This window comes from Triplophysa dalaica, chromosome 3, assembly GCF_015846415.1.
Source record: "Triplophysa dalaica isolate WHDGS20190420 chromosome 3, ASM1584641v1, whole genome shotgun sequence".
Classification (NCBI taxonomy): Eukaryota; Metazoa; Chordata; class Actinopteri; order Cypriniformes; family Nemacheilidae; genus Triplophysa; species Triplophysa dalaica.
In genome coordinates, this window is record NC_079544.1 from 26,678,098 (window position 1) to 26,936,116 (window position 258,019).

General features: G+C 40.0%; 7 protein-coding genes and 22 non-coding genes across 31 annotated transcripts; 23 read left to right on the plus strand and 6 right to left on the minus strand.

The window, feature by feature from the left end:
• Positions 1 to 14,815: 14,815 nt before the first annotated feature.
• On the minus strand, positions 14,816 to 36,693 carry LOC130418223 (NAD-dependent protein deacylase sirtuin-5, mitochondrial). 2 transcript variants are annotated; one of them, XM_056744237.1, is made up of 9 exons: positions 36,397 to 36,693; positions 31,190 to 31,310; positions 30,682 to 30,815; positions 29,720 to 29,945; positions 27,774 to 27,861; positions 26,411 to 26,464; positions 26,114 to 26,237; positions 25,813 to 25,928; positions 14,816 to 16,901 (listed from the first exon to the last, which is right to left on the minus strand). In XM_056744237.1, the coding sequence occupies exons 2-9, from the start codon at positions 31,293 to 31,295 to the stop codon at positions 16,829 to 16,831; spliced, it is 921 nt and encodes a 306-aa protein (XP_056600215.1). In that variant the 5' UTR covers positions 31,296 to 31,310; positions 36,397 to 36,693; the 3' UTR covers positions 14,816 to 16,828. The 2 variants fall into 2 exon arrangements, with proteins under 2 accessions (XP_056600215.1, XP_056600216.1); XM_056744238.1 differs by having other exon boundaries at positions 31,190 to 31,313; positions 36,397 to 36,468.
• Positions 36,694 to 42,416: 5,723 nt separating this feature from the next.
• On the minus strand, positions 42,417 to 108,185 carry mov10l1 (Mov10 like RISC complex RNA helicase 1). Of its 2 annotated transcripts, none has more exons than XM_056744227.1 (27): positions 108,046 to 108,185; positions 107,748 to 107,870; positions 101,097 to 101,284; positions 92,781 to 92,940; positions 86,249 to 86,361; positions 84,768 to 84,955; positions 82,640 to 82,801; positions 82,081 to 82,317; positions 80,116 to 80,310; positions 78,669 to 78,783; positions 77,016 to 77,190; positions 75,961 to 76,031; positions 75,785 to 75,876; positions 75,652 to 75,710; positions 72,991 to 73,079; positions 72,832 to 72,916; positions 71,841 to 72,022; positions 70,863 to 71,009; positions 68,834 to 68,955; positions 66,436 to 66,535; positions 66,190 to 66,336; positions 58,687 to 58,860; positions 58,460 to 58,609; positions 55,029 to 55,118; positions 43,127 to 43,267; positions 42,839 to 42,930; positions 42,417 to 42,766 (listed from the first exon to the last, which is right to left on the minus strand). In XM_056744227.1, the coding sequence occupies exons 2-26, from the start codon at positions 107,851 to 107,853 to the stop codon at positions 42,841 to 42,843; spliced, it is 3,378 nt and encodes a 1,125-aa protein (XP_056600205.1). In that variant the 5' UTR covers positions 107,854 to 107,870; positions 108,046 to 108,185; the 3' UTR covers positions 42,417 to 42,766; positions 42,839 to 42,840. The 2 variants fall into 2 exon arrangements, with proteins under 2 accessions (XP_056600205.1, XP_056600204.1); XM_056744226.1 differs by having other exon boundaries at positions 55,011 to 55,118.
• A 183-nt stretch (positions 108,186 to 108,368) lies between these two features.
• On the minus strand, positions 108,369 to 122,749 carry LOC130418221 (gastrula zinc finger protein XlCGF52.1-like). The gene is made up of 4 exons (XM_056744235.1): positions 122,624 to 122,749; positions 122,367 to 122,521; positions 110,525 to 111,674; positions 108,369 to 109,226 (listed from the first exon to the last, which is right to left on the minus strand). The coding sequence occupies exons 2-4, from the start codon at positions 122,455 to 122,457 to the stop codon at positions 109,217 to 109,219; spliced, it is 1,251 nt and encodes a 416-aa protein (XP_056600213.1). The 5' UTR covers positions 122,458 to 122,521; positions 122,624 to 122,749; the 3' UTR covers positions 108,369 to 109,216.
• Positions 122,750 to 123,635: 886 nt separating this feature from the next.
• Positions 123,636 to 130,516, minus strand: LOC130418227 (gastrula zinc finger protein XlCGF52.1-like). The gene is made up of 3 exons (XM_056744247.1): positions 130,406 to 130,516; positions 130,148 to 130,239; positions 123,636 to 126,545 (listed from the first exon to the last, which is right to left on the minus strand). The coding sequence occupies exons 2-3, from the start codon at positions 130,227 to 130,229 to the stop codon at positions 125,386 to 125,388; spliced, it is 1,242 nt and encodes a 413-aa protein (XP_056600225.1). The 5' UTR covers positions 130,230 to 130,239; positions 130,406 to 130,516; the 3' UTR covers positions 123,636 to 125,385.
• Positions 130,517 to 133,942: 3,426 nt separating this feature from the next.
• Positions 133,943 to 148,443, plus strand: mep1bb (meprin A subunit beta b). The gene is made up of 12 exons (XM_056744228.1): positions 133,943 to 137,809; positions 138,120 to 138,163; positions 138,260 to 138,338; positions 139,361 to 139,478; positions 140,197 to 140,379; positions 141,354 to 141,568; positions 141,782 to 141,940; positions 142,143 to 142,358; positions 142,995 to 143,462; positions 143,549 to 143,728; positions 146,689 to 146,896; positions 147,882 to 148,443. Exons 1-12 carry the CDS (start codon positions 137,731 to 137,733, stop codon positions 148,105 to 148,107), a joined length of 2,175 nt encoding a protein of 724 aa, XP_056600206.1. The 5' UTR covers positions 133,943 to 137,730; the 3' UTR covers positions 148,108 to 148,443.
• Positions 148,444 to 148,971: 528 nt separating this feature from the next.
• Positions 148,972 to 190,261, minus strand: phlpp1 (PH domain and leucine rich repeat protein phosphatase 1). The gene is made up of 17 exons (XM_056744225.1): positions 188,913 to 190,261; positions 163,610 to 163,806; positions 163,237 to 163,362; positions 161,122 to 161,270; positions 160,488 to 160,634; positions 158,699 to 158,926; positions 158,186 to 158,388; positions 158,044 to 158,104; positions 157,183 to 157,278; positions 155,578 to 155,733; positions 154,744 to 154,944; positions 154,443 to 154,605; positions 154,227 to 154,357; positions 152,879 to 152,995; positions 152,460 to 152,654; positions 151,892 to 152,120; positions 148,972 to 151,538 (listed from the first exon to the last, which is right to left on the minus strand). Exons 1-17 carry the CDS (start codon positions 190,126 to 190,128, stop codon positions 150,360 to 150,362), a joined length of 4,794 nt encoding a protein of 1,597 aa, XP_056600203.1. The 5' UTR covers positions 190,129 to 190,261; the 3' UTR covers positions 148,972 to 150,359.
• A 1,212-nt stretch (positions 190,262 to 191,473) lies between these two features.
• LOC130418217 (phosphatase and actin regulator 1) lies at positions 191,474 to 213,061 on the minus strand. The gene is made up of 13 exons (XM_056744230.1): positions 212,743 to 213,061; positions 210,932 to 211,096; positions 205,893 to 205,973; positions 203,367 to 203,486; positions 201,133 to 201,336; positions 199,930 to 200,194; positions 197,966 to 198,159; positions 197,613 to 197,769; positions 197,449 to 197,504; positions 196,353 to 196,414; positions 195,988 to 196,128; positions 194,065 to 194,141; positions 191,474 to 193,833 (listed from the first exon to the last, which is right to left on the minus strand). The coding sequence occupies exons 1-13, from the start codon at positions 212,951 to 212,953 to the stop codon at positions 193,818 to 193,820; spliced, it is 1,749 nt and encodes a 582-aa protein (XP_056600208.1). The 5' UTR covers positions 212,954 to 213,061; the 3' UTR covers positions 191,474 to 193,817.
• Positions 213,062 to 249,241: 36,180 nt separating this feature from the next.
• On the plus strand, positions 249,242 to 249,313 carry trnam-cau (transfer RNA methionine (anticodon CAU)). The gene has a single exon. It is a non-coding gene; the product is annotated as a tRNA-Met (tRNA).
• Positions 249,314 to 249,509: 196 nt separating this feature from the next.
• Positions 249,510 to 249,581, plus strand: trnam-cau (transfer RNA methionine (anticodon CAU)). The gene has a single exon. It is a non-coding gene; the product is annotated as a tRNA-Met (tRNA).
• Positions 249,582 to 249,777: 196 nt separating this feature from the next.
• trnam-cau (transfer RNA methionine (anticodon CAU)) lies at positions 249,778 to 249,849 on the plus strand. Its single transcript has one exon. It is a non-coding gene; the product is annotated as a tRNA-Met (tRNA).
• Positions 249,850 to 250,503: 654 nt separating this feature from the next.
• On the plus strand, positions 250,504 to 250,575 carry trnam-cau (transfer RNA methionine (anticodon CAU)). Its single transcript has one exon. It is a non-coding gene; the product is annotated as a tRNA-Met (tRNA).
• Positions 250,576 to 251,498: 923 nt separating this feature from the next.
• On the plus strand, positions 251,499 to 251,570 carry trnam-cau (transfer RNA methionine (anticodon CAU)). Its single transcript has one exon. It is a non-coding gene; the product is annotated as a tRNA-Met (tRNA).
• Positions 251,571 to 252,033: 463 nt separating this feature from the next.
• trnam-cau (transfer RNA methionine (anticodon CAU)) lies at positions 252,034 to 252,105 on the plus strand. Its single transcript has one exon. It is a non-coding gene; the product is annotated as a tRNA-Met (tRNA).
• Positions 252,106 to 252,301: 196 nt separating this feature from the next.
• On the plus strand, positions 252,302 to 252,373 carry trnam-cau (transfer RNA methionine (anticodon CAU)). The gene has a single exon. It is a non-coding gene; the product is annotated as a tRNA-Met (tRNA).
• Positions 252,374 to 252,490: 117 nt separating this feature from the next.
• trnar-ccu (transfer RNA arginine (anticodon CCU)) lies at positions 252,491 to 252,563 on the plus strand. The gene has a single exon. It is a non-coding gene; the product is annotated as a tRNA-Arg (tRNA).
• A 541-nt stretch (positions 252,564 to 253,104) lies between these two features.
• trnam-cau (transfer RNA methionine (anticodon CAU)) lies at positions 253,105 to 253,176 on the plus strand. Its single transcript has one exon. It is a non-coding gene; the product is annotated as a tRNA-Met (tRNA).
• Positions 253,177 to 253,372: 196 nt separating this feature from the next.
• On the plus strand, positions 253,373 to 253,444 carry trnam-cau (transfer RNA methionine (anticodon CAU)). The gene has a single exon. It is a non-coding gene; the product is annotated as a tRNA-Met (tRNA).
• Positions 253,445 to 253,640: 196 nt separating this feature from the next.
• Positions 253,641 to 253,712, plus strand: trnam-cau (transfer RNA methionine (anticodon CAU)). The gene has a single exon. It is a non-coding gene; the product is annotated as a tRNA-Met (tRNA).
• Positions 253,713 to 253,907: 195 nt separating this feature from the next.
• On the plus strand, positions 253,908 to 253,979 carry trnam-cau (transfer RNA methionine (anticodon CAU)). Its single transcript has one exon. It is a non-coding gene; the product is annotated as a tRNA-Met (tRNA).
• A 462-nt stretch (positions 253,980 to 254,441) lies between these two features.
• trnai-aau (transfer RNA isoleucine (anticodon AAU)) lies at positions 254,442 to 254,513 on the plus strand. Its single transcript has one exon. It is a non-coding gene; the product is annotated as a tRNA-Ile (tRNA).
• Positions 254,514 to 255,169: 656 nt separating this feature from the next.
• On the plus strand, positions 255,170 to 255,241 carry trnam-cau (transfer RNA methionine (anticodon CAU)). The gene has a single exon. It is a non-coding gene; the product is annotated as a tRNA-Met (tRNA).
• Positions 255,242 to 255,704: 463 nt separating this feature from the next.
• Positions 255,705 to 255,776, plus strand: trnam-cau (transfer RNA methionine (anticodon CAU)). Its single transcript has one exon. It is a non-coding gene; the product is annotated as a tRNA-Met (tRNA).
• A 196-nt stretch (positions 255,777 to 255,972) lies between these two features.
• On the plus strand, positions 255,973 to 256,044 carry trnam-cau (transfer RNA methionine (anticodon CAU)). The gene has a single exon. It is a non-coding gene; the product is annotated as a tRNA-Met (tRNA).
• Positions 256,045 to 256,161: 117 nt separating this feature from the next.
• On the plus strand, positions 256,162 to 256,234 carry trnar-ccu (transfer RNA arginine (anticodon CCU)). The gene has a single exon. It is a non-coding gene; the product is annotated as a tRNA-Arg (tRNA).
• A 542-nt stretch (positions 256,235 to 256,776) lies between these two features.
• On the plus strand, positions 256,777 to 256,848 carry trnam-cau (transfer RNA methionine (anticodon CAU)). Its single transcript has one exon. It is a non-coding gene; the product is annotated as a tRNA-Met (tRNA).
• Positions 256,849 to 257,044: 196 nt separating this feature from the next.
• trnam-cau (transfer RNA methionine (anticodon CAU)) lies at positions 257,045 to 257,116 on the plus strand. Its single transcript has one exon. It is a non-coding gene; the product is annotated as a tRNA-Met (tRNA).
• A 196-nt stretch (positions 257,117 to 257,312) lies between these two features.
• Positions 257,313 to 257,384, plus strand: trnam-cau (transfer RNA methionine (anticodon CAU)). The gene has a single exon. It is a non-coding gene; the product is annotated as a tRNA-Met (tRNA).
• Positions 257,385 to 257,579: 195 nt separating this feature from the next.
• trnam-cau (transfer RNA methionine (anticodon CAU)) lies at positions 257,580 to 257,651 on the plus strand. The gene has a single exon. It is a non-coding gene; the product is annotated as a tRNA-Met (tRNA).
• Positions 257,652 to 257,847: 196 nt separating this feature from the next.
• trnam-cau (transfer RNA methionine (anticodon CAU)) lies at positions 257,848 to 257,919 on the plus strand. The gene has a single exon. It is a non-coding gene; the product is annotated as a tRNA-Met (tRNA).
• Positions 257,920 to 258,019: the final 100 nt, after the last annotated feature.

Below are 258,019 nucleotides of genomic sequence, written 5' to 3' on the forward strand. Positions count from 1 at the left end.
GTCGACCCCAAAAAACGAGCGTTTTAGGACATAAAAGTGGATTAAAAAGAGATGATAGACACTCCAATCATCACGCAGACGCTCGGAGTCCGGGCCAGCTCACTCCTCCATTCATCCCAGAGACGCTGAGCATCCGTGGGTGGGACATAATCGCAGCATTATCCAATGACCGTCTTGTTTCTAAGCACTGAAAAAAACTGTTTAAAGCAGCCCCATTGAAGTCAATGGACGCTGGGCTTCAACAGAGTAATGCACTGTACGCTACAGGAATGAATGAGAAGGAAATCGAGTCAGCCGACCTAAGTAGCTGATTCTGAACGAAATTGTTTTCGTTCGAGATGAACGTGTTTAACGCATTTTTAGTCAATAAAATGTTAACATAATAGTACATATATTTGACCATTCATTTTTTGACAATTATAGGGGAAGCTGAGCTTCCCTTGCAGTCTTAAAGAAATCGCGTCTGAGGACGGGGTGGTGCTGGCAACCTGAACCGTGAAGTTAAGCTGATCATTGATGTCATGTATACAGAAAATAGCAACGGACCAAGCACTGAGCCCTAAGGCATCCCTTTGTCGAGATGTTGGGACTCAGAAACCTCACCTCTCCAGGATACTCTAAATGACCTACCTAAGAGGTAAGACCTGAACCGTTGTAGGACCATTCCAGAGACTAGACCAACAATAAAATGTGCTCTTATGATTGTCTGTTAAAATGTGTATGTGATAGCTCTGATTCTGAACTAAATGTGTATTCTTCGTCAAAAGTGTTAATTGACCCCTATTGTTGGTATGACCAGCTAGGGTTTTTGAAAAGATTGCATGGACAAATGATAAAGAATTTGTGTGTATGGGATGGCTGGGGTGGGTCATGGAGGGCCAAGGGCTGTAGCAAGTGAAGCTAAACACTGATCATACAGTATGTGTATGTCAGATGAGAGACTTTATTGTCAAGGCTACGTCTAATGCCTTGTTGTGAGGCTCACGACATTTCTATGTTATGTACAGTTAATATGAATATTTTTGTTGGTTGATATTTGTTTATTTTGAACTTTGGTTGGAGCACATGTGTCAAGACAGCTGTCAGAAATAAAATCACTTGGACTTAAATAATTGTCTACTTTCTGCACTTATGTGGTCTCTTCCCGGACCCTACGGAAAAAATACAAAAAACAACTAGCCATGCGACATCAGGGCCCTCATTTATAAAACGCAAAATATGCTTAGCGGCACGTCAGGGTCTGAGCAGATGTACACACTTTTGCTTCTGCGAGTGCTGCAAGTTTTTTGAAATATAAGCTGTACACTTGTATAAGATTTTGACATTGACTGGCGCTCTTTCATATATCAATGACATTAATTAGATATCATTAAAAGGCGGAGATTTGAAACAGTTCAGCTGTGTGCAATTTCACAATAATTTGCGATTTGTATATTTCACAAATTATAGAGAGTCATACTCTCTGAAGAATTTCTTCGTTTATATTGCTAGTTCGGGTAGGTTGAAGGCTAAAAACGTCTCAATCCAGTGATTTCCAAATGTTTTTTATCGATGCATAAACCTTGTGTGTGGTTCTGTAACATATAAATATAAAACAAACATGAAATATAGAAAAATATCACAAACAAATCAACTAGTAAATACTTTAAACTACTATAAATACTATAGATTAACAAACAAGCAACAACTCTGAACGCTTATATACATGCGCTGCCCACGTGCAAGCGGCTGCTTCTCCACGTGCGCAGGTGCTAATTTAGTCAATAGCTCTGAACACTTATGCTATTACGCTATACTACTACCGAGTGGTTGTGCCAAGAAAAGACATACTTAAATATACACATATTTATACATACACACTTAACATGAATGTTAACTACCTAATATTTGACAGTCAATGGCGCAATCACGTAACGGTATTAAAGTAAACATATGAATATGATAGCACCGAATGCAACAATTACATGCAAACAACCAAACAGATAAAGGTATGCATAAATCGGGTACTTACATTATGATGCACGCACACATATGCAAACAATGTACACTTAGAAAATTAGATCCACCTATTTCTTATCTAAGCTTTACAGAGCACAGCTGAACTCTGTACTACCGTTCACTTTCTTCCCGCTCCGTTACCTGAAAACCGCGGCACAAACTTTGGTACAGTCCATTTCAGTTCGAAGGATAGGGGTGATCGGGAGAGTCCATGTTTTAGGGGGAATACTTTCTACAGCCGCCCCCAAATTCACAGTGTGAATTTGATCCATTATTCAGTTTTGTAGGGCAGAATAACGGTTTACAGCTAATCCAACAGAGGGGGCAGACATACAATTTTGGCAACAGGTCGAATGTACCTTTTGTCCTTCACCTGAATCTCTGCTGATCTGATTCTCTTGTCAGTCCCCGGAAAGACATTAACAACCTTGCCCACTGGCCACAAGGCACGTGGTAGTTGCTGGTCTACAATCACAACAGCATCGCCAATCTGCAGATCAATTCCTTCGGTTTTCCATTTCTGTCTAATCTGAAGGTTTGGTAAGTAGTAACGGATAAAGTGCTTCCAGAAGTGGTCAGCTAAGAGTTGACTATGCTTCCATCTCCTACGGCTCAAGAGATCGGAATTGTGGTACATGACTTGAGGTAATGAGGCATCTCGCCGCCCCATCAACAAGATGTTTGGAGTTACTGGGTCGGGATCAGCGATGTCTGAAGAGGTGTAAGCGATGGGTTTGGAGTTGAGAATACCTTCTACTTCTATAAGGACTGTTCTCAGTACTTCTTCAGTGACCGTCTGGGCGCCGAGTGTATCTTGAAGTGCAGCTTCTAACGAACGGATCTCTATCTCCCAGCATCCACCGAAATGGGGTACACTGGGTGGATTGAAGAGAAATCTTATCTGTTGGTTGGCTAGATTGGCTTGTAACTCAGGATGAAGAGCCATAAAGGATTCCCTTAATTCCCTTTCTCCTCCTTTGAAATTGCTACCCTGGTCTGCCAAGAGTTCAAATGGTTTGCCACGTCTGGAAATGAATCTTCGTAGAGCCATTAAGAAGGAATCAGTGTCCATACTGGTAAGTATGTCAATGTGGGCTGCACGTGTGGTCATGCATTTAAAGATGATTCCCCATCTCTTTTCGTTCCTACGTCCCACCTTTATGGTGTAGGGTCCAAAACAGTCAACGCCTGTTGAGTGGAAGACTGGTTGATGGATTCTAAGCCTGGCGGGGGGAAGGTCCGCCATTCTGGGTGGGTGTGGTTGTCCTCGCCACCGTTGACACCCTGTGCGTTGTCGTTGGTGACTTTTGACCGCTGCCCGTCCCCGTAGCACCCAGTACTTTCTCCGAAGCTCAGCAAACACCCTTTCTGGCCCTGGGTGATGCAACTGGTGATCATAATCTTTGATTATCAGCCTGGTAATGGGGTGATGCGGGTCAAGTACAATAGGATGTATAGCATCTTCCTCTAGCTCACTGCATTGACGAAGGCGGCCACCAACTTGAATGAGTTTCAAAATGGTGTCAAATTCGGGTGCTAAACCAAGCAATCTGCTGTGTTTTGGTAGGGGTTTACTGGTTCTTAAGGACAGTAGTTCCTCTGCAAAGCAGTCGGTTTGGACTTGGTGCAGGGCTGCCAACTCGGCTTCTTTGTAGTCTTCTGCTGTTGGTGTGTTATCATGCTGAATGTAGACTTTCAGCAGATCTGCAAAGTTTGTGTACTGCAGCGGGTCTGGGGTGGGCGGAGAGGAGGCTGTTAAACCACAAAAGGCTGACTTTCTCGTCTCATTGTCGTGGTCAGTGGTTGCTAGTGACAGCATCTCTGGCCACCTATCTGAAGTTTGGCCGAGAAATTCTGGTCCGTTGTGCCATCTGCTTTCGCCTCTTATGTCAAGGATGCATTTTCCCCTTGTGATGTCATCAGCCGGGTTGTCCTGTGATGGCACATATCTCCAGGTATCAGTCTCTGTGAGCTCCTGTATTTCAGCCACTCTGGTACCCACAAACACTTTGAATCTACATGAATGAGACAGTAGCCAATTGAGCACAGTCGTGGAGTCGGACCACAGAGTGATGCTATAGATGGGTAACGTGAGCTCTGTCCTCAAAACCTTTGCAAGCTGTGCACCGGTCAGTGCAGCACATAACTCCAAGCGAGGGATGCTTTGCTGCTTTTTAGGAGCTACCCGGGATCTGGCAGTTATGAAAGCTACTTCCACTCTACCCTCTGGATTTTCAGTTCGCAAATATGCTACTGAACCGTAGGCTTGTTCAGAAGCATCGCAGAAAACATGTACTTGCCTTACATTGGTGGAGTGATCCAGCTCTTTGCTTGTGTAACATCTTGGCCAGCTGATGCACTTTAGGTGTCCTAGCTCGCTTTCCCAGGCTTTCCATGAGCTTAACAGTTCCTCAGGTAATCGAGGGTCATCCCATTCTCTTTTCTTGTCCCATAACCTCTGGACGATCACTTTAGCACGAGTTGTGAATGGCACAATGTAGCCAATGGGGTCATACTGCCTGACTAGGACATGATATATGCTTCGCATAGTCGGCAGTGGATTGTCTGTGTAGCGAGGTTTATAGGAGAGGGTGTCAGATAGGCAGTGCCAGTGTAAACCGAGAGTTGACTCCTGAGCGCTTTGATTACCTTCGCTGAGCCATTGGATGTTGCTTTGAGACTTGGCCTCGGTTGGCAAGTGACTGATGACAGATGGATCATTGCTCGCCCATTGTCTTAGGTCGAAGCATCCAGAGCTTAAGAGACTACGGAGTCTGTTGACATTGTCTCTTGCCATTTCGCTTGAGGTAAAACTTTGAATGCAGTTGTCAACATAGAATGCTTTTTCCACGGAGAAAGGTGCGTCCATAGACTCAGTGTTTTCCTGAATATGTTTCTGTAGAGCGAATGTAGCACAGCAGGGGCTACATGTGGTTCCAAAGGGAAGCACCTGCCATTCGAATATCTCTGGTGGTTTATCCTTCTGTAAGTCTCGCCATAAGAATCGCAGCAGAGGTTTGTCTTCAGGCAGAAGGCGCACCTGATGGAACATACCGCGAATATCACTGCTAACTGCAATGGAATGATCTCTGAAGCGTAGTAGAACTGCCAGGAGAGAGGGGCTGAGTGTTGGACCAGGTAGCAAGAACTCATTCAAGTTGTGGCCTTTGTATGTGAATGAGCAGTTAAACACGACCCTGTTTTTACCGTTATGCTCTACCATATGATGTGGTATGTACCAGGTTTCTTCTGATTCTTTCTCTTGTTCAAGGGTGAGTTTTGTGATGTAGCCAGCTTCTTGTAGCCTGTTCATCTCTTCCTGGTATGATGCTGCTTGCTCAGGTTTTCTTTCAAGACGATTTTCAATACCCCTTAACTGTGGCAGCACAGATTCTTTTGGGGCGTGAAGGCATGGCATATCCTTCGCCCAGAGTAGAGGGGTTGCATAGCGCAGAATTCCGTCAACTTCCACTTTCACCGTTTTCTCTTGGAGAAGCTGGATGGACTCCTGGTCTTGTCGTGACCTTGTCAGTGTACCTTCTTTGGAATACCTGAACTGGGTGAGTATGTTCTGATAAACCCAGGCTGTTAGCTGTGAATGCACTCCGTATCTTGAACACCTTACGAGGGTTATCCATTGAAGACACTGTGAAGGTCACGGCCGCCCCGTGAATGGTCTATGTCTCTTGCCTGACCGTGCGTAGTGCCAATTCCTCTGGTTGTCCTTTTAGTTTCAACTTCTGAACCGCATCGCTAAGAATAAAGGTCCACTCTGACCCGTCATCAAGGACAGCATATGCCTCCAAAGCTTTGTTTCCATTTCTGAGTAGAACTTTGGTCACTTTCAACAGAATCTTATTGTCGCAGGTGGGACTATCAACATATAGTACCGCACTGGCTGGAACAGATTCTTCCATTGCTCTGCTTTGATCATTCACCTCATGCAGTGCTACCAGGTGCTTTCTGTTACAAGTTTGACATAGAGCTTTCAGGGTGCAGTGGGCTGCCTGATGTCCACGTCCACAGCGCCAGCATCTGTTTTGGCTTTTAATCCAGTTGACCTTCTGTTCTTTGGTGAGTGGCTTAAAGTTCTCACAGTTGTTCAAGAAATGTCTGTTGCTGTCACAGTATGGACAGTAAGCATTCCCACCTCTCCTTTAGCGGCTGCTGGTTTCTGTTGATAAGCTGGCAATACTGAAGTGGCCTTTGATTTCTCTGTTCCCAGGAAGACGGCAGTGGGTTTGCGAGTTTGTTTGAAATCTCTCCTCATTTCCTTTCTCTGGTCTGACGACACTTGTTTGCTCTGAGGGGTGTACTCAGTGTGGTCTCCCTGGACCTGGAGCTCATATTCAAGCCATTCTGCAAAGTCCAGCAATGTAGGGATGGTAACACCAAGAGGGTGTATGTACCTCTTAAAACTAGATCGGAGGTCATATGGTAATTTGCTTACAAGTCTGGAAACATGTGACCCACACTTCAGCTCAGTCATTCCTTTCTGGCCTAACTGTTCCAGCATACTGACAAAGGAGCGTACATGGAGCCCAAAAAGACGGAATGCCTTTACATCTCCACTACAAATGCCAGGTCCATCCATCAGATCCGCAATACGTTGTAAAGCCAACTGGTGGGGTTGCCCGTACATTTTGATGAGTGCTCTCATGGTGTATGTGAATGGAAGCCTTGAGTTACTGTACGAGTCAGACACAAGAAGTGCTTCCTCAAGCCTTAGGTGGTCAGTAAGGATCTGGAATTTGAAATGCTCTGTAGCATCCTCAGGCAGGATGTTCTCTAAAGCTATCCTCAGTCTTGAGAATTCTCTAGGATCAGGGGACGTTAGGAAGGGAATACTTGGAGAAGGCCCTCTGTAGGTTTTCTCCTGAGCGAGTAAAGGCGGGTAGTACGCTTGTCGTTGATCCAGCAGTATCTGCTTGTGTACTGAGGCCTCAATCTGCTGAGATGGGAGGCCGTGGGAGAATGGAGGGTACTTGGACTGCAGTGAGTTGCTGTGACGTGCTTGTGGCGTTACCGTCTCGTGAGTGAAGGAAGGAATGTCCATTCTCCTGAATTGCTCGGTTAACTCAGGGCACTCATCTACCACTGGTGGTCGCAGTTCTCTCATGGCAGTAGGTGGTGGCACTCTAACCCGGGGAGCTGGCGTGGGACGGTAAGTTGCGAGAACTTCAGTGTTCACCACTGGAGTACTGGTTTCTGAGAGCCACCTAGTTGTGACTGCAGGTTTAGATCAATCTCCCCGTCCTCCTTTAAGCCTTTGTAGATCATAATGCAGCATGGCGTTCTGTTGCCTCATCTCCTGTAGGGTTGAGATGATCTCTGGGAGCTGACTGGTTTGTCGGCGCAATTCTGCATTTTCTTGTTGCACCTCCTGCAGCATAGATTCAAGCTCTATTTGCTGTTCTCGTCTCTTAGATGTATTCTGCCATTCATCTCTTAAAAGCCATTGCTCATGCTCCGAATCTTGACTGACAGGAGAAGTCGATCTAGTAGGCCCTTCAGTGCTTGGGGACTGCGGTCTGCTTTGTTGGAGGGTAGGGAGCAGCTGTCGATGCGCCACTGTTGCACCAAGTTCGTAATCAGCCAGATGAGCTGGGGGCTGAACACGTCGTCGTGGATGCACAACAGGTGGTTCTTTCTCTGGTTGAGACATCTCTTTAGCAAATCAGCATCCGGCTCGAAGGACCATGAAGAATTTCTTTGTTTATATTGCTAGTTCGGGTAGGCTGAAGGCTAAAAGTTGCTTGTAAGGACAACAATGTCTCAATCCAGTGATTTCCAAATCTTGTTTATCGATGCATAAACCTTGTGTGTGGTTCTGTAACATATAAATATAAAACAAACATGAAATATAGAAAAATATCACAAACAAATCAACTAGTAAATACTTTAAACTACTATAAATACTATAGATTAACAAACAAGCAACAACTCTGAACGCTTATATACATGCGCTGCCCACGTGCAAGCGGCTGCTTCTCCACGTGGGCAGGTGCAAATTTAGCCAATAGCTCTGAACACTTAAATATACACATATTTATACATACACACTTAACATGAATGTTAACTACCTAATATTTGACAGTCAATGGCGCAATCACGTAACGGTATTAAAGTAAACATATGAATATGATAGCACCGAATGCAACAATTACATGCAAACAACCAAACAGATAAAGGTATGCATAATTCGGGTACTTACATTATGATGAACGCACAAATATGCAAACAATGTACACTTTGAAAATTAGATCCACCTATTTCTTATCTAAGCTTTACAGAGCACAGCTGAACTCTGTACTACCGTTCACTTTCTTCCCGCTCCGTTACCTGAAAACCGCGGCACAAACTTTGGTACAGTCCATTTCAGTTCAAAGGATAGGGGTGATCGGGAGAGTCCATGTTTTAGGGGGAATACTTTCTACACTCTCGTTTTCTGTCCGTACGTCCGTTCTATGAATCACATGTACGTACTGTATGAAATTATCATAAAATCAAATTTATGACGGTTTCTACGCAGCACTGGAGGCGGCAGCTTTCCGAAAGGTTTTCTCAAGTATGTTGCGAGTGAAGTTTATTAAATTGGCTTGTGCAAATTATGTGTGCACGTTATAAATCCCTATTTCACCACGAGCTACGTTTACACACTGCAACCTGTGAAATAACTGTTTGGTTTTGATTCTTTTAAAAGATGATTTCTTTCCTTATCTTTTGTGTTGTCCTCACCCTATGCAAATACCACTTTGTGAGGAGAAGAGCAGCAAGGCAGAGGAGATACCGGCGTCAAGGTCTGCTGGCTATAAATCGACAGGAGGTTTGATGGAAATAGACAGCTAAATGATGTTATGTTTCTATTAAGTTTTTATTAGTACATTGTTAATTGTTTTCAGAGCCCTTAAAAGATCACACACAATCTAGCAATTACAGCAACAAATTACTGTAGGCTATAGACCGAAGTGCATCAACAACTGACTGACCCCTAGAGGGTCTATGGAGGTAGTCTACTGAAGTTGCTTATATCAGCCAAATGATTTTAGGATTAGGCAAAACTTTATATATAAAACGTTTTTTTAAAATTGTCATTGTTTCAAAGCAGCTGTACACAAAACTAATTGACATTAAAGTTATACAAACTATACAGTCTAGTTGTTCTTCTCAGGAATCCAACTGATCAAGGATGGAGATTTGAATCCAGTTGTCCATGTTAGGCTAGCCAGTCAGAGTATTAGCCAATACATTTCACATTCCACAGGCTACAGGCTACAGTTCACAGAGTTGTGCACAGGATTGCAACAGCAATTATTTTGAAAACATTTACATTTATGTATTTTGCAGACGCTTTTATCCAAAGCGACTTACATTGTATTATCCTATACATTTATACCATGTTTTTTGCAATCCCCTTGGTTTGGGGAACTCAAATGGGCAACTCGCCGCACTCCCCCCCTAAGCGTTGCCCTGGTCCTGTGAGTGCCTCCGCCTGGGGTGCAAGATAGTTGTCGAGGAGGTGGGGGGAAGGTCCCTGACTGGGATGTCCAACCTGACAACTTCCTCGTCAGACCACCGGTGTTCGCGTGGGAGGCCCCAGCCGATGTTCGATTTGGAAGTGGAAGTCTTTGAGCGCTAGGAACCACCTGGTCATCCGGGCGTTGGTCTCCTTGGCCTTAGACATCCATTGCAGAGTTGCGTGGTCGGTGACCAGGGAGAAGCTCCGTCCTAGTAGGTAGTACTTCAGCTCCAAGACTGCCCACTTTATGGCAAGGGCCTCCTTCTCCACGGTGGCGTAGCAGGATTAGGCAGAGGTGAGCTTCCGACTGATAAAGATTACTGGGTGTTCTTCTCCCTTCTTGGACTGGGATAAGACCTCCTCCAAGCCGGTGTCGGAAGCATCGGTCTGGAGGATGAAGGGGCAGCAGAAGCGGGGGCATGAAGTACCGCCGATGATGACAGAGCTTGTTTCAACGCCTTTTCCGTCTCCGGGTTCCACTCTGTCTTTTCTGGCTGCCCCTTTATGGTCAGGTCCATCAGGGGGTTGGCTATGGAAGAGAAGTTGGGTTTGAAACATATAAAGGATCGCGCCAGCCCCACTCGAGAAGACTCTCCCCAACCTATCGATGTGGTTCTCCCAAATCCCAGGTGGAAGATGGAACTACGCGCTAAGACGGAGTCTGTGAGTGATCATTGGCAGGCGTAAACAATGTGACATCAGATTGATAGGGGATCCCCAACAGCCTGTTTTGGGTCACTGTTGTGGTTTAAAGAAGATTACTGTGGCGAGTTGGTCCGTTCCCAATCAACGTCGCCATGGTTACTCAGGAGATTAGCCGATCGTCAGCACCTGAGTCCAATTTTCAGCGGGGAGTCATATCTCCAAGTCTCTAACCCCGCTGATGTTTCATATCTTGTGGGTGATGTTTCACCCACTCCGTCCCCCTCACTGTACCCATGAAAGGCAACAAACATCGGTAATACTGAGGATTTATCAGTCTTTCTGCCATGTACATTAGCCTAAGTAGTGGCGGACAGGCCCGCCGCTCCTTAATTATTTTTCCGTCACTGGTTCAGAATCGGGTCGGCCACCGATGTTTAGGTTCTCTGTGCTGTCTGTGAGCTGCTACTAGCTGCTACTCCTGACCCTGCCCAAGGGGTCCTATAAGGAACTGTTAGCAGCCTAAATTGTGCCTGTAGTAGTGGGAACCATAGCGATAAAAAACCATAGTCTATGACTGAGCCTGTGATTTTTCTGGACTGAAAAAATGGACAGCTTAACTGTCACATAAATGCAATAAAGAGACGAAAAAAATCACCTTGTTTTTTAAAAATCCAAACAATGTAAGAATCCTATGCCTGTTTACTTTTCAAGGATTTGACAGATTAGTTGTGTTATTTTATTTAATTCTATAGCTAGTCCTTTGCACTTAGCAAACTCATCAAAACATGGAGAGCACAACTATGCAAGTAGGTGAGTCGATATATAGAGACAAATAGCGAATTAACACAAAAAGAATGGTTGAATAAACCAAACAGTTTATCCTCAGGAAATAATGTTTTATATGTACTTGAAAGACTATATTAGGGTCCTGGCATAACAGTCAATTTATACTGTAATTGGGTTGGATTATAATAAGGTAAATTGATAGATTTCTCTTTAAATGTTTAAATAAAATATATGTAGCAGAAGGCTTGAAGTTTTGGTGGGTGATTGGCATACTAGACAAATAACCGTCTGATCATGCATTGTTAGTGTTGATAAGAAGGCCTTTGTTCATTGCTGTTTATCCATGATTTAAAATAAGAATCGTCCAATGGCTTTATAGAGCAAACCGTAATCCCAAATTCCATTCCATTCCATTTTCTACCGCTTATCCGAACTACCTCGGGTCACGGGGAGCCTGTGCCTATCTCAGGAGTCATCGGGCATCAAGGCAGGAGTGTAATCCCAAATTACGCAAAATAATTAACCGAGGTGAAATCATTTACTTCGTCCCATCCAGTTAAAAAAAAATCATATGCGCCACTGCACTTACATAAGAATCACATTAAAAGGTAACCAAACAGATTTGTCAAAACTAGTAATAAAGTTGTGAAAGTTTGAGAGCAAAAACCCTTTTATTGGTTGACCTGAGGTGATTGGTTATTGTTAATTGACTTCCACCATCTTTGGCACTATTTTGGCTCCCGCTTAACAAACGGTCATGCAAATGCTTAAGGCACTTGTCCTGGTTTCCTCATCATTGACTGCAAAAAAACCAATGCATACAAAATTCTATTTAATTGCATGCATTTCTGTCACTGAGAGTACCTTAATAAGAAACGTATAGATAGCTAGTACATTTTAATAACTGTTAAATGATGTTAATGTCATAAAAAAAAGCTAATGACTAAATGTAAATGTAAAAACTAATTCAAGATTTGTATAGGAGAAAATAAGCTATCTAGTTGTAAAAAATGACTGGTACTTTGTTCGCCATTTCTTTGTTCAAACTGAGCAGTTACAGGGAATTTTACGTAACTTCCGATAAGGGAACATAAGCCCTTAAAATGGCTGACTCCCTGATCAGTGCCCTAACTACTGAACAAGGGAGCTGATTGAGACACACAGACTGTGGTTTACTTTCCATTTTCAATTCCAACATGACAATACCTTTTTACACAAAGCAAGGTTTAGAAAATGATAAATTCAGTCCAGTGCGGAAGAACTTGATTGGTCTGAATAACAAAACCAAAATCTTAAATATGGTAGTGCATTCATATCTGTTTTTGATAAACATGTTTATTGGAAGGGACACCACAATACTTTTGTCCATATAGTGTAATAGTCTGACTAAAATCTTAGGAATGGTTTCCCAGACAGGGTTTTAGCCTAGTCCCAGGCTAATGTCAGAGGTGTTCTTGATCTAAAACAACTGGCACTGACACAGATCTTAAAATATATCAGTGTGATTTTTTGTCTAAACATACACACGGTAATGTTTTTTGTGAAGTCTTTTTTTAAAAACAACTTAACTTTCATAATTTAACTAAGGCCTAGTCCTGGTTTAAAATAATCACTGTCTGTGAAACCATCCCATAGACATTATTTATTCACATGTTTTGTTAAGTGATTGTCTACTTTGTTTCAAAGATTTGTTTCTGTTGGTATTGTCTTTTATTTGATCCCTGTCTGTCCACTTCTTGATAAATAGAAATAGAAATGAATATCTCTTGAACTAATTATTAGACTTTTACAGGGTATTTCAAGTGTGAAATACTCAGGTTGCAGGTAAATTATTCAAACCACAGTATCCACTTCAAATTATTCAAACATGGACTAAGCTAACTATTGTCAGAGATTTCAGTCTTATTAAAGGAGCTATTCTTCCTTGAATGTTAGCAGTGCCAAGACGGAGGCTTTTCCTGAAGTCTGTTTAACTGGCCAATGAAATATGTCAGAGAACTGTTCAGCAGTTGACGTTTGCTTATTTTGCGGGAATTCATTATATGGTAACAATAATGAAATGTGTAAACACCTGCAGTACAGTATGTATGTCATCATTTTTGTGAACTGAGAATGAAAGAGCGGGGAGGGGTTGGTTGTAATTAGATGGGATTTATCAGAGATTAACCCGATTTAAATCTGACAGAGATGCTCAGCACTCAGCTCACATACACATAAACAATGGGTTTTACAATACTAGTAATCAATCAGTAATGATTACTGAATGAAACTTCATTCTTTTTCAAATTTATTATGCACAACCATAATATATATCATGATGCCATATTGACACGATGACAAAATAACTGTGAAAATCTGCATTTTCTTCTAACACATCACTGCTTTGTGCAGCCTCTGGTTGTAAAAACCACCAAGATATAAATTAGTGAAGAAAAGGAAAACTTTCAGAGGTGAGAATGTGTTGTTTTTATTAACTCAGAAGTACAGTTGTTTTAACTATAGGTTCATAGGTTTACAGGTATATATTTTGTGTGAGCTAACAACTTTGACTTGTATTGTGGTAGTTTAGCAATTATAATGTTGGGTCTAAACAACAACAACACATAACATTCGATATAACTGCGGTTTTAGATGTACAGTCAACTTGCTTTTGAGCATTAAAGTAGCCTATGTCAAAAGACATACAAAAACCAGCTCAGAAAAAACAGAAAAAATATTTGGAATGTTTAAACATAAAATGTTTCGAAAAAAATGTGTTTCCTATTTCTTAAATATCAATTTGCATCCTTTTTTTAAACTATGGGCCCTTCTTTAACAATAAGCTCATGCTCTACAGAGCACGGTGCGCCTGCACACACCTCGTTTTTAGACCAGCACAGGGGGCACAAATAGGTGCAAATGCATTTGCTGTTTAAACAATGTAAAACAGTGATATATAGTATTATATACAGTTGAAAGAAAAAGTATGTGAACCCTTTGGGCTTACGTGGATTTCTTCATAAATTGGTCATAAAATGTGTTCTGATCTTCATCTAAGTCACAACAATAGAGAAACACAGTCTGCTTAAACTAATACCGCACAACATGCAAACTTTCAACTGTAGAGGTGGCAACATTTTATTGCTAAGCTGTCTGTTTTTTAACAGTGGTCAGTTCATTCCATTCCATTCCATTTTCTACCGCTTATCCGAACTACCTCGGGTCACAGGGAGCCTGCGCCTATCTCAGGAGTCATCGGGCATCAAGGCAGGATACACCCTGGATGGAGTGCCAACCCATCGCAGGGCACACACACTCACTCATTCACTCACACACTCACACCCTACAGACAATTTTTCCAGAGATGCCAATCAACCTACCATGCATGTCTTTGGACCAGGGGAGGAAACCGGAGTAGCCGGAGGAAACCCCCGAGGCACGGGGAGAACATGCAAACTCCACACACACAAGTCGGAAGCGGGAATCGAACCCCCAACCCTTAGCTAACCACTAAGCCACCGTGCCCCTGTGGGCAGTTCAAATGAACAAAAAATATTTTTTTTTTACTTCTTATCTCTATTTATCATTACTTTGTTTTACAATGCAAAACTGTGAAAGCCCTATAAAAATAAACCTAACTTGAGAGAAAGAGAATGTGTGTCTGGAAATAACCACCATCTGCACCACATCATTTAGAGATGAGGGACTTGTTGGAAGGCTGCTATAAATAGCCAACACCTACATAAGCCTATTCTTGCGACAAAGCTGGAATGACAGACATATGGCAAGCATCTTCTGTCAACAAAAACATAAATCACAATACCGAAATAATAGTCAATAAGAAAGAAGCCAGTTATATTTAATGTTATTTTATTTAGGGCACTACATTATATACAGTATATTACGTGAATCAGAAATTAAATGTAAAAAAAAGATTAAATCTGCTGGTTTCGAGCAACAAATATCCATACATTTTACCAGAGCACATGAAAACAGCTACATGTGTTGAACTACAGTTGTAACACAGAAAGGTTTCATGAATCAATATATTTTTGATTTAAAAATTGCTCTGATTGTGTTTGTAAAGATTTTCCACTGGTATTTTATTGACATAAATACAAAAGTAAAGAATACTAGTACAAGTAAATTACAATTATTACTTATAGTGATACTGGACAAATGGTAGACAATGGAATGCATAGTCGATATAAAAAACTGAATGAGTAACAATTTCTTATTACTGATCTCGGACAAAACAGAAGTGTTACTTAATGGACTGAAAACCACCGTACGTAACAACCAAGAATACTGCTTAACTGTTGGCGGACGCTCATAAAACCCTTGTCGTCAGCTATGAATCTTGGCATTCTATTTGATAGTGATCTGTCATTTGAGAGCCATGTTGCCAACACCTTTAAAATAGAGTTTTTCCATTTTAAGAATATATCTAAACTACGTCATATGCTGTCACTGTCAGATGCTGAGAAGTTAATTCATGCATTCATGACATCAAGACTAGATTACTGTAATGCACTTTAAGGTTGTTGCCCTGCAGGCTTATTACAAAAACTCCAAATGGTCAAAAACACAGCGTCCTGTCAGTTGGTAATACCTAGTGCAGGTGGTAGATCCTTTTCTTATCTAGCGCCTAAACTTTGGAATATTCTTCCCTGCACTGTCCGGGAGGCAGACACACTCTGTCAGTTTAAATCTAGACTAAAGACTTTATTTAATCTTGCATACACTACACTTCCATGAAATAAATCTGTAATAGAGCTGGATAAAAGATGCGCCGACCTGACACGACTTCAATACAAAATTTAAAATGCTATTAGATTATTCAGATAATCTTAAATCTATAGATTTTATTTATTTATTTATTTTGCCTTGTCGTTCAAGCACTGTTGAGCTTGTGCAGAGGCAGCAGCTTTTGCCAGAGGGGAACTGGAATCCCCTGGTTGGGCCTGGTTTCTCTTGAGGTTTTTTTCTCGATTGGAGTTTTGGGTTCCAATACTGTTTTGCACTATTTGCCTGGCTTGGGGGGGGCTGCTTTAGAATTCATAAATTGTACATAATATTGCATGTAGAAATGTATAGTCGGTTTAATATTTGACCTGTGTTTCTCTCTCCTTTATCTTAAATGTGTCCTTTCACTGTGAGTGAGTTGGTGTCTGTCTGTGTGTGTGTCTAGGTCGATGTGTGTTAAAATGTGTGCATATTGTGTGTGTGGAGTGTTTGTATGTGGGTATGTTTGTCTTCTGTTTTCACCTTTTTCTTGTTTTTACAGGTATATGACTTTAGTTGTTTTGCTTATAGTCGATATGTCTCATGTACAGCTGCTTTGTAACAATGAAAATTGTAAAAAGCGCTATATAAATAAAGTTGAGTTGAGTAGTGAAAGTATACTGTAAGTAACATTTGTAGGTTCCATGTGCCAGAAATATGAGGGTTCCCTTTAGCGGTAATTCTTTTATTCACAGTAATTCTATAGACATGACCAGAGAACCTTGCAACACAAAAAAGGAGAAACTATATTTATGACACGTGCATAGAGTCAAACGATTAACTTTTAAGACTCAGTAGAGAGGAAAGGAAGTTAACGCATAAAACATTTAATCAATATATACAGCTTATATGAAAGCTTATTTCTTTGTAAATACTTTTATTCTATACATAAGGCATTTCAGCAATGTGAGTATTTACAGTATGCATAGAAATAAGGCACAACATTGTTTCTAGAACATTTCTGAGTCTACAATCCAGATTCTTTGGTCCATATTCGAAATCAACATGTTAAGTTTATGTAACATTGTAACAGTCTGTGCTTCATAACAAACAAAAAATATTTCAGAAATTTTGATATCCAGTTAAATGTTATTGCAAATGACAATTATTTCAGCATCATATGACTTCAGACTCATGACGTGCAAGTGCGATGGGAAGGGTTGTTGAACAGGGGCCCTGGAAATGAAACCTTTGACAGACAAAACACAGGATTAGAAAAATATTATAAATTCTGTATACATCACAGACATTTTACCATTAGAAACAGTGTCATTGTTTTAATTATATAACAACAAAGCACATTAGTCATGTTTGTTGATTAAATTATAAAACAAAAATTATAACACGGCTCTCAGGAATGGTTCATTTTGACTAGAGCACTATAGAATGAGAGTTGCGTCAACGTAAGTTCAGAATGAACGAGCATCACGTAACTCATAGAGCCTTTGGATAGTTCCAGGAAGTTCATGGCAGGGAAGCAAGCAACCTCAAGCAATTTTACCACTAAGATCATCACACTTTGTACTAAGTATAATTTTTAGGTATTTTTAAACTTCATGCATTGTTATAATGCGCAGTTGACTGTGTGCTATGTATATACCATGTACCTGTTCAATTTAAATAAATATATATTTGTGAACCCAGAATTCAAACACAACTCATCAGGCACTTCTTTTCTTTAATTTATTGTACATTATACATAAAAATAAATTCATTCATGCATATTATACATATGAAAATATACAAAAACACAATTAATGACAAATGTTATCTTTATAATATGTATACGTATACAAAATATATAAGTATACTTACACTAAGATAATTAAATATAGGTAATAATCAATCGCATTAAAATGGCAAAAAACACTATCAATATGCTTTTGTCTTAATAAACAATCAAAACTTATATCAACTGGATTCATTCTCACTCGAGTTTAATGTCAATGGACAACAATGGATAAAACATCCCATGGTTATGCTTACTATTGTCGCAAACTGTAGTAGAGTAGGCGGGGCGAGACCGTGGTTCGAGTCCGGTGAGTAATTGTGAATGAGCGCCAGCTGTGCGCACACCGGCCTCGAATCACGTAAGAGATTGGGAGCATATAAAAGTAACGAGCGACCGGACCGTCGAAGAGAGAGGACCGGGCCCGAACTTATGTTATGTTTGTATTTGTATTTATATTTATGTTTTGTTCGCCGGCGGTCGTCCGTGAGGGGCCGCCGGATGTTATATTACTTTATTAAATGTTTAAAATGTCTTCCGGTTCCCCCCTCCTTCCTTCCTTTTAATGAATCTAATTACATTGGTGCCGCCAGTGGCTGCCCGAAGCGGTGGCTCTGGGGAAACGGAACTGCACAGTGCGGCCACCGTCAAAGCTTCGGTGGAACGGCGACCTTTGCTGCCGCGCCCCTGGGTCGAGGTGGGGTGGCTGTCATCCAAGCGGGAGCGGGGGGGTTGCCGCCGTCCGCCAGAGGCCGGAGCCCGCGTCCGTCCCCCGAGGGGGAGGAGCAGGGGGCTGAAGTGCCGAGTGCGGCCACCGCCTGCCAGAGGCCGGAGCCTGCGTCCGTCCGCCCAAGGGGGAGGAGCAGGGGACGGGGAACCCGCCCCGACTCCCAGATAAAGGAGGAGCCACCGCCGGCCGCCAGGGGGCGGACGGTCGAGCCGCCCACCGAAGTCCAAGGGCCACCGCAAGGCACCGCGAAGGAGAGTACTCCGGCTGGTTGAGGAACGAGCGGCAGCATGTCGAGGAACCGGACTTTAATTTTTTTTTCCTCTCTCCCCTCTCTCTTTCCGGTCGCTACGAGGGCTCCCGTCTCCGTTGTCTCGTCTCGTCGTTGCATACCCCCCACCCCCCCGAAGGAGGGGGAGGGAGCTTGCACAGTCGCGGGGGTACCCCCCGGCCTGTGAGGGGTGATGGGGGTATGTAGTAGAGTAGGCGGGGCGAGACCGTGGTTCGAGTCCGGTGAGTAATTGTGAATTAGCGCCAGCTGTGCGCACACCGGCCTCGAATCACGTAGGAGATTGGGAGCATATAAAAGGAACGAGCGACTGGACCGTCGAAGAGAGAGGACCGGGCCCGAACTTATGTTATGTTTGTATTTGTATTTATATTTATGTTTTGTTCGCCGGCGTTTGTCCGTGAGGGGCCGCCGGCTGTTATATTACTTTATTAAATGTTTAAAATGTCTTCCGGTTCCCGACTCCTTCCTTCCTTTTAATGAATCTTATTACACTAACATTTTTCATTTATTTAGACATTTGGCAGACGCTTTTATCCAAAGCAACTTACATTGCTTTATCATATACATAGGTATTTGCAATCCCCTGGGATCGAACCCAAGGTATATAAGGCTCTATAGAAACAAAAAATAGAGGCTCAAACATCACACACGTCACTTAGCTCACATAAGAGAACAGGAAAGAAAAACATATATTTGTGCTTTTACTGATTGTTCATTAACACCATGTAAAGTCCAACTTAAATCTTAAGTCAAAATTTTCTCTAAATATTTATTCAGCGCTGTCTCACCATCACATTGTCCACTACGGGATGTGTATGTAGGCCGTATGTACTCTTGTATGAGTGAAGCTGATAATACACACAGACTCATTTTAAACCTGCTTTTCTCTTTTATACTCATATGATCAAATATTTTACCCCCATTAATGGAGATCAGCACTAAAGTGACACCTAAAAGTACAAAAAGGTAATTAAAAGCAACGGATGCACTAGCAATGTTTAACACTCTTCTATGGCATTTTGCCATTTTAATGTTTAAATAACACAGAGGAGTGTGAAGTGCATTATATTTCCTCTAAAACTAAATTTCAGAACTCGTGGTGGAGCGGTCCATTGGCTCAAATTTTCCACGTCTCGGGTATGGAGATATGCCCATGGATATGATATACAGATGACATTATGCATAGTTAAACTAAGCGCTATAAGCTCTATATACGGTTATATCGGGGAGGGGTTGAGATACACATGCAGGTGTGCACACTCTTTCCCTGTCAGGGTTTTATAAAGGGAATTATGCGCAAGTTCTGTATGGTTTTATAAATCTGAAGACTTTTGTGGGTGTTCACCCTTTAAGAGTGAAATCGATGCAAAGTTTTATAAATGAGACCCCTGGTGATTATTGAGGAATTGCATTAACCTCTTTGGTGTTTAAATGCTGTGAAACACTTTTTTGACAGCATCAATTGGATCCGTTTCAGTTTGCTTATCAGTCCAACAGGGGAGCAGAATATACTATTTTAGCCTTGTTACATACTGTGTATATCTTGGGGGTTCCAGAAATCATGTTAAAATTATTTTTGCTGACTTTTAATAACATCTTGCTCTTCACAATGTTGTGTCTTCTCATCCTTACTGTTTACCGTATACACAAATAATTGCAGGAGTACTTGTCCTTGTAGATATCGGAATAAATTAGCAGATGATACTGCTTTGGTTAGGGGATGAGGACGGTAATGAACCCGACATATAAAATCTTCATTTTAGGTTCTAAAAACCTCAAGAAATGTGTATTGATTTAAGAAAAGAGTTTTGTCACTATTAAAGTGGAGCAGATACAGAGAATAGAGGAGTACAAATACCTTTGAGTGGTTTTAGATCATAAAATGAAGTCGGAAAAATGGACTAATGCTGTAAGGAAAAATGGTCAGCAATCACTACCTTAAATGTGTAGTGTGTCATTTAAAGCGTTCCATTGCTAAAGTGTTTTACATTTAATTTATTGAAAGTGTTATGAGCTTTTGTGTCAAATGCTGTTTTGTAAATGATACGGAGTGCACTCAGGAAAGTTATAAACACTGCAAATGAACTGTGATTTATTTAAATATCTATCTAACACATTAGGCTTTTCTAAATCCCTAAAATGTTGAATATTGAAAGAATGTAGATATTATACCCAGAGGAGACATGCCACACCTATAAGTGTTTTGTTCCAAAACAAATATTCTGCATGAATTGGATAATCTGGGACAGGTCACTTCGTAATCTGATACATATGCATTAGTATACAAAAGCCTATTCACCTTACTTTATGCATGCCAATAACAATATCACCAACTTTTAAAAAGCATTATGAAAAAAAAAAAAAGAAATCTCAATAAGAAAATGTATATTCCGATATACATTACAAAATAATTTCTATCTTTACACAGGATTAACAATCTACTGTGTTAATTCAGTTAAAACTCTATTAAAATAGTTTAACATTGTATTACAATTTGAAAAATTCTACTAAAATCTAAGCAACAGCATGTAACTATATGATTTATAGATTATTAATTCGGTTATTCAAATACTCCATTAAAATTGGGAATACTCTGGGAACAAACACTCTTTGCAGGTGAGAGAAATCATCTATTTTGTGTCATAACCTCCAGTAGTCCACATTAACACCCCTTAACACCCACTTCTCATTATAGCATATATTATGTATGGTTGTATACTATATATACATCTATTGCACAGCAACCGCACTTTATATGGACACTTCCCCTCTCCCCTATACTATTTATATTCTATATTGTTTATATAAAGTTTAACAGTTTCTACTCTATTCTGACAGTCGAAAAAGCATTTCACTGCATGTCGTACTATGTGTGGTTTGTATGTAACATATAAAATTAAATTTCATTAAGCCCTTGTCATTAGATATAAAGACCCGGTTTCACAGACAACGTTTAAGGCTAGTCCCACACTAAAATGAATGTGTGACCTGTTTTAACTCAATATATCTTGCCCAGAAATATCTTAAAGCATACCAGTACCATTGTTTTTTCTCAAGTTGCACACCAGTAATGTATTCTTCTGAGACATTTTTATAAAAGCAACATAAACTAAGGCATATCCTGTCTTAAACTAAGCCGTGTCTTTGAAACCGGGCCTTAAAGTCCATAAATGCATATTTCCCACTTAAGATGACTGTCCAGATTACCCAAAGCATGCTGTCCCACATTCTCAATCATATTTGACAATGTGGGACAACAAAAACACATTTTCAACGTTGAAATACATACTTTCTTGCTAGAATAGATCACAAACATAATTTGACAACAATTAGGAAAATCATTTTTGACAGATTTGTGTCCTGAACATTAATCTAGTTAGAATCAAATGTTACTGACCTTGTAACTGGCTTGGAATTTTTTTTTTACATTAGATGCTATAGTAAAGCTATGAAAATTATATTTGATGATAGGCATCCTTTGTACAATGAGTTTGAGTTTTTGTTGTCGAAGAATCATGATGCCAACGTTTCTTAAAAACCGGGGGGGGGGGGTCTCTTATACTACAGGCAGTGAAGTTTTTAAATTAAAGTTGGTGAAAGGCTTTTTTAAAATATTGTATTTTATGTTGAATGTTGTAATGTCTTTAAGTGAAAAACCTTGTTGAAACCCACTGTAACAATATTACCTCAAGCTATAATAAAGTTGGAGTGCTGCTACTATACTGATGCCATACTTGTGTTTTGTAGCTCAAGTGGAAGAGCATTGCATTAGCAGACTCCCATGGAGACACATACATTATAAAAATTTAAATCTTACGTGCACCAAGTGTATGGCAAACATCAGGAAAGCAATTTTCTCCTGTATCCCTTCACACTTCCTAATATAATACAATTGTTTAGATATCTAAAATCGTTTAAAGGGCCGCAGATCCAGGTGTTTTCTGCCATGTAAAAATAGACCGTGGTATCCCCAGAATGTTACTGTTTCAGCTCAAAATACACCACATATATCATTAATTACAATATGTTAAACATGGCCATTTGTGGCTGCAATGGAAAACGCACCGTTTTTGTGTCTCTTTAAATGCAAATGAGTTTCTGCTCCCGCTGTAAAATATGACGTAGAGCGCTTTCACATGTGCTTTCGATGACATCAAGACAGACAAAAATCACCATAATGCCTTGTTCATAAATATGAATTAAATGGAGAAGAAAAAAACATAGATAGAACAACATATACTGTATGAAATGTTGGTCATTGATGATTAATCATGTGCATGCATATTACTTACAGACATAAACATGGATACAGGCATATATATGCTATTAGAGTACTTGCATATGTCAGACAGGTATGTAAAGATCAGCAACCAGGTGTTATCAAGTTGTGAGTAGCAATTTCTGCGTAACCTCATTGCCTTACAAATGCGATTACTGTTTCTATCCACTCTAAGTATTGTAGCACTTAGGACATATGAGAAACACTGGACTCCCAGAGAAAGACACTGCTAGAACTTTCTTTCATTGTAATGAATAAGCTTTACAGAAATGATGTTGGTCACAAGTCTTCTGAAACGGCGCGATCCATTTTAACACTAACATTACGACATAACACATTTCTTTGGACCAATGTAAAAGTTTCAGGTTTAGCCGCAACCATGTAAACAACAGCCGCTATCGTGCTAAACACATTATTTAAGAAAGGCGATTAAAAACGGTCTATAATACTGACTTCTTGCAGAGATGAAGCTTAATCACGAACAGATGGTACTGATCCACTCTTAAGAATATTTATGGGGGCGAAACCCATGCTATACTGACAGGTCACCATGTCCCAGAGCTTAGATTTTTCAACCTTTCCGGCTACCGGAAGCTCTAGCGCCCGACTTAGGGATCGCATCGACTCACGATCAGCGTGACTAAGTTTTCCCGGACCGGAGATACTGGCCGGTGAATGTTGGTTTGTTGATACGAAAAATGTGCTTCTTGCCCGGACGCAGAGTTCTCTGCTTCCTGCCCGGGACTTTTAATAGTTAATAACACCGGCTCCCGAGGTCGCAGTGGGCCAAACTTGTGCTCATCGGAAAGTTCTCCTCCCGGCCTCCTTTTATGTTCCATGTTAGATCCAGCAACAGCACACATTTGTTGCTTCTTAGATGTTTGTTTGCTGACTAGTGGCTACATCTGCTCTTGCCTGAAAATGGCTAACAGCGTGTCTAATAATCGATAATTAAAAGATGCAATTAAATACCAATAATACAGCTCTTTCCAGGAAGCTGAAACTTTGGTGCTTGCAATTTGGCTTGTTGCCACGCTTGGTGTGGCCGATTTCAATGTATGAGCTCACGGATTCACACGCCAAGAATCTGGAGAGATTGGCGAGTACACAAGTGAGGAAATGGCTTGTTCTACCATGCCTTAGCAACATAGAGCTGTACAGGAATGGAGCTCCATCTCTTCCCATTTTAAGCCTTGTGCAGGAATATAAATGCACCACAACAAGGTTGGAGATGACACTCAAAGAATCCTGTGATCCCTGTGTAAAAGATGTTGCTCCAACAGTAGTGACATGAGGAAGTGGAACGAGATGCAAAGGCAGCCCTCAGACATAAGGACATCGTGGGACAACTGGAACAAGGAAGAGGGGGACTTGGTTTGGCATCAACCACACACACATGGTGAAAAGCGACACTGCCAACTTGGCTAAAGATCGGGGATAGACATTTGAAAGTGTTCCCAGTGGAAGTGGGCTGCAGGGGCTTTGATTCCAATTCCACTACAAGGCTGTTTGGGGAAGTGGGGATCATAGGACAGGCCCAACGGACGGTGGTTAAAGAACTTGCCACTGTTGCTGAGAGAAGCAGCCACTGGCTGTGGTTGAAACGGATGGACACAATATGGGCTGCCAAATGACCACGTATAAAATTGTGTTGTGCGTTGTAATGTAATGTATACAGTACCTCAGGACCGGCGGGTAATGACTGAGATGCCGTTGAGTTCACTTCTCACTGGACAGGTAAATCCAGAGGTCACCATAGCTGACAAATAGGTCACTTTCAGAGGACAGATCCAGTGGAGGATAATCAAGAACTGTCCAGTGGTGCATAAAGAAGAAGCCAATGGCTGTGGTTGAGGCGGATGGATACAGCATGGGCTGCTAGAAGACATTGTAACAATGGGGGACACATCTAAGTCTAAACAACCTGTGGTGGGCTGAGGGTGTCTAGTGATAAAGGGCCGAAACACCCAATGAGGTTGAGGTGCCCAACTGACGATGTGTCGCATTGATGGGAACCATACAAAGGGCATTATCCAATGCACATATAGAAACGTGATATATATTATTAATTGATTATTAACTTATTTCTGATAGTGTCAGAAGTACTTTAAATTATGATCTTGACTTTAAAGAGGCGGCAATAAGGTTTTGAGCCCGTTCACATCATTTATATGAGGAGATTTAATCCAGACACTCTTGTTAAACTTAGATTTTGCCCTAACCAGAAAAATGTTTACCCTGCGGCGGACATTCCGAAATTCTAAAGCCCGGAAGTGTGAAAAAGGCCCATCTTTTCTTTTCACATTTTTCGTATAAAATTGTAAATGTAGACGCACAGCAACCACGCTGAAATAGGGTGCACATTAATGCTGTATGTAGATGAAAATATTTCAACTTTTAAGAATGTCGAAAGTGCACCGCAGGTCATGTGACAAGAACCATTCAATCAGCTTCACATTTTGTGAATTCGATTTAAACAATCAAAAACTAAGCAAAACCTGGGAATTTTGGTTTGGGGGTCTCCCTACAGAGAAAATCACTTGCTACCCTCCGTCCGCACTTGTCCCTTTATTTCATGGATTGTGTATCACCATAGTGCCTAAACGTATGTAAATGCAGGAAATAAGATTCAAATCATTAACATTTCGTATTCGTGAACCTATTCAGACAGTTTGCCCATTGTTCAATTAATGCTTTCAAAAGAATGGACTCAAAAGAATCAATCACTCGGGAATGCCTGTAAATAAAGACGACAAACTTAAAATAAACGACGCATTTTATAATGCATATTTAAAAATGAAGGAACGTCACAAAGTGTAAAGAAGTACAGATTTTCTTTTAGAAATATACTCAAGTAAGAGTTAAAGTATCCACTTTTACTCCTATTTTAAAAGTAAATATTTTCCTAATCGTTACTGAAGTAAATGTAACATAGTAAATGTAGCGCATTTCTACCCACCTCTGTTTGTGGATGATATCCGGGTCTCTACTCTTCAAATGCAAATGTCCCCAAACACCATCCCCATCCTTGCCACAAATGATAAATAAACAAAAATGTTGTGGTTTTGCTTACGTGAAGCGTGTTGTATTGGGTGTTGTTTGAATGTTAAATTCTGCCACTGGAACGCCACGGGACGCCACCTGTGGACCAAACATGGCAGCCGGGTGCACAACGGAGGAGGTGCCAACCTGAAAGCAATACAATGTGGTAAATCACATGTGTGGAGTAAAACAGAACAGAAGAGTATTTTTGTTAATAGAGCAATTCAGAAGTAAGACTTCAATTATGACTCATTTTCAGTCTAATTTTAAAATAGTAGAAGATGAGGAAATGTTCTGCCAAAAAGAACAATTAGTGTCAATTAATTACTGACCACCAGACAGAGGTCACATGTGTCTAGCTCCTTCTCCACTTTAGTAAGGATGTGAGAGTCCAAAGTTTCTCCAAACCAGATTACATGTGGTCTTAGAAGACCATCACAGCCCTTTTCATCACATCTACAACACACAGGACGTTATGTAGAAATGTCATTCAATTTTAAATCCATAGTTCTAATTCATTGTGAAGCACTTGTAAAATGTGATTGGTCATTTCACACCGTGTGCCTTTGATACAAACAGTTGAGTACATAGTGTTGACTTTTTTTTTTAGTAGTAGTAGTACCATGCACCTAGGTAAGTCTTTGACAGGAATGGGTGCATCTTTCACATCAGGATCGGGTGAACTGTAAGAGATGAGTTCATACACATGAAAGATACTGTCGAACATCATAATGATGACAGCTGACTCACAAATCTAATGAGAAATATTGTCACACTACACAAAAAACACAAATGTTGTCATACGCACTGAGCATGTGAGCGGAGCTGAGCGGTGTGAATTTCTAAATCGCACCACGCTCACTCAAATCAAAAATTCCTCTGCATGCCTAACACCTGCCGTTTTCAACCGAAGCCTTACGCCTGCTTTACACCGCATGCTTCATGCATCTGACGATATAGCTTTTCATGATTGGCCAGACAACGATCACGTGCGTTTCGGGTTTATTGTAACACCCAACAGTTCAACTAATACTTATAAATGCATGTTTTTAAAACAGCTTAAACTCTGTTTGTACAAATATAATAAATATGTTATTTTGTGTTCTTTAATAAAATCAAAATGAAATGAATACAGACTCCGTTGGTTATTTAATAATATATTCTTGTTTACCATGATTTTTAGGCACACAGTGTTAAGCAGCACATAACATTTGCAATATGAAGAGTTTATGGTTGCTACTTTTTAATTTAAATGTTTTCAAATCCACTATTCTAATCCACTTCATCGCACTTTGAAAAGGAAACACGGTGGGAACGTCACTTTTGGTCACTTTTTCAACTCCTCCCTCTGCTGCAAGTGGCTAATCTCGCCGATCGGTCTGCGCAGCACCGCCTCTCTAAAGATAGGCGCCTAGTCTATTTTTGATGGACACCGCGTCCAAAGAGCACAGAAAAAAGTAAATAAAAGTAAAAAATTCATGTAAATTTCAAAATAAACACCCTGTGCAGACTTCCGTTCGTATTTCACATCACATATCCCTGACATAAGATCATAAATGGAAGACGATGACGAAAAACCATGGTCATTTTGTGGTAAAACATTGTTTAACTATAATTAAAAATATATATGTTTTATGTGTAGTAAAACCATGGTACATTTTCTTAGGGAACAAAGCAGGACTTATAGCCATGTCCTGTATGACCGGTCGGTTTTCTTTAGGAAATATTCTATGAACTCAATCTCTCCTTCACGACGAAATCTTTTTAAGTGTAAACTGACAGTTTTGTTTATTGTTGAAGGCACAGGTAAAAACCCGCTCCGCGCTCCGACTATATTTCGCACACTCCGCTTATATGCTCTGTATACGCACTACATTTACATTTGTGCATTTGGAAGACGCTTTTATCCAAAGCGACTTACATTGCATTATACATTTGCTTTTTATGTGCATAAAAGTCAAATTATATCAGAATCATTTAAATGTGACATACCCTTTTCCTTCCAGTGATGGACAGATGGGGCTCTTGTGATTGCTGTCCACATCTCCACAACTTACACATCTGGTCTTAAACAGATTTCCTACAGACACCAAAGGAATATATAAAGTAAACTTATACAAAACTTGGCTGATATTTTTCTAAAACTTAAAAACATTTATTTATATTTGAGATCTGAGGCCATCTGGGGTATAACATGCAGAAACTGTGGCCATTGATCATCCACATTAAAGTCCTTAGGTGCCAGGTCTTGAAAGTTTAAAAAGCAGATACAAGCAACATAAAAGTAATTTACACTGCCCCTGATGACATATTTTGAAGTGAATCGATCGGTCTGTGCAATAATTATTAAAGATTACCAGTAATCTACAGATGCTGCGGCTGAAACTCCAGTGGAATATCAATCACACCCATGTGCCCTACTCACTTAGAAGGGTGTAGAGCTCCTGAAGTAGCCTTTGGAAATAGCCTTCCCGATACTATCCAAGGGTCAGACACACTCTCCCAATTTAAATCTAGATTCAAGACACATCTTTTCAGCCAAGTTTTCACTAATGCATACTTAATGAACAGCATCTACGCTAATTATTCTCTTTCTGCATCCGCCTCGGGATGCCCATCCCTAGGTAGGGAGAGATTTCCCCAGGTCCAGATGAAATTCATACGCCCATCCCCACCTAGAGATTACGCCAGCTTCATCTGAAAATCCCGTGCCATCCTCCTGCAAGAGCCTGGGACTGACAAGCCATCCCAATTCCATTTTAGGCAATTCCATCACCACCCAAGAGAAAGGCGAGCATCTGACCATCCCAGCCCAGGAATTCCATCCCCAAAAGAGCAAAGACGGACTACTAGTCACTTTAATGCTACAGTTACAATACTTGGTATTTATGGCTTGCTCACCGGGAGACTGCATTTATTTATTAATTAGATATTATTTATTAGAATGATCTTGCAATGGGCTGTGATTTACCTTCTGTGATTTTCTTATTTGCTACTGTAAAGCTGCTTTGCAACAATTCACATTGTGAAAAGCGCTATATAAATAAACTTGAATTGAAGTAGGATTTCTAAAAGGAGATTGACAATTGATTCTCTTATCACATAGCCGTTTGGATCACACTTGGCACACTGAGTAATAAAAGCAACGACATGTTCTCTTTTTCCGAGACGACGCTTTGCATGGCGTCCCCTTGAGCAGTGCCTTTCAAAGATTCAAAAAATGACAGTTAGTATACGCTCATCCCGCTGCATCCATGGACCAATTAACTGACACTATGATGTTGACTTTTTCTGTGTTTTGAATTTACTTAAATTAGCACCTGAGGACCTAAAAGAAGTTAAATTTGATAAATCACCAAGGACCCACCACTGTTTAGTCATCAAAACACAGATGTGGGTCACTTTGCCAAAGGGACGTTGTTAATTATGGCCTGAGCAGAGATAGTGTGAGGACTTCATCTATTTATTTTTACCTCTCAAATGAATCAAATTTTTGTGTTTCTGTCATAGGTGGCAAACATAAACAACTGATAGGAGCAAATCCTCACACTGTCTGTGCTCGGGCCGTTATAAAAAACATCCCTTTACACAAATTTCCCTGAAACTCAAAGAAGTACAGAATCTTATGATAAATCAACTATTAAGAGCAAGCAAATGTACCTCAACATAACCATTTCAGAGTTACTGTTAAAAATGATAATGTTCAATGCAATTGTTATGTTACAAAAAAACAACTCTTAAATGCCCATAAAATGTCTCTTGTTATTGTATAATTTACGTTTGCATGTTCTATTTATTTATGAGCAAGACATCTTCATGAGATTCATTTGAGAAGTTCAAATAGAATACTGTATAATGAAAACAAGCAATCGTCATAACTCAAGACAAATACTTTTCTATAATCCACTGTATAACATTGCATTCTTTGGAGTTCTCACCATGGACCTCCAGCACATGTTTAGATCCGGCCTGGTGGTGCAGCTCATCTATGTTCTGTGTGATGACCACCACAGATCGACCCTGTTTGCTGAGCCGGGCCTCACACTCAGCAATAGCTCTGTGGGCTGCGCTGGGACAGGCATTCAGAGCGAGTTCTCTGCGGTAGTGATAGAACTCCCACACTCTGCTGGGGTTACGAGAGAAAGATTCAGGAGTTGCCAAATCCTAACAAAGAAATGAATGCCTTTCAACAATACTTCTTCAAATAAAACAATTACAAGAACTAAAGACTTTGAGTACAACGAGTTATTAAACATCTGAAGTGAAACGATAGAGAGCGTGTGTGTGAGAGAAACATTATCACTAAACCAAACAAATTAAGATCAGCAGTAAATTAAAGTCCATACATTTTTTTGTCTCTTTTGTGTTTTGTGGCTAGTTGTCATATAATATTTCATACGATATGAGATGACATTTTAATTTTATATTATTTGTTTGTGTTTAAACTGAAGGAAGGAACTCATATACATCTAGGATGGCATAAGTGTTAATAAATTATGAACTATTATTTTTAAGGGGTGGTTCACCCAGTAATGAAAATCCTATCATCATTTACTCACCCAAAGTAATTTACCTTAATTCTGCTAAACACAAAGGAAGAATGTTAGTTACTAAACAGATCTCACCTCCCCATTGAATCCTATAGTATTTATTTTACCTACTACATAGGGAATGAGATCTGTTTGGTTACTGACCATCTTCCAAATATCTTCCTTTGTGCTCAGCAGAACAAAGACATTTTTTACAGGTTTGAAACAACCTGAGGGTGAGTAAATGATTACAGAATTTCAATTCTTATTTAAAGCCGTTTTGCATTGATGAGACATGTAAAAAATGATGTGCATAATCTATCATATGGCTCCTGAAATGAAACAACAGAAGTGTGTGTTTGTGTTGTCACCTGTGTTTTCCATGTCCTCCACTGTCCTCCTGCCTGTCTGAAGGTTGGTACTCCACTCTCTGCACTCACTCCAGCCCCTGTGATGATGGCAATGTGTTTGGCCTTTGAGAACAGCTCCCGAAACTCAGACAAATCTACAAACACAAACATGCATTCATGCTTGTTAATAAACACACAAGTCATTTTTAGACCCAGGGTAGGCTGCCAGGGGAATGCCTCTGCAGGTTACTTGAATGTAGTTTAAGGTGCTCTAAACGGTTTCAATCTGTTCCGTTGAAAGATTGATTTCAAGCTTCACTCAGCTTAGCTTTTTAAAACAGTGATTATGTGGATTTTAAGTTCTTCTAGGACATCAAGCTGTAAAATCTTTATTGGTTCTTGTCAGAGCCTTATTTTTAAGAGTGTAAGTGCACAGAAGAAATCATGACTTGGGTAAATGGCTGTTAATCCCTGTGTGTAATAGGCTGAAGGTATTTGAGGTTTGGACTGAAACAGTTAAATGACACACCTGAGTTTGTCCGCATCAGTTGTTTGAGATGTGTTTGTACATGTGCCCATCTCCCACAGCGAAGGTGTGGAGCTACTCTCTTGAAGATGAGCTGGGTAATCATCATTTATTGATCTTTACCCTGCTAAAGACAGATATATGTTGTTACTCAGATATAAACTGGCTTCTGGCTGGTATGACAAACCACTAGTACATCAGAAACATGATTGGAGTTCAGAAAAACACTTTGTATTTTGTAGGCGTACACGAAATTGGTTAAAAAAGGTAATATACTGATATTTCCTGGGATTTTGCAAATAACAACATGTTTATAGGATGTTAAAGGGCTAGTATGACCAAGCTAAAACGAATATTATTGTTTGTTTTAGATGTAATGGAGTTTGTATACACAATTTAAATCAAATCCCTTTATTGTCACTCAATCATAAACACAAGTGCAACTGAAAAAATTGGGTGCAGTTCCGACCAACATGGCAATATGACAGCAGTAACAAGTTACAATACTTTAAAGTAGACATTTCTTTTACACTTGTACACAAATATGCTGTGTAAATGTGTACGACTATAATATAACGAATGACACATCATTTACGTGTAACTACACAGCAACAAATTAATGTACACACAACATGCGTAGTGTACAGTGATTTAGCATACAGTGACTTAAGGTTAAAAAACGCTGTATTTTCCACATTCCGTGCATGTTTGTCTCTCCTCTTTGCCCAGCCTGAGACGCGCAGATTTTTTTACAAAGAATACTGCAAGCGGCCACACTGCGTTACTGCAGAAGCTGCACCGATCCGTCTGTCAAACTCCCGTTCCATCCTTCCCTCACTCGTGAACAAGACCCCCAGATACTTGAACTCCTCCACTTGAGGCAGGAACTCTCCACCTACCTGAAGTGAGCAAGCCACCCTTTTCCGACTGAGAACCATGGCCTCAGATTTGGAGGTGCTTATTCTCATCCCAGCCGCTTCACACTCGGCTGCAAACCGTCCCAGTGCATGCTGGAGGTCCTGGTCTGATGGGGCCAGCACGATGACATCATCCGCAAAGAGCAGAGATGAAATCGTGTGGTCCCCAAACCCGACGCCCTCCGGCCCCTGGCTGCACCTAGAAATTCTGTCCATAAAAATTATGAACAGAACCGGCGACAAAGGGCAGCCCTGCCGGAGTCCAACATGCACAGAGAACAAGTCTGACTTACTGCTGGTAATGCGAACCAAACTCCTGCTCCGGTCGTACAGGGACTGGATAGCCCTTAGCAAAGGGTCCCGAATCCCATACTCCCGTAGCACCCTCCACAAGATGCAGCGAGGGACTCAGTCGAATGCCTTCTCCAAATCCACAAAACACATGTGGATTGGTTGGGCAAACTCCCATTAACAATTTTTTATCTTTAATGTTTTATTGTGCCTTTGTATTACATGTCTTTTATAGTCTTTAAGCATGTTGTAAAGCACTTTGGTCAACTTCGGTTGTTTTTAAACAGTGCTATATAAATAAAGGTGTATTGTAGTGTATTGTATTGTATATAATAAAAAATACTATTACTTGTTTAGAAAATTGTACTTGCATTTATGTAGACCTAAAACCGGAAAGGAAAAAAGAAATACGGTCTACCAGCCAAAAAACCATAATGATGTAAAGTAAATATGTTGAATTACACTATGATGTGCACCTAAGTGCCGTAAGTAGCATTATAAGGAACACACACACGTTTTGTTATGTGACATTTTCTGTTTGCTCTGAAGCATTTGTAAACTGCAGTTCTAAAGCTCAGTTGTAATAAAGAAACTTTAAATGTTTAAAATCTTTTCACATCATGTTTTTATGCATGAAATTATAGGGCGTCGTAGCGATAACAGTATTGATAAGTACCGGTATTGATAAGCAGTATCTTCCCATGTACTTCCCATGTCCTGTTTATTGACTGCTCCGCTGATCTAACCAGTGATTGAAGCAACAACAGCAGTGCTGCAGCGGTGATCACGACACTTGAGAATTATATTACCAACATCTGTCATCTAATCACAGCCCCCCCGATGCGCATCAGTTTATATAAAGTAAAAGCAGCTTTTAATGAATCGGCAAGCATGCTCAAAACTCAAACCTCCGTGTCACACACAGTCACACGCAAGAGCACAAACATACAAAGGTGTACAAAAAGCAGTGCTGCAGCGTTTACTAACTTTTTTGACATAAAAGCTCATGGCAACATGAATGTAGATTGGCTGTACATACACATACTTTGTTTATCCTACTATTAATTCATTTATATCTGAAAATAGGAATGGAAAATATGTAAATGAGAACGGCTTTATTGTGCATTTAGTTGTGTTAAAATACTGTACAGTGATGTGTGTAACCGTTTAGATAGTAAATGCAAATATTATGCGATGATGTCATGCATATACTAATTAGCACTACTGCACAGGTTGAATTTTGTCCCGTATTTCAAATTGTTGGCAAGTTGGGCAACCCAAACCTCAAATGCAGTACATACAAAAATAACAAGGCCTCACACTGCTGAGTAGCATAAAACATAGTTTCTTAAGTAATTTGACATGAATTTTATTTAGAAAACATCAGATAAATGAAAAAGCTGAGGAGTTTGTCCTACTAATAATAAAATTGGAATTGCAGGACAAGATCGGACATATTTTGTATATTATCTTTGTTTTAGAAACAATAGCGGTCAATAAGTCAATGTGGAAAGTAGAAGCTTAGACAATTGTATTGTATTCAAGGCTCAACAATAAGGACAGCCTGAAGGCCTGGGGCCAGCATGAGAGACCCTCGAGCCAGTTAACCTAAATGTCACTTGCCTGATCGGGCCACCAGTCCACCAGTCACATGACCTATTCTGTTTACACCGCCATTGTGGCAGGCAGTGACAGGCAGGAGCAAATATGCAATGACTGGTGCCAGCATGATTTTCGAGGGATGTCACTGCGCACTTTAATTCAAAAGACATGACATAGACCTGCGCATAGCAAAATTTTATAGATTAAACATAACAGATCCCTATAATGTCCCCGGGGTTCTATTAAAGTGCATCAATAAAGAAATGTATAGCATTCCTGACCTGCAGGATCCTAATATCCACAACTACCTCATCAACTTTTCATCAATCCACTCCGGAGACTCAAAAGACAAAATTCACGTCCATTTTTACCACTCAGACTTTTATTGGATATTCTACTTTAGAGACTGCCTGCTTTAACCTGCTTTGTCTTCATTGGAAGGGTAAAAAAATATTTTTCCTACTATGTTAGTGGATGATAACACGGAACTGAAAATCATTGAACAATTCTTCTTAAACATTCTAACAAATGTCTTTCTTTGCGTTTACCAGAACAAAGACATTTATATAGGTTTGAAACAACCTGATTTACGCATCCTAAATGACAGAATTTTTATTTTAGGGTGAACTATTCCATTAAGGTGCTTTCCTGGTTTCTCAGTTTTAATGCATCATGTTAAGTTTAGTCACATGATCAAGGAAAGCATAATGTGACCCTGGATCACGTCTTAAGTAGCACGGGAACATTTTTAGTAAAAGACAAAGGTACATTGTATGGGTCGAAATGATAGATTTTTAGAATCTATCTAGAATCTATTTAGAATAGAAGTAAAGATCATGTTCCATGCAGATAATTTGTACATTTCCTACCTTAAATATATAGGTGCCACAGTGCCCCTGATTAACAACTTCAAAGGCCATTTTCTCAATATTTAGATTTTTTTGCACTCTCAGATTCCTGAGGTTTAAATGGCTGTATCTCAGCCAGATATTGTCCTTTTCAAACAACTCATACATAAATACATACATCAATTTCACCCACAAGACTGGTTTTGTTGTCCATGGTCACAAATGGGAAATATTAGATATTCTCTTTCTTTTCTTCTCCCTGCAAGCTCCTTTCTGGCAGCTGTGTGCTGACCATGGGAGTCACTAGCTATGTTTCTTCGGGGCTCTAGCCCCAATTGTTTGTAATCCAGCCCCCAATGTTTTGGCCTGGAAATATAATAATAGGAATTTCACATTGTGAAAAGCCCTATATAAATAAACTTGAATTGAATTGCTTTTGCTGCACAATCTTATTCAAAATCAATGCAAAGATAGCAACAATGAATTTGATCAATTTGTAATGTATTATTTTCAGGAGGATAATGCGCAGATGTTGCCTGTCGCTCACATGAGGTCAGTGAGCGATCTGTGCGAACCTTTTCATACCTGGTTGCTGCCTCACATAAGTGCCAAGGACCGGGCGAAGCAATAATATCCTAATATATGACAGCATATTGGAGCAATACTGTTTTGTATTCCTTGTGAAAAAACATCATCCTTGAGCAAATGCGTCCCGTCAGCGCACGAATCTTGTCTTTCCGGCTTATTGCTTGAATGGTAAAATACAGTAATTAAAGAATTACAAACAAGGAAAAATCCTTAAAGGGGGGATTTCTTTCTAGTTTTACACAAATGTAATATAAATCAAAGGGGTCCACATAATGTGTCTGTGAAGTTTCAGGTCAAAAAACACCACAGATCTTTTAATATACACTCACGTCAAGGATTATTAGGAACACCATACTAATACTGTGTTTGACCCCCTTTGGCCTTCAGGACTGCCTTTTCTTTGTAACCATTTTACATGTGCATCAATAATTTAAAACACCTTTATTTACATATCCGAAAAACTAGTTTTAATTAATGTTAATATGTATAAACTCCATACTACAATTAGCTTTAATCTCTGCAGTTGTGTAAAGTAGCAGAAGATTTACAATTGGCAAGAGATACACAGTTTCTTTAGTCATTTCCACATTGACTTTAGCATGATCCACTTTAGTGAACCACACACATTTTGCTCATTTTACTTGAACATTCATAGAATTCCCATTTACAAAACAATGTGACATCAGTTAAAATGCACAGAGATTATCATGGTATTTTTGTGGTAACCATGGTTTTACTACAGTCACCATGTTCTTTATTGTCTATTAAAAATCACAGCAGGATTATCACTCTGTCAAGGTGTTAAAAGTTTTTCACTATCGTTGATTCATATAAGCCCGTGAGAACAGGCTAAATGTATTTTGACTGCTTAAGTTAATTCATTAATTTATTAGAAAACATTAACGATTACTGTTTTAATCGCCAAATGTAAAAGCTACAATAAGATAAAGTAATAACATCATACCTTGTTCAATCGAGCGAGGAATGTTCCGTAAAAATGTGCTTGCAGTGTTTAACTGCCGTAAACCAAGTAAACATGTCGTAAAGAAGCTCGCGGTCTAGGGCGATTGTAAAATAGGTTTATTACTCCCTCTAGCGGCTAATCGTGAGAACAGGCCTTGAAGCTCCACCAAACAAGGGTGTATTCCAGAAAGCAGGGTTAACTTACCATCAGCTAAACCTAAACTAATCCAAACCTTGCTAACTAGAGGCATAGCGGTTCCAGAACAGGTTTGAAGGGTAAGTTTAATTAACCTGTTACCCAGAGCGCGCTCACAGGAACAACATGAAGACATTGCCAATCGATCACAGATCACGAGTCAACATGGAAACAGTTAAGAAGCTTTAAGGATTTGACCATGAAACAACATAATAAATCAGTTTTTTGGCCCAAAAGTTTTAAATCTGTATCGGTGTTAAAAGTGGTAAGTTAAAAATATATATTGTGTAATTGAATGTATACGTTTATAAAACTATAAATGCTATTAAAAATGAAGATTGTTTAGATGAGTGCAGGTTATAGGTATTTTTATACTAAGATATTTAAAATATATATTCTGCATGGCTATCTCTGTTAGATTTGTTGAGATGTTTGTAACCATTAATTTAACATGTTTATGTTTTTTACAGGTGTATTTTACATGTATTTAATTAAATTGCTGATAGTGTAGGCTGTATATATTTCTAATTTGTTCCCTTAAAAATCGACCTTTGTTTGGTTTTATAGGTGGAACCAGGACTATCCTGAGAGGCTATTTGTAATTTGGAGAAAGGCCATTCAATACTTAACTGTAGTAGGTACTTAACATTTTTAAGGAAAAACCTTAGGTCTAAGTTTTTAATGTATGTTTAATGTAAATGGACTTAACGTTATAATTACAATTTCAATATTTGAATAATATGCCATAGTTCCCATTGGGGGTCACCTATAATAAAGCCTTGGAAACCTGCCAGGAAACTTGCAACCTTTGAGTTTTAAGTCTGAATCTCTAACTATTAGGCCACAACTATCTTTGACCCAATGCATCAAATATTGCCTAATAAGTTGAGAAGAGTAATGTTATGCAATTGCTCTCCAGGTTATATTAACATCCTTTAACTGTTGGACATTTAAGGTCTACATATTCATCCAGTGATATTTGGAGACATATTAATGAACTTGAAGTGGAGATGGTGGTCTAGTGGGTTAAACCACTGAACTGGTAATCAAAAGGTTGCTGGTTTGATCCCACCACCAGTGTGTCCTTGAGCAAGACACTTTACTCCATGTTGCTCCAGGGGGATTGTCCCTGTAATAAGTGCACTGTAAGTCGCTTTGGATAAAAGCGTCTGCCAAATGACTAAATGTAAATGTAAATGTAAACTTAATGAAATGGAAATACAGTATTCAATATAAATATATAAGGTTTAACAATAATAGCTTACATATTTTTTGTTTAAAGAATATTTCATTTTAAAAGGTTAAATAATAAAGTTAATAATAAAATAAAATTGTGAATGCTGTATTGCGATGGGTGGGATTGGAAATGTAATTGTAATATTGCTGTAAAATAATATATTATACGTGCCCACTTAACACTTTTCAAAAACGCACACATGCACAGACAACCCCTAAAGTTTAGTAGCACTTCCTTAAAATGAACTAACCCTGAAACATTATCTAGTTATCTTCAGAGTAAGTTGCCATGGTTACTTTGTAATAGCCTGACAGTTATCTCAGTTTTTGTAACCGAAAGTTGGGGCTATCAGCTAACTAACACTTACATTATCCGGGTATGTCACACAACCAGCTTTCACCTCTTTTGAGCTTCTCGAGGAAATGGAGGAACTAGTGTTTGCAGTCTCATGTTTCAAAATGAAACTTTGTTAGAAAACATAACTTTTATAAGTGTTTAGAGAGCTGTTAGGAAATGTGCAGGAATAGCTGCTTTACTTAAATCTGTATTTTAATGCAAGTGTAACTCAGGTAAATTTAGACCGAAGCCGGCTTCACAAGAAGCACAGAGAGCTACGACTCCATAACGAAACGGGTCTAATGGTGGTCTCTCCTATTTTGCATCAGGTTCTGACGACCACCAACGCAGCAGCGGACCCTCGCACCAAGCAGCACCAAGTGATGGTGAAATGAAGCTTTACCATGAATTGAAGCTTTTCCCTCAAGTATATCATAAAATTGTTCATTACTCAAAATCGGCACAGCAGCGCTATCTTGTGGTCAAAGGTGGAAACGCTGTCTGTGTCCATTTGTGTTCACTTCACTTCACATTAATAAAAATAACATTATTTATGTGTTAGTGTTAATATAGCACCACGGCCTAGCTATACATACTGTAGGAATAAATAGGTCCTTGACTAAATTTAAAAAGAATCAATAAAATGGAACATGGAAAAAATTACATGTTTATGAATGTGCTTCGATCAGCAAATCCAGTTTTTCACAGAAACGTTTGTCTTTGTGCTGTAAATTCATAAGCGAGGCTCATGTAGACATACATGACAAAATAAAATATTTTTTGTATAATTGCAGGAGGCGGTCAACCTTTATACTAATTGTATAAATGACGTGTCAACTGGGGACATTTTATTCTGTGGGTAATAGAAAAATCGAAAGATTTCTAATAAGGAACAGGAGCAGTGGTCAACAGTGCAAGATTATTTCTGAATTATTTCCTACTTTTGCTGCCTTTAGGATATTCTTTCATACGTGACAGTGGTAGTCCCAATTCACTTATGAAGCGAAAAAGACAATCGAGACCTGCGAGGGACACGGTAAGACATGAATCACCACCCCACGGCACCAAAACCTGGAGCCTTGTTTATTCTGATTTCCCCACTGGCCGCACTTTTAATAAATTCCCTTCCCAACATTGAGAAGTTGTGAATTGTTGTACGTGTTGTTCCTCTACCCGTCACAACTGGTGGAGAATGCAGGCATGATAACTAGAAACGACACGTACCCATTCCCAAAACATCCTTCCTTTTCTCCTTGCAGACCGATTTATTCAGTGGACATATGATGAGCAAACCTCGGTGAGAGCCCAAGCCGCCCAGCTGCGGCGGATCGCTAATCTCTGGCTGATCGCCGGAGAGCCCACAGCATCCCAAGTAGCGGAAAAGAGTGTTGTCGACCGCCGCCTGCGAGCCTTACCTCGCTGTCTCCGCCACCCAGTCGGCATGGGCAGCCCTACTTCCATCCAGAGCCTGGTCCAGTCGGTGGAGTTGGCAGAGGCATCCGCCGCCCGCAATGCTGGAGAGAGAGCGGGGCTGCCGCCCCAGTGGGTGAACCCACCATATGACTACCGGATCACAGCCAGACGAAAGACCCACAGCCCCCACCCAATCGACAAACCAAACCAACGGAGCAGACAAAACCGAGCACCCGAGCCTGGATGGCAGGCTGCACCGGATACACGTCAACTCCGCCGGAGCCCCGTGGAGGACAGACCACATCAACGGCCAGGCGGTTACAGTACGGGTGCAGCTGGGCCCTTGAAGCGCCCCAAGCCTCCATGGGTTTAACCCCGTTTGAACCTTGGCAGACAGCTTAGAGCAGTGGTTCTTAACTCTGGCCCGCGAGATCCATTTTCCTGCAGAGTTTAGCCCCAACTCTGATAAAACACCTGATGAGGCTAATCAGTGACTTCAGGACCAGACGCGTTCAAATTAATCTTGGGCTGCACAGATTGTTTAGCATATCGCATTAAAGTACCGCGAGTGCAATTCAAATGCGTAGCGAGCAATCTGCACTTTAATCGCTAATTGCGGTACTTAAATCTCATTTGCTGATAGATTTGCGCAGCGTCGCATTTAATTGGACACATCTATTCCTAATGATGCTAATCAGCTTGTTCAGGTGTTTAATATCAGAGTTCGGGCTAAACTCGGCAGGGAAATGGATCTTGCGGGCCAGAGTTGAGAACCACTGGCCTAGAGGCTTACTCGACGTGGCCAAGGAAGCCTGGGAGCAACAAACAGCTCCACACCCCAGCCTCATCGAGCATGTACAACAGATGAAGACCCGCATCGACCGAGTGATGCCACACATCTGGGTCACCCCGCAGAGGCCCGCATGAGGAATTATTCCCGCAGCCCCTGGTCGAGCCCCATCGTGATGGTCCCCAAGCCCGACAGCACTCTCCGCCTCTGTGGGCTGAACGAGGCCTCCAGCTTTGATGGATACCCTGAATGCCCCTGAATGAGTGGATGAGCTCCTCGATCGTCTGGGAAAGGCACGCTACATCACCACCTTGGACCTGACAAAGGGGTACTGGCAGGTACCACTGGCCCCAGACGCGCCTGAAAAGTCCGCTTTCAGCATCCCCTCTGGACACTGGCAGTACCGGGTGCTTCCGTTCGGGCTCCATGGGGCCCCAGCAATCTTAAAAAGGATGATGGATTTCCTCCTAAGGCCCCATCTAGACTATGCAGCGGCCTATATAGACGATCTGGTCATCCACTCAGAATGCTGGGGTGTGATCACCTGGACAGATTGCAGAGAGTGCTTATCCACCGGAGGAGAGCCAGGCTAGTCGCAAATCCACGAAAGTGCCACCTGGGGCTCGTCGGAGCACAGTACCTGGGTTTCCACATTGGAAGAGGACTGATCCAACCCCAGGAAAAAAAGGTAGAAGCCATCCGGAATAACCCGCAACCTCGGAACAGAACCCAGGTACAAGCTTTTCTGGGGCTGGCAGGATACTCCCGGTGTTTCATCCCGGTGTTTCATCTTCTGCAGCCAGCCCTCTGATCGCAGCCGGAGAAGGTTACTTGGAACCCTGATGCCGAACAAGCCTTCCACACCTTGCAGCAGGCTTTATCGCCTTCACAGGTACTCAACACCCCAGACCACAGATGCCCCCATTATCCTTCAGACCTACGCCTCGGAAACTGGCTTGGGCGCGGTGTTGTCCCAGAGTCTCCACTGAGACTCGATGCGCCACCATCGAAAAGAAGGCCCTGGCCATAAAGTGGGCAGTCCTGGAGCTCCGATACTATCTACTGAGAGTTTCACTCTAGTAACCGACCATGCACCTCTCCAGTGGATGGCAAAGAACACGAATGCTCGTGTAACCCGCTGGTTCATGGAGCTCCAGGACGTTCCCTACACAGTGCCACACCAAGCCAGGGCCTCCCACAGCGACGCCGACGGTCTGTCAAGGATGTGGTCAGGTTGGACGTCCCGGTCAGGTAAACAAAACCCCCTCCCTGACAACCCCAGCCCTCTAGCAGCAGGACGTTTTGGGGGGGATGTGGCGAGTCACCCATCATCATCGCCATGGGAACATAGGAAGTTAACGTGGCGCAGCTGTGGGTCATCAGCAACTCATCTCAGCCGGCATAAAAGTTGGCTTCACAAGATGCACAGACAGCTATGATCCATAACAAAACGTGTCTGATGGTTGTCTCCCCAATTTTGCCTCAGGTTCTGACAAGTGACGACAGCAGTAGCGGACCCTCGCACCCAGCAGCATCTGTGCACAAGGGAAACTGAAAGACACACATCACCACCCCACAGCACGGCACCAAACCACGGAGCCTCGTTTATTCTGATTTCCCTCTGGCCACGGGCCTCACCTTTAAAATTGAGAATTTGAGAAATTCTTGAGAAATTGTTGTACCTGTCTTTCCCTTCCCGTCACAGGGGACTAACAAACCCCCAAGTCAAGTTCCTAGTGAAATGCTGTCTGATGGCAAATGCATAGTCTGATCTAAAAAAAAATATATAATGACCAGATGAATTTCATAAATCTAACTAAAATCCATATTTAAAATATTGCACTTAGGTAAATGCTAAAGAAATTCAAACACACTTTATGTAGTGTGTGTGTTTTTTTTCATGAGCCATAACAATACATTTACAGTTGATAACAGAAGTTCAGCAATTAAGAATAAATTAATGATTTTTGTGTGTGCTAAAATAATATTTTTATTTTGTCAAGCCTCTTAAGCTTTAGTAGCATTGTCATCACTAAACGATAATGAAAATATGATTTCACAAATTTTATATGAAAACAAACATTTTAGTAACACTTTTGAACAGATATAATAACTTCTTTGTGCCAACATAATCTCTAAAGTGCTCCAGCAAGCTCAGATGCAGAAATAAATGACAAAAAGTAAAGAACATTGAAAAGATTAAGACAAAACCAATTCTGCTGGAAACTATGAAGGGATACTGTACTTTTAATTTGCATATGGTACACTGCAGCCCTTACCTCTGACATCAATGTCCCTCAAACAAAATGGATGTTGATAACCAAAACTAGGGTTTTTATTTATTACATAACACATATATCAAGTACTTGTATCGCAACACTATGCCATACGGACAAATCCTGAAAGATAAAAAAAAAATGGTTAAACCATTTATGACTTGTAATCACGGTTAATAGGAATGAAAGACAAACCTTTAAGAGTCACGTAGACTTGCTGGTGGGTCACATCCTTGGAATGCTCTGTTATCATATGAGTACTGCAGCAAAGCATTGAAACATGGGTCCTGCAACACACACAAAACCAGAGAAATACTCATTGTAAACAAAAAATGTTTTAGTGTTCAATTATAACCATTTTATCCTGAAGTGTATGAAGTATTTCACTGGCCAACAACTATATAAGAAAATAGAACATGAAAACATTTCTATTCATGTGGCTCACTTGTCAATTCGTCAGATTAATAGGGCCTAAAACCTCACCATGACAAGAACGTGTGGATTTCCAATGACAATGAGGAGAGCTTTGGCTCGTGTAATGGCAACATTGAAACGCTTGGGATTGGACAAAAATCCCAGTGTGCTATGCAATTCTTCATTCATCAGTGCCTCATTCGAGCGAACCTGGAATTGAAAAAGAAGTTCATTAAACTGAGGAAGAACAAATATAAACGACATCAGGTTGTCAACAAAACATATGCATTTTTTATTAAACTTTATTAATTAAAGGTCTTCTAAAACTTATGGGTCAAAAAATAGTAAAGTAACATCAGTTATAACTGCTGAATTTGTGGCATAGCTTTCTAACTTGTATATATTTAAATCTTTCCAGCCAGCTTTTAAAAAAAAAGTTGCCAGCCTACGCCAGCGTTTTTAAAATTGAATGGTTCACAGTACATTTTCTGTAAAGAATATATGGACAAACAATATGTCGAACAGTAGTCTCTGCTTTTAAACAAAAGAGACCGTATTCTTCTATCTTCATTTGTTCTTTTTTATCACTGCTTAGATGTGGGTAGGTTTCTTCAAAAATGCATCACTTTGATTAAACAGCTGAGATAATTAACGTTTTTTGACAAAGATTCCGCCCAGATTACACTAAGAACAATCATCAAAAACCGATAAGAAACATGCGTTCTAGTTTCTGGGATTCTGTACTTTTTCCCAAAGGTGTGTAACAGCGGCACCTGCTGTACAACAGTACAAACACTGATTGCCGTAATAACTCGTCTTTGGTGGGGAACTGTTTTTTTTAAATGACGAGATAACTCGTCAATGGCGGTGAAAGAGTTAAGACTTTAGCTAGAGTTGATAGAGGTCATATGGCGCGAAAACTTCTTTTCCTGTGTCTTTGGTGTGTTATTAGTTGCCCATGCATGTTTTAGAAACGTAAAATTGCGGACTTCCGGTTGAAACACCTTCAGGATGTCCGCATTGTGAGAGAGCTCCCGGTTGAACCAGCGAAATTAGAGAAATTCCCCCATATAAACCGAATAAACAATTTAATAAAAAAAACATAGACAAGGGGGTAAGAGTCATAACACCACCTAGAGCAATAACAATCGTCCGAACACTGAAGGAGAGATATACGAGGCGCAACAACATTAGCAGCTAACAAATTTAAGCTAACTAACAACGTGGAGAAATGGCTGATTTGGAGCTGATTCTGCAAGAATTAAGATAGTTTCGCCAAGAAAACAAAGAACAACTACAGACAATAAAAGAAGAAATTGGGAAGATTAAAGACTGGACGAGGCAGAAGGTCGAATAGAGAAAGCAGAGGAGAGAATCCAAAACACAGAGGAAGTCATCACGGCTATGCTAAAACTACACACAAATATGGAGGACAAGCTGCTTGATCTGGAAAGCCGCTCCAGACGTGACAATATAAGGATTTACGGGGTACCGGAGGAAGCCGAAAAGGAATCGGCAACGGTTTTCATAGTACATGCCCATCGTAAATTATTTTCCTAATATTGTATTCTGTATTTATTCACACTGTATATCTGCACTTGCTAATTGCACTTCTGGTTAGACCTAAACTACATTTCGTTACACTGTACCTGTATATGTGTAATGACAATAAAGTTGAATCTAATCTAAAAAATCTAATCTAATGATTTCGTTTGTGGAAAATTTACTAAGAGGAGGTCTCGAGTGGTCTGATGACATGCCCGATCTGCAGATTGAAAGAGCTCATCGGTCGGTGGGGCCGAAGCCACCGGAAGGGGGATCGACACCCTCTATCATAATTAAGTTTTTAAGTTTCAAGACGAAAGAGTCAATAATCCGCAAAGCATGGCAGAGGAAGGGGTTTACCTGGCAAGAAAACCACATAAATCTGGATCACGACTACCCACCTCTGATACTCATTAAACAAAGAGAATACTCCGAGATCTGCAGAGTGCTGAAGGAAAAAAAAGTTAAATTCCAAACACTCTTCCCGGCCAGGCTGTGCGTGAGACACGACAACGAAACATAACCTACGATACTGAAGAGGAGGCATCAGAGGATTTGCAGAGAAGAGGCTACACTGTAACAACCACTAGACCTCCGGAAACGCTTATGGAGCAAGTGCAGCGGTTATCCTGGACAAGAGTGGACAGACGAGCGAGGAAGGACACAGTCAGATCCGGTCGGGAAACAAGCTACAGAGAGAAGCTACGAATCTTTAAGAGAACCTCATCAACCCCCTCCGGGACCTGAAGGATTTAATCCAAAGAGTGTGGACGGCGGAGTTGAATGTGAAATCCCTTGAACTAAACTGTAATTATGGGTGGAGTTTCTTGAAAGGAGTGACTGGTTCGTTCAGGGACCAACTTTTATTATTTCACTGTGCGACGGTTGCAGGTAAGGGCCTCCCCCTCCAACTTGAGGAGGGGGATTTCTCCCTTCGAGCCAGCTTGGAAGGCTCAAAGGGTCTATTTAATAGACCTCTACATAGGGAGTCACGCAGACAAACTGTGTTCAGTTCTATCTTTATTATAATGTTAGTTGTTCATTCCCAGCCGGTTCGTGCAGGGAGGGGGAAGCGCACCAGATTTCTGAGCGGGAGGAAAGGGGAAGTCACATAGATGCAAGGCAGGTCTTTAAAAATAGCATCATTTAATATAAACGGAATACTCAATCCAGTGAAGAGGTGGAAAATCTTATCAAAATTAAAGAAGGATAGAATTCAGGTAGCCTTCCTGCAAGAAACACATCTAAGTGATGCTTTCCGATGCTGTAAATTACCAACACATATCAGAGCATAAAGATAGCGAAGGCAAATTTGTTATGGTTACAGGCAAAATAGAAGGAAGTGTGATGAGTCTCCGTAATGTGTATGTACCTCCGGGCAGTGACTGGTCCTTTTATAAACATACAATCGATCTAATGACAACAAAAAGTCAAGGGATTTGAATATGTGGTGGGGATTTTAATATCCGATTTAATCCAAAGGCTGACTCCTCAAATGGGAAATCTGGCGCCAAAAACATTATCAGAAGATTAAATACTTGGCTGTGTGAAGTGGGAATTGTGGACGTGTGGCGAGAGATAAATCCAACAAACCGAGATTACTCGCATTATTCATCTGTTCATAATGTATACTCACGCATAAATTACTTTTTTATGCTTAAAATTGATCTTTGGAGGATGGATAATTGTGAAATAAAAGTTCACACTATATCAGACCACGATGTCAATCCATCTGAATAATAAGAAAAAATCCACTCTCTGGAGGCTGAACTCAAGCATACTAAATAATCCAACTATTAAAGGTAAACTGGAAAGTGAAATTCAGCTGTACTTCGAAAATAATGATAATGAAGAAGTGACACCACCTATTCTCTGGGATGCCTTGAAAGCATTGATCAGGGTCCTCAAACAATTGGAGGACAATTTGAAGACACTACAGAAAGAACATGCAAAGTCTCTCAAAGATGAAAACAAACAAAAGATTAAAGAACTAAAAAAAGAAATGGATGAAATAAACACTCAGGAAATTAAAAAAAAACTCCTTTTCACAAAGCAACAACCTTTCTTAGGTTAAGAAAAAAAACAAGCGGATAGAACTATACACAAAATAAGAAATTCTGCAACAAACAAAATAGAAACTAATCTAGAAAATATTCAGCAATGCTTCCTAAAATATTATAAAGCATTATATTCCCAGCCACAGGGAAGCAACGACAATCAGATCGATGCCCTTTTGGCCAAGATTAACCTACCACAGATTACTGATGAACAAAATGGAAAACTAATATCTAAAATAACAAAAGAAGAAATACAAGCAGCAATCAGAAGAATGAAAGGGAGGAAGTGCCCAGGGACCGATGGATTTCCTACAGAATGGTACAAAACAATGCAAAACCAACTAATTCCAACATTATTAAAAACATTTAATTGGGTTTTAGAAAACAATAACACCCCCCTCATGGAGGGAGGCAATGATCTCGGTCATACCTAAAGAGGGGAAAGATAAATTGGAATGTGGGAATTATCGTTCGGTAAGTCTTTTAAATAATGATTATAAATTATTCACTTCTACACTATCTAAATGAATAGAGCTGATATTACCAATATTAATACACAAGGACAAGACTGGCTTTGTCAGACAAAGACAGACCCAAGATAACGTCAGGAAAACGCTACACGTTATGAAACAAATCACAGAAAAAAAATTGGAGACACTGATATTAAGTTTGGATGCAGAGAAAGCATTCGACTCAGTGAGGTGGTCATTTTTATATAAAGTACGTTCAAAATTTGGCTTTCATATGACTATTATTGACACATTTGCAGCTCAATACCATAAACCAACTGCTAGAATCAAAATCAACGGAGATCTAACCAATTCATTTACACTAGAAAGAGGAGCGGCCCTGTTTATAGAACCCGTGAATCAATTGATTAGGCAGAGGTGGGATATAAAGGGGGTAACAATGAAAGCCGGGGAGCAAAAATTGGCTCTGTTTGCAGACGATTTACTGATAAGTATAACAGAACCATAGTCAGACACTCCCAAAACTGATGAAATTACTAGAGGAATTTGGTTTCATTTCGGGCTACAAAATTAATATCAACAAAACCCAAATATTAAAATTCTATTATAACCCACCAGACTCGATTAAGACCATGTATAACTGGAAATGGGAGGCTGAATCTATTAAATATTTGGGTGGACTTCTCAAGACAGTACGACATCAATTACGGCCTACTAAATTCGAAGATCAAATCTGATATACATAGATGGAATGTTATTCTGTTTTTGAGTTTAAGCTCCCGGATAGAGTCAATTAGGATGAATATCCTTCCAAGGATGTTGTACCTTTTTCAATGTCTGCCAGTCAAAATACCACCTAAGCAGTTCATAGAATGGGACAGATTAATAGCAAGGTATTTGTGGCAAGGGAAAAGGGCCAGAATTAAATTTAAGACATTGCAATTAAGAAAAGAGAAGGGCGGAATGAGCCTTCCTTGCTTACAAGATTACTAACATGCAGCCCAATTGAGATCTTTAGTCTGCCTGTGCTCACCAACATGCACTGCAATATGGAAAGAAATAGAAATTACGACGTTAAACGGAATTCCAATAACGGCTCTACTGAGTGATAACAAACTACTAGAGGAGCAGGCTATCCCAGAGGATTCTATAACAGGCAGTTTACTGAAGTCCTGGCAAGCAATAGCTAAAACTTGCAGATTAGGAGAAACATCTAAATTTATGAGATGTTGTGCCTACGATTCGGACTTTGCACCAAACAGAATTGATGGTAGATTTAGGATATGGATCTCAAAAGCCTTAACTACTTATCACTCATTTATCCACAAAGGGACATTTCAGAGCTTTGAAACCCTACAGAAAGATTACGGACTGGTAAAAGATGATTTTTTTAGATACCTGCAAGTGAGACATCACTTTAACGAAAATCATAAAAGGGGCGTTAGGAACAAGTGAATCAGGGTTCCTGGAAGTATTCTTATCATTAACTAAACCCAGACCAAGCAACAAATCCAAATTATATAATGCTATACAATTATCTAAACAAGAAAACACAGAATACATAAGGAAGAAATAGGAAAGTGAAATAAAAATGATAATCACACAGGAGAGCTGGAGGAAAATATGTCAGTTACAATGGTTTAACTCATGGCGGGAACTTTGCTGGAAAAACATTGCAAGATTTTTTATCACGCCCATTAAGAAACGATACCAAGGCAGCGGAGATGCATGTTGGAGACTTTGTGGAGCTAAAGGAGCCAACCACTGCCACATTTTTTGGGACTGCCGGTCAATAAGAGCTTACTGGGAAGAGATTAACAAACATATAAACAATGTATTTAATTTAAACATTCCATTTAATTGTGAAACTGTGTATTTGGACAATGTAGGGTTTGAAACATGGAACATCGACGATAAAAAACTACTTCTGGCAGCCAGGAAGAAATCTGTTACGAGGAGATGGTTAAAAGTAAATCCACCCACCATTGATGAATGGATTGAAATTATTTACGAGATATATGTAACTGTACTTATGCTCTAGACATGCCCTCTTTTTATGTAATATTTTATTTCCTGGAAATGGTGCGCACCCAGGTTCCGTTTTATTCAGTGATTGTTCTCAACTGGAATAAGTAATGGTTTGTAAAAGAAAATATCAGAAGGGCAATATGGACAAACTCATCTAAAACATCTGTATACATCCCTACCTTTGTACTTGAAATACTAAAGCCGCAATTATTGTATGTGATGGGAATATGCCTTTCTAAATAAAAATATAATTTCAAAAAAGAAAAGTAAAATTGCAAAAATGAAAGTGTCGAAACAAAAGATGCATTCTATCCTAAAGTGAATACTCACCCAGACCTGCCTGAAATGCCACGTGTAACCATACCCCCACAAATCTACATCAGTTTGTGGTAAGATTTGACCAAGACCCCCCAAATGTATTTGTAAGGTGTGCGTACCTGTCAGGTAAATTGCCATATTTGGAACATCAGGTTTCAAAGCAAGAGACGTTACATTTCCTTCACACGCTTGCAGTTATCGAACAATCACTACGCACTGGTTAACTGGCCAATCATAGCACACCTCGCTTTTCAGAGAGATGAGCTTTGTAAAAAATTTGCACATTTCGGAGAGGCGGGGCAAAGAGGAGATGCAAACATGTGCGGTATGTGGAAAATACAGTGTTTAAACCTTAAATCCCATACACACATTGCATTACGTTGAAAACAAATGGTAATATTTGTTTTAACTGTCTCATATGACCCCTGGTGCAGAACTGGTTTAACACGCCTATTAGTCTAACCCCACAATTGCAACAATAGCAAAGTCTAAGTATCAACAAATTATTTACTTGAACAAGAAAGTCATTTGGAACTATTTTAAGCAGATACAGTCCAAAGATCACGCTGGCAAACAACTGCAATTATCAAATAAAGCTGCAAGCAGCAAATACAGGTACAAGCACAAAAATGGCCCAAACGGAAAGTTTGAACATGTCACATATTCAGATTTTTAAAACCAAGTTTAATAACACAGGCAAAGTCACATTGAATAAAACAGCTTATAACTTTGGACCACTAGGCGGCGCTGTGTATTAGACAATATGTGCCAGTGAAGATACATACAAAGATCGTTGTCAATACACAAAAGTAGTGCAAAAAGATAGCGACATGACCCTGTAACACTGCATTTACGACAAAATGACAAATGGGTGACGCCCAAAATGGTACTCCAAGGAAATATTTCGGAAATGTCCGTATAAAAACACAGGGAAAAGCACTTTCTTTGAATCTTCACCTGCCACACGATTCGATTATGATTCAGAGGGTCACGATTCGATCCATCTTGTCTCATTTTTTTTACTAATAATACAAATATTTCAACCTAGGGGTTGCATGAACTAGTGGAAATTAATGCTCTGACCCGACCTTTAAAACTTCATGCCGACAAGTCGCGCGTCATGTGATTTTGACAATCACCTTTGCACCTTTAAAAAGATGATGTCATTCCCATCCGCTTCAGCGGGATTCTGTCACACTCCTTGCTAGGGATGGGTACCGAACCTTCGCCCCAGTCTGAGGTCCATAGTGCTCTGGAGCAGGTTTTCAGGTCTCTGTACATTGCAGCATTCAACTTTCCCTCGATCCTGACTAGTCCCCACAGCATGATGCTATCACCACCATGCTTCACTGTAGGGATGGTATTGGCCAGGTGATGAGCGGTGCCTGGTTTCCTCCAGACATGATGTTCAATCTTTGTTTCATCAGACCAAAGAATTTTGTTTCTCATGGTCTGAGAGTCCTTCAGGCACCTTTTGGCAAACTCCAGGCGGGCTGTCATGTGCCTTTTTTCTGAGGAATGACTTCCGTCTGGCCACTCTGCCATAAAGGTCTTATTGATGGAGTGCTGCAGAGATGGATGTTCTTCTTGATGGTGACAATATGTACACGAGAACGGCTTTATTGGGCAATATGTTGTATTAAAATATATTTCGAAAGGGGTCTGAAGTTGCAACACACAAAACTACGCGATGACATCATGAATATGTTAATTAGCCTATGACACCATTCAGCCCCACTGTTCTATAAAGTCCTAGCAGAAACAGAGTTTAATAAACGTTAATCTTAAATATTTTGGGTTTATTTGCGAGTTATTAAAAATGTAACTGCATGTGTAAACTAGGCAAGTATTATCCGAATATCGATTCAATTAATCGAATCGGATTGCAAACATTTCCGAGGTTTCGGCAAATATTGGATCACTGGCGGAGAATATCATTACGACATCATAGTGATATTTATATCATATTTTTTTGTATGCTATATGGGTATAAGAGCGCTCATGTACCATTTGGAAAGCTTAGGCTTCAAAGTGAATGAGACAAAGAGCTGCTTAGTGCCTACATTAGAAATGATCTACTTGATTCAGGATTGAGTTGATTCTGAGACCCAAGGTCGATTCGCGGCTGCCTCTCCCTTTTTCGGAAAGGGAGCAAAGTCTGTGTTTACATCTACTGGGGCTGATGGTCTTGACAGTTTGGGTCATTCAACTGGGACTGTAGCAAATGAGAGAGTTTAAGCACTAGATAGCAGCGCAGCACTTGTCTCCAAAACGTCACCTCAACCGCAAAGTAATGGTGACATCACTTTGCGTGCACGCTCTCCGTCACTGGAGAGATTGCCCCTTTCTGGAGTCAGGGACACTGCTGGGGGTAGTTTCTCTGAGATAAGTGGTGACGAAGGATCCGTCGCTCACAGGTTGAGGTGCAGTGTGCAAGGCCAGGAAAGCGAAAGGGAAATGGCCAATCTCGCTTCAGAACACACACATAAACTTTCTGGAACTGTTAACAGTTTTTCTGGCAGTGAAACATTATGTGCAGTTCCTAAGAAACCAACACGTGATCAGATCAGACAATACGACGGCGGCGGCGGCGGCATGCATAAACTGCATCCCCTCAGAAACTGATAGTGTGGAGCGCAAAGTATTTTCATTCATTAGGGGCAACAAATGTCTGGGTATATTGAATACAGGACAGGGGCACACCTCCTATCCAGAGAAAACCTTCTGTATGGAGAATGGACTCCACCCGCAGGTGGTGAGCCAGTTGTGGCAGAGGTTTGGCCGAGCTGTAAATCTCTTCGCCTCATACATAAACACTCATTTGCCCTCTGTTCTTCTCTCTGGCGAGAGACAGTGCTTCTATTGGTGTGGATGCTCTGGCATACCTGTGGCCAACGTACTACTGTACACGTTTCTTCCCCCGAGTCTGATCGTGCCTACTCTAAGAAGGGTAAGAGAGTGTGGTCATTCAGTAATTCTGATGACCCTGGACTGGCCGGGACATTTGTGGCTGACAGAGATAATACAACTCCTTTACGGCCAACATGGCCTCTCCTGTGGTGCAGAGACCACCTCTGAAAAGCACAAGGGGAGATTTTTCACCATCCCCAGACAGAGTTGCTCTCTGGGCCTGGCCCGTGAGAGGTTAAACTTGAGCGTAAAGGGTCTGTACCGAGGGTGATTGAAACACGTGCTCCGTGTATGATTGAGAACACACTCCACCGGCAGTGGTATATATACCAGGGTGGCGGGACTCCACATCACTGGCGCAACAGATCCTGGAAACTCAAATGACACTACATCTGTCAGCACAATCACGACAGAGTCATTTCCATTGGGAGATACCGCATTCATTTTATTCACAGAAAACGTTGAGCTGGGAATGCTTTCCAAATAGATTTGATAAGATGCTTGTGTGTACAGGTTGCAGGAGAATAAAATGATTAGTGGATCTTCCACAAAATCAGCATTTTCCATACATAAGCTCTACCTCAGCCCACCCAGGTAAATTGTGATCTGCCCAGAAAGATAAAATTTGAATTCCACGTATTTGATCCGCAAATACAGGACTAGAACCCATTATAAACAGAAAATTGGGTCCCCACTGTATGGGGTGCCCTGTTCGGTTTCTATTTGGTTCTGCTGCATTTCATTGTGCCACTTTGCATCGCGTAAGTGTGAGATGATAGATTGTTGTAGATTTGTATGATTTTTATTTTCGTCAAGTTTATCAAAGTGAAGCCAGACATCACTTTGCGCTATCAAAGCCATATGCTCTTCTGTGCTCCGGTCTTGACTCTGGACTGCAAACTCTCGCAATGCAACCTATCAAATCTCAGGGTCCCACCCGAAATGAAGCATCAAGTGTGTACAGTTTACAGAAAGCGTCAAGTGCACTATTATAAGAAACAACAGAACAATGTGTTGACTGATTGTGCCAACCCAAGACATGGAAGAGAACCATTTCGATTCATCGGTTTCTTTCGAAGTTCATTCAATGGGGAGCAAGTAGAAAAATAGAAAGTAGAAAAATATCATGGCAGAGGGAAGGTCTAAGTATCAGATTGTTAGTGTTCAATAGGGCTGCTCAGATCAGGATTTTTGGGGCCGATACTCGATCACTGAAAGCTGTATCGGCCGATCAACGATTACAGGAGCTAATCAAATTCAAATTAAGTGAAAAGAAAGACTCATGAATTAACAAATTAATTTTAGTAAGTAACATATTTCGTAACACTTTCCGTGAGGCATGTATGTATAATGCATTATAAAGATTTATTAAAGGGTAAAATGCATTCTTATAATGCATAACAACACACATTATGAATAATATGTAGTTGCAAAGAATTGTAACCGATTTAAAATGTGTCGTGTAACAATGAATTGCTAAGTGTTATAATGTATTAACAGTAATCATTATTTATAATACATCACAATGCATTGAAATGTGCATTATAATGCTCTAAAATTACTTTTATAATGCATTAAACATAAATGCTTCAAGGAAAGTGTTACCACATATTTTCATAAAACATAGCAGCATGTGACATGAGTGCCAGAAACCCTTTTATCACAAACACATTATATTGTGGAAGACAAAGCAAATTTATTACATTATTTTATCTGATAATCTGATATTTCTTTATGCTTCTTACTGTCCTTGCAGTAGGGTTGATGCTTTTAAAAATGTCTCTGTTACTGACAGCTGAGGAGAGGATGCACTAGACTTTTATTTTTGACTTTTCATTTATTATTCAATGTTTCTGTTGTCGGACATAAACATTTGTTTGTAATTAGATAATTATTTTATTAAAAGACGCTATTTTATGAGGAAAAAACTCTGTAAAGACGGCACCACAGTGCACCTGTGTGTATGCATGCACGGGACGCGTGAGTGACGGATGCAGATGCACCTCAAGTCTCTGTTGACCACATGCGCGTTTAGCATTACTGAGCAGGCATTTGAGAGTACGCTAATGAATAGGAAACGCACAAACCACACGTCCCTTCGCTACGACCTACTTCCTTCCGCTCACAATCACGATCATATTCTGCTGACATGAAATGATAAATAATCGCCTTTATTGTAGTCCGTCAAAATCACGGATTGTCTTCTGAATTTTCCATCACTGTTAAAAAAATACAGAATATTAAGGATGACGCGATCTCTGCAGCAGAGTAGCGCTCGAGCTGCTGAATTCGCGAAGTACACACATTCCAGATTGATAATGCATTGTCTTTTTCACACACCTTGAAGAATTGCCAGACCAGTGAAGCCTTTTTCATAGCGCGTAAAAAAAATGTCTCAACAATTTTGCATCATCTGATCCAAAGTTATTATCGGCAAATATGATCGTCGATTGATCATTTTCATCTTTCTAGTCGAGGGGTGAGAACTGTTACCCTGAGTAAGGCTACAGTATATAACTCCGAAACCTTGTGACTCCAGACATGAATCTTCTCACTGTCAATATCACAGTGATTTTCTATTACTTTTATTTTATAATGTGGGTGTCTAGAATTGAGTTTTGTTACTGTTGATAGGATGATCACCAGGAATTCCTGACCCTGGAACTCTTCCACTGAGCCCACCTTCACTTCCGACAGGCCCACCCTGTGGAGAAGCACACGAACCTTCTCCACCTGACCAAACAGAGAAACACACAACTGTATATAAACACACTTATAGAAGATGCATAGCTTTGTAAAACTTCAAAGACAAGGCTTAAAGCTAGTCCCAGACTAAAATTCATGAGTTGGCTTAACTGAAAAAAACTTGCCCTGACATATCTTAAACTGTGTCAGTGCCATATCGTTTTAAGCCAGGACTAAGAACTTTTCACCCAACCCGTATTACTGCTAGGCAAAGTAATGTTCAGATGTCATAAGCGGCAGTGTTTCAGAAGAAAAGATTAATAGAAAATAAAATAATCTTGTGTTATTACATACAGGGCTTTACATATACAGTGGGTACGGAAAGTATTCAGACCCCCTTAAATTTTTCCCTCTTTGTTATATTGCAGCCATTTGCTAAAATCATTTAGGTTCATTTTTTTCCTCATTACTATACACACAATACCCCATATTGACAGAAAATCACAGAATTGTTGACATTTTTGCAGATTTATTAAAAAAGAAAAACTGAAATAGCACATGGTCCTAAGTATTCAGACCCTTTGCTCAGTATTTAGTAGAAGCACCCTTTTGATTTAATACAGCCATGAGTCTTTTGGGAAAAGATGCAACAAGTTTTTTACACCTGGATTCGGGCATCCTCTGCCATTCCTTCTTGCAGATCCTCTCTAGTTCTGTCAGGTTGGATGGTAAACGTTGGTGGACAGCCATTTTTAGGACTCTCCAGAGATGCTCAATTGGGTTTAAGTCAGGGCTCTGGCTGGGCCATTCAAGAACAGTCACGGAGTTGTTGTGAAGCCACTCCTTCGTTATTTTCACAGTGTGCTTAGGGTCATTGTCTTGTTGGAAGGTAAACCTTCGGCCCAGTCTGAGGTCCTGAGCACTCTGGAGAAGGTTTTCGTCCAGGATATCCCTGTACTTTAGCCTATCATCTTTCCCTCGATTGCAACCAGTCGTCCTGTCCCTGCAGCTATAAAACACCCCCACAGCATGATGCTGCCACCACCATACTTCACGGTATTGGACAGGTGATGAGCAGTGCCTCGTTCTCTCCACACATACCGCTTAAAATTAAGGCTATAAAGTTCTATCTTGGTCTCATAAAACAAGAGAATCTTATTTTTCACCATCTTGGAGTCCTTAAGGTGTTTTTAGCAAACTCCATTCAGGATTTCATGTGTCTTGTACTGAGGAGAGGCTTCCGTCGGGCCACTCTGCCATAAAGGCCCGACTGGTGGAGGGCTGCAGTGATGGTCGACTTTCTACAACTTTCTCCAATCTCCCGAATGCATCTCTGGAGCTCAGCCACAGTGATCTTCGGGTTCCTCTTTACCTCTCTCATCAAGGCTCTTCTCCCCCGATAGCTCAGTTTGGCCGGACGGCCAGCTCTAGGAAGGGTTCTGGTCGTCCCAAACGTCTTCCATTTAAGGATTATGGAGGCCACTGTGCTCTTAGGAACCTTAACAGCAGCAGAAACTTTTTTGTAACCTTGGCCAGATCTGTGCCTTGCCACAATTCTGTCTTTGAGCTCTTCAAGCAGTTCCTTTGACCTCATGATTCTCATTTGCTCTGACATGCTCTGTGAGCTGTAAGGTCTTATATAGACAGATGTGTGGCTTTCCTGATCAAGTCCAATCAGTATAATCAAACACAGCTGGACTCAAATGAAGGTGTAGAACCATCTCAAGGATGATCAGAAGAAATGGACAGCACCCGAGTTAAATATATGAGTTTCACAGCAAAGGGTCTGATTACTTAGGACCATGTGATAATTCATTTTTTTTTATAAATCTGCAAAAATGTCAACAATTCTGTGTTTTTCTGTCAATATGGGGTGCTGCGTGTACATTAATGAGGAGACAAATGAACTTAAATGATTTTAGCAAATGGCTGCAATATAACTTTCCGTACCCACTGTATGTCGCATATGCTGTGGCAGGAATAAATGTAATAGTGTAGCATGCGTGCAGTACAGTTTGGAAGGTGCTTTAGACGGAGCCGCTTGTTGCGAAGTGTGTTTGTCATTTTGCTTGTTCATGTGTGAGGTTAACTAATGGCGCACCACTATTTATTTTCGTTTCTATTTTGTTTTGCATTTTAAAACTTGTTTTCCGGCTGCATCGAGTCCATAGATCTAGAGCCCTATGATCTGTGCGAAAAACAGAAGGAATCACAAAAGCGGAATTCTACTATTCAAATATGTCATCTGTTTGTTCTGCATCTTTAAGAGTGAATGAGCTTCACATTTTAACATTTTACAAGCGTGGATTTGTCTGTATCTTACTATACAAAGACATGTACATGTGAACTTTATCCACACATCAAAACACATGAGTGTTTTACTGTCTAAGTCAGTGGTCACCAACATTGATCCTTGAGATCGACCGTCCTGAAGATTTCAGCTCTTACCTCAATCAAACACACCTGAACTATCCTATCAAGGTGTTCAGGCTTTCTTGATAATTACAGACATGTGTGCTGAAGCAGGGTTGGAGCTACAGTCTGCAGGACAGTCGATCTCCAGGAGCAGGGTTGGTGACCGCAAGTCTAAGTGAAGCTAATGTCAAACACACTGAAACTCAAGCGCCCCCGCATTTCAACTAGATGAAAAAATATTTACTTGTAGTAAATTTATAAACTGTAGTTAACAACATATCTACTATAATAAGGTTCAAATATATAAGTATACTAAGATATATATATATATAATATTTTTTCTGCAGTTTATTGTGGTAAATACTAAAGTATACTATTTATGAACAAATGTATTGTATAACAATAAAATACAGAATTCCAAAAAAATTAAAAGAAAAACTAATTTGGGAAAAACTAAAATTTATATGGCCCTAATTTATCCATTTGTATAACATAAATTTTTCAGTTACCTGTCTATTTATGTGATAACCAGCACTTGTGTTTTAAAAAAAATGATAACAAAGGTGTACTTGTGATACAACTGTTTGGCATATGCTAAAAAACTTTAAAGCTCAAATTAAGTCAATGCAAAAATTACACAGACGGTCAAGTCGCTCTGTTTCTAGCTCCCAGTCAGACTGAATTAAAAAAACAATATGTAATTTTTGCCACTAGAGGTCGGAAACGATAACAAGGGTGTAGCAGCAATTTGTGAAGAAGCTTTGAATGATATATTCTTTGCCAGAATACTTTGCATTGTTTGCACTCATGTACCATCACTATACCATGTGTAAGGAGGGCCAAAAACATTGTAAAGGACATCACAAAGCACATTTAAGACTCTCAGAATACATTTAAGCTCCCTCCTATGTAATTAGGCCTGGCGGGTTCCTTGCTTATCTCTGCATTTCATTCAGCTGTGCAAAGAGCCTTACCTGTTTTTTATAGGGAGTAATGATGCCTATGTCTGTGGCTGGTATGGGGTTGTACAGTCTCTTTGCTAGCTGGCAACAGTACATCATTACTTGTACCGCCTCAGCAGGATTGAACCAGGATGGATTGCTTCCCTCTCGCATCTCAGTTCCCTTCATATAAAAAGCCACAGACTGATGAGAAGAAAACTGGGTGCATAAAGACAACAAGACGATGATTATTCACTCACCCTGACTCCATGAAAAGTAAGAGGAAACCCCCTAGTGGGGAGTCCGTTCCAGTGGCAAAGGGAATCCACCACTGATCTTGGGGCACGCACACACAGCTCACCGGCATAAAACAGCCGCGATGGCAACTCCAGCAAAGCCTCATGGGATCGGTAGTTATACACCAGCTTTGTCACCTGTGACATGACCAGGATTGGAACAACACTCCATAAACAGAAAACTTTTTTATTGTTACAATGTAAGTGTCATGCGTTGAGCAACGTTTCTTTCTCTTTTTTTATGTACACGGTGCTGTTCGTTACCAACTTATATTGAAGATTCTGTCATCATTTACTCACCTTCTAGTCGCTCTGGTGAAAACAAAATATTGTAAAGAAATTTGGTAACCGAACAGCACTGGACCCCATTGACTATCATTGTATGAAACAACACCAATGCAAGTAAATGTTGCCAGTTAACACATTTTTTTGTGTTCTGTCAAAGAAAGTCATACAGGTTTGAAATAACAAGAGGTTGAGTAAATGATGACAGAATCTTCATTTTTGGTTGAACTATCCATGTGACAGCACGTCATTTATTGGTCTGTAACTTTGAATTCACGGTCAATCTGTGAATATATGGAACTTAATACTGTATTAATAAAAAGGAATTTTCAATATTACGTTTATGTTGTTTTACCTTTATTTTAAATGATGTGTTTTAACATTAACAGAATGGTCAATAAAAAATATGCTGATAAAGAACTGGCAACAAATTACCATGACATTTCTGTTATATTTTTTAAGGGTTGTTTGTTAAGATGTACAGTTGTTCTACAGGAGGTCTACAGGAGGAAGGAGGAAACTCGTGAGACACCTGTTGCACACCTGATTGCATCGCTGCCGGCGGCTAGTTTGTATCCTCTGACACTTGCTTCACCTCACATTTGTTCCTGGTCTAAATATTAGTGTATTTTACTATAGTTACCTATCATTGTCGTTGCCGAATTATTTATAACTTTATTTTCTAAATCTATATTAATTGAAGCGTAACGCCGCTAGCATATTAGCGTGTTAGCTTGCCTTCTGTTTACAGTGTGGAATATCATCTCCCCCTATTTGTCTTGTGTGCTAACTGTTTCTCTTTTTAAGCGTATATACTAAGACTCATCAAGCAACCTTGGTAAGTTAGGATTGCACTTCATACCCGGTGAGTTATGGCTTCTATTCCTATTGTTGTTACTTGCACCTCATGTCATATGTTTAGTTTAGCCTTCTCTGTCAGCGGCGAGGGTTTTACATGTGATAAATGCAGGGAAGTAGTTAGGCTGACGGAGAAGATTTTAGAATTAGAGTCTCGCATCCAATCTTTATTTGAGGATAGTAAGAGTGTTAGGACCGTAGAAAACACTTCGGATGCGAGCAATGTTAGCGCACACAGCTCGGTTCCGGTTGAAAATCCCCTGCAGCTGGGAAACTTTGTGACGGTGAGACGGCATAGTCGCAGGACAAAACATCACTCAACCGTTCCGATTAAAGTCTCTAACAGGTTTGCCCCGCTCAGTGACGCACCGACTGAGAAACCTGCTGAAAGTGCCCTAGTGATCGGTGATTCTATTGTCCGGAACGTTAACATAGAGGCACCAGCCACCATAGTCAAATGTTTACCGGGAGCCAGAGCGCCTGACATCAAGTCAAATTTAAATGTGCTGGCTAAGGCTAATCGTAAATACAGTAAGATTGTTATTCATGTCGGCACAAATGACGTTAGACTCCATCAATCGGAGATCACTAAAGATAATATTAAAGAGGTGTGTGAGCTCGCAAAAACGATGTCAGACACTGTAATATTCTCTGGCCCCCTTACTGCTTACCGTGGTGATGAGATTTATAGCAGATTATCATCATTAAATGGCTGGCTGTCTGAGTGGTGCCTGCAGAATAACATAGATTTTATAAATAACTGGAAGAGTTTTGAGGGCAGACCTGACCTGTTGAAACGAGATGGTCTCCATCCCTCCTGGGATGGGGTTTCCCTCCTCTCTAGAAATTTGGCACACAGTCTTAATAATGCTAAAATCTGACTACCTAGGGCCCAGGTCAGGAAGGAGACAGAATGGCTTAACCAACTGTCTGCTTGCCGTCTCGCGTTACAGAATACACAAAATATACAACATGTAATAATCCCTTCTTACAAACAACATAAAATAGAGACTGTGTCTGTCCCCCGGATTAGCAAACATAAGATATTGCGTAAACCTCTTGAAAGTAATTTAATAAACGTTAAACAAATCAAACATGAACAAAATACAGATAATCAGCTGTTACGACTCGGATTGCTTAATATTAGATCTCTCTCAAATAAAGCACTTTTTGTTAACGATTTGATAACCGATCATAAAATAGACATGCTTTGTTTGACAGAAACATGGCTAAAGCCAGATGATTTTATTACTCTAAATGAATCCGTTCCCCATGATTATTACTATAAACACGAGCCTCGTCTAAAAGGTAGAGGGGGAGGTGTCGCTGCACTTTACAAGAATTATTTTATTACCTCTCAGAAGTCTAATTTTAAATACAATTCTTTTGAAGTCATGGTACTTCACGTATCGACACCTAATACTAAGGACAAAACATTTTTAAAATTTATTCTAGCTATTGTATATAGGCCTCCAGGGCACCACACAGATTTTATTAAAGATTTTGGTGGGTTCTTATCAGAACTAGTACTGGCCGCAGATAGAGTCCTTGTCGTCGGTGACTTTAATATCCATGTAGACAATGATACAGATGCCTTGGGACTGGCTTTCAAAGACACTCTTAACTCCATGGGCGTTAGTCAACATGTGTCAGGACCCACTCACCTTCGTAATCATACTTTAGATTTAATACTTTCTTATGGTATAAATGTGGACGATGTTAAAATCGTTCAGTAGAGTGAAGATATTTCGGATCATCATCTGATATTATGTTTGCTTCAATGGCCTACGGCTGCAAATCAAACTCCTTGTTACAAATATGGTAGAACGATCACTTCAACTACCAAAGATGCGTTTCTCGATAATCTGCCTGAATTGTCTAAAATATCTAGCATGAGTAATAACGTTGACGATTTTGACACTACTATTGAATATTTTAACTCTACTTTCTCGGAAATATTAGACATAGTTGCTCCTCTGCGTTTAAAGAAAATTAAAAATAGCAGCCCAACAACGTGGTATAATGAACACACTCAGACTCTAAAAAAGGCATCCCGTAAAATGGAGCGCAACTTTAAGAAAACGAATTTAGAGGTATTTCGTATAGCATGGAAGGATAGTACTCGAAATTACAGGAATGCATTAAAAACGTCTAGATCCGCCTACTTTTCAACACTAATAGAGGAAAACCATCACAACCCTAGGTTCTTATTTAACACCGTGGCTAAATTAACAAAAAATAAGTTGTCATCGACGTCAGATTCTGATTATCAGCATAACAGTGATGAATTTATGAACTACTTCACGAGTAAAATCCAAGATATAAGAGAAAAAATTATAACAATGCAACCTGTAGTGAAATCCGCTGAACAAACTAACTACAGCACCCCTAAGGAGAAATTGCAATTATTTTCTACAGTAGATCACGATGAACTCTCTAAAATCATTAGATCATCCAAATCAACAACATGCGTGCTAGACCCTATACCTACAAAACTACTGAAAGAAATGCTCCCAGAAATTATAGATCCTCTTCTTAGTATTATTAACTCATCTCTGACATTAGGACATGTGCCTAAAGCATTTAAGGTGGCTGTTATAAGGCCTCTTTTAAAAAAACCCAAACTCGACCCTAAAGAACTAGGGAATTACAGGCCTATATCGAATTTACCTTTTATATCTAAAGTTCTGGAAAAAGTAGTTTCAACTCAATTATGCTCCTTCCTCCAAAGGAATGACATTAATGATGAATTCCAGTCTGGATTTCGAGCATGTCACAGTACAGAGACTGCTTTGATCAGAGTTACAAATGATCTGCTTTTAGCGTCTGACCGTGGCTGTATTTCGTTATTGGTGCTGCTAGACCTCAGTGCTGCATTTGACACCATTGACCACAGCATACTTCTACATAGACTCGAAAATTACGTTGGCATTAACGGAATAGCATTGAAATGGTTTAAGTCTTATTTATCCGACCGTTTTCAATTTGTAGCAATAAACAATGAGGTGTCCCGCAAATCACAAGTCCAGTACGGTGTACCACAGGGCTCAGTCTTGGGACCCCTGCTCTTCACATTATACATGCTACCTCTAGGAGATATAATAAAGCGACACGGAATTAGCTTTCACTGTTATGCTGATGATACTCAACTTTATATTTCCTCGATGCCTCATGAAACCCAGCAGTTTCATCGAATAAAGGATTGCATAGTTGACTTAAAAATGTGGATGAGTAACAATTTTTTACTACTAAACTCGGACAAAACAGAAGTGTTACTTACTGGACCGAAAACTGCTATGCGTAACAACCAAGAATACTGCTTAACGATTGACGGATGCTCCATAAAATCCTCGTCATCAGCTAAGAATCTTGGCGTTGTATTCGACAGTACTCTCTCATTTAAAAGCCATGTCGCAAACACCTGTAAAATTGCATTTTTCCATCTTAAGAATATATCTAAATTACGTCATATACTGTCACTTTCAGATGCAGAGAAATTAATTCATGCATTCATGACATCAAGACTAGATTACTGTAATGCACTTCTAGGTGGTTGCCCTGCGGGCCTATTACAAAAACTGCAACTGGTTCAAAACGCGGCAGCTCGAGTTCTTACACGTACAAAAAAGTATGAGCATATAACCCCGGTTCTGTCAACCTTGCACTGGTTACCTATAAAGCATCGCATTAACTTTAAGATCTTGCTTATTACCTATAAAGCCCTACATGGTCTAGCGCCGCAGTATTTGAATGAACTTCTATTGTATTACAGACCTCCACGTACATTACGCTCTAAGGGGTCCTGTCAGTTGGTAATACCTAGAATTTCAAAATCAAGTGCAGGTGGTAGATCGTTTTCTTATCTAGCGCCTAAACTTTGGAATATTCTTCCCTGCACGGTCCGGGAGGCAGACACACTCTGTCAGTTTAAATCTAGACTAAAGACTCATCTTTTTAATCTTGCATACACTACACCTCCATAATATTAATCCTCAGAGGATTTAGGCTGCATTATCTAGATCAACCGGAACCAGGAACACATCCAACAACAAATGATGTACTTGTTGCATCAAAGAGTGCAGAACAGTACTCTACTCTCAGCCAGTCTTGTCTCTTTGTTCCAAGGTTACCGCAGGATGCAGTTCATGCCCAGACCTGATGGCAGAGCTGAGAATTGAAAGCGGTGACCTGACAAGTGCTAAGAGGATAGAGCTGGATAAAGGACGCGACAACTTTGTTTTTCCTACAACATTTCAAATGCTATTAGATTGTTAATGATAATCTTTAATCCTTAATTTTTATATTTTTACTAAGCCTTGTTGAGCAAGCACTGTTGAGCTTGTGCAGAGGCAGCAGCTTTTGCCAGAGGGGAACTGGAATCCCCTGGTTGGGCCTGGGTTCCCCTGAGGTTTTTTTTCTCGATGGGAGTTTTGGGTTCCTCACCACCGTTTGCATATTGTTTTGCACTATCTGCCTGGCCGGGGGGGCTGCTTTAGAATTCATACTTGTATTAAATGTGTCTCATGTACAGCTGCTTTGTAACAATGAAAATTGTAAAAAGCGCTATATAAATAAAGTTGAGTTGAGTTGAGTTGTGTTCAAAATTATTCAACCCCCAATGCTGTAAATGGTTTTAGGGAATTTAGTGTACATTTGTAATTGTATTCAGAATGAAATCCTACAAGGACTTCTTAAAGAACCATATGCAACTAAAATGACATCAATTAGTTTTGTAATACAGTAGTAAATGTTTCTTTTGTGAATTCTTTATTGACATAATTATTCAACCCCTTAAAGACTACCACTCTGAAGAACAGAGGTTCAATGAAGTGTTTTCAATCAGGTATTGAAAACACCTGTGGATATCAGGGAGCAGCAATAAAGCCTAATAAGCACCAATTAGGCAGCTTTAAAAGGACTGTGATACTCAGCTCCTTCTAGACATTTACTGGTGTGGTTACAAACATGGTGAGGTCAAGAGAATGGTCCAGGAAGACAAGAGAACAGGTGATTACTCTTCACAGAAAGGGCAATGGCTATAAGAAGATTGCAAAGATGTTAAACATACCAAGAGACACCATAGGAAGCATCATTCGCAAATTCAAGGCAAAGGGCACTGTTGAAACGCTACCTGGTCGTGGCAGAAAGAAGATGCTGACTTCGACTGCTGTGCGCTACCTGAAGCGTAGAGGGGAGAAAAGTCCCTGTGTGACTGCTGAGGAACTGAGAAAAGATTTGTCAGATGTGGGTACTGAAGTTTCTGCTCAGACAATACGGCGCACCCTGCGTAATGAAGGCCTCCATGCCAGAACTCCCAGGCGCTGTCCCCAAAGAATAAGAAGAGTCGACTGCAGTATGCCAAAAGTCATGTGGACAAACCACAGAAGTTTTGGGATAGTGTTCTGTGGACTGATGAAACAAAATTAGAACTGTTTGGGCCCATGGATCAACGCTATGTTTGGAGGAGGAAGAACAAGGCCTATGAAGAAAAGAACACCTTGCCTACTGTGAAGCATGGCGGGGGGTCAATCAGGCTTTGGGGCTGTTTTGCTTCTGAAGGTACTGGGAAGCTTCAGCGTGTGCAAGGTACCATGAATTCTCTTCAGTACCAGGACATATTGGATGACAATGTGATGCAGTCCGTCACAAACCTGAGGCTTGGAAGACGTTGGACCTTTCAACAGGACAATGATCCCTAGCATACCTCCATGTCCACTAGAGCATGGTTGCAGATTAAAGGCTGGAACATTTTGAAGTGGCCATCGCAGTCACCAGACTTACATCCGATTGAGAACCTCTGGTGGGACTTAAAGAAAGCAGTTGCAGTGCGCAAGCCTAAGAATGTGACTGAACTGGAGGCTTTTGCCCATGATGAATGGGCGAAGATACCCGTAGATCGCTGCAAGATACTTGTGTCAAGCTATGCTTCACGTTTAAAAGCTGTTATAACTGTAAAAGGATGTTGTACTAAGTACTAAGATTGAATGTCACTTGGGGGTTGAATAAAACTGATAATGACGTGAGCTCAGAAAAGACATTTGTGGTCATTTCATTATAAATGTTATGTTATATTTGTCTGACCTACACATGCCTCTTTGGTTTAATTGTAAGCAGGATGACTGAATGATCATAATCAATGTCAAACCGACCAAAACAATCAATTTCAGTGGGGGTTGAATAATTTTGAACACAACTCTAATAAACATGGTACAACAAACAATTCTAGCTTTTTGCAAGTCACGCTATGACAGTTTCTGTATCTTGAAGATCTCAACTAGGTCTGGAGCTCAATTCTGCAGCACACAGGCCTTTAGATCAACTCACCAATTTGGGATTGTAGCCTCTCTCACCGCAGCTGTAAAGTGGCAATCCCATCAGTCTCTCAAGGAAAGAAACTCCCAGTCCAAAAGCGGAAGCAACTTTCGACTTTATAACTGGTCCAAGCTGCTTTGGATCACCAGCCAGCACGATCTAGATGAAAAAGTGATGAAATCTAGAGGCTACCAGCAAATGTCAGCCCACAGCTGTGTGTGTGTATTCACCAGTAAACAGAAACACTTAAGTTTTTACCTGTCCACTTTCCTCAGAAAGTAAACCAAGAGGAATCAGAGTTTCAGGTTCAGTGGCCTGACCAGCCTCATCGAGAAACACATGGGTGTAATGACAAACACTGAAACAACAGACACAAACAAACATGTGCCTAAAAACAGATATCTTGGTATTTGAGACACACTTGAAAATGTGAATTAACAACAGTCCCTTATAACTCATTTTCATTCGTATTTGGAAGGTTAACGAATAGGGCTTCACTTCTGCTGTTTTTCTTAAGATTTTAGGAACTTCGAAATACATAAGCTAAGTAAATCTATATGAATACCTGTGAGGTCAGGCTGGTACGGAGCCACTAAAGATACATGGTGATGAAAAACAATTCTACTCCCTCACATTTTTACCAAGCTTTTGAGTTCTCTCGCAAAACTTTTGCTTTCCCTCAAAAACTCTAAGAAGTGCAAAAATAAAGTCAAAATAAAACTGTGAAGCTCATATGCAAATATTAACCACCCAATTGTTATTTCGCAACTCATAAATACAACTTCAGAAAAAATTCTTTACAACTAATATATATTCTTAGCAAACTATTCTTAGTCCATATTCTTTGCTTTGAAAAATATTTTTCTCTCGTCCACTTACATTTTTTACACCACCATGTCCTTTAGGGGCTCCATAGGGTGGCATGAATGCCTCTGTATTATCTGTGTGCCATTGCAGAGTTTGCATATGAATGCCTCTTTATAAGATAAAATGTTAACAGCTTTTAACTCTTTCACCACCATTGATAAAAAAAAAACGGTTCCCCCCAAAGACGAGTTATTACGGCAAAATTAGGCTGGCATCTTTTCTTTTAAAAGGCTGGCGGGGAATGAGTTAAAAAAGACTTAAAGTCTATGCCTGAATGAAACAGAGTTCACACACTTAAAATCACCAACTGTTTGAGTGGAGTATGTGACACTGGATTACACACAACCCGGTGTCATCATTCATTCACTATTATATCTAGGGATGCACCGATCCTACTTTTTCCTTTCCGATCCGATTCCGATACCTGCATTCTGTGTATCGGCCGATACCGATTCTGATCTGATACTAGCACTGTTTTTCATGATCAACGTAGACTTGCATATTTTAACTTTTATTGCCAGAGGTGGATAGTTAAGAATGTTTACTTTCAAGTACATTTTAAAATATATGTACTTCATCAGAGAACTTTGGACAAAAAATACTTTCCTACACTATGAAGCACAGCATATTTACTCCACTACAGTCCATACATTTTCTTATTTTTTTTTACTTTAAATCCATGAGTACATTAAAATCTACCATTTTCCTTCACTTAAGTATTTTTACTTAAAAGTATGATTTTTTTTAAATGTTATTTAGTGCTTTATTTAACTTAAAAATACATACAAAACAAAATGTGGTCTCACTAAGCACAGATACTTACAAAATGTTTAACAAATAAATCTCTGTTTATTGCACAAAGCTATCACAATATAAAAGTCTCCAAACTCGCTCATGCACATCCTGGACACAAAATGATGCGCTTAATACATTCGCTTCTACGTTATTTAAAGTCATGCGCATTGGACGCAGAATGATGCGCTTAATGCACCCGCTTCACTCACGAGCATCCCGGATAGAGATGATCATGATGTCGCGGGGATCTTTGCTTCCCAAGTTCAAAACAGTTATAACACAAAGAGAAGAGATATGTTATGTGTTTAAATCATAGTACTTTGCATCCATCCTAAAGTTAAAAAAAAAGAGTTATAGTGTATGAATGACGCATAACATAGACCGGTTCCAGTGCTTGAATCTAATAACATTACACTCAGCGAGTACAGTCTCCGGCAAAATGCATTTTAAACAAAACCACAATCTTTTATCTAGTGATTATGAAGAATATTAAAAACTTTGGAAAGAGTAACGTCCTGACTGTTCCCGGACACACGCATGCTGGATTGAGATTGACAGATGACCGCACCAGCGGAGTTCAGAGTTTTTTAATTATGCTATATTGGTTTATTCCTCACATAAAGCTATCAAAATACATGACAACGAATACAGTGCATGACACAGTTTATGGTAATTTCCTGATAGATAGTCCCTTATGAAGCTTTAGAGTAACTTCCACGGGTATCGCAACGGATCGGACTGAAGAGAACCCGTCAGTCCGATACCCGATCCAGCAAAAACATCCGGATCGGCCCCAATTCCGATCCAGAGTATCGTATCGGTGCATCCCTAATTATATCATTCTACACCTGTATGCCCTTACTTCTTTAAAAAAGCATTATGTATGCGGCATTATCAATGTCGTAGTCATCTAATAATGTAATCTTCGTATTCATTTCTATGATTTTTATGAATTTAATGAAAAATAAATGGTTGCGCTATGCAAGCATCTCACCGCAGGCCGATCTGGTACATCATTCCAGCACTCGAACACGTGCTGACAACAATTCGATGAAAACTGGCATGCCGAATATCCTCTCCAGCTCTCGCATACTGACGCAACTCCTCTGGCATAGACTGCAATTTACAAAACATTGTTACAATGCTCGTAATAATCGTGGTGCTTGCATTCTGGAAAATAATGGTCACAATGTAGCCACAGCTTTAACACATACAGTTTACAGTTAAAACACCATTGATGAACAAGTGTTCATCTGATACTAGGGATGTGCGAGACTAGACATCTAATCGTTTAAACCGTACAGCTCCTACTAGTCGACACTGAAAACAACAGTCCATTACACAAAAAATTACACAAAATGTTATAATTCAAATGTCTTTCATTTTAATGTTTCGCTTGAAAACATTTTTAGTAACATACTTAAATAATATGTTTGAAAAAATAGTATTAATAGTTTTTAAAAGTATATTAGGAATGAAATTTTAGGTCAGGTCTAGCATGCGTTTCCTTTGTGTTAATTGCAGCACGCACAGAAATTATCATTTGAAAGACTAGTTGAGGGGGTGTTTTGAAAGAGGGAAATTGTAGGCTTTACGCAAACCGTCATATCAAGTGGCTATTAATAATTTTACTGGAGCCATGCTGAACCATACTATATTGGTTTCTTATTGCCGCGATATGGAAAATGCAGACGGAAGTGCAGAATGCAGGTTAAAACGGAAATGTAGATAATGATCTAAATTACTTAATTATAAAAATCAATATTTGAATATTTAAAATTCATTGCATGAAAGACGGATTGACATTATTAGATTGCAGAATGAGCAGTAAATGCAATGAATGCATCTAGAAGCTGAGACAATCTCATCTCAGTTTTATTCTATGTGCTCAAGATGCAAAGAACTTTGAAATTGGTTTAATAATAATGTTTATCACAAAAAAAGCGCTTCAATAAACGTGATCGCTTTAGCACTGTTATCCGTGTGTTCTTGCAGAGTTTGCACAGATTCCTCAGACGGAGTTATTCTTCACAAACATTGTGCCGACTTAAATCTGAGTATAATGCATGCATTTCCCCAACAAAAACATGTAAAATAATCTTAAAATCATAATCATTTGAGTGTTTAGTACTATAAATGAGCTAAAATGGGCAGTCTCCTTTATTAGCGGCTTCTTCATTCGCTCTGCAGGAGATCTAATTCGTTCTTCTGTAGCCTCCTTGTTTTGTACTTTTTGTCCATTGCTTTCTATTCACTTTTTTTGGTTTACACACATTGCTTTACATTACATCATGTTTTTTTTATAAAGCAGTCTTATCTTACTTGTTGATAGGCTATAGGCCTACCCCAATTATAACTTGTTCTTAAATTGAGACATCATTTAAAAAAGTAAATGTTTTTTTTCTTCCTTCAACATCATTTAAATAAACAAATAATGAAACATTTGTTTTTAAGCTTCTTATTAATTGCTGTTAAATATTTTAAGATAAAATGTTAAAATTATGTCTAGTGAGGCTTTCTCTGCAAGCGTATGAGGAATCGAGCTGATCCTATTTAGCACATCTTCTGAGGTAGGAAGACACTCTTATTATAATATTACAACACACGTTTCCACCCAGAGTGCTGCCGCCATTGTTTTGTCACAGCTGTGAATTTGTTCTGACGTCATGGCAAAAGTTAGCAGAAAACATGTTAACATGGAACTGTCTTTGGCTGCACAGACGAACACAAATGCTTATTTAGATTCCCAGCCTTGGAGGAGACCGGATGAGTGGATTTATTAAATTTTTAGTGGAAGTGCCTCAGAAACCATAAGTAAAAACCTGCTTGTGTGCGCTAGTCACTTCAAGCCGGAGTGCTTTTTCAACCTGGGACAGTACAACAGGATTAGCTTCAAAGTTATTCCTTTATTAATATGAAGTGTATTCGCCGAGTAGGTTTGGTTCAAGAACAAGGGAACGAATGGGAGAAATAATAGTGAATTTAAAGTGAAAAGAAGCAGAAACAGGTGGAGAGTGCAGCACCTCTTCTGGTCGGCAGGTGGCATTGACTCGAGCCAGGCTGGCAGCATGCAGGTATCCACTCTGATGTAAGCGCAGGCAGATAAGGTCAGCGGCACTGTTTGAGGGCGTGCAGACGAGCACACGGCTACAAGGGATGCGATGATTCACCTATAACAAACAGTTGCTTTTCATTCTCCTGCACCATTAAAAGCAGCCTACAATATGTCATTTAATCAATTGAATGAGTGAGTTATAAAGATTAAAATGTGACCCTGGACCACACAACCAGTCTTAAGTCGCATAGGTATATTTGGAGCAATAGCCAAAAATACATTGTACGGATCAAAATTATACATTTTTATTTTATGCCAAAAATCATTAAGCAATAAGGCATTACATTTTTAAGTAAATCGTAAAGTAATCGAGTGGATGAAGCAAAACAGTGATACAAAAATGGCCAGAAACACGGCTACAAACTTTGCTCGCTGCCGGCTCTTTGAGAATTACCCACTTTTGGTATCCATGTAAAACTAAGAATTTTAGCTTTCGGGTTTATTTACTCTCCACAACTTCATTACAGCAGTAAGCCAAAAGAGCGTATTAAAACAAACATATTTATTTTTAGCAAAGTCCTCTTACAGCGCCTCTAATGGACAACTTTATAACCAATTTCCGAGCAAAGTTTTTTTTTGCACCCTCAGATTCCAGATTTGAAACAGTTATCTACCAAATATTGTCCTATCCTACCAAAGCATACATTAAAAGGAAAGTTTATTAATTTTAAAAAAATCCCCTAATGATGTGGTCCAGGGTCCCAAATATGGTTTTAGTGGGCTATTTGGCATTAACGCAGCAGTTTCAGTATATGTTCTGCTTAAAAACACTGAAGTTAAAACATTGTTTAGTGACCAATTCAGTCAGATTTGTGGATTTGTGATCCAGGGTTTGTTTAAAACTCATCCAAACTCATCATTGAATTGTCCATTAAAGATAATGTACCTGCAGTATAGTTTCTATTAGAGTAATGGTTTTGCCCGTGCCGGGAGGACCAAACAGAATGTATGGTATGGGACGACAGTCTCCTCTCAGAATCTGTTTGACTGCTTCCTGCTGGGCAGAATTTAGCTGAGGGTTGAAGAACTCGCCGGGATTTGGGATGTGTTTTGCAGTCATTGTTAAATCTGAAAATAGTTGATGGAATGTCAGGAAACACAAAACGACATCATAAAAAGTAAAGTAAAAGTGTAATGTACATGCACTAAAAGTAAAATAGCTTTTACCGCTTTAAAATAAGGTTCCATGTAATATTAGTTAATGCATTAGCTAACGTGAACAAACAGCGAGCATGACGATTACACACTAAAATGTTATTTTTTCAGTGCAGTCAAATAAACCTAATGCATTTTGGGATTTTAAAGTCCCTGTTAAACAGAAGATGCAATAGTTTCTTACTTCCGTATTCTGAAGCGTTTCTGAGTGAAATGGAATTTTGAATGGAAAAATAGGGGGTGTGGCTTGTTTTTTCACTGCGATTTGATTGGGTATATAAAAACAGCACACCAACTCAACGCACACAGCAAGCGCTGTGATTGGTCTCCTTGAACCGCCTCCCTTCATACGCATTTCTGAATGAATTTTCTAAATAAATTACTAATAAATAAATGTTTTTCTTTTTTTTTAACTCAAGCTGCAAAGGGGCTGTTTACTGGCTGCTGTTACTGCTAAATTCTTCTCAGACAACGTACACAACAAAGCGTTTCCTCTTCGGCTCTTGGTTACACAAGCAACATGCCTATTGGCCCTTTTCTATCGCACCAGTGTAATTGAAAGTCACCGCGCTGCCTTTGGCATAGGTCCGATGCAGAAATAAAAAACAGGCTTTAGTTCGCATTAACTACTGTAAACAAATGGAACCTTATTGTAAATTGTTACAAATACATCATCATTTGTTTATTACGTCTTATTGGGGGAAAGAAAAAAGCCTAACTACCTGTTTTAGTTTGTGTGGACACGGACACCATATCTGTAGTCAAAGAACATGACCCTTCCACCTCTTCACTGCTTGGGTCTTTCACCTAATGTGACAGACAGTAAACTTTATTAATGTTACGGTGAACCCCATGAATGACCTGTGGCTGTCTCTTTTCACCTCCTGTGGGAGATCTGCACCCTTGTCCTGTACACCCCACTCTCCACTCCACTGAGGAGGCTGCAGTGTCAGCACGCTGGGAAACAAAACTTCACAACAACACAAATAAGCAAATCAAAACTTCACATTTTCAAAAAAACAAAACACTGCTCACCGTTTCAAACAAGTTAACAAGTTTAAAAATTCCATGGCTTCATTTCAGTAGTGCATGTTTGGTTTGTCTAATGTCAATTCATGTGTTTTTTCATGATTTACCGGACACTGCTAACAAGTAAAGTTTATAATGCATTTACGTATTACTTTAGTCTACATCAATGTTTTCATGCATTCAAAAAATAATAACACGATATGTATACCTTTATACTTTTCTTACTAATATCAGTACTAATTGTACCTGCTTTTTTAAATCAGTGAATAAATCTCTGTTGATTAGTCCCCAAATAATCATGTGTAGTCTTCATTTACACAAGCTAATGTTTTTGCTGAAACAGATCATCTAGCTAGATTTTAAAACTCCTCGGTGGCAGGGCACCGGGGGAGGATGAGATCCGCCCTGAGTACCGCAAGACTCTGGATGTTGTGGGGCTGTCTTGGCAGACGCGCCTCTGCAACATCGCGTGACGGTCACAGACAGTGCCCTTGGACTGGCAGACCGGGGTGGTGGTCCCTCTTTTTAAGAAGGGGGACCGGAGGGTGTGCTCCAACTATCGGGGATCACACTTCTCAGCCTCCCCGGGAAAGTCTATGCCAGGGTACTGGAGAGGAGAATCCGGCCGATGGTAGAACCTCGGATTCAGGAGGAACAGTGTGGTTTCTGTCCCGGTCGTGGAACACTGGACCAGCTCTATACCCTCTCCAGGGTGCTGGAGGGTTCATGGGAGTTTGCCCAACCAATCCACATGTGTTTTGTGGATTTGGAGAAGGCATTCGACTGTGTCCCTCGCGGCATCTTGTGGAGGGTGCTCCGGGAGTATGGGATTTGGGACCCTTTGCTAAGGGCTATCCGGTCCCTGTACGACCGGAGCAGGAGCTTGGTTCGCATTGCCGGCAGTAAGTCAGACTTGTTCCCGGTGCATGTTGGACTCCGGCAGGGCTGCCCATTGTCACCGGTTCTGTTCATAATTTTTATGGACAGAATTTCTAGGTGCAGCCAGGGGCCGGAGGGCGTCGGGTTTGGGGACCACGCGATTCCATCTCTGCTCTTTGCGGATGATGTCATCGTGCTGGCCCCATCAGACCAGGACCTCCAGCATGCACTGGGACAGTTTGCAGCGGAGCGTGAAGCGGCTGGGATGAGAATCAGCACCTCCAAATCTGAGGCCATGGTTCTCAGTCGGAAAAGGGTGGCTTGCTCACTTCAGGTAGGTGGAGAGTTCCTGCCTCAAGTGGAGGAGTTCAAGTATCTGGGGGTCTTGTTCACGAGTGAGGGAAGGATGGAACGGGAGATTGACAGACGGATTGGTGCAGCTTCTGACCTCTTCACTGCAGTAATGCAGTCGCTGTACCGGTCTGTCGTGGTGAAGAAGGAGCTGAGCCGCAAGGCGAAGCTCTCGATTTACCGGTCAATCTACGTTCCTACTCTCACCTATGGTCATGAGCTGTGGGTCATGACCGAAAGGACAAGATCCCGGATACAGGTGGCAGAAATGAGCTTTCTCTGCAGGGTGGCCGGGCGATCCCTTAGAGATAGGGTGAGAAGCTCAGTCACTCGGGAGGAGCTCAGAGTAGATCCGCTGCTCCTCCACATCGAGTGGGGCCAGCAGAGGTGGCTCGGGCATCTTTTCCGGATGCCCCCTGGACGCCTTCCCGGGAAGGTGTTCCAGGCATGTCCCAACGGGAAAAGACCCCGGGGAAGACCTAGGACACGCTGGATGGACTATGTCTTCCGGCTGGCCTGGGAACGCCTCGGTGTCCCCCCGGAAGAGCTGGAGGAAGTGTCTAGGGAGAGGGAAGTCTGGGCATCCCTGCTTAGACTGCTGCCCCCGCGACCCGGCCCCGGATAAGCGGAAGAAAATGGATGGATGGAGATCATCTTTTCAAGCTTCCGACATGAGCATCAAGTTAAGCTTTTATACATTTGACATTTAATTTATTTCATTTCTTTAAAACAGGTTCAGCTTGTAGTTACTGCTCTAGTTCGTAACCAAAAAGACACGGCCGAGTAGGGCTGAGAATCGATTCCAAAAAAAAAAAAAAAGAGTGAAAAGAGTCTAACCCTGACTTGATAAAATAGTTGATCATGTAAATTGACCTGTGCTTATTTTGAAAACAGCTAGTAGATAAATAACAGAGAAAGATTATTAATGATATTCTTACATTGGAATTGCTGGACAAGATATGAAGGTTTTTGTAATAGAAAATTGATGAAATGTGAAAGCTTAAGATAATTAGAATTGAATCGAATTGGACACGAAAACAGAAGCTAGGAATCGATTCCTGTCATTTTTTTATCACTTCTTTACTGAGGCACCAGGGATGGGTTACAAGCAGTCAAATTAAAGAGTTAAATAGCAATAAATGAGATCATGCCTACTGTAAATCAAATCCCATTTGAAGGGCCAGTTATAGCTGAAGCAATGCAATTGACTCCAAATTTGCATGTGACATTAGACATGTAGTGTACAATGCTTATTTAGATCAAAATGTAGTGCTATTTCTTACTGTTGTCTCCAAAATGTTTAGTTTGCTCCAAAGCACAGTGGCACCTTCTCATGGTTAACCTGAATGCAATGAAATATTCAGTGTCAAAATTACAGTTTAAATCAGAACAACAGTGTGCAGGTGAAAGCAGGACCTGTTGTATGTGAACTCGACATCCAGAGGTTCTCCTAGATAGCTCTTGTGAAAGTCTGCATTTACGCGCAAGCTCGCATCCTCATCAGTGATCTGTCAAAACACAGAAGAATCACAGTAAATTACCTTTAAATAGTGTCCATATTCCTAAGAAAAAGGAGTGAACAAAAGGTTTACCTCTGTGACGTAAGATATGTACTCAACAATAATTCCTCCACTACAAGGTTTCTTCAGAAGAACTTTATCACCTACAACAGTGTTAAACAAATATATATCTAAGCATTTACATGCCAAACAACTTCAATTATTTCTCCAAGACAGCGGTGAGATTAATAGGACAGCAAATGAGAATTTTTGCTTAACTCTCCTGCATCTCAAATATTTCTTCTAAGACAAAGATCCAGAAATGTCTCCATCAGAGTCTCAGGAGAGATCTCAACAATGCAACAAACTGAGCACTTACTGGCCAGGCCTGCAATTGTTAAACGTTATATACATGCATTGCTAATCATTTCTTAGTTTTCATTACTTCTAAGAAATTTTAGAAGAAGTTGAGATCTAAATTAAACAGAACTGAGCAACATCAAATTCAGACAAAATGCTGTTCTTATTTGTAAACTTTTTTGGATTTTAGCTTTTGCAAAATGATTTAAAAACTATTGAATATTAAATTCTTTAAAAATGTATTAAACATTTATTGAACACAATGCAATGTGATTCAAGTCTTGCACAAAATATAAATATTTTAAGTAGTTCGATTCATTCAACAAAAAAAGTAGTTTATTGCCTTCTTATATGCATCATGTCAAAATGAAGAAGGGCTGTCACCCTGACACCGCATCTACACTGGACGTGACAGGCACGACATGACAACCTGCTTGTTCTTAATAGGTTTGTAACGTCTCGCTGCGCCGCATTCAGTGTGGACAATATTTGAAATTATAATGGCTTCTTATGCGTTTTTTAAGGTCTTTTGTCATGTCGCGCTGCCGCCTGTCGTGTACAATGTAGACAACATTACAATATATTCCACTTTATATTACTCCTTTAGCACTGCAACAAATGTGCATTCTTGCCAAGCAGAACAATTAGAATACACAGTCATACACAATAAGCTAAAATGGATTCTATACTATTTTTTTATGTTCTGTGTCACATCTGGTGTGGACACAGTCTAATCAGACAGTTTTATTTGTTGTGTTAGTAAGCTTCATGAGTGTTACAAGTCCCACCAATAAAGAGGCTTGGGCGACCCTCTGTAAGTCCTGGCACCTCCAGGTGCAAGTACACAGCTCCCTTTCTGAGGATGGCGCCAGTGATGCTCAACTCTCTGAGCTCTTTCTCAGCCTGCAGCTCCTCCAACCACAAAAGAGCAGAGAAGCGCGATCTCGTCAACAAACTCAGCGGCTATAAACACAGAGGAGCAATACATGAATCTTTGTCATTATCTTTGTCGTTAGATCTCTTATATAGTCACATACTCGTATATATTAGTGCTGTCAAAAATCATACATTAACAGGTGCAATTTTCTTTTTTTCCGATTAACACGTTAATAAACATTTAACGTAATTCTGGCTGCATTCGTTTTTTTCTGTCATCCTTTTGCTAGCGTTACATTATATGATCCCACTTTTATTAGGCTTTTAAACAATTTCAGCATCATTTTGTTGCTTTGAGGTGTCCAGAATAACAAATCTCTGTGGGTGAATCACGGTCAGACAGTGCACCACAATTAAGTTTTCTTTCATGCTTGAATGAACAAAAACCAACAATATTATCCCATAAAGCCCATTTTGTAGAGTATCTTTAAGCATAGACGTCTCTAAGTAAAATAAAGTCGTAAATGTCATTTCTAGGGGCAGCTTTTAAGGGGATTCATTCTTAAACCTGCTGCTGTGACTCCTTTCACTAATGTTAATCAAAAAATCTAAATAAATGAAGAATTCAATGTGTTCTGTAGTGCTATCTAGCTTTAAAATAAATTCTTCTGTGTTTAATGTGAAATTTAGCGGTTAAGACTGCAAAGTGTTTGAGAATTTCTGTTTGTCCCCTACCTGTTGGATAGGTAGGGAGGGCACAGATATGAAATTATAATTATGGGCTTGTAAAGATTTCTTAAAGTTCTCTGCAATTTAACTTTTTTTAAGCCATATATGTTAACATTGACTGCTCTCAATTATACTAAATTTGAATATTAATTAAAGCCATTCAATATTTAAGAAAAAAGGATTTTATGGATCCACCAGTAGTGGTACTGATATCAGATTTTATTCATAAAATAATGCCATTTACGAAAGATATTAAATATGATTAAATATGAAATTATTAGAATCTACAAATATATTTTAAAACATTGTCATGTGAAATTAAAGCGGAGTTAACATCCATTTCTGCCAATCTCATATTAACCTCGAGTACCTATAGAGTAGTATTGCATACTTCATATCTTCAAAGAGTTTTTCGTTTGGATCACATTTATAAATAAGATCTATATAAGATTCAGCAGTAAGTTTTTTTTCTAAAACCAGTCGAGCTCCTGAAGCAGTGCAGTGGGCAGAACTAAAGCACAAGCACACAATACATCATCGCATTATCACTGCATAACTGTTGATTCACTATAAGTTTGAAGCCAATAAACTTCCGTAACTCTGACGAAGAGCATTGATGGGCGTGCACTTTCAATTTGAGTTACCGCGAAAAGTCTGAAAGAGTCAAAAGTGAATAAAAAACATGTCATCTGATAATATTGCAGTCAGGCACAGTTAAACATACATGTATCCACTTATTTCTAATTAGTTCAAACAATGACTGCAAACCCCCGGTTGAACATTTATAATATGGCTTGATATAATATAAGGTAACATACGACACACAGATCTGTTACCTCGGCCAGTGCAGGCTGGACTATCAGCACATCTCTCTGGGCTTCAACACAATCCCGGAGAGCCTGTGGTACTGCATAGTTTCCCAAAAAGTTTGGCAGATGTCTCTTCGCAAGCCTGTCAAAAAACACTTAATGCTTTTAAAAATGACTCTGCATATTTCTTTTGAGGTGATAGATCGTAGGAGTTGAATTTCATAAATTTTGTTTGTATGTGTGTTTTTCTGGAGAAGATGAAATTCTGAACTCTGAGATTCCAGTGGTCTCTTCTCAAGGTTCTTAATAAAGTAACAATGAATGTTATGAAGCAGTAATTTACCACTACATATCACACTGCCTGCTGAATGTGTTTCTGGTCAAACGGTGTGTCTGAGCATCGAAACGCAACTAAGATTATTCCATAAACTCTGCTCATTTTTATTCCTCAGTATAACATCTAATATCACATTGTCTCCTGCCTGCTATGCTTCTCTCTTCATCTCTGATAGTAGACATGCAAGTCCACTGTCAGAGTTAGCTACCCATGTCGGCAGGATCCGTCAGAACATAACCAAAGATGGGGGGACCCTTTACACTATCAAAAACAAGATGACTCATGGACAGACCAAACGGCAACAAAGCCAGGAATGGAAATGACTAGGAGCCACGACAGATGTAGGAACAAAAGGACTTACAGGACATAAGCTACAGATATGCATCTGCGGATGGGTGAAGGTAACATCAAAGAAGGGTCTTGGAATTTATCAGGGCCAGATAAAGTGCCTGAGAGAGGTTAGTGAGGTGGCCTTGCATTGACCAATACTTTAGATGCAGGACAAATCACTCATGTGAAGCCCAGTGGCGTATAAACACATTTACACACATTTATAACTATTCAGTTAAATTCTGCAGATTTATTCCAAATTTTAGAATGGAATTAACCAAAAAGATTCCGTATGAGGGAAAACAACTTGAAAGAAAAACTTTGTGTGAGCAAATCATATAAAATTGAAGATTTACACACAACCGGCTGACTAAAGGTATAGGATTTAAATTCATGTTAAATGTCTCTTAAAAAGATATTTTTCCCCTATGAGAGCCAATGGCTCCTTAACTTATTGTTTTGTCTGGAGCCCTGAAACATATTCTGCTCCAGTAGGTTACAACACAAACAAGCAGCATTTATTACTGCAATTCAATGCAATGCAATTATGCCAACTGCGCCTGGTGTTGCTGCTTTCAAGGTACGTACATCGGTTTAGCATACTCTTCTTGACCTCAGTGCTAGCAGGTTACAAAACCTAATTACATCCTGTAGGGTCTTCAAATATGTGCAATGTAACTGTATGCTTGCTTTGCACATGTCAAGCATTTGTCCCTGTAAACAAATAAATTAACCAGAAACACAGTTATGATATCAGAACCATTAAATCTAAGATTAGATCGACTAATCATAAGCGATGAGCCACACCTGAGAGGAGCAGGGGGAGCAGAGACCGTGAGCACCTGGGAAGGCTCCTGTCGTTGTTGTGTTGTTACAGGACAGTAGGGAGCGCTGGGTTTGAGTAAACTCTCCTCAGCGCTGTTCACCAACACCACCAGGCGCCTCCCGATAGTGAAAGACATGAAGTGAAGCAGCAAGAGTTCATCAGAGCGACCCAGAGTCCTACAGGGAAAAAGTTTTAGATATTCGAGTGCTTCTGAATCATAAGAAGGGATTTATTCTGTGCACTTCATGTGTACAGTACCAACCTGACTATGTTGTTTTTAGGGACCAAGCACTGCAGGTGCTGAAGCCCCTTTGTAAATGAAAGTTTTCTTTACTATTTTTATTATTACATTTGTTCCCCAATGGCAGTCTATGGCAGCCCATTGAACCGTGAGCATAAAAAAATATGACATTTTCTATAGTCATCTGCCTAACTTTAGGGTCTGTAACATGAACTCTATAGCGCTACTAACAAAAATGTGCTCTCCGGACCAAACCACACCGAAACGACTGGACAGAATGTTTATATATACGGAACTACTTACTCCTTGTTTGCACCATGAATTTTTTTTTAATAAATTATTATTTTTGCCCTTTACTTTTGAAATGTTCATCAGAAAATCATGGTCTTGGTGTCTTTAGATTCCTTGGGCAGTCCCAATATTGCTGCATGCCGCTTTATTTGTTTGTTTGTTTTCCAGTGCAGCTGGAATTCAATCAGCAAAAAGCCTGTTTCTCAATGCACACGTTCGCTTCACATAAATAACGCATATTTGCAACAGAAGTGCAGAGATAGCTTCAGTCTATGCACCATCCTTACATATCTATGACTTGAAGTGTTGATCCATGAGGTCAAACGTGTAAATGTGATTGGTTACAGGTTTATGACGTTATGAATCAGGGAAAGTTCAAACCGGTTTTGGTAAACTGCAATTTATTGAGACAATACTCCGCAGACCTCAGGGGGACTTGAATTTTTAGGACTTGCGACCTGCTTGATTGAAGTAAGAAAATGACTTGAATTAAATTTGAGAGCAAGTGACTTGTGACTTGACTTGACTTAAAGTGGAAGACTCGACAATGATTTGAACTTTTAATAAAGTCAAATAAAGTAATACAATTCGTTTTAAATTAATTATTGTGACTCTGCAGCACTATAATAAGCACCTGTGGTGGAAGCAGCAGTCACATAGACATAGAAGTCTTACATTTCTGTATCTATGTAAACATGAAAATGTGTGACTACTGGAACCAAACTTTGAGCACATACATAGACAAGTGATCATCACTTAAAATGTATTTATATTTACAATTTAATTTACCTAATATATGTATATAAGTTCATCTTTTCTGCGCAAAAATAAACATGTATCGAAAAAAAATGTCCTCTGTTTATTTTAGTACTGCGACTTGACTTGAAACTTATCAGGACTCGACTTGACTTGCTTAGGGTGAACCCTTGACTTGATTGTCTAAACTGTGACTTATGTTGTCTCTTTTCACGTTGCGCGCGTGTCTGCATTTGTAGATCACACAAAGAAACAACATGCGCTACAAACACACAACAAACTCAACTCGCATAAGTCCGTAACAAAGACTGTCCTTTCCAGGTTGTGATGGTTGAAATTGCGCCACTTTTAACGAAAGCTTTGGTGCACAGCCAGTCTTGATCTCTCACAGGTTCATGAAGCAATCATCTGTGAAATGTACTGCACACACTTGAATATTCAGATTGTATTGTTCTGGAACAGTATTGTAAATAAAATATAACCATTCGTTTTTAGTTGTCTCAAACAACAAGGCTTTCTTTTTGCAACGCAACCACGACATTGCTGCGTTGGCGACGATAGAATGAGATTTACAAGTACGTCAACCTTACTTGCCTATACATTTGGGCGGACATAAAGTGTGTTTAACTATGTTTTCATTTCGTTCAAATCCCCTAACCTGGCCTGGCATCTGACAGTCACACACAGCTTCCCTCCAGGTACAATCTCCAGGTTTCTCTCCATCACTCGTACAGTCTGCACATCTTCCCCATCCTCTACCTCCCCATCTCTACTGCCCTGCGCTGGGCCAGCAGCAGCTTGGATGTGTTGAGGTTTTCTGAGAGAAAACTGCTGCTCCGAGTCCCATCCTGCAAACTCGCAGCGCTTCAGCCTGTGGCACTCTGAGCCAGTATTTCTGTTTCACAAGAACACAAAGAAAGTCAGCAAAACAGATATTACTCATGACATCATCGCTTATTTTTTCTTCTTGCTGTCTATTTATGGCATGTCTACTCTGCAGGCTTTGGCTTTGAAATGTTTGGGGAAACATTTCCCAGAGCTCAGGGTGCGTCACAAAAGAGCGAGTGCCATGATATTTAAAGACCTCTAATACACAAACACATAACAACTTACATAAATGTGGCTCTTTTCCTCACACAAATCTAATATAGCTTTAAAATACGTGCACACTACATAGAGTGATGGAATTGATTTTAAGTGTACGTGAAGGAACTCACTGAATCCAGATCAGCAGCTCCTTGGTGTTTCCTAGCAGGAGAGAGCCGAACTGGGTATCGTGACTGACCTCGAGTCCACCTTTATTCTCCAGCAGGCTGTGAATCTCAGAGTCAAGCATTTTCAGCACTGAGGTGTTCGTTTTGTTCCCTTCATGTGCACTTCTGAAAGTCCAAAGTAAGACCTCAAAGTAAGACCTCAAAGTAAGACCTCAAAGTAATCATGATTTCTATCGCTGCTACTCTAGTTATAAAACTCACTAGGAAAAAGGAGAATGAGCAGCATTTACATTGAAACAACAAAAATTTCGGATGTTAAAGGCTCTTCATCACCATTCAGCCTAAAAATTCTTCTTCTGTGGTATCATGTAGCACCTTTTTTTACAATGTATCCACTTGGTAGACAAAATGATACAAATGAATGGTGTGATTTTCAGTAAACAGACATGAGTAACCACTCGAAGTTACCTGTATGTTAGGGGGGTGCGACCACAATATTTTCTGGGAATAAGTCGATAATGATAACCAGTCAAAATTTGGCAACCTTCAAAAAATGGGTTTGTATTATTTTGTCCTAGCTCCCTCTTGCAACATGTTAATAGGATATTGATTGTTAATATTATTAATGGTAACAATAGAGAATCTGCCGTCACTTGCTCAACCCCGTGTCATTTCCAACCAGCATGACTTCAGCAGAACACCAAAACAAGAAATGGCCCCACTGATTTCTAATGACACAAAACCACTACCACATTTCTTTACATATCTTCTTTTGTGTTCCACGGAAGACAGAATCACATACAGGTTTTTAAAAACCTAAAGGCAAATCCTCCGGTTTTGCAATCTCCAACAGATAGCACCCAGCTCACATTTCCTGTAACGTAAAAATGTCTTATTGAAGAGCACAGTTCACCTAACAAGTGTGGTCACTTTTATTGCTACTCTATTGCTATCTACAGCAGGATCTGTTTCCTTCGAAATACACCAGAATATACAATTACCCACTCAGTATTACTGTATATTTAACTGCATTTACAGTCTGGTTAAAACTAATTTTTATATTCATAGACTACATATTTATGCCTACATTGTTAAAACTATTGTATAAATGACTGAGTGCTTAACAGAACTATATAACAGTGCAACCTTAATATAATGCACAACAAATAACATAATCATGTATTAAGAGCCTTATCACCCGTGACCCTACCTCTGTCTCTCCACCTGGGCTTCAGCTTTACAGCTTACCTTATAAAATGACACAATTGGTGGTGCATGGCATCTAAACAATTCAAAGCTCTCAGTTTACAAACACACTGAGAAATTATACTGTAGATTCTTAAGCTAACATTTATGAGTACTGAATTTCTCAACTAACATACTACTGTGTCACGTTGACCTCATGTGTGACCCTGCCCCACAACATCAGAGGACTGCTTCTGTCACCTGACCTGACAAAATGATGCAAAGATACATCATTAGCTAAAAATGCACAGTTTTTAATAAAGTCATATATATCATGACAATCAACGATTTTATATGTAGTTTGTGGCGAGTCCACCGGTGCAGCATTGTCATGGAAACCAACAAATCACACACCTGCCGATCATACAGCAGCATACATGCAAGACACATTGTAACATAAAAAGTAACAAAAGACAAACACAGCGCAAGGAGTAGAGCACAACTTCACAGTGCATTATCACTTTAATATAGCGAACTATTCGATTTTACACAGTCATGTTTATAAGACTTGTTTATTCAAGTGTGGTTTGTGTCTGACCACCCCACAAACACAGAGAGCAGACACACATCTGTTCATGAAAATCACTGTTACGTCAATAAATAAATTGTTGCAACAGGCTGCAAATGTGCTGCTACATCAGGCTCTGTATGTGTATGTGCTTGACTACAGCATGCAGTGAATTCCTGAACACTGAATGAAAGCGAGCCGCATACTCAATAATATGATTTCACACAACGGCAAAACATGATATCACACACCAATACTACACAGGATTTAATGACACCTTTTTTAAAGTGATGCATGGATAGGACATTTCTCATGATTTTAGAAATTAAAATATATTTGTTTCTGGCAACAGGCCTATGACAAAGTAATGTTGGTCACCTGTGCTGAACGGGGGTCATGCAAAGAGCTCTCCAGCAGTACAGCGACTGACTGCTTTCCAGCACCACAACATTCACTATGTCTCCCCGAGCAGGTGTGAAGCCAGACGGCACGATCAGAGACTCCAGGCTGAAAAACACACTGTCTTCCACAACACCACTCTTGCCAAATGTGCAGGTCACACAAACCTGAGAAATATCGAGACAGGCTTGAGGACAGCAGCATTACCAACATTCAACACGTTTTCAAATGGTCTCAACATTAGAAAATTCATTGATTGATTTCAGAGTTCCCACCAACACATTTCATTTGTGAGTACTGTATAATCTTTTCAAACACCATTACGTCTAACTGAGTGAGATTCATTAAATGTTGATCGAAGAAAACATTTGGGCTACTCTGGGTATTGCGTTGCATCAAATCATTTATTTTCTGTCTTCAGCATTGTGCTTACAACCACCTTGTATCGGACACAATACAATTATTGTGTGAACTATTGATAGAATTACCTGTTTTTTTACTGTCGAGTACAAAAATTGAGAAAGTACAAGACCATTTATCAGGAAGATGTGGTCAATCGAACAAACATCAAATCACAAAGTAACCTAGAGCAACTAAATGCCGCTCTCAAATTGGGTGCGTTTACAAAGACCATTGAATTCCCATTGTAAAAGTCCAATCCCAATGAAAATGCTACATATAAACAAATGGCCAAAACAATCAATTTAATTTGAATTATATGGTGTGGTTTAAACTTTCTAAACCGCTTGACAGGACATGTAAACACAAAAAAGAATATAAAAGAAAATAATTTCCCAAATGATCTAGCCATGTTTCCATTTTAGTACATAGACGGCAAAGTGATAGATAACATATCAAAATATTAATCTAATATATATATATATAACAAGCGATTCCAGTCATATTTGTTGGTGACGTAGTGAGTTCAGCTCAGGTTTTGGTGGAAACGCGAGCCGGTACTTTGCAATGGCCGACCTCTGGTCGATTACCAGTTTCAGCGCCAGTGCCAAGCCCGGTATCGCCGTTTAAAGCCACTTTGTACTCAGGTTTGCATACCTTTACCACCACCATTGTATCCTTTTTACAATAAAACTATTCCTTGTCATTCTTTTCTCTTGTTTGTTCTACTTTCGGGACCGAAGATGGTTTAAGTTGAGACTCCAGCCCTGGGGGCACACTGCTTTACAAATTTTGTTAGACTCTTTATTTATTACACCTGATTCAAATGATCAGTTCAAACAGAGCGAAATCTACAAACTGAATTAATTGTGTCAGATACAGTTATAGACATACAAAAGTGCGGGGCGGTAGCACACCAAGACTGGAGTTAAGAAACAATGTTATATTTATGTCATAATATGGAAAAACAGTAGAATGTAGAGAAAACACCCAAAAGTCTCACCAAATACCCTTACAAGTGACAGAGGGAACCCTGACATGTGTAAAGAGTGAAAACAAACCCCGTCCATGCGACGATATCGCAGTGGAGAAACTGTCTGTGCCTGACTGCTCCATTCTTTAGGGCTGACGAAATATTGTGCCAACACCCAGTCTCCCTTCATTGGCACAAAACCTAAAATACAAACAAAGACATTAATATCTCTCTTTTCAACAGTTTTAAATTATGTTTGGTCTGTTAAAGGGGCCATATCATTTTTTTATCATTCAGCATTTCTTCAAACATTCAAACATTTTAATCCACTCATGTCATTCTAAACCTATATATATTTTGTTTAGGTATTTTTAAGAATTTCAGGCCTCTTTTATACTATCCAACTAAATGGGGATGATGAAGGTACCATTAAGCATCCAATTTTGAAATAAAAAACCCAGCAAGTAAAGTTATCAAAATCTTGAAAAAAAAGAGAACTCAAACACTACAGTCATGTTCGCTGTTGGTGCTGAAGCAGTGCCCACTCACCTCTCTCAATTTGAGTCCCATGTATGTGTGAAGTTTTACCGGAGGATTTGAATTTGACACGCACATTATCAATAGTTAATTACTCAAGTGCATCGCGATCACGTCCAGTGATCAATTTTTCTGTTCGCTGTTTATGTGGAAATCAGGGCTAGACATTAAGCGTTGTCAGGTGGTTGTCCTTCGGACAAGAACATTTGCCATTCACTTGTCAGAGTACAAAAATTACTTGTCTAAAGATAAAAAATATAAACTCAGCAAAAAAAGAAACGTCCTCTGACTTTCAACTGTTTTTACTTTCAGTAAACTTATTATGTGTAAATATTTGTATGAACACTAAAAGAGTCAACACCATAAGAAAACTCAAAATGTTTCACAGACATGTGACTAACAGAAATAGAATAATGTGTCCCTGAATGAAGGTAGGCTCAAAATCAAAAGTACCAGTCAGTATCTTGTTTGGCCACCAGCTGCTAGAAGTACTGCAGTGCATCTCCTCCTCATGGACTGGACCAGATTTGTCAGTTCTTGCTGTGAGATGTTACCCCACTCTTCCACGAAGGCACTTGCAAGTTCCTGGACATTTCTGGGGGGAATGGCCCTCACCCTGCGATCCAACAGGTCCCAGACGTGCTCAATGGGATTGAGATCCGGGCTCTTCGCTGGCCATGGCAGAACACTGACTCGCGCACAGAACGAGCAGTATGGCTGGTGGCATTGTCCTGCTGGAGGATCATGTCCGGATGAGCATGCATAAAGGGTACCACATGAGGGAGGAGGATGTCTTCCCTGTACCGCAAGGCATTGAGATTGCCTGCAATGACAACAAGCTCAGTCCGATGGTGATGTGATATACCGCCCCAGACCATGACGGACCCCCCACCTCCAAATCGATCCCGCTCTAGGGTACAGGCCTCGGTGTAACGCTCATTCCTTCGACGATAAACACGAATCCGTCCATCACCCCTGGTGAGACAAAACCGTGACTTATCAGTGAAGAGCACTTTTTGCCACTCCTGTCTGGTCCAGCGAAGGTGGGTTTGTGCCCATAGGCGGCGTTGTTGCTGGTGATGTCTGGTAAGGACCTGCCTTACAACAGGCCTACAAGCCCTCAGTCCAGCCTCTCTCAGCCTATTGCGGACAGTCTGAGCACTGATGGAGGGATTGTGTGTTCCTGGTGTGACTCGGGCAGTTGTTGTGGCCATCCTGTACCTGTCACAAAGGTGTGATATTCGGATGTACCGATCCCTGTGCAAGTGTTGTTACACGTGGTCTTCCACTGCGAGGATGATCAGCAGTCCTTCCTGTCTCCCTGTAGCGCTGTTTTAGGCGTCTCACAGTGCGGACATGGTTAAATAAAATAGGTTACTACAGGCAACCCCCATGTGAATCTGTTCACAGACGCACTCTCCCAAGTAATTCAAAGTGCAAATGAAAAAATGAACTTAATCTCCAGGGTTGCACTTAGAGTTTATTTTACGGGCGTTTAGGGTTTGAGTGAAGCTATCGGCTAACAGAAAAACTCAAGCGTCTTCCCAAAGACCCGTCAGATTAAAAGTCCTTTAGTGAACTATAATATTTGCTATTGAAAGTTGTAGTCCAATTGTCCAATTGTAACACGATAGTATCTAAGAATTTTACTGCAGTTTACTATAGTTAATGCAGTTGAATTATATGGCCCTAATTTATCTATCTGTATGTACCATAAATGCATTTTGTCAGTTACCTGCCTTTTCATGATGAACTGCACTTGCATAATTTTTTTATGATGACAACCCACAATTAATACTTGTGCTTCTACTGTTTGGCCTGTGCTACCAAACTTTAAACCTTTCTAGCACCAGTGCTATGTGCAAAAAAACTCTGCATTAATGTACTGCATTCTGTATGCTACTACAGGGCACTGAGGGCAGTCACTCTTTTCCTGTTGGTTCTTTGCAATGCTGGCAAATGTAACCTTTCAGTTGACTTGCGAAATCACTTTAATTTTTTTATTAATAAAGGATACTGGAAGTAAAATCCGTCTGGGTTATGACAAATACTTTCCTTTAATAGTCACACAGAAGGAAAAAGTATTGTATAGGAAAAAGATGCATCGAGAATCGTATCATCATCGCAGCACAGGTCTCTGAATCATAATCGAATTGCATTGTGTCGTGCCTAGAGATTCTCACCCCTACCGATGGTTGTAAATTCAAATCAGAGCGTCTTCCATGTCTGGAAGGGATGTATACTGAGTCTTTAGAGTAACAATAATATAATAAGATAACCTTGTTTGATATGGGTTTTGCTAAAATAAATATATGTATCATATATCTAAAATACTAGGTACTTATACTATACTGACTGGGTTAAATAGAATTGTTTTACTAAAAAGAGACCGTTGTTTAAGCCCAGTTCGTGGGAGAAGCAGTTTGTTGCAGCTTGAGAATCAACTGAAACTCTTAAGTGTAATTGATTAATAGTGTGTCTTATTGAGTCTAACGCAGTTCCGTTTCCATTGTGTGCGTCCGCTGAGTCACGTGTTAATTGTTGCGTTTGTTTCGCTTGTTATTGGGAGATATTGGAAGGCGTGTCCTGCTGCATTAAATTAAGAATACAGCAACCATCACAGTAACCACATCACATCCTCCTGTCCACCCTCAAGGCCATGGGGGTCTCCGGAATGGTGCTACAATTGTTCAGGTCCTACCTCTCGGGTAGGTCCTTTAGCGTATCTTGGAAAGGTGAGGTCTCTGAGTCCCAACATCTCGACACAGGTGTGCCTCTGGGCTCAGTGCTTGGTCCGTTGCTATTCTCTGTATACATGACATCCCTAGGCTCTGTCATTCGGAAACATGGCTTTTTCTATCACTGCTATGCGGATGATACACAACTCTACCTGTCTTTTAGCCCAGACGTTTCTGCACGCATCTCAGCTTGCCTAGCCAACATCTCACTCTGTATGAATGGCCATCACCTGCAGCTGAACCATTCAAAAACAGAACTGCTTGTAATCCCGGCCGATACAAAGACTGATCACAACCTCTCCATTCAACTGGGCTCATCAACCATCACATCTTCCAGAAAGGCAAGAAACCTGGGAGTGGTGATCAATGATCAGCTCAACTTCACAGATCAAGTTGCCAGCACCGCCCGGTCCTGTAGATTCATCCTCTACGATATTAGGAAAATTAGACCCTTCCTATCAGAGCATGCTATGCAAGTCCGAGCACAGGCTCTGATCCTGTCCAGACTGGACTACTGCAATGCACTACTGGGTGGACTTCCAGCTTGCACAACCAAACCTCTACAGATGATCCAGAATGCTGCGGCAAGAGTTATCTTTGATGAACTGAAGAGAGTACACATCACTCCTCTATTGATTAAGCGACATTGGCTCCCTATAGTCGCTCGCATCAAATTAAAGACTCTGCTCCTGGCCTACAAGACCACCACTGGTTTGGCACCACCTTATCTTCACTCACTAATGCAGACATATGTACCCGCCAGATACCTACCCTCTGCAAACGAACGGCGTCTTGTGGTGCCATCCCAAATGGTAAAAAAAATCTCTCTCGCGGACCTGTGGAATGATCTACCCGCTGCTACAAGATCTGCAGATTCTGTAGCCATCCTTAAGAAACGTCTGAAAACACATCTCTTCCGTCAACATCTGACTGATCTGTTCTGAATCTATTTTCTTCTCTACTCTTTAAACAAAAAAATGGTTCTGTATACTGTGTTAGGTTATATGAGAACATTCTTTATTTTTTGATTGCACTTATGCTTTTGTTGTCCTTATGCTGTCCCAATTGCTTCCATTGCCTACCCCACCTGTAAGTCGCTTTGGACAAAAGCGTCTGCTAAATGACTAAATGTAAATGTAAATACAATTTTCGTCGGCTAAAACTAGATGAAAATAGTCATGGATAATTCTGACTAAAATGCTCATACTTTTAAGTCGACTGAAACTTGACTAGACTAAGAAGAGCATGAACGTGACTAAAAACTAAAATGACAGCTTGACACAAAGACTAAACTAAAACTAAAATTAAAACAGGCCGCCAAAAAACAACACTAGTGCACACACACAGTACTCTAAGTCAGTTCATACACAATAAGACACTTTTTATATCAGAGAAACCTCCCAGCTCGTGCTATAGTCTAACACCGCTTTTCTTTTTCTTTCTCTGTATACGATGAAATAATTCTAAAATTAAATCACGTGTGCTTTCAACTGTTCCTATCCTTTCTGTTATATTTAGAATAATTTTCTGTTCCAAAATTTTGTGAATCATGATTTGTTTCTAAAAGCGTTCGTACGAAAGGTTTCAAGCACAAATTTGTGTGTATGCATGCTTTGTGAATGAGACCCATTATTTCTTCAATGTTTATGTAACCCGCGGTTCTAGTGGCTATCCAAAGACCCCATTACATCCTGTTTAAAGCATATATTTCACAACATGCTTTCATTTGGTAAACTGGATCAACATTTTCATTTTTAATGTTTTGATATGTTTTGACAGATCCCGCTTTCAGGACAAAACAATTTATGAATGACGCTTGATTCCGAACGCACACTTGATGTGGCTGCCACATTTAAAATAACTTTAAAGAGCCTGACATTATAAAAACCCCACTGCATAGACATTTCTTGTTTTAATACAATATTTCCCCAATGTATGTGTATGTATCTTACCAATATGTATACATGAATGTTTATAACTTAATCCAGGGTTAACATGTTTGTTTCAAACTTGTCTAGTTGAGATTTGAAGTATAATCTGAACAATGAGCAGTATTGTTGTCAGGCTGTATTTACTTTATATGTTGGTCTGTTATTTGGTGTGAGATTAATTTGGGAAAGTAGGAGCTTGTAAACGCGTAAAACACAGAAATAATGATAGTGCGTGGTTGAAAAGACTGTTTGTGACGTCGTTACATACCTTATGATAATAATGGTTTCTTTGCTCATGCACCAGCACATATTGAAGCGTTATGATCAAGTTAATAGACACACGAGAATCATTGATTTTCATTAATGAGATTGCGTGGGTGTTCGAATCGAGTTTTTAACGATTAATCGTGCAGCTCTACTGCAGCGTCTTTTTGTTTACATAACATGTCCAGAGTTATAACGGGCTGTGCGTCAGTGATAACTGTCCGTGGGGAAACGCTGTGCTTTGTGTGTACTGTTGTTAAATGACATTAAAAGAAGCTTGATTTTTTATATTCGAATGACTCGAGTTACTCGAAGAATCATTCCAGCCCTAGTAAAGTCGGTGGTCAACTTGATAAAAAAACTTTTTTTCTAATTCTGGATCCCTGTGTCGCTCACATTAAACGTTTCCATATCGCTACATATAGATTACATCTTGGTGGAAAATCTCATTTGGTGAGTAAAGCTCATCAACAGTGAAAAGCAATACAATACTAAATTTAATAGGAAACAAGTACAAAAATATCATGTGAAAAGATGACCGTGCAGAAGCAGAGTGTACTCAAATCTTTGTCAAATATACCTTTATCTGTGCTCTTGTGGTGGGAACAGAACAAATCGTGAATCATGTGGATGAAAACGGGACAAATTGTGAATAATGCGGGTGGGAGCAGGATAAGATCATATATGTTATTGTTGGTAGTGCGATAGAATCCTGCGGAAGCAGGCAGGAATGAAATCTGTCCAGCGCAGGTCTCTAGTCGAAACCGTATAGCTGCGTAAAAACTATTGATCTGCGACTAGTCAACATTAGTGGTGTAACGTGACACTTTAAACTTAATGTGGAGTAGTCGACAAGTTTGCGCAACCCCTAGTATAACTATAAAAGCTGTATAGTTCTGATCCCCATTGAGTTTTATTGTGTTTTCAAAAAGCTTATGCGTTTCATACAAGAAAGTCAAACAGGCATGACAGGAAGGTAGAACGTGCCTTTTTACCCCTAGTGCTTCTATAGTAACAGTATGTTTTAATAAAACTCAACAACATTATGAATATTCTAAAAAATGTCAAATATTTTGACTTATCTACTGTAGATGCTTGGCCAAGCATTCCGTCAGTTATTTAATTTAAGAGTTTCTAATTCAGTTCAGACCTTCACAAAGAGCTGATCGTGGGAAAGATGTTGTCTGGTTTATAATGCCTCCATCTTGATCACATGAGGTCACTGTTCCAATCAGAGGTTTGAGTTTACCGGCCTCTCCTCCGAGAAACTCTGAGTTACCATTCTCCCAAACATTCTTCAGTCGCTCGACCTGAAAAGAGTCAACATTTAACAATCATTATTTTTAATAGGCAGAAACTGAAAGACAAATAAACTAGTGGTTCTCAAACTGTGCCACTGTTCTCTAACTGTTCTCTAGTGACACGACTATATATTTAGTGTTGTCAATATACCAAATTATTGGCTTCGATACGAACACCGAATCGAAACCATGCAAAACAAACATACAGGAAATAATTAAATAATAGATGATGAAACAAAAATAAATAAAAGGATTTTAAGGTAGTTATAAGTTTTATAAACTTAAGTATGCAGCTCCAGTGTGTTCCTGCCTTGCTTTTTGAGCATGTCCTCCGCCTGATTTATAAATAACATGTCACCACACAGAATATGAGTGTTAGGTATCAATCTATACACACAGTCCTACAGGTGTACTTTTCTCGGCAGGGTGTGTTTAACATTTTGGGGGTCCTAAAAAGAGTCAAGAACTAAGGCATGCATACTAACATTTTTTCTTTGAATTGCACAGAAGTAACATTGAGAACATGGAATTAGCGAGACATATATAAGATGGATTTACTTTGATATGAACCGCATAACAGCACAAAAAATAGTTTACAGTTTGCTATTAGAATAAATATTCTTTGTTTTGGAATCAAATATTTGATATGTGCACTTCATGACAGTACTGTTTATCACGGTCACTACCCGAAAGAATGTGGTGCAAATTTTTATAATTTTACAATTTCAACAATTTCATTAGTCCCATTACTGTAATTTAAAGCCAAACATAAATCTAAAAGTTATTGATGTGCTTTAGAAACCGGTAAATGAAAACAGATCATGCATTGCTAGATGGTACTTGAAGTGATCCTTCAAACATCCTGTCTATTTCCAGGGAAATCAGAGTCAGAGACATTAAAATTAACTTAATCCCAAAAAAACCTTTCCACTCGATTTCATTGCTGTCATTAAAGGACCTGCTGAGATCATTTCAGTAATCATCTTGTTAACTCAGGTGAGAATGTTGACAAGCACAAGGCTGTAGAGATCATTATGTCAGGCTGATTGGGTTAGAATGGCAGACTTGACATGTTAAAAGGAGGGTGATGCTTGAAATCATTGTTCTTCCATTGTTAACCATGGTGACCTGCAAAGAAACGCGTGCAGCCATCATTGCGTTGCATAAAAATGGCTTCACAGGCTAGGATATTGTGGCTACTAAGATTGCACCTAAATCAACAATTTATAGGTTCATCAAGAACTTCAAGGAAAGAGGTTCAATTCTTGTAAAGAAGGCTTCAGGGCGTCCAAGAAAGTCCAGCAAGCGCCAGGATCGTCTCCTAAAGAGGATTCAGCTGCGGGATCGGAGTGCCACCAATGCAGAGCTTGCTCAGGAATGGCAGCAGGTAGGTGTGAGCGCATCTGCAAGCACAGTGAGGCGAAGACTTTTGGAAGATGGCCTGGTGTCAAGAAGGGCAGCAAAGAAGCCACTTCTCTCCAAAAAAAACATCAGGGACAGATTGATCTTCTGCAGAAAGTATAGTGAATGGACTGCTGAGGACTGGGGCAAAGTCATATTCTCAGATGAAGCCCCTTTCTGATTGTTTGGGGCATCTGGAAAAAGGCTTGTCCGGAGAAGAAAAGGTGAGCATTACCATCAGTCGTGTGTCATGCCAACAGTAAAGCATCCTAGCACCATTCATGTTTACCCACACACGCTCTATTTACAAATGCACTCATCCTTATGCACACATGTACAATCTACAAATATACTGATCTGTCACATGTGCTTTGCATTCTGACTTATGAATTTGTGCACATACACTTTTGCACATGTGGATTTCTTTTATGACTACTACGTAACTGACTCTTAATTTAAGTTGCCTCTCTTTTAAAAACAGGCTAAATTTAGAACACTAAATGTACAGATACCAAATTTTACTGGCCAACAAAGATTTATAAGAGAAGAATAATTTTTGAATATTCTATGTAGTGGTGGGCCGTTAACGGTGTTACCGTGCTACGTTAACGTGAGACTCTTATCGCGCGATAAAAAAAAGTCGCCGTTAATCTATTCTCAAAGTTGGGTTGGGAGCTGGGTCTATACTACGTAAGCTATGATGACTTTCACCTTGATATTTTAGCACGGATGTATACCTAGCTGAATTGCACTGTACCGGGCGAGACCGAGATTTTTCAACTCCGCCTCATCATCTCATGACCAGGGTTTCTTTCGCGCGATTAGCGCCGCAAGTAGGTCTATCGCGTCTTTGCATTGACTTAACATGTAAATCACTCGCGCTTGACACGTCATTCGCGTTTGGTCTGAACACAACATAACGTTACTGTGAAATTACCGCATCAAACGTGACGTGCTAACATGGATGCAGCTATGAAGCTGCCGGGTTTGCTTCAGGGAATATTAATTTTTAAGAAGATTCCCAATAGAAACATCGACAAGACTAAGGTTGTTTGGACCTTGTGCAATGCGGAATTGGTTTAAAAAAAAACTCTCTCAACAGGTAGTGGTCTAGCTTTAGTTGAAACCAGTAAATTTGTATTGGCACCTGATGTATTATGGCTCCTGTATGACATATCGCTTGTTGCTCCCTCACTCTTTGTAAATTGCTTTAGATAAAAGCGTCTGCTAAATGAATAAATGTAAATGTACTGTAGGAGCTCTTCCAGTCTCAAGTACCACCTAAACGCAAAGCATCCCTTAGCTAATGCGGAAGTAAACACAAGTTCATTTTATTGAACATAATTTATTTTCATCACCAATTATCATAGTAGAACAGCTTTCTCAAGCAGTTTGTGATGCATTTTAGAAACAGGAGATGAGCCCCTGGTCTAATGCGCCACCTGGCTTGAGACACCCGTTCTCAAAGACTTACTTATAGTCATTATTTGGGTAGCACACATATTCTGAATGCCCTCAGCAGAATTCAAATGAGCGGTTTTCACCCGAGGTTAAATCAATGATGGGTGCGTTGTGATTTAGTTTTGATGCGCGGCTTTGAAAAGAGCCGCTGCAGTAAAGTGCGAGTCTAATAGAAAGTAAAACGAACATAGACTTGAGATAACAACTTGAAAATTTTTTTAAATAATATAAAATAAAAATCCATTGTAGCTTGCCGCATATAGACGCTGTGGCTAATTAAAAAGGCAACTCTCTAGTAGAGATCTCTGGCCATTAATCTGATAATGATTATACTAGATTTATGATATGTGCACATGGCCTGTGCAACTGCTTGCAGTTCGATTTTAAATACAAAAACATATGATACTTACCACATCTTTAAATGGCACACAATCGACATGTAAACATATTGAAATGATTTTCAAAGTGCTCATTGGATTTGATTTGGTTCTATGTCTACAGAGCAAGTTCCCTATTGATTGGTGCATAATAGAGAGACAGTAATCTGAATTCATTTGAACCTACAGAAATTGTGCTTCTAGTATGTAATTTAATTGTTAACAGTGTTACACATTAAAGCAAAATGAAAGGCTTCGTGTTATGTTCTTACGATGATTTTATTGTGTATCAAGACACTTTTCCTCATGTTCACAACACGTAACGCCAAAAAACCCTAAAACATTCGCCTGTCGTTCGTTCTTGCGGTGATCGGATTTGAAATGATTCAGGGATGTCTCTCCAGTAATCCACAGATAAATTATGTTTCCTCCGCGGTAAGTTTCGTTTTCAACGTCTCCTATATCAAATCGTTCATCCTCGGGCTCATGAAATCAGTAACAGCAAACAACAACTCGTAATAATGTGCTCAGGTTGTGTGTGTCAACTTGTCTATGAGGATCTGGATTGTGGGCGTTTGCGGGAAACATCAGTGACATGCGAGTGACCCACGGACTGAAGCGCAGTTGACCATCACACACAGCCTGCACTGGTGGCGGGCTGGCGTTTCTTCTCGTCTTTCCACATGAAATTAAAACTAGAAGAAATTCCAAATTTGCAGGTCGCACATGCGTGAGTACTTGTAAAAATGCTTCTTGACTTGACTTAACTTGTGATAGCACTTGTATTATTGTTGCCTTTAGATTGGTTCATTGTTCATTCATTGTTTCCTCAATTTTGTCTGCAAAATGCCTTGATGTAAATGTATTTATAATATGCTTGAATTTGTATTTATTAAAATCATATTTAGACATTACAATTACATATGTGTAGAACTTTTCATCTGTTCAAGTCTGTTTTAATGCTAAGCTACATGCCACTAACTAGGCACGTAATACACCGTAATTGTTGGTTTAGTTTCACCAAATTGTCGCTCAATTAATAAACACATTTGTGTTATATCTGCCTCTTATCAGAGAATCGCCCACAGTGCTTTCTTAGGCTACATTTACATTTGTCACTTACAATCTTGTCCACATACACATCGAAAAGAGAAGTGTAAACGCACTTCTGATCAGAATGTCATACGATCAGCGTGTCCTCATCCAGAGGTAGTCTTGGACGCATTTTGATCGTATCTCAGTATAATGTAAACGCAATCCAGACAGTTTATCTACATTTACTGGTACAACCTCACAGAAAACCCTGCCTGCTGTCATTATTCTCTCGTCTGTCCTAAGCCTGTCAGACAGCGGAGCAGATTACAAACACAGCGGAAAGTTTACTCTTGCTTCCGAACATTGTACAAACGTTCATTTTCCCACGAAACAATTGTGGATACTATATTACAGCGTATCATTATTTGAAACTTCAGCTGTATAAATCACGTAATTGTGACTACATCCCTGGTATGATTAAAACCCATTCGTTGCAAACTCATCGGGGTGAAAAAAGGTGACTTCACATTTACTTCGAGGTAATCTGTTCACACAGCAGCTTAAAGTCACAGCTTTAGTCTAAACATGAACCATCAAACTCGTAATGTTACACTATTTGCACAGCATGCCTGTAACCATAGTGACGGATTTAAAATAGATTTTTACACAAGAGGTTGCATTGTAACAACCACGTTAGGTGCGATACCATCAGCAATGTTGTACTAAAAACCAAACGTAACCCTCGCATGAGTAACGTTACAGCATGTTGTACAACAAATCTGGAGTTGCGCACAAAAAGCAAAACTATACAAGCTTGTTTATAACATATTGTGAGAATTTACTGTATACAGCGTTATCAACTCTTTTTTTCAGAGGGCTGCTGACGTTTGCGTCTCGTACCGACCCCGGAAGACAGAAGCGGCAGCCTTGCAATGGAGCTCTCAATACACAGTTTATATACAGTCATGGCCAAAATTGTTGGGACCCCTGAAGTTTTTCCAGAAAATCAAGTATTTCTCACAGAAAAGTATTGCATTAACACATGTTTTATTATACACATGTTAATTCCCATTTTGTATAGGAACAAAACAAAAAAAGGAGGGAAAAAAGGCAAATTTGACAAAATGTCACAGAAAACTCCAGAACTGGACTGGACAAAATGAATGGCACCCTTAACTTAATAGGTGTTTGCACAGCCTTTGGAACATATAATTGAAATCAATCGTTTCCTGTAACCATCAATAAACTTCTTACACCTCTCATCCGGAGTTTTGGACCACTCTTCCTTTGCAAACTTTCCACCACATTTGACTGTAGGTACTGTGTTCTTTTCTTTGTAGGCCTTTTGGTTTACTCAAGTAGATTTAGTCCAACTGTAGTAACCGTTGCTTTTTTATGTCTCCGTGTCAGCAATGCGGTCCTCCCTCCTGCCATAGCGTTTCATTTCATTTAAATGTCGACGGATAGTTCGCGCTGACACTGATGCATCCTGAGCCTGCAGGACAGATTGAATTTCTTTGGAGCTTGTTTGGGGCTAATTATCCACCATCCGGACTATCCTGCGTTGCAACCTTTCATCAATTTTTCCCTTCCGTCCACGTCCAGGGAGATTAGCTACAGTGCCATGGGTTGCAAACTTCTTGATAATGTTGCGCACTGTGGACAAAGGAACATCTAGATCTCTGAAGATGGACTTTTGTAACCTTGAGATTGTTGATATGTTTCCACAATTTTGGTTCTCAAATCCTCAGACAGTTCTGTTCTCTTCTTTCTGCTGTCCATGCTTAGTGTGGCACACACAGACACACAATGCCATGACCAAGTCAACTTCTCTCCATTTTGTCTGCTTTCAGGTGTGATTTTTTTATATTGCCCACACCTGTTACTTGCCCCAGGTGAATTTAAAGGAGCATCACATGCTTGAAACAATCTTATTTATCCACAATTTGGAAAGGGTGCCAATAATTTTGTCCAGTCCATTTTTAGAGTTTTGTGTGACATTGTCAAATTTGCTTTTTTCCCTCCTTTATTTTGCTTTGTTCCAATACACACTAAGGGAATAAACATGTGTATAGTAAAACATGTGTTAATGCATTACTTTTCTGTGGGAAATACTTGATTTTCTGGAAAAATTTCAGGGGTGCCAAAAATTTTGGCCATGACTGTATATGATTTAGAGGTCGACCGACACCGTTCTGTGTGCACGTGTGAAACCCACCGCAGCTTGAATATGTGATAGTGATCATCTGAAGTGGTCATGTGCAAAAGCTTGTGTGATTTGACACACATTCTCTGCTTTAGGGTTGCTCACATTATTGTTTAACCGATAGTCAAAATTTTGACCGGTTAATACTATCAGTAAAACGGTTATTTATTTATTTATGGCTGTGTGGTTAAATACAAATCCACTATAGGCTAAAGCCTATTTTTTTAACTCATGGGGTGTGTCAACATAACGTCACGTACACACCTACAGACGTTTTGTGCAGAGAACGCAAAAATGAAGCTAGAGAAAAGAAGCACTGTGTGGGACCGCTTCAACAGAAAAGGAGACGAAGTGACTTGCAAAATATGCTAGGCAGTATTAAAATACAGCAGTAGCACAAGTACAATGCAAAATCATTGCGAAGCAAACATTCACAAGAATCGGTTGGTCCATGTGATGAAAGACGACTAACTCTGCCCTCCATGTTTTCAGGGAGAAATTGCGATGCACGCCGATCTGAAGAGATTACACAGAGAATCAGTTCAAAGACATAAAAAGTAAAAGACATGTTGCCCATTAGTGTTGTCTGTGGTGAAGGTTTTCGAGCGCTTCTGGAAAATATTGAGCACAATTATGAGATCCCTTCAAGATGTACTATTGCCCATAGAATTGAAGCCTGTTATGAGGAGAGAAAAAACGTTTCAATCACAACTCGAAAGCACGAAGGTCAGAGCCATTACGATGGACTGTTGGATGGCACTCACATCAGAGAGCTATATTACAGTAACGTGCCACTACATCGATGAGGACTGGCAAAGTTTGTCAAGCAGAAGACTTCTTGAACAGAGGTGGGCCATAACAGCTGTTCTGTCTGACAGAACTAACAAAGCTGCAAGATGCCAGAACGCTGGAGTTGCGAGACGAATACTAGCAGATCATCGCAGTAATTGCGCAAGTGTTAGAAACTTTAATACGTGCAACCACTATAATGTCAACAGAAAAGAACGTATCGATTTCCAATATTTACCCCATCACATTTAGCCTCCTGAACACACACCTGATGAGAATACCACCTTGTCTGCTATTAGACACCACTTATAGAGCATAGATGCTTATATTTATACACATATAAGATCATTAATCGTCTTAATGACTCGAGCTAGGTAGTCCAAACAATTGTAGCCGGGGTTTTACATCCTTGTTGAGGACCTGGGTGATTGTTTTTTGAAGATCAGCGGACAGTCTAATGACTCATGACAAACAAGAAACCCTTAAACAACTATGAGTAAAAATAAAAAACTGTCATTGATTGTTTAGGTAATATCATACAGTATTAAGAATCAGGGGCGTGTATACTTTTCCACTGAGCTATTTTTTGAAATTCTGTTATTATTCTTTAGTGTGAACTTTATGTTAACATTTCTTTAGTGAAATAACTTGCTCAGGGCAGGACTAAATTTAACATAAACCTTTTTTTTCCAAAAGTTAAAGATACTAACAGCACAACTGTTTAAGGGTCCATATGCCTAATACTGTAAATGAGCAAATTCAAATTCAAATATAATAAGTTTGTGTTTCATGTGTTAGTCCCATTTAAGTTTTGACTGAAAACGTCACATGCATATGCTGAATTTATCCTGTGACAAATTAAATGGAGTGATTTTTCAATAGTGTTAAGATCTCACCCTCAATGCTCTCCATCCTCCATGAGCTCCTTCTCGAACAGCAATAGCTTGAACTGTGTCTCCCACACACAACACAACTCCTCCTAACACAACTCCTGATGTGAAATACACAGAATGATCTATTAGACCATAATCCACACACAGCTGTGTCACGACACCAGTGTGCACCTGCCGGATCTCCTCCGCACCTGGGTACAAAAAAAAACACTAAACTGAGTGCTGCACAAACACACTCACCGGAGCAAAACACACACACTTACCTGAGCACAACAAACACAAAAGCTTGCATTTCTCCATTAGTCAAACAGGTGTAAATGGACCTCCCACTATGTGTCTACACAATGATTAAACTCAAGCAAACTTTAGCATATGACCTCTTTGGACAAATATGAAAAAATTATACAAAATGTAATACATTCGAAAATGGCATTTAAGACTGGCCTTAAATTTCTCTAAATATATTTATCAACTTTTAAGACCCCGTGGACACCATGTATGAAACCGCAGGTTGCGTTTATTGGGCTAGTTTAGTTTTTTTGAGCTTCCATGTGTGTATATGTTTATTTATATTATAAGGATAAATAGATAGTTGAAGGATAAACGTTAACTGACGAGTTTCTTAATGTGTATTAATACTTGGAATGGATACCTCGCAGCTAAAGGACGGATCATTCTCAAAAGTGTGGAGAGCGTCCGCCTGGTAGAGTAAAGAGAGGGGGACCAGAGCCCAGCAGAAGGGGGAAAAATACAGCGGTGGTAGGAATAATGAATCCAACTTATGTTTACCTGTTTCATACTAAGGTGCATATCGCGTTGCACAATGAATGAGTGGATCATTTTGAAAGATATTTCTCATTCATTAATATTTGAGGCGCACTGATTGACCGGTCAGAAACCGGCCGGTCAGTCTCACGTCTTGCCGATTGTATGTTGCCAGCGATGTGGGCAATAATGTCAAATACGCAAGTAAACGTCCGTTCAAGGCGGCTATCTTTCACTGCTCATTTACGCTCGTGACTGTGGTTCCACCGAAATGCACGAGTCTCCGCGCGCACACATACACATCATGTAGTGCACAGAAAATGTTTGACTGTCCAGTAGTTCACCTTCGTTGCTCCGTCTACTTCGGGTATGTACTACATGCTAACTGTGATGCTAAACTCTGACACATGCTAAACTCATGTTGAAGTCGTTCACTATGTGTAAAACAAATGTAAATTTCATTCAACCCGATTCATTGTTTTACATTAAAACAATGGTGATTTCACTGAGGTAAAATGACATTCAACACAACTAAAAAATCCAAACTATAAAAAATGAATAAATCAACCAATATTTGTGATAAATATCTGATTGAGTTCTTTACTAACACATAAAAGGGCAAATACATATTTAGAGTAGAATTCACTCATAAGATTTTTTGCCTTTTATTGAAGTGGCAGTTAAAATCAACAGACTTCTTTTAGTACTACAGACCAAACATAAAGAGAAGTTATTTTACATTTCAGAAAAAAAAATAAAGCAATGATAGTTTCATAAACAGAGACAAGAATAAAGTTGAAGTATTTTTTGTTATCTTAGACTTTTGTGAGAGTACGAAAATGAAAAAGGTTGATTAAGTGATGTAGTGAAGTAATTTTAGTTATATTTTATTATTTATACTTATTTTCAGTCACAGAGTTCTTCAATTTAAGAGTTATTTTGGCAAGAGAAGATTCTATAATTTATGTAATGATAATAAAAAAATAAAAATCGGAATCGGCAGGTTTCAATTATAATAAAACCGGAAATCGGCAAAGAAAATTGCAATGAACGAGTCAATTGACAGTTACAGAAAAAAATACAGTTCAGAACTACAGATCACTCACAGCAGGCCCACCTTAGTTGAATAAATGTTGAAATTGTCAGTTGCCTTGAGCAGGCCGTTTTGCAAGCGTGGCGCTGAAGACACTCGTGCCGAGTCGGAATTGTATGTTTTATAATGTGTCTACACATTTGGCAACTGGCATATGCCGTTTTCATGCAGTCTTTCTCAATTCGTAAAATAGATTTTGTTACTTCAGACCGCCCAGAAATGTCAGTGAGCACAACAGAGGCATCTTTTTCCCAGAGTAGTCGTAAAAGTGTGAGTTTGGCTCCGACTCCACTTTGATTTAGATTTTTTCGCGGCAACAGTCTAGTGAGTGCATGGGAATTCCACATTTTCCTCTTATATTATTAGAGCATACCAACTTTGTGCATTACGGCCACCGACTGTTACGGGTGTGTGGAGCACATAATTCACTTAACCACCCACACCAAAGCAAACAGAAGATTATATTATATGTTAATCTATATAAAAGGAAGACTTGTTTATTCCCGGTCTGGGAAAACCCATCGGATGTCGTGCTGGGAAGCGAGAAAGACAGTTCACCTATCAAAGTAAACCACATAACATGAAGAATGAAGGAGGTTCTATGCACATTTCCCGCCAGTCCTGTGTTAACTATGGCATCCAAATTAGTTTTATACAATGTTTTCGTGAGATGACAGCACCAGGAGTTATCCCCGCTCCGCTGCTCATGCGAGCCGGACCGCGATCGCAAAACCTACAAGAGATGATCAAAAGTTCAGACACTATGCACACGATAAACAACTTAAAACTTGCTTCACCGCTCAAGAGTTGTCCGTATTGTTTGTTAGTGTCCTTGTGTAGTGATAATGGCAGAGCTCTCTTTCTTTAAGAGTGCGCTGCAGCATTTCCCTTCCTTTCGTTTTATTCAAACGGTTTTGTACAGTATTTGTATAGACTTCATCACTAGGAAATGTTTTTTTTATTAAATTGTTATTAGAGTAAGTCTCTTACCACTGTAAAGTGACTTTTACTTGTGATACTGGACTGTTGTGCTTTTATTTTCATCACCTAACTTTGGTTGTATTAAAATAAAACAAGTTCCGAAACGCCAGTGCAGCGTGATGATGTCACTAACATACTAATTACCACCTAATTTCCAAAAATATTTTTGCAGAGAATCAACTAAAAAGTTTGCAGATTCCATATGACCCTGGTTTTGAGTAATGTCATATCCCTCTGAAATGAAAATAAAACTGCACATTATATTTTCCGTGAGTTGAGTGTATTACTTGTGAAAGCATTTGTCATTAAAACAGCTATTTGGGGAGAAAATGTCAATAATTGCAACGCAGGGTGATTTAAGGTGTGCCCCTAAAATTTATGTTTGCGCCCCCAAAAATGTTTGTCAGGGGCTACAGCTCTTCTAGTAATAAAATGTTAGTCTAGATAAAATGTTAGTGTTTAAATGTTAGTGTTTGTAGTCTAGAGTAGACAGGGCTTTAGACTAACTTTTTGGGAATAAAAGAGCTGAATTTAATTACCTTTGTTGTCTATGCTCATCATTCATATTGATGTTCATTCACCGGGTTGATGCTCAGGAAGTTTCAGCATAGCCATGTAGCTAACTTTTTAACAAGATTAACTTGTTTAAAACACTCTTAATTATACTTTCATTGACTATATAATCAACATTTAAATAAATACAGCCCTGTGGAATTAATTATTTATTATCTCCACAAGCGATCGCTGTTTTAAAGTAAAGTTAGTAATTGCATAAATAAACAGTTCTTTGTCCACAGGTTTTTAATAAGACTGACAAAAATATTATTAACGTAACATACCAGTTGAGATATGCAATGATTTATATTCTGTTTTGTTTGTTACTTTCATGACAATGTATTTATCCTATCATAGTTTTCCAAACAATGTATTTACTTATTCGGCATCACATTTTGTAATGTTTTTATCCATCTGTGACAGTGACTGTATCTGTGATCAATTAACTAGAAGATAAACAGCGCTTCCGCATCTTCCTGTGTGATGCGAGTTGACGATTTCCCAATACGCTCGGTGTGTGTGTGCGCAGTCCCGACTAATGAGTTTGGGGCAGTGTTTGTGTTTCAGACCGCTCTTTTGATTTTTTTATTCGGTTAGGATGATTTATTTTTTAACAAAGACACTTATGTAACAGTGCACTTTATTTTCACTCTTTCACACCCCTCTATTTATTGGTGTATAGATGCAAATGTTTTGCTTTGTAGGCAGGGAGGGAGTGAATGTTCTAAATAAAATAGTTTTTTCAGTTGTGATGTAATCAATGTGTCAAAAACAGAAGAATACACGAAATAAATATCTGTTCTGCATATCGGGTATCAGGCACATAAACATGCAAATAATTGATATCTGTTTAAAAAAAAAAAAATATCGGTCGATCACTAGTCTAGAGCCCTGTCCTGATCAGTGACTCGACTACCTGATTCCTTAAAGGTGACATCATATGATAACCCCACTTTTTCTGTGTTTAAGTGCTATAATCAGGTCCCCGGTGCATCTAGCAACACAGAAAACGTGAAAAATAAGAACGCAGTATGTTTTTTTTTGGTGTGCCTTTACCTGCCAGCATGTGAGAAAATGAGCCGTTCAGATTTAGCTCTGGTTGTGATGTTCAAATCGGATTTTCTTATAATGTTACAGCCCCTTATTCTACACAGTTCCACCCACCGTGCTACGCCATTGTTGTTTTCAAAAGCAACAGCGATGTACGTGACGCCATGGCTAAAGTTCAAGGACAACATGCAATGTAGTCGCTGCACAGAGTCCAAACCTAGGAAGAGACGGGTGGATTTATTAAATTTTTAGTGGAAATCCATCAGAAACCAAAGGAAAAAACCTGTTTGTTTGCAGGAATCACTTGAAGCCCGAGTTCTTTATCAACCTGGGACCACACAAGCAGGATTAGCTTCAAAGTTGTCCTCAAAAGTGATCGAGACCGAGTGAACGAGCCAAAACTGCCGATGCAAGTAATATTTATCTACAGTCTGAATTGACGTAAATGAACAGGATTTATATGAGCATAACGTTAGCACATGATAGTGAAAGGAATCCATCACAGGGCTAAATATAACATTCAAAGCCAGTGTTAAATTTACTATATAAGTGCAGATGGACACTTTGTGTTTAGCTGTATGAATGTTAATACATTATGAGCGTTAATATGTTTTGCTAATGAACAGGGGCGAACACTGCAGGATAGTTTCGTTTTAATGGTTTCTAATCATTCATGCTTAGGCTTTAAAATCATTCACAGCTTACTAGTTATGCTTTAACGTTGCATGTGTAACGTTAAAACTTGTCAACGACAAGCACTTAAATCCACGTTATTCCGCTGAGATCTGCAGGTACGCAATCCGTGGATTTTAGGCAAACATACACGCACAACGTGAGCGCTGTTTGCTGGGACGGAATTTTAGTCTACAGAGACATTTAGGACGAAACTAACCACAGAGGAATTCAGGAAATATAGTTTAGCTAAACCACTGCCATGGCAGATCTACGCAAGTGTTGACAAGCCGGACTGAAGAGGGGTGGGGTTCGCTGCAACTCATTATCATTTAAAGAGACGTGCACCAAAACGGGTTGCTGTGAGCAGAGCTGTTTTTGACGATGCAAGAAGGGTTTCGTTTACACAGCCATTGAGTTTTTTAAGCAAATATGTTCCAGACATTTCAGAAAATCCTAATAAATCATACCAACTTGTTGAAAGTGCTCATCTGAGGAGACCTTTAAGACAGCATCTACAGTCAAGGACTTTGCAAGTGTCCAGCAAATAGGGTGTATGAGCGAAGATACTATCTCTGTTTTGTGTCATGGACTCATTGATTCAAAAAAAATACCACAGTGGCCTTACACCAGAGTTGGTTAATGAAATGAGACATCTAAATTCTGTATAGTCAGCTACTTTCCCTATGGAGTTGTCCCCTTTTGAGCTTCTAAATCAAATCTATAATATGCAGCTCCAGATTATTTTCAGTGAAGTGTGAAATGCCTTTTGCAAATTTTTTACTTTGCCTGGGACTCCTGCAAGTGGAGAGAGAGACATTTTAGTAAGCTCAACTTGGTGAAGCACTACCTCAGATGCTCAAACATGATTAAGCCAGACAACTTGATTTGAAAGTCCTGATCAATGACTTTGCTGAGAGGAAAACATGGCGCTTGTAAGTGGCACTTTAAGAATAGGAAAAGAACTGTGTCTGAGAGTTAGATAATACAATGCTGGAAATGAATAGTACTGTATACAGTTCTCTTTATACGTACATATATGTTCTGCTTAATTTTCCTTATTGTAATAAACCGTTCAAATTGTATTGTTTGGCATCTTATTTAAAACAATATGTAAAATGATGCTTATTGGTGTTATTGAAAATGATTATCGATGTGGCATTTAAGATAATTGGGAGATGAGGATTTGGCAGAGATGGAAGGGTCTGTCATACTTCCATTTGGAGAGAACGTAATGCTTACAGCGTCCATTAAAATATTGAAAAACTTAAATACTTTTTGTAAATTAAAACACCTATGATGTCCTTCCCTTCGTTGCGCAGAAGCCAAGGTGTGTTAGCATTAGCCGTTACGCTTTTTTTGCTACAGGTTGCTTTCAATCAAGCGGCACATCTGCCTACACCCTTCACAGAGCTCACTTCAGGGCCTCAGCCATTAGAAGGGAGCAAAGCATAGGGATGCTCACTTCCGCTTGGAAAATGTCCAAAGACAGCCTGTAACACACATTAAAAAGGGAAATGTATATATCTCTCACTGACCCGCAAAGTAAAGCCCGTCGTCTTTGTGCACATCTTCATTCTCCTGCGCTCGACGCCACAGGGGCGAAAGCAGTTTGGACATGAAGCATTGCACGACACTCACCATAATGATGATTTAAGCGTCTGTAATAAAGAAATCTGGTTAAGTGTCTCCGATGCATGTCTGCGGTTTCATGAGCTACAGCATATAACTTTAACGCTGTTTAATTACTCCCATCAGAGGTAAAAGTGAACTCAACTATAAGATAATCAATAATAAAAATGTGAAACGTAGTTATGAATGAAGGACTTAACTTACCCGTCTCAAAATTGAGACACCGTCAGCACGTGTTGCGTATGCACGTATAATAAAGTTAACGCAACAAGCACGTCACGTGATATAAGTGAACCGCTAGTTTACAAGGTGTGCTCGACTTCAAGCGGCGCTGCAAGAACTGACATGTGGATGACGTCACATTACCGCGAGAGAGAGTCGAGAGCCGACTGTTGAATCACTCTCGCGGTAAGTGATGTCATCCACCTGTCGGTACTTGCGGCGCCGCATACATTTAGATATTTGGGGGGCATGCGTGCAAATGTATTAAGAGAAATAAAAATAAAATATCATCTTGACAACATTGATACATACAAAATAGTTGTAATGTCATTTATTGTATTCACGCGCATGCGCAGGTGACAGTCTTGTGTCGTTTTAATGTTTTATATGGTCTCCTATAAACTGAAAGACTCTATGATTGTGCAACAAAACAGATATAAATGTCACCAGTAAATGTCACAGTTAAATATGTCACCAGATGTTCATTGTTGTGAACCTATTTTTATACCAGAGGTCCTGGACATTTTGTTCAGATACATGTCATCAGGTTTTATATCAAATACCAACAAGTAAATACATCAAAACCTGACTTGCTCTGCTAGAAATATTCTAATGGGTCGTGGTGTGATCTTCCATCAGCACATTGGTTCAAAATCAACATAATAAAGGGGTCACTGAACACAAAATCAAGATCCTGCCGTAGCCATCCCAGTTCTCTGACCTGAACCCTATAGAAAATGAGTGGGATGAACTGAAGAAGAGGGAGCACTAATGTTTAAAGGATCTGGAGAAATGATTTATGGAGGAATGGACTCAGACGAGTCTCAATGGATTCTCAAACCTCATCAGACTGAAAAGAAAACCCTCAGAGCTGATTTTCTTATAAATTAAGGTTGCGGGGTGAATTAAATACAAGGGTGACAATTATTGTGGGCAACATATATGGAAGAATTTTTTTTTTCTCAATGTGATATTCCCCCACTTCAAATTGTTTTCCTTCAATGAAATGTTGGAATTTTGTAGATTGTTTTAATAAAAGATCAAAAGGAGAAATAATGCAGATTTATTTTCACTGCCTTCCTTGCTCCTATTTACTAACGGTGTCAATGATAGTGAGCAGGGTTGTATCTCAATGTCGGGGCGACACGTGATGTTAAAAAGCCCTGTAGGAGAGAAAAACAATTAAAGCCTTGAATCATGGTTTCACACACACTTCAAAGACTTGATGTCCAAAGAAATAACAAGAAACTGTATGAAGAAGTTTTTACATTGGTCCACAACGCCATCAAAGAACAGAGAACATGTTCGGGCTATATACAAAGGACACATAAAATGAGGATTACACTTAAATAATAAAATGTATTTAATGTCATCAAGTGTTTTGTTCTAGAGTGACTTAATAATGCAAAAATATACTATATATTAGCCTCACAAAGAACAAGAGGAAAACTAACCATTGAAATATGGCTGTCGATTGTAGTTTTTTTCATGTTGGCTTAGTTCTTGATAAAATAAGACACCCCAAAAACTATAACTAATTTTAAACTGAATTAAAGAGTTTAAATCATCACTGGTGAATTGCTTTAAAATCTCAAATGACAGCCTTGAAAAATACCTAAGAAACAACACGACCTCCTGAAAATATTAAATACTTAAAACTGTTTACACTAACCAATAGTAAATGTATGAGGAGTGTTAATGTTTTAATGTTAGATCTAGATCTAGGTCTATATGTCTGATAGATTTGCTATGGTGTGTATCACTTGCATGGAGCTCTCCCTGCCCCGCATGATGTGGGTTTACAGCAATAGCTTCCAAATGCAAACACCACACTTACAGTAGAATCAATCAAATACATTTAGTGAAACAGCTACAATAATAAACAAATGTGCCTCTGTGCAAATATTTATGGACCTAAATTTATGACTTTGCCTTTTTGAAAATTTGCATTATTGCAAAGCAGCTATACAGAAAACAAGCATTTATATACAATATATATACATATTATATTAAGTATGTAACAATATTATCGATATCGTGTTATCGCAATAGCAAAATTGTCTCAATATAATCGAGGTCACATGATTGTATCAAACAAAAGGTGTTCCTGGCCTAACATAGAGAATGTTAGAAAAAATGATGGATGTAACCTTTGGCAATTACCATCTCGTGCAATTATTTTCTTTTATAAGAGGGATTTTTAGGTCATTTGACCCATCTCATACTATAACTCATACCTCTTAGCAACAGTTATGTTCAGAGGATGAAGAAAAGAGGATGCTTATGGCAGGTTTCCAAGTCATCATTTGAATTATTTGCAATAAATGCACTCTTGCACAGTGAGATTTTTATATTGTTACATCCCCAATATATATATATATATAGATATTGTGCATTTGTTCTTTCTTTTCATACAATATGTGTTCATTGGGCCATTAAAGTGATCAAAAAAAGTGCTTACTGTGCTATTTTTGGACAAGCCTTTTTTAAATGTTTCCCTAGACTACCATATCGGCTGAAAGTCTTTCCGCATGATGGGCAGAGGTACGGCTTCTCTCCAGTATGAACTCTCTCGTGTACTTTCAAGCCCGATGACTGAGTGAAACACTTCTCACATTGTGAACACTTGTAGGGTTTTTCTCCGGTATGGATCCTCTCGTGCACTTTCAATTCAGCAGGTCTAGCGAAGGCTTTCCCGCACTCCAAGCACTCATAAGACTTGTCGCCAATATGTGTTTTTAGATGGTCTTTAAAACCGTGCAGCCATAAGAAACTCTTTCCACAGAAAGAACACACGTAACGCCTCTCGTCTTCATGAATCCTCATGTGCGTCTTAAGGTGTACGGCCAAAAAGAACTTTTTATCGCACTGATCGCAGTGGAAGGGTCTCTCTCCTGAGTGAGAGAGCAGATGGGTTTTCAGATTGCACGCCTCTGTGAATCTCCTGCCACATTCAGAGCACTGATGCGATTTCTCTCCAGAATGGATTTTCATATGAACCTTTAGGGTGCTGTGTTGAGTGAAACTTTTTCCACATAACATGCACGCAAAAGGCCTCTCTCCAGTATGAATTTTTGTGTGTTCTCTAAGGCCTTCTTTTTGCTTGTAACTCTTTCCACACTGAGTGCAGGTGAACGGCTTCTCTCCAGAGTGAATGCTTACGTGTCTCTTAAGCTCTCCTGGATTAGGGAAGCTCTTTTCGCACTGAGGGCAGGTAAAAGGCCTCTCTGCCGTGTGAATTCTTAGATGTCTCTTTAGGCCTCCTGAATTTGTGAAACTCTTTGCACACTGAGGGCAAGAAAAAGGCCTCTCGCCTGTGTGAATCCTAAAGTGTTCCTTAAGGCTTCCTTTACACGTGAAACTCTTTCCGCACTGAGGGCATGTGTAAGGCTTCTCCCCAGTGTGAACTGCAATGTGGATTGCGAGGTGTCCTTTACGTGTAAAACTCTTTCCGCACTGTGGGCAGCAGAATGGATTGCTTTCTGTTGTTGTCGGTGTTTGTGAACAGGTTAATGATTTTTCTTCAGTCAGGAAAAGATGGCGTTTCTTATACAGTTGTTTCTTCTCCGCTTGATCTGGCTGCTCACTGTTCCCCTGCACCTTCATCAAGTCTAAAATAAAACATGAAAATGATCCAAATCAATTGAAGCAAAGATGAAATAAAAAATAACACCAGATGCAATTACAAAAAATAACAATGCAGTGCTCAACAGTGAGAAATTTGTCTTCCAATTTAATTTATTTGATAAATAATCATATCACAGAATAATCACAGAAAGCATATTTTATTCAGAACCATTTCGTCACAAGACGAATTAACAACTTTGCCAAAGGTACATCAAATACCCTAAATTTAAGTGCATCAAAATAAACTACAAAATACAGCAGCCACACCATGTATCTAAATAAAAATATATTTCCCGACACGCATTGTGCAGCAACGGCAGTGACGCAGTGAGACAGTACACAGCACTGTCACGCATATTATTGTTGCAAATACAACATTTTATTAGTATTATTTTTATAGTTAAAATAGCTGTTTGATTAGTTTAGGGATTTGCAGCAGCATCATACATTTTTAGTGTCCACAGGCGTGTTCCTTGTGTAATCAAGGAAGCGGATCGTTTTGTACGCTGTCTGAGAAGCATTTTACGGTGATAGCGGCATGTAAACAGTCACATTTGCAGCTTAAATACAGAAAAAACATGTAATTTATTTAGATAATTCATTTGGAAATGTGAATGAGTGAAGCCTTCGTTATCGCAGAGTTTCTCAAGCAGACCAATCCCAGCGCTTGCGGTCTGTCTGAGTCACTTTGACGCACTGTTACGTATTTTGGGAGGTACGCGGTCGCATCTCTGCATAGGCCACGTTCTGACGCATACGTAAATGTCGCACTTAAAGGAGAGCAACATGCAACGAGTCAACTTGAGGCTACTTGCACCATCAGTACAAACGTGGGAATTTTATTGATTTTAAACAGACAAACTGCTCTGGAGAGTGCCTTTCGAAAATACGTTATTTCTGGCACCATAGTATGGCAGGGAGTTTTGGCAAATATTTATTTAGATGTAACGTGTATATACGATATAACACGTGAACGCGTTATTGCACCTAAAGACGTGATTTTGTGTACAGAAGTCTTTGTTTAAGCCAATTGTGAGTCCCAAAACGGGAAAGTTTGCATAAAATTGATTAAACATATAGTCGTGATGTCATCATTTACGTAACCACGTGTCATTCATACGTGACATTGCACGTGGTCCCATGTCATTCATTTTCCCGTATAGGTAAGCACTATCTAAATACACATCATAATGACATAGACAAGGAAGATCGTATTTCAATATACAAGAGGAAGAGGAATTATGGCTTTAAAACTGCAGACACATTCTTTAAAACGTTCACTAGAACACATACAAAATACTTTAATGCACTCAAGTGTTTACTATAGTAGCTTATATTAATGTATATAGTGATAGTAAGCAGTTGAGGCCAGTTTTATTATAATTTAGCTACTTTATAATTGAGTAAAATAATATCTGCCATAATGTTTCAATGTTAATGTTTCATTGTGATCATTTAATTCTAATGTTATGTATTGTACTGTTATTTTATCCACAAATGAGATGGAATCATTTCATCCTCCATGCTTCAAAACCTAACCAGCCTATGCTGTTTTTTCAACAGGGAACAGGGTTGTGGAGAAAGAGAATTGTTGGCATTGGGAGTCACCCATACTGTAACACCCCCAAAATGAGAGATTTTGCTTTTTAAGGTGTGTAGTAATGTAAGAGAAAACAATTGGGGCTATATTTACTTCTAAGTAAGTCCACTGTTCAAGAATAAAAACTTTTAATGATGGTATTAAGCGTCAGATGTTTTGTTGTAGATTTATATTTAGGAAAGTTGTCTCTGGGCTCTATATCGCTGAACATTACAGCCTCCGTATTATAAAGAAATGTTAAATAACACATTATGCATATTAGGTATTGTATAAACCGTACAAATATATAAATGTGCTTAAACAGTTAAACTACAAATATAAGTTTCTACTGCATAATGCTTGGGTAGCATAATCATCACATAAAATACAGAACTATAAATAATGTCATAAATAACAATAAGGGGACAAGAGTGTGGCGACTATATTAGTTTCAATGGGTTGTGTGGTTACTCTGTGTATTTGGGGATGTTTCAGCCTTTCTCTAATCATAGCTTCCTAAGTTGATTGTTCTGCTGTTTTGATTCTCTACCTGTCTCTCATTCTAAGCATGTGTTTGATTTGGCTGTGCAGAGCCTAACTCTGATATATATTTTCATTTAGTGCCTGTTCTGTTCTAGCAAACTTATACATTTTGTTTTGGTTTTTTGCTCGTCTCTATCTCTTGTGTCATCTCTTTAATGGAATCCGATACATAAAGCTTATTTCAATTCATAAAAATATAACACACCAGCATTCACAAAGTCCTAATTCAATAAAATTATTTAAACCAATTTATAGTCTTTTCTTTTTAATTTACTTTATGTGCCTATTGTGTCTTCCAGATTTTCAAATTCATTATAATAATAGTGTGTCATATATGCTATATTTTTAACGGATTTTTCTGAATATCAAAATGTATTAAAAATTATTATCATGTTATAAAGCAACGTAGTATAATTGAAACGGGCATTAAGAGCAAATCCTTCATATAAATAATCATGAAGAGTTAACAAGGAAAGCCTTGCTAAAATAAAAATGGTATGGGCTACGTTACTTGATGTGACTTTTATTTTGACAACGGAAGTCTTGGGTTTACGCGTGTACACCCAATTACGCGTCCACGTGTCTAAAGTCTGTACAAGAAAATACGTCTTTCACGCGTTAAATTGTCTGAACACGTTACATCTAAAGAAATATTTGCCAAAACGGCCTTCAATACCATAGAAGCGAAGACGTGACTACATCTATGTCAGCCACAGTAGTGCTTTGAAAGGAAGTGGTGCAGTTAGTTGCAATTCACAACCACAACGCTAGATGCCGGTAATTTTTAAATGTCAAATATTTTATTACGGTTTACAATTTGAAATAGAATTTGTTAAAACCTATGACCTCGGAGAGAAAGAAGCAGGAGTGCTGGATCTTTTTTATGCAGGAAGTGTTGACAAAATATCAACACAATCATCGCGGTCCATTCTCAGGGCTTGTGTGTAACATCACCACTTCTTTTGTAATAACACAAATGTTAATTATGCTGTGCTATCTTCAAAATCATTCATGGATAAGCTTAAGGAACAGTTCAACTTCAAAATAAAAATGATCATATTATTCATTATTTGCTCACCCTGTTGTCATTTTAAACCAGTGTGATTTTCTTTATTTCGGAAAACACAAAAGTAGATATTTTGATATGTTGGTAAAACCGTTGGTCCCCATTGACGTCTATTGTATGGTCACAAAACCAGAGCAAGTCAATGGGGACAAATGGTTTTCTGTTACGTTCTTCAGAATATATTCAAATCTTAAATCTTTTTGTGTTCTGCAGAAGAAAGACAGTCATACAGGTTTAAAATGACAAGAGGGCGTGTAAATAATCACAGAATTTTCAAGTAACAATAGCACTTCATACGATCTGCTCAATAAAAAACTGCTGCAGGTATGACGTACATTTTTGCAGGGCAACTGGTTCCCTTGACAAAGTGTCAATAGTATTATTTTTCCAAGGGCTTTTGGCTCATTACAAAAAAACAGGCTGTATGTTTAACAAAGGTGTATGAGACTTGTGGATACATGTTTTGTCAAGATAAATCTCCACAAATGAACACGCGTTTTAAGGCCTGGTTTCACAGACAATGCTTAAAGAGAGGGTGGGTGATCCTGTTCAGAAACATATTTTGTCGGTTTGTTGGTTGGAAATCTCTCTACATCCTGATAGCAATCAAGAAGTTTAGTTGTCAAAAAATATTTGTATAATAATATGTCATCTGTGAAAGGCGTAGGACCAAAAAATGTTCGCCCAATCAAAACATTCTGGCCGAACGCTATGACTGGTCATCTGCACATTTTCAGCCAACGTATTTTCCAATACCACTGCGCACTCTGTTCACTCAGTCTTTATAGGTCATCGGCACACTCATGTCCGCTGTGTCAATGTAGGGAGAATGGTGGACAATCAGCAACAATCAAACTTTCCTGAGAACCTTTCCTGCAGGCAAAGGGTATGAAAGACGATCCCATGTTTGCTATCTTTCTTTTGGAGAGATATGTACATGCTTCAAGAAGAATGTAATGGATTTAGTTTGTTATTCGTGACGTGAATTTACGAAATACGTTCATGTGTTTGGAGGAGACATGGCTTTGTATGGCAAATCGCATAGAGGGTGGGATAATAATTTCAGGGCTAGCAGGCTAAAATCAGCACCTTTCCCAATCAACCACCCCACCTTTAAGGCTAGTACCAGACTAAAATGATTGTGTGACATACATATCTTAATTCAACTACAGCAAAGTCCTGTCTTAAACTAAACCATATTTTTGAAACTGGGCCCATACATTTTAGAGCCTGTTGTAGATTAAAAAAAACAAGTTTCAAATGGTGCTAACTGTAGTCCTAAGTTCAAGCATTTTACTGAAACCCCATTCCAAAAAAAACATTGACTTTCATTACTTTAGGATGGTGGAACCAGAAGTGCTGCTACGGGTTTTGGCTACGTCAATCCCTGTCATCTCTGCAGCCCTGTGTAGTTGTATTTATATCTCATTGTTGAATTTAAATGCACCAGGGGCTTTTTGTATTCTTTGTACCTCTTCAAATGTTAACTTTGGCCCTGTCAAGATACAAAGAGTTGTCATAGTACTCAATGATGTATTGTTTGTCTTTGTTTGACACCATTCAGCTGTAGTGGCTGCATTCGTGACCAGAACCGGTTCCTCTACACAAGTTGGGGGAAGGGCAATTTTAGCATCTTCAATGCTCTACAGTACTAGTGCATGTCTTTCCCCTGTGAGGGAAGAACATAGAAGAAAACCCATACCGAGTCTGACAATGGAAGAACATGCCAACTCAAGCTAGTTTTTACAACCTTTAAATAAGTTCCATGGCAATTTGTTTGGTTACATTATCTCTGTGTTGTGCTACTAAAATGTTGATAATAAACGATATTGTTGAATATAATTTGCATTTTTTATTATTCATTTACCTGCAAAAGTGACTTGCAATGAGAGCGCATTTAACATTTTGTCAAAGAGCTAACAATAAGTCCAGTTTACTAAACCTACAAGTGCACAAGAACTAAACAAGGGAAAAACAAACAACATAGAAGATTTAGAAGTTTTGTTTATACATAAACAGAGCAAGATTGTGAAAAAGTTCACAGTCAGGCTTGTGTGGAACAGGTGTGATTTCAGCGACATATATATTTTCCTTTTTTTCTTTTATGTTGCGAACAGCTGCTGTAACAAAGTGAATGCTAACAATTCTAACTGTACATTTGCATCGCGATTTCACACTTACTGCACGTTCAGACCGCCGTCGTCTAGAGCGTCAAAAATCGCTCTTGTAAATGACTTCCGGCAACTTTAGTGCTCTCGACGGCACCGGTGTGAACGCACATTTAGTATTGAACGGCTTTACAGAAAATTTAAAAGAAATCGTTTTCGTTTGCATCTGAGTATATTCAATTCATAACCACGAGTTGCAGAGTAGGTTTTGAATGGCAAAACAAGACAGACACAACCTTGGTTAGATCAAGGTCAGCAGTAGCATGAGGTTGCATTAAATCATAGGAATGTACTTTCAGGAGAGCAGTTTAGGATTTTGTCATTTCCCCATGCATTTTTATTCAAACTATACAGTGAATTAGATATAACAAAATATATCATCCATCCTTGCATCAATAACATCAGCCATCGTTGCCTTGTGTTACATCAGAGCATATTCTTTCCATAACATTTTCTTACCAATGGTAGTTTTCTATGGAGGATGAGAAATAAATTAATAAACTGTATCAAAATTAATTGGATGAATAAAAAAAGGAATAAATGCAGAAATATAGAGATAAAGGTAATACACAATTAATTTAAACCTGCAGTGGTTCAAACCGGCGATCTGTTTGACTTTGACACGAGAGTCTAGGCCCTACAGGTGTCCTACACCATGACCACACATATCACTAGAGAACAGATAATTGTGACAAGATTTTTTTATATTGTGACGGGGGTAAGAGACACGACACTCACACAGCGCTGGTTCGAGCAACCCCAGTGGGGAATTTATTATAATGTAAACAATACTTAATATATATTGACGATATCTGGGGTGCCCGTAAGCTGCCATCTGCCGATCCGTTCTCGTCCTCCGTGCTTCCTTCATACAGTCTCTTCCTCACTCGCTCTCACTCGGGGGAAGAGAAGACACCGCGTTAGGCGTTTTGGAACCAGAACCCCGAGTGTTGGGAACCCGCAGCTTATATGCCCGGCAGCTAATCAGCGTCAGGTGGACGCAATCAGCGTCAGCTACCGGGCCGTTTCCCAGGCGACGCTGATCCTGGACCTGCGCCTCGCCACATTCCCCCCCCCAAGCGTCGACCTGGTTCCCGGACAGCTCGGGAAAACGATAGGGGTGGGAGGGGAAATGTCGCCTGACTGGAAGACGGACTGACAGGCTGGAAGATGGACGGGATCGTTGGCAACTCCATGCGTGGGACTCCCTTCTAGGCCACACTCTCGGACGGCTGGGTAGCGACCTCTGTCGGCTAGGCAGCATTCTCCGGCGGCTGAGCCGAACTCCTTGGCAGCTGGGCCACGCTCTCTGGCGTCTGGGCCGCGCACTCGGTTGGCTTTACAGCCCTCTCCGGCAGCTGGATTGCTCGGTCGGGCGGCTGGGTAGCGGACTCTGGGGGCTGGGATCGTCCCTATTTTCGGGGCCGTCGATCTCTCTCCCTCTTGTCCTCGGGTTTCTCCCTCCTGGACCACGGCGAGAGAGAGCATATCCGTCCTTCTCCGGGGCTCAGGAAACACGGTAGGCAAGACCCTTGCACGAGTCGGTCTCTTTCTTCCACGCCCGCATTCTCCACCAGTGTGACGGGGGTAAGAGACACGACACTCACACAGCGCTGGTTCGAGCAACCCCAGTGGGGAATTTATTATAATGTAAACAATACTTAATATATATTGACGATATCTGGGGTGCCCGTAAGCTGCCATCTGCCGATCCGTTCTCGTCCTCCGTGCTTCCTTCATACAGTCTCTTCCTCACTCGCTCTCACTCACTCGGGGGAAGAGAAGACACCGCGTTAGGCGTTTTGGAACCAGAACCCCGAGTGTTGGGAACCCGCAGCTTATATGCCCGGCAGCTAATCAGCGTCAGGTGGACGCAATCAGCGTCAGCTACCGGGCCGTTTCCCAGGCGACGCTGATCCTGGACCTGCGCCTCGCCACATATATATTTCTGTTGTTTCATTCATTCCTTTACTGATTCATTTGTTCGTTTTTACTTAAATTTATCTATTTATCTGCATATAACTAAATCCACTGTATGCAGTGAGGAAACTGTGCCTCGCTCTAAAGCGCTTTCTGCCGCCATGTTTTTCCCTCTAACTTCTTTTCCCTTAATTTTCTTTTTTTATTTGGAGTGAGAGGGAGTGGCTTCACTGCGTCAGATATACGTCACTTTTCTCAGAGCTGATTGGTCCAGTTTTGGTTTGTGATCTCTAACCCAGTGTGTTAGCCATGTGTCTGTTTTTGTTTGGGTCTGTGTGACCCCGCCCGCTGATGATTTAATATTACTAATGAATTTCGACAGCTTTGTTGCCAGCGACAATCACAGCATATTCCAGCAAACAAACGGTCTGGGTCAGAGCAGATTCTATGACGTTGCAAACTTAGAAAGAATTATGATATTATTTACAAGTTACGAGGAGTAATATACAATTGTATTATGGTTATTTAAACAAGACAGCAATTTCTCCCCTAAATGGGACCTCCGGAGGACGCAACCACTGAAACGAGCTGCTGATTAAGTTATATTTTCAAGCAAAAAAAAACACTACAAGTGAATAAATAATCAGATGAACTTACAGTTTTAGAGTTGATGCTTTACACTCCTGTAACACAGTGTCTAACCCGGACGCGACCGGCGCGACATAACGCGAAAAAAGACATTAGAAACGCATTAGAACCCAATATAATTGTAAAATGTGTCCACACCGGATGCGGCGCAATTGAGAACAAGCAGGTTGTCATGGCAGTAGCGTCCGGTGTAGACACAGTGTAAGTGTCTGGCAACTCCCTTTAGTGTCGAGTCTGAGGAGGGGTGGGGAAAAACCTTCGCCACTATTTTTAATTTGGACTGCGATACCAAGCTCAACCGCTAGGTGTCAATGTTACATACTGCTCCTTTAAAGTAAGAAAATACATCCTTTGAAGAGATAAACTGCTTTTAAATACACGGAACCTTTCTATGGCACTGTGAGAACCGCAGCTGGCACAGAAAACACAGAGTCATGTTTTCACTCATAATACTTTTCTGATATGACCAGGTTGTTAAATACGACGAAAGCACATAACGATACGCGGTTATTCTGTCTAAATGAAGCAAACACATGATCATGTATGCTGTGCTGTCTGTCTTCCTCTCGCTCGCTCACTCTCTGATAACTGCATACAGGCTCAAGCGACCAATATCATCCAACTGCAACATCGGATGCCGCAATTCTAAGACTGCACTTCTAGGACCCATTTTTTAACAGCACCACCAACCGAATCGGAGTTCAGAGAACCGTAGTCCAAAGGAGCCACGTTTATGAGGACCGAAAAAAGTGGATAAGACAATATTTCCACCCATTCTAACTACTTGGAAGATTTTTTATGTTTAATACACACAATTACTACTTTATTTCTTGCAATTAAACCTTACTGCTAACAGCTTAATGTTGAGAAATGATTGTGACTAACTAGCATAATATAATAACACATCAAGTAAAATAAACAATAAATCATGATATAGCCTTTTCAGTCACTAGATTAACCACATTTCAAGTACAGAGTGAAGACACAAGGATGACTCGGGTGCATTTAAGATTGTATATATTTGACAAATTAACAGTTGAACACACAGAACCTTTTTTTTTAAATGAACCACATTCATGCACCACATCATTAATGACCAACTTCATTAAATTCAACAATTTAATTGATGACGTCTTCATCAAGAGAGATAAAAAAAGCCTAGAGAGAAAGAGAGAGAAGTGAATGAAATAATGAACATTCAGTTAAACATGTTCAGCTATCTAATTTACATTTCATTTTTTAAAAGATCTTAGTGACCACTAAGGCCAAATCCTAGTAGCCTACTTGACCAATTTATTTATTAATCTTTTGTCATATCACTGTCTGCACTGAGCTCTGTCCTTGAAATCACTTCATATAGACAACACAGTACATGACAAAATCTAGCATGTGCATTATGATGTCAAATGTAACTATCAATTTTATGAAAATATAATTTCTAAATGAAGAAATGACTATTAAAATGTTAAGATTAATGTAAATGACTTAAAATGGAAAAACAATGAGTAATTAACAAGGTTTAACAACAAAGTGCTACAGTTTATTGTGCTGGCTAAACCTAGGATTAATAATCATCCCATAGACACTAAATCAACATAACTGTGCGTTCACACCCCCAGCGACAAAGCAAGGCGATGTCCTTCATTTCAATGGAGAGCTGGCGACTTCGGCGACACGAGCGACAGTGACCGTTGGCCACAGGAGGTGGGCGTCTCCAGCAACGCGACAAAGTAGAGATTTGGTCAACTTTGTCCCAGTCCCAAATGGCGCACTCCGGTCTTGTGGACCTCCTTCGAGTCCACACTTTGTGACGTCAGGAAGTGTTTGTTTATAAATATTACTAGAGCAACCAAAGCTAGGAATGCCTTCTAACGAATAGCGACACCTATAGGGACTTATACACCATGTATACACCGAACACGACAGGTGACAACCTGCTTGTTCTTAATAGGTATGTTGCGTCTCGCCACGCCGCATCCAGTTTGGACAATATTTGAAATTATAATGGCTTATAATGTGTTTCAAATGTCTTTTATCGTGTCGCGCCCGGTGTAGACACGGTGTTTGTCGCTTGCGATGTGAACGCAAAGTAAGCTTGCGAGTTTTGTTAAACAAATATACACACAACTCATTTTACAGCATAAGAAGCTTATACTGTATTGTTGCTAATTAATGCATTCAAGACGCAACTCACGATCAACTCACTTCTGCGACATTAACGTTCCAATTAAAATGTTCACAATTGTTTTTCATGTTAAACGAGATTCACATTTGATACTCACACTCTATTGTCGTCCAAACACGCATGTGCACTTCTGTTGTCACTAAAAACATGGGATCCTAGAAATGCATAACCAAGAAATGCGGTCCTGAAAGTGAAGCGTCCTGGTTGGGAGGTAGAAATGCTAAAGCAACTGCTTGAGATAAGACGCCTAAGAAATGCGTCCAATTAAATTGTCGTCCTGTTAGGAATTAGCGCATTTCTGGAAAATATCTTAAAAATGTCTTCACAGCAAACATCAGAACAACCCGGTAACCGTGGTATAAGCGGAATAATTGACTCATTTCCGTTGAATTCTTAGAAAATAATGCACACCACACTTTGTCCTTTTAAAATTAAAAATAGGGAATGCATAATGTATGTTACTTTACATTCTGTATGCAAACGTTATCACAACATTTTACTTACATATAAACGGGTTTACAACGTTCATGCTGGGTTCAATTTTGAGAATGAAGAATGGGCACCAACCTTTTTGTTCCTCAGTGTCTTCAGTATTTATCATTTTTCTTTGCCTCAAATAACTCATGTCTTCCCTCTCCTCTTTAACTGACTCCATCATAAATGCTAAAGCGGGCGTCGTTCCAGTCTGTTTCTAAACGGGTTATGTTCGGGTTTAATAATAACTGAAAAGTATATCCCACATGTGTCAGAATGCTTTATTTAGAGAATATGCCAATCAATCGAGAGACTTCAAACATAATCTGCATTCATTTTAGATAACTCACGTTCAACCAATTCTGTAACATGACCAAGTTATTTAAACACTTTTACATTCACCCACTCTTGAATGTCGTTTTACATTCCTAACGTTACAGTTCCAAAAAGCATATAATCACAAATCTTTCCTCATGCAGCCACGGCGCAGATGTTATGACGTCTCTGTTACGTGTGCACGTATGTCGCAGGTTGGTACAAAATCTGAAAGCCTCGTCAAAAACTTAAAATACAGCTGGATTTAGTTTCTAAATAGGCTATAACACATAACATTTCGTTAATGATTTATATGACACACTACAGTGATAATCTTGTATTCATATGAATGTTATGAGGCATTATAAATTCTTTTGACCCTTGTCCGAAAAATTATTTTCTTATTTTATTCTAATGAACTTCTCTATTTATTATTTCTGTTGAGTCTAGGCCCCTGCTACATGCTGAACTAATTGATAGTATTTTTTTAAAGCTGCAATCCATAACTTTTATTGTTAATAATAATAATATTATATATAATATATTTATTATACAGACGTAAGGAAAAACTGTATAGAAACAACGTAAAAATGCATCATAGAATAAGATAGATAACATGTCAAATGACCTGCAAATTCAAACGGAAAGGCGATACAGAGGCAAAAGTCGCGATCGCAAAACAGTAGGCTATAGGCTTTGTCTAAATACCCACACAAATTATGTCATCATTCACTCACCCTCAGATTGTTCCAGATCTGTATCAATTGATTTTTCTGCTGAACACAAAGGAAGCTATTTGGAAGAATGTCAGTAAGCAAACAAACCTCATCTCCCATGTAGTGCTATAGTAGGAAAAATAAACACTATCCACGTTATATTTTAAGGGTTTTTGCCATTATTTAACAGAATAAGAGGAGATATAAAGATAGAAAAGGACAGGGGAGAATGATATTGGAAAATAAAATATCCAGGAAAATTTCAGCAACCATGTAAGGAAATCTACAATGAGTCTACAATGTCTTTTTGTCATTTATTGTTTAATGATGTACTAAAGTAAGTCAAACACAATCACATATAATATACAAGATGTGCAGACAACCACCACATATATTTTGACAAGTGAATTTATACTTCGACAGGTTTTAAAAGGCGTATGTTGAAACTGTTTTAAAGTTGTTTTCATATTAATTTCTCAAGTGATTAAAAAAAATCTGAGCTGTTGCAAAGCAGATTTACAGCAAATACATATTGATACAGATAGTACCAGTGTCACAATATACTGAAGAACCCTGATATTAAAAACCATGATCATTGATATTGTGTTAATGCTTTTCACATATGATAATGTTATACATAATTTTGCATCGATGACCAATAATTACCAATAGCCCCCCTGTCTCGCTCTCTCGGTCTCCTTACACTTGTATTTTGACTGTAATGTATTGGCAAAAATAATAATAATAAAGAATTTGACTGATATTATTAGATATTTTGATAGTTTTATTATTGTGAAATTCTAATATCTAATATTGTAAAAATCCCTAACAGATAGTAACAAAAGTAAAAAAAAGGAAATTCTGTAAAACATAAAATACATGTCATTATTAGATTTTTTAAGTAAGATGTACATTGACAAAACTAACTGAAAGGAACTGTAGGTTTTAACCAAACTATTACATTTATAGTGTTATTTAGCATGTGTGTTAATCAAGAAAAATAATATATGTTTGATTATAATCAGTCTCAAATTTGAAGCATTTCAAGAAATGGAAATAGTATTTCATCTAATCGCTCTTATCTACTGCATAAAAAATGCTTCATGAGAAGATAATGTATGATAACAGTAAATCATTTACAGAGACAATGAGACTTGCTAGAGTTAGTTAATAGATAATCATAATAACCAGACACGGCATTTCAGCTTTATGGGAATAGCCTAGAAAGAGGAATTTATATAAAAACACAAAGTAACAATACACACAAGGATTTGCAAAAATACCATAAAATATAGTTAACATGTACATTAACTGAGAAACGTGTCTCAGATTAAAAAAGAGCATCATATTAAACGCAACATTATAAATCAACCCTTGATAGTGAACAATCCAAAAGGAACAGTGAAGAAGAACCAACACCGAAAAACAGACTCAACCAGGAAGGCCAGTTCTCCTCAGTTCTCAGACACTGTTTGACAAATGCTACAACACACAAGTAATGTGATTTATTTACAATTAAAGCCGTCAGTAGCATGGGTAGATGGAGATGCTTTCATGCTTTGGAGTATCTTAAGCCCCTGAAAAAGAACTTCTCAAATTTAAAATCTAAAGTTGCCACTCAATGTATATCACATGTCAGTTACTGTGAGCAGTAGGGTGTGACACTGAATACTGGCATGTAGATGTATTCAGCCCAGGACTTTTATCAAAGATATGGGGCAGAATGATTGGACATTGCACGTTACAACATCAAAATTGGTCAGGCTTCCACAGACACATTGTTCATAGAAACCTTGAATGCCTTGCAACATAACATTTCAAAGGCCTTTAGGTGAGACTGACCAAATATGATGATGATCTCATGAAAGAGTTCATAAAAATACAAAGCCTGTAAATGGCAAAGACCTGCATAGAAAACTTCTCGAGGTTTTAAGCACATTTAGGCCCTCAAAAAATGCAATTTAGTCCAGAGAGGAATGATAATAATACACAAACCAGATCTAGTATGATACCCGCACCATATGTGCTCGCGCTCTTACTACTACAAGATTGTGGGTAGGCTGAACTTGGGTGAACTTAGTTTACTGTGACGATTTTGGACAAGCCGTTTTTAAATGTTTTCCCAAATTACCATATCGGCTGAAAGTCTTTCCGCATGATGGGCATAGGTACGGCTTCTCTCCAGTATGAACTCTCTCGTGTACCTTCAGGGCTCCTGACTGAGTGAAACACTTCTCACATTGTGAACACTTGTAGGGTTTTTCGCCGGTATGGATTCTCTCGTGCACTTTCAATTCAGCAGCTCTAGCAAATGTGCTCCCGCACTCCAAGCACTCATAAGACTTGTCGCCAATATGTGTTTTTAGATGGTCTTTAAAACCGTGCAGCCATAAGAAACTCTTTCCACAGAAAGAACACACGTAACGCCTCTCGTCTTCATGAATCCTCATGTGCGTCTTAAGGTGTACGGCCAAAAAGAACTTTTTATCGCACTGATCGCAGTGGAAGGGTCTCTCTCCTGAGTGAGAGAGCAGATGGGTTTTCAGATTGCCTGCCTCAGCAAATCTCTTGCCACACTCTTGACACTGATGCAATTTCTCTCCAGAATGGATTTTCATGTGCCTTTTAAGGCTTCTTGGATGTGTGAAACTCTTTCCACACAACATGCATGCAGAAAGCTTCTCTCCGGTGTGAATTTTTTCATGTTCCTTGAGGCCTTCTTTTTGTGCGAAGCTCTTTCCGCAATCAGGGCAGGGAAAAGGCTTCTCTCCATTGTGGGTTCTTAAATGCCTCTTCAGGTCTCCTGAACATGTGAAACTCTTTTCGCACTGAGGGCAGGTGAAAGGCTTTTCGCCAGTATGAATCCTTATGTGCCTCTTAAGGTCTTCTTGACGAGCAAAACTGGACTCGCACTGAGGGCATGTGAAAGGTTTCTCTCCAGAGTGAATTTTACAGTGATCCTTAAGGCTCGCTTTACACGTGAAACTGCTTCCACACTCAGGACATGTGTAAGGCCTCTCACCGGTGTGAGTAACCATGTGAATCTTCAGGTGTCCTTTACGCGTGAAACTCTTTCCACACTCGGGACAGATGAACAATGTGTTAGCTTGTATGTCATCTTGTGAAGAATTATTTTCCGTGTCTGAGGAACTTAGAGATTCATCTCCACTTATGAAATCCTGCTGTTCCTGATACTGCTCCACTACATTCAAATATTCACTTTCATTGACCTGCATCACCTCTAAAAAAAAAAAAAACATATTACATGATCAAGCAAGATAAAGTGACAATAAAAAGGTTTCATCTTTCATTAGAGAAAAAATTGAAAACAAGAGGAAAAACAACAGAAATGAGATATGAATCCTCTCGTGATTTTCAATGCTAAAGCCCTCTACGCTACCAGATCTGGTAAAGAGTTGCTAGTACCCAATCTTATAATACCTCAAATGAATCTACAGTTGTGCTTGCTCAAAATTATTCCTACCATAGGTAAATGTGACCAAAGAAAATAAATCTGCTCATTTAGCCTGTTGATCTATTACTTTAAAAAGATTAACAAAAATATAACCTTTCATAAGAGAATAAGAATTTTAAATGGGGGAACCTCATTAGGAAGTAAATGTTTTTTTTGTAATACACATCGCTCATGATTAATCATACCCTTTTATTTAATACGTTTTGCAACCTTCGATTTGCCAAGATAAACCGCTCTGAGTGTTTACCTGTAATGCATAATGAGTTTAGAGAACACCTGACAAGAGATCAAAGACCTTTATACAGAATTCCTTATCAAGACCTTTCATGTTGGTGCTTCTCCTCTTCAGTTATCCTTACACATTTTCTATAAGATTCAGGTCTTGTGCTCCAGGACCCATTTTGTTTTGAAGTTTGTTTTTTTCCTTCCTGTTGGAAGATCCCAACATGGCCCATTATGTGACTCCTATCAGGGACAGTCATGTTTAGGGTTTCAAAGGGGCAGGAAGATCATCTGGGGCATTTTGGAAATATTCCAAATTTGAAATTTACCAGGAATTTATGGGGATTGTTTTTTGAAATAATATTTATACTATCATGTGAAATAAAAAATAAACATTTTGTTTGGTCATAATCTGACATGCATGCAAGATAATACAGATTTCCATTTTTCACTGATTAAATTATGAAGTAGAAATTTATTTCTGAAAAACTTTAAATATTTGTTGTGGTAAACATAAAAACTGCAATATTTTGTTGTGGTAAACATATTTTAATAGCAATGAATATTTTACAATTCATGCAAATGAATAGACATAGGTTAGACAAATAAATACTTGAAAAACAAACTATACCCTAGTAAATAAGATACTGATCAAAAGTTTGGATACATTACAATTCAAGCCTGCATTTTTTTTGTTTAAAAATACAAACAGTAATAGTAAATACTTTTTATTATTCAAAGAAAAAGTGATCAAACATTGTAAAAAAATATTAAGCAGCAGAAAATTGATGAATTCAGCATCATGCGTCACTGAAGACTGGCGTAATGGGTATGGAATATTCACCTTTGGATAACAGGAATACAATATATTTTAAATGATTAAAATAGAAAAATATTATGTTTTACAATATTACCGTTTGTTCTGTATTTTTGAGCAGGCTTGATGAATACTTGATGAGACTTCTTTCAAAATCATTTAGAACAGTAATGTGTGTCCAAACTTCTGACCAGTAGCCTACTGTATTTGATGACAGAAAACTTGCTATCAGAAAGTAGAAGAAAGAGCATAACAGCTTGTGTTAGCTAGCCTCATAAACTGTAAATGAAATAATGCTATCTTACATTTAGCATATCTGATTTGGTATTTGCTAGTTTAACTTTAATACCACAGGTAAAATATATTTAACAAAGTAATATAAAAATGTATTTGAATGGATGTAATCTTCCAAATCAAATGTAGAACTGTGGCTTCAATATTCCTGTGGTAGTCAAAGTCTGGAAGATGGGGATTTCCCACCCAGGTGACTAAGGGATTGTTTGTTGTGGACAGTTTTTATTATCTCACCTAAATATCTGCTCAGTAAGTGTATTTGTTTTTACAATGGTATAATTTGCACAATAGCTAACAGCACAAGTTTTAAACATAAATTTGTGTATTATTTATCGACATTGTTTACATTATTTTGTGTACAGGATTCAAGAAAGTATCTATCAGTGGTTCTCAACTCCAGTCCTCAGGCCCCCCCTGACAGAATACTTTGGATGTCTCCCTATTGAACACCTGAACAAGTTAATGAGATAATGAAGTGATGATTGATCAATAATGATGAACAGGTGATGTTAATCGCTGAAGAAAACATCATAAGTAAGTTCAAAAACCATAATAATGTTTCCTTTAGTGGGGCTCTTTCCCTTGAATTATTTTTTATATCAGCTGTTATAGTGTGTTTCTGAACAGCCATACAAAAGACAAAATTGTCGGAATGTAACCTTCTTAAATTGTTATAAGACAGCTACAAATAAGGGGGATTTAAGTCTGACAAATATCGTGACACACCAAAAATCAACCAACATTGTCACAGCTATAACCAATACCAGGACGAAATAATTTTGTCTTTTGTCAGGCTCTTATAAATATGCTTCAGAAACAAACTATTTCAGCTAGCAAATTTTTTTACATAATAAATCAAGGGTAAGAGCCACAAGTTAAAGAAAGCTCAACACTATTATGGTTTTTATTCTAGGGATTGTGTTTGTTAACATCACCTGTTCATCATTAATGACTCAATCATCACTTCATTATCTCATTAACTTCTTCAGGTGTTCAATACGGAGACATCCAAAGTATTCTGTCAGGGGGGGCCTGAGGACTGGAGTTGAGAACCACTGTGTTATGTTATGGTAGAATGGACAGCGAATGTAGGGTGTGTGGTCTCAATAGCCCTGCTTTCAGCAGTGGGGATGTGATTGATAATAGTGCAGGGTAGAAATTCAACTGAAATTGCATTAAATCTGGTTGTTTAAACCAATATCAATCTGCAAGACTTTTATTAAAATACATTTAAGTTTGCTGTATATAACGTACAATTTTGTAAACTTCCTGTTTATTCCCGTTAATTCCCATATTTTCTCGTTAATTCCCATGGAAAGTGTCCAGCCTTGAAAATTCCCGGAATTTTGCAACAGTCAAGTTATGATGGCATCTATCTAAACAAGATATCCAGAATCTCGAGCAGAGAATGAGGCCCAAAACATTAATAACACAGCAATGTATACAATTTAAAATTCTTATTCTCTGATAAAACATTCAAAAAAATTTTTAAAATCAAAGATCAAATGGTTTAAACGATCATTTTTGAAACACCCTCTTGTCATTTTAAACCTGTGTGGCTTTATTTCTTCTGCAGAACACAAAAGAAGATATTCAGAAGAATGTTTGGAAAAGAAAACCATTGGTCCCCATTGACCTGCATTAGTTTTCTGTCCATACAATAGATGTCAATAGGGACCAGCGGTTTCTGGTTACCAACATTTTTCCTCTTTTGTGCTTTGCAGAAGAAAACACAGGTTTAAAATTACAACAGGGAAAGTAAATGATGACAGAAATTTCAATTTGAAGATAAACTATTCCATTAATGAAGCAGATTTATTTGCATAGTCTTTTTGGTCATATTTAAGTTACGTAGGGTGTATGTATGAATCATTTTGAGCACAACTGTATATACTTTTCGGTATTTTATCCTGTTTTGTTCACAAAGTTATTTCACTACTTTGACTGTAGTGGTATTTCATCATGTTTCTACAAGCACGTACATGGTAAAGTTTTGAAATGTTTCTCTATAGTGAAGAATTTAAGACACACCAACCTCCTCCTTCATCATCATCTTCGTCAATACTTTCATTAGTGACGCTGCGTGGTTCTGGATCACTCAAGTCCTCAATCTCCATCTTCACGAGACTGACACAGAGATCTTCGTTTTAAAGAGTTGTTTAATAGAATCAGAAATCAACGCACCTGTGTGCTCACTGGGTGTGGTTTGTCTTTAGAAAATAACCTGTTTTAATCTTGCGAGAAGATTATGACAAACAATTTTATTTGTTTGAAATGTTCGGCCTTAAAATACCTCAATAACTGTACTGTTGTTAGAAAACAATTCGAAGCGCCGTTGAACGTTTGCTTTTGTTGTTTATCTTGCTTGGTTGTTGTAAACGCCGAGTGATTCAAATTCACAGACCTTTCTGTGGAGCTGCGGCACAGTCTTATAACGTCACAGCTCCACAATGGCGTCATTGTGCAAAATAAAAGTCCCTTGGCCAGCAGATTTATTTTCACAAGGAAAATAAAGAACAAATTTCGCGCTGCTGTAATTTTTTGGTGAATTTGACCAAACTAATTTGAATTTAGGCATTGATCGCGAAAACCTCCCTTTTTTACAACTTGTAGTTATATAAATTTTATTTGCTTGCCATGAATGATCGATTTTGCTTCATCTTAAGTCCTCAATATATATTTAGATGTAATTTGCCCTAAACTATGATCTCCAACCCTGCTCCTGGAGATCTGTTGTCATGCAGACTGCAGTTCCAACACCTGTCTGCTGTTTTTCGCCTTAGAATAAAAAGGTTCCGGAATTTTCGTCAAAATTGAGTTATTCACATATTCTAATTCTGTGACAACTTATTTACACTGTATGCCATTTGTTCTTCACGTTGAACAATGCAAAAACTTTGAAGCTTGTTATCTCGAAACTGCTCAAGCAACACTGAACACCTTGATTTGCTGCTTGAGTTGTAGTGGATTTGAGGTTTGAGGTAAAATCTTCAGGTTGGATCATTGTTTGAGACCCAGCTGCTCTAAGACATTTAGATTTTAATCTAGGACCACGGTTTGTGCTAAAAATCTCCCTCACTAAAGACAAAATTATCCTTGACCTAACCTGACTTTGTCCTGTAAACTAACAAGACAGCTACTTCACAATGTGCTTATTTGTAATGACTTCTGGTATGGACACTGAAAGTTTCCTTCGATGATTTGTTGAGGGAGGAGAAAGAGAACTCCAGGATCTCAGACACAATCTGTTTAAACAGCGTTACAAGTAACATTGGGACCTCACAGTCTAAGAGAAAGTACTCTTTAGACTACTTTGGAGGACATCAAAGCTGGTTTAAGTTGATAGTTTACCCCAAAATAAGAATATCATTGCACCTCAGACTGTTCCAAACCTGTATACATTTCTTTGTTCTGCTGAACACAAATGAGGATATTTGGAAAAATGTCAGTAACCAAAATAGGTTTGGAACAGTCTGAGGGTGTATGATTTTAATTTAGGGTGGAAGTAGGCTATCCCTTTAACACTACACAGATGTTTGATCAAAATAAAACCAGCAGAACATTAACCAAATGCTTAACGAATATCTTTAAGATTTCATTATATATGTTATATATATGTTATACATTATATATAAATAAATAAATAAACATATGTAAGATTACGACCTACTAAGATTACAACAAATAAAAAACTGTGGCCAGACGTTATACTGGACCACTGTTTCCAACTTGCGAAGAGGTCTATACGGTGCTTGTTGAAATTGAGGATGTTAAACTCAAAACCGTGCCTGTGTCTTCAAATGTTTCAGATGATGCATCGACGCATCAGCCCAAATAGTAACAGATGTCTCCCCGTGTTTTGGAAGCACAACATCACAAAACATAGATTGATTTTTTTGGTCCACACATATTTTTTAAGTGTATCTTGGAATTGTATTTATTTTTCTAGTGGACATTTTTCTGACACAAGTGCTTTAGTTTTTTTGTTGTGATAAATCGTATTTGAACTTGCATTAATAATTACAAGTGCACTTGGATAGCGAGGTAAAAGGAGGTGATTTAATAGCATTCATAATGAGTTAACACTGTGAAGGGAACAGAAGAAATGTAATGGGACACAGTAGGCCAAATTAAAGTAGTAAACTTTGCTTCATATGAAGCGTAGTGGGACTACTGTCAGTATAAGAAACTATAGAGAATGTGCAGAGATAAGAAAGATGATAAAAGAATTAGGAAATGTAGGATTAACTTTACAGAAATAGCACGGATGATGGGAATGAGACGTAACGGACATTGCAGGAAGCAAATAAATCCGAAAGAAGGCAGCAGTGCATCGTTGTGGACGCAAACTGCCGTTGAAGCACAATGAAGAAGAGAAGACGCAACCTGCGTTTTACGGAAGAGGAGGGAATCGCGATGCGGATGTTAGTAAATAAAGGGCTTTATGATAACAGTTTTCCTCTTTTAATAATACGTGCTCGCTACAAACTCCAAAGCACGAGCTGCACAATACACAGCGCGGTGTGTGCTGCTAGTTCACTGCTGAAGTTTGGGAGTTGAGATTCCGTCCAATAAATCCCGGGATTATTCCCAAGTCTTCGTAAACGTGGCGACGAAACGCTTGAAAACTCCTAAAACCGACACATAGCTGTAAGGATGGAGTTTGATAAAGAGGAGAGTACGGAAAGTAAAGATCCAGAAGCATGCACAATAACAAATACTCCATGTACTGAGGAACAAAGAGGTTAGTGTCTAGTACTAGCGATTAGGAGGCAAATCTGATTGGACAATATGAAATTAAGATCACACACACACATATATATATTGTGCTTAAGTCATTCATTTTGGGGATCATTGTAATTTCTGCTTTTCATGTTGACGTCATGCAGTTTTGGTCTCTACCTGCTGAGCTACACTTTGTAGGTTTGCTTTGAATTGATTTTTGACATGTTTATGTTTATTTTAGACTTTGTGAAAGTTAAAGTGGAATGTCTGGATGGCAACCAGTGTCGGGAAGCTTATAATTTCATGACAGGAGAAACATTTCCGAGCTGCTCTGAGACTGAAAAGAGCCTGACGCAAGAACCAAGTAGGAGTGCAGAAGGCAACAATTCCTTCGTCTGCCCTGAATGTGGAAAGTGTTTCTCACATAAAGGACACTTTAATGAACACCGAAAAATTCACTCCGGAGTAAAGCCTTTCACGTGCCCTCACTGTGAAAAACGTTTCACGTGTAAAGGACATCTTAAAAGGCACGTAAGGATTCACACGGGAGAGAGGCCCTACACGTGCTCCGAATGTGGAAAGGGTTTCAAATGCGCGACCAATCTCAAAGATCACCGGCGCTCTCACTCTGGAGAACGGGCTTTTAAGTGTGAGCAGTGTGGTAAAAAATTTATTCTAGCATCAAACTTAAAGGCACACATGAAAATCCATACGAACGAGAAGCCTTACGTGTGCGCTGTCTGCGGCAAGGGCTTTTTACGCCTGGGTTGTTTTAATGATCATCAGAAAATACACACTGGCGAGAGATCTCATATATGCTTCGAGTGTGGTGATACCTTCACTAGATCCAGTGCCCTGAAACAGCACCAAAAAATTCACACTGGAGAAAAACCTTTCAAGTGTTCATATTGTGGAAAGGGCTTTACGCATTCAGGAGCTCTGAAAAGACACGAGAGAGTTCATACTGGAGAGCGGCCTTATCACTGTGCTTCATGCGGGAGGAGATTCACCCAGTCCAGTGATCTACAGAACCATATCAAAAAGCCTTGCCCAATGTTGTCACAAACTTCATCCTTAGTTACAGTGTAAAAGGTGATTTTGTGTGAGGTTTATACCTGCAACCAAACACAGTTAGTAGAAGCATCTGAATAGGTATCTATAGGGTGTATAAATAGCACTCCCAGTTAAACAGTGCATTGTTCACAACATTAGTCCGTCATTGTGAATTCGGACACACTTTTGTAACTACTGGATATTTCTAAGGGAATTCTTGGTAAACATAGCCTGCATTCGTGTACTGGTGTACGAGTGTTCATAAACCATTCTGTGATGTAAGGCAACGGTCCAGTTTCACAGACGAGACCCTAAGCCAGGAATATGTCTTAAATGTGGATATTTGAGTTGCTTTTGATCAAATGCCTTAGATAAAAACATTACTGGTGTGCATCTTGAGACAAAACAATGGCAATGACATATTTCAAGACAACTCAAATTTTAGTCTGGGACTAGTCTTAAGCCATGTCTGTGAATCCGGGCAAACATGTAGGGGTATATATATACATTCCAGCGTTCCATGTTTTATTTGTATCTTATAAGCAAAGGAGCTTATACTTGCTGATATTTTACCACGTACCAAAAACAAAAGTGTAAAATCTTGTGTATCCTATAAGCATAGAACAATGTTTGACTTCAACAAATTTGTATTAAATCAAACATGGTGGTTGAAGCAGATGTATTCGATTTGACACCACTGACACTGCACTCTACTAATACTACTTTATTAATGATTGAAGGATCTCGAGTACATTGAGTCATACTTTGCATTTCGAACACACGTTACTGCTAGATTAAGCGTGTTTAGCCTCTCGACATTAGATGCATAGTGAAAGCTTATGACGCTTTCTCTCATGTTCTCTTTTATGGCTATTTGATACTATACATAATCAAGTGACCTTTTCTGACAAATAAGGTTCATTTTAATCTAACCTGATGATCACCACTTCTCTCTTTATTGCTGAGACACCTCAAAAGAAAAAAACATTCAGTGATTCAGCTGTGTGCAGTGATGTTACAGAAATCCGCATTAACAAACCGACTGAATCGTCATGTATACCGTCAACTGGGAGATAGTCTGTTATTAGATACCTGATCGTTATCTAGACTTATCTCATCTTATCGGTCAAAGAACAGTGTCCATGCCAAACCACGCCCAAGCGGTATGAATATTTGATGCAATAGTTTTATTTGTTTACTAATATTCTAGGTTGAATATTTATATATATATTTGTATTATTTGTATTGACTGCACACTAAACAACTTTATCTTACTTCACTGTTAATTTACTGCTGTGTTTAGTGATATATTCTAAGAAGTTCCTGCGAAAGTTTGGTTTCTTCAAAGATTTCTTATTAAACGGTTTCTTTTGATGACTGCAAAGAAATATAAAACTGTTTATTGTTTACCATTTTTAAGATTAATCATCAAGAGAGGCAATAATACAGTACAATAAGTGCTGTAAGAAGTTACCAGTTTCAACAGTCTAAGACAATAGAGAATGCCTGTTGAGAGAGACATAAGAGGTGTTTTAAACCTAGTGTGTTTTTTGGTTTCTTAAGGAACATCTTTCATTGTTTACAACTCTGTGGATCTGAGTTATGTTTGTGTAATGTATGATAGAACAATGTAACCTCTCCAAAGTGACTGACCTTCCGAAATGTCCTCGGATGCTATAGCAGCATGAAATGCACATTGATTTTATGGCTGATTGGCAAATGAACAATTTAAAAAAGAGAAATGAATTCAATTCAAATTTATGTCTATAGAGCTTTCGCAATTTTTCCTTATCTATACATCGTTGCCTTGGAATGTAACACTCTATAATATAACACTATCTGAGATAACCAGCTTTTCTATTTTACTCCGTAGAACAAAACTATTTGTTTTCTAAAAAAGTACAAAATGTCAAGAAAAAACATCAGGTAATGTAAAAAAAAAATGTCGGAAAATATGCGAATAGTTAAATTTGGACAAAAATAGTATAATTCCAAGGCGACAACATGCCAAGGCAGATAGTAAAGATAATTGATTTAAAGTTGAGAGGAAACGATTCAGTATTGATTTAACATTAAATGTATTATCTTTGCTATCTGGAAAGTGTATTATAAAATGTCAGATCCCAGGTACCTCAGGAATCTCTGAAAGAAGAGATGACTGAAATGATGACAATGTGTCAATTTGAAACCTTTTAAAAAATGCTGTTGAAAAATGTCATCTCAAGACTAGTTTATTTGAACATAAAAACACATGTAAATAGGGCTGTTACCTCAGTGGGTATTGAGGTATGTTATCACTTCAAACACTGTTTCCACAAACTGTTTAATGTTCTTATGCTGAGGTTTGTTGGCACAACATAACTTAAATAAAACTCAGAAAGTAAAAATGGAAACACTCCTTGGAGCAGGGAAAATTTTCTGACAGTAAATGTCTGTTATATTTATTCGTACATTGCACATTGGATAGTTTATCCCAACCTTGTGCCAGCCAACTTTGAACTATAGGTAAACTGCTTAGACTAGTCTACTTTATTTCTTTTAGACTGGTCATAACTTCTTTAAATCAGTTACATAAAACTGTAGGTTGGGCTAGTTGAAATATGAAGTAAGACTGATTAGTTCTAACTAATTCCTAGTCAGTGAAACTGTCTTAACTTAGCGGCTCTAAATATGCAATTGAGTCATTTTGTTTTCCAATGAAACATTCATTGTCTGTTCAACAAGCATTCATGTCTGTCATTCATTTTAATTCAAACTTACATTAATTGTACGTTTTCCAATTATTGAAAAAAAGACTTTCAGTTTCTTCGGGTGTCTCATTTCAAGCTTGATGCCTTAAAGAAGCCTAAAAAATGAAATTACATTTTTGTTCATGTCACACATGTGTCCAGTATAGTAGTTTTGAACATGATAAATTCATTACTAAACATGATGATTCTCGTTTTCTTCTGATGCATCTCCTCTGAAAGAAGAAAGATGTTATCAGTTTATCATACCGCTTGAGTTTTATTACAGCAGTGTTCAGGAAATTTACTGCTCTGTCAATGGTTGATCTCGTCTTGGACTTTTCTTCTTTTTTACACGTCTTATAACATTATCGCTTTCTGGGGCTGAAAGCACATCATTAAGGCTTCTCTGTCATTTCTTGTCTTTTTTCACGGTTGTTTTGTTGCTGGTTCAGACATGAGGCACAGAGTCACTCTATACACTTGCCTTTTTCTTTTTCAAATCTTATATCTCTTTCGCTCTCAAGGTAAATGTGAGGTGAGTAAATATTTTACCCATCCATTTTTAAGTTGTAATGGAAATATGTCCGGTTCTATTAGAAGTTTAGTAACTTATTGCATGTGTCATATCGCATATATATTTTTATTGTTATTTTACCAGGATAGTCCCATTGAGATGCAGATCTCTTCTTCCAGGGATTCCTGATCAAAATGGCTGCACAAAAAGTTACACATAAAACAACTGCAGAAGGATCAAACAATTAGTTAATTTAGAAGTTAATTATAAAACATTTACATATTTACCTTAATTTGGTCTATAAAATATTTTTTAAAACATTAAATGAAGGGAGTTGTTCCAGCATTAAGATGATCTGCAGTTCATTCCACAAAAAAAGGATATTACTTTTTTTATAGTCATGTTAGGAATTTCAAAGAAATCTCAAAGAAAACTCTTTAAAAATAAATTCACCACCCATTGTATTAACTTTTTGCATTGTTTTTCATCCTTTTTTCTGTAGACAACACACAAAGTGACTGGTATGTGTCTATCTGAATTCATCTTATTGTTGTTTCTTTATTTATAAAGATTGCTTATTAACAAATATTTTAACACATGATTAACTGCATTAGCATTGATTTTGCAGAATATAATGTAGATGAAGATAAAGTGGATCTCTTTGATGTCAATGAAGGTGAATTTTACAGTTATTTGTCTTCCCTTAAAAATACAATAATAATGTTCAAGTGGTTGGACTAGAACATATTTCCGAAAGCCAGCCTTTTAAAATAACACTTTACTATATAATACGCATTTGTTTTTTAACAAGAATTGGAGTTTGTAGGAAGCTCTTTCAAATTCCTGTTGCTCAATAGCAACTCACATTGGTTTGATTCTCAGGAAACAGTGATGTACTTTTTGAACAGTTGCTTGGGATAAAAATGCCTGCACACATGCATACATGTAAAATGTAATTGACCATGGCCTCTTTCCCATCTTTTCAGCTGCTGGGATTGATCTTTTTGAGGGAGATATTATATTAGACGAGGTAAAAGCTTACCTTGCATGATTACAAAAGCACAATTGTGAATAATTATTGTTACAGTGACATATGTAATGTAATGTGAATTTATCTCTGTTTTAGAAGCTGGGGAGAAATTCAATCATTGGAGATGAATACAGGTGGCCAAGAACAATTCCATATTATCTTGAGGATGATTTGGGTGAGTTTCTTCAGTCACTATGTAAGCTAGAACCCAAGTAACAAATGAAAAAACAAATCACAAATAAAAAAAAAACACTGAATCTGAAAACATGTCTTGAAAGAATTTTAGATTATGAAGACATTATAAAACTGACTCCAGATCAACTACAGCCTTTTGGAAATGGGTCAGTGATTCGCACATGACTGTAAAAAATGTGCAAAAGGACATTTTTTTCATCTTTACAGCTGTTTCACCTCTATTAAAATTATTGCCCTGCTTTGTGTTGTGTTAAAGGTTAATGTGAGAGAACATACATGGATACGGAAACAGAGAATAAGGAAACGATCTGTATTGTTGTTGTTCAGAAAACAACAAAAGACCGTTTAGCAGCTCTTCAGAAAACACAGATTTGACATCACGATCAATACAAACAATAGGCTATAAACAGTGTAAAGTATATACAAGGAGATAAAAGATACAACAAAAATGGAGAAATATGGTGTGCAAAAGTGAAAATAATAATGCAGTGTAAATGACCCGTTTGTAATGAGCCAAAATGACCGGTACATTTTCTTTAAAAACAATTATAGTTCATAACCAAGGTTTAAAGTATCTGAATGGTTTACTGCTTATCATGTGCACAGCGCAAAACATTCCCATTCTAATGGCTGATATTAACCCCTCAACTCTTTAATAAAACATTATAATTTACTGTATGCGTCAAATACAGTCATGGACAAAAATATTGGCACCCTTAGTAAACATGAGGAAAGAAGTCTGCGAAAATATATCTGCTTTGTTTTTCTTCCTAGGATCTTTCATGCAAAAATCTGTAACATTTCAACATTTCATATATATTTCCACAGCATTCTTTGCTCATATTTACCAAGGGTGCCAACATTTTTGTCCAAAACTGTACATCATTATACAGCTCATGACAATGCACGAATAGTCGAACTGTTATAAAAAGGCATATGCCGAATTCACTGAACTGATACCTGAGCATATGCTTAGCAGTGTGTTTTTCGGCCTGTATACAGAGATCAATGCTAAAGGGGTCATTCTGAAGGCCTTTGAACAGTATCGCCTCAAATCATGCATTGACTACAAACCATGGACTGGAGAAGAAAACTATATTTCCGTATTTAAAGGCAACGGGTGAGCTGCTTCTGTACACACACTGAACACTAATATTTGATGAAAGAGTTGTAGATAGGAACCAGTGTTATGAATTGTCCGTTGTTTATTGCAACGCTGTTTATAAGACTCAATTTTATTTGGCCCACTGGACTGATTTGATTTTCATGGTCTTGAGTTTACTGCACATGCCTGAAAGGTTAAATTATACATACATTATTAGTGATGTAATAATATGATCGATATCGTGTTATCGCAATAGCAAAATTTCCTCAATATTATCGTGGTCACATGACTGTATGAAACGATGAATCTTCCGGGGTTAACATGGAAAATGTTCGAAAAAATAATAGATGTTTCCATTTGTCACAGTTATTTTCTTATATAAAAGGGATTTTTAGGTCATTTGACCCATCTCATGCTATAGCTCATACCTCTTAGCAACAGTTATTATTAGAGGACTAAGAAAAGGGGATGCTTATGGTACTTTCCAAGTCATCTTTTTGAATATTGCAATAAATACTGTACCGTGGAAAACACACCGAGGTAATATCGAACAGTAAGATACTGTAAGAAAAGCAATATACTTTTCAATCCATGATCATATACAGTAGTCAAGGTACAAAAAGAGCTAATAAGCTATTGTTTAACTTCCGTTTTCTGACTGTGAAGTTTAAAATGTGACACTGTGATATAGAGGAATGAGCAGTTTGTATGCTATTGACGTGTGTGTTTCTAGATGTTTCTCATCAGTTGGGAACCGGCGAGTTGGCAAACAAAGGCTGTCCATTGGCAGTGGTTGTGATCGTATCGCTACGATTGAACATGAGTTCCTCCACGCTTTAGGATTTTGGCATGAGCAGTCCCGCTCTGACCGTGATGACTACGTCTCTATCATTTGGGAATACATATCTGAGGGCAAGTATTCAGTTCTGCCCATAGGTTTACAGGCAGAATATTTTTGGATTTCTATTAAACTGCATGTCGTTTTTTGTTTAGTAAAAGCTATTTCCCTGAAGCTCGAGAAGGTAAAACAACACATGTAAAAGTCAGGTGAATGTAAATGATTGAACAAGATGATCAGTTATTATTGTTATTTCGATTAACAATGGTATTTATTTAGTACTGGCACTTCCTACATACTGTACACTCTTGATGATGAATGAAGGTGCTTCAAAAGGTTCTTTGATGAAAAAAGGGGCTCTTCATTTTATGAAAAGGTAAGAAAGAGATGGTTCTTTAAAGAACCTTTGACTGAGTGATTCTTTATGGAACCAAAAATGGTTGTTCTATGTCATCGCTTTGAAGATCCTTTTAAGCACCTTCATTCTAAAGAGTTCATGATGTTTACCGTGTTTGAGCGTTTCGTTTTAATACATGATATCATGAGTCGTGATGCTAAAGATGTATTTCTACCTGATCTGACCATTAACAATGACCTTTGCTGGTGTTACCAAATGTAAAATTGGTTTTAACAAATAACATTTAAAACAAGATAGTGTATGTAATACAGATTCAATAAAAGTAAGGAAGGAGTCGGGAACCGGAAGACATTTTAAACATTTAATAAAGTAATATAACAGCCGGCGGCCCCTCACGGAGGACCGCCGGCGAACAAAACATAAATACTAAACACAAGAACATAACTACAAACGTAAAACATGTTCGGGCCCGGTCCTCTCTCCTCGACGGTCCGGTCGCTCGTTCCTTTTATATGCTCCCTATCTCCTACGTGATTCGAGCCCGGTGTGCGCACAGCTGGCGCTAATTCACAATTACTCACCGGACTCGAACCACGGTCTCGCCCCGCCTACTCTACTACAGTGTAGATGGTACATAAAGCACAGATGTTATTTTCAGGGATTGACAGACGTTTCTTGTTCTTATCACAGGCAGGGAAAATAACTTTAACAAATACAATGACACCACATCAAGTGCCTTGAACGTGCCCTATGACTATGGTTCAATGATGCATTACAGCAAGAAAGCTTTTCAGAATGGTACCGAGCCCACCATAGTCACCAAGATCCCCGCTTTCAGTGATGTTATTGGTCAGCGTATGGAGTTCAGCGACAGCGACATCCTGAAGCTCAACAGACTCTTCAACTGCAGTAATGAATTAATTAATTTGAACGTGTTCATAATATTGCATAACAACTGCATTTCTATGGATGTTTATTTCCTCTTACATAATTAAAACAATGTATTGTAATTGAGTTATTATGAGTGACTATTAATTGTACACCACAGTTAACATGATACGACATCATAAGAAATAATGTATGTTTAAACTGTTCTCTTAATTGCTGATGTTTGTTTCACAGCTCGCTCCTCAACGTTCCTGGACTCGTGTGATTTTGAGTCAGAGAATATCTGTGGAATGATCCAAAGCCATGATAATAATAACAGTGCGAACTGGCAGCGTGTTTCCAAAGCTTCAGGTGGACCGGACACAGACTACACCAACTTGGGTCGCTGTGAAGGTTTTTAAAATTTAAGTTCATTTAAAGTTAATTATTATATTAATGGAATAAACGATCTTAACACATATGGTAAAAAAATGACATTTACTTTCTTAAAAGATTCCTTTACATTTTACTCACGCTCAGGTCTTTTCAGATATTTTTTTAAATATCATTTTTTTGTGACGTTAAGTTTGTCATATTATTTATGTCACCTTTTCAGAAAGGGGTTATTTCATGCACTTTGGCACAGCGGGTGGTCTGCCGGGGGACAAGGCACTGCTGGAGAGCAGGGTTCTTTATCCCAGACGAGGATTTCAGTGCCTGCAGTTTTTCCTCTACAAGAGCGGTCATGACAACAATCAGCTCAAGATCTGGGTACGAGAGTTTGACAAGGCCAACCCCAATGGGACGCTCCATCTCATCGAAAGCATTAATGGTACAGCTCTTCAGACTTTTCGATGCAGATTTGTAGAAACAACTAATGTTTGTGGTGATCGTATCACGTCTACATCATTAGATGACCCAAAAATATGCCACCTTGAAAAACACAATAAGTGTTGAGTTAGGACAGAAAGGAAAGGTTTTCATTAAGCACATTGATGAAGTTCCACTCTTCTAAATTAACTTCTAGTCCCCGGCATGTTAACTATAATTGATACACTCTAGCAAAAAGGTTCTTCAGATTATAAAAAAGTAAGAAAGAGAAGAACCTTAGGCTTTGTGGAACCAAAAATGCTACACTACACAGGTGCTTCAAAAGGTTCTTTGATGCCATAGAATAACCTTTTGGTTCCAAAAAGAAGCTTTAAAATCTGAAGAACCTTCCTGTTTAAAACAAATAAATCTTTATCGTGAAAAAAAGGTTCTTCAGATTTAAAACAAAATAAGAAAGAGATGGTTTTTCAAAGAAACCTCAAAGTTCTTCTATGGCATTGCTGTGAAGAACCTTTTAAGCACCTTTATTTTTAAGAGTCTAGTTGGTCTTTGCACCCATAAAAAATGCTGGAACAATCATCATCATCATCCAGGAATGTTTCGATTATATTGACACTTCAATGTCTTTCTACTGAAGCTCCTCCCTATGACCAGTGGCAACTCCACCACGTGAGTCTGAATGTTTCCAGTAAGTTCCGTGTGGTGTTCGAGGGAACTCGAGGAACTGGGAGCACAGGTGGACTGTCACTGGATGACATTAACCTTTCAGAGACCACATGCCCAGAACATATCTGGAGAATCACAGACTTTAAGAGCATCCTGGAGAACACCCCACTGGGCACTGCCATTTACAGCCCACGTTTTAAAACGAAGGACGGCTACACTTTCCAGATGGGCCTGTACCCCAACGGTACAACTGGATACCAGGGGGAACTAGGAGCCTATGCCCACTTAACGTCGGGGGATGAAGCGGACAATGAAAGTCTGATTTGGCCCGCTCGCTGGAAGCAGATAACAATGATGTTAATGGACCAGAATGCAGACATCCGCAGACGCATGTCCAACCAGAGAAGCGTCACAACTGACCCTACAATGACTCTGGAAGGTGTTGTCAGTTTTTTGTCATTTACGTGCAAATGATTCACCTCATGTCATCAATTCAGGAGATCTGTTTCTTCTCCTGGTGTCCAGGGTCGGAAATGTTTTTCTGGGACAATCCCCGGAAAGTTGGTCAGAAAGTTACAGACGGCAGTGGGACTGAGTACTTTCGTGGTCCAGGCGCTGGAACATCTGTATACCTGACCCAGGCCAGAGCTTTGACTCGAGACTTCATCAAAGGTGGAGACGCCATCTTCCTCCTCACAATGGAGGGTGAGCACTAAGAAAAGTAGACCTCTTTAACAACCCGTGTCTCAACTTTATACAAATATACTGTAACTTAAAGGAACAGCTTACTCAAAAAATGAAGTTTCCCAATATGATTGTGCCAGTCCCGTATTGCTTGCTTTCTTTAAGATGGTTCATAGAATGTTGTTGGTGTTAATATATTGATAGGATATAAGTGCGGTGAAACGAAACACAATATTGATTCTTTTCTTGATTTGTTTCACAAAAAGGATGAATCCCAGTTCCGGGGATTGTTACAGGTTTGGACCAACAGAAATTTCATTTTGGAATTATTTATTTAATACCTAAGTGCATTTATTAAGGACAGAATGCTGACACTTAATAGATCATTGTAGGGTTTAAACATTTAACCGGACAGTAAGCAGTCCAGAATTTTACTACTACAGGTGGCTAACAACAACACTTTTTTTAAAAATCCCGTAAAAAAGGCGTAATTCTTTGGCAGCAGGGGTCCCAGAAAATGTCTCTAAAAAGAATAAAAAAATCGGTAAACAACTTCATAGTTTAAAACTGTTTGAAACTTCATGACAAAGTGTTTTCCCACAATTCTTAGCTGTATTTGAAATCATTTCATTCCACCGATACATATCTTTCTGCATATAAATTTCAAACATGCACTTACATGTGTAAAAAAGCCATAATTGCGACTCATTAACAAATGACACAGTTAAGTGTTTCTTCTCATCAGGTGCGTGTTCCAGTTTAGTGCTTTTAAACGAAGAAAAATGCAGAATAGCATCAATAACTCTGCTTGACCTTGACATAACAAAGACTCCACTATTCTGCATAGTAGTGACCAAAAAACAAACCACTGTTAAAAAACCTGTAGGTTTACAGAAAAATCTGTCAGATCTATAAAAAATTGCAATTTTATGGCTGCAGGGGTGCTAGAACATTACCTTAAATATACGTAAAATACTTTGCAGTTTAAAACTTCATGGCAGAGTCTTGTGATTTCTTCAATGCTTAGCTGTGTGTGAACCTATTTCACTTGAGTCCAACAAAAAGATTGTTTCCTAATATAAAATGAAAACACACACTTTGAAAAATGAATCAATAAAATCTAAATCAAAATCTAGGTTTACACAATACAAAACAGAACATTAACTCAAGCTCTCCATCTATCAGTCTGCTGTCAGTTCTATTTCAAAATGAAACACCTGTTTTTATACATTCAATCAATTCCCCCGCTGGTTTTCTCATTTGGTTATTCAGTTTCACTCAGAAATACCTCAGAATACTGAAGACGATCGCCATTTCTGGTTCACGGGACTTTTAAATGAAATAAAATAAACTGTATTGTCCCCAATTGAGTAGGTTGTTTTGGACTCAAGGTGCAAGTGCAAAAACACACCAAAACCACATAAATAATAAAACACAACATCAAACATAAAAACCCTGTACAAATCATAAAAATCACTATACCCAGTCCTATAAGCACTCATTCATTATTTAACAGATTGACTGAAATGGGTATAAAATATATTTTTAACGATTATATTGGATTTCGATGCCATCTTCCAGAAGGTTACAGTTCATACTGAGCAGTACATGCAATGAATCAGTTTAGATTTAAATGTGCATGCAGACTGTTTCCTTAAGAACCCACACGTACAGTAGCTAAAGGGACATGCAGCATCACATCCATGACTTGATGGTTGATCGTGTGTGAAGGCGCCATTATAGAGATCAGTTTTTGCTTTAGTTGGGTTCTTCGTCCTTGAATTCACAACTGTTTTGTTCACAGCTGTGATTCTGTGTGTTGAAAACATGCTTGTCACAGCATTGAAAGCCAAGTAGAAATGTGTTCAGATGATTCCCCTTTGATTGTGAGTTCAAGTATTCTAATGAAGTGGCATGCTCCTCACTCAGTTTTTAATCACTTTTGTTCAAATTCACTTAATTCGCTTGGCCTTAAATACCTGCTTTTTTGCAGAAATGTCGATATGAAAATGGTTTTAATCTCATTTTGTGCTTCAACAGCTGCTGACTTTTCACATATAAACATCAAGAATCAGCTTGCTCTTCTCAACAGTGGTAACCATCAAACGAAACACTTCATACTGCAATGCATTGTGGCATGAAGCGTTTCATTTGATCATCGCCACGGTTGAGATTAATGTTGATGTCTCTGTGTGTTTTAATTCTTGCGTAGTTCAGTTTGCATGATGTTTAAAAATCCTTTAGGATACCTTTCTCAGTTTAAGAGTCATGACCCAGTGTTACCCATCAGAAGAAAACTATTTTGATCAGTATATTGAAAACAACACAGTAGATGATTCCCGTCATCAAAACCTAATTTACCATGATATTTTGTTTTAGCCTTTTCCATTGAAATATATTCACACAATTACTACAGTTAAAGGCTAAAGAAAACCAAAACTAACAAAAAAAGGTCAAGAGCCCCACTTAAGCAAACAATGATCACCATAATGGTGACTCAACAAAAAACATCAACCTGTGTAAGTTGTCAACAAGAACTATTGTAGATGTCTGACAAAAATGAAGTAAAAGTGGTTTGTTATAAGTGGAATGGTAATGGTGTTTGTGGAGTTGTTTAATCGTGAGATCTTGAAAGATTTAGATGTTGTGTTTCTTTTGCTCTTCCCTTTAAAAATGCTATTTATTGTTAAATGAACATGATAGTTGGTTAACTGTGAAAATACTGCACATATACAGTGCATGCCTTTCATAAACAATTTCACACAATATTAAGCCGCGGTCACACTTGAATTTTCTCTTCATTGACTTCCATTCAAACGTATGCAAATGCAACAGACCAGAATGCAAGCCCGTGCGGAAATATTTCGCATTTCGAACTTTTCTGTACTTTTTTTTCCTGAAAAGTACAGAAAATATTTGTATGTTTTACAATCTTTAACTGTATGTTTGACGGCAGTTTAAACTAAACCATTTTCTTGCAGATATCTCCCATCTGGTTGTTTCGCAGCCTTGGCCCTCCACAACACCATCTCCAGCTAACTCAACTCCCACTGAAACACTGAGTCCAACAAACTCTAACAACAGCTCATCCACCACCACAACCCCTGGCCCTTATGACCCGTGTGTGTCTCTACAATGTGAAAATGATGGCGTGTGTGTGGCAGACGATGCCGGAGGCGCTGTGTGCAGGTAAACCCATGACAGACGAATTCACTGGCTGTATTGTTTTGTGTTCCTTTAGGGAGTATTGTCTCGTAGAGCACAACACTTTTCAGTTAACCGTTTCTGGAAGTGTATTGCCAATTCACTAATTCAAGCCATGAACCAAAACTAGATCATTTCAAACTGTCCTACAAAAGCGAGGCACCAAATCACTTTCAAAAACAAGTGGAGCCCATCACAAAACAACTAAAACTGTCTAAGTTTCTATAAAGAAAGTATGTACATGACGTACCGTAGGTTACATGAACACTGATCTATGATGAACTGGATTGCTCATGTTATAACACTGAAACCACAGCGTCACCATGTTGGGGTTGACTTATACAGTAGGATGCTAATGATTACACTTTATTTTACCATCCCCGCCTTTGTATCTGAAGTCCCCCTGTACATTCTTACAATGGAAAAGTCCCAAGTGTAACTTGGCAAAAGTCTGCGTTTCCCAATGCTGGTCCTGGAGTACCCCCAGCACTGCACATTTTCCACATCTCTCTAGTCAAACACACCGGTTTCAACTCATCGGTAAAGTCTTAAAGACCACAGAAGAGTGTATCAGAATGTGCAGTGTTGGGGTACTCCAGAAACAATGTTATTGTTTCCTTCTCTGAGATGGTCTATAGAGCCTTCTTGTAAGAATGTTTTATATGATATATAAACAGTGGTTTCAAAACGTTCTAAACATGGAATCTTGGCCAAGATTCACCGTTATGTGGCTACAGAAATTTTGGAGAAAATGTTAAATAATGTTATCAGTTACATTTCTCCTGTCTTCATCTGCTGAATCATCTTTTGTTTGTGTTTTCCTGTTTGGCCATTGAATTATACTTACAGTGGCAGAGAGAGAGTTTGTAACCATCCTGGATTTGGGGCCAAAATGTTTAACTGTTACTGGATACTGGCACTGGATTAATGTGTATCATACTTCTTTGACTGTGGTGTTGTGTTTTTGCAGGTGCGCGGTGGGTCAGGACTGGTGGTACTATGGTAACATGTGTCAGTACAGGAGCTCGGTGAAGAATAACATCATCACCGCTGTAACAGCATCCATTATTGTGTTTGTCATCATGCTAACGGTCACAGTAGTCAGTGTGGTATGTGTGAAAAAGAAGTCCCAGAGAAAGGTGATGCTTCCCAGAGGGGGAATCACCCTGGAAAATTTGCACACATTTAAGGCCTGATATTTTCCTTTGTAGATAATGTCTATGAAGCGACACCTTTGTATTAATAAAATAAAACTGGTTTTGTTTACGGGGCAACAAGCAGTATGTACAGTAGCACCGCTTAAACCCCACAAAACATCTTCTGAAAAATATCCTAAATTGTATTTTTAAACATTGAGCCTTTAAAATAGTTAGCAAGAAATAATACTTACTATATGAATAGATACATTCAACGGGATACTCAACCCATAACCCATTCTGTCAGAATTTATTTCAAGATTGATTTTTTATAATTTTTTTATTTCTAGGTCACCTTTGACTACCATTGTAATTGTCCCTACTATCGTGGTCAGAGGTGTAACTGTATATGAAATTAAATGTTGTTTTTTCAGTTCTGTTTATATGTTCTGCTCCCATGTCTTCCGAAACTAGAGCTTGAATAAAGTGACTTTAAAAGAATTTGGATTTCTGTAAGAACTGAATTCAGATAACCTGGCACTTATATATAATATGATATAATATATATTATATATAATAAAAACAAATCAAAAAAATATTATTAATAATATATATATATTTAAAATAAAAGGTGGGTAAAGTGCGAGTGAAAGAGCAAATCATTTAAATTTAAGTAATTTATCGTATATAAAAACATTTGTCAGGTCAATGTCACTCCGCACATTAGATCATTACTTACATTTGCACAGGACACCACTTCTTTTGTTTCTGTGATCGGGTACATTGAGAAAAATAAGCAAATACAGTATGCTATGAAACACTGATTGGTGTTAGGAATTATTTGTCCAACCTTTAGTAGATCTTTGACAGAATTGACGTTTTTAGCTCCTGCAAACACTCATAAAGAAAGCACCACACGATAGATTTTATAGTCATAAATTTAAAATTTATTATAACAAAACCAGGAACTTTTTGTGTGATTGGAGTAGAATTTCTTACAGATAAACTGGTTTGCATTACAGGACTTGACACAGTCATGCTGGTGTGAGGAGGCATATGAGCGGTGTGTCTGTATGTGTGTTTGTGTGTGAGACAGTGAGCACTGTTCATTTCTGACACATTGGCATGTGTGCATAAAGGGTCATCTTGTTGTAGACACACAGTTCCCTTAAAAAGCATTGGTATACAATAGTTTTCTTATTTACAATCATTGGAAAGAGAGAGAAAAAAAAAGAAAAAAGAAATCATTTCTCGCAGAGAAGATTAGTAAAAAGTGACCAAGTCACTATAAAAGAGTAAGCAACTCCTAGGAGTTAGTCGTTCAAATTTCCACTAAATTTCTAGTTTTATATAGGCCTGAAGCCTTGATTTACTGAAGAGATACAGTATTACTTTAAGTGCTCTATCTACAACAGCTAAGCGCGGTATTACTAGTGTGTACCATACAACACAATTTACGTCAACGCAATTTTCTTTTTGTAAATCAGTTTCAAATCTGTTGTTGCTTTTCTCACATCAAAAGATATGGTAACTAAAAAACGTTTTGTCGTTGGTAACGACAATTAACATTGCAATACTAGTGTCGTGTTGAATTACACAGGTATCTGTTTAAAGTAAATAAAAGATAAACAGTCAGTAATCAGTAGTGAACGGCTCTTAAAACACGGGTGAAGCACGCTAGAGCACAGGTCACTCCGTGTGGTCTCTTAAAGGGATCGCTTCAGTCCGCTTGACCTGGTCTCATGACTGTTCAGAGGGGTCACGTGTCTGACATGTTATGATGACAGCTGAATATTTCTCTTTCTAAACAACCTCAGCAAACAGCAAATACTGCCCGGTGTTGAGTGTTATCTCGTGAAATACTTTCCGAACCCGATGGTTATTATCTTTCTGTAATATGCAGAAGAAACCATTTTAACTGTTCAAAGCAACCACATCAGTCAAGCTGCAAACTGGACGAAAACACCACACCATGACCCTAAACAAAGATTCGCGCACTATAGCTGTAGATGTGTTCAACTGGATTCGCATACCATTTGCGGGAGAGGTGCAATCGATGAAATTCAGTTTGCTTCTCGTACAAAGCTATCGAGTTAAAAGATTCGGATACTATTTTTGGTGTTTTCTATCTTTTTGGAGATTGACAGGTGTGGTTACTGTAAACTGTTGTATTTACGAGAGCTTTTGTGTTCCACAGGAGAAATAAAACCATGCAGGTTCAGATGCGATTACATAATGTCAGAACTTTCGGGGGGGCCGTTTCATTTTAAGTGGTCATTTCAATGCCTGGAAGACATTCAGTGAGCGTGGTCTCAAAGCGGTGTGTCATAGTATTCCGCAGGTCGCTCGCTTTTGGCCGCACTCTCTTGGTCCTGCTGATGTTGCTTCATGATTTCCTTGACCTCCTCTTCCAGCTCTGGAGGAATGATGAACTGGTCGTCAGGGTCTGGTTGAGCGGGGGCTGTAAAATATCCCCCGACTTTCTTTGAAGGAGCCTCGGCTGCCACCTCAATCAGGTTGTGGCTCCTTTCCTGCGGTGCAACAGAGCCATTTCCTCTCCGCTTCCCTAAGGTCTTGGTCCACGTCTCAGTTCCATCAAGGTTTACGCTTTTGTCTCCTTGCTTCAAAGTGCCTTCCTTGTCGTTCTCTGCCACCTCGGTTACAGGCTCTGAATCTTTCTCTGGGGCTTCTGGGGCTTCTGGGGTGCTGGGAGGAGCCGGTGGAAAAGGCAGCAGGTGGCCCAGACAGTGAACATCTGCTTCTACCTCCACTCGACTGCCGTTGGAGAAAACGCCAGCAATGGGTTCCTCATCCTCGCTGTCCAGACCATTGTCGGAGAGTGCGCTTGAAAACGTGGCGCTGGAGAGCTGCCTCTGGAAGGCGGCGTTTATGTTTGGGGCAAGGTGAAGCGCGCAGCAGGGTAAGCGCGGGTTCTGTGGCAGGTGCGTTTGCGGATAAGGGTGAGCCTCCTGGAGCAGAATTGGGGGCTCGTCCGAGGATGCGGTGGATCCCACTTCGGAGCTCATCTCAGAGGCGCTGACCTCGGAACTGATCTCGCTGCACGAGGAAGGAGGCACGCTGACCGAGGAGGGCGGGTACAGGCCTGGACCGGGGCTGGGAGGGGGTTGTTGCGGCGGATGGATGCTTCCAGAAGACGGCTCGGAGGACGCGGAGCAGCAACAGCAGCAGCAGCAATCTTCAGCAACGCTGAGCTGAACCACCACAGCGCTGAGGCTGTCCGTGCAACCGTACGCTTGTGCTAACGTGCACAACTTCTTGGCGGCTGCCAGGGCATCCGGGACTTTGCGTACGGCCTCCACGGCCTCGCTGGGGTCCATGACCTCGAACAGACCTCTGCTGCCAAGGATGAAGAACTCATCTCTGGGCGTTAATGGAAGCGTGTTGACATACGGCAGAGGCAGTACAGCTGGGAAGAGGAACGAATAGCCCATGATGCGTGTGGAGTCTGTTACGCCATTCACTTTGTTGTCCTGTACCAACAAAGAAATTTCATCAAATTCCCGATTTATTGCATATTGTCATATTTATTTACTTTAAGCCTCTTTACACTGAGAAACGAGACGTGAAGAATTTAAGTTCACTGTCCAAGAACATCTTCATATATCCTAATAATTACTGTTTGTTTTCAAATTGTTTTTATGCAATTTCTACGCTAAGAAAGTTTTAGAACAACTGAACTGCCACCTGAAACAATGCCAAAGTGCAGAGTAAATAATTTGCTGTTCAATTCTGATAAAAAATTTATCAATTTTCTTAAGAATCATGTGTGCCGATAAATCATGCACAGTGGGTAACACAAAGTTTTAATGTAACCCTCGGTTACCTCTGTAATGATGGCTTTATGCTGGCGCACGCGGTTGTATTCCTCTTTGATACTGATGTTGTGTAGCAGTGACAGTGGAAGTGCCTTGCCATCACGGCACAGGACCGCTTGACACTTGCCCACATTAGCAGCGGTGAGAGTGAAGCATCCCGTAGGGTCTGTAGGGTCATGACGGATGTGGCAGAGAGCTGCTGAACCACCCAGTTTCTGCCCTGCAGTGCCTAACTTCCTGTACCACAGAGAAACGAAAGGATGACATTTCTAAGAAAGGTAGGATTCTTCAAACTTATTTCTTTCCAATACAGCTTATTTTGTGGTATATTTAATATTGTAGACCTCACAGTTGGTGCATAAATCACACGGGGTGCATCAGACAGAAATGCTAAACGATATCATTTTAAATTAAAGCACCCATGACTAAGACATTATTCTGATCCTCAATAAGGCATTACAATGATTATTCATTGCATCTTTTGAGCTGCTTTGTTCAGACAAGGCCATGAAAAGTCTGATATGTGCTGGCCTCTGGTGGGCAGTTTTCTCTATAGGTGACTTTAGTTTTTCTCACCTCTGCATGACCAGGAAGGTGTTTGTCATATAGTCTTCTTCACTCTTGGTTCTGTGTAGTTCCTCGGCCAGTATGTCGTTCATCGTGCACTGGAGTAAATACGGCACCTCCACATTTCTGTCACCATCAAACACGCCGTACAGAGCTTCTCTGCTCCCACAGAAACTATTGACAGACAATGCTGCCACACACAGTCTGCACAAAACAAACGTCACACTTATTATACACACAATAACCACAGGTGTAATTCATCACACAACTACACAAAATGATATTGTACATACACATACACTGCTTAAGAAATTTTATTGGATAACCACCTAATGTAAGGTTCTATATTTTGGATGCCATTCATTAGCTTTGCCAAACTTCAAATTTCATTCAGATATTTTGGATTTTTGCGAAAAGGGACAACTTACTTGTTTTTGACGCCTGACGCTTCAGTGTAGCCATGACTCCAGACCGCTGGTCCTCCTGCCGTCTCATTGGCTGAGAATGTTGATGAAGGCGGGTCGATTCGGAAACAGCGGATGTTGCTGTTGGTGGAAATATTTAGAAGTTCACAATTAGACACATAGCCAACAAGTCGCACAGTCGATATATGGCATTAAAGTCAAATTTAAGTCCCTTTACTTCAGTTACTACTGTGTTTATGTAAAGCAACATTACAATGCAAAATTGTTAAAAACTTTAGAAATGAATTTCAAATGAATTTTGGTTTATGGAGTCTGCCTTGTGTCAGTGGCGCTGTGACCTGTGCTCTTTTAGATGCAAAGAACTACAAAACTACTGTCACAGAGACCAAACTTAATAAGGGTCAATGACGAACAAGGATTTTCGTCGTGCCAATTTTAAAATACAAATAAATAATAATATCTATTGCAGTCATTCAAACGTTGCATTGTTCCAAAGCAGCTTTACAGGGGCAAACAGGAAAAACAGAAAAGGTAAAACACAGCACAGTGTATTGTGTTTATAGAACGAGCAGGATCATTCTATTAAATTACATCTAATTAGTAAATAAATGAATAAATAAATAATGCAGTCTCACGGTGAGCAAGCCAACACTGCCCTGCTGAATTTCAAATGATTAAGAAAACACTTTTACATTATTCTGTAATCCACCAGTATGCGTAAACCCTTTAGTCACAGCAGTATTTCTAATGTTAAAATATAATTATATTAATATAATACTCTTGTTACCCATGAATTTTCAGTTTTACTGTGATGCACTTTATTTGGAATTTAATAGCAGTCCTTATAGGGATAGGTCACCCAAAAAGAAACATTCTGTCATCATTTCCTTTTTCAAATCCATACAAATTGATTGTTCTGCTAAACACAAAGGAAGATATTTGGTAGAACGTCAGTCACCAAATAGATCTCCTGCCTCATTTACTCCCATAGTATTTATTTTCCCTACAGTGGCAGTAAAAAGTGGATTATATCTGTTTGATTAATGATATTCACGAGAAATGGCGCGAGAGCGAGGCTCGATTGACGACAGAATGAAAGCTGGATTACAAATCTGACATTTTGTTTTAACGATCAAAATCAGTACTCCATGAACGAAATCAAGTCCCGCACTACATTTTTTTCTCATTTCAGAAGTTGTTTCACTTGGATCTACGTCACGATACGGTAGAGAAAACAATCGCTACATCTGTTTCATGCCGACTTTAATAGAAAATAAATAGACACTTGATTCATTTCTGACTGGCAAAAGTGTTTTTGGAGCCTGTGCACAAATACGAATGAAACACTTACTTAAGTTGTTCAAGGCTCTTGTGATCCAGATTCAGCCGCGGGTTGCCCGTTAGGTCCAGCTCTTGAAGTTTAGGAGGCAGATTTTCAGGCAAAGTAATCTCACTCAACTCATTGCAGCTCAGATCCACACACTACACACAAAAACACAACTGACATTTAGACACTTAAGATACAGTTAAAACTAAACTGTCAATATGAGCGTGTGCTGCTTCTGACCTTCATCTCCATCAGCTGCATGACCTCAGGAAAGACCTCGATGCAGTTGGAGTGAGCCCCCAGCGTGTGCATGCGTCTGCAGTTCAGGATGGTGGTGGGTACGGCCTTCAGTCTGTTCCCGCTCAGGTCCACCTCCTCCAGCTCCTCCAGCTTGGCCATTTTACTGCACAAATATACACAAATCAAGGCGTGCAAAATGAGTTTTTGGATATCACTGATTGTGTAATCTGTTACCGCTGGGTTAGTCGGCATCATTAGTTTTATATTGATACAGTAAAGGCTTAAACGTGTGTGTGTTCACCTGGCCGGAAAGGTCTGTAGGTGATTGTAGGCCATATGCAGTATCCTCAGGTGCGTGTGACCGGTCAGTTGAGGCACACACTTGTCCGTCAGGTGGTTATTGGTCAGATACAGCTCTTGTAAGATACTGTTGCTCTCCTCCGACAGGCTGGAGGGAGGGAGATTCTCCAGCTCATTGGCCGATGCATTCAGGCACCTTAAACTGAAGTCATAAAATGGTATTGAAAATCTGTAAATCCCTGTAAATGACGCAGAACCAGACTAATAAAACAAGATTATTTTCCTGTTAATATTGTTTGTCTTATATCTAGGTAGATTATTTACGAGAATGTGAACCAGAGTTATTACCCTTTTAAATGAACTTTTATTTTGAGATTTTTATGTTCATTTTAGTTCCATTTGTAGCATTTTTTATGTTGCTATATAAAATTAATTTAATCTATTAATATTCATAAATTTATGATTTAAGTTTTAGTTTGTTACTATTATGTTGGTGCCTTAAACTTTATTTTTATTTCTGAGGCATTAGGTAAACTTTTGCCAATATTCTTAGGCAACAAACAGCCGCGTTTTCAAAATTTTCATTTTAGTAAACAAAAATAAACTAAGTGTCTGTTGTACTTCAATACAATTTTGTCGGATTACAAAACAAATGCATTATATTACATTTTCATTATATGTATAAGCATCTCACACACAGGACCGTAACAAATAATTGGAAAATAATAGAAAGAAATAGTAAAATGCCTCAGAAGATCATGAGAATCTTAAATATTAAAATGCCATTGAAGTTGGATTACTAAGCACTTGATGACACATGATGACTGGTGTCTACCTCTCTGATTTGAGAAAGAGATTACAGGGCAGCTCCATCAGTTGATTGTGCTGCACGTCCAGCACCTCCACCAGAGGGCGCTCCATTCTCTCCGGCAAACGCTTCAATTGATTATGACCCGCCAAGATCTTCCTCAAACTGCCACTGCAAAACAACCTGAGAGAGACAAATTTAGCTACTTACTGTATATCTTTCTTTGAAATATTATCTTTATCTTGTATTGCTTATGTAGGCAATGATTCAAGCCACAGAAACACTCTGAATCATTGAATAGGCAAAGATCATTGGTTCAATCCCAAGGGAACACAAATACAGACAAAACAAAATGTATGGTTTGAATGCACAATAAGCGACGGATGTTCGAAAACGCCAGGCGCACAGTGCTGCCTTTCTGGTTGAGTTTTTTAGTTGCTGTTAACTGTCACATTATCAGAAGCAGAGGGCGCTTGCTCTGACCTTTCTCGTTTAACCCGCGACAGCCATCATGAGTTTCTCCTCCATCATCACAATCTCGGATGTTTCAAGCCAGAGATCGTCTTATTATAGGAAGATGGAGGGTCTGTAATTCTTCCAATTGGAGAAACCGTGACGGCTAACAAAACACATCGAAATTCATTAAAAAAAATTGCATCTGGAATTAGCATTAGCCTTTACGCTTTTTGCCTAAAGGTTGCAGGCTTTCCATCTAGTGGCTTTGTTTCAAGCAACTGTAAAGTTCCGTCACCAATCCCCTTAACGGAAGTGCCACCTCTTCATTCATTAGATCGGAAAATAAAACTTCAATGTCAACTTCAGGAGCTCAGGGCGCTCCTCCAACAAAATCACAAGGTACAGCCAGCGGCTAAGGGGGTGGTTCACATTTCATGTGTTTTGCACGTGCAAGTTTGTTATTTTGAAAGTTAAAAAAAACTTCAATGCATATAATCCATATATCATTTGTTGCTCGTTTTCGCGGCAAGCGTGTCATATGTTTGCTTAGCAACGGCAGACCCCAGGAGAACGCAGGATCTCAGACGCATTGAAAAAGTGGATAAAGCAGCGCGGCTCGAGAAAAATAAACTTCAATTTTGTTTGATCTTTTTCAAGTTTATTTTTCTCACCCCGTGAACAGATTTTTTGCTTGTTTTACTTATTTCAATAAGACCAAATATCTTAATTCACTTTTCTTGTCAAGTAATTGTATTTTGATTTAAGAATGTATAGAAAAGACACTTAGTAAGAATGTCATTTTTAGCAGTGAACAAATAAATGGCAAGATGCGCAGGTACTGTGGATTGTTACTTTTTCCTAAAAATCCTGTTTACAAAAAGTAAAACATTTACTTACTAATAAAAACATTTTAAGTGTCTGAGGTGCAGTGTTAGAAAATCACAGAAACATGTATATCACGCTATACATGATGGGATCTACTGTACAGATCTGCTTTTTGGACTTTTATGAATCTCCAAGGACAAGAGTATAATATAAAAAACTCCACTGTCGTTATGAAGACTGTAAAAGGTCTTCTTTCACAAATATTTCAACAAAAAAAGCTGTTGGTGTCAGCAGTTCATCATACATACACAATGCTGTCGTATTACCGAGAGAATGTGAGCAGACACTCACCATGATGGAAGTTCAGTGATGTGGTTGTGGCTGACGTCTAGAACTTCGAGCTTCTTGCTTTCACTCAACCAATCAGGAAGAGACTTCATGCAGTTCCTTTGACGACAGAAAGCATCACATCATTCATCACTCACAACATGATGTACAGTATCTGCGCCAGTGACTATACTTACATTAAATTTACATTTAGGCATTTAGCAGACGCTTTTATCCAAAGCGACTTACACTACATGGGTATTTGCAATCCCCTGGGATCGAACCCACAACCTGTAACGCAATGCTCTTACCACTGAGCTACAGGATGCATACTCTTTAAACACTGCATGGATGGAAAAGAAGTGTTGCATATACTTTGTTATGCCCATGAAAAGACGTATTTTCAGTAGGGCTGTCGATTTTGTGAGTGGATGCATCAAAAATCGCGAACAAAATTGGTCGGAAACTAACTTCACTCGTTGCAAACTTGTTTTTTGAGAATAACCCACTCAAATTTGGTATCTAGCTTTCAGATAATGTATAAATCTTAATTTCACAAAATTGACCCTTATGTCTGTTTTTGTGGTCCAGGGTCATATATGTACTGTGGAAAGTTTCTCATGACCTTTTGACCTGTACTTACATACAGCTTCAATCATTTCAGACTTCCTAATTTCACATTTAAAGAAATTGACTATATTTTCTTTTTCCTATATTGTGTTAATTGGGAGTTGAGGGGACAGTGAAGCAAAAACGAGCCAACAACTGTCCATGGTTGACGTCAATACACACTTTGTAAAACAGAAATAGGTTGTACTTTGCTTTTTGAGAAAATGTAAGCACGAGAGAAGTCAAAGTCATCTGGTTTTTAAAACTCAAACCCACCTGGAGATGTCCATGTACGTGAGGTTGGAAGCCATAGGACTTACGTCTAACACTTCCAGCTCTGCGAAACAAATCAAATCAAATATCAGCCAACCCCGTCAACATTGAAGGATAATGTGAGAAATAATGGTGCACGCGGTACCGTTGTTGGAGGCGTAGAGCGCTTTGAGCATGCAGCCGCGCAGACGCAAATGTGCAATGCGATTCCTCTGACAGTGCAGAACCTCCAGACGAGGGAAGAGGGACGCATCCAGCTCACTCAGACGGTTATCGCGCACGTCCAACTGTGTCACGTGACGCAGAAACTCTGGCTCGTCGGGAATCACGCTGGAGATGTGATTCAGACTGAGGAGACAAAAAGATGCATGAAACAGCACAATCTGACATCAAACTGTACTGTACAGAAACACCTCAACGTCAGACACAAAATTCCTTCAATCTTGATTTTGTCCTACATGTCGAAGCGGAATTATGACCCGTTTTCAGACATGAATATATCTCGAATTTCATCAATGTTGAATGCATGATCTGATAATAAATCTTGAACATCCAAAGACATGCTTTTCTTAACCTGCAAAACTGTATTTGTACAAGCAAGCTGTTTTGACAAATTTCAGTTCTTTGATCAGATTACGAAGGAGTATTCTCTGCTCACCGGAGATCGACGTGTTTTAGTGTCAGCAGGCGGAACGTCTGTAGCGTCAGCACCGTCAGTTTATTTCCTGCCATACAGAGTCTCTCGACCGCAGGAAGGCGCTCCAGTACCGATGGCACCTGTGTGAACTCATTAAAGGACAGACCCAGATATGCCAGTCTCTGCAGAGAGCCCAGCTCAGCCGGAAGACTCGACAGCAGATTCCCGTCCAATACAAACGTCTGTAGACTGACACACACACAGGGAGAAGACACTTAAACACTAGTACCTCAAGTTATTCATTTCTTTGGATCTTTTGACATGTAAGAGGTCTTGATATCATTACAACATCCTTTACGTAATGGTTCTCTGGGAAAACCCCTCATGTTACCTTGAATAGTGCGAATAATCTTGGCAAAAAGTGATTTTGTAATAAGTGCACTATTTAGGCAGCAAACATCCACTTAAGGGCAAATATGACGAAATGTAACTGTGCATACAATGGATAAGACCGGTGCCTGCGATCGCAAGTGATTATCTTAAGTGGGATTGTTTAAGTGTCTGTGACAAATTCGCACAATTCAAATAGTTTGACTGTAGTAATGTGAAAAGGAAGATGATGATCTGGAAAAATATATACTTTTTAAGCGTAAGGAGCACAAACAACTTCAGTCCTATTTTTGTCTTTGAAAATGTCAAAGCAAACATAAAAGTACTCGGTTAAGATCGTATTTGAGTAGAAAACATTCACTCGATATATAAGTATGGTAATCGAGTACAGTACTCAAGTACTTAATACCCCTGGTCAGGTGTCATTAGAGTAATATAAAGCAATATAATGGCACATGTCCACCGATAATACCAAGACCAATTTGTCCCAGGAGATTTTTTCCCAGGAACATTTTTCTCCCCAGACCTGTTGATTCTGTGTTTCCATAGCGGTCTAAAGTACCATGAAGATTAAACAAATCAGTCCAGGGAAGCAGAACTGCATGTGATGGCTCCTCCCAGTCCAGGAGGGGGCGGGAATGTCGAACAACAATGACATCGCATTAAGCAACGGACACTCGTAATTTGTTTGTGCTCCAATGCCCAGCTTTTTTAAGTATACATTTCATTACGGGTCATTCGTTTCCAAATCCTGTTTGATTCCATCCTCTGCAAAGTAACTTAATAAAGCCTTGACCTCGTTATCGTCGTTCACTAAAGGTCAGCCAGTATAAAAGAGCTGCTGGTGCTGTGCGTTTTACCCCAGTCGACTAGTTTCTGGAAAAATTTCCCAGTTAAACAGCTAGTTAGATTTAGGAAACGTGCAATGGTAGGAGATGCACAAAAATAGTTTTCTTAGAAAACGTCAGTAAAACAAGCCAATCACATCAGGCCAACTGATCCAAAAGAGACCAGTCAGGTAGCAAACCTACCAAACCTCGGATTTACAACTCCGGCTCGGACGACTACTGATTGTTAAAGAAATTACACTACTTCAAGCCTTTATGTATAATGCATTATAAAGGTTTAGTAAACAGCATGATGCATTATAATTGTTCGTTATGTGTGTTGCAATACATTTAATGTTGTTTTAAAGAATTATAATAAAAAAATGATAATGCAAAGAGTAACAATGAAATGAGAAGTGTTATAATGTATCAACTGTAGTTACAACTATTCCTGAGACATTACTATGCATAATAAGGTGTATAACAAGGCATAATTGATACATTTAAACTACTTTTATAATGCATTATACATGTATGCATTAAGCAAAGGGTTAATAAAACATCTTTAGCTGCAGTGATGTGCTGACACTCACTTGGTCATGTTGCCCACATCGGGATGGATGGAGGTCAGGTGGTTACAGCTGAGATTGACCTCCGTCAGCGTGCTGATGGAGCAGATGTGCAGAGGGAAACTTCCCAACTGGTTATTCGAGAGATTGAGACTCCTTAAGCGTGAAAACCTGCAAGAGGAAAGAGGAACCAGAAGTGAAAGTGAAGACCGGGCAAAAATAGAAGAGGTGGGACCCCATGAGGAAAAGTTACTTTCAGTTATTTTTGCTATTTCTGCGATGTATCCTACTTACTGTAATGTTGAATGCAGCAAATCTACAAATGCTCTGATGTGTATGATTGGCTAATGGAATTGGGTACATACGGGTTTATGTTGATATCTAGAGAGTAGGATGTCTGATATAATGTTGCTTTCTAAAATGTTCCAGTAGGGTTGGGTGTTATAGTAACAGTAATGATGAAAAACTAACATTGATCTGAGGCTCAACATACATAACTACCTGGATTTAAAGGACACGGGGTCGAACACTGCGTGTCTGTAGGGTGTGCACATATTTATGCTCAGTTTGTTTATGAATCCTAATTTATGAACATAGGTTTATACATCCGGTCCATGTAGGATAGGTGTGAAACACACACACACACACGCAAGCTGACCTCTGGAGCTGCAGTAGTGTTTGGTCAGCAGGAAGGAAGTTGTGTTTTAGGTTGAGATGTGTCAGATCTTGACTGTACAAAAGGTTTGGCGGCAGTTTCTCCAGACTACAGCAAGACAGATCCACTGAACTTATCCGTTGCGACACCATCTGACAGACAGAGAGCGAAAGAGAGACATTAATTAAGTTGAAGGTGTTTTTGAGTACTACACATCTGTTGGGATGCTGCCCTCGTCTTCAGATGTGGCCTGGGCCTGAGAACGTTAAGTGTGATTGATTATTACAGTATGCACAACCTAGGAGCATGACTAGCAAGCATGTCAACACTTTAGAGTGAAGGGTTCCAGTCGATTTACCACCCAGCACTATTTCGTCAAAAATGCTACATATAAAACAGCAGTCTGAAAAACGCTGTGGGCTGAAATGTCTTTCCTCCCTCCTCTTTGGTTTGTTCTAATCTGGGGGTCCCGGTGGGCCGCGCTGCTCTCACAGCACAAGGTTGTCTCTGGGAAAGACTGTGTAAAATAGGCTGGCCAGGTTTGGCCTACTTGCACTTGTTTAGGACGATGCCTTCATAGTAAAGTATGCTCAAAGTAGAACTCCCAACTAGGGCTTTTGCTCGCCTTACATGTTCTGAAAGCCGATGTGGTTTTCAGTGCAAACTACCCTGCGTAATAATTACAATTTTCATGTTAAGACATTTAAAAAAAAGAGACAATGTAAAATACGCTTATTCTCATTTTCCACAAACCATTTGCAGCACGACTGAATTTAAAATAGTGTCACATCATGGTATGGTTAAAAAAAACACAAAACAACGGGCAAAGTTCAACCTACTGAGAGAAGGTCAGCAGTCACTCACTGTAATATTTAACACAAACGGTTTGGGCTGTCTACACAGGCAGCTATTTCCTAAGAAAGCAGATCAAATCTCAGTAGGTTGATGTAGAATCCCACCATTACACACCTGCAGTGGTGAGTTAAGGTAAAGAGGTTAACGTTCTGAAGGCCAGTGTCATCGATTTGAACTGAATGCGTGCAGTAACTGGCAGCCAATGAAGTGCGGATCATGATGGGTGTTTCATGGGTTCTTATAGGCTGATTAAAGACCAGACGTGCTGCTGCATTCTGGATCATTTGCAGGAGCTTGACTGGATTGATTGGAAGGCCGGCCAGTAGAGAAATGACTGTGTCATCAGCGTCTCAAAGTAGCGCAATATTATCCTCTGATACCATGATTTCACCACAGATGACACCTACAGATGCTGTTCAGGCAGCCAGTTGACACGAGTATGAAAACCTGCTAGTCTACATGGACTGGGGGTAGGGACTAGGGCTGGGCCGATAAACAATATCATATTTAATTCATGTCGACAAAGATGATAAGCTCTTGACATTATTACTCAATATGGGTTAATCTAACAGCCACTCAGCCAGCAAAAATAAACTCGACAACAGCCAAAAATACCAAGTCCATTTCATGGAGCACATTTCAAAGAAAACTCGACATGAGGATGAATACCATGACTGGAAGCGGTTACCAAAGGGAAAATAACCCGAAGTTGTCATAGAAAATGATGAAATTGTCGACAAATAGGGAAGCAGGAAATCCGTTGGCTATTTAAAAAGCAACTAGAATGATCTGCAAAAAACACAACAAACTTGAGGCGCATCTTCCTTTTTATACGCAACGTTAAATGATCCGCTAACGCGAGCTGGTGCATAACGTGAAATGAAACGTATGCCAAAAGAAACCAGTTCTGTCCTGTACTGACGTGAGTTCATTTGTACATTAAAAGGTTGAACCATGTGTGTAACATGCTTGAAAAAATGCATCAGAAATTATGCGAGATGTCTTTTTGAAAGATTTATTGGGGTTCACTGAATGCTTCCCCGTGTTACTTACACAACAGACTAGTCCAATTAATGACTAGCAGTGACAATGGTTTACTTATTTTACCGTAAAGCATTTTTGGTATTCAACTTCTATTTCATACATACAATGACAACTTGCAAAAGGAGAACAAATCTTGTTTCCCATGTGTCCATGTGGCAATAGAGAGATATTACCCATCTAGTTGGGAAGCCCTTTGGTAGAGCTAAAGGCAGTACACACCTTCGCAGCTTGCCGATGCCATCGCAGATGTTCTGTAAAGTTGTCAAAGCTGATGTAATAGATCTGACTCTGAGGTCCTGCCGAGCTGAAGGCCAAACAGTGGCTGTGTTTCTTTACCTCTTCGACCTACAGACAACAGCACACAAACAAAAAGAAAGAAATTATTTAAAATATAAACCCCAATAGGGTGATGGAGACCACACTTCTCACCCAAGTAATGATATAAATGATGTAAAGGAAATGTTGAATTTGAAAAATATGATCAATTATTTGATGCAAATAAACAACACAGTGAACCAATGTGCTTTTCTTTAGAAAATTGTAATTATAAGATTATTTCTGCTCAGGAGTGGTGGCAGTACATTGTCACTACCTTTCCTCCAATCAGTGGTAAGATGTGCATCTTTCCCGTATGGCTGGCTTTTATCGAAGAAACAATCAAACAAGTTCCACATAAAATGACCTGTCGCCGACTCCAGCGGTTCACGGGCAGCTGCAGTTTTCCTTTCCGTACGTTATAGATCCCAGAGAGCTGGACGCGCTCAGAGCTCTCGATGCTGTGAGGTTTCCCTGCAAAACATACATAGCATTTCAGTCACAAATACAAGATACACAACCACACTCCACTTACTGAGAGGAAAACATATCCAAAACGACTTGAACCCAATTCATCAAGTGTTGTCATTTAAGTGGTTTTGTGCTCATACAATGGAAGTCAACTGGTGCCAGTTTTGTTAGGTTTTGCCATTAGAGCTCTAAAATTTTATCTCAGAAAACTCTTCACCAACAATTGTGCATTTACATCTAAAAAAAAAAAAGGAGCGAGAGATCTGACCCAAAAGAGGCATCAGCAGAATGTGGATCAAGACCCCACGGTACACCGCACATAGCGCTGTAGCCCACTTTACAGCCCGGCTCGAGGTTAAAAATGTAACACAGCCCTCATTGGAAAAACAACAACTGCGTCATGCTATAAAAGAACAGTGAGAACAAAACAAGATCTTCAGAAGAACGAAGTATCACATTTTCACACAGGAACTTACTTTACATCTATTTGATTTGTTAATCTGATTGTGTCAGGCTGGGTTTGAACTCTTTATTTACATCCCTGCTAGAGGATCATGCTATGAAATGTTTTCAGTCATTCTGACATTCTTACAGTAAAAAAACTTGCACTTTCCATACAGACAGAATTGGTGGTGATTTTTTCGTGCCATTCCCCTGAGCAGAGGTTGACCTAGACTTTTTAAATGTCCGTCACTTTGACATATGTCCAATCAGTAACATTGTTTGTAAATGTCACTCACAAGTTAGCTGTGGTTTGGTCATGAATGTGCTGCTTCTGTCGCTCACTGAACAGAGAAGATGACGAGAGAGATTCCACCCACTGAAAGCTGATGTTTATCCAAAAAGACGCTTTGCTGTGTTTCTCTCCTAAATGAATCTGTGTCATGAACGATCTGGACAAGATAATGATTCAGGGAGTCATTCATCAAGACACTTGCTTCGTTCTTGAACGTTTCAGCTGTTTAAAACCAGTTAGATGAATTATTCACGGACACGAAAAAAATTGACGCCACCTAATGTTTTAGTCACATTTAAAGTAAACCTATCATTTTAATGTATAAGTATTGCAATAAATGGAATTTGTTGCACATTGATTGAATTAGTTCAAATGTTAAAAAAAATCGTTGCTAAAATAACTAGACACAGTGTTTTTACATCTTAGCACAGTAAATATTATAGTATACTACAGTATTTGCTTAAACTTATCCAATGACTACAGTTAATAATTCAAATATTGTGGTGTGTAGTATAATACAAAAATATATGTTTCATTTAGATCTGTTGATTTTGTAGTTTAAACAGTGTTTTTCCTGGCTCAAAATGAGGCGGAGCCATCCTGATCTTGTTCACACACCTAGGCCTACCGTACCTTTAAGTGGCTTAACATATTAAAAGTTCTAATAAAATGACTATTATTAGGTTATATAAAACTTTATTTTTATTCAACCAAATAAAGCTTTTTTTCATATGCAACTAACTTTAAAGCCTACAATAGACAACCGAATTAATCAATTAATTCACATCTTGCATTCACTGTGGTTCACTTTAAATGATTCAATGATCTCTTATATTCGCTAGTGACAGAAAAGTTCAATAGTTTAAATGAATCGGTTCAAATGAGTCATTCGTGTGCGAGTCTTTCTGAACACAATGTGCGTTCATACTGGCGAACTTGTGTTTGTACAGTATACGCGGATTCAACGATCCAACTGCACAGCTGAAGACATTACAATGATGTACGCATGTGCTTCTACGCATTATTTTTTGTAAAGACGCAACATAACATTTGATGGAGGCAGACGCCTCCAATTTCTCTATGCAGGAAAAACCCTGTTTAATTATGAACACGTCACAGCTTCAGAATACTACTTGGTATCGTGATATTTCACGAGGTATCGTATCTTAAAATATGTTTATAGTACCGTGAAAACCCTCCTTTGAGCTGAAGGAAGAAATAAATTTGTAAAATTTGAAATATTATAGGGCAGTAAGTTAGAGCTGCTCTACAACACACTAAACCTTGAGCCCTTGGATAACAGGACAGAAAAATCGCACAAGAATCTTCAGCATGATGTACGTGTACTACGGTTTCCCTGTGGTGAAATGAACTACCAGCCTACACACAAACTGCAGCATCCTTCACAACCTAATAAAAACAGCTCAAAACATCCTGTTCCGCATTTATTTGGCCTTCCAATAACTCTGTCTGTCTGTCACAATTATGATATGATAATTCTCTCCTTTGTTTACTCCAGCTGTAATCCCCCTAGTAGCATGGCTTTGTAAACTAACGGTTCAGTTTAGGGTGTTGAGCTCCCCTACTTGTAAGTCACTTTGGATAAATGCGTCTGCCAAATGAATAAATGTAATGTACTATTTTTTTTGTGGGTGTGATCCTCCTTGAGGAAACCACTGCCTTTCCTGCATGAACTGAGTGGAAGGAAGTCCTCTTCTGACACTGACATACACCCTGAACCATCTGGTTTCTATATAGATGGCTTTCCTATTATTATCATGGACCAAAGCCAATATTTAATTTTAATTACATTTAGTTATCGGCCATTCTGCCAAATAAACGAAATGAATCTATTAAATGCCACATTCCATATATTACTTTGCACTGGTGACCCAGCATTGCCCTATCTGTTCACGGGACGTCCCGTTAAGTGACGTCTGAGGGTTTGTTTTGGACTGCCCTCTTTGTTTACTCTCCATCATCAGAATAACTAGAGTTGTCCACTGCAGCCCAAAGTTTTCTATTTTTTTAACACCTTCCTATTTTGGGTTTGCCATCACATTGGCTATATTTGTCAACGTTCTGCGGGCATGTGTGTGTTTGTGTGGTCTAATGCACTGGACAATCTTTGAGAGCAAGCAAAATTGCCGGCTTGACATATTCGGGCTAAAATCCCATGAATAATTTCTTGCGACTTTAAAAGGTTCATCGATGAGTAACTGGAGGCCTCCTGCACAACACGACAGGGATTTGAGAATTTTCACTTATTTAACAGTAGTTATGTTAACTGTAATGTAAATACATATGAGTCGGTAACTTTTTCATACAGTATACAATTGTTAAAAGATCAGGTAACGCACACAGTTTCTGCCAATCTCATATTAATCTTGAGTACCTATACAGTAGTATAGCATACATCGTATCTTCGAAAAGTATTTAGTTTAGTCAAATTTATAAAAGAGAGATACAGCTGTAAGAGACAGGTATGTTCATGCTTCGAGAAGAATTTAGTGGATTTAGTTTGTAATTCCTAACGTGGATTTACGAAATACATTCATGTGTTTGGAGGAGGCGTGGTTTGGGGACAGCGTATCGCATAGAGGGTGGGATTGTAATTTCAGTGCTAGCAGGCTAAAGTCAGCATCATTCCAAACCAACCACCCCACCTTTAAATGCGCCACGCGCGTCTGTCTGTTTACTACCATTACAGCAATCGCAAGATTGCATTACGTTATTTTAAATACACCGCACTTAACCTGTACCTAAACTTCTGTGAGCTGCCAGTGTAAATCTTTAATCTATCTTTATTCTGGATTATTCAATACACTAGGAATTGTACATTGATTTTTGCTTAATGAGAATAAAATACTGTAAATCAAGTAAAATAAATAAAATATTTTTCTTAAATACATGTATGCTTGTATGTGTATGTTTTTATAAATACAAAATACAAAAACAAAATATTATTCTTAAGAGGTTATTGCATAAATATTATGCAAAATAAATGTTTATTTAGTTTCACTTATTTCTTGTATGTTTCTTTTTTTTAACCAAAATTACATTAATTATATCGGCCAAATTGCTTTCTTAATATCAGCATCGGCCATTAAAAATCCCATATCGGCCGACAACTAGTAAATATACCCAACAGTAACACCACAACTCCTGTTGCTACAGTCTCATGAGCGCTTACATTATTGTTCCAGCCAGAGATCAACAAAACACCCCCTTTTGAAAATCACTGTGATGACCATCACATACAGTTGACACACTGTTCTAAAAACAAAGAAAATTACGCTTATACAACTGTAATAATGTAAAAATCAACCCGGATATGAATATCCAGGTTGTAGTAAGCAGTGGGATCAGATACTCTGTAATGCTTGCTGGAATGCTGCCGCACCAGTACTGTACTCTCACAGCACAGTTACTCTGAAGGAGAAAATATCTACAAAATCTCTTCCTATAGACCAGGGGTTCTCAAACTTTTTGACTCCAAGGCCCCCCATAGTTTTCAACAAAATTCAAAGGACCCCTTCCACTCACAAGACCTCAAAATTTCTACCAAGTAAAATATTTTAGAGGTTAATATTAACTGTAAAAACGTTTATTACTATAAAAATGGCCAAATGATAAAAAATATAGTTTTGAAAATGATACTTCAAAAGTAATTTTGTCTCATTTGAAAATATTGTCATATTGAGGCTCCCTTGGAAGTCAGCTGTGGTCCCCTTGTGGGCCCCGGCCCCCCGTTGAAAACCGCTGCTTTAGACAACAGAGTCAATACAGTGCAGATGTATAGATTGGACTGGTCAAAGAAATAACAATACTGCTGGTTTACTTCTCCACGTATAATGTATTCATGAGTTTTAGGGAACATCATATGAATGTTGAAGAAATAATAATGGCAAAAAGTTTGTAACAGTTGAGTTAATGATTAGGAAGAATTTGTGACATCCGTGAATTCTATGCAAAATAAAGATTTTATTAGCTGCAGTTGAGTTTATAGAAACAGGAGACAAACAACAGCCTGAGAGGTGTCGTGCCCTCTACAGTATCTCACAGAAAGAGATACAGACATAATGCTGAAGTTCCTGAAATCTCATCTGCCCTATCCTCCATCCAGCAGTAAACACACAGATCACAACACGCCCTGAAAATGTGTCTGACCTTGCCTCACAGCAGTACTTAACAAACAACAACCTTACACTGCAAATGTACTAACATGGACTGTTCATCAGGGTCACACATCTATATTTAAAGTGCGAACAATTCAGAAGTTTGGAACAAGAAAAGAGAAAAAGATAATAGACAGAGATTATCGTAAATTTAAGAACAAAGCAAAAGAGAAAGTAGCGCACAAAACAAAATACAACAAAAGCACACAATAACTGACTGAACTATCATGTTTCCTCTTAAAGTCCTCCTGAGAAATGCAGTTTTTAATATTGTTTATATGTCTATGTGGTGTTTTTAATATGCTTCAAGATTAACCCTGAACAGTTTGAAATCGTCTCTGTTTATGACATCAAAACCCTGTAACCAATTACATATTACCAATTACAAATTACCATTACAGATTTCAGCCATAGATATGATGGTGCAAAGACTTGAGACTGAAACAATCGCTGCTTTTAAACATCTGCTTGTGCAACACGAGCGCAAGCTGCTCACATGTGCAATGAGGCATCTATATACCTATTATCTATGTTCCGAGCTCACTCCATTTAAATAGAGGCAGGAACTAATTAGCATATTCATTAATCCGTGTATACTAAATGAAGTAGAGTGTATGTAGAGTGTTTAAGTCATTTTGAGGCATAAAGATGTTATCATCACAGAAAAATGCTGAAGTCTATAGTGTTCATCTGACAGAGCACGGGTCAGCAACCCCATGGTCATGGTTTTGATCCTCAGGGACGTTTATAAAAATAGTAACACAATTAGCATTGAATAAGGCTTCTATAGCATTTAATAAGTATATTAAATGATATTTGTCATAATTACTAATACACATTTAACATCTAAAGTTGTGTCTGTTAACACTGGTTATTGCAGAATAAACTAATATGAATGAACAGTGAACAACTGTATTATTTACATTTTAATAATATGCCAAAATATCAATCAATGCTGTGAAAATACTTTCTTTATTGTTAGTTCATGTTGACTAATGTACATACAAATGTTAATGAATGGGACCTGATTGTAAACAAACATCAAAACGTTTCTGTTTGTTTTCGGTTTCTGTTCACCCAAAAGTAGTTCTTCAGTTCCTGGCCACCATTGACTACTGTAGTATGAAAAATGACAATGATAGTCAAAAGTGCCCAAGAACAGTTTGCTTTCCTACATTCTTCAAAATATCTTATTTTGTGTTCATCAGAACAAAGACATTCATACAGATTTGAAAAAATTTAGGGTGAGTATATGTAGGCAAAATTTTATTTTGGTATGAACTGTTCCTTTAATTAGTAGCTCAGTAGTTTTTTGTGAACAGTGAGGATGCACGCGTGCACACAAACACACACACACAAAAGTGAATTGAGTCATTCCTCAGGAAAGCCAGAGACTAGTTACATAACAGACAGAAAGACAGAGATAGCAGGAGACGCAGCGAGAGAAAGATGGCTCTTTTTACAAGTCGACAAAAACAAAGAAACCAGTGTAATGAATTGTCTCATAGCAGAAAGAAAGTACACAAAATTACACAAAATTTGTCAAGACTCATTCACCATCAACCACAGAGCACCAAGCTTTTTTGCGAGGACTGTTTTGTTTGAAAGATTCTGGTGCCTGTAAATAACAGTGTTCATTTATTTTTATTCTCCATAGTCAGATAAAAAGTCAGGCGGGTCTGTGCAAACCGCATTTCCGCTTAGTACAGCGCGAGCTCCACATTTATTCTGATATTATATTAAATGAAAGAGTTATAAAAGGAGGCGCATCTTCTTTATAGACAGGTCACACGCACACAAACACAGATTAAAGGTTCAAGTGATGGTAAAAAGACATACCAACAAAAGAAGAGCAACAAAACTGTAAATGTTCCTGTTGTTTCTGGTCAAATGTTACAGAACACATTCCTGATATTTTGCAGATCGGAATCGCAATATTTTGCTGCTTGTATTGCTCCGCTTGTATGTCATAGTTTTCTAGCATACTTTCTCACAATTTTACATGCTGATTCCCAGGAACAAATATCATGTCTGACTTGTTCACAAACAACGTGTCTCAGCATGTACAGTGCTGCTCTGAACTGTGCACTGACATGTCAACTGGGTCACTGAAAGGGGAATTTATTCATTCAGTCATTTAGGGATCCATACAAGTCCGAACAATTCAAAAGTTATTTTCAACCTGCACTATTTTGTTCATTCCTATATTTGTCTATTAAAGCGGAACTAACAAACCCAAACTGACTATCCTGTTGCAATGGCAGTTTCTGTTCCCAAGCGTGTAATCACCAGAACAAGAGAAAGTTTTATACACCGGAAAACAGAGAGTGAGCCTGGACAGAGTGATTTCCCAGAATGCCATCACAGCATGGGCGAACGGAAGCAGAGGGACACGTAGATGTAGTATAAATTACTTTACTTTAACACTACGCTTTACATTAATGATATACATTAAAGAGCATGTTCCCCGCAATCCCATTTCTCAACTTTTACTTAGTGTGTAATGTTGCTGTTATATAAATAATACCTGCAAAATGATAATGCTCAAATTTAAGTGCCAAGCGAGATATTGTCTTTATCAAAATTCGCTTTTCAACGACTACAGAGAACGGCTGGATCGGACTACAGTCCTCGACATCGGTGTACATGATGTCACCATTCCGAGTGCTTTTAATAACCTCCGCCCACAGGAATACGCCAAAAAAGGAGCAAGGCCTTCCTTAGAGAAGAGGAAGAGCCGCTGGAGTGGTATTTGGTTATCAGAGATTGTAAACATTTGAATGAGCTACACACTAAACTACTTTCACTTTCATCACAGTCTTACAGCTGCTAATAAGAATTCCACTACACACATTCTGAGATAACTAACGGTCATATAACAGTTTCCATGACTTTAACATCGGCTGTGAAAGCTGTTCTGTGTAATACACAATATAATATTGTGTGTGTGTGTGTGCATACCTCTTAAACACTTCTATGAAACATCCTTTGAAGTCCCGCTTGCAAATGTCTCCTGATCAATCTGCTTGTTTTATTATCCCCCTCGGGTCCAATATAAAAAAGCTAAACTAACGCTTCTGTTATGAGTTCGAATTAATGTAACCGGTCTGACGCCATTCGGTCCGGTGTCATTCCCCTCGCCACAGTAGGAAAAAAATTCTCAATCTCTAACAAAGATTGTCGTTTGCTCATGCACTAGTAGACCTCCGTTACACTTCGATAGATCCGCATGTTTTTAACTGATAAAGTGAAGTTGACGCCATTGTTACGGTTTATTGCTTAAAGCCAAAGTTTATGAATACACCTGAGAGGGGCACCGACCAATCACAACAACCTGAGAAGCGGAAGCCAATCATGAAAGACCTGGCCAGCTTTACCAATCAGAGCGTTTTGGAAGGAGGGACTTTATATAGACCGGAAGAAATCCAGTCGTTTTGTGGGAAGAGGGACAGCGATAACCAAAGCCTCAAAAAGAGCCAAAGACTGGGTCATTTAACATGATTGTACTACTGTTAGTTGGTGTATGTGAACCTTTGCAGTCTCTTACTTTTAGGGGAACTGACCAAATTACGTCGATACTACCGAGTGTGAAATGGCACTGGTCTCACAATATGATTCTATTATGATGTCTATGCCACCGATTCGATATCGCGATGCGTTGCATCATCAATTTTTAAATATTACTGCATAAGTCCGTCTCCCTCACACTTTAACACTTTTAAAAAGTTTAAAGAGTAGAATTTTTCTTAGAAAATGACTAATCCGTTCGCTAGAAAACACCTTAATTCATCTGGTGTCGCGTTTAACCCTTTAAAGCTGCCAAGAAACTGATATTTGGACCCCCATTAAATCCGATATGGAGGAAGATCCGGAAATGTTCTCCTCAACAACCTTTGATTTGTTTCTACAGATGAAATACAGACATGGACGTCTTGGAGTGTGAGAAAGTAAGAATAACATTTTAAAACTAAAGTGACCTTTTCCTTTAAAGAGGTGATATGACACGGCTAGAACTAATATTACTTTTTTTCTTTAGATCTAATGTAATGTGTATGCCCGATTTAAGGTTCAAAAATGCTGTAATTTCCACTGTGTATGTTTGTATCTCCTCTTTGACCCGCCTCTCTGTAACACACAGATTTTTTCAAAGCTCATCGCTCTGAAAAGCGAGATGTGCTATGATTGGCCAGTAAACCAGTGTGTAGTGATTGGTCGAAAACTCCAAGTGTGTGACGGAAATGTAACGCTTCTTGACATATTTGGAACATCAGGATCCAAAGCAATTGTACTCACAGGTACACCACCTTACTTGCGTAAACATTTGGGCGGTCTTAGTCAACTCATACCACAAACTGACATAGATTTGTGGGAGAGTGGTTACACAAGGCAGTTCAGTCAGGTCTGGGTGAGCATTCGCTATTGGATAGAATGCATCTTTTGTTTCCAACACTTTAAAGTAGATAATTTGGAAAATGCTAATGTTTGCCTGCTAGCTGTGCAATCATACGATCCCTCCCTCTCGCGAATCACCATCCAAAGCCACGCCTCCTCCCAAACACACAAGCGCACACAGACCAGAAGATGTTGGATCGGTTCCAGTGAAGTCATGTCACATTCACCGGTGAGCAACAGTGGTGATCGGTGCCATGTCTTCAGGGGAAGGACGATTTCAAGATACGTGCTTAGCGCTTCACGTGAACCTATGTGCATCACATGAATACGTGCCTGCATGCAGCAGCAGATGCGTTGAAAGGGGATATGATAAAAGAGACTTTCGCGTTCAGAAGACAGTGCATTAACACTTAACTCTGATTACGCATGAGACAAAGCGAGTATCTAGCAAACGCAAGCATCTCTTTTAGTGAAAACACTTTTGACGCGTCTGCTGCAGGTGCGCCTAAAACCTTAAGTCTGTCAATAAAGAGACGGTAGAGGAAAATATTTTCTTACAACAATTGTTAATGGAGTTACGCACTCTGTAGACCCGTGCGGCATAACGGATACGATAAATTGAGACGGTGTCAAAAATAAGTTCTGTGTGGGGGTCCTTTAATAAAATGAGTGAGAATAAAGTGCAGTGCAAACTCTGCAATGCAAAGCTGGCTTATCATGGATCAACAACTACAATGCACAATCATCTGAGGGCGAAGCACCCAGCAGGTCCATCCACAGGTCAGCAATCAGTTGCTAGTTTATGGTCAGAACAACCAATTTGGATGCCAGACGGGCGGAGAAAATAACGGCTCTTTTTACTAAGATGATCGCTAAGGATATGCTTCTGATCGGCTTTGTCGAAAGAGAGGGTTTTATAAATCTTATGGAGTTTGTACAGCCTGAGTTTACTGTTCGTCTAGAAAAACCATCACTGCCAGACTGCAGAAACTTTTTCATGACAATAAAAATGAAAGCCTTTTGAGCTGTTAATTCATGAAATCTTTTTAGACTGTTAACAAATGCCGTCATTTGGTTAATATGTTTTAACGCGTGTTAAGTCTGGTCTAACATCTTTATGGCTTTAATATATTTCCCTTGATCAATCACACTGCTGTTTTTTAGTTGGTATAAATGTGGATGCTCATATTTTACAAGGAAATGTCGTAGCATTATGAGCGGTTGATGCTGATCGACGTACTGTTAATAAGTGTCGTCATTCGGAAAGTTAATATATTAATGTTTCAACACGTTATCTTAATGTATGGCTTGATGTCCCGTCATCGGGAATAAAAGAGCTGAATTTAATTACCTTTGTTGTCTATGCTCATCATTCATATTGATGTTCATTCACCGGGTTGATTCTCAGGAAGTTTCAGCATAGCCATGTAGCTAACTTTTTAACAAGATTAACTTGTTTAAAACACTCTAAATTATACTTTCATTGACTATATAATCAACATTTAAATAAATACAGCCCTGTGGAATTAATTACTTATTATCTCCACAAGTGATCGCAGTTTTAAAGTAAAGTTAGTAATTGCATATATAAATATATAATGCATATATTTGTCCGCAGGTTTTTAATAAGACTGACAAAAATATTATTAACGTAACATATCTGATGAGATATGCAATGATTTATATTCTGTTTTGTTTGTTACTTTCATGACAATGTATTTTTCCATCAGTGTTTTCCAAACAATGTATTTACTTATTTTGCGGCACATTTTTTAATTGTTTTAACCATCCTTGATAGTGACTGTATCTGTGATAAATTAACTAGAAGATAAACAGCGCTTCCGGATCATCTCTCTTTCCTGACCTGTTTGATGCGAGTTGACGCTCATTCTCAATGAGCTCCGTGTGTGTGCGCGTGCGCGAGTCCTCGGTCCCTACCAATGAGTTTTGTCTAGTGTTTGTGTTTCAGACCCCAGAATTGGTTAGGATGATTTATTTTTGAACAAAGACACTTAAGTAACAGTGGACTTTATTTTCACTCTTTCACACCCCTCTATTTATTTGTGTATAGATGCAAATGTTTTGCTTTGTATGCATGGAGGGAGTGAATGTTCTAAATAAAATAGTTTTTTCAGTTGTGATGTAATCAGTGTGTCAAAAACAGAAGTATAACAGTAAATAAATATCTGTTCTGCATATCGGGTATCAGGCACATAAACATGCAAATAATCGATATCTGTTTAAAAAAACAATATCGGTCGATCACTAATATTAGTGGTTTATAAATAACATACAAACAGGAATTTGAAACTCAATTAAGACTTACTGCAGTAAAAATCATCATATTTTGTGGGGTTGTATTCATCGGGTATATCTGCTCAACATTCTTTAATGAATGTTTTATACGGTTTTATACATGTTTCCTAAAAGGTGTACCAGTAAAAATGTAGAAAAAACCCTAACCACTTATCTCTTTTATGTTCATTTATATATTTTTTTTGGGTGAACTATACCTCTTAAAAGAAATCATGTCATGTCATGCCAGATAAAGAACAGTTGCAGTCTGTAAACTCAATGTCATTTGTTTTTTATGATTAAAGGGCAAACTATATTTAAGATGTCACTGTCTAAATATAGGATTCGTAAGAATGCTGATGACACAGCCAGAAGGGAATGTGTTAGATTTAACACACACTTGTTATGTTTCTTTCATGGCTCATCGTATTTATGTGCGGTTAACACCGATGTAAAGAAGCCAGAGGCTGTTGGTGTACTGTGTGAATCTGCCAGCAAATGGAAAGATGAACAAACACTGAACCTTACTCCAGTCACACCTGTCAATATTCAACAACCCTTATATCCTATCACCACTGAAACCTCAATGCACACTGAATAACTGTCCAAATAAAACAGTGGGAAACACATTTTCAGAATGAGCGGGTGGGGGGGTTGTCAAACCCAAGAAAGCAGGGTTAGTAAAGCCCAGAGAGGTACTTAAACTCAGAGTCAGTAACCATAGTAACCTACTCTGTGAACCTAACCTGAATACATTCCTTCATTGCATACATTTTGATCACAGAGAGACCACTCGACTAAAATGTATTGAGCTTTCTACTGAGATTACATCTGTTATTGACACCAGGCCCAGTGAAAGCCAGGTTCTGGAACGCACCTGATAGGTTGAACTAGGGATAGTGATGCACGATATTGTATTTTTGCCGATATCCCAATAATTTCCACCTCAATTAAGTCGATAGCCGATACCGATATATGCTGTATATCCACCAGGACGTTTTTACGCAGCAAGTGCTGGACAGCTTTTTTTCAACCAAGGTGCGATGTTTGCAAATTTAAGCTGCATGGGAAAAAAACAAGCACCAGCAATGAGCCAGTGGAAAAAAACAACGGGGCACAACCCCGTCACTTCACTGACTGTCCCTTCTCACATTTTGAAAAGTAAATAATTTTAAAAACGTTAGGAAAATGAATTTGGTGAATATTAATTAAAGAAGCAACAAGAGCAGAGGTTAAAGAGATAACAGACTTGCTTATGCAATGGTGTCTTTGAAATGGAGACTACAAAATGGCAAAGTGCACAGAGGAAAAGCACACGTGAGCTTAAGTTCAAAGTCTACTCCCGATGGGCGATGGGCAGGATTTAACTTTATTTTTACTCTGTGTTTTAGTTAAAAAGGTTAATCAAATAGGCCGTGCGCGGCTAATGCGTGCAGGGATATCTCTTTGCGCACTCTGTTAATGTGCGAATATGTTGCTTTTACAAGTCCTCAATTACTATTTGAATATTAAAAATGCGATTATAATATTCTTATTTTTCATAAGAATAAATTACGTCACCACAAGTTTAAGTTACTGCTACAGAAGACCTATAGAGTTGTCACGTCTTATTTAACGCATCTTTGCTTCAACCGTAATGACCTTATAATACACAGAAAATAAAAACAATAATTTGTAAGTGTTCCTAAATCTTTGTTCACTCAGATTGCAAGCTAGTTTAATTAAGTTTACACACCGGATGCCGGGATCGTGTGTTATGCTCTGCTCACATCATCATATTAAAATGTTTCAAAACTTTTAAGCCACAGTATTTTCTAACATTACTTACATTAGGTATAAAAAAACAACGTAATATTAAATGAATAACAATAACTTATTTATTACCATAACTTGTTCGTAGCAGTTGTTAAATTCATATTCGTTCTTGAACAACTTGAAACATGAAAATGTAGGCTACATTTCACTGCAACTAATGTTAATGAATTTGGCCTTAACATAAGACTGGCACCTTTTCCCATACCTAAAAGCCTGAGATGTCCTTGTAGAAGTTCAACTAGATCGTAGCCTTCAAGTTACATCCTGTAATTAAATTCACACGCATGCCTTTTTTGTTTATTTTGTAATTGGCTGTGATTCCTTGCCTTAGTTTAAATAAAAAGGCCTACCTTATTTATTTATGCAAATGCAATGCAAAGCTAAACAAGTAAGACACTTGCCGTGAAAGACGAAGACATTTTTTTTATATGTGGTGCTGATAAGAAAATATCTATAGCATTGTAATTGCTCTGTCTTTGTTGCGCGGGGTATTTTTTTAGGATTTTAACAGTCGGCTTGGAGGTTTCAAGCCCATTTACTTTAATAATTATCAACATTATAAAAAATAAAGCCAGATATTCTTGTCAGATCTGGGTTTTGTTACCAGGAGCTAGAGAAGATAAGTGCGGTTTCTCCGCTGTCGGCTTTAACTGTCGGCTTGTTAAACAGACTTTCACCAGAGTAAAATAGACCTTGCCTATATGCTTGATTTTCTTATCAAGAACATATAAAACAAAATCAAAAATATTGTTATATCACACAGACTGTCAATATACTCACTGTACGTTGCGTTTTGTTCATTTTGTTATGTATGTTTGAGAGATGCACCGATTGCAATTTTCTTTGCCGATTCCAATTTTACATCCACAAACTAGAGGTGCTCCGATTTTTCGGTCGCCGTTCATAATCGGCCGATAATCACTTTGGGAAGTATGATCGGCGGTCTCTAAAAGGCCGATCCAGAAACGCCGATCAGATGACGCAAAATTGGCGAGACATTTGCGAGACACCAGCAACCTCATTAGACATTTGAGGGTTAGTCACGTAAAGGAGTGCGAGTAGTTTTCAAAGTTAGCCTCGCACAGAGTGAGCGGCAGTTCAGCAGCTCGAGCGCCACTCAGCTGCAGAGATCGCGTCAACAGAAAATTCATTTTCTTCTACCAGTGATGGAAAAATCAGAAATATGTCATTTTGACGGACTACAATAAAGGCGATTTGTAATTCCCCTATTTATCATTTCGTGTCATTAGAACGTGATGGTGAATGGACTGAACGTGATCGTGAGCAGAAGGAGGTAGACTATCGCGAAGGGACGTGTGTTTCCTATTCATTAGCTTACTCTCAAATGCCAGCTCTGTAATGCTAAACGCGCATGTGGTCACCAAGAGACTTGAGGTGCATCTGCATCCGTCACTCACGCGTCCCGTGCACGCATACACACAGGTGCGCTGTGGTGCCGGCTTTACAGAGTTTTTTCCTCATAAAATAGCGTCTTTTTGGATGAATAATAACTTTCAGTGAGTGGAAAAATGCCTCTCACTGCGTTTTCTCTGTTCAGTGAGCGGCAGAAGCAGCACATATATGACCAAACCACAGCTTTCTGTACAAAACACCTTTTACATTGTTACTGATTGGACATATGAACATAAAATAATAATCTAATTACAAACAAATGTTTATGTCCGACAACAGAAACATTGAATAATAAATGAAAAGTCAAAAATAAAGGTCTAGTGCATCCTCTCCTCAGCTGTCAGTAACAGAGACATTTTTAAAAGCATCAACCCTACTGCAAGGACTGTAAGAAGCATAAAGAAATATCAGATTATCAGATAAAATAATTAAATTTGCTTTGATCACGGCCACTTTATATTGTGGAAGACAAAGGGTTTCTGGGACTCATGTCACATGCTGCTATCTTTTATGAAAATATGTGTTAACACTTTCCTTGAAGCATGTATGTTTAATGCATTAAAAAAGTAGTTTTAGAGCATTATAATGCACATTTTAATGCATTGTGATATCTTTTAGATAATTCTTATTACAGTTCATACATTATAACACTTAGCAATTCATTGTTACACTACACATTTTAAATTGGTTATAATTCTTTACAACTACATATAATGCATAACAACACACATTATGAATAATTAATAATAATGCATTTTACCCTTTAATAACTCTTTATAATGCATTATACATACATGCTTCAAGGAAAGTGTTAAAAAATATGTTACTTACTAATATTCATTTGTTAATTCATGAGTCTTTCTCTTGTGGTACTGAGAAAGCAACAAATAGCTCCTGTAATCGGTGATCGGTATCGGCCAATACAGCTTACAGTGATCGAGGAGCAGTGATCGGCTCCAAAAATCCTGAACGGAGCACCCCTACCACAAACTATAATTGACAGTTTATAAAAAAAACATGAACTTTTCTTCAATACATATTTTTTCATATTTTTTTAATTATCATTACATAAATTATTGAACATCACAATTTCCCTTAATACAGTTCTACAACCTGCATTAAATTACAGAATCTTCTCTTGCCCAAATAACTCTTAAATTGAAGAACTCTGTGACTGAAAATAAGTATAAAATATAACTAAACTTAATCACTTAATCAACCTTATTCATTTTTGTACTCTCACAAAAGTCTAAGATAACAAAAAAATACTTCAACTTTATTCTTGTCTCTGCTTATGAAACTATCATTGCTTTATTTATTTTTTTCTGAAATGTAAAATAACTTGTCTTTATCTTTGGTCTGTAGTACTAAAAGAAGTCGGTTGATTAAAGCTGCCATTTCAATAACAAGTAAAAAAAATCCTGAATCTTGAATACTTGCGTATTTGACGTTATTGTCCCCATCGCTGGCAACATGGGCGACATTGGGGGGGGGCAAGGGGGGGCAGATGCCCCTCCATGTCGTAATTTAATTATTGGAGACAAAGAGTTGCAGATGTGAAAATTGTTTCCTATGTGATTATATTTGTATTTCCGCATTTATAGGGGGCAGCAAAACGAAAAAAGAGCAACATGCTACGCATTACGTACTATGTTACGCATTAATTAGTAATAGCCTGCGTACTACTACTATCCGACAAAATCTGTCAAAATGGCTTAGCGTCCCAATACGTTGGATAATCAAAAACAGATAGTGCTGCCGATGAAGGACATGTAACCGAGCAGACAACAGAGCAGATTTGAAAATGAGAATCATTCTCCAATGTGAGCCGTCAGGTCAGTTTCAAATTGCAGCCGTTAGCCAGGCCTCGACAGACAGCGCGCGTCCTGAGCGAGATCCAGTTCACGGACCAAAAATGTCTACCAACTTTATTGAAATCGGGCAGTATCAACCAGTTATTTCCTTTCCAGTGACTGAAGGTAGAAAGTTCAGAAAAGAATGGTATGGGATTTATGAATGGCTTGAATTTAGTCCCGCCATTGATCGGGCTTTTTGTTTCCAATGTCGTGCATTTGGTGGCAACGAGAATAAAATAGACACATTTCTGAAGGTTTTAAAAAGAAAAGTCACTTACAGACACTTAAAACGGGAAGCGTAGCGACGCAAATAAGCAGTGAACACGCAAAAAGAGTAAACGAGAATTGCTCTTCGTTGTCACGACGAAACGGATGGTCGGAAAATCTGGGATTTTTTTTGCAGTTGATGGATTTAAGGGCCACTGACAACCAACTAATTGATCGCCTATTTAAGAAGAGAGAGAGATCATTAAATTATGTACATAGCAAGCACCAAAATGAGTTGATCAATATAATGGCCGGCCAGGTTAAAAGTTAATCGATTTGATGCAGCGCCCGGTGGATGCCGTTTAGCACTTCACTAAGGTATGCCTGTTTTGTTGTTTAGTTGTTACTTAAATCTGCTTGTTTAAAATTTCTGTGAATAGTTTGATGATGCAGGTACTCAAAGGTGTGTTGATGTTTTTTCTTGCCCCCCCGAATTCGACTGTTCAATGCCGCCCATGGCTGGCAACATACGATCGGCTTCGAATCGGCAAGACGTGAGACTGACCGGCCAGTCACCAGTCATGGCCGATCATGCGAAAACCGGCAGTTTTTCAATCAGTGCACCTCTAGTATGTTTTCTTTTTGGATTATCCCATTACGCGTTGGTTTAAATGCAGTTTTTATATATTTTCTACATTTAAAAAAACTATATACAGGATTTAATATTAATGCGTTATGAATATTTAATGATAATTATAAGCTTGATGTAAAATAGTGACAAAAAAAGGTAACAAATTAAATAATAATTAAATTAATTTAAATAAACAAATATTCAAATATTTATTTTTCAAATAAATACACCACCGACATGTAGCACAAACACGGAAATTGACGCAAACGCATATTAATCAAAACAGCTTCCTATTGGTGAGGCATTACGGAGTTATTTTCTGTATCGTGCAGATGCAGATAACTCATTTATAAGCCATTATCTGCCTACCGATAATATCGTGCATCCCTAACTAGGGGTGGGCGATATAGCCAAAATCTTCTATCGCGATTGAAGCCATTTTATATAACAAAAAAGATACATATAGATACATTAGTTTATTTAAGGAAAATCTAATAAAAAAATTACCAACTCTTTACTGCGAGTTAGTATGTTTGATGTTCTTTACTTACTTGAGTTAGTTACTAATATAAAGTGTCTGATTCACAAGGACGGGCCAGGCGTATTTTTGGTTTAAGCTCATTATCCATTCTTTTATTCAAGAACTTTATTAAACCTCAATATATATGATGAAAAAGTGGTTTCTTGTTGGCATCCGAACATTGTTTAATTCATGAAATACTCTAGCAGCAGTAATAAAATAACTTGCGGCGGGTGCGCAAATCTGAATTATACCAGTATTATGAAACTGCATGTCACACAGAAATCCAGACTCCAGGGCTCGCAATGCCAAGTTCTCCACGCCAACTTTGCCGAGCGTTCGCAATATATAATCACATTAGCACTTTTAGTCCGCAAACGTAACAAATCAGAAAATATGAACGTATTCCCCTATGTTTACGTCGGGCTTCTTGTAAAGAAATCATCTGTGATCATTGATTCAATCAAATTTGCATACAGCGCCTTGCATTGTTCACCTGGGAAACCTGTGATCCTTATCGAGTAAAATGAGCTCACATACATGATTCATATTTGAAAAGCACGCAGTAGTTTTATTTGACAGCAGTCTTTTGGTATTATGTCAGGTGCTGGGTGATATCCATAACTTACCGGGAGTCTCCCGTTTGTCTATCATTGAAACTCGTAACATTTGAGACCCGCGATTGTGGTGATCTTTTTTCCGGTTTGCGATCACGGGTCTCAAATAGTGGTCGACTGATTATCGAACTGGCCGATTATCGGCGTCGATATCAAAGATTTATCCGATAATCGATATCGATCATTTAAAAAGCCGAATTGCCGATAAAGTCATTTAATTTTGAAATGCGCTATTTGGCTCTGATGCAGCCAAGGATTTAGTGACAGCAGTCGGAACACGTCGCTCTAGTTTGTTGCCTAGAGTAATGCCCGCCCACTGCCCCTCTGATTTGTTGGGACTAAGTCACGAGTCCGGCCAATCAAAGCGGGAGGCTGCGGAACAGAACGTTTTTTTCACTCTCACACCGAAAGCTCTCTTCAGGTTCATGCTCTCTGAGGTAAGGCAGCATCAGACGTTGAAATAAATCACAATCCACTACACTAAAGATGCAAAACTCTTCAATATAATTAGTGCCTGAATTTCGGAGCAGCTTTACGGGTTTCCTGCAGGTTCCGCAGGATTTACGCATTATTATCATGTAGATATAATTCACATCCATAGTATAACAATGATTTTGCTCTGTAAGCGAGCAGCACACTGCACGCGTTTCTTGTAACTGATCGAGCTGGCGTTTTGCATGTCATTTTAAGTTATGCCATTTCAAAAATACAAGCCATTTTAAAGCATAAAGAACTTGAATGGTCGGTCTTCAGTCAGAGCTCTCTCATGCACGCGCGCGCACACACACAGACTCCACATCTCAAGCTGCTTGCGACAAATGTCAGATAGAGTTATTTTCCGCAACTTATTTATACACATAAATGTTCAGAGACACACATGGATGTGATTAGATGCCCATCTTGCCGACAATACACTCAAGGAATAGGCAATGTACTAACTAAGTGTGTCTAAAATATGCTTTTAATGTTATAGCTTCATGAAAACATTTGCGGTCTTTTCAACAACATACACAATAAAGCTATGAAGGCAATTAAATTATTTACACTTATTATATAAATTCAAATTGTGCTAGTTAATCCAATGATGAGAAAAATGATTAATTGAATAGTTCTAGTATTGTATGCAATTTTTAAGTCATCAGAACATATTTTTTTCCATAAAGAAATATAATTTATTCCATTCAATTCATTTTTTCATTTGTTCCTTGTTGTTTTTTACTGGGTTGCTTGTGGTTTACCAAATGTTCACAGAATTTTGCTGGGTGCTCCCTTCTTTCTTTTGTTATTATTAATATAAGTGTTATGATTAAGATTTCTCAGTCAGAATTAAAAATCTTTCAAATGTTTCAGAGCCTGTGTTCTTAATTTCTATATAAATTTACGGTTTTACACCATATATATCGGTCTAATTCACATGGAAACAATCGGTATCGGCCTGAAAAACGCATATCTGTCGACCTCTAGTCTCAAATGCAGACAGGTATGGTAATATATCTTAAACGCTATACAACTATAGGCAATACAAACTATACGCAAGCCTTGCCATCACATATGGGAAAGAAGTCCGTAGATTTGACTACTCTAAATAAGTATCTGTACTATAGAGAATCTGACGTCACACCCTATTTTGCGCCGCCATCTTGGGAGGATATTAATCCACTGCTATTACTGTTTTGATATATAACATTACTTGTTTTGCTTGATATATGGAGAAATCGAAAGTGAAAGAACAATGGGCTTTACCTTGCAGTTTTATTAAGCAATATTAAACAAAAATTACAAAACACAGCATTGACGAACTAGCAGCCATCCTCCCAAGATGGAGCAACATTCAATATGGTGTGACGTCCATTAAAAAGCTCGATACTTGAGTTTTATTTATTCTAGATACTGTTGTTCACTTCATTTGAATGACAAATATCTCAAATATATAAAAAAAAAACAGATTTCCGTGGCCAACCGTCCCCGCCCTCCCACGTTTGGGAGAGACTTCTAATATGACACATCTGTGTATACTTTTTGCATTTCTGATTTAGTTATAAGCAAAAGATCTAATTAAACTTTTTAGCCGATTAACCAATTAATCCAAAAAAATAATCATCAAACTAATCGATTATCAAAATAATCGTTAGTTGCAGCCGTAATGTTAGATGACTGTTCCACTGTTATATCTAGCAGTGATATTTCTAAAATGACGTCTTAAATCTTTTATTTTTTTTTGTTTACCTGATTCTGTGAATATCTTCTTAATGTATTAATCGTGAGTACCTATAGAGTAGTATTGCACACTTTGTATCTTGGAAGAGTATTTAGTTTGATAACATTTATAAAAGATAGATACAGCTGTATGATTACTTCTGAAATCATACGTTGCGTGTGGGGGGGGGAGGGGTAGGCCGAACTAAAGCACATTGCCAACAAAACACAGACATCAGTTTCACTCACAGCATGCCGTTCATGTCCAGCATCTTTTAGCGCTGGGACGGCTCCATATATCAGTTTTAAACGATCTCCAAATTCAACATTCTAGCCACCGTTCATATAACATTCATCACCAAATGCAGTGAAGACACAAACACCTGAACTTCACGAACATATGCACTCTCTCTCTCTCTCTCTCCTGCACACAATTGAAAGTGACATCTGCGCATGCTCCTTCTCCTGCTCTACTCACTACCATGTGGGAATGCCTTGAGCTTTTCCGGTATAATTGTCTTATTAGGGGCAAATATTGTTTTTTTTTATGTGTTACATGTTCGAAAAAAACTTTCTGAAACCTGTGAGATCGCTGGGGGAGTGTATTGAGTAAAGAAATACTACATAACACCCCCAACTCATTTTTGGACAAGTTGACCACGTTGAGCATGAGAAGACAGCACGTTTAACATTGAACACATCATTGCAGCACACCTTTAACAAAAGTAATAGCGGTAGAATAATGAGAAACCTTCATAAGTCAGAATCAACTTTGAAAGGTTAAATTAAAAATGTGACCTTGTTTGAAGGGTCAGTACAATAAAACTTGAAACACCAGTAAAACTAAAATTAACTCTCTATTGTAAAACAAACAGGGTTGTATGAAAGATCCACAGGACCCACATGGCAAACAAAACATATGTTCACTGTTACTCTAGCGAGATGTCTTGGTTTCTCATCTCATCTGGAGAGAAATGTGACCGATTCATTGTACCACATGGGATCAAACACATGGCCCTAATTAAAAGATGAATGTAAAGTCACAGTCTAAGGAACTTTACAACTTATAAACAGCATGGCTGATACAGCTGCACTGTGACCCACTGGAGACTTCCAGGTTCAGTGTCTCCTCCCACTGCTCTAATCCCAACATGCCTGACATTGTGTGCGAATCAGAGTAAATTCTTCACATGCCTATGGACCCGTAGACAGGGCCGGGGAAAACATGTAGCGTTTCTGGACGCTTCTGCAGCAATTGCAGGAATGACAATAATACAGACAGAGAAGGAAACAAGAGAGCTGTTATCAGGTGACGGGTCATCAATTTATGTCACGTGAGGACAGCAGTTGAGCAAGTCAACATCCACAATGACATCTACTCAAGAGAATATGTAACACAGTTACTGACAGGTTGTGAAGAAATTAAGAATCTCCGTACAACACACATCAAATTTGACAGGCACTCAGAAGAGCTTTGGTCTCTACTAACTAGGCTTGAGCCGATAGACGATGCCATTGTCCATCGCTGATGGCTGTAAGACACGAAAATGTTGAGCAAGGATCGTGATTCAAACAAATCCTTCTCTTTAGTCACATCGCTGCTCTGCGCAGTGGGCTGCAAATCTTGTTGTAAACAAATATGAACAAACCTCACACTGTACAGATCAGTCTAGCCACTTTATAACTGTGGCACTCGAGCTGTATAAAGAGGACATGCAGTTTGCGCAGACCCGCCTGACTTTATTGCCGTATAATGACAGATGTCTGTGAAGCCTGCATTGTTTAGCCTAAAGAAGATTCGTGTCTGCGCAGTTCGTGCTGTATGAACAAGAAGCACCTCATTTTATAACTGTTTTATTGAATATAATATCAGAATAAATGTGGAGCACGCGCTGTATAAAGAGGACTGACTTGATAACTGTATAAAGAATACGTATGTCTGCGCAGCACGTGTTGTAAAATGAAGACGCATGTCTGCGCAGTTGGCGTTGTATAAAGAAGACACGTCTCTGCACAGCAAGCCTTGTATAAAGAACATGCGTGTCTGCGCAGTTGGCGTTGTATAAAGAAGAAGCGTGTCTGCGCAGTTCACGTTGCATAAAGAAGCGCCTCATTTTATAACTCTTTTATTGAATATATAATCAAAATAAACTGTGGAGCTTGCGCTGTAAAAAGAGGACGCCCAGTTTGCAGACCCAGCTGACTTCAATAACACGCCTGAATTGATAACTTCCCAGCTCGCACTGTATAAAAAGCTCATTTCAGCTCATGCCTTATTTATAACCCCCAACCCTACAACTAACACAATGTTTGATGTCAACCTAGTGTGTGAAAGTGTACAGTTTTTTTTACAAATACAAGAGCTGTAATATCAAACCTCATACAAACATGCAAATCTTCAAAAAACACATATTCATTGAGGGGTGAACTGCCTTCTACATTTTAGTTTTATCTTGTAAATGTTATTTGAATTCTCACCTGTCTTGGACATTTAAAAAAAAAAGTTTAGTTCGGTTAAACTGCCATTTATGACAATAAAATAAATATGAGGTTTCTATACAAGATATTCACAAGATAGGGTCACAGTAAAATCTTAAATCTGTCTGCAGCTTATACAGAAGCGCATCAAAGAAACCGGCCCCCAGAGTTGTTAAGGACCACTCTTACTCTGCTCGACAAATCCCACAGCCCTTTCCTTCCCCCATCCATCCGTATTCCTCACAGCCCTGATTTTCTCAGCGGCGTGAATGAAAGCGCTTCCTGCGGCTCACTGTTGGCTGACGGGCCAATGGATGTTGGCGTGAGACAGTAAAGGATCGCGAGCCAAGAACAGACTGGTTGAACAGCATCTGAATATCTAGAAGCCTCACGGCCCTCTCTCTTCACCCTCCACTGCACCAACAGCATTCACCCTTTCATTTGAATGATAATGAAGAGACCGGAACAAGAGCGCCGTCCAAGCCACAAGAGCTGCTGCTCACAAACGTTTTGTGGCCATGTCATGTGCATCCGTGGGAGCAAAGAACACTGTCATGTTTTATTACCAGAGAGAGAGAGAGAGAGAGTGAGAGAGAGAGAGAGAGTGAGAGAGAGAGAGAGAGAGAGAGTGAGAGAGTGAGAGAGAGAGGGAGAGAGAGGGAGAAATCCATGGGAACATTAACATGGTGAATTCATTGTAAAGTTTCAACATCATGTGGCGTGTCAAAGTAATAGAAATGGAAGCAGCGTGGTGGTGGCACGTTTACATGCATTGGTTACATAACTACGCTTAGACTGATGTCACATGAACAGTGAACTTGCTGAACTGAACTCTTTGGAAAGTCTGTAGAGCAATTAAGTTTTGACATTACCACCCCTACACGTGAAACTGCACATACAGATCATACACATGAAGGTCTGAGCTTTAAAGTCACATACACCCATCAAAAGAGATTTTACGAAAAAAACCTTATATTACACCATAAGTTAGTACATAAAGGGATAGTTAACCCAAAAATATCATCATTATTTACTCATACCCAGGTTGTTACAAACCTAATTAAATTTCATTGTTCTGTTAAACACAAAGAAAGATATTTGTAAGAATGTTACCCATTTTCAGTTCTGTGACATCATCCACTACCATTGCAGAAAAAAAAACTTGCATACGTTGTAGTTCTGCTGAACACAAAGCGAGTTATTTTGTAAAATTTAGGAACACAAACAGTTCTGGGGCACCTTTGACTGGCATTTATTTTTTTCTACTATGGGACTCAATGATATCACGGAATTGAATATTACTAAAATTCTTCCAGATATCTTTCATTATATTCGTCAGAACAAAGTAATTAACACAGGTATGAAATTACATGAGGGTGAGCATATAATGACAGAATTTTCATTTTAGGGTGAAATATGACTTTAACAGTCTTTTGAGTTTGGTGTTTTAAGCAAACAAATATTCCTGTGGGATTTCCTCATGCACGTCAGCCGCAAAACACGTAAAACCCAAACACTGGACCACTTAAAAACCTGATGGTCAACACACAAGCCAGATTTTCCCACTAAATGTTCGTGTCACGCCCATCAGCAGGGTCCAAAACACACACTTCTGCAGATGCACGGGCCACAAGAAAAAGAAGCAACAGATCCGTGGACCAGGATGTTTGCAAACATGCATTTTTACACATTTTCCGTGACTACACGCACACGAGACATGACAGCAGTCCCACCAAGGCAGGCAAAATATACAAAAGGCATGACCTGTCATTTACCTGCAAAGAAGCGTATGAGAGAGCCCAGCTCGGTGTTCATGCCCTCCTCCTGGACCCGCCACGGGTCTTTAAATCCCAGTTTAAAGAGAAAGTCATTTTGAATCTGCAGGGGCCTCTCGTCGGGCCTCAGGCGGCGGGCGGCCTCGCCGTGCAGCTGGACGTAAAGGGCCGGACCGGAGTCCGAATCCGACGGCGAGTCCTGTTCTCCAGTTTCGAGACCATCAGCGTTCGGTGTTTTGAATCTCGCGCGCGTCTCGGAATCATCGGTCACGCCGGTATCGAACGCGTTGGATTCCGACGGACAGTCCAGGTCCAACTCGTCCGAAGAGCTGCCGTACGTGTCCAGGCCCTCCGCGGCGCTGCTGTCAAACGCAGGACTCAGCGCCGACGCGTCCGTGCCCAAAATCATGTCGTCGCTTAGCGAGTCCCGGTGCTGGCCGAAGCGGGCCCCGGAGCTCAGGTCATCACAAGCGCTGCTGGTCTCCGCGTCTGACCCCGCAAACCTCTTGACGGAGTCTTCGTCCTGCGGGGACCCTCGGTCTCCATTACCCTCCGAATGCGCGTAGATGTCAAACTCCTGGTGGTACCGGTGGTCCTTCTCCAAGAGCAGGAGTCGCAAGCGGTCGTTCGGCTGGTCGGACAAGCTTTCGGCCCCCGCGTGGAGGTGTACGAGCGGACATTCTCCATCGCAGTTGCCATTCAGGTCGGTGGATGGATACGTTCTCGCATTCAGCCGCAGGACCGACCCCGTCTTGCCGTTCATCTGATGCAAGCGCTGCGCTATCTCCGCCGCGGTGCTCTCCACCGTGCACAGCACCGGCCGCGGCGCATGCGACCACGCCAGCAGCCGGTCGTGGACGTGAACGGAGCCCCTGCGCAGGTCCTGTCGGACCCACTGGCGGTCGGACAGCTGAAGCTGCGGGCTGGCCCGGTGTCTGAGCAACGTCTGTCGGTCCAGACTGCGGCTGTGAGTGGAGCCGATGCTGGACACGTGCCTCTTTACCCTCTTCTTCCTCAGCAGTAAAGCGGAACCGCTCTTGCAGGCTTTATTGATGATGTTAAGCTCGGCAGGACTCTGGGTTCTCGTCCGAGACTCGTCTGAGCTCGTCTGTCTGGGGTTCGACGCTCTCTGGCCTTCGTCATCTTCTTCATCGTCTGCTGTGGATCTCGGGGCCACACTCAGAGCGCCGATCTTCTTTACTTTAACGCTCTCCATCCTCACTGGATCACTCCTAGTCCATCTGATCGGGGATGCGAGCGCCGCACGACGCGCGAAAGGGCGTCATGAACGCGCAGGGATGATCGCTCCGCGCCGCTTGGATTCCGATCAGATCATGGAGTCCGAGAACGAAACTCACTCCTCGCGAGAGTGAGCGGAAGTCACGCGAGAGCTTACGTCCCATGTGCGGAATTTCGCGGTTTCTATTGCCTGTAAGAGTTTTCTTTCATTAATTATATATATATATATTATTTGGTCGTATCGTTTTATACCCCTTAGTCTTGGAATGCATCGACTGACAATTAATTGAAAAAGGATGCATACGCACCTCTCACAAACCTCGCGAGAGTACACGGTTAACGCCCCCATCTTCTCTTTCGGAGGTTTTTCGAAACGCTCTCGCGATACTTCGATGTCTTCCGCCTGTCGGATCTTACGACGCCGCATCAAGTCGAACAAGCCTATTAAAACGTCGGTCTAATTAATATTATTATTATTTTTACATTATTTTATCTTTAGCAATATTAAATAATTATCCTTTACGGCACAGTGAAATCCTAGATATCTGGTCATTTATTTTGACGAGCGTCTTGTAAATAAGAATGTAACCGGAACCTTATCTATTTAAAACAAAACTCAATTTCCCACAATGCGCTGCGGCAAATGGTTTTTGATGGTGCGTCACACTTCATAAGTTATTAACGCCGTAGATATTTATTAAAACGGCCGCAATCGTCAGTGATTCAAGAACTGATTATTATTTTTCTGAATAAACTGTTGATTATTATTTCTGATTTAATCAAGTTGACATCAACATAACTTTTCTGTAAACAGTAAACCACGGGGTTCCTGTATAATTAATTTGGATTTCTTATATTTCGATAACGATAAAACATATATTTTAACACAAACACACGCTTATGACTGAATACTTGCACTGTATTCATGTTCATATGTCAAAGCAGTATTGCGCATGTCTGATATATCTGCAGGAAGAGTTTTACTGCCATCTAGTGATAAAACAGACGAACGACAATACCGTTTTTAATGGTAGGGTCCTACAACATGAACATCATTTCATATTAGACACTTAAACATTTCCCATGGTAACATAGCATCGGCCAAATAATATTATCAAACAAAATTCTTGTTTAAAAATTGTACAAGGCTTCCGTTCTTCCTAAAGCCAAATGTGTCTAAAGAGTTTGCTTCAAGCTTCAAATTAAATCTAGCTTTTAAATTTGACATGCAAACAAAGTATTACTTGTCTTAGAGTCTTTAACTGATCAGGGAAAAGGGCATATAATAAAACAGTAAGAGAAACAACTAACAATCAGATTGATGAATTGAAGTTGTCATTTATTATTTATGTAGTCATTTAAAATTATTACAAGGTTGGAGATTCAAACAAACAACTAATTTACAAACAAAGTTATTTTCTTTGTAAAGAATGTCAAATTTATTGCCAAAATCATCAAATATTCCTTGTCCCAATGTGACAACAGCTGTGATACTCAATGTTTGTTGCACCCTTGTATAAAATGTCCATGCAGTTTCTACAAATTTCAAAATCGCACAGTTGTTCCAAACATGTTCCGACTCCTTGGTAAACCGAATGTTTGAGCTCTTCACATGGGCTGAGTTTTTTATTTTGAACATCTCGCTGACAAGACAACATTGGGTGCCAAAGTGTTGATTCAGATTTACAAAAAGGAATACAGTTTCTCATTAAATCCCATTTCACAAGACCCAAAACTTCCAATCATAAATTGACTTTAAGCGGGTAAAAACTAAACATACAATATGCATATTAGGTTAAATTAAGGTGCATGCTGAATCACATTGTAGCTTCATTGGCTGAATGTTTCGAGTATAATGGTCTGCTTTCTGTCAGACAAATGGACAATTTTATATCGTTTTAACTTACTTTACACATTACACCCCAGCATCCTGTAGCATCTCTACATTTAATGACATAAGTCATGTAACCAGGCGGAGGTGAAAACGATTGGAGGTTTTATAGCTACTATGAAGATTAAAGTTAATTAAGTTTACAGAATTACAAAGAAATGACCCGTGGATAAAAAAACACCAAGTAACCAAACAAGTGGACAAGAATGTGATATCACATTCTAAAAAGGTTTAAGAAGAAAAGTGAAATCAACAAAAACTGATCAATCTTAATTGATGAAATTGAACGTCATTGTTAACATTTAGTGTTGACGAAGTTTAATGGACCTGAAACCTCTTACTGGTCAGTGCAAATATAAGGAGTTATTTAGTTTCTGGAACACATGAATGCTCACTGCCGCTTAAACAAACATTCACACGGTCTTTCAATGCCTGTCGCTGTAAGTTGCATTTGCCACAAAGCGGTGGGACCATTAGGAATGTGATCTTCACATGTGTGGCCTTTATGAAGCACTGGTCATGCTTATGGTCTTATTTAATAAAAGAATAGTCCGAAAAATTGCTACAGCGTAAAACGCATTCTTGCGTGTATGAACCCTGCAAAAAGATCTCTAGCGTGTGATTCTACTATGAATATAATGAAAGTCTACATTAGAATACAACATACCCCAAAAAAATAAACTAAAAAGCATCAATACCAGATCTACGTACAGACATAATGAATATTGCTTAGTCTGCATAATGGTAAAAAAAGGACAAACTTACAAACACTTATGTGAAACAATGCTTAAAAAAAAGTCAAATATTATAACAAACAAATAACGATAATATAAACAATTTTACTGATCTAAAATAAGTACAGAGACTTGGAACAGGAAAAATACATCAATAATAAATGGATAAATTCTCTTCTGTAGTTTCCATGAGCCCTTCAGTCTCCATTCTTGAAATGAACAATAAAAATATTCTTTACATAATCTACTATAAATACCATGAACTGTACATTTGAATCGAGCACCGACAAATGACTCCAGAAACTCTAGAATTCACAGTTAGCCAAAGAGAACTCGGAGGAGTGGGGATGTAGGCATTGTGAACTTTTTTGTAGTTAACGATGCAGTGACATAGGAGAGCCAGCAGGGGGTAAATACATTTTTTGAAAATACAATTGGCCACACGTATAACAAGAGCAGAATACATTTCTGCGTAAATTTAAAATAAACGTTTGTCTCGAGACAATTTCTTGCATGTTTGACCCGATCATAAAACCATTCCTGTGTAAAATGTTGCATGTGGGTAAAACTAATGGTTTACAGAGAAATTTGTTCTGCTTGCATTTCAAGAATGGGGCCAGTTGTACGCGAACGCAGTCTGTGCAAACATGTGCCATGCCACCAGGAAGTGCAGAAAACGCTGCCTGCTCACAGCCTGAGAATCAGCTAGAGATAAAGTTTGTATTCCAAAAGTAACGTCGGCAAACGCTGCCTTATCTGACAACCAAACATGCCAGGATGCTGTAATAAAGGTAACTAGTGGAAAAGAAACATTTGATTGTAGGTTCTTGCAGTGCACCCAACACCACTGTAGATGATCACAGGAAGTGACACGGGCATTGCTACTTTGACTGTTTGAAAGAGTGATGTCAGCGTCCTAGGGAGTTTGCAGAAGGCATTTCAGACATCTTGGCCTTTGGGTAGACGGGGCATCGTACTCTCCAACACTTGTGATTGATGAGAGAGACACCCGTCAGACGCAGTCCTCCAGACGATGATGGTCTATGGTCTATGAAATCTGTTCAGAATATCACAGAGACGTTGTGATAAAAACACAACACTCCACATACTGCCACTGCAATGGGTTTTTACATTACTTCATTTATTCACAACCAATCCCCTCCAACCACCTGTCAAATAATGAAGTATAAATTCATAATCTAATCTGATTACTATGGGGAAATTTGAGTCCTGCCCATTTGATCATTTATTTCTATTAGTTCTCTAATGCTTGTGTGATGGAGTTCACCTGGTCAGATGTCGGCTGGACTCATGCACTTCCATCTCATTGCTCTTAAAATCATTCAACTCCTTCCTTATAGCAGCCTGGAGCGACACACAACAAAACAATAATTAACACACACTCACAACGCTTTAATAAACGTTCCTGCTTCACAAAACTCTTTCCAGTGATTCAGATTGAAAAAAAAGATTTTTCATTTTGGCACTGACAAATTGAGAAAGAAAATGCAATTAATAAATTGACATTTCATTTAAACTTAAACCTTAAGGCAAGACTGCCAATATTTAAAAGAAAGGCAAATGCGAAATTTGGAATTTCTCGATACCCAACCCTACTCGTCACATATCAGCGCCCCTCCCCATCACTTTTCAACGCACAGGGCGCCATTTACAGCGAGCTCACACTGGACTAAACCATCCGCTCCAGAGCACGCTTTCATCATTAGAATTTGACGCGTTAACAATCTCTCTCAACACAATAGAATCCATCATAATGTTCGATTTGAGGTTTATTAGGTGCGTTCAACTTCATGCCCACACTGTAAAGACCAAGCCACTTATGATATCATAGTCTTATGAGAGCGATATAAGAGTAAATGACTCCGTATGATTTTAAATCAACCGGCGTACTTTATTATCATAAAGCCAAACGTTATACAAAGTGTTGCATTATGTTATGAAAGCATGATGTAAATGATGCAAACTGAAAATAAAATATGTCAAATCACCAATTGCATTTTCTTTCTAAATTTGACAGGTTACGGTGAGTGTAATGTCTTTTGGCATATATCGTGCACACAGTTATGTATAATGAAATCGTTAATCGTTTTTGTCGTTTAATTTATAAATATACAGGAAATCCCTTCCATAACCTCTCATTTGTGATAAAATTGCACAGGTACGCAATGTTCTTTTACATTATTTTGTATTTTATAACTATAACAGACAAATAAGTTTGTAAAAGTACAGAAAACACGTTCTTTAATATTGTGACATGCATTTTTTTTTCTCATTTGAGCCTGTGAAGTAAACAAGTTCACTTTCTTAACGATCACCCCAACTTGTATTGCTGACAGGATTTATCAATGAAAAAGCAAACTCATTTAACCAAATATTTGTAAGGACTAGAAAATACTGAACTTAATAGACAGACAGCTTTGTTTAGGTAAACACTGAGTGAACAAAACATGATCCCCTTAGGTTTTTAAGAATTTATAATTATGTTCATTATGCAGTATTTATTTTTATGTAATTATTATTATGTAACAGGGTTGAACCATTTTTCTGACAAAAACAAAATTAAAGTTCATGCTCATTTTATAGGATCATAGGATCTAAATTTCGTAGAAGCAACCTGTTTGTGTGTGTTTTTATTAAAGATGATTATATTAGGAGAGTACAGACAAACATTTTTTAGTTGCATTCAATATCTTATTTCCTTATCATTATTATTCTTTTCTGTTTTTCAATATATTTAGTTTAATAGATAACATTCATTTTTTTCTACGGAGTTATATTCTACATCACATTGGATGCTTCATTTGAATCGTCTTCTCAAGTAGAGACAAGTTTCATTAGTTGGATAATGATACTAGGATCACAATGCTAAATTAAACTTTAAGAAGCTTCAATTAAGATTCACTCCTGTTTAGTTTCCCACGTGCTTGTTTACGGGTCTAATAATTCTTCTATTATTTTATGGTATAATGGTTATGTTTTCTAAAGGTACTTAATATTGTTGCGAGACCATGTTGTGAAGCAGTCATTTTGTAAGTCTGCAGGAAAGTGAGATCTATCTATCTCGGCATATGAAAAATATGGAAAAACACCACGGTATCATTTCGGACCAAGATCTTCGATACTGATCCATCAGTCGTTTTACATCTTGTGCATCACACTCAACAGGGTGCTTCATTTCGGTCATACTTGCCTTGTCAGCAGCAGTCAGTCGTGTCCAGGGTTTGTCTGTGCGTCTGTCATAATCCTGAGCGTCTGCCACCTCGACGTAATCACTGAACTGGATCAGGATCTTGGCTTGTCGTAATTCCTCCACCGTGGGTCTCTGACTCAACTAAAACGCAACAGATTGAACACGAGGTCCAAAGATTTGCTACAAAGTTTGAACAAACTGCACCGATTTCAGTCCTTATTTAAGATTTCATGGCTTCAAGAGATCGTTTCTGTCTTTATTTATTCACCATCATGTGGTTCAAAACCTGCGTGACTTTCTATCTTCAGTGGTGCATGCAGACTTTATTTGTATACTGCACATTGGATGGATCTGATCAGTCATACCTTGCGTGAGAGTCTGCGTCTGATCTCTCTCTTCTCCTCAATCTGCTCCTGTTCATTGCGAGCTGTTGGACAAAAACAGGTCAGAGGTCAACCGGGTTGATCGTGTGACACCACAGTGATAACAGCAATACAGAAATACTTGTTTTATTACAATTTCTTCTGTCCACAATACTGAGGCCATTCAACCGCCTGTATTTCCATTCAAACATATGCCATGAATTACAAACAGAACTAACCAGCTGCCTAGGGCCCCGTTGCCACAAGAGGACCCCCAAGAGCACATGAACTTATAGTTTTTTGTGATTTATGTGACACACAATGTTTAGTGTTTAACGATAAAAATGTTGAACGACAGACAGTCTCCACTGATGCAGACGACAAAATGCTGATTTAGATGAAAAATATGTAATTTATAATCATCAGTCAATTTAGCGTTTTATTTGAGATAAGGTTAAGAATAAATGTGTGCATATTGTAAATTAATTTAATGGATATCAAGCAAAAAACAATTGCATGAATCATCCTCACACTAAAAGAGCAAACTGTGTGGCTTTGATAGGGCTTATAGATTGTTAAGGTTATAGGTTACATAGATTATTTAAATAAAACTTTTTGCAAACTGTTTGCCAATGCATTTAACAATAAATTCCGCAACCTTCGCATATTAAGTCCCTGTATGGTCTGTGCACTAAATTTAAAGGAAAAGTTCACCTAAAATTTGAAGTCATAAAATCATCTAATGTTTTGACAATCACATTACACTTGTAATGCAAGGTTTATGTGTTTCTTGTTTTAATGAAATTCCTACATTCCAAACACAGCTATCAATAATAGAAATGGATGTTTTAGATTCATAGTGTGCACGAAGGGGCCCCCAAAATTAATTCTGCTTGGGGGCCCCCAAAAGGCTTGGGCTGGCCCTGGATTGATGGTACTGGTAAAGCCATGAAGTATATGTTTCAAAATAAAGTAAGATAGAATGACAGTTTCCAAGTAATGGAGATTCTTTTTTTAGTCTCTGCTACCTTGTCAAGTGTACCACTAAAAATGAAGAGGGTCTAATTTCACCTCAATGAGAGCACTTATGTGGTCTTACGTTTGAGGATGTTTCTCTGCTCCAGCTCTTCAGCTGTGGGTCTCTGGCTCAGTCTCCTGTTAAAAACAAAAACGTTCAACACATTCGGCTCATTTCCGACTCCCAAACATCACACGCGCATTTGAATGAATGTTCACTTCGAAGCTTTCGCGTATTGGGATTACCGTGTGAGTTTGGTGCCTATAAGCTGTCTGCACTGCAGCCTCTCCTCATCCGTTTGCACTGGTAGGATGTTCTTCTCCTGTAGCTCTCTCTCAGATGGTCTGTTACTTAACTTCACAGCCAAAGAGTCCTTCCTTAAGATCTTCAGAGCCAGGGTGCCTGTGCACACAAAAGCAACATTTAGACACGTGTACGCCCGCACTGAAATGCAGTCACCTTTGACCTCTACAGAACCTCCTCGACCTGCTTTGAACTGACAAAGTTATCCAACTGTCCTCAACAATAAACAAATAAAGTATCATAAATGATAAGGATCCTTCGTAAGTACGATTGTTGTAGTACTGTATGAGCTTACTTGTAAAGAGAGAGTCATCATCCCCTTCATCATCTTCTTCATCATCTTCCTCGTCCTCGTCCTCATCATCATCTTTATACATGCTGGGCAGATCCTCATAGTCAGATTCACTGGGTATGTTTTCTTTATCATCATCGCAGTCAATCATCACGGAAGGCAAAGGAAAGCTGTACTGCCCTGTGTGCGCCGCAGAGCTGAACATACAAAGCATCATCTTCAACAGCAATATATGACATGGCGTTCTTCTGTATGCTTAATCACAGAGAGGACCTAAAGAAACGCTATGTTATATGAGATGTTAGCAATGTGTCTTCAAAATTCATTTCAAGCAGATGTGACCTTCATATACACATACATTTATTATGTAAGGGATAATGTACAGACAGTGTGATCTTATATCTTATTTCGCGATAACAGCCGGCTGCTTGTGCATTACCCTGCTTATTAAATGATGTGAAATGTGAATATTTTATTAGCTCATTTTAACTGAATGCAGACCTTCACGAATGCAAATGTCACAAACAGGCAATTAGGTTTAATAATTTGTAAATATAATGTCACACATGTAATTAAAAGACATATTTATATTTAATGTGTCATTAAGTAAAAAAAAGCCACACCAAAGGCTGTACACATCACAAATCTCAACAATATTAAAATGAGGCCAATCTTCGAGCAAGTTTCCCTTTAATTCCTTCCGTTTTAGACCAGGATTTCTCCACCGTGAAACATATGTTAAAAGCCCCTCACGGCTAGAGAGGGAAATGTACCCTGTGTTCATTACTGGGTCAAACACAGCATCTGCTGGCGAGATTTTCATTAGAAAGAGGTTGGCAGACAGTTAGATTTATGTTGAAGTGCCAGTCTGATGCCATACACGGTGCTGGATAAGTGGGCCAGAAAGTCTGTGGTGGGTTGTAAGCTGGGTCAGTAAGTGCCTTAACCTCATTCATACAGATCCTGCAGGAAATGCTGATGCAAACCCTCGTCACATTTAACCACAGCAATGAGAGAAACAGAGTGATCCAGGAACATTTTAGATTTGGCAGCTACTCGACTAGAAAACGTCAGGACCTCCTGGAAGTGCACGGCCTGCTTTGTTTAGGCTCTCTGGTCCAAATACATCACCAGAGCCTCAAATGTCAATGGACTGATCACTCTAAACACACCAAATATCTATTTATCGTGTTTAAATATTACATTTTTTTGGTGAGTACTAGGGTTGAGCCGATAGACGATGACATCACGGTGTTGGGCTGGCATCGTGATTCCCCCGCATGAAGCAATTTTAGTCATCAGGAGGTTCCGCGGTCGTCCGCACAGACACGTACAGCACGATAAATGTTGACAGCAGAGTCCACTGCATGACATTCTGTGCATGTGTCGAGTTCGTCTATTCACGCTTTTCTGCGGTCGAGTATGATTTGGAAGCTTTGAAACGCGCATGTGAGACTTGACATACAAAGAAATTGAAACCAAACAGTGAATCGTAGTAACGCACTCACGCTTTGTGCGTGTAAGCTTGTCAATTACGACATGAACTGTGCGTGTCCGCGATGGCAGCGGGAAACATCAGTGATGCGTGACCCGTGCAGTTAACTAACCACACACAGCCTACACTGGTGGGCTCAAGATCTACTAGTCTTTCCAGGTGAAATAACAACTGCAAGAAATTCATAATGTGCAGGTCGCGCAAATACTTGTTGAAAAGTACGCTGTCTTGAAAACTTGTTGCAAAAGCGATTTGGTGGCAGTCTGGAGCGCTGATATAATTGTTTTTAATGTTTTGGCTGATGGCCATCTAGCAAACTAATATAGCCCCGCCCCCCGATCTCATCGTCCATAACAATGTTCAATGTAGGCATCGCACAACCCAAGTGACAACCCATTAAGCTGCAGCTCCGACCGTCCAGCTGATTTAATAAAAGTCATCATGTTGCGTTTCAAACAGGCCCAACACAAACCTCTCGAGTCTCTGCATGGCGAATGCCAGTGTCTTCTGAAGCTCATCAATGATGCGGCTGGACGGATGAACGCCGCCGTACTGCAGCTGCAGTGGGTGACCGTACTGCCCCCCCATACTGATGTGCTGCTGGAGGGACGGAGCTCTTAATGGCAAGGGGGTGGGCGAAGAGGACGAGGGGGGCATATAGATCATGACTTTCTTAGGTGGTAGAGGAGGAGACAGCTTTCCTTGAAGACATGACAACTTCAAACGCTGACAAGAGTCTGACGAGAGAGAGAAAAACAAACATTAAACCAACATGGTGTAAACATTCCACATATTTATATTTCTTTAGTAAGCAAGATCATGTGACATTTCAATCTTTGTGTTAAGAATTAAAACAATTATTTCGTGTAATAAAGTTGGATGATAAAATAATACTGTAATGTAACATTTTATATAATGTTCAAACTCTTGACAATGTTCATTACACCAAACAAAAGTGAAATCGCACCAGTTTCGCCTTTGATTATAAATGAAAAACCTCAGGAGTGATCACCCAATAGCAATGTAAAGGGCCAAGACATTTAAGAGCTGAATTATTCCATTAAATATTCAATTTGAATGGTTTTCTTATACAAGTAAAAACAGATGTATTGTGTTGTCTAATGTGGACTTGTTCTCTTTGCAGTATTCAAGTATATATCAGGTGTGATCAGTGAATAAGTTTACATTTTAAATAAATAAAATAAGACATGGTTTTAGAGACACTGGTTTGCATCAACTAAATGTTCAATATAAAATATTTAATGATAACTCAACCTCAAGTAATATATGTCTGATACTAATACTGATACTAGATGAATTTGACTGACATGCTGCCAAATGACAAGAAGAGTGTAAAGAAAAGAGGGAAAGTGTTAGACAGATGGATTATTGAAAACAGGGAGCCAAACCAAACAGTTATGCCAGATTGTGGGTAATAAGAGGACTTTGATGTGTGTGAATCAAAATTGTTTGTATAATGTTGAAACCATTGTATATGTAAAACAAAAATGTCCCTTATGCTATTGCGGACCAAGCCAAAAACCTATGGACAGAAAAGATCAGACATAATTACATTATTTATTCATCCTGTGCTGTGATTGGTCAGTTATGAAGAAGGGTTTTGAGTGTACCCGTGCTGTGATTGGTCGGTTCTGCGGATGGGGTTTGAGGTTACCTGCGCTGTGATTGGCCAGTCTGGAGAAGGGTTTTGGAGGAAGAGCTGGTGGCTGTTTATGGATAAGTTGAGGTTTGGCAGGGGGTTCCTGAAGATCACTAGAAAACGCTACGGACTTCTTCGGAGGAAGTGTTAGAGACGACTTTATCGTGTTATCCTGAGCACACACTCCTCCACCCAGAGATGCTCTGAAATCAATGATGGCTGAAAAAAGAAGACACATTTTCAGAATGATTCACTCAAAAGACAACGTCATGGCCATGACACATTTACATGAAGATATCTTTTGCATGACAAAATATATTTAACAACTTTAAACAACAGCCCTCCACATGAGGACAAGCATTTAACTGGACGGAGAGAAATAAAATCAAGCTCATTATTCGTCTCACTAGCCAGTTTATTATCTGAGCCAAGTTAATTAAGAGACGGCCGTTAGCTGAGAAACATTCCTTTGATGCAGTTTCATCCGTTTTAAGCTTTTTAAATGATCTGGACGAGCTAAAGCAAAGACTGCAACCATGCTGACAACAACAGAGTCAAAAGGGCTTTGATGAAAAGCACTGAACATCACTTGAAAAAACACTTTAAATGACAGAGATTGTAATCTGTTGTCGAACTCATTTTACAGGTTATTAACAACCAAGTTTAACAGGATAAACCTAGGAGCAAACAGACAAAAATCGCCCTTGTGTTGTTCCAAATCTGTATAAATGTCTTTGTTCTGATGAACACAGAGACAAATATTTGAATGAATGCTTATAACCAAACAGTTCTTGGCCACCATTGACTACCATAGTAGGAAAATTTGCTCTGTAAATTTCTTTGTTCTGTAGAAAACAAAAGATCGTTTTTAAGAATGTAGGAAAAGCGAACAGTTCTGGGGCACTTCGACTACCACTGTCATTTTTCCAACTATGGTAGTCAATGGTGGCCTAAACACAACATGGTTAGGCATCATGGCTTGCCTTTTTGTAGCAAAACATGTCATGTGACATTTGTACACTGTGACATTTATGACATTTTTCAGGTAAATGTCGATGCAATTATAAAACAAAACTCTTTTGTGACATCTTGGAAAAAAATATTTTTTTTCAGAATCAGCCCATACTCTCTCATATGTATAAAAGGATAAAAGTGTCTGCTAAAGTGAATAAATGTAAAATGACCAAAGCTCATTTAGGGGCAGGTTTATCTGATACAGTTGACACTAGCAATAGATAACAGATGGAACACAACTGTGCATTACAAAAGTTGTCTAACATACAGTAAATGTCCATTTCAATTGATGCCCTGAGCTATTTTATTATTCTTTAGTGTGAACTTTATGTTAACATTTCTTTAGTGAAATAACTTGCTTAGGGCAGGACTAAATTAAACATAAATCTTAATTTTCAAAAACCATCTTATTTTTCAAATGTTTCAGCTTTTTCCAGATTCTTAAAGGGGAATGTAAACTTTTGAGCATAACTGTATATATATATTTGTATATAATCGGCCGATACCGATAACATTAGAAATGTCCATTTATCGGCCGATACCGATATGGGCCATAATTTATCGTGCATCCCTATTGATTTCTATTAGGGCTTAGTAAAAAATATAGATTCTTCAATTAGAATAGATCTTCAATATAACGCAACAATACCTATTCGGGAAATTCCTGAATTGATTCTTATTGATCGTGTGCTTAGGCATGTGACGGTGGCCGTGCCAACCACATCACCGTGGTGGTAAAGTGCATGACATTGGTGAACTGCCAACAGCGATAGTGCAAGTCATTGTGACAAATATAAGTGTAATAAAAAAGACTGTAGCAATAAGGATTAATATTTGTATCCTTTTAAGGTGTGGATGATTTTAATTAAAAGATTCCACATTAGACAGAAATGATTGGCATATGTTTCCGATTGTGCGTTTGAGCATGGCCCTGCATGGCAGCTTATTCTGCGGCTTCTGCAATAGATCTTGTTGGGAAAAGAACAGTTTGGCTACATAAAATCAAATTCGGCATGTGCAGATGGCCACACTTTTTAGCATGTTATCGCAACGAACATTCACGGGCAGTGTGTACTGGACTTAACTTCTGCAAATCCCATAATATTGATTTCATAAGGATGGACAACTCTGTTTGTGCTCTTTACAGTAAAAAACTCTTGTGTGTTAAGTAAAGATGCTTTGAAACAATGCAACCAATAATATAGTCAGACCTATTCTGACAAACACACAGTTACCTGTCCTCTGTCCGTCCATGATATCTGCTGTCCTGTCACACTCATGAGTCTTGGTTACTGAGCCTGACATCAAACCATTCTCCAATCGTCCATCCTGCTTTACTACAGGGATCCTGGAGTCTAAAAAGCACAAAGGTGTCATGACTACTGTTCTTTGATAGATTTATCATAATAAGACTTCTGTCAGGATTACTCTAATCAAAATTTAAAGATTACCAATATTTAAAGTTGGCAGAAAGCATCTGTGCTACCTGACCAGTTTGTGCTACCTCCCATACAAAACACAAGACGAACCCCTCCCTCCATTATGGTCCATATTGAATTATATAAAACATTTTATTGATGAAAACATTTTTGCCTGGATCGCCCAGCCCCAGTGGGAGGGGAGCAGAAAATGTCAGGACACCCAAAAAACTCTCTGCCTGTCTATCCAGCCTAAGCTTAGTACAGTCAGCTGACTGCAGCTCACTGAAGAGACGCCGCACCTGTGCCAGGACAGCGAAATCTCAGTGCCAGCCACACAAAGTATATAAGTTTGTATATCCATCCAAACATTTAAATGTGTAGATCAGCTTGAAATACGAAGTTGCATATTAGAACAACTGATGATGACAACTGAACAACTGCGTGCTGTATAGAACAAAGTAAATCGTAAATGACGGCTTAGAAGCCCAAACACTGCTTGCATACACCTAGATGAGCTGCAGTAGAGTGTTGCATATACAGTATATCTGGGTCAATGGCGTGACGCTCATTTTTTGGTGTCCCTGTAGTTTAATTTGAAAGAGAAAAAAAACTCATTACTTGCATAAATTATCTTGTTTGAGAAATTCTGGGTTTCATTCATTTTGAGAGAATATTTAGGGAATGAATTCAGAAATGTCAATTTGGTGTAACTGTAAAAACTTGATACCCCAAAATTTAAGGTATAATTCTCAATTAAATGCCATAACAGATAGCTTAGCATAATGTTACATTAGCCCTTTAATAGTAAATAAAAGTTAATGGAACAACATTGTTCTTATGATCATAACTAATTTGGGGAATCATGTGCGTCAAGTCAAATTCATGAACATGTGAAAACACCATTCAAGCAGCAATAACGGAGTGGAATGAAGTGGGTGTCTACATTTAAAAATATATTCAGTGATAAAAGAAATGTTAACCAAAAATTACAATTTACATCTGTAAGGTACAATTCATTACATTTTTGATATTTTGTAATTAATGCGCTATATCAAAGCCACTTTTCCCCAATAAAACAAGGAGAAATGGTTGAAGATACGATTTTATGAAGGTTAAACCGCTGAAGTTACATATTTTAATGTTTTCTTTATAGTTGACTTTCTGCGCTGAGTATATGTTGCGTTGCTGTCTTTGTGAGGAGTTAGAAAGCTCTCGAAAGCTCATCAAAACTATCTAAATTTGTGTTCTGAAGATGAACAAAAGTCTTAGGATTGTTTAACGACTTGAGGATGAGTATTTCATAACAGAATTTTTATTCTTACCCTAAACTAACCACTTCAGCAGAACTTGTTGACCATCGTGCTTGATTTTCAGTGTTATTTATTCATATATAGCAAAGATGACATGAGGAACAAATCTCTTTTGTACAGGAAAAAGACAGAGACCCTTATTGTATTCCAAATGTACAACATCAACATTTTCTGAAATTTATCAATGGGGATGTTTGGAACAGGTCAAATGCAGATAGAACCTTCTGATTCTGAAAAATTAGGCTGGGTTTAGAATTGTAAGGTTCTATCTGCAAAAACATTTCTTAAAGCAATACATTTTCAAGAAACACAAACAATTTACTTATAACTTTTGTTAAAACATGAAATTGGTGTATAACGATGTGTAAAAATGGCACACTTACATGTTTTTATGACACTTATTTCATATCTTAGGATGGTTTTTTCTTGTTCAAGTTAAGCATAAAAGGCTGTGCTAATTGTTTTATCGATGTTTTAACCACAGAAGGGGGCACAGATCAAATAACTTTTTAGGGATGAGCATGGCTGAAAAAACATAATAATGTTTATTGTTGTAATAAAGACTCTTGACATTGTTGACTATTTGGCATTAACTGCATTATGAGAGTCTATGTTAACACAGGTATTAGGAAGCTGCTGGCTAGTGTAAAACAATCTCCTCAACAAAACCCAAAACAAAACAAAAAATACTGTCGTTTGTGCTGCTCTCGTTGACAAGAGAATCAGTAAAACAGATTTCTTATCTTGCCAAACCTTTTTTGTCACTGACCCATCCACACAACTCAAGAAGCTTCATTATAAGTAAATTGTAAATGGCGGCCTAAAAATGATCACATAAAGTAAGAAACGCACAAAGATTGAGCAGCTTATGAGGAGGCAAGAATGGCAACACTCTTGTTGACACATTAGTTGACATCGATTAGCTGCACCTGATGTGATTGGCTGATACAAGCATGACTAACGTGACTTGCCAGAACCAACAATACGCTTGATGTCATTTGGTTTATCAGTAGAATTTAAATGCACAAACCTTTCTCAAATATTTCTTTGAGCACTCCTCGCTTGATAAGCTCCTCTCTGCTCTGACGCATGGACATCTTCTTTTCCAGAGCTGCCAACAGACAGAAAAAAACATTTCCATAAAATCACTTACTTAATATCTACATATAATTATCTGCTTATCTTCGGTCTTCTTTTTTTCAGTCTGACAGCCACTCTCTGTTTTTGATGATGAATTTCTCTTGGCATCACGCTGATGTCATTGCTATGGCAACTAATATGCTGATATGCTGGATATTGACTAGACTGTCTGAACAAATGAATCACATTTTATCACTAGAAAAATGACAGTGCAGACATTACGTCCTATAGATCAGATCAGAAATGAAAAACAAAATGGAACCTGCTGCAGTAGAACCACCATCAAATGTTTTGTGTATTTTCCTTAAAACAGATTTAACCCGGAATGATTTGTAATGGCGCAGAAAGCACTAAGTTTTAAAGTAGTCCGGATTTACAGATTCATTAAACACTTAGCCAGACATACAAAATACTGTTCTGTAGGTTCAATATATTACCCTCAGGTTCTACAAAGCTATACATGCGAAAAATCTGCGGCCCCTGGTCTCTATAGTCAGATCGTTCTATCGCCAGCCTGTGGATAGCAGATTCACAATAGTATTGAGGGGCGGGGCAATTACGCATTTATCCATGACAAGCTGGATTTGTTGACAAAATCAGAAGCTTACGTGTCTAGAAAATGCTCATTGCCTGTGACTGAAATTAGCATTCTATCAGAGAATAAGTTCAGTGCAATTGGTAAAATTGTTACTTACCACCGCAACCTTTTAAACGAGAGAAAGTAAACTAATGCTATAAGTCAGTATCATTCATCCAAATGCATCTTTGATGCCTGCATGTACTGTTATTACTTGATTGTCAAATGGAAACAACTCATCTGCTGGTTTTAAACGGGCATAGCACCTCATGTGAGGAAAAGACCGAGCCGCGCGTATCACAAGCTTTGTCTTGCACAGAAAACTCAATATTATAAACTCTCTGGCTTTAGGCAAAACCTGAGATAAAACTCTCTCTGGCGTGTTACTAGCTCTCTCGTGCGCGAAAACTCAATGCCCGCACATTACAGACTCTCTCTGGCGCGAGGTAAAGCCTAAGTCGCATGCATTGCAAGCTCTCTGTAAGAGCATAAATTCTGTGAATGCGCATAAAAAAAGTATAACTGAGCAGAATAAATCTCCTATAGGATAGGAAGAAATGCGTGCAAAATGGTGTCTATAATCCATTCCCACAAAAAATTACTATACTATTTTAAATTATTGGACAGTTTAGCATTATGGAATTAATTTTAACACACCTTGTAGTTAATTGATAAACGGGAGTAGACTATAGTAAGCTTCAAAAGTCCTTTTACAATAGTATTTATTAAAGGACAAATATACTACTATGGTATAGTTAGGGATGGGTATCGTTAAGGTTTTAACGGTACTACTACTTTTATCGGTACCACTTATCGGTCCGGTACTTTAACGGTACTCTTATCGGTACTTTTTGTTGCGTTTTTTTTATGAAAGACGAAACTAAAGCTGGAGTTTTTTTTCACTATTTAAAACATTCGTATTCTTTACATTCGTTGACCTAACATATCTTAATGCAGGTAAAAGATGAATGATACCCGCCTATTATTCATAGAGAATTTAGATAAAATGCATGTGGTCCTAAATTTGTTTATGTTTTTTGTTGTTTTTGTTTAAGAATAATAATAAAGAAATGGTTTTCCAATTATGTGTTGTGGCTGGAGATCTTCTCTTTTGTGATGATGTGTGTAGTGCAGCACATATTTCCTTCATTTGTGTGTTTGTGCATTTAATACTTATGATAAATAGGGACATAATATGTATAAACACACAAACACACACACATGCTGCTCAGTGTGAAGGGGCTTTGGAATTCTCTTTTGTTTGGACCAGATGCTGGAGTGGCTTGGTTCACTGTAACTGCAGCTTTACATTCACATAAATTACAATGTAGTTAACTCTGTTTGGGCTTAAACGTTATACAGGTTTGGAACCTCTTGCAATTTACATGAACACAAAAAAGTTTATGTATTTCATCGCTACAAATTAATTTTTTAGGTAAGCTCTGCTTTATAATTTCTTAAGCATAATTTATTATTATTCATCCATTTTAAATTCAGTACTGTGAAAGCGGTTTTTAAGTTTAAGATTTATTTAGGCTACTGCAGAAAAAAAAACTCTAAAGATTTATATGTAGGCTATTTTTTATGTGATGTGTGTTTATACAATTATTACATAATAATTTAAAGAAACCTTATGCAATGTTTAAATTCTGTCTGTGTTATTTAGAAAGACTGCTGGGCTAGCATACGCACCTGAGGACGTGGATGACGAACTATTAGTTTGCAGGCAGTCGAAAACTTTGCATCTCTCTGTCTGCACATAATGCACTTTAGAGATATGTTTAGACAGATTACTTGTGTTACCACTCTTACAAGCAAAAGTCTTGTTGCACTTATTGCAACGAGCATTATCTGTGTCTACTCGCTTGAAATATAGCCAGACTTTAGAACGTTTGTTTCTCTCCGCCATCGTCACTATTATATGCGCGAGCTTTCGTGTTGTGTGCGCGCGAGCTCCGTGTAGTGTGGAACAGACGTACATTTTACGTGCGGTGCGAGATTGCGAATAACGAAAATGCAGGTAAATGTCTTAAATATTATCTCAAATTAGAAATGGCTGGTCAGTTAAAATGCTATGTAACGTTTATTTAGCAATAATAAATAGGAAATGTTTTTCTTAATTTCGCAAGTACCGATAGCAGGACCGTTAACGTCAGGGCTTATCGATACTTCGGTCTTTCACAATTTAGCCCCGAGACCGATAAAGTACCGAGTTTCGGTACCCATCCCTAGGTATAGTATAGAAATCCGAAAAAATAAAACTAATTTAGGTAAACAAAAAATAATATGGCCCTAATTTATTCATCTGCATGTAACTTTATTTTAATTTGTCAGTTATATGCTTATTCATGTGATGAACTGCACTTGCTAATATTTTTAACATGACAACAGATGTTTTATACTTTTTGGCCTGTGCTACAAAACTTTAAACCTCTGTAGCACCAGTGTTTTGCGCAAAAACAGTTGACGAAGAGGCCTGCCCATGGCAAGAGCTAAACTGGTGCCAAACAGCGGCCATCAGCCTATGAGTTTATATGACACGTTTGGATTAGACGATTTTGTCATTTCTACAGATTTCTACAGCAGTTTAAGGGGGAAATGGGACCTTTTTAGTAAAGATAAATGAAGTGAATTAATTGAGTATTATGAGAATGATGTCCCATGGCTATGATGACCATGGAAGAACAAGATAAGTTAATATGCTTTTTCCACATACACTTCATTATCAAAACTTTGAGAAGATTCTTTTTTTTTCGTTAATAGCTTCTGGCAAGTAGGCAATATGAAAATGTTCATCACAATATTCATATTTAATGTCTTGCTCAGGAATAACAAGAGAAATTAGATATAACGAAAACCAATCACAGTTTTCAAGTCAAATTTTATGAATCTATTTTTTACATGATTAAAGCTAGGGATGGGTACCATTGACATTTTTACCGGTGCCGGTACCAAACGATACCTTGTTTCGGCACTTTACTCTTAAAAAACATTTATTTCAGTGGAAAAAAAAATCCAAACCAGAGTTATTATAGTTTTGATTTTATTTTTATTAATATTATAAATAACCTTTATTTTTTGTTAATTTTAGTTAAAGTTTAAGCAATTTTGGTATATGCATTTGTCATTTTATAATTTATCGGTTTATTTTTAATGTTGCTATGTTAGATTCATTAATTTATATTTTACTTTTTGTTTGCTATTATAATTTTACTGCTTTAAACTTACCTCAGTTTAGTTTTGTGGCCACATTTCAATTTTCATTGAGTTAAGTTTTTCCGATAATTTTTAGGTCAATATGTGATTTAATTTCAATAAACAGAAAAAGTTTTTATAGTTTAATTTTAGTAAGCTAAAATAACCTTGGTTCAAACTTCTCCATTCCAACATTGTGTTGCACTTTTACACACTGGACAAAAGAAATAAAGACAATGGAAATAACTACAACATTATCATTACGACCAGCTTTTTTATTTCCTCTGTCATCGTCACACACAAACTCTTTTATTTATGCAGTGTGATAATTTACCTAAACACCATAAGCAGACCATTAGATAATATACCATAAAACTAAACTAAAATAGTCCACAAAAACTATATGAGTGGAATAAATCATATGCACGTAAATATGATATCCATATATAGACTCGAGTGTTTATTTACATTTTGTACGTTAACTAGGACAGCCTACTTTATTAGCGGGTTTACTTTTTGGATTGACAAGCGGTGATGTAAAATGCGCTCTCTCTCTCTAACATACTTCCTCTCATGCAGCACCCGATGCGTTCTTATGGTACCGAATATTGCACCAATTTAATGTGAATCTGTATTCGGTAGTATCGATGTAATTCGGTTGGTAACCTAAAAATTACGATTTGGGTGCCCATTTAAGATGACTTTGGCATGTTGAAATGACTTGGTTTAGAGTAGTTTTACTTGTTTTAGCTAGATTTCAGATGCATATTGACCACCCAAATTAAGACTACATGGAATATGAGCTGGTAAATACATGTACTCGCGGTAAATCACTACAAGTCATGTCATACTGTATATTCAAACTAACGGTACTGTTTAGCGTGTTGAAAAAATGTTTATATGCTCTCCTTCCTGTAAGTCGCTTTGGATGAAAACATGCAATTTAGCAAGGGACGAACAGAGCAGCTTCTAATGAATATAATAAAAAAGCTGCACACAAACTGACTAATGTCCGGTATCAAGCCCTGAACAGATATATATTTGACATATTCAATTAATATGTATTTTTAACATATATTTATAATTGACAATTATTATTTGTGTTAGAAATAAAATGTATTACCTAATCATCATAACACAGAACACAAAGCGTTTACCTGTGGATGTTTGCTTGAACTTCTCGCTTTTCTTCTTTCTCCACTTCCAGGGTTTGAAGAGGCGGCCCAGGGTGGCAAACTTGCTCCTGCAATGGATGGGTGGTGTGTGCGTGCCAGACACCAGGGACTCTGTGTAAATGGAGGCCAATTTCTCCACCTCCTCTGCTGTAGAAGAAGAAAAATACTGAATGTGAGCAGGTGCACACAGACAACCTGTGCTATAACGATAGACTTTCTTTCACCTCTTTCATGCAGCACAGTGTTGTACAACAATACAGTATGCAGGGAACATTCTGTGCTATTCCTATGCCATGCAGATCGCACAGCTTTCACAAAAGTAGGTCAAATATAGCAGCAATGCTCTGTCCTTATTGACATTCAGCGCATGCACTACTAAAGTAGAGGGTGAAGGCATATCACAGCATGAACATTACAAAACATTTTCTCAACCCCAAAAATCTAGTTGTCTGACCAAAACTGGGATCAAATTGAAGGACTCGATGCTCAGAATGCTCTGAAATAAAGACACCCATGTGAACGTGATCTTTATTCAGATCTATACGCAGCAGGGTATTTATAGTCCAGACCTAATCATATTAAAATTCTTCTGACGCAGTTAATCAAAGGGGAATTTAATGGAGAGGATTAAATAATGGGATTTAATATTACATGCTCTTGCTCTCCTTTAGTTTGACTGTTCAATTTACGCTGTGAATGTTCAAACTGACGCAACAAACTCGAAACGTCCGGTCATAAAAGATAAGCGTCAATCTATCACAATGTCAGTGCTAAAGTTTGTCACTTTGACATGAGATTCAAACTCTGGAGTGGGTGAATAAATGTTATCAGAAAAATCACGTTTGTGGCATCTCAAATGACATACTATAGCCTAAAAGTACATACATTAGATTGCATAGTAGGCTATAGTAGTATGCGAATACTGGGATGAAATGCAAGTGACCATTGTTGCTCAAACACTTGTGATTGGTAACAAAATACAACACCTCGCAGTAATTGGGCTAGTAGTTGTTAGATATTTTCATATTAATGTTATGTTGTGCCTTTAAGGCATACTAGGATTTATAACATACTAATTTCTAATACTGTTTAGGACGGATAGTAATACTACAGTCCATGACGTTGGACGTTAGGGTCGTTGCCAGTGTCATCATGGCACCATCTCTCTCATCTAATGCTCTCGGAGATTCGATAATTCCCACTACAACCCGGAAGTGACCTCTGGATTTAATAAAATTTAAAGAATTTAGTAACACTGAAAGAAGTTTTATTGTTACTAATGATTTAGAAGCATTACAACATCACAAGTAGGCTATCCGTTAACAAGAGCACCGTTCCATACATTATTTCCGGGTTGAAATGGGAATTATCGAATCTCCGAGAGCATGAGAAGGAAGGATAATACAGTCCAGCAATTACAAACGAGCAAAACAAAGTGGTGATAAAGAAAACAGAAAAAACACATCAGTAAAGGGCAATACACACAGTACGTTTTCTTGCGTTCAAAAAAGCGCGAAGAAAGGGAACACGCTACTGTCTCAAAACACACAATTTAAACCGCAGGGCAAGGACGCGTTCAACGCGTGCCACCCCGTGAACGCGACGCTAACGCCATTGACGCCAATCAGACGCACAATACGAATATCAGTTAAATACTTGAACCCGAAAGAATCATCTTGTTAACGGGCCAGATCGTTGCGGTCTCTTCTAGCGCGCTGTACGCCTTTGGGGTTTTGGTTTGCTCGCGGTTCAGATGCCTTAATAAACGCGTATGCGGAGAAATCTTAACTCACCGTCCTGTGCATGGCTGGCGCGACTGCAGTTGCTGCATATGTGTTTGATCTCTTTACCAATGTGGCAGTGGATCATGAAGGGCATGTTGTTGTGATGCTGATGTGGATTCTTATTCTGCTTCTTGTATTTTAAAGACATCATCCTAACCAGGCTGAATCCTTTCTTCTGCGGTTTCTCCATCCCCGCGTTAGTGCCCCAGATGCCCTGCATGACTGTGTAATCTGCCTCAGAGATTTTCTTCTGTTGATGATGATGATGATGATGATGGCGGTGATGAGTGTGTTTTGGGCAAGCTTGAACACACTCTGTACGACAGCAGCTGAAAATGAGATGCGGATGGTGGTTACGCTGCTCTTTACGCCCCCTAAAGACTACTCACAAGATCTACAGACTGTGTCTTATTACCTAACAAACTGCCTTACTAAACAGCATTTTAGGCACCACAGATCCACCTTGCTGACACACACAAACATCGACAGTTGTGCTCATGATTATACAACCATTAGGTAAATATAACCAAAGAACGCTGTGCAAATAATCTGCATCTTTTAGGCTTTAATCTTTTTTTATCAACTTCAACGAAGTTGAAATGGGGAGGGGAATCTTTTTATGAAATAAATGTTTTTCTTTAATACACATCGCTCATATTGAATCATACCCTTTCATTCAATGGTTTGCAACCTTTTTGCCAAGATAAACAGCTCTGAATATTTCATGATTTCAAGATTCCAGATTTGTTCTTCGTCACATAGGCCTACAGAGTTATAGAGAATATACAATCAGCAGTCTTCATCTGTAATGTCTAATGATACGTTTAGAAGACCATTCCTTTATACAGAATCTGTCCATACCTTCGTGATTTCCAGCTTCTCCTCTTCAGTTCTCCCCACACATTTACTACTGTATAGGGTTCAAGTCAGAGAACTTGAGTGTTTACAGCAAAATGCTCTTTTTTTAGGTTCATCTGACCATAGAACATTTGAAAAGTAACAGACAGTACTGGAATATTCAAAGTCAGATGAATGGTCAGATGAAACTAGCAAACACTCAAGATGGGTGCTCATAATTTTGTTGTATTAAAAACTATACAATGACAATAAAGATGTTCTAATTCTATTTAAATTATTAAAAGAAACACTGGATTTAGACATATTTTAGAGTTTGAACATAGCAAACGAGGTCATCTGATACCAATGTACAGTCCCATAAAATATGCATAATATGTCTTACAGAAATTGTTCCTACTTGCTAATCACAGGATGAATGTCACTCGGTACAAAAGAGACAGGAGATGGATATATTAAAAGTAACCTGCAACATCCATCCATCAAGGTGTCTTCCTACACTACAAATTATCATTCAGCATGGAAGCAAGTTGGTCTGTATGCAGGGTTTGAAGAATGGACACGTTTCATAAACATGTGACTGGCCACTTCATTTATAAAATTATGCACATTGGGCAGTTTTTTAAAATAAGTGTACGAAGAACCATGCAGTATATTAAATTCCTATTTCAAATTTAGATAAGCTATTTTCATATTGGGATATGCTATATTGTTATCACAGGATTTCAATGTGTTGCATGCCTAATTCTGCAACAGAATTTACTCAATACAATTGAAGAGTTGAGATGCAAAACACTTTCTCAAAAAAGCCACCTCTGTCAAAAATGAGATTACAATGTTTGGTGAATGCTCTCCACACACACAGTATACGTTACTCAAATAATTTTGCTTCAAAACCTGCTAAATAGCACACTTTGACCGGTCTGAAATATCTGGATGGCTAAAAGTAAATGTAGGAGCCTGAAGAAAAATGCTCATTTAAACAAAATGTTGTCTGACAGACTTTGCATCTGAACTCTTCACATCTTATTTAGAAATTACTTCCTTTTCACATCAAGGGTTGAATGCAACCAATGCATAAATAAATGTTCCCCAAATCAATAGTTCACGGTGGGCATCTATAATGGGCACTTTGGGTAAAGGGGCAGATGCTCAAGCAAAAAAAAAATTTGCCAAACCTTATTGAACTGCATCGGCAAAGAGTTGTTCAAAGATAGACAGAATAGACATAGAGGAGGTGCAAAATTAATAAATTGTGTTCAAAATTAAATCATCATCACGTCTGCAAAAACTGCAGGCTAATGCCATGAGGAAATGATTCAGCACTGAGTCACCTGTCTCTTACATCTAAGGAATTCATGAGTGGAGAAAGAAAAGATGCTTTCGGTAGAGGGCCGTCAAATGGATTGCAAACGCATCAAATGCAAAAGACAGATTTCAATTAGGTTCAGGTTGAGTTAAGTTGTGTTAAAGGAGGCATGAATTAAAGTCACAATTTCAACCCAAGATTTTGTACGAACATCATGTAAGTGTCAGAACTGAAAACGCCCTTGTTACTGAGATTACATCTGTTATTGACACCAGGCCCAGTGAACGACAGGTTCTGGAATGCACCTATCTATGACGACATTGATAGGTTGAACACCACCTCCACAGAAAAATATCAACGACTACTTCTCTAGCCTTGCCCACTGGTTCACGCATGACAATTCTGAAGTAACACAGGTGGTAAGGAAACCAGATAGAGCATCAAGCAATAAACAAACATGCCGTTAAAGATAGCTTAATATGGTGCCACCCCTGTTTGTGAAAAAATACAGTCGTTGCATAACCTTCCTTCGGATTCCGATGTTAGTTATTACGGTATTTTTTGAAGACGTTCCAGCTCATGTGGGAAAAACATTTGTTTGTTTGTTTGATTTCTCAGAGGATTCCTTCGTGAACAAGGTAGAGATCGATACTGGATTTGAGGAATGACTAAAATTTAAAAACAGTGCTGTGTCGTCAATATCGGATCCAATAGGAATGGTGCAGCAATCTTATGTGAGTAAAACATTTTTGTACCATGCGTCTGTGGCAAGGGGGGTGTGGTTTAGCGAGGTCTGCAACAAAGGGAAGAGGCGCGGGAAAGACGGTGAGTATGAAGGTCAAGTGCAGATTAAGATCACCTGCGTCTCGTTACAGTGATTGGTGAGGAGACGCTTAAAATGCCAGCGGAAAGCAGACAAGGAGAGAGAGACCAGCTGGGAGACGTCTGACCACTTCAAGAAGGAATCTTACGGACAAAGTTCCAAGAAAAGCTTATTGAATTGTTTATTCTGAGTTATTGAATGCTAAGAAGGGCAGTGACGCTACGTTTTATTTTTTGTGGAATAAAAGGAATCTTGTCTCCCAGCTACGCCGACCCCGCCTCTTTCTTCCACATATCTACAAACTTTGTCACATTGGTGCCGAAACCCCGCAAGGAAGGAGTGAGTTGCAGCCGCCATGCAGCCCCAGCCAACAACCCCATTTGCGGACGTGATCCAGTCGCTCGCCGGTCTTCACCGCGAACAGCATCGAGCGCTGCTGGGCCTTCGGGAAGACCAGGAACGGCGCTTCCAAGCCTTCGTACAGGCTCAGCAGGAAGACCGCAAGTCGTTCCAGAGCTGGCTGAGTCAGGAGGGAGCCACAAGGGAGCAATCGACCACTACCCCAGCCGCTTGTGTTCCGCTACCCAAGATGAGGGATCAGGACGACCTGGAGGCTTTCCCCGCAGAGATTTCGGGATGACCACTCGACAATTTGTCGGCGAGGCTTATCCCCCTGTTAACAGGGGAGACCCAGCTGGCCGCCCAGCAGTTGCCAGTAGCGATTCTCCTCGTCTACGCGGGCTTCAAAAGGCCATCCTCCAGCGGGTGGGCCTGAACCCCGAACAACATCGGCAACGGTTCCACTCATTGGAGCTTGGGGCGTGTAGCAAATCCTTAGCTGATGGCTCAGCAGCTCCGGGATCCCTGCCGCAAGTGGCTGATGGCCGACGGAGGCGAATCCAAGAACATCATCGACAAGGTGACACTGGAGCAGTTTGTGGCTTGACTCCCGATGAAGACTGCCCAGTGGGTCCAGTGTCACCAGCCGGTAGGGATGGGAATTGATAAGAATTTAACGATTCCGATTCCATTATCGATATTGCTTATCGATCCGATTCCTTATCGATTCTCTTATCGATTCTCATTGGGTGAGGGAATAAGTACAAATTTGTTTGTTTGTATTAACTCGCTTTAATATCTAATAAGAACACAGCACATACTCAGAGTATACACAAATTATGTGTAGCAACCTCAGAACAAACCTAAAAGTAGGCGACAAAGTAAAGTCCAGGGACCTATAGAATTTTTTACATTCATCATTGGTCCAGACAAAAAAATAAAATAAAACTGCCATTTAAGTGCCCTAAAAACACAGACTAAACAGTCAAGGAAGAGTTTGTGCCTTTGGGAATATTCTACCTGAAACAAAATGAAATACCAGAAAACCAGAAAAATGCTCATGTTTGCCCTCTCAGGAAGGATACGAGATGAAATGGCGCTCACATTAACTAAATAAAGAAGTTACCTTCGGCATTAATAGCAGATGACGTCTCGTTAGCTCCGCTGCTGCTTGACTCACTTGTTGTTGCTCTGTCGCTAAGTAGTAGTGTATCAAACACGCGACAGTCCTGCAAATGAATTGCGTGCTGTGTGGCCAAATGTTTCTGCATATTGGAGGTAGTTCCTCCCTTTGTCGAAATTAAACTTATACAGATGTTGCAAATGACCACATTGGAGTCTTTTCAAGTGAAATATCCTGGATTACATGTTTGCTGCGTCACCAAAACAACGCAGCGTGTGTGTGACGTCATGATGATGACACATTTCCAACGAGCGGAACCGTTAAGCGGAATCGTTAAGTAGGTACGCTAACGTTCCAAGGGATCGATTCACTGGGCACCGGTTCTAAAGAAGAACCGGTTCTCGGTTCCCATCCCTACCAGCCGGTGTCGCTGATAGAGGCCATCTGATTGGCTGAGGACCAGATGGTGGCGTGCCCCGGGGTCGGCTTACACCGACGATCTCTCTCTCCCTCTTTTTCTTCTCACTCTCCCCCCAAACCCGTTCATTTTCCCAGAACCCAGACGGGCAAACAAACGCGGCTAAACTACCATCAGCGGAGTGAAGCGGCATTGATGTTCTTTATCACACTTGCTGGTTGACGTGTCTGCATGCTTTTTCCCTCACGCATGGGCGTGATTTTCCGGGAGAATTGTCCAATAAGGGACTAAGAACCCTTCGAAAAAACTTTTAGAGACCGGTACGATCTCTGACGGAGTGAATCGTGCACAGAAAGACTACGTTATCAGCAGCAGCCATTTCACCCTATAGCCCAAGACTGGTTGCCCTCTGAAGCTAAGCAGGGCCGAGCCTGACCACTACTTGGATAGGAGACCTCCTGGGTATGCCAGGTTGCTGAAGCAGGTCCTGACTCCCTGTGGTCATTAAAGATCCCATGGCACTTTTCGTAAAGAGTAGGGGTGTAGATTCCAGATTCCCTGCAATGGCCCTTGTCAATCATGTCCTCCTAATAATTCCCTCTCAACCTATAATCTAGGTGGATGCATTGCATGTTAAAACGAATCTCATTGGCTGAATAAATAGCATTTAAATCAGCGCAATTCAGGTGGTTAATTAGTAGCAAGATATAGGAAAGTGAGACTCCAAAAAATAGTTCTTTTTGAGTATAAATAAAATTGTCAAACATTTTTGAGTACTTTTTTCACCTCTGCTCATAGGATGGTCAGATTTTTCTGTAACTTTTGTCAAATTTACTGCAACACAACCAGAATCAACACTTGTTGTATTTTTGCCTCCCAGTGATAATCTGGTTAATTGTTTTCTAATGCTTGTAGGTCACTTTGGATAACAATGAGCTAAATACCTAAATGGAATGTTTTCTTTTACTTTCGTTATTTCGAGGTAATTAAAATAAAAGTTTAAATCTAAATTAAAAACACACATCTTTAGCCTTGCTTTAACATAATGCAATCCTTTTACATCACTAATTATCCTAGCCTGAATTGTTATGTACAGCAGTCATGATAATTATTCTCATCTGCTTTTCTGTTTCGACGATGCCAGCTATCTTCACAAGAAAAAGTCTTGGTTATGTAGGTTGCTCCGGTCGCTCGTTCCTTTTATATGCTCCCATCTCCTACGTAATTCGAGCCCGGTGTGCGCACAGCTGGCGCTAATTCACAATTACTCACCGGACTCGAACCACGGTCTCGCCCCGCCGACTCTACTACATACCCCCATCACCCCTCCTTCGGAGGGGGGGGGTGGAGGGTATGCAGCGACGAGACGAGACAACGGAGACGGGAGCCGTCGGAGCGACCGGAAAGAGAGAGGGGAGAGAGGAAAAAAAATTAAAGTCCGGTTCCCCGTCATGCTGCCGCTCGTTCCTCAACCAGCCGGAGTACTCTCCTTCGCGGTGCCTTGCGGTGGCCCTGGGGCTTCGGTGGACGGCTCGACCGTCCGCCCCCTAGCGGGCGGCGGTGGCTCCTCCTTTATCTGGGAGTCGGGGCATGTTCCCCGTCCCTTGCTCCTCCCCCTCGGGGGACGGACGCAGGCTCCGGCCTCTGGCGGACGGCGGCAACCCCCCCGCTCCCGCTTGGATGACAGCCACCCCACCTCGTCCCAGGGGCGCGGCAGCAAAGGTCGCCGTTCCACCGAAGCTTTGACGGTAGCCGCACTGTGCACTTCCGTTTCCCCAGAGCCACTGCTTCGGGCAGCCACTGGCGGACGCCCTTCGTCCGCGCTGCCCGAACTCTCCGGCACCGCGAAGCCACTCGGCGGCGAGGACTCTCCGACAGCATGTCTCTCCTTCCTCCCGGGTTTCGGCACCACTGTAATACACTTCATTAAAAGGAAGGAAGGAGGCGGGAACCGGCAAACATTTAAACATTTAATAAAGTAATATTACAGCCGGCAGCCCCTCACGGACGACCGCCGGCGAACAAAACATAATATAAATACAAACTTAACATAAGTTCGGGCCCGGTCCTCTCTCTTCGACGGTCCGGTCGCTCGTTCCTTTTATATGCTCCCATCTCCTACGTAATTCGAGCCTGGTGTGTGCACAGCTGGCGCTAATTCACAATTACTCACCGGACTCGAACCACGGTCTCGCCCCGCCTACTCTACTAGACTTACGCTATGGGGATTTCCCCCCCCGTTCCACAATACTGAAGACTGATTGCATCACGCCAGTATATTTACTGGTCAAATATTTACTGCTCCTGAGCTGAACCCCGCAGTGCTGGCAAGATGTGTCTACGAAAGCTGTCTCAGAGTGCTGGACGCCCAGACACTTGATGCAGCTATCGTGTCCGTCCCCCTCCTGGATGAGGGTGCCGCACCTAATAGAACTGCGGGACATGCCGCTCTGGAGAAATGCACAGTCCTTGAAAGGACTTATTTCAAAAAAATCTCTGAACACCTCTGGAACCGCCGAGACGCCCAGGGGAAGGTCGCTGCAGGATAGGGACGATCCGCTGCTCCACGTCATAGATCCGGCAATTTGTCTTAAAGTTTTTAGTTTAAGTTCTGTAATCATGAGCGATGGCTCTGAAGAACAAAAGGTAAATGAATGCTGCAAATTTCTTAACCCAAATTTTATTGGCCTCTTCTATAGTTGTCAGAGTTGATAGGTTCTCAAGGGCGAACCCCATCTGTCGGCTCGACACAATGTCGAGCGACCGACAGAAAGGAACCTGATTTGTTAAATTCACTCCTTTTTTCATAACTGTTTTTCCTTAAGGGGTCTTTTGTGGCTGTGTAAACACATTCAACCACAAGAGCGTCTACTTTCCTGTCAGGCTTTCTACAGTCCGATAAAATAGAAAAAGGCTAAAAGCTAAATATAACTAAAAACGCAGTTATGAGCAGCAGGCTGTGTAATATGATTGATTCTTATCCCTTGGACTATGACCATTTCACTAATAGCAGTGTCTGCCAACAAACATAAACAAAAAGCATGCTTCAGTTTTGAGCAATGTATTATTACTATGAATTAGACTACTATCTTTCCCCTTCAATAAACACTTACTTAATCTTTCTCAATCAACTGCACTGATTTGAATAGTAATGTCTTTAATAAATGAGGAAGTGTATTGAGCACAGAAATACTAAGTAATACTTTCAACTTGTTTTTTGAAAAGTTGATCATGTTAAGCATGAGAAGACAGCACGTTTCACATGGTAAAGAAGTCAGAATGCATGAAACACTGTTGCATGGCCGCTTTAAATTCCAGTCCTGATTTCTCAACACTAAGGAATCCTTCAAGAACACAGATACCACAGACAGACCTCATGCTTCACGCGTTAATTGGATATTAAAGTGGGGCGATGGAAAAATCCTCTCATTAATTTCTTCGGCATCTGGCTGCATTTCCCTGCGGCTCTGGGGGGAGTTCTGTCATTATGATCTACTGGGAACCTCATTTTCTGCCTTTCAGTACTGTAGATCTGTGATACGTTATGTGAAGGCCACACGCTACAGTATGTGTTTTCTGCTATATCTATCCATACAGAGATGAATCCCATCCGCACAAATGGGTTTTCTTAAAAATGTACTTTTTCGGCTTATTGTTTTTAAATCACATAAACCACTATAATTTGCAGGAAAATGTTTGTAATAACAAATTGTTCAAAATGGCAATTTTAGTGTAACAGAGATTTACAGTGTAGACTTAAACATGCATAAATCTTTTACACACTTTTGGGTACTAGCTTAGTACAGGATAATCGCTGTTTGGCACAAAATATGGGTCATAATGGTATGGTAAATGTTGGATTTGTTGGACAGAAGGGATGAATGCAGCCAAATATAGCCAACAAAATATTGTCTTCGGAATCCTTACTGTACGTTATCTTTAATATTTTATATTTTTATCCCGAACACTGATGATCTCATCCTATAGTGTTTTAACCTTGAACATTCCCAACAAACTAAAGGAATGAAAGAAATCACCAAGTGCATCTACAGACCAAGGTTAATAGTTATAAATGATTGTAGTAGAGTAGGCGGGGCGAGACCGTGGTTCGAGTCCGGTGAGTAATTGTGAATTAGCGCCAGCTGTGCGCACACCGGGCTCGAATCTCGTACGAGATTGGGAGCATATAAAAGGAACGAGCGACAGGACCGTCGAAGAGAGAGGACCGGGCCCGAACTTATGTTCGTCCGTGAGGGGCCGCCGGCCTTTATTATTTCTGTTATTAAATGTTTAAATGTTTGCCGGTTCCCGCCTCCTTCCTTCCTTTTATGGAGAATTATTACAATGATCATAGACGTTCTCCAGGATCACTTGATAAATAACAGTTAGGCATGTTGGAGCTCAACCCAGTGGGACAGTAGATCTCCTGGGCCCGGTTTTTCAAAAGGTTTAATCCGGATAAAATTGATCCGGATTTAGGAATCCTTTTTTTGCGATCCTTGATCACGTTATCCAGCTTACTTTTGGAGCCAGTTTTTTTAAAGCAACATCGGATTGGATCAATCTGACCCGCATAGGAACTTTTCAGGATCACCAAATCTGGATAACCAGTGCTGGATAACCAGTGCTCAAACAGGATAGGAAATCGCAATGTAGAACTGTAGATATGTAAAGAGCAACAAGTAGAATAGCCAGTGTGGGGTCAATATAAGTTTATTTTTATTTGAAATGAAAACACACACATTTAAAAAAAACTAAAAACAAGAAAAACCCCACCCCATCCTCTTCCAGCAGTCCACTCATCTGAAGACAAACAATTGAGCGTATAAATGGAGTTCTGAGACCGGAACCACAGAAAGCAAGCATGAAACATAACTGTATTGTCCTGCACAACATCGCTACTAAGCGCAATATCCCTCTCTCTGCTGACAATGATGCACCTGAGCCCCTTGGAGACCCTAACCAACCTCCTGCATTCTGCCAGAATGAGCAAACAGGACGTGCAACAAGGGACGAAATAGTTAGACACTATTTCTGATTTGGATTTGTTTTGGATTTCAAAAATCATTGATTGCCATTCTTAGCATTTTTTTGGTTATTCTGTAATCATTGCATGCATCACTAATACATATTCTAAAAACAAAAATATTTTCGATTGTGATGAATATATATATCAATTAGTGACAGAAAAAAATGTATTGTTTTTGGTCAATTTTGACAGCTGTTTGGAGGATTATTTTATGAGGCCAAACTCTTTCTACTTTGCTGTAGGCCTATACTGAAAGGCTGAATACGTTAAAGTTTACCTAATCACTGTAGCCTGACGGATGAACAAATAAAATTAAAACCTTATGAATAAATAGGATATCTTGTAAGATTGCCCTGCAATGGGTTGGCACTCCATCCAGGGTGTATCCTGCCTTGATGCCCGATGACTCCTGAGATAGGCGCAGGCTCCCCGTGACCCGAGGTAGCTCGGATAAGCGGTAGAAAATGGAATGGAATGGAATCTTGTAAGATACTGCATGATCCAAATATAGTATTATTTTATACATTTTTAAAGTTTTCATTACATTTTGGGCATTGATTCCACGCTGATTCCACCCTTCTCATGGGATAAATTTAATCCAGATATTTTGGATCAAAGTGATCCAAATCCTACAAAAAAGTTCTGAAAAACCCAAACTAAAGGTTTGATCCGGATCAAAACCAAGATTGGATTACGTGATCTGATCCGATTATGTAATCCGTTTTTTCTTTTGAAAAACACATTTTCAAGATTTGATCCAATCCGTTATCCAAAATCCTAGTGGATTACTTTTGAAAAACCGGGCCAAGGAGGAGGATTAGGCACCCCTGGGGTCAGGAATGTTCGAAATGTCAAATAAAGAACTTCAGCAACATCTAGTGGATGGTATTTAAATGACAACAGCCAAAACTTTTTCAATCTACTGGATGTGATCATTCCACCATCGTTCATGACATTGTCTTGATTTAGAATCTGATGAGCTGTGTATCGAAAACTGGCCATTGTGACATCGGCAAGACATTTATTTTTAATGAGATAAATAGACAATCATATCTATCTAAATGGTCTCTTTAGAACCAATGGCCTGATTGTTTTAATAACAAGGTGTGTTTATTTGGCATTATTCAAATAAGCCCCTCAAAAAATAATGACGAATAATAACAAACCCAGTAATGTCATACTGAAAAGTTAAGACATTTTTATGTGAGGGGTGGGTACAGGGGTTTGTGGTAGAAAATATTATTGGCTGAGTATTAAAACAATAATACAAAAAGTCAATGGAACAAGCTCACCATCATAGAAAAACAAGCGAGGGCTCTGTTTTCTTTAAAATTGTATCTCAATACGGGATACAATCTGCACACTGGCACAGACTTTCTGCAACAACTCCAGACTGAAAATCTGGGCGAAAATCTGAGCAAAAGTATTGTAGTGTATTCCAGCCTTTAGATACATGCATCACTCATTCATTCAGACTGAATAAGGTCATGTAAGACTGCTACATGCAAGTAGATTAGCAGCTCCATCACAGAAGTTTGTACAGATGTTTGCTTCTCTGGGACTACATCAGGCCTGACACTAAACAAATCGATGGTCTTGAACTCTAGCCAGGTGCCCACCCTACTTTACAATCCCTTCACGTCCACATCAGATCCGGCAGAACAAGCATTTTAACACTGCACCCTGTCCTGTAACTCCTGATTCAAAGCTGCTGATTATGCCAATCCATTCCAATTCTAACAAAAAGGCGAGTTTGTTCACACTCATTTATGTCCAATCTTAAAAGCACTCCAACACATGCCAATAACCATCTTTCTCCATTTATGTAACCACTGGCATATAGTACTACAGTAAGAGCGTTTGCCTCGTGCTCACACCAGTACTGACTCAGCAGGACAATGATAGCTCATCACCATGGCAACAAGGGATGCTGGTTCACAAAGCATCATTTCTGCACGTCTGCAGTGAAGTTGAGACGAGACGAGGCTGTTACACTAAAAACATCCAACATTTCCAGCATAATCACTTCCTGGTGTTATGTGACTCGTAGCGTCGAACAGATTATAAGTTTGGCAGGCTATTACCTGTTTTAAGGCTGACAGATCTTCTGTTGTGGCTGAGGTACGGCGCTCTCCGGACGGGTCTGCGGTGAGCATCATCCTCCAGAGAAGCCGCCATCAACCTCCTGTCACGGCAGAAGCTGCTGCAGCTGCTGTCTATGGACGGCTACCATCGGGAAGCAAACGCTTCTTCTAAGCGTTTCACCATAGACATAACATCTAAATGACTCCAGGGGGCGCTCGAGGGCCTCCGTTGAGAAATACTTCAAGCTCTCGACATGTTTGCGTTTTAGTTTGTGTTTTACTTGCAACATGTGTATTCTACGCGCTACACTCGAATAAATGTATAAATTGCGAAGTTTGGTGTTCATCATAAAGGTGTAAATTCGCCGTTTCAAAAGCGTTACCCAGCAATCACAAACGATTGTGATTTGTCCATCCTGCCGAGCCCTGAAAAACCTTGCAGATATCACGTGACAGCGAAGTCCATCGCACTTTACTGGATTACGTCACATCATACGGATTTAATACGCTGCGTTCCAGACACCTCGTATTTAGGATATTTCCACTTCATCCCGTAACTTATTTCTGGGATTGCACTGTTTTAATGTTAATGTTTTGATGTTATTAAATGCTTTTAATGTAATTGAACAAAGGAGGTATTTCGGGTTTGAGGTGGGAACCGTCTGGAATGCTTCAATAATTGATATTTTCAACTAAACCGTGCGAAAACATGCAAATGATTATCTCATCCCAGCATAAATCACTCTTTCCCCTCTGTCTTTCTAATTGTTGCCATCTATTGTTGGTCCACATAGGCTATTCGGTTCTTCTCGAATGCTTAAAATGTGTCCACTCTGACGTCACATTTCAAAACTGTTAACACAGAGGCTAAAATTGAACCCCAAAATAACGTATTTAACTCATAGAACATTAAAATATGCACAAAAGCTAATACTTCTGGTTAAATTAATTATTTCAATCAATTAAACAATGGTCAACAAAATACAGTTGTTAAATGATGAAACATGAGTTTTCAAATGCAGCAATGCGGAATACTGTTAAAAAGAAATCAACGGGTAAAATATTTCAAACAAAAAACAAAGAGTTGAAATACTTAGAACTAGTCCGAAGAGATGATGATTATTAAGATCGAGTGGATCCCATGTTTCATTACGTTTTCTTTTCCTTTTTAAAGTGAAAGAAACCCAAAAATGAAAATTCTGTCAACATTTACTCCTCTTTGTCATTTCAAACATATATTACTTTCTTTCTGCTGCAGAACAGATTTTTTTCATCTGAAGAATGTTGTGAACCGGCAGCCATTCACTTGCATTTTTGTGTGTCAATCAAAGTAAATGGGTGTGGTGATATTCGCTTACCAACATTCTACAAAAAATATCTTCTTTAGTGTTTTGCAGAAGAAGGAAAGTCAAACAGGTTTGAAATGACAAGAGGGTGATTAAATGATGATCGAATTTTCATTTTTGGGTGAACCGTCCCTTTAATATGCATTGGTGAATAAGGAATGTATGAGGAAGTTATAATACACTAAAATCAGAATGGTTAAACGCATATGTAAAAGACAATGGTCGGAACTTTCATGCATTTCTGCAGTCATTATTTTGAAATCTAAAAAATTAAATAATTATCATTCCAAACACAGCTACCTACATTTACATGTATGTTTTTGGCAGACACTTTAATACAAATCGACTTAAATTGCTATATCCTATACATTTATACATAGTTATGTGCAATCTCCTAGGATTGAAGCCACAACATTGCGTTGTTAACGCAAGTCTCTTACCAGTGAGCTACAGGAAAGCTACCTGCAATTTCAACGGAAAATCTGATATACTTTACTCTTTTTCTCAGTGAAAATGATTTGGTTTGGAAATATGAGTAGGGAAGGTAGGGAAAGGCAACAGTGATGACCTCAGATGTAATAAAAGGCACAATTATTGAGCATGTTGAAAACCATTGTCCTCTCCTTCTGGTCTAAGTTAACAACAAATCTAAACAGTTACATCAATAGTATGACTTTTCCAGCAAAACAAACAGGTAAGATGACGATCCTTTTATGATAATCAAACTATTTGTTTATGTTTTTACAATTATGTGAAAAGAAGTTCATCTCTAATGAAATAGTGATTTGTTTAAAAATCATTCCAACTTCAAATATAAAAGTTTATTGTTGATGCATTGCTATAAGTGATTTTAAAAATGATAATGGCTAAATAAGAAACCGGTCATTTTCAACTATATAATAAATTTCAACTACTACGTTGGAGTTTCCTACGCGGCTCGATGGCACCCGTGTGTTTGGCATGCCGTCTGCTGCTCTCGTATATGCTTGTATGCTTGTCTGCTCTGTCTCTAAATTGCAGCACGCTTTTAATCTACGACCATCAATCACTTGTGAATATCCGCAACTCTGTTGTGAACACATTCACAAACTTTTACCCTTTGGATTTAGACTGTCCCTATGAAAATATGAATGAGTCGATCCGCATGGCTATCCCGGATTGTTTCCTCCGGTGGCCCCTAAACATCCCGCGGAAAAAACGAAGGAGAAAACGGGGAAACTGCGGCCTATCCTACCCATGCACCCGGGACCCGTGTCTCTTGCCGGGCTCCACCAAATCGGCCGCGGCTCCAGAAGATGGGGAGTGACTAACGGAAATCTGCGTTCACTGGAAAGAGCGTCCTCATCCTCACCTCCTGTCATTATTTCTTCACCAAAAATGGCATTATTGAACGCCCGCTCCTTGGTGAACAAGACTTTTGTTTTAAATGATTTCTACTCATCACATAACCAGGATTTTATGTTCATCACAGAATCCTGGATAAAGGTTGGCGATTTAACTCCATTTGCTGATTTGATCCCCACTGACTGTACATTTTTGAACTCCCCTCGTCCGTGTGGACGCGGGGGTGGGATAGTAACAATTTTAAAAAACTCTCTCTCTGCACGTTGTCGACTGGTCCCTGTAAGGGCTTTTTCCAGTTTTGAAGCTCAGTTTCTTCAGTTAGACTGGAATGGTCCTTTATGTTTAGGGGTTATTTACCGCCCTCCACACTCTTCTAAGGATTTTATTCAGGATTTCACTGAACTGATCGGCAATGTTGCCACCAACTACGATCGCTTTTTATTGTTTGGCGATTTTAATATCCACGTCTGCCGTCCGTCAAACTCCCTATCACATGACTTTCTTAATCTTATTGACGCTTTTAATCCATCTCAGTGGATCAGTGACTCTACCCATATTCATGGCCATACGTTAGATCTTGCACTGTCATATGGGCTTGATGTAACGGATATTATGCTCTCAGATTTTAAGATCTCTGACCATAAGCCCATACTATTCTCAATACCTCTTCCAGATCTCTCTCATTCTTCGACTACACCAGAAATTCTGTCTCGGTTCTACTCTCCTCAGTTTAGCACAAATTTCAACTTGTGCTTTGTGGAATGTTGCGCACAGTTGCAATTGGATCAACCACTATCTGACCTGGATGCTGATCAACATCTTGTCCTTATGAACTCCGCCTGGCTTAATGCAGCAAATGTAACTGATCCTCTTAGGCCTCATAAGCACAAACCAAAAAAGCTGCATATTGCTCTAATATAATTGAGATGAATCACTCTAAACCTAAAGTTTTGTTTTCAATTATTCAATCTGTTACAAATCCCTCTGTCAACACTTTGCCTGTTGCCTCTGTTGCTCTTTGTGAAAGCTTCTCGAGATATTTCGATTGGGCCAGGTCTGGTGTCTCTTATTAATAAGTGTCTCCAAACTGGCTCTGTTCCTGCTTATCCTAAAGTCGCTACGGTCACTCCCCTTCTCAAGAAGCCATCACTGGATCCCTCTGACCTAAAAAAATTTCGGCCAATATCGGTCTTGCCTTTCATTTCAAAGGTTTTGGAGAAAATTGTGCTGAATCAACTTCAATGTTTTCTGTCAAGCAACTGTATTTATGAGGTCTTTCAATCTAGTTTTAAGTCTGCTCACAGCACTGAGTCTGCTCATTTGAGAGTGTTAAATGATATTTACCTCTGTACTGATTCCGGAGACTCTGTGGTTCTAATTCTTCTAGATTTATCATCCGCCTTCGATACCATAGACCACTCCACACTATTTTCAAGATTGAAATCTTGGGTAGGTCTAAGAGCTAACGTTCTGAGATGGTTTCAGTCATACCTGTCTGATAGAAAGTTTTTAGTGAAGTTGGGAAATTTTACCTCCTCTCCTGCACCCCTGACCTGTGGCCTTCCACAAGGCTCGATTTTAGCTCCCTGCCTATTTTCTCTTTACTTGCTACCTCTGGGCTCTATTCTACGTAATCATGGAGTGTCATTTCATTTTTACGCAGATGATACTCAAATCTACATACCTATTAAAAGAAACAATTCCACTGCGATTACTTCTCTTGTGAAATGTTTAGAGGAGGTTAAATCATGGCTAGGCGAAAATTTCCTCTTCTTAAATGAAGACAAGACTGAGGTAATTGTTTTTAAGTGTATTAGCCCTGACTTAGAAACCTTGTCTGTTTTTAGATCCTCACAGATACGTAACCTAGGAGTTCTTATTGACCAGCATTTAAAATTTGATAAACATATCTCTTATGTTATTGGAACCAGTTTCTATCAGCTCCGCTTACTGTCCAAAATCAAACATTTTCTCACACCAAAAACCCTAGAAATGGCTGTCCACGCTTTTGTTACGTCGCATTTAGATTACTGCAATTCTCTATACTGCGGTATATCTAAGCGTCAAATTGCGCGTCTTCAGCCTGTTCAAAATGCTGCGGCCAGACTCCTTTTAAAATGTCGTAAACACGAACACATTACTCCAGTTCTCAAATCGCTACACTGGTTGCCGGTCTGTCAGAGAGTAGACTTTAAAATTCTCTTATTTGTCTATAAATCCCTACACAACATAGCCCCTGTTTACCTCTCTGAACTTCTTCAGCTATACATCCCATCCAGAAGCCTACGATCCTGTGACCAGGCATTGTTGGTAGTCCTGCGAGTTAGGCTTAAATGTAGAGGTAAACGTGCATTTGCAGTGGCAGGTCCTAAACTCTGGAATGCCCTTCCTCTGGAGATTAGAACAGCCCCTTCTCTGTCTGTTTTTAAGTCTCGGCTAAAAACATTTATATTTTCCTTAGTGTATTGACTACTGTGATTTGGCCTTTTAAAGTTTTTTAATCAGGTTGTTTTAAACTGTTGACGACAATGATATAGCCTATGGGGCTGTGTTAAATTTGTGCATGGTCTGTTTTATATTTGTAGAATGAATGTTTTCTCCTGTAAAGCACTTTGGTCAGCCTGCTGGCTGTTGTAAATGTGCTATACAAATAAAATGAACTTGAACTACGTATTTTCAATGTATCATTTTACAAGGGCGTAGATTTGTTTATTTAAAAATCAAACCAAAAATGAAATTTGAAACAAATGAACCATATTTTTCTCATGGCGTTGTGGCGGGGTAAGAGACACGACACACGCACAGTGACAGTGAAAGCAATCCCGGTGGGGAATTTATTAAACATTCAAAAAGGCTTAGTCCAAAAAGGTGTCACCCGGGGTGCTCTCTGCCACTCCGTGCTTGTGCAGTCTGGTGCTCTCGTGCTTCCCTCGCTGGCCTCGCTCTCGCTCTCGCTCTCACTCTCACTCTCACTCTCACTCTCACTCGGGGGCTGATAAGACACAGCGTCAGACGTTGTAGGAACCAGGACCCAGAGTGATGGGAGCACGCGGCTTTTGTGCCCGGCAGCTAATCGATGTCAGCTGATGTCAATCAGCGTTAGCTGCCAGGCCGTTTCCCAGGTGACTCTGATCCTGGATCGGTACCTCGTCACAGGCGTAAACTGCCTGATAACTTACCAGATATTTCTGTTTAGAAAGAGAGGTAGGTCTATGTGTTTTGCACATTGAATAAAAACACCAAAACAATTAATTTACTGTAAGTGCTTTTCTATGATGTAAAGCAAGAATTTATTTATTATGTCCTATTTTCAACCATGTAATAAATATTACTTTATTTTGTTTGTATGTTCTCTCCACTCTTCTTCACAGCTGTACGGCTTTCAATAAAGATGACTCCTTCTGCTTGTCAGGTCTCGGTTCTAGGACGTGTAGTTTTCATCTGTCTGTCCTCTGTCTGTCTTTATTGCACAGGGCTTTGTTTTGACAGTTCACCATGTGCCCGGAGTCCACATGTTGACCCTGCCCCTCTCTTTACCTTGTTAATTATCTCATTTCAATCTTTCGGTTTCCTTTACTTCACCTGGGATTTCTTGATTCTTTCTCCCATCTCCATCTGTTCCTCATTCGCCTCTAGTTTGCCCTCCTTTTTATTCCCTGTGTTCCTCTTGTCTTATGTCAGTCCGTTACATTTTAGTACCTTATGGTTGCCCATGGTTGGCATCTTGCCTATAGTTTCTAGCTCTTTGGAATCACCTTGTCTTGTCTAGGCAGCGTTTAGTCCACTGGTGTCTGCCGCTGCCTTGCTGCCTGTTTTTATCCAGGCTCCCTCTGGGATTCCACTGCTTCGGAGACTCGGACTACTGCATGGCTCTTTCTGTCCAGGAGACTCCTAGCCGACGGCATCGGATTCCGGTTGCTGCTTCCGCCTACCTACGTGGCGTTAAGTCCACCTATTGGTCTTGTATATTCATCTTGTGGATTCACTTCAGTCGGTCTTGTGGAACTTCCTTGTGGATTTATTTTGTGGATTTATTTTGTGGATTTCCTTGTGGGTTTTTTCGTGGACTTCCTTGTGGATTAATTTTGTGGACGTCCTTGTGGGTGTATTTTGTGGACTTCCTTGTGGATTGATTTCTTGGGTTTACCTTGTGGATTTATTTTGTGTGCTATGCCTGGCAGAGTTTTATCGCAATCTTTCGTTTCCTTGCCTCTGGGTTCACGGTGGCATATGGACGGCGCAGCAGCATTTTCTCTCTGTCCCCTCTCTGAGCTGCAGTCTCTTCCTTCACCCCCCTGGGCAACCAGTCACTGCCATTTCCCCTGGTCTTTGTGGCTGAGCGCTCTAGCAACCTGCCTCTTTTCCCGTAGACTTTGTGACTTCTCCACTTCAATGGTTTTTTACCAATCTGATCTTCCACATTGCTTGTGTTTGCAAAGGGAGTCTATTAAAATCTATTACTACCCTGCATCTGACTCTGGCTCATTCATCACTGAACAAATATGGATTCAGCAGGGTCTGATCCCCTTACACTCCGTCCTCGCCCAACAGAAAGTTCTGCTGAGACAACAAGCCACCCAGCTCAAAGCCACCGCAGAGGAGGTCAGAGTCCTTAATTCCTGAGTGCCGGAGCTCGTTACCCATTTCGAAGACCTCCAGTCAGCTGCGGTTTGCGGTACACCTCCGAAGCTACTAAGGTTGCTTATGTCATCATGCTTCTCTCTGGCTCGGCTCGAGATTGGGGTGTAGCAGCCTGGGAGGCCAAGGCTCCTTGCTGTGCATTGTTTGAGAACTTCAACAAGGAGATGGTCAGCCTGTTTGACTGAAACGGACGCTCAGTTATCTCGCAAAACCCAGAAGGGGGGCTCTGTTATGGATTATGGCATTTTCCTCAGAACCCTTGAGGCGGCATGTGATCGGAATGAAAGAGCCTTCCTTGATGGATTAAGCCCAAGCATTACCAATGAAATGGCTCCTCTGGACCACCCCTGGTTAATTTTGATGTGCGCGTAGAGAGCCTGTTGACCTGTCGCCACCAACGCCAACAGGTGGGTGGCAATTCTCTCAAAAATTTTCCAATCTTGTCTGTGTTTCCAGTAACCTCCCTGAACTTGCCTTTGAGTTCAGGATTGCAATGTCCATTTGATGTACAGGAGGAGCATCTTGCACATCGAAAGATGTTATGAATCTCAATGGGAACCCAATTGCAAGGCAGGACGACAGGAGGTGAAGGGGTAAACAGATCTATTTATTACAAATAACAAGACAAAACAGGCAAAACAAAACCCACAATGGGGAAAACAAGACAGGAGAAACTATAAACTTTAACAAGGACACTAACTTACTAAACTACAAAACAAACACTGGGAACAAACACTAAACTAAGACTTACTAGACACAGGGTTGATAAACAGCATACAAGGAACAATGACTAACAGGAACCAGGCAAGACCTCAACAGGAACAAGGTAAACATCTACAGCATACAGACACGTCTAGAACATGCAAGGTAACACTTACAATGAACGCGCACAAGACAATGAAACGTGAGGACTCTTATAGGGGAGATAACAAGAGGGAACAGGTGCAAGGGATTACAATCAAGGAAAGCTAATCAACACAAACTATGAAACAGGAGGGTAGGAAACGATGACGCGACTCGAGGAGAGTATGGAAGCCCATAAGCGTCACAACCATTATGGAAGCCCATAAGTGTCAACACCATCTCTCCCCACATGAAACAAAGGATTCTGTATGATTCCACCTCTAAACCAAGAAATACCTGACAAGGAGAGGTGGAACCATGACAGAACCCCCGCCTTAAGGAGCAGCAACCTGATGCTCCTCAAAGGCACGAACAAGACAGGGCCGACTGGGACAAAGACAAGAACCAGACAGACAGGGTCAACATGATAAGGGGGATACAAGACATGACAATGAGTGGACTAGGGTGTGACAATAAAAATAACAGACAAGGGAGGGGGGGTGGGGGCAAACAAGAAAACACAGGGGACTGTCCAGAAGGGGTAGGGCTGGGTGGGGAAGTTCCAGCCCTTGGGGACGCGCCAGGGCGCGGAGCCCCAGGAGGCTTGACAGGGGTAGTCCTGGGGGGAACTGTCCTAGTCCCCTGCAGGACTGCTGGGCTGGACCGCGGCTGGAATGCCGGGCCGGACGAAGGCTGGACGGCCGGCTGGAATGCCGGACCGGACGAAGGCTGGACGGCCGGCTGGAATGCCGGACCGGACGAAGGCTGGACGGCCGGCTGGAATGCCGGACCGGACAAAGGCTGGACGGCCGGCTGGAATGCCGGACCGGACAAAGGCTGGACGGCCGGCTGGAATGCCGGACCTGACGGCGGCTGGGCAGCGCTCTCTGACGGCGGCTGGGCAGCGCTCTCTGACGGCGGCTGGGCAGCGCTCTCTGACGGCGGCTGGGCAGCGCTCTCTGACGGCGGCTGGGCAGCGCTCTCTGACGGCGGCTGGGCAGCGCTCTCTGACGGCGGCTGGGCAGCGCGCACTGGCGGCTGCTGGACCGGGCTTGGTTCCGGCTCCTGGACCTGGCTTGGTTCCGGCTCCTGGACCTGGCTTGGTTCCGGCTCCTGGACCTGGCTTGGTTCCGGCTCCTGGGAGGAATCTGCGGCCGGGCTGGACGCTCGGACCGTCACCTCCCCACGGCGCCCCCCCAAAAAATATTTGGGGTTTGACACCTCTGGATTCGGGAGCACCGGACTGGGTAGCACCGGACTGGGTAGCACCGGACTGGGTAGCACCGGACTGGGTAGCACCGGACTGGGTAGCACCGGACTGGGTAGCACCGGACTGGGTAGCACCGGACTGGGTAGCACCGGACTGGGTAGCTCCGGACTGGGTAGCTCCGGACTGGGTAGCTCTGGACTGGGTAGCTCCGGACTGGGTAGCTCCGGACTGGGTAGCTCCGGACTGGGTAGCTCCGGACTGGGTAGCTCCGGACGTCTCTTCTTTCTCCCCCGCTTGCCAACAGAACTGGTGGGCGGTGGAGTGGCTATAGGAGGCGAGGAGAGACCTGCGAACCCGATCTGCAGGGCACGATCCTCCGGGATGGCGGACAGCACCGTGGGAGAACTCACCCTGGACCACTCGCGATCTAACAGGGCCTGGACAGTGTCCGCGAAGCTCTGGGACTTCAGCTGGCGCATCTCAGCGGGTCCTAGGGGCTCATCGAGGCAACTATTAAAAATTGCCTTCAACTCCGCCTCGTTGAACCCCGAGGACCGCGCTGCAGCCAGGAAGTCCAGGGCAAAGTCCGTCGGGAACCTCCCCCGCTGCCTGAGGCCAAACAAGACGTGGGCTTGGTGGCCTCTGGTAGCAGCAACCTCCGCCTCGTCTACTCTACCTGCTGGGTTCCTTCTTGGCGCGTTCATTCTGTTATGAATCTCAATGGGAACCCAATTGCAAGGCAGGACGACAGGAGGTGAAGGGGTAAACAGATCTATTTATTACAAATAACAAGACAAAACAGGCAAAACAAAACCCACAATGGGGAAAACAAGACAGGAGAAACTATAAACTTTAACAAGGACACTAACTTACTAAACTACAAAACAAACACTGGGAACAAACACTAAACTAAGACTTACTAGACACAGGGTTGATAAACAGCATACAAGGAACAATGACTAACAGGAACCAGGCAAGACCTCAACAGGAACAAGGTAAACATCTACAGCATACAGACACGTCTAGAACATGCAAGGTAACACTTACAATGAACGCGCACAAGACAATGAAACGTGAGGACTCTTATAGGGGAGATAACAAGAGGGAACAGGTGCAAGGGATTACAATCAAGGAAAGCTAATCAACACAAACTATGAAACAGGAGGGTAGGAAACGATGACGCGACTCAAGGAGAGTATGGAAGCCCATAAGCGTCACAACCATTATGGAAGCCCATAAGTGTCAACACCATCTCTCCCCACATGAAACAAAGGATTCTGTATGATTCCACCTCTAAACCAAGAAATACCTGACAAGGAGAGGTGGAACCATGACAGAAAGAGAAGGGGGCAGCAAAAATTTGAAAAGTGGCTCTGTGTGTCTTGAAGTCTGCAAACCTGTGATCAAATTCCTCCTGTAGCTTCATAATGGCATCAGTATACTTCTCACCACTGAGGTTTGTGTCCACATCCATTAGTGTCTAGTATGCTGGGAAATGGCAGAGGTTTGTCTGAGAAATCTGGGCTTTCCATAACACAAGTTTTGTAGAGAATGCCCTCATGTTGTCATAGGCAGCACTGACAAGCTGCCCCTGGCATTGTAACTTCTTGTTCAGTACATTCAGCTCCTGTGTGATGTCAACAAGAAAAGCTAAGTCCATGAGCCGTTTGGGATCAATTAACACAGGAACAGACATCCCATTCGGCTCCATGAAGGCTTTCACTTCTGCTCTCAACTCAAAAAAAATCTTCAGGACGTTTCCCCTACTGAGCCAACGTACCTCAATGAAGTAGAGCACATCCTCATATTCAGACTCTATTTCCTCCAAATAGGCGCAGAACTGCCGGTGCTTTAAGCCCCCAGACCTGATATGATTGATGCATTTCACAACAACAGACATCACATTGTCAAACCTCAGGCATTTGCCGCAAAGGGCCTGCTGATGGATAATGCAGTGCAGAGCAATTGCCTCCTCCACATTCATCCCTTCCAGTTTTCTTTGAACAAGTGCCACCAGTCCATTTTTCCTTCGTCATTGATGGCGATCTGTCAGTTGTTATTCCAGCAAAACTCTTCCATGACAAACCCGCATCCTCAAAAGCACCACACAGCTGGTGGAACATCTCCTGAGCGGAGGTCTGACCATGCATTGGAATACATTTGAGACCCGCGATCGCTGTGATTTTTTTTCCCGGTTCCTGATCACCGGTCTCAAATGGAGACAGGTACGGTCATATATCATTAAACGCAATACAACTATAGGCTATACAAACTATACGCTAAGCCTTGCAATCACATAGGGGAAATAAGTCAGTAAATTTGAGTAAAATCATCCCGTGCAATTGCTTCATGTGAAACACTGATGTGGGAAGGTCATTTATAAATCACAGGAGGTCTCCAGAAAATACTGATGCCGTGCAAAAACTGTGAATGATGCTAATGTGCAGTGTGGGGATTAATGCGTTACAAAAGTAATGTATTACAGTAACATATTACATTTTGCTGTAACGCAGTAGTGTAAGGCATTACTAATACATTTTCATACCTTTTTTTCATAAACGCTTGCGTTACAACAAACTTTTCCCACGAGACATTAACAACTCAAAAATCCCTCACGTAAATTCTACTTCCTTGTCGTGAATAGACGCGTGTGGTGTCATTCATTTCCCTCTGGCTGGCATGATTTCCGTGTCTGAGCTAAATGTCCGAGGATATTGGCCCTGCCCGGTGCGCTGTAAACCTAGAGGCAGTGTTGCCATGGTCGTGATTATCCCGCACATTTGGGCTACTTTGAAAATGCAGATGCGGGAAATATTATGGAGCCGCAGGTTGCGGGTTTTTGGGCTATTTTGATAATGTACTGCGGCCGCTAAAATATTTATTTATATTCTATGGATAAATGTTAATTGAGGAGATTCTTAATGTGAATTCATAATCGGATGAATACCTGGCAACTCCAGGATCGGCCCGTTCTAAAAAGTGTGGGGAGCGAGTCCGACAGGCAGGCTACAGTACAGGGAGGGACGCGGTACCTCAGCTCAACCAAAGAGAAAAATATAGCGGTGGTATTAGACAATGCATCCGAATGATGTTTTTACCAATGTTTCATCAGGTAAATGTCACATTGCATAATGAATGAATTCATTCGTGAGTGTACAACACGTGATTTTTCCGGCTGCCAAATATCACGTTTGAGCGGCGCTATACGCATTCTAGAACAACTAAAACATTGACTTGGTTGTACACATTATGTCACGAAACGTATGGTGAGAGAAGAACCCAAATGCAGGCAGCGGTACGGGATAACAAAAGACTTTAATAAAACACAAAACAAAAACCCACAATGGGGTAAAATATAGGGAATAACAAAGCCAAACAGGAACGAAAAACTCACGGACGGTAACAAGCTGTAACAAAAATCTTAAATCAAAACTAAGGAACAGAGTACTGGAGCAGAAACACTGGGACACAGAATTGCAACAAATCCTCAAAAGAGCAAGCAAGTATAACCAAGAACTAGAACAGGTACAAGAACAAACGAGCACAGGACAGAGAATACCAGGGCATTAAATAGGGAGACGAACAAAGGATAATTGACAAAAGGCAGGTGTGGGTAATAAAACACTCAAGGGAAGCTAACGAGGAGACGAGAGGGTCGGGGCCATAGACGAGACACGGGAAGGCGCATGACAGCCAATATCTAAGCCATGCCATGTCCTTCTCACACAAAACCCTAGGCTTTGCCGTGACTCCGCTGCACGAACAAGAATAAACATGACATGATAGCGGAATCATGACACATTATACATATGCAATAAATATAACCATGCTTATTTCGGAAGTGCATGTCTTACGAACAGAAAACATTTCCGATCTTTTTTAAAGGGCACCCAACCCAAAAATGAAAATTCTGTTATGGATTACTCACCCTCTAGTTGTTCCTAACCTGTATAAATGTTAGAAACTGAAAATTCTTTGGCATCATTGACTACAATAGCAGAAAAGACCATAATGGTAGTCAAAGGTGACGCAGAAGATTTTTGCTTTCCTAAATTCCTCAAAACATCTTTTGAGTTCAACAGAACAAAACATATATAGAATTCTTAGGAAACCATTCAGATAAGCAAATACAGCAATAGAAACGTCTTTTGGCTGTTCTTAACTTTGATTTTACACCAGAAAAGAATTAGGCTATTTTTCATTCCCTTTGGGCGGTGTTTAATCTTAGTATTTTAATCTGTTTAATCTTAGTATTTTTGTATTTTCAAACTAATATACTTTTTTGCCTCATTAGATTACAGTGTTTCAAATACATCCATTTGAAATACAAAATACTATTAATTTGTAACGGTATTTTGTATTTAAATGCATTTAATCATAGTATATTTTTGTACAGCCTAGTTTTATGTTGGGAATCAGTCAAATAAAGAAGCAGAGAAACAGGCCGTACTGAACCACATTCTGTTTACTTAACACTTCTTCCTCGTACATTTCTCTCCTACCATAGAACAAGTATATACAACAGTGCCAACTAGCGGAAGCCTTAAAAGTAGCACAATTATCCAGACACAACATCCTCCCTTTTTTTAGAAAGAATGTAGCCGCATTTTAAATAACAGAAACATGTATATTGTGGCGAACCACAAGTATTATGTTGTTAAGAGACATTCACCAGGGTACTGTACCTTTAAGGGAGGGAGGAGTTAGTTTAGTGATGTTCCGGTTTTGAAGTGTGTGTTTGTTTTGATCTCACTCGTTGTTCGGCGTGAGGAATATTAAAGTGGATACTACGCTGACTCGACGCATCTTCGTCTCTTGTCTCCTCATTTCTTGTACTCCACAATTGGTGACCCCGACGCGTGTTAGATACGGCTGAATTATGTCACACGACGAAGGAATTGAAAATGCTGCTGCTAGCGGCGCTGCTAACGTAGGTGCTACCTGCGCCGCCACCGTAAAATTACCGGACTTTTAGCAGGACAACCCACGGCCGTGGTTTCAGCATATCGAGGCTCAGTTTCAGCTGAGAGGAATAACGCAGGATGTTACGAAATATTTCCACGTGGTAGCAGCATTGGATGCCTCGACCACGGCCAGGGCTATGGCGCTGTTGGAGGCTCCTCCGGTGGACCGCAAATACGACGCACTTAAAACATTCCTTTTGAAACTTTTTGAACTTTCGGAGCTAGAGAAAGCAGACCGCCTGCTGTCTCTGAACGGCCTGTGCGCACCGCGCTGGCCAGTTCTACCCTCCCTTCCTCGAGAGACTACCGGGCGCTGGCTGTGGAGGCAGACAGGATTTTTCTCGCCAACCGGCAGCAGTTTGTCCATGCGCTGTTGCCTCTCCAGCACACCTTTGCCCCGCTTGGCCCCGCGGAGGATGACCTGGACACTGCAGCTGCCGTGACGGCCCGCCGACAGCGTGAGGACGGTTGGTGTTATTACCATTCCAGGTTTGGGGCCAAGGCCAAGCAGTGTCGCCAACCTTGCAGTTTCAGAGCCCAGGGAAAAGCCAGGGCTGGCGCTCATTAACCGCTATGGGCGCTGGCCGTGACTGCAAGCTGTTATTCATCACTGACACCATGTCTGGCCGGCGGCTGCTGGTTGATTCTGGGGCTCAACGCAGCATCCTGCCGGCGACAGCTGTGGACACTATGGTTGGCGGGCACGGCCCCCCGATGGACGCTGCCAACGGCACACCCATTCGTACCTATGGTACAAGGTATGTTGAAGTGTGTTTTGGCGGGTGGCGTGTCGGCTGGGATTTTGTAATGGCCGCCGTGTCTACGTCACTCCTGGGGGCAGATTTCCTTTGCGCTTACAGACTGTTGGTGGATGTTACAAACTGCCGCCTAATCGACGCCCTGTCTTTTGCTTCATACCCCTGCACGCTTGGAGGGGTGGGCGCGCTTTGTCTGTCGAACACGCTTGCAACTGGGGACTTGTATCAACGCCTGCTATCTGAGTTCCCTGATATCACCACGCCCACTTTTTCATCGGCGGTGGCTAAGCATGGCGTGGAGCACTACATCACCACGGTTGGCCCCCCAGTTTATGCACGGGCCCGGCGCCTCGACTCTGCCAAGCTTGCAATCGCCAGGGAGGAGTTCGCTACCATGGAGCACCTTGGCATCGTGCGCCGCTCTAACAGCCCGTGGGCTTCCCCCCTACACATGGTGACCAAGGCTGATGGTGGTTGGCGTCCCTGTGGTGATTTCCGTCGCTTGAACAACGCCACCACTCCCGACAGGTACCCAGTGACGCACATACAGGATTTCTCCGCTCACCTAGCTGGTGCCACCATTTTTTCCAAGGTGGACCTGGTGCGCGGTTACCACCAGGTGCATGTCCACCCACAGGATGTCCCCAAGACAGCAGTCATCACACCCTTTGGCCTTTTTGAATTCCTTCGGATGCCGTTCGGCCTCAAGGGTGCAGCGCAAACGTTTCAGCGCCTCATGGACTCTGTGTTGAGGGACATGCCATTCCTTTTTGTTTATTTGGACGATATTCTTGTGGCCAGTGCGTCCACAGACGACCACCTGACACATCTCAGGCAGTTATTCGGCCGGCTCAATGAGCATGGTCTCATCCTCAACCCGGCTAAGTGTGAGTTTGGCCGGTCGTCCCTCACTTTCCTCGGCCACCACGTCAACCCACAGGGGGCTGTTCCCCTCCCTGCAAAAGTGGACACCGCCGCCAGTTTCCCACGCCCACGCACTGTGAAGTCCCTGCAGGAGTTCCTGGGTATGGTAAACTTCTACAACCGTTTCCTCCCCCATGCGGCCCAACTCATGCGACCCTTATACGACGCCTTGCGGGGTAGGAGGCCGGCGGACATGTTGGATTGGTCCCAGGAGATGACTGATGCTTTTGAGGCTGCCAAAGCCGCGCTGGCCAACGCTGCTCTGCTGGCGCACCCGTCTCCAACCGCCCCTGTTGCTCTTACTTTGGACGCTTCTGATTATGCCGTGGGGGCGGTGTGTGAACAGTGGGTGGGTGGAGCTTGGCAGCCGCTTGCTTTTTTCAGCAGGAAGCTCCGTGACAACGAGAGGAAATACAGCGCCTTTGACAGGGAGCTCCTGGGACTTTTCCTCGCCACCCGTCATTTCCGGTTTCTGTTAGAGGGGCGGCGTTTCACGGCTTTCGTCGACCACAAACCGCTGACGTTTGCTATGGCCAAGTCTTCGGAACCATGGTCTGGTCGGCAGCAGCGTCAGCTCTCTGCCATCTCAGAGTTCACTACTGACAACAAAAGCATCAGCATGTGGCAGGTAAAGACAATTTCGTTGCAGACTGCCTTTCCCGGGCTGTTGCTGGGTCCGTCCATTTAGGCCTCGACTACGCTACGATGGCTGTGGATCAGACCACGGACGCTGAGGTGCAAGCCTACAGGACGGCCCCCACGGCGTTGCTCATGGAGGATGTGGTTTTCGATACGGCCAACGCTACACTCCTCTGCGATGTCTCCACTGGACAACCACGCCCTATGGTACCTGCTGGCTGGAGGCGTAAGGTTTTTGACGCCATCCACAGCCTTTCCCACCCAGGGGTGAAGGCCTCTACAAAGCTGGTGGGAGCCAAGTTTGTCTGGCCCGGCCTGCGGAGGGATGTCAGAGGCTGGTCTGCTGCCTGTGTGGCATGCCAGCGAGCAAAGGTGACCCGTCATACCAAGGCCCCTTTGGCACCCTTCAAAGTGCCAGAGAGACGTTTTGATCACGTGAATGTGGACCTGGTGGGCCCACTTCCCCCCTCCCGTGGTTATACTTACCTCCTCACCATGGTGGACAGGACCACCAGGTGGCCTGAAGTGGTTCCCCTGTCTTCCACTACATCAGCTGAAGTGGCCCGGGCATTCATTATGGCTTGGGTGGCCCGTTTCGGCACACCATCCGACCTCTCCTCGGACCGAGGTCCGCAGTACACATCAGAGCTTTGGAGTACGTTAGCTGAGATTCTGGGGGTGAAAGTCCACCGTACCACAGCCTATAATCCACAGAAGAAAGGACTTTGTGAGCGGTTTCATCGCGACATGAAGGCCTCGCTAAGGTAACAGCCTTACGAGCTGTGACTGGGTTGACCGCCTCCCATGGGTCACGCTTGGCCTTCGCTCCGCCCCCAAAGAAGATCTTCAAGCCTCATCGGCCGAGCTTGTGTACGGACAGCCTTTGCACCTTCCGGGGGAGTTTCTTCCTGATGCCATGGCCTTGTGGTCTGTGGACTCTCATCGTGCTAGGTCCCGGGACATTGCTGATGCTTTTGTTCCTATTCCCACATCTCACCATGGCCTCCCCGTGTCCTACGTGCCCAAGGATTTACCGTCGGCCAAATATGTTTTCATCCGCCTTCCGCTTCCTGGTGGGGGGGTCTAAGAACTTCGTTGTGGATATGGGGGGCAGGCCTGAGCGGGTGGCGATAGACCGTCTCAAGCCTGCTCATGTGGATATTGGTGCACCATTTCAGCTGGCCCAGCCTCCACGGCGAGGGCGCCCCCCTGCGGCAGCCTCGGCCCCTGCCCTGCCCCTGGCCCTTCGCCTATCTCGTGTTAAGCGAAGCCGTTATGGCCGCCTGATCCGCCCCCCTGTACGTTGATTTTCCTAAAAACTGTAAAATCTGTTCAGTTGTGTTATTATGTATAGAGACCTATGTTTTATTAGGGGTGAATTCTGGGGGGGCATGTGTGGCGAACCACAAGTATTATGTTGTTAAGAGACATTCACCAGGGAACTGTACCTTTAAGGGAGGGAGGAGTTAGTTTAGTGATGTTCCGGTTTTGAAGTGTGTGTTTGTTTTGATCTCACTCGCTGTTCGGCATGAGGAATATTAAAGTGGATACTACGCTGACTCGACGCATCTTCGTCTCTTGTCTCCTCATTTCTTGTACTCCACAATATGCCTATAATTAACAAGAACTGTGAAACACAATTAAATGAAGAACATATTTAACTTTTATCTTCTTGACTCCATTATTTTAACAGTTCAACCTCTCTTCATGTTCTTACTCATGTAAAACATAGTCCCTAGTCCAGATTGGCTTCTGCCTTGTCCTGGTACACCTCAATGGCATGCTCGGAGAGTTAACCATTTGTAATGCAGATTGTTGCTTTTCGTCAGTGTCATCATCACTCGTTTCTGGCACTCCAGCAAGACGTGAAGCATTCCATATTTTACCATCATCCAAGAGATAGGAGTCCTCCCCTCTCTCCTGCACAACAGATCTTGGTTGTGTGAACTTTTGGTCACATTTCTTTACTTTCAAGGGTTTCTTAATCCGCACTAGGTCTCCAGGTTGGAATCTAGAGGACTTTGTATTTCTCCTGGCATCAGTGTACTGTTTGACTTTGTCTTGTTTCCTTTTCACATGTAGTCATAGTATGTTGTGGTCTGTAGCTTTTACAGGGTAGTTCATGATTTGTAGTTTTGTTCGCATGTATCGACCATGGAGCATCTCTGAGGGTGTAAACCCGTGGTAGCCTGAGGGGTACTCCTGTCATTCATAAGGAATGTTTGAGTGAATGATTTCCAAGGCTCTCCCTGAATCGAAGCAGTTTGCAAACAGTCTTTTAGGACCCTGTTAAACCTCTCAACCTGTCCATTTGCACGTGGATGATACACAGCAAACTCCATGCAATGTCAAAAGTAGACCTCATATAAAAATATAAAACAATAAACAAGCACAGTTCATGAGACCTTTAAATGAACAACTGTTTCAGAGGAAACTAATCCAAAACATTCTCCCTTCCACAATGAGTGAAAAAGAAGAAGAAAAAAAAGATCCTCCCTTTAATTGTAGGACTCCCGCTTCAGGCTCAGATTTACAATGAGTAATAAAAAAGTAAAGAAAATCGCGCTTGGAAATGCAGCAGGCTTTGATTGGCTGATTGCAAACTTAACGCACCTGAGAGCTGTGCTCGAAACCCAGAAAAAGATGGATCAGTGCTTTCTGATGCTGTCTGTGTTTCTCAGCAAATATTCCCTCATTTTAATTGTAGTACTCCCGCTTCATGCTCAGAAACACAGCCAAAACATAATTAGAGGCTTTGTAAATATATTGAACTGTGTGCAAATACCTGTGTGGTGTCTCTTTTGTTGACGGGTGAGGCAACGGAGCTCCAGTGGCCTAATGCATAAGGCTCTGGCCTCTTAAGCCTGAGATTGTTGGATCGAGTCCCATCTGGGTTTTGTTGGAGCAGAGTGGCGCAGCGGAAGCATGAAGGTCCCATAAGCAGGAGTTCGATGGATCGAAACCATCCTCCGCTAAACCCTTTTAAAGAACAACTGTTTCAGAGGAAACTTTGCCATAACATGTGCCCTTCCACGATGAGTTACAAGGAAAGAAAACCAAAAATGCTAGAAAAAGAAGCAGGATTTCACTTCCTTGTGGCAAATTAAAGGCAACTGAGAGCTACGCACATAACCCAGAAGTTGCTGGGTCAAAACAATCCTACGCTAACTAATGTTTCTCTCTGAATATCCCTATTATTAATATGTAAGACTCTCCGTTCAGCCCAGGAACAATGCTAACATGAATGTTTATGCTTTGTTAATAGGTTGCACTGTGAACAAATGTTGACGGGCTGTCTTTTTGTCCACAAAGCAATCCCAGCCAAATACAGCAGATCTTTTATTTGTGACATGCCAGCAAATAGAGTCCCAGATACCTAATGGAAAAGCCACTGACCACCTAAGCCAGGGATCGTGGCTTCAACTCCTGCCTTTTGTAGGGCAAAACTAGTATCTCCTACCTTAACACACAATGACACCATATACACTCCATATGTATAACAAGTAACAAGTTCAAGTTTATTTATATAGTGCTTTTCATAATGTGCATTGTTCCAAAGCAGCTTTACATGAGCAAACAGGGAAAACAGAAAAGGTAAAATAAAGGGAAGTGCATGGTGTTTATAGAACGAGCAAGATCCTTCTAATAAATAATATCTAATTAATGAATAAATAAATAAATGCAGTCTCCCGGTGAGCAAGCCAACACTGCCCTGCTGTGGTGAGGAACCCAAACTCCAATGATTGATTAATGGAGAAAAAAACCTCGGGAGAAACCAGGCTCAGCCGGGGGGGCCAGATCCCCTCTGACGTGCCATAGCTGCACTCAGTGACCCCGACCAAAAGACACCGAGCAAATATCCATGAGGAAGAGGGAGAAACCAACATCTGCAACCCAGAAAGTCCCACTCACCGAAATTCGTGCAGGTTCAACCCGGTCCCACTCCACTATCGACACCAGAAAACAGAGGAACAACCAGGAAAAATAGTAATGGCATGTTGTAAATCTATTCCTCTGTTGTCCGACATCTACCACAAAACATGACCAAACCGGACCCACACAGCCCCAGCAGATGAATCCCCACAACCAACGATGTTGGTTATGTCCTCAATGCACTATGCCAGTTTGGATAGTTTGAAGGAATCATCTGGTCTTGATGAGATAAATAGCTGAGTATCATCTGCATAACAGTGGAAGCTAATTCCATGTTTTCTAATAATGTTGCCGAGGGGCAGCATGTATATTGAGAAAAGCAAGGGTCCTAAAACCGATCCCTGAGGTAATCAATAATTGACTTGCGTAAGATTTGACGATTTCCCATTTAAATGGACGTATTGATATCTGTCTGTTAAGTAAGATCTGAACCATTGTAGTGCCTGTCCCTGAATACCAGTATAATTGTGTAAACGATCTAGTAGCATTTTATGGTCAACAGTATCGAAAGCAGCACTAAGGTCAAGCAGGGCTAAGAGTGAGATGTTACCTTTATCTGATGCAATTACAAGGTAATTTGAAATTCTAACGAGCGCAGTTTCAGTGCTATGATGCGGACTAAAGTCAGACTGGAACTTTTTCTATATGTCATTATTTTGTAGGAAAGTACACAACTGGGTGGACACTACTTTTTCTAGTATTTTAGACAAGTACAGGAGACTTGAAATCGGTCTACAGCTTCCAAGTTCGTTGGGGTCTTTGATAAGAGGTTTAATTACAGCCATTTTACAGGGTCCTGGGACATGTCCTAGATTAATTGGCGAGTTAATAATGTTATAAATGGGCTCAATTGCAACAGGTAGTAACTCTTTTAATAAGGTAGTCGGAATGGGGTCTAATAAGCATGTTGTTGGTTTGGATGTTGCAATATGTTTAATTAAATCTTCCTGATTTAAAGGAGAAAAACACTGTAGCTTTTCTTTTTGGATGATGGTCGATACTAATTCTTCAGACACACTTGGAGGTTTGGTTTTAGCTATGTTGTCTCGTATTTTTTAGTTTTTTTCAGCAAAAAAATTCATGAATTCATTGCTACCAAGGTGCGGCGGAATACCCAGGTCAGGTGAAGTCTGTTTGTTTGTTAATTTAGCAATTGTACTAAATAAAAACCTTGGATTGTTTTTGTTAGTTTCTATGAGGTCACGGAGGTACTCGGCTTTTGCTGCTTTTAGTGCCTTTTTGTAGCAGTTTGCACTCTCTTTCCATGCAATAGAATGGAGTTATTGTGACTCTTGTTCTATTTCAATTTGATGATTGGTTTTCTTTCCCTTTTTGACATTTTTTATCGCAATCTACCCCTAAAGCACAGTAACAGGCCCAAGGCCTTACAATCGGATCCATCTTAATTCCTGTGGTACTCCAGAATATTTATAAGGCTTTTGATTTGAGTCTTATGCATTCTCTTTTGAAATTAAGTTTCATCTGGTTTGCTAACAAATTTTTTCATCTCTCCACTTTCCCACTTTCCATAACTGTTTCCATACATTTTATTACATACTCACACTTTGTTTCTGTTTCGTCTTATGTTTGTTAGTTCATGTGTGTCAATTGTCTTCCATTACAATCGGCCGACTCTAACAAACCGCCGTGTGCTGAGTCTTGTTGTTGAATGCCATGGCAGTGGAGCCCCAGTGGCCTAATGGATAAGACACTGACCTCCTATGCCAGGGATTGTGGGTTCGAGTCCCTTCTGGGGTGTGTTTGAGCAGAGTGGTGCAGCGGAAGCGTGCTAAGCCCATAACCCAGAGGTCGATGGATTGAAACCATCCTCTGCTAACCCCTTTTATTAAACAACAGTATCAGCCAAAACATAATTAGAAACTTTGAAATTATGTTGAGCTGTGTTCGAGTACCCCTGTGGTGAGTCTTGTTGTTGAATGGCCAGGCAAAGGAGCCCAAGAGCCTAATGGATAAGACACTGGCCTCCTATGCCAGGGATTGTGGGTTCGAGTTCCTTCTGGGGTGTGTTTGAGCAGAGTGGCGCAGCGGAAGCGTGCTGGGCCCATAACCCACAGGTCGATGGATAGAAACCATCCTCTGCTAACCCCTTTTAATGAATAACAGTATCAGCCAAAACATAATTAGAAACTTTTAAGAAACTTTGAAATTATATTGAACTGTGTCCGAATACCCCTGTGGTGAGTCTTGTTGTTGAATGGCCAGGCAAAGGAGCCCAAGAGCCAAATGGATAAGACACTGGCCTCCTCTGCCAGGGTTTGTGGGTTCGAGTCCCTTCTGGGGTGTGTTTGAGCAGAGTGTCGCAGCGGAAGCTTGCTGGGCCCATAACCCAGAGGTCGATGGATCAAAACCATCCTCTGCCATCCCCTTTTAATAAAAAACAGTATCAGCCAAAACATAATTAGAAACTTTGAAATTATGTTGAGCTGTGTTCGAATACCGCTGTGGTGAGTCTTGTTGTTGAATGGCCAAACAACGAAGCCCCAATGACCAAATGGATAAGAAACTGACCTCCTAAGCCAGGAGATGTGGGTTCGAGACACATCTGGTTTGTGTATGAGCAGAGTGGCGCAGAGGAAGCGTGCTGGGCCCATAAACCCGAGGTCGATGGATCGAAACCATCCTCTGCTAACCCATTTTAATAAACAACACTATAAGCCAAAACATAATTAGAAAATGTGAAATTATGTTGAGCTATGTCCGAATACCCCTGTGGTGAGTCTTGTTGTTGAATGGCCAGGCAAAGGAGCCCAAGAGTCTAATGGATAAGACACTGGCCTCCTTTGCCAGGGATTGTGGGTTCAAGTCCCTTCTGGGGTGTGTTTGAGCAGAGTGGCGCAGCGGAAGCGTGCTGGGCCCATAACTCAGAGGTCGATGAATAGAAACCATCCTCTGCTAACCCCTTTTAATAAACAACAGTATCAGCGAAAACATAATTAGAAACTTGGAAATACTATTGAACTGTGTCCAAATACCTGTGTGGTGAGTCTTGTTGTTGAATGGCCAAACAACGAAGCCCCAATGACCAAATGGATAAGACACTGACCTCATAAGCCAGGAGTCGTGGGTTCGAGGCCCATCTGGGGTGTGTTTGAGCAGAGTGGCGCAGCAGAAGCGTGCTGGGCCCATAACCCAGAGGTCGATGGATCGAAACCGTCCTCTGCTAACCCCTTTTAATAAACAACAGTATCAGCCAAAACATAATTAGAAACTTTTAAGAAACTTTGAAATAATATTGAACTGTGTCCAAATACCTGTGTGTTGAGTCTTGTTGTTGAATGGCCAAACAACGGAGCCCCAATGACCAAATGGATAAGAAACTGACCTCCTAAGCCAGGAGATGTGGGTTCGAGACACATCCAGTTTGTGTATGAGCAGAGTGGCCCAGCGGAAGCGTGCTGGGCCCGTAACCCAGAGGTCGATGGATCGAATCTATCCTCTGCTAACCCCTTTTAATAAACAACAGTATCAGCAAAAACATAATTAGAAACTTTGAAATTATATTGAGCTGTGTCTGAATACCCGTGTAGTGACTCTTGTTGTTGAATGGCCAGGCAAAGGAGTCCAAGAGCCTAATGGATAAGACACTGGCCTCCTATGCCAGGGATTGAGGGTTCGAGTACCATCTGGGCTGTGTTTGAGCAGAGTGGCGCAGCGGAAGCGTGCTGGGCCCACAACCCAGAAGTCGATGGATCGAAACCATCCTCTGCTAACCCCTTTTAATAAACAACAGTATCAGCCAAAACATAATTAGAAGTTTTGTATTTATATTGAACTTTGTCCAAATACCTGTGTGGTGAGTCTTGTTGTTGAATGACCAAACAACGGAGCCCCAATGACCAAATGGATAAGACACTGACCTTCTAAGCCAGGAGTTGTGGGTTCGAGGCCCATCTGGGGTGTGTTTCAGCAGAGTGGCGCAGCGGAAGCGTGCTGGGCCCATAACCCAGAGGTCGATGGATCGAAACCATCCTCTGCTAACCCCTTTTAATAAACAACAGTATCAGCCAAAACATAATTAGAAAATTTGAAATTATGTTGAGCTGTGTCCGAATACCCCTTTGGTGAGTCTTGTTGTTGAAAGGCCAGGCAAAGGAGCCCCAATGACCAAATGGATAAGACACTGACCTCCTAAGCCAGGAGTTGTGGGTTCGAGGCCCATCTGGGGTGTGTTTGAGCAGAGTGGCGCAGCGGAAGCGTGCTGGGCCCATAACCCAGAGGTCGATGGATCGAAACCGTCCTCTGCTAACCCCTTTTAATAAACAACAGTATCAGCCAAAACATAATTAGAAACTTTGAAATAATATTGAACTGTGTCCAAATACCTGTGTGGTGAGTCTTGTTGTTGAAGGGCCAAACAACGGAGCCCCAATGACCAAATGGATAAGACACTGACCTCCTAAGCCAGGAGTTGTGGGATCGAGGCCCATCTGGGGTGTGTTTGAGCAGAGTGGTGCAGCGGAAGCGTGCTGGGCCCATAACCCAGAGGTCGATGGATCGAAACCATCCTCTGCTAACCCCTTTTAATAAACAACAGTATCAGCCAAAACATAATTAGAAAATTTGAAATTATGTTAAGCTGTGTCCGAATACCCCTGTGGTGAGTCTTGTTGTTGAAGGGCCAAACAACGGAGCCCCAATGACCAAATGGATAAGACACTGACCTCCTAAGCCAGGAGTTGTGGGATCGAGGCCCATCTGGGGTGTTTGAGCAGAGTTATGCAGCGGAAGCGTGCTGGGCCCATAACCCAGACGTCGATGGATCGAAACCGTCCTCTGCTAACCCCTTTTAATAAACAACAGTATCAGCCAAAACATAATTAGAAACTTTTAAGAAACTTTGAAATAATATTGAACTGTGTCCAAATACCTGTGTGGTGAGTCTTGTTGTTGAAGGGCCAAACAACGGAGCCCCAATGACCAAATGGATAAAACACTGACCCAGAGGTCGATGGATCGAAACCATCCTCTGCTAACCCCTTTTAATAAACAACAGTATCAGCCAAAACATAATTAGAAACTTTGAAATTATGTTGAGCTGTGTCCAAATACCTGTGTGGTGAGTCTTGTTGTTGAATGGCCAGGCAAAGGAGTCCAAGAGCCTAACGGATAAGACACTGGCCTCCTCTGCCAGGGATTGTGGGTTCGAGTCCCTTCTTGGGTGTATTTGAGCAGAGTGGCGCAGCGGAAGCGTGCTGGGCCCATAACCCAGAGGTCGATGGATCGAAACCATCCTCTGCTAACCCCTTTTAATAAACAACAGTATCAGCAAAAACATAATTAGAAACTTTGAAATTATATTGAGCTGTGTCTGAATACCCGTGTAGTGACTCTTGTTGTTGAATGGCCAGGCAAAGGAGTCCAAGAGCCTAATGGATAAGACACTGGCCTCCTATGCCAGGGATTGAGGGTTCGAGTCCCATCTGGGCTGTGTTTGAGCAGAGTGGCGCAGCGGAAGCGTGCTGGGCCCACAACCCAGAAGTCGATGGATCGAAACCATCCTCTGCTAACCCCTTTTAATAAACAACAGTATCAGCCAAAACATAATTAGAAGTTTTGTATTTATATTGAACTTTGTCCAAATACCTGTGTGGTGAGTCTTGTTGTTGAATGACCAAACAACGAAGCCCCAATGACCAAATGGATAAGACACTGACCTCCTAAGCCAGGAGTTGTGGGATCGAGGCCCATCTGGGGTGTGTTTGAGCAGAGTGGTGCAGCGGAAGCGTTCTGGGCCCATAACCGAGACGTCGATGGATCGAAACAGTCCTCTGCTAACCCCTTTTAATAAACAACAGTATCAGCCAAAACATAATTAGAAACTTTTAAGAAACTTTGAAATAATATTGAACTGTGTCCAAATACCTGTGTGGTGAGTCTTGTTGTTGAAGGGCCAAACAACGGAGCCCCAATGACCAAATGGATAAAACACTGACCCAGAGGTCGATGGATCGAAACCATCCTCTGCTAACCCCTTTTAATAAACAACAGTATCAGCCAAAACATAATTAGAAACTTTGAAATTATGTTGAGCTGTGTCCAAATACCTGTGTGGTGAGTCTTGTTGTTGAATGGCCAGGCAAAGGAGTCCAAGAGCCTAACGGATAAGACACTGGCCTCCTCTGCCAGGGATTGTGGGTTCGAGTCCCTTCTTGGGTGTATTTGAGCAGAGTGGCGCAGCGGAAGCGTGCTGGGCCCATAACCCAGAGGTCGATGGATCGAAACCATCCTCTGCTAAACCCTTTAAATAAACAACAGTATCAGCCAAAACATAATTAGAAACTTTGAAATTATGTTGAGCTGTGTCCGAGTACCCCTGTGGTGAGTCTTGTTGTTGAATGGCCAAACAACGGAGCCCCAATGACCAAATGGATAAAAAACTGACCTCCTAAGCCAGGAGATGTGGGTTCGAGACACATCCAGTATGAGTATGAGCAGAGTGGCCCAGCGGAAGCGTGCTGGGTCCATAACCCAGAGGTCGATGGATCAAAACCATCCTCTGCTAACCCCTTTTAATAAACAACAGTATCAACAAAAACATAATTAGAAACTTTGAAATTATGTTGAACTGTGTCCAAATACCTGTGTGGTGAGACTTGTTGTTGAATGGCCAGGCAAAGGAGTCCAAGAGCCTAATGGATAAGACACTGTCCTCCTATGCCAGGGATTGTTGGTTCGAGTCCCTTCTGGGGTGTGTCTGAGCAGAGTGGTGCAGCGGAAGCGTGCTGGGCCCATAACCCAGAGGTCGATGGATCGAAACCATCCTCTGCTAACCCCTTTTAATAAACAACAGTATCAGCCAAAACATAATTAGAAACTTTGAAATTATATTGAACTCAGTCCAAATACCTGTGTGGCGAGTCTTGTTGTTGAATGGCCAAACAACGGAGCCCCAATGACCAAATGGATAAGACACTGACCTCCTAAGCCAGAAGTTATGGGTTCGAGGCCCATCTGGTTTGTGTATGAGCAGAGTGGCGCAGCGGAAGCGTGCTGGGCCCATAACCCAGAGGTCGATGGATCGAAACCATCCTCTGCTAACCCCTTTTAATAAACAACAGTATCAGCCACAACATAATTAGAAACTTTGAAATTATATTGAGCTGTGTCTGAATACCCGTGTAGTGACTCTTGTTGTTGAATGGCCTGGCAGCGGAGCCCCAGTGGCCTAATGGATAAGGCACTGGCCTCCTAAGCCAGGGATTGTGGGTTCGAGTCCCATCTGGGGTGTGTTTGAGCAGAGCGGCGCATCGGAAGCGTGCTCGGCCCATAACCCAGAGGTCGATGGATCGAAACCATCCTCTGCTAACCCCTTTTAATAAACAACAGTATCAGCCAAAACATAATTAGAAACTTTGAAATTATATTGAACTCAGTCCAAATACCTGTGTGGCGAGTCTTGTTGTTGAATGGCCAGGCAAAGGAGTCCAAGAGCCTAATGGATAAGACACTGGCCTCCTATGCCAGGGATTGTGGGTTCGAGTCCCATCTGGGGTGTGTTTGAGCAGAGTGGCGCAGCGGAAGCGTGCTGGGCCCACAACCCAGAGGTCGATGGATCGAAACCATCCTCTGCTAACCCCTTTTAATAAACAACAGTATCAGCCAAAACATAATTAGAAACTTTGAAATTATATTGAGCTGTGTCCGAATATCCGTGTCGTGAGTCTTGTTGTTGAATGGCCAAACAACGAAGCCCCAATGACCAAATGGATAAGAAACTGACCTCCTAAGCCAGGAGATGTGGGTTCGAGACACATCTGGTTTGTGTATGAGCAGAGTGGCGCAGCGGAAGCGTGCTGGGCCCATAACCCAGAGGTCGATGGATCGAAACCATCCTCTGCTAACCCCTTTTAATAAACAACAGTATCAGCCAAAACATAATTAGAACCTTTGAAATTATATTGAACTCAGTCCAAATACCTGTGTGGCGAGTCTTGTTGTTGAATGGCCAAACAACGAAGCCCCAATGACCAAATGGATAAGAAACTGACCTCCTAAGCCAGGAGATGTGGGTTCGAGACACATCTGGTTTGTGTATGAGCAGAGTGGCGCAGCGGAAGCGTGCTGGGCCCATAACCCAGAGGTCGATGGATCGAAACCATCCTCTGCTAACCCCTTTTAATAAACAACAGTATCAGCCAAAACATAATTAGAAACTTTGAAATTATGTTAAGCTGTGTCCGAATACCCCTGTGGTGAGTCTTGTTGTTGAATGTCCAGGCAAATGAGCCCAAGAGCCTAATGGATAAGACACTGGCCTCCTATGCCAGGGAGTTGTGGGTTCGAGGCCCATCTGGGGTGTGTCTGAGCAGAGTGGCGCAGCGGAAGCGTGCTGGGCCCATAACCCAGAGGTCGATGGATCGAAACCATCCTCTGCTAACCCCTTTTAATAAACAACAGTATCAGCCAAAACATAATTAGAATCTTTGAAATTATATTGAACTCAGTCCAAATACCTGTGTGGCGAGTCTTGTTGTTGAATGGCCAAACAACGAGCCCCAATGACCAAATGGATAAGACACTGACCTCCTAAGCCAGGAGTTGTGGGTTCGAGTCCCATCTGGGGTGTGTTTGAGCAGAGTGGCGCAGCGGAAGCGTGCTGGGCCCATAACCCAGAGGTCGATGGATCGAAACCATCCTCTGCTAACCCCTTTTAATAAACAACAGTATCAGCCAAAACATAATTAGAAACTTTGAAATTATATTGAGCTGTGTCCGAATATCCGTGTCGTGAGTCTTGTTGTTGAATGGCCAAACAACGAAGCCCCAATGACCAAATGGATAAGAAACTGACCTCCTAAGCCAGGAGATGCGGGTTCGAGACACATCCAGTTTGTGTATGAGCAGAGTGGCGCAGCGGAAGCGTGCTGGGCCCACAACCCAGAAGTCGATGGATCGAAACCATCCTCTGCTAACCCCTTTTAATAAACAACAGTATCAGCCAAAACATAATTAGAAGTTTTGTATTTATATTGAACTTTGTCCAAATACCTGTGTGGTGAGTCTTGTTGTTGAATGACCAAACAACGAGCCCCAATGACCAAATGGATAAGACACTGACCTCCTAAGCCAGGAGTTGTGGGTTCGAGGCCCATCTGGGTGTGTTTCAGCAGAGTGGCGCAGCGGAAGCGTGCTGGGCCAATAACCCAGAGGTCGATGGATCGAAACCATCCTCTGCTAACCCCTTTTAATAAACAACAGTATCAGCCAAAACATAATTAGAAAATTTGAAATTATGTTGAGCTGTGTCCGAATACCCCTGTGGTGAGTCTTGTTGTTGAAGGGCCAAACAACGGAGCCCAAATGACCAAATGGATAAGACACTGACCTCCTAAGCCAGGAGTTGTGGGATCGAGGCCCATCTGGGGTGTGTTTGAGCAGAGTGGTGCAGTGGAAGCGTGCTGGGCCCATAACCGAGACGTCGATGGATCGAAACCGTCCTCTGCTAACCCCTTTTAATAAACAACAGTATCAGCCAAAACATAATTAGAAACTTTTAAGAAACTTTGAAATAATATTGAACTGTGTCCAAATACCTGTGTGGTGAGTCTTGTTGTTGAAGGGCCAAACAACGGAGCCCCAATGACCAAATGGATAAAACACTGACCCAGAGGTCGATGGATCGAAACCATCCTCTGCTAACCCCTTTTAATAAACAACAGTATCAGCCAAAACATAATTAGAAACTTTGAAATTATGTTGAGCTGTGTCCAAATACCTGTGTGGTGAGTCTTGTTGTTGAATGGCCAGGCAAAGGAGTCCAAGAGCCTAACGGATAAGACACTGGCCTCCTCTGCCAGGGATTGTGGGTTCGAGTCCCTTCTTGGGTGTATTTGAGCAGAGTGGCGCAGCGGAAGCGTGCTGGGCCCATAACCCAGAGGTCGATGGATCGAAACCATCCTCTGCTAAACCCTTTAAATAAACAACAGTATCAGCCAAAACATAATTAGAAACTTTGAAATTATGTTGAGCTGTGTCCGAGTACCCCTGTGGTGAGTCTTGTTGTTGAATGGCCAAACAACGGAGCCCCAATGACCAAATGGATAAGACACTGGCCTCCTATGCCAGGGATTGAGGGTTCGAGTCCCATCTGGGCTGTGTTTGAGCAGAGTGGCCCAGCGGAAGCGTGCTGGGTCCATAACCCAGAGGTCGATGGATCAAAACCATCCTCTGCTAACCCCTTTTAATAAACAACAGTATCAGCAAAAACATAATTAGAAACTTTGAAATTATGTTGAACTGTGTCCAAATACCTGTGTGGTGAGACTTGTTGTTGAATGGCCAGGCAAAGGAGTCCAAGAGCCTAATGGATAAGACACTGTCCTCCTATGCCAGGGATTGTTGGTTCGAGTCCCTTCTGGGGTGTGTCTGAGCAGAGTGGTGCAGCGGAAGCGTGCTGGGCCCATAACCCAGAGGTCGATGGATCGAAACCATCCTCTGCTAACCCCTTTTAATAAACAACAGTATCAGCCAAAACATAATTAGAAACTTTGAAATTATATTGAACTCAGTCCAAATACCTGTGTGGCGAGTCTTGTTGTTGAATGGCCAAACAACGGAGCCCCAATGACCAAATGGATAAGACACTGACCTCCTAAGCCAGAAGTTATGGGTTCGAGGCCCATCTGGTTTGTGTATGAGCAGAGTGGCGCAGCGGAAGCGTGCTGGGCCCATAACCCAGAGGTCGATGGATCGAAACCATCCTCTGCTAACCCCTTTTAATAAACAACAGTATCAGCCACAACATAATTAGAAACTTTGAAATTATATTGAGCTGTGTCTGAATACCCGTGTAGTGACTCTTGTTGTTGAATGGCCTGGCAGTGGAGCCCCAGTGGCCTAATGGATAAGGCACTGGCCTCCTAAGCCAGGGATTGTGGGTTCGAGTCCCATCTGGGGTGTGTTTGAGCAGAGCGGCGCATCGGAAGCGTGCTCGGCCCATAACCCAGAGGTCGATGGATCGAAACCATCCTCTGCTAACCACTTTTAATAAACAACAGTATCAGCCAAAACATAATTAGAAACTTTGAAATTATATTGAACTCAGTCCAAATACCTGTGTGGCGAGTCTTGTTGTTGAATGGCCAGGCAAAGGAGTCCAAGAGCCAAATGGATAAGACACTGGCCTCCTATGCCAGGGATTGTGGGTTCGAGTCCCATCTGGGGTGTGTTTGAGCAGAGTGGCGCAGCGGAAGCGTGCTGGGCCCACAACCCAGAGGTCGATGGATCGAAACCATCCTCTGCTAACCCCTTTTAATAAACAACAGTATCAGCCAAAACATAATTAGAAACTTTGAAATTATATTGAGCTGTGTCCGAATATCCGTGTCGTGAGTCTTGTTGTTGAATGGCCAAACAACGAAGCCCCAATGACCAAATGGATAAGAAACTGACCTCCTAAGCCAGGAGATGCTGGGTTCGAGACACATCAGGTTTGTGTATGAGCAGAGTGGCGCAGCGGAAGCGTGCTGGGCCCATAACCCAGAGGTCGATGGATCGAAACCATCCTCTGCTAACCCCTTTTAATAAACAACAGTATCAGCCAAAACATAATTAGAAACTTTGAAATTATATTGAACTCAGTCCAAATACCTGTGTGGCGAGTCTTGTTGTTGAATGGCCAAACAACGAAGCCCCAATGACCAAATGGATAAGAAACTGACCTCCTAAGCCAGGAGATGTGGGTTCGAGACACATCTGGTTTGTGTATGAGCAGAGTGGCGCAGCGGAAGCGTGCTGGGCCCATAACCCAGAGGTCGATGGATCGAAACCATCCTCTGCTAACCCCTTTTAATAAACAACAGTATCAGCCAAAACATAATTAGAAACTTTGAAATTATATTGAACTCAGTCCAAATACCTGTGTGGCGAGTCTTGTTGTTGAATGGCCAAACAACGAAGCCCCAATGACCAAATGGATAAGAAACTGACCTCCTAAGCCAGGAGATGTGGGTTCGAGACACATCTGGTTTGTGTATGAGCAGAGTGGCGCAGCGGAAGCGTGCTGGGCCCATAACCCAGAGGTCGATGGATCGAAACCATCCTCTGCTAACCCCTTTTAATAAACAACAGTATCAGCCAAAACATAATTAGAAACTTTGAAATTATGTTAAGCTGTGTCCGAATACCCCTGTGGTGAGTCTTGTTGTTGAATGTCCAGGCAAATGAGCCCAAGAGCCTAATGGATAAGACACTGGCCTCCTATGCCAGGGATTGTTGGTTCGAGTCCCTTCTGGGGTGTGTCTGAGCAGAGTGGCGCAGCGGAAGCGTGCTGGGCCCATAACCCAGAGGTCGATGGATCGAAACCATCCTCTGCTAACCCCTTTTAATAAACAACAGTATCAGCCAAAACATAATTAGAATCTTTGAAATTATATTGAACTCTGTCCAAAGACCTGTGTGGCGAGTCTTGTTGTTGAATGGCCAAACAACGAAGCCCCAATGACCAAATGGATAAGGCACTGGCCTCCCAAGCCAGGGATTGTGGGTTCGAGTCCCATCTGGGGTGTGTTTGAGCAGAGTGGCGCAGCGGAAGCGTGCTGGGCCCATAACCCAGAGGTCGATGGATCGAAACCATCCTCTGCTAACCCCTTTTAATAAACAACAGTATCAGCCAAAACATAATTAGAAACTTTGAAATTATATTGAGCTGTGTCCGAATATCCGTGTCGTGAGTCTTGTGTTGA

Bases quoted from the DNA above. Each gene is read 5' to 3' on its own strand.
- LOC130418223 (XM_056744237.1), bottom strand. From the start codon at position 31,295: ATGATGATTACCCAGCTCATCTTCAAGAGAGTAGCTCCACACCTTCGC. The intron at 25,929-26,113 runs GTCAGTAATTAA...TATTGCTTTCAG, and splicing joins CATGTGACCTCTGTCTGGTG to GTTGGCACCTCCTCCGTTGT. The intron at 16,902-25,812 runs GTAAGCAAAACC...TGTCTGTCAAAG, and splicing joins CCCAATACAACACGCTTCAC to GTTTCATTTCCAGGGCCCCT.
- mov10l1 (XM_056744226.1), bottom strand. From the start codon at position 107,853: ATGGTGAGTGTCGTGCAATGCTTCATGTCCAAACTGCTTTCGCCCCTG. The intron at 75,711-75,784 runs GTCCTGCTTTCA...CATTGCATTCAG, and splicing joins GTCGAGTTCACATACAACAG to GTTAACCATGAGAAGGTGCC. The intron at 72,917-72,990 runs GTGAAAAGAGAC...CTGTCACATTAG, and splicing joins GTGCAGATCTCCCACAGGAG to GTGAAAGACCCAAGCAGTGA.
- LOC130418221 (XM_056744235.1), bottom strand. From the start codon at position 122,457: ATGATGGAGTCAGTTAAAGAGGAGAGGGAAGACATGAGTTATTTGAGG. The intron at 111,675-122,366 runs GTTGGTGCCCAT...GTTTTATTTTAG, and splicing joins AGACACTGAGGAACAAAAAG to ACTTGATGAAGGTGCAGGGG.
- LOC130418227 (XM_056744247.1), bottom strand. From the start codon at position 130,229: ATGGAGATTGAGGACTTGAGTGATCCAGAACCACGCAGCGTCACTAAT. The intron at 126,546-130,147 runs GTTGGTGTGTCT...TTTTTTTTTTAG, and splicing joins AGATGATGATGAAGGAGGAG to AGGTGATGCAGGTCAATGAA.
- mep1bb (XM_056744228.1), top strand. From the start codon at position 137,731: ATGATTAACTGCATTAGCATTGATTTTGCAGAATATAATGTAGATGAA. The intron at 138,164-138,259 runs GTAAAAGCTTAC...TCTCTGTTTTAG, and splicing joins GAGATATTATATTAGACGAG to AAGCTGGGGAGAAATTCAAT. The intron at 141,569-141,781 runs GTAATGAATTAA...TTTGTTTCACAG, and splicing joins CAACAGACTCTTCAACTGCA to CTCGCTCCTCAACGTTCCTG.
- phlpp1 (XM_056744225.1), bottom strand. From the start codon at position 190,128: ATGGAGAGCGTTAAAGTAAAGAAGATCGGCGCTCTGAGTGTGGCCCCG. The intron at 161,271-163,236 runs GTGTGTACTGCC...TCTGTCTGTCAG, and splicing joins GGCATCGGCAAGCTGCGAAG to ATGGTGTCGCAACGGATAAG. The intron at 152,121-152,459 runs GTGAGAAAAACT...TCTGTGGTACAG, and splicing joins ACCTTCCTGGTCATGCAGAG to GAAGTTAGGCACTGCAGGGC.
- LOC130418217 (XM_056744230.1), bottom strand. From the start codon at position 212,953: ATGCAGGGCATCTGGGGCACTAACGCGGGGATGGAGAAACCGCAGAAG. The intron at 196,415-197,448 runs GTAAGACCACAT...TTTGTCCAACAG, and splicing joins GCAGAGAAACATCCTCAAAC to CTCGCAATGAACAGGAGCAG. The intron at 194,142-195,987 runs GCAAGTATGACC...GTGTCGCTCCAG, and splicing joins GACTGACTGCTGCTGACAAG to GCTGCTATAAGGAAGGAGTT.